Below are 206,268 nucleotides of genomic sequence, written 5' to 3' on the forward strand. Positions count from 1 at the left end.
ATCTTATGATGTCACAGCTACCCTGGTGTTACCGTGCTGCCTCATGACATCACATACCAGTTACTATTTAGTGTTTCAGGTTTTAGCAGGGAGTTGGTTACCTCTGACGACAGCTGACAAAACTATTGACAAGAGTTATCCAGTGATACAACTGTCTCAATACTGCGACAGTTAAAAAAATTCAGGAGTCAAGGGGAAGATAGTAGAATGGAAAAAATAACATGCAAGAGAGAGAGAGAGAGAGAGAGATGAAAGAGAGAACAGAAGAGAGTGAACATCAGAGGACAAGAAAGAGAGAGAAAAGTCAAAGAATATGAACAAGAAGATAGAAAAGAGGGAGAAAAGCTGAGGGAGAGGATATGAGGAAGAGTGGACATGGAGTAAACATGAGGGAGAGCTCGTGAGGGAAGAGGACATGAGTGCGGAAGACATTTGATTTGATTTGATTTATTATTGTCACATGTATTAACATACAGTGAAAAGTATTGTTTCTTGCGCGCTGTACAGACAAAGCATACCGTTCATAGAGAAGGAAAGGAGAGAGTGCAGAATGCAGTGTTACAAGAGTGAGAATGTGACATCACATGAGGGAAAGACGACGTTACGGAGAAACAACACTAAAGAGCGTGTGGCACAGTGGTTGGCACTGCTGCCTCACAGCGCCAGGGACCCAGGTTCGATTCCTGGCTTGGGTCACTGTCTGTGTGGAGTCTGCACATTCTCCCCGTGTCTGCGAGGGTTTCCTCCGGGTGCTCCGGTTTCCTCCAACGGTCCAAGGATGTGCGGGTTAAATGGAAAGATGTGCAACACTGAGAGAAATTGAGTTATTCTATGATGGAGGCTGTGAGAGGAAATATTAGAAACAATCTTCAAATAGGCAATTAGCCATGGTCCACAAAACACCATGGGTATCCCTCACCAATACACAGGGACAATTGGTCATATATAGAATTCATGGGGCAAGATGAGAAAGTAGGCCAGTATGGGAATTGAACCAACGTTATTAGCATCACACTCTAACCAAATGAGCTAATTATGCAATGCAGATTGAGAAACTTCAACCAGAAAGTGAACACCAACTCCAGCTGAGACTTTAATTCCAGCTATGGGAGTGCTTCACTGTTCAGGGTTTTCAAATTTCAGATGAGAATGTGAAACCGAGACACACGTCTGCATCTCTGGATGGAGGTAAAAGAACTCTGCCATCATGGACCAATACTTACCCCTCAGACAGTATTGGCGGCACGGTGATTAGCACTGCTGCCTCACAGCGCCAGGGACCCGGGTTCGATTCTCAGCTTGGGTTACTGTCTGTGTGGAGTTTGCACGTTCTCCCCGTGTCTGTGTGGGTTTCCTCCGGGTGCTCCAGTTTCCTCCCACACGCCAAAGATTTGCAGGTTAGGTGAATTGGCCATGCTAAATTATCCCTCAGTGTAACCCAAACAGGCGCGGAATGTGGCGACTAGGGGATTTTCATAGTAACTTCATTGCAGTGTGAATGTAAGCCTACTTGTGACACTAATAAATAAGCTTTAACTTTAAAACAAATGATCTGGTTATTTATCACGAGCAGTTTTTGGGATCCTGCTATGTGCTAATTGCCTGCCGTGTTTCCTACATTGTAACAGTGGCTACACTTCAGAACAGTACGTCATTGGCTGTGAAGCATTTTGGGACATCCTGAGGTTGTGAAAGACGCTGTGGAAATGCAAACCTTCTTTCTTTTGACTCTTGTCAAACTCCAGAAGCTAACACTATGTGACGGCTGAGCTTGTTTCCAGGAACTAATGGGCGCGTGAGTTCACTGCCACAGCTCCGACATAACATGGTAGCAAACTGGGTGTTTCCCTTGTTTTCAGTGTTACTGAAGGTGAAGAGGTTCTTTGAATAACTACAACACTCTGTCCTTAAGCTTTGCTAACTGAGTCATAGAGTCATAGAGGTTTACAGCATGGAAACAGGCCCTTCGGCCCAAATTGTCCATGCCGCCCTTTTTTAAACCCCTAAGCTAGTCCCAATTGCCCGCATTTGGCCCATATCCCTCTATACCCATCTTACCCATGTAACTGTCTAAATGCTTTTTAAAAGACAAAATTGTACCCGCCTCTACTACTACCTCTGGCAGCTTGTTCCAGTCACTCACCACCCTCTGTGTGAAAGAATTGACCCTCTGGACACTTTTGTATCTCTCCCTTCTCACCTTAAACCTATGCCCTCTAGTTTTAGACTCCCCTACCTTTGGGAAAAGATGTTAACTATCTAGCTGACATATGCCCCTCATTATTTTATAGACCACTATAAGTTCACCCCTCAGCTTCCTACACTCCAGAGAAAAAAGTCCCAGTCTATCCAGCCTCTCCTTATAACTCAAACCATCATGTCCCGGTAGCATCCTAGTAAATCTTTTCTGCACTCTTTCTAGTTTAATAATATCCTTTCTACAATAGGGTGACCAGAACTGTACACAGTATTCCAACTTTGGCCTTACCAATGTCTTGTATAACTTGAACAAGACGTCCCAACTCCTGTATTCAATGTTCTGACCGATGAAACCAAGCATGCCGAATGCCTTCTTCACCATTCTGTCCACCTGTGACTCCACTTTCAAGGAGCTATGAACTTGTACCCCTAGATCTCTTAGTTCTGTCACTCTCCCCAACGCCCTACCATTAACTGAGTAAGTCCTGCCCTGGTTCAATCTACCAAAATGCATCACTCACATTTATCTAAATTAAACTCCATCTGCCATTCGTCAGCCCACTGGCCGAATTGATCAAGATCCCGTTGCAATCGGAGATAACTTTCTTCACTGTCCAATATGCCAACAATCTTGGTATCATCTGCAAACTTACTAACCATACCTCCTATATTCTCATCCAAATCATTAATATAAATGACAAATAACATTAGACCCAGCACTGACCCCTGAGGCACACCGCTGGGCACAGGCCTCCAGTTTGAAAAACAACCTTCTACAACCACCCTCTGGCTTCCGTCAAGAAGCCAATTTTATATCCATTTAGGTACCTCACCCTGGATCCCGTGAAATTTAATCTTATGCAACAACCTATCATGCGGTACCTTGTCAAAGGCCTTGCTAAAGTCCATGTAGACAACATCAACTGCACTGCCTTCATCTTCCTTCTTGGTTACCCCTTAAAAAAACTCAATCAAATTTGTGAGACATGATTTTCCACTCACAAAGCCATGCTGACTGTCCCTAATCCGTCCTTGCCTCTCTAAATGCCTGTAGATCCTGTCTCTCAAAATACCTTCCAACAACTTACCCACCACACATGTGAGGCTCACTGGCCTGTAGTTCCCAGGCTTTTCCCTGCAGCCCTTTTTAAACAAAGGCACAACATTTGCCACTCTCCAATCTTCAGGCACCTCACCCGTGACTATTGATGATTCAAATATCTCTGCTAGGGGACCCGCAATTTCCTCCCTGGCCTCCCACAATATCCTGGGATACACTTCATCAGGTCCTGGGGATTTATCTATCTCGATGCGCTTTAAGACTTCCAGCACCTCTTTCTCTGTAATATGTACACTCCTCAAGACATCACTTTATTTCCCCAAGTTCCCTAACATCCATGCTTTTCTCAACAGTAAATACTGATGAGAAATATTCATTTAGGATCTCACCCATCCCTTGTGGATCTGCACATAGATGACCTTGTTGATTCTTAAGAGGCCCTACTCTCTTCCTTGTTATTCTTTTGCCCTTTATGTATTTGTAGAAGCTCTTTGGATTCTTCTTTGTCTTATCTGCCAAAACAATCTCCTGTCCTTTTTTGCCCTCCTGATTTCTCTCTTAACTCTATTCCTACACCCCCTATATTCTTCAAAGGATTCACTTGATCCCAGTTGCCTATGTATGTCTTGTGCCTCTTTCCTCTTCTTGACCAGGGCCTCAATATCCTGAGTCATCCAAGGTTCCCTATTTCGGCCAGCCTTGCCCTTTACTCTAAGAGGAATGTGCTTATCCTAAACCCTGATTAACACACTTTTGAAAGCCTGCCACTTACCAGACGTCCCTTTGCCTTCCCGCAGACTCCCCCAATTAACTTCTGAAAGTTCCTGCCTGATTCCATCAAAATTGGCCTTGCCCCAATTTAGAATTTTAACTTTTGGGCCAGACCTATCATTCTCCGTAGCTATCTTAAAACTGATAGAATTATAGTCACTGGTCCCAAAGTGATCCCTCACTAACACTTCTGTCACCTGCCCTTCCTTATTTCCCAAGGGAAGGTCAAGTTTTACCCCCTCTCTAGTCGGGCCATCCACATACTGAATGAGAAATTCCTCCTGAATACACTCAACAAATTTCTCTCCATCCAACCCTCAAATACTATGGCTGTCCCAGTCAATGTTGGGAAAGTTAAAATCTCCGACTATTACCACTCTATTTTTCTTGGAGCTATCTGTAATCTCCTTACATATTTGCTCCTCAATTTCCCGCCGACTATTTGGGGGCCCTGAGGTTGTCATAGTTGCTAACATAGTTGTTTAATGTTACTCTAACGGCACGGTGGCACAGTGGTTAGCACTGCTACCTCACAACACCAGGGACCCAAGTTCGATTCCGGCCTTGTGTGACTGTCTGTGTGGAGTTTGCGCATTCTTCCTGTGTCTGCATGGGTTTCCTCCAAGTGCTCCGGTTTCTTCCCACACTCCAATGATTGGTTACATTGGCCATGTTAAATTCTCTCTCAGTGTACCCGAGCTGGCGCCGGAGTGTCCTGTTGAATGTTTGCTATAGTGGATTAAAGTTCCGAACTTCCTGGGGCACTCTCCCTTAAATTGGTGAAATGTGTCCCCGTGGTGAAGCAGTTAACCGAGTGATCCAACTCCACGTTTCCTGAGAATCATTTCCAGACTTGTTGGATTCCATTCAAAACAAAGTTCAGCAGTGCTGGGGTCAGTAAACATGATAATATGTGCCTTTGTGAGGACTTGCATGTTCTATCACATTCCCAGTGATTTAATTTCCCTTTCCTGTCAACGCAGCCAAACGGAATGCTAATTTACAGAACATGGAAACAGAAAGAGGCCATTCAGCCCTTCTCATTCCTGCTCCACCCTTCAGTTGGATTGCAATTGTTTGGCATCTCAACTCCATCGACCTGCCTTTGATTCATGCTCCTCCATACCGCCCAATCTCAATTGATGCCTAGGTTTTCAGGGAGCGAGTTCCAGATTTCTTTCACCCATTGTGTGAAAAAGTGCATCCTGAATGCCTTAGCTCTAATTTTAAGATTATTCCTTTTGACTTCCCCAGCCCCATCAGCAGAGGAATAGTTGATCAACTATATTTTCATGGGATAGAACATAGAACATAGAACAGTCCAGCACAGAACAGGCCCTTCGGCCCATGATGTGCCAAGCTTTATCTGAAACCAAGATCAAGCTATCCCACTCCCTATCATCCTGGTATGCTCCATGTGCCTATCCAATAACCGCTTAAATGTTTCTAAAGTGTCTGACTCCACTATCACTGCAGGCAGTCCATTCCACACCCCAACCACTCTCTGAGTAAAGAACCTACCTCGGACATCCTTCCTATATCTCCCACCATGAACCCTATAGTTATGCCCCCTTGTAATAGCTCTATCCACCCGAGGAAATAGACTTTGAACGTTCACTCTATCTATCCCCTTCATCATTTTATAAATCTCTATTAAGTCGCCCCTCAACCTCCTCCGCTCCAGAGAGAACAGCCCTAGCTCCCTCAACCTTTCCTCATAAGACCTACCCTCCAAACCAGGCAGCATCCTGGTAAATCTCCTCTGCACTCTTTCCAGTGCTTCCACATCCTTCTTATAGTGAGGTGACCAGAACTGCACACAATATTCCAAATGTGGTCTCACCAAGGTCCTGTACAGTTGCAGCATAACCCCACGGCTCTTAAACTCCAACCCCCTGTTAATAAAAGCTAACACACTATAGGCCTTCTTCACAGTTCTGTCCACTTGGGTGGCAACCCTTAGAGATCTGTGGATATGGACCCCAAGATCTCTCTGTTCCTCCACAGTCTTCAGAACCCTACCTTTGACCCTGTGATCCACATTTAAATTTGTCCTACCAAAATGAATCACCTCACATTTATAATGTTGTGATGATTGGCAAGGTCAGCATTTGTTACCCTTCCCTAATTGCCCTTGAACTGATGGCTTGCCAGTCCATTTCAGAGGGTGGTTAGGGTTGAACCACATAGGTGTGAAATCAGATGCAGGCCAGACCAGTAAGGATGGCAGATTTCCTTCTCTGAAAGGGCATTAGTCGGCCAGATGTGTTTTTACAACAATTGACAATAGTTTTGTGGTCACCATTACTGAAACCAGATTTTTATTAATTGAAGTTAAGTTCCACCAGCTGCCATGGCGGGATTTGAACCCATATCCCCAGAGTATTATCAACTCCTTTTTTCGTTCAAAGACCTCAGTTAGGCTAACCCTCAATTTTCTGAACTCAGAGGAATACATTTGATTTGATTTGATTTATTATTGTTACATTTACAGATGGTACTTCTGTAAAAATTTGTGAGAATCGTAGCAGACATGCCATATTCCCTTAACCTCCTGAGAAAGTAGAGTGGGCTTTCTTAATTTCAGCACCCTGACCTCATAACTTTAACCCCCCATATCATTCACACGGAGTTGACCACCTCTGGAGTTAAGCCACTCTGATCTGTTCATACCTCAATGTTCTTCTCAACAGATAATGTCCTTACGCTGGTCTGGTCTACACTTGACTCCAGAGCCACAGCAATGTGGTTGACTCTCAACTGCCCTCAGACAACTAGGGATGGGCGATAAATACTGGCCAGCCAGCGACGCCCATATCCCACGAACGAACAAAACAATTCTTAAGTTGATGGGGTTGAATGAAGTGAGGTGGGAGCAGGCTTGTGTCGAGCATAAAGCAGAGGTTGGATTTCTACACTTGTGAGAACACAGTAAAGATAAATGGTTTACTTTAACTGCTGCTGCAACTTTGGTTATGTTGAAGACCAGAATTGCTGGCTAAGGCTTTACAGAAACCACTGGGACCAAGCAGAAACATTTTTGGCACTTGATATTATTGCAGACATCATCCAAATTGTTCGAGAAGTCTTGATGCCTGGGAAAACTCCAAGAAATTGTTTACTCTGGCTGTGTTTTTCATCAGTTTTCTCGCACAATATTCCAGTGGACAAAAAAAAAATCTTACTGACGTTGGAAAAGTCAGTATTGTTACAAATATCACGGTCATGGTTCATGTTAGTATTTTAAAGGTAATGTTTTAGTCCTGGAAACATTATCGTTGTGGAGGTAAAGTATTAAAATGCCAGGTTTTAATGATTGCCAAAACACCTAAAGAAATGGCAGTTCAGAAGGTTACCCGTGTCTGTTTAGCAGTGTCACAATAGAGTCAGCTATCGCACAGCAGTTGGGTTAACTTAACTGGAGAAATTAAAAATGACGGACAATTAGCTTACAGGTTGGTTTGAGGACAGAGCAGAAGGGGGCTAAGTCATCATGGAGGTGGAAGGAACTTAGGAATTCTCACTGGTTTCAATTTATCAGGGTGTTTCCTGGAAGAGGTTTTTAGTTGCAGTTTGGACCACATGTGGTTTGCGGAAGTAAATGACAGATACACCTGCAGTTAGATAGATCTGCACTGTGTAACATTAACTTCACCATTGATTACGTGGAAGATGAGTGAGGATTCATCTTTGTTTGAATCTTGTGAAAAACGGGAAAATTGCCTAGTTTAAAGCTAGGATTAGAATCTACAGTGGGCCTCTGTATCTTCATGCAAAAGAAAGTAACCAGCATGTTAGCTTGGCAGTATTGAAAGGTAACCAAACCAAGGGATTGTGGCCTTTATTATTCATTTTACAGGGTGCAGGCTATGTTGAACAGGCTAGAATTTATTGCCCAGTCCTAATTGCCCTTGAAAAGGTGATGGTGAACTGCCTTCTTGAACCGCTGCACTCCCTGAGGTGTAGGTACACCCACAGTGCTGTTCGGGAGGGAATTCCAGGATTTTGACCCAGTGACAGTGAAAGGACAAGTCAGGGTAGTGAGTAACTTGGAGGGGAACGTCCAGGGGGTGGGTTCCTATGCATCTGTGGCCCTTGTCCATCTAGATAGTCATGATGTGGAGATGCCGGCGTTGGACTGGGGTAAGCACAGTAAGAAGTCTAACAACACCAGGTTAAAGTCCAACAGGTTTATTTGGTAGCAAAAGCCACTAGCTTTCGGAACAGGCTGTTCTGAAAGCTAGTGGCTTTTGCTACCAAATAAACCTGTTGGACTTTATCCTGGTGTTGTTAGACTTCTTACTGCATCTCGATAGTAGCAGTTGTTGGTTTGGAATGTGCTGCTTAAGAACCCTTGGTGTGCTCCCGAGTGCATTTTGTAGATAGTAAACACTGTTGCCTCCATTCATCTGTGGTGGAGGGAGTAAATGATTGTGGAAGGCTTACCAATCAAATGGGCTGCTTTGTCCTGGATGGTGTTGAATTCTTGAGTGAAGTTGCACTCATCCAGGCAAGTAGAGAGTATTCCAACACACTCCTGACTTGTTAATTGTCAACAGGCTTTGGCAGTCAGGTGAGCTACTCGCAGCAGGAATCCATGCCTTTGACCTGCTCTTGTAACCATAATATTTATATAAGTGGTCCAATTCAGTTTCTGGTCAACGGTAACCCCCAAGGTGTCGCTGGTGGGGGATTCAGCGATAGTAATGCCATTGAATATCAATGACCGATGTTCCAATTCTCTCTTGTTGGAGATGGCCATTGCCTGTGTTGTATAAATCCAGAGCCAAAAATAGAATAAATGAAAGTTTCACCTCTGAGAACAGCTGCAGCTCAGGAGAATTACCCAGGGAACTGTGGAATACTTATGGATGGTCGCTGCCACAGAAGCCTGTCGAGGCCAAATCACTGAATATATTTAAGAAGGAAATAAATAGATTTCTAGACTCTAAAGACATCAAGGGGTATGGGTGGAGCGCGGGATTATAGTGTTGAGATATAGGATCAGAGGATCATGTTGAATGGTGGAACAGGCTCGATGGGCCGAATAGCCTACTCCTGCTCCTAGATTCTATGTTTCTATGGGTGGAATTTTCCAATATTTTTTCAGTGTCAGCTTCTGACAGCGTGAAGTTCTACAGCTGCCCAACTGAGACTTTAGTCCAGGTCTTGAGCCTCTTGGCAGGGGAAAATATTCAGGGACCTGGTTTACATTGTCACCGTTCTGGGACGGGGCCTGACAGAGCCGGTGAGGCCATCTCCACAGGGATTGGGTGCACTTTCATAAATGGCACCCCAATCAGCACAGAAAATAAAGCCACCTCCCCCCCCTCCCCCCCCAAACCCAACTGACACGGGGGACCCTCTCCCACAAGCAACAGTTTTGGGGCTCTCTTCTCTCCCCTCTTCCCCCACAAGCATCACAGGCTCCTCCCCCCAACAAACATATTATAAACCCTCACCTCCACCCCCCGATGGGGTTCCCCAGACAGTCCACCCCTGCACTGTCCTTGGCACAGGTTGGCACTGCCAGGTTGGCGCAAGTGGCAGTGCCAACCTGTAGCAGGGGACAGGCATGTTCTCCCTCCCCGCATCCCCCCACCCTCACCCCCACCCCCCCTACCGGGGCTATACTTAGCCTGCGTGCCCCCTGAAAACATCTCCTCGATTAATTCCCATTTTTTTCAAATCTGTTGTAAGCCGTGCTGCTGTGACCTCACCCCAGTGAGTTTGAACATTCCGTGAGAAGGGATCGTATGGCTGCAGGGGGGGAGGGCTCGATAATGAGATGAAAATGTATGTAAATCTATTGAAATGAGGTTCTTGCCCTTTGTGGGCATGAGCAGGAAGCTTCAGATCACAGCTCCCAGACCACAGCAACTTTATGACCTGTGTCTGGTTTAAATTATAAGTTGACCCAAAATCCCAGCATGCATTACTCTCACCCACTATTGCCATTATTGTTGTAAAATCATTGTTGTAGATGTTCTTTCTTCATCTACAAAAGCCTTCTGCAAGTCCAAATATGCCACCATCGTCTCCCATTCATAAATCCATGCTATGCACAATCAGATCATTATTGTCCATTTCTCACGTCCTTTATCATAGATTCCAGCATTTCCCCTACCACTGATGTAAGGCCAACAGGTCTGTAGTTCTCTGTTTTCTCTCTCCCTCCCTTCTAATATAGTGGGGTGATATTTGCCACCTTCCAATCTGCAGGAACCGTTCCAGAATCTGTAGATTTTCGGAAGATAGTCACCAATGCATCCACTAACTCCAGAGCTAACTCTTTCCACACTCTGGGATGTAGAATATCAGATCCTAGGGAGTTAGCAACCTTCAGTCCCATTAATTTCTCCAATACCTCTTACCTATATTAATTTCCTTCGTCTCCACATTCTCCCTCGTCCCTCTACATCTGGGAGATCTCCTGTATCTTCCTCAGTGAGTTATCATTTAGCTTCTCTGCCATTTCTCTATTCATTATAAATTATCCTGATTCTGCCTAGAATAGACCCACATTTGTTGTAGTCAAACATGTCTGTATAGTGCTCAAGAAACAATACTTTTCACTGTATGTTAATACATGTGACAATAATAATAAATCAAATCAAACATTATAGCACCTATAGAAGCTATTACAGTCTGTCTCAATGTTTTAGTTACTTTACATGCATATTCTAGGTTCCCTTTCTTGATCAGTTCCTGGGTCCTCCTTTGCTGTGTTATAAAACCCTCCCAAGTGTCAAAGTTGGACAGAGTTAAGCTTGCTTTTCCATCTGCCTTAGCTCTAATGTTGTTGAACTGTTTTTTTTAATGATCACATCAGCTCACGTCCCATGAGGAACTAGATTCGAACTTCCCCAATCTCAAGATTCACAGTATATTCATAACTTTCTCTTTTTGAATGCCCGAAACTCAGCGAGGGGGCGGCACGGTGGTTAGCACTGCTGCCTCACAGCGCCAGGGATCTGGTTTCAATTTCCGGCTCGGGTCACCGTGTGGAGTCTGCACAGAGTTCTCCCCGTGTCTGCGTGGGTTTCCTCCGGGTGCTCCCAGTTTCCTCCCACGCTCCGAAAGATGTGCTGATTAGGTGCATTGGCCATGCTAAATTCTCCCTCGGTGTACCCGAACAGGCGCCGGAGTGTGGCGACTGGGGGATCTTCACAGTGTTAATGTAAGCTTCCTTGTGACTAATAAATAAACTTTAGGGCAGAAACCATTTGCTGAATCGTGCTGTCAGCTGTGGCTCAGTTAATAGTATTTTTGCCTCTGAATTAGCAAATTACAGGTTCAATCCTGAGTCAGGGGCATGAGCACAAAATATAGGCAGTAGTGAGGGAGTGCTACTCTGCCAGAGGTTCCATCTTTGCCCAACTGAGACCCTGTCTGCCTTCACGAGTGCGCACAAAGGATCCCATGGCCACTATTTTGAAGCAGGGATTTCTCCCTGCTTTCCTGGGCCAATCTTCCAACCATCACTCAAAAATATCAACTTCTTCATTTTCACCTGTTTGTGGGGGCTTGCTGTGTGCAAATTGACTGCTCCCATTCAGAGAATCGTGCAGAATGAGGCCATTCAGCCCATTGAGTCTACACTGACAACAATCCCACCCAGGTCCCATCCCTGTAACCCCGCATATTTACCCCACTAATCCCTCTGACCTACGCATCCTACTCGAACAGCAGAGAATAGATCAAAAGTACTTCATTGGTTGTGAAGCACATTTGGAAGTTCCGAGAGCAGGGAAGGCACTATAAAGATGCAAGTTATTTCTTTCTACCAATGCGATTTAAACGTTTGCCTCTTGACATATTGGAATAGCGAGAATCCTCAGTTCACGAACCCACCGTGTCGTGTGAAAATGAATGGGCTTTGTGCAAGATATATTCAACTTTATTTATAGTTTCAGGTAACCCATGTAACAAAACACACTAATTACACATGCAGGTATTTATTCATTATAGTGAACGGTATCACACTTCTGTGAGTCAGAGTTATCACTCAGCAAGACTCTTCATGGATGGAATAAGTTACAACTGGGGTCAGAAGCCAGCAAGGATGGTTTCGATAAATCCACAGAAACAGCTTGAACTCAGATATCAGAAGTACAGTTTCAAAATCTGCGAATGACACCAAACTGGGGACAGGGGGATGTAAGGATGGCATTAACGCAGAGGCAAAATACAGAGAAACAAATATTAGACGCTGCATTTTGGTAGGAAGAACAAGAAGGTCACATATTGTTCAGCCAATTCCAGTCTCCATGGGATAGAGAAACGGAGGGAAGTGGGATCGAGATACACACATCCCTAAAAGAGACAACGCAGGTTAATAAGTAAAGACAGCACTTGAATCCCTTGAACTGGAAAGCAGAGAAGTTACGCTCAACAAAAAACATAAAATGCTGGAAAATCTCAGCAGGTCCAACAGCCTCTGTGAGGAGAGAATAGAGCTCTGACAAAGGGTCGTCCAGACTCGAAACGTTGACTCTATTCTCTCTCCATAGATGCTGTCAGACCTGCTGACATTTTCCAGCAATTTCTGTTTTTGTTTCAGATTCCAGCATCCGCAGTGTTTTGCCTTTATCTGAAGTCATGCCCAACTCGTACAGAGTTGGTTAGACCACATTTAGTCTCCACTGTATTAGATGGGTAGGGGGGTGCAAGACAACATTTACTAAGGTGACGCTAGAAGAGGGTCACAATAATCAGGAAAGATCGGACAGGCTGAGGCCCTTTCCTCTACCCTCTGTAAGCTTTGAGCTCATCCAAAGATCTGCTACTTGTTCCTGATTTACACCAAGTCCCATTGATAACCACCCCCTGTGCTCGCTAACCCACACTGGTCTAGCTATACCTCAACCTCAAATTGGTCATTCTTGTTATCAAACCTTCCCACAGTCTCAAGTTCTCCCTATCTCTAACTTCCTCCGGCCCTACAAATGTCCAAGATATCTGCACTCCTCCAACTCTGACCTCTTGTGCAGCCCCCCATTTGCCTTGCCCCTTAACTTTAGAATTTCAGCTCCAAACCGCTCCACCCTCCACCAGTCTACCCCCTCAACTTTAGGTTAGTACTTCAAAGCTACCTCTTATCAAGCCTTTGATGGCTTGTTCTCATATTTCTTTATGTGACACGATGTTAAGTTTTGTTTCTCGAAATATTTTACAATATTAAAGCTTCTAAATATCTGCATGTTAATGTGTAGACAGAGAAGGTTGAGGGTGACCTGGTAGAGGACTTTAATGGTTATCATAGGGGTCGACAGGGTAACTGTAGAGAAGAGCATAGAAGAATCCCAGAATCCCTACAGTACAGAAGGAGGCCCATCGAGCCTGCACTGAGAACAATCCTACCCAGGCCCTATCCCCATAACCCCACTAATCCCCCGACACTAAGAGGCAATGCAGCATGGCCAATCAATCTAACCCGCACATCTTTGGACTGTGGGAGGAAACCAGAGCACCCGGAGGAAACCCACGCAGACACGGCGAGAACTCCACACAGACAGTGACCCAAGGCCGGAATCGAACCCAGGTCCCTAGCATGGTGAGGCAGCAGTGCCAACCACTGTGCCATACTTATAGAAACATAGCAACATAGAAGAAACATAGAAAAACTACAGCTCAAAACAGGCCCTTCGGCCCCACAAGTTGTGCCGAACATATCCCTACCTTCTAGGCCTACCTATAACCCTCCATCCTATTAAGTCTAATGTACTCATCCAGGAGTCTCTTAAAAGACCCTATTGAGTTTGCCTCCACCACCACTGACGGCAGCCGATTCCACTCGCCCACCACCCTCTGTGTGAAAAACATCCCCCTAACATTTCCCCTGTACCTACCCCCCAGCACCTTAAACCTGTGTCCTCTCGTAGCAGCCATTTCCACCCTGGGAAAAAGCCTCTGAGAGTCCACCCGATCTGTTTCGACTTGTGGGAGAGACCAAAACCCTTCTCTCTCTCTCACTCGCTCTCTCTCTTCAGATACCATTCTCTAAAAAGGCATTAGTGACCATGGACCTCCATATGTCAATCTTGCTCTGGAGGTGTGGACCATCTTTTATGTTGGTCCATCCACTTTAAGAAGACCAGAACCAGGAGCCATAGATACAAGATAGTCACTAATAAGTCCAACAGGGAATTCAGGAGAAATTTCTTTACCCAGAGAGTGGTGAAAGGGTGGAACTGTCCACCACGGGGAGCAGTTGAGATGTATGGTATAAGGCATTCAAGGAGAAGATAGATAAACACATGAAATAGGATCCATTGATCAGGTGAGGTGAAGTGAGGTAGGGGAGACTGTTCTGAACAGTTTGTCTGTTTTGCTGCAGATACTTAGCAATTAAAGCTGCTGATTTCAAATGGACAGATTCTTCTAAGAGCAGTGCAGTTCCAAGGGAATAAGGAATTGTATCTGACTCATGAAAACACACTTTGAAATTAGGGTCAATGCCCAGAGGCATCCATCAAAACACCACATTGATACTTGGAGAAACTAGCCTCAGCCTCAGCAGTTCAATCAAAAGGAAAATTGGATTTTTTTAAAAATGAGATATATTTATGTTTGGTAATCACTTTAAATATTCTTCTGATTGGCAACACTGAAGACGGAAGCTCTCCACCAGGCAGGAATCGTTCACAGTTCAACGTAGCTTCTCGCGGCAGTGATTGGATTATAACCGAGATACTGAGAGCACAACTGGCTCAGGACTCCGAGGGAAGCTAAGCTAATCAGAATCCAGAGGATGGTGGCACCAAAGTACATCGGACGCAACCTGAGAGGAAAAGACAAATTCATCATCAGTCAGCAAAGAGAAAACAGAAAGTGCCTGAAATGTGACAGGAAAATAAAATATAAATGGTGTTGGCTTTTCACTATGAACTGGTGGCTGAGGAACTGGTGTAGGGGGCAGGGTTTCCGATTCTTGGATCATTGGGACCTCTTCTGGGGCAGGTGGGACCTGTACAAGAGAGACAGGTTACACCTAAACTACAAGGGGACCAATATACTTGCAGGGAGGTTTGCTAGTGTTATTGGGGAGGGTTTAAACTAGATTTGCAGGGGGATGGGAACCAGAGTGCCAGAGCAGATAGTGGAGCAGGGGTGAAAAGACAGGTTAGTTCAAGCAAAATCACAAATGGAAGGGTTGAGTGTGGTGGAAATAACCTTTTGAGGTGTGTCTATTTCAATGCCAGGAGTATTGTGGGGAAGGCAGATGGGCTGAAGGTGTAGATAGACACATGGAAATATGACATTATAGCCATTAGTGAAACTTGGCTACAGGAGGGGCAGGACTGGCAGCTCAATGTTCCAGGGTTCCAATGTTTCAGGCGGGATAGAGGCAGAGGGATAAAAGATGGAGGGGTGGCATTGTTGGTCAGGGAAAATGTTACAGCGGTACTCAGGCAGGATAGATTAGGGAGCTTGTCTACAGAGGCCCTATGGGTGGAGCTGAGAAACAGGAAAGGTATGACCACATTAATGGGGTTGTATTATAGACCACACAATAGTCAGCGAGAATTGGAGGACCAAATCAGCAGAGAGATAGCTGACAACTGCAAGAAACACAAAGTTGTGATAGTAGGGGATTTTAATTTTCCACATATAGATTGAGATTCGCATACTGTTAAAGGTTTGGACGGGGTAGAGTTTGTAAAATGTGTTCAGGAAAATTTTCTACATCAGTATATAGAGGTGCCAACTAGAGAGGATGCGATATTGGATCTCCTATTGGGAAATGAGTTAGGGCAGGTGATGGATGTGAGTGTGAGGGAACACTTTGGATCCAGTGATCATAATGCCATTAGTTTCAACCTGATCATGGATAAGGATAGATCTGGTCCTCGGGTTGAAGTTCTGAACTGGAAAAAGGCCAAATTTGATGAAATGAGAAGGGATCTGGGAAGTGTGGATTGACACAGGCTGTTCTCTGGTAAGGATGTAAATGGAAAGTGGGAGACCTTCAAAGGAGAAATTTTGAGAGTGCAGAGTTTGTATGTTCCTGTCAGGATTAAAGGCAAAGTAAATAGGAATAAGGAACCTTGGTTCTCGAGGGAGATTGTAACACTGATTAAGAGGAAGAGAGAGTTGTATGAAATGTACAGGCAGCAAGGAACAGATCAGATGCTCGAGGAGTATAAAAAGTGCAAGAAGCTACTTAAGAGGGAAATCAGGAGGGCTAAAAGAAGACATGAGGTTGCTTTGGCAGACAGAGTGAAGGAAAATCCAAAGAGCTTCTATAGGTATGTTAGGAGCAAAAGGATAGTGAGGGATAAAATTGGTCCTCTTGAAGACCAGAGTGGTAGACTTTGTATGGAACCAAAAGAGATGGGGGAGATACTAAATGGTTTTTTTGCATCCGCATTTACTGAGGAAACGGGCATGGAGTCTACAGAAATAGGGCAAACTGGTAGGGAGGTCATGGAACCTTTACAGATTAAAGGGGAGGAGGTGCTTGCTGTCTTGAGGCAAATCAGAATGGATAAATCCCCAGGACCGGACAGGGTATTCCCACGGACCTTGAGGGAAGCTAGTGTTGAACTTGCAGGGGCCCTGGCAGACATATTTAAAATGTCAGTATTCACGGGGGAGGTGCCGGAAGATTGGAGGGTGGTTCCGTTGTTTAAAAAAAATTCCAAAAGAAATCCGGGAAATTATAGGCCAGTAAGTTTGATGTCGGTGGTGGGCAAGTTATTGGAAGGTGTGATAAGGAATAGGATCTACAAATATTTGGATAGACAGGGACTTATTAGGGAGAGTCAACATGGCTTTGTGCGTGGTAGGTCATGTTTGACCAATCTATTAGAGTTTTTCGAGGAGGTTACCAGGAAAGTGGATGAAGGGGAGGCGGTGGATGTTGTCTACCTGGATTTCAACAAGGCCTTTGACAAGGTCCCTCATGGGAGGTTACTTAGGAAGATTCAGTCGCTGGGTATACATGGGGAGGTAGTAAATTGGATTAGACACTGGCTCAATGGAAGAAGCCAGAGAGTGGTTGTGGAGGATTGCTTCTCTGAGTGGAGGCCTGTGACTAGTGGTGTGCCGCAGGGATCGGTGTTGGGTCCATTGTTGTTTGTCATCTATATCAATGATCTGGATGATAATGTGGTAAATTGGTTCAGCAAGTTTGCTGATGATACAAAGATTGGAGGTGTAGTGGACAGTGAGGAAGGTTTTCAAAGCTTGCAGAAGGATTTGGACCAACTAGAAAAATGGGCTGAAAAATGGCAAATGGAATTTAACGCAGACAAGTGTGAGATATTGCACTTTGGAAGGACAAACCAAAGTAGAACATACAGGGTAAATGGTAGGACTCTGAAGAGTGCAGTTGAACAGAGGGATCTGGGAATACAGGTACAGAATTCCCTAAAAGTGACGTCACAGGTGGATAGGGTCGTAAAGAGTGCCTTTGGTACATTGGCCTTTATAAATCGGAGTATCGAGTATAAAAGTTGGAGTGTTATGGTAAGGTTATATAAGGCATTGGTGAGGCCGAAATTAGAGTATTGTGTACAGTTTTGGTCACCTAGTTACAGGAAGGATGTAAATAAGGTTGAAAGAGTGCAGAGAAGGTTCACAAGGATGTTGCCGGGACTTGAGAAGCTGAGTTACAGAGAGAGATTGAATAGGTTGGGACTTTATTCCCTGGAGCGTAGAAGATTGAGGGGAGATTTGATAGAGGTGTATAAGATTTTGATGGGTATAGATAGAGTGAATGCAAGCAGGCTTTTTCCACTGAGGCTAGGGGAGAAAAAAACCAGAGGGCATGGGTTAAGGGCGAAAGGAGAAAAGTTTAAAGGGAATATTAGGGGGGGCTTCTTCACGCAGAGAGTGGTGGGAGTGTGGAATGAGCTGCCGGATAAAGTGGTAAATGCTTTTACCACTTTTAACATTTAAGAAAAACTTGGATGGGTTCATGGATGAGAGGGGTGTGGAGGGATATGGTCCAAGTGCAGGTCAGTGGGACTAGGCAAAAAATGGTTCGGCACAGACAAGAAGGGCCAAAAGGCCTGTTTCTGAGCTGTACTTTTCTATGGTTCTATGGTAACTGCCTAGGCTCTTATCACTAAAGGAGGCCATTTGGCCCATCATGCCTGTTCTGGCTCTTCGAAAAAGCTACCCAATTAACCCAACATTCCTTGCTTTTCCCCTCCATAGCCCCACAAATTTTACTTTTTCAAGTATTTATCCAAATTCCTTTCCAAAAGTTGAGTTAACTCTGCTGCGCATTCCAGCCCATAACTCCTGTGTAAAAATTCTCATCTCCCCATTGGATCATTTGCCCTAACGCAAAAGGAGCAAATGCAACCCACTAATCACAGCTGACACTGCCACTACCTTGGGCGAGAACGTTAGTGAACCTCAACTTCTCTTGTTACTCATGCATGGGGTGTGGGCTTTGCTGACAGGGCCTGCATTTATTGTCCATCCCCAACTTTTATTTTATTCATTCATGGGATGTGGGCTTTGCCGGCAGCACAGTGAAGGAACAGCAACTCCGAAAGGTGAGTGACTTGGAGGGGAACCACCAGGTGATGATGTTCCTATGCTGCTCTTGTCCAGCTCCCTCTCAAAATTAGTTCTGGAATCAGCTTCCGTCACCTCTTCAGGTAGAATGTTCCAGATCCAAAAGGTCTCGAGTGAAAATGTGTCTCACCTCCCCTCCAGATCTTTTGTCAATGATTTAAAATCTTTGAACCCATGGTCACTGACCCCCTCGCTGGAGGGAATAGGTTTTTTTCTGCAAAAATGTTTTCTAATGATCTTTTAAGTCTCTACTGGATCACCTCAGAGCCATTTTTGTTCCAATTATAACAGTTTGAATTTTTCCAACTTCTCCCCACTCTCCCAGTCATTCCCAGACCCCACTCTCCCAGTTATTCCCAGACCCCACTCTCCCAGTTATTCCCAGACCCCATTCTCCCAGTCATTCCCAGACCCCACTCTCCCAGTCATTCCCAGACCCCATTTTTCCAGTCATTCCCAGACCCTACTCTCCCAGTCATTCCCAGACCCCACTCTCCCAGTTATTCCCAGACCCCACTCTCCCAGTTATTCCCAGACCCCATTCTCCCAGTCATTCCCAGACCCCATTTTTCCAGTCATTCCCAGACCCTACTCCCCCAGTCATTCCCAGACTCCACCCTCCAATCACTCCCAGACCCCATTCTCCCCATTGCTCCCAGTCCCCCAGTGATTTGTAAAATTCTGGCACACTACTGAATGACAGGGGCACGTGGCAGGCGGTTTGTTTTCCAGTTGACTTATAGAACTATTGCCCTGAAAAGCCCAAACATGACTCAAGTTGCTGCCTTACTGAGAAAAGCTTAGCCTTACCTTTTTAGTGCTGACTCAGAGTACCCTTTGAAATACTTGTACCTGCTGTACAAATACAGGGCTCCAATGCACACTGCCAGGGCTGTATGGAAAGAAACCAAAAGGGTTAGTGTCCACAAGGACCCCAACTAAACACCGTCACATTTAACGCAGAGACCTACTTTCAATCCATCACAACCTAAACCATGGGGGGGAACACTGATTTAAAGGTTTAAAGTTTAGGTTTAAAGTACTAACCACCCTGCCAACGTACCACCAATGAAATATTCATCAGAATGTTTCAGAGACAGAGACAAGGGTCATCTAGACTCGAAACATTGGCTCTATTCTCTCTCCCAACAGGTGCTCAGACCTGCTGAGATTTTCCAGCATTTTCTGTTTTTGTTTCAGATTCCAGCATCCGCAGTATCTTGGGTTAGAGGCAAATTGAGAGACAGGTCAGCCATGATCTAACTGTGATGTGGAGGTGCCGGCGTTGGACTGGGGTGGGCACAGTAAGAAGTCTCACAACACCAGGTTAAAGTCTAACAGGTTTATTTGGAATCATGAGCTTCCAGAGCGCTGTCCCTTCATCACTGACCCACCTGATGAAGGAGCAGCGCTCTGAAAGCTCGTGATTCCAAATAAACCTGTTGGACTTTAATCCGGGGCAGTGAGACTTCTTACCATGATCTAACTGAATGGCAGAAGAGACTGAAGGGGCTGAATGGTCCCTGCCTGTTCCTCCGTCGCTATATAAATGCTGTTGTTGTAACCCCTTCAAATGATGTCTGCAAAATTACTCTTTAGCACTAGGTTCTGCTCTGCAATGTTACTTAAATTGTTTACTTTTAATAACTATGTAATTGCATACTTTATATCAAGTAGGCCAGACATAGACGGCAGTGAATTTAATAAAGAGAGTGGCGACAAGGGAAAATTAAACCAGAGAGGACGATGATTTACTTCTCTTACCCTGATTGAAGAACACACCAGCAATCCATAACACACTCACGAACAGTGGGTAATACTCCGAGGAATTAAGACTGTCAGAGAAAATGAGAAATAGAACATGTTTATTGGTTTGCAAGAAAAATAAGAGATTCAGCTGTTGTGTCATCATGCTGACTTCCAACTCTTTCCTTTCACAATCTCCTCAAACTGTTCAGTGAGTGTGTCGGGTGAGGTAACAAATGTCAACGGAATTATTTGGCTGAGAGAGAGAGAGAGGGAGGGTGAGAGAGAGTGAGAAGGAGAGAAGGAAGAAGAAAGATGGACAGAGAGAGAGGGAACAAGAAAGAGGGAAGGTGAGAGAGGTAGCAAGAAAGAGAGAGAGGGAGGGAGACAACAAAAGATAGGGAGAGAGAGGGAATGAGAGAGAGGGGAATGAGAGAGAGGGGGAATGAGAGAGAGGGGGAATGAGAGAGAGGGGGAATGAGAGAGAGGGGGAATGAGAGAGAGGGGGAATGAGAGAGAGGGGGAATGAGAGAGAGGGGGAATGAGAGAGAGGGGGAATGAGAGGGGAATGAAAGAGAGGGGAATGAGGGGGGAATGAGAGAGAGGGGGAATGAGAGAGAGGGGGAATGAGAGAGAGGGGGAATGAGAGAGAGGGGGAATGAGAGAGAGGGGGAATGAGAGAGAGGGGGAATGAGAGAGAGGGGGAATGAGAGAGAGGGGGAATGAGAGAGAGGGGGAATGAGAGAGAGGGGGAATGAGAGAGAGGGGGAATGAGAGAGAGGGGGAATGAGATAGGGGGAGTGAGAGAGGGGGAATAAGAGAGAGGGGGAATGAGAGAGAGGGGGAATGAGAGAGAGGGGGAATGAGAGAGAGGGGGAATGAGAGAGAGGGGGAATGAGAGAGAGGGAAATGAGAGAGAGGGGAATGAGAGAGAGAGGAATCAGAGAGAGGGGGGAATGAGAGGGGAATGAAAGAGAGGCGGAATGAGAGAGGGGGGAATCAGAGAGAGGGGGAATGAGAGAGAGGGGGAATGAGAGAGATGGGGAATGAGAGAGGGGTGGAATGAGAGAGGGGGGATGAGAGAGGAGGGGAATGAGAGAGAGGGGGAATGAGAGAGAGGGGGAATGAAAGAGAGGGGGAATGAAAAAGAGGGGGAATGAAAAAGAGGGGGAATGAGAGAGAGGGGGAATGAGAGAGAGGGGGAATGAGAGAGAGGGGGAATGACAGAGAGGAGAAATGAGAGAGAGGGGGAATGAGAGAGAGAACAAGGGAGGAAATGAGGGATGTGACAAGGGAGGGGGGAACGGAACGAGGGAGGGGGAACGGAACGAGGGAGGGGGGACGGAACGAGGGAGGGGGGACGGAACGAGGGAGGGGGGACGGAACGAGGGAGGGGGGACGGAACGAGGGAGGGGGGACGGAACGAGGGAGGGGGGACGGAACGAGGGAGGGGGGACGGAACGAGGGAGGGGGGACGGAACGAGGGAGGGGGGACGGAACGAGGGAGGGGTGAGGGAACAACAGAAGGGACAAGGGGATGGACAGACAGATTTAAATTTAAATAATGCAGAAAATGTTGCGCTGGGTTTAGATAAATGATATGGTGCTGGGAACTGTACAGCAGTTCAAACTATAGTTGCAAAATAAGCTAGGAATGTGGAGGAGACCATTCAGCCCCTTGAGTCAGACCATGGCTAACCTGTACATGAACTCCATCTACCTGCCTTGGTTCCATAATGTTTAATACCCTTAGCTAATAAAACTCTATCCACCTTCGAGTGGAATCATCTGGCCCTTCCCACAGGCAAGATCTTCCAGACCCGCCCAAAGGTAACCCTCCCCCTCCCCTCATTCCCTTCCCCTCCCCTCTCTCCCTCCCCCTTCCCCCCTCCCCCATCCCCTCCCCCACTCCCCCTTCCCCTCACCCCTTCACTCCCCCCCCCCCCCCCCCCCCACCCCACTGCGGCAATGGGACGGGCGAAGCAAAACACCGTAGACTTTGGCGAAACCAGAAGATCCCAGTGGCAGCCAATGACGAGCTGCTTCCGCTGTGGGGATACTTGCTGCGCGGTGGGGGGTGGGGGGGGGAGGGGGGGGGGTGGACACCAGCCTTCGAATCGTCATTTTCAATTGCCCCCCCCCCAATCCTCAACAGCCTTTTGGGAAGAGGGTTCCAGATTTGCACAAGCCTTTGTGTGAAGAGGTTACCACGCAAAACTGCAGCAGTCCAAGAACTAGGACGGCACAGTGGCACAATGGTTAGCACTGCTGCCTCATAGCGCCAGGGACCCGGGTTCATCCTGCCCACTGCACCGTCACTTTCACCCCTTGGCGCTGGCGCCAGGTTCCCTACGATAGGTCTGAATGAGATCGGAGATGTGGCTCCCTTACTGTGCTCTGTAGACTCTCTCAAAGTCTTCATTACCACTGACTGCGGGGGGCGAAATGTGGAATCTTCTTCTTGCATAGATCACTTGAAGCGTAAAATAAGCTGCATTGGAGAGAAGGAGAGGCCATTAGCACATAAGCACATCACAGAGGGATGAAAATACTTTAGGGCGAGATATTTAAATCTTTCATTCTCCAGACATGTATCGAGTTCAACTCTTTCCTTTCAATTTGACAAGTTGCCCCAATGGAGGAGTTGAGAATGAAACTGAGCCGCACAATCCAGGTGGAAGGACTCGCAATTCTACCAAACATTTCATAACCGTAGCTCACTCCTCTTGCAAGCAAAGAAGTGTTGCTGAATAGTCGTTCAATGTTACAACAATTTGCTCACAGCCAGCTCCCTCTGACAGCAAGGTGAACGGCCAGATAATCTGAAATTCAGTGTTGATTATGGGATAACCACAGACCAGAACATGGTGCAGAGCCTTCCAGATCTTCTTTGAATAGTCACCATGGCATCTGAAAAGGCTTCGGTTTAACGTCTCCTATGAAAGATGGCACCTCTGACGGCGCAGGACTCCTACAGTGCTGCCCGGGAGTATCACAATGCCTAGATTTTGTGCTCAGGTCTCTAAAATAGGCTCAAATCCATAACCTTAAAGTTAAAATTAAGTTTATTTATTAGTGTCACAAGTAGGCTTACATTCACACTGCAGTTAAGTTACTGTGAAAATCCCCTAGTCGCCACACTCTGGCGCCTGTTCTGGTACATTGAGGGAGAATTTAGCACGGCCAATGCGCCTAACCAGCACATCTTTTAGACTGTGGGAGGAAACCGGAGCACCCAGAGGAAGCCCACGCAGACACGGGGAGAATGTGCAAACTCTACACAGACATTGATCCAAACCGGGAATTGAACCTGGGTCCCTGGGGCTGTGAGGCAGCAGTGCTAACCACTGCGCCACCATGTTGCCCCCTCCACCATGCCACCCTCTGACGAGGAGATAAGAATGCTGAACACTGATTCAAACTAAGATCCCATTTCTGAAATCTTGCTGTGCAAATATTTACTGACTCATTTCCTACTTTACAATAGTAGAACTACACGTCAAAAATACTAAATTGGATATGACTTGATTTGGGATATCCAGAGGTGGTGAAAGGTGCTATAGAAATCTAAGTCTTTCCTTTGTAAAGATTTTCCTTTAAAGCAATTTGTCAGATTGTCTTTCTGCCTTGGTAGGTGTGCAACCCAAAGAGTTCTTGGATGTGAGCTTCAGGGAGCAGAAAGTTGAGGAGTTTCCCTCCCCCCCCAACTCCACTTCTCACTTAAACAAACTGAAGACACTCACTGTCCATACATGAGGAACAGTCACACATCCAAATACAGCCTAGGAAAGAACGGGAACAGGAAAAATAGAACATAGAACATTACAGCGCAGTACAGGCCCTTCGGCCCTCGATGTTGCGCCGACCTGTGAAACCAATCTAAAGCCCATCTAACCTACACTATTCCAATATCATCCATATGTTTATCCAATGACCATTTAAATGCCCTTACTGTTGGCGAGTCCACTACTGCTGCAGGCAAGGCATTCCATGCCCTTATTACTCTCTGAGTGAAGAACCTACCTCTGACATCTGTCCTACATCTATCACCCCTCAATTTAAAGCTATGTCCCCTCGTGCTAGCCATCACCATCCGAGGAAAAAGGCTCTCATTATCCACCCTATCTAATCCTCGGATCATCTTGTATGCCTCTATTAAGTCACCTCTTAACCTTCTTCTCTCTAACGAAAACAACCTCAAGTCCCTCAGCCTTTCCTCATAAGACCTTCCCACCATACCAGGCAACATCCTGGTAAATCTCCTCTGCACCCTTTCCAATGCTTCCACATCCTTCCTATAATGCGGCAACCAGAACTGTACGCAATACTCCAAGTGCGGCCGCACCAGAGTTTTGTACAGCTGCAACATGACCTCCTGGCTCCAAAACTCAATCCCTCTACCAATAAAAGCTAACACCTTCTTAACAACCCTGTCAACCTGGGTGCCACCTTTCAGGGATCTATGCACATGGGCACCGAGATCTCTCTGCTCATCCACACTCCCAAGTATCTTACCATTAGCCCAGTACTCTGTAATCCTGTTACTCCTTCCAAAGTGAATCACCTCACACTTTTCCGCATTAAACTCCATTTGCCACCTCTCAGCCCAGCTCTGCAGCTTATCTATGTCCCTCTGTAACCTGCGACAACCTTCCGCACTGTCCACAACTCCACCGACTTTAGTGTCATCCGCAAATTTACTAACCCATCCTTCTATGCCCTCATCCAGGCCATTTATAAAAATGACAAACAGCAGTGGCCCCAAAACAGGTCCTTGCGGTACACCACTAGTAACTGAACTCCAGGATGAACATTTCCCATCAACCACCACCCTCTGTCTTCTTACAGCTAGCCAATTCCTGATCCAAACCACTAAATCACCCTCAATCCCATGTGTCTGTATTTTCTGCAATAGTTTACCGTGGGGAACCTTATCAAATGCTTTACTGAAATCCATATTCACCACATCAACTGCTTTACCCTCATCAACCTCTTTGGTCACCTTCTCAAAGAACTCAATAAGGTTTGTGAGGCACGACCTACCCTTCACAAAACCGTGTTGACTATCCCTAATCAAATTATTCCTTACTCGATGATTATAAATCCTATCTCTTATAATCCTTTCCAAAACTTTGCCCACAACAGAAGTAAGGCTCACTGGTCTATAATTACCAGGATTGTCTCTACTCCCCTTCTTGAACAAGGGGACAACATTTGCTATCCTCCAGTCTTCTGGCACCATTCCTGTAGACAATGACGACATAAAGATCAAAACCAAAGGCTCTGCAATCTTCTCCCTCGCCTCCCAGAGAATCCTAGGATAAATCCCATCCGGCCCAGGGGACTTATCTATTTTCACACTTTCCAGAATTGCTAACACCTCCTCCTTATTAACCTCAATTCCATCGAGTCCAATAGATGGGCGGCATGGTAGCACAGTGGTTAGCACTGCTGCTTCACAGCTCCAGGGACCAGGGTTCGATTCCTGGCTCAGGTTGCTGTCTGGGTGGAGTTTGTACATTCTCCCTGTGTCTGCGTGGGTTTCCTCCGGGTGCTCCGGTTTCCTCCCACAGTCCAAAGATGTGCGGGCTAGGTTGATTGGCCATGCTAAATTGCCCCTTAGTGCCCCGGGATGCATAGTTAGAGGGGTTAGTGGGTAAATATGTAGGAATATGTGTATAGGGCCTGGGTGGGATTGTGGTTGGTGCAGACTCAATGGGCCAAATGGCCTCTTTCTGCACTGTAGGATTCTATGATTTAAAGAATAGCCTGTATCTCTGTATTCTCCTCGACAACATTGTCTTTTTCCTGCGTGAATACTGACGAAAAATATTCATTTAGCACCTCTCCTATCTCTTCAGACTCCACGCACAACTTCCCACTACTGTCCTTGACTGGCCCTAATCTTACCCTCGTCATTCTTTTATTCCTGACATATCTATAGAAAGCTTTAGGGTTTTCCTTCATCCTACCTGCCAAAGGCTTCTCATGTCCCCTCCTGGCTCTTCTCAGCTCTCTCTTTAGGTCCTTCCTGGCTAACTTGTAACTCTCAAGCGCCCTAACTGAACCTTCACATCACATCTTTACATAAGTCTCCTTCTTCCTCTTCACAAGAGATTCCACTTCTTTAGTAAACCACGGTTCCCTCGCTCGACCACTTCCTCCCTGCCTGACAAGTACATACTTATCAAGGACACGCAGTAGCTGTTCCTTGAACAAGCTCCACATTTCAATTGTGCCCATCCCCTGCAGTTTCCTTCCCCAATCTATGCATCCTAAATTTTGCCTAATCGCATCATAATTTCCTTTCCCTCAGCTCTTACTCTTGCCCTTCGGTATATACCTATCCCTTTCCATCACTAAAGTAAACGTAACCGAATTGTGGTCACTATCACCAAAGTGCTCAACTACCTCCAAATCTAACACCTGGTCTGGTTCATTACCCAGTACAAAATCCAATGTGGCCTCACCTCTTGTTGGCCTATCTACATACTGTGTCAGGAAACCCTCCTGCACACATTGGACAAAAACTGACCCCTCTAAAGTACTCGAACTATAGCTTTTCCAGTCAATATTTATAAAGTTAAAGTCCCCCAAAACAACTACCCTGTTACTTTTGCAATCCTTTCCTCTACATCTCTGGAACTTTTCGGAGGCCTATAGAAAACTCCCAACAGGGTGACCTCTCCTTTCCTGTTTCTAACCTCAGCCCATACTACCTCAGTAGACGAGTCCTCATCAAACATCCTTTCTGCCACTGTAATACTGTCCTTGACTAACAATGCCACACCTCCCCCTCTTTTACCACCTTCCCTGCTCTTACTGAAACATCTAAACCCCGGAACCTGCAACAAACATTCCTGTCCCTGCTCTATCCATGTCTCCGAGATGGCCACAACATCGAAGTCCCAGGTACCAACCCATGCTGCAAGTTCACCCACCTTATTCCGGATGCTCCTGGCGTTGAAGTAGCCACACTTCAAACCACCTTCCTGCCTGCCAGTACACTCCTGCGACCTTGAAACCTCATCCATGACCTCACTACTCTCAACCTCCTGTACACTGGAGCTACAATTCAGGTTCCCATCCCCCTGCTGAATTAGTTTAAACCCTCCCTAAGAGCATTAGCAAATTTCCCCCCAGGATATTGGTACCCCCCTGGTTCAGGTGTAGACCATCCCGTTTGTAGAGGTCCCAACCACCCCAGAATGAGTCCCAATTGTCCAGGTATCTGAATCCCTTCCTCATATAGGACAAGAGGATTCCATTTCTAGCAGTCAGTTGGTATTGGGACAAGCAAATGGAACAAAATATGGGTGGCAAGGTGGCACAGTGGTTAGCACTGCTGCCTCACAGCTCCAGGTACCCAGGTTCGATTCTGGCCTAAGTTGATTGTGTGGAGTTTTCACATTCTCCCCGTGTCTGCGGCCGAGGCATTGCTATGGAGAAGTAACGGGGAACTATAGGCTGAATAGCTAAACTAAAAACCAATTTAAGATAATCAGTCGAGCTCGTAACATGTCTAATATAATGCTAGCTAGAAGTAACATACATTCATACACTGGGACCCATTCTCTGTAAATGAAAGGAATATGTTCAAGCCTTGTGTCTCTTTGGAATTACAGTAAGAAGTCTCACAACACCAGGTTAAAGTCCAACAGGTTTATTTGGTAGCAAAAGCCACTTGTGGCTTGTGCTACCAAATAAACCTGTTGGACTTTAACCTGGTGTTGTGAGACTTCTTACTGTGTTTACCCCAGTCCAACGCCAGCATCTCCACATCATCTCTTTGGAATTAACCAGGAGTGTGGGGAGCCTGTTCCTTTCTCCATGGCAACACTTCAGCCAATCCAAATCAACTTGTCAACTAATCAGCACCCTTTTCTCCTGTGGTATAAATTGTTGCGATTGTTTGAAATTTGGCATTCTTGCATTTGTCCTGATGAGTGCGAGATGAAAAGTTTCAGCAACACGTCTCTCTTTTCAGCAATATTCAAGTCTTGTATTACCAAGCAAAACTGTTTAACAACTTCCATCCTAACTGTCTCAGGTGGGAATCTCCAGCCCAATTCTCCCAGGTGACCACCTCTAATTGCTCTAAGCCCTTCCACTTCCCAATACACCGGCAGTGTCGTGTCCTTGCCCATCCGTTGCTGCCTTCACCAATATTAATACATGCCTAAAGACCAGGACAAATATCAGCAAAACTCAGTCCCAGAGGCCTCATGTATAATGAACACACTGTAGAATAGGAAATAATCGAGACGATGCCTGAGGCTGTAAGAGGGTGGAGTTGGTGCAGTCTCACAAATCACTCAGTGGTTTCCACCAGTCATACGACGGTGAATTCCCAGATCCAATTTACTCATCAACCCATTACGAGCTTGATTATCTTCAATTGGTTCTTACTTTAACTATCCAGCCTGTAGTTCCCTGTTACTTCTTACAACGTTGCCCCAGCAACATGCCTCTCCGTTTAACAGTAGGGTTTGAATTACCTGGTGTCTGTCATACCTGGTGCAGTGCAATGCCTCATGGCCCGTGGCATTGACAGCTCGAGTGGCCGTAAAAGGTGCCATTTCGAAGAGGAGAAGGGAGCTCTCCCCGATGCCCCAGCCAATATTTGTCCCTCAATCATCCCTGAACAACAAGTGATCTTTCCAGTACTGACTTCCTGATTGCAGGAGCTCGTGATGAAGGAATTGGCGGCCACCTTTCTTAAATTGCAACAGTGACCACATTTTAAATTGGCTGGAAAGCGCTTTGAGATATCCTGGGATTGTCAAAACCCACGTGCAAATGCGAGCTTTTCTTCATTTGAGTTTCTTCCTCCCCCACCTTGTGTCCCCAGCTGGAATTTAAAATCTACTGGTGACCATGAAACCATTGTCGATTGTCGGAAAACCCCATCTGGTTCACTAATGTCCTTTAGGGAAGGAAATCTGCTGTCCTTGCCTGGTCTGGCCTACATGTGACTCCATAGAATCCCTACAGGGAGAAGGAAGCCATTCGGCCCATTGAGTCTGCACCAACCAAAATCCCACCCAGGCCCTATCCCCATAACCCCGTAAATTTACCCTAGCTAGTCCCCCTTAACACTAATGGGCAATTTAGCATGGCCAATCCACCTAACCTGCACATCTTTGGACTGTGGGAGGAAACCAGAGCACCCGGAAGAAATCCACGCAGAGAATGTGCAAACTCCGCACAGACAGTGACCCAAGCCGGGAATCAAACCTGGGTCCTTGGCACTATGAGGTAGTAGTGCTAACCACCGTGCCATTGTGACTCCAGAACCACAGCAATATGGTTGACTCTTAACTGCCCTCTGAAATGTCCCAGCAAGCCATTCACCACCACCTTCTCAAGGGCAACTGGGGGTGGGCAAGTCCCACAAATGAATTTTTAAAACCCCACATCTTTCTCCATTCACTTCACATAGTTCTCATTTTCTGGTTACACAATTATCAAGGTTCCCTTTCTCGGGCCTCACAGACGGGAAGTTGCACAATTCCTCCAGTCTTTTCACCCTTCAATTCAGAGCCCACCATATCGCAGTAAAAAAATTCACCAGTAATGCTGTTGTAATGTTGTGTTACTGGCCAGTGACAATGATGTTGTTACTGGGCCCAGGGTTCGGTTAGTAAGCATCCTTCTGCTTTGAGACACTCTTCAAAATCTACCTTTTTGACCAAGCTTCTGCTTATCTGTCCCATCTCCCTGTCCCTGGTTTCTGTTTGATTCCACTCCTTTGAAGCACCTTGGAATCTGTCGCTACACTAAAGGCGTTCATGCAAGTTATTGTAAAGCAATGCACCTGACAAATCTGGACAGTACATTGCCAGGTAATATGTAGCGAGACCTTGCACAGCTCAAGTTATGAGGCAGCACTGTGGCACAGTGGTTAGCATTGCTGCCTCACAGTGCGATTCCCAGCTTGGGTCACTGTGCAGAGTCAGCACATTCTCCCCGTGTCTGCGTGGGTTCCCTCCGGGTGCTCCGGTTTCCTCCACACTCACAAAGATGTGCGGGTTAGGTGCTTTGGCCGTGCTAAATTCTCCCTCAGTGTACCCGAACAGCGCCGGAGTGTGGCGACTAGGGGGTTTTCACAGTAACTTCATTGCAGTGTTAATGTAAGCCTACTTGTGACACTAATAAATAAACTTTAAAGTTGTTATTTAAAGTGGTTTCCCCCACCTACGTGTTCGATAATGCTGTGCCTCTAACCATATCTTATCAGTTAATGCTGCACTAATTTAACTTTCTTTCTCCTCTCTGGGTTCCAAATACCTCACCGACATTCTTCACCACCATCCCGCCCCCACCCGCGCCCCCACCCCCCGCACCCTCCCTCCCTGCGCCCCCAATTCCCCGCACCCTCCCTCCCCACCCACTCCCCCACCCCCACCCCCTGCATCCTCCCTCCCCGCGCCCCCACCCCCCGCACCCTCCCTCCCTGCGCCCCCGCACCCTCCCTCCCCACCCTCCCTCCCTGCGCCCCCAATCCCTGCACCCTCCCTCCCCACCCGCTCCCCCACCCCAACTCCCTGCATCCTCCCTCCCCGCGCCCCCACCCTCTGCACCTTCCCTCCCCATCCCCCGCACCCTCCCTCCCTGTGCCCCCAATTCCCCGCATCCTCCCTCCCCATCTACTCCCCCACCCCCTGCATCCTCGCTCTCCGTGCCCCCACTCCCCGCACCTTCCCTCCCCGCGCCCCCACCCTCCGCACCCTCCCTCCCCACGCCCCACCCCCCACACCCTCCCTCCCCACCCCCCGCACTCTCCCTCCCTGCACCCCAGCAGAAATCAAAAACTCATTGCACCATCACCCACTCTAACCCCAAGGAACAAGAGAAGGCCATTCTGCCCCTTGTGCCTGTTCTGCACCTCACCGCCGCAGTTCTGCTATGTCAGTGATCTCTCCATAACCTCACCCACTAAAAATACAACAAGCTCCATTCTGAAAACTCTTATTGACCCCAAGAGTCCACAACCTCGTTGGGCAGAATGTTCCAGAGTTCCACTGCTCTGTGTGAAAAAGTGTTTCTTGACATCACCCCGAATTGGCCTGGCTCTAATTTTAAAGGTTACACCTTCTCATTCTGATTTCCTCCCAGAAATAGTTCCTCTTGATCTATCTTCCTTTAACCATCTTAAACACTTTGATTACATTGCCCCATTACTCCTCTATACCCGAGGGAACACTAGGCTGGTCTAATCAACCTGCCCTCAAAATTTAAGCCATAAGACCATAAGACATAGGAGCAGAATTAGGTCACTCGGCCCATCGAGTCTGCTCCACCATTCAATCATGGCTGATATTTTTCTCATCCCCATTCTCCTGCCTTTTCCCCATAACCCCTGATCCCCTTATTAATGAAGAACATATCTATCTCTGTCTTAAAGACACTCAATGACCTGGCCTCCACAGCCTTCTGTGGCAAAGAGTTCCACAGATTCACCACCCTCTGGCTGAAGAAATTCCTCCTCATCTCTGTTTTAAAGGATCGTTGCTTTAGCCTGAGGTTGTGCCCTCTGGTTCTAGTTTTTCCCACTAGTGGAAACATCCTCTCCACATCCATTCTATCCAGGCCTCGCAGTATCCTGTAAGTTTCAAGCCCCGATATCTTTCTTGTGAAACTGAGCTGCACCCTCTCCACAGTCAGTATATCCTTCCCGAGATGTGGAGTTTCAAACTGAAAGACTCTAGTTTATTCCCCACGATCTCAAACGTCCTCAATTTTAAGTATTCAAGTTAGAATCATAGAATCTACAGTGCTGAAGGAGGCCATTTGGCCCATCGAGCCTGCACCAACAACAATCCCATCCAGGTCCTATCCCCATAACACCACATATTTACCCTCCTAATCCCCCTGACACTAAGGGGGCAATTTAGCATGGCCAATCGACCTAACCCGCACATCTTTGGACTGTGGGAGGAAACCGGAGCACCCGGAGGAAACCCACGCAGACACGGGGAGAACGTGCAGACTCCACACAGTCACCCGAGGCCGGAATTGAACCCGGGTCCCTGGCGCTGTGAGGCAGCGATGCTAACCATCGTGCCACCTGCTGAGCTGAAAATGTTGCGTCTCGCCCGTCGTGGGTTAGAAATTGTAACGGACGAGACAGGAAATTCAGCCGACCACGTAAAGGTCCACTGAGCTCAGGCGGAACTTTCCGGTCTTGGAGCGCTCGTGGCCGGAAAATCCTGTCTCTGGTGTCACACACAGTCACCATTTCCTAAATTACAATTAACAAACTTGCTGATCCTTTTAATATCAATGATTTTAAGGCTGGGATTTTCCAGCCCCCTGGTGGTGCAGGAGATACGACAGCCCGGACAAAGATCCATTGACCTTTGGTGGGACTGGTCAATCCCGCTGGTGGGTGAGCGGGACTGGAAAATCCCGATCTTTGTTTTAGAACATAGAACAGTATAGCACAGAACAGGCCCTTCGGCCCACGATGTTGTGCCGAGCTTTATCTGAAACCAAGATCAAGCTATCCCACTCCCTATCATCCTGGTGTGCTCCATGTGCCTATCCAATAACCGCTTAAATGTTCCTAAAGTGTCTGACTCCACTATCACTGCAGGCAGTACATTCCACACCCCAACCACTCTCTGCATAAAGAACCTACCTCTGATATCCTTCCTATATCTCCCACCACGAACCCTATAGTTATGCCCCCTTGTAATAGCTCCATCCACCCGAGGAAATAGTCTTTGAACGTTCACTCTATCTATCCCCTTCATCATTTTATAAACCTCTATTAAGTCTCCCCTCAGCCTCCTCCGCTCCAGAGAGAACAGCCATAGCTCCCTCAACCTTTCCTCATAAGACCTACCCTCCAAACCAGGCAGCATCCTGGTAAATCTCCTCTGCACTCTTTCCAGTGCTTCCACATCCTTCTTATAGTGAGGTGACCAGAACTGCACACAATATTCCAAATGTGGTCTCACCAAGGTCCTGTACAGTTGCAGCATAACCCCACGGCTCTTAAACTCCAACCCCCTGTTAATAAAAGCTAACACACTATAGGCCTTCTTCACAGCTCTATCCACTTGAGTGGCAACCTTTAGAGATCTATGGATATGGACCCCAAGATCTCTCTGTTCCGCCACAGTCTTCAGAACCCTACCTTTGACCCTGTAATCCACATTTAAATTAGTCCTACCAAAATGAATCACCTCACATTTATCAGGGTTAAACTCCATTTGCCATTTTTCAGCCCAGCTTTGCATCCTATCTATGTCTCTTTGCAGCCTACAACAGCCCTCCACCTCATCCACTACTCCACCAATCTTGGTGTCATCAGCAAATTTACTGATCCACCCTTCAGCCCCCTCCTCTAAGTCATTAATAAAAATCACAAAGAGCAGAGGACCAAGCACTGATCCCTGCGGCACTCCGCTAGCAACCTGCCTCCAATCCGAAAATTTTCCATCCACCACCACCCTCTGTCTTCGATCAGACAGCCAGTTACCTATCCAATTGGCCAACTTTCCCTCTATCCCACACCTCCTCACTTTCATCATAAGCCGACCATGGGGGACCTTATCAAACGCCTTACTAAAATCCATGTATATGACATCAACTGCCCTACCTTCATCAACACACTTAGTTACCTCCTCAAAAAATTCTATCAAATTTGTGAGGCACGACTTGCCCTTCGCGAATCCGTGCTGACTATCCCGGATTAATCCGCATCTTTCTAAATGGTCGTAAATCCCATCTCTAAGGACCTTTTCCATGGACCAGGAAATGAACCAGGAAATCTTAATTAATGAAAAGGAAGATTTGCCTAGCACCATTTGTAACCTCAGGATGTTCCAATGGAGTGTTGCAATGTAATTGGCCAATTAAGAGTACAGCAAAGTGGCACAGTAAAGCAATAATGATCAGATCATCTGTTTCAGTATCGGTTATGGGGTAATTGCTGACCCAGGAAACCGGGGAAACCCCCCCCACGTTCTTCTTCAAAACAGATCTTCACAACCCACCTGGCAGGGCAGATGAGCTTCTGCTTTGAATGGTACCTCAGTCCTGCCCTGAAGTTACAGCCTGGGTGTTTTGTGCTCAAGTCTGTAGTTTGGGCTTCAATCCGAACTTTCTTATCCCAGAGGCGCTAATGTTTACCCACTGAACCACAGCTGACACGAAGAATAGGCACAATGCAATAACGTTTGAAACTGAAAGCACTATCATTGACACTGCAATTACATTAATAAACTCATTCAGAAAGAAGGAATGTCTATTGAAATAGGTTCTGAGCACATTCTTAAGCAGTGTCTCGGTGATTCAGCACATTAATTATTGTTTAAATGCAGCCAATCATTATTACTTAATACACGCCTCGTAATCCTTTCAAAATATTGCATGTCACCAAAAGGAAGTGAGATGAATGAGTTATTACGATGGTTCAGGAAGGAATGTTGCCCAAGACACCAAGAATTTCCCTCCTATTTGTACCATTAGTCCTGTGATATCTTTCACGTTGAACCCACAAGCAGCATCTCAGATTAATGTCTTATCCCAGAACACAGCCTTAACTATCAGCGTAGCACTGTTGTGTCATTGTAGATGGTGCACTCGAGTCTATGGAACAGCAACATCGCAGTCGAAGGCTTGTGCTCCGGAACTAGTTGTGTTTCTAGCCAGGCTGTTTCAGTACAGCTACAACACAAACACCTACCCGACAATGTGGGAAATTACCTAGATATATCCTGTCCATTCAAAAAAACAGAACAAGTCCAATGCAGCCAATTTCTGTCCTGTCTACTCTCAATCATCAGCAAAGTGATGGAAGGTGTCATTGACAGAATAATCAACCAACACTTACTCAGCAGTAACCCTCACACTGATGCTCAGTGTCGGTTACATCAGGGCCACTTGTCTACAGACCTCGTTACCACCTTCGTCCAAACATGGACAAAAGAGCTGAATGCCAGATGTGAGGTGAGAATGACTGTCCTCGATACCAAGGCAGCATTTGACCGAGTGTGGCATCAAGGAGCCCAAAACTGGAGTCAATGGGAATCAGGGGATAAACTCTCCACTGGTTGGAGTCATACTTTGCACAAAGAAAGATGGTTGTGGTGGTTGGAGGGCAATCATGAATGTGGAGGAACAGAGAGATCTTGGGGTTCATATCCACAGATCTCTGAAAATTGCCACTCAGGTGGATAGAGCTGTGAAGAAGGCCTATAGTGTGTTAGCTTTTATTAACAGGGGGTTGGAGTTTAAGAGCCGTGGGGTTATGCTGCAACTGTACAGGACCTTGGTGAGACCACATTTGGAATATTGTGTGCAGTTCTGGTCACCTCACTATAAGAAGGATGTGGAAGCACTGGAAAGAGTGCAGAGGAGATTTACCAGGATGCTGCCTGGTTTGGAGGGTAGGTCTTATGAGGAAAGGTTGAGGGAGCTAGGGCTTTTCTCTTTAGAGCGGAGGAGGATGAGAGGCGACTTGATAGAGGTTTATAAGATGATGAGGGGGATTGATAGAGTGGACGTTCGGTGACTATTTCCTTGGGTGGATGTAGATGTTACTAGGGGGCATAACTATAAGGTTCGTGGTGGGAGATATAGGAGGGATGTTTGAGGTAGGTTCTTTACTCAGAGAGTGGTTGGGGTGTGGAATGGACTGCCTGCTGTGATAGTGGAGTCGGATACTTTAGGAACTTTCAAGCGGTTATTGGATAGGCACATGGAGCACACCAGAATGATAGGGAGTGGGATAGCTTGATCTTGGTTTTGGACAAAGCTCAGCACAACATCGAGGGCCGAAGGGCCTGTACTGTGCTGTTCTATGTTCTAAATGGTCTATCCTTAATCCTCAGACTGTTACTCTGGTTCTGGACTCCCACACCATCGGGAACATCCTCCCTACATCTACCCTGTCTAGTCTTGTTAGAATTTTAGAAGTCTCTATGAGATCCCTCCTCATTCGTCTGAACTCCAGTGAAAACAATCCGAATCTGGTCAACCTCTCCTCATACATCAGTCCCGCCATCCCCGGATTCGGCCGGGTAAACCTTCGCTGCGCTCCCTCGAGGGCAAGAACATCCTTCCTCAGAAAAGGAGAACAAAACTGCACACAATACTCTAGGCGTGGCCTCACCTAGGCCGTGTATAATCGCAACAACACATCCCTGCTCCTGTACTCAAAACCTCTCGCAATGAAGGCCAACGTACCATTTGCCTTACCGCCTGCTGCACCTGCATGCTTACCTTCAGCGACTGGTGCACAAGGACACCCAGGTCCCGCTGCACACTCCCCTCTCCCAATTTACAGCCATTCAGGTAGTAATCTGCCTTCTTGTTTCTGCTTCCAAAGTGAATAACCTCACATTTATCCAAATTATGCTGCATCTGCCATCGATTTGTCCACTCACCCAACCTGTCCAGATCATGCTGAAGGATCTCTGCATCTGCGTCACAGTTCACCCTCCCACCCAACTTGATTTCATCTGATTAGCAGGGTAAATGCATGGGGTTATGGGGATAGGGGCTGGGCGGGATTATCGGTGCAGGCTCGATGGGCTCAATGGCCTCCTGCACTGTAGTGATTCTATGATTGTAAATGCATTATTTCACACTTCTCTGATTTGAGTTCCACTTGCCACTTTTCTACCCACCTGACCAATCCATTGGTATCTTCCTGCTGTCCACAGCTTTCTTCCTCAGTGTATGACTTGGCACAGAAAGCTAGTCGAATGCGTTGTGATATTCAACCTTCTTTATAAAAATATCAAAATACAGTACAGCATGAACTCTGAACTGGAGGCAGTGAGTCACACAGCTCCCTCGTGGTGAGACTAAACCCACCAATGTTGACCCTACCGATGACATCACTTGCTCATGCTCAGTTACACTAAAGATATTAGTACATTCATTCAAAGTAAGATGCTTACTAAACACTCTATAACACTCACAATCATCCACACAGCCATTTTTTGTATCTCCTGAACTTCTGAATCATATTCCCAAGTGTTCAATATCTGCCATAGTTGAGTGGATGGCACTAGGGCCTTGGAGTTAAAAGGACGTGCGTTCACACGTTGCTCCAAGATCTGTGTGGACCAGAGGGAGCAATGTACCATTGCAGATGATATTAAACCACAGCATTGTGGATCTAAACATCCCATGGTCACAATTTTGAAGGAGAGCAGCAGAGTTATCACATCAGATCAGCCATGATCTCATTAAATGGCAGAGAAGACTTGATGGACCGAGTGGCCTATCTCTCTGCTCCTGTATCTTATGGTATTATGAGCTCTCCCCAGTGACCTGGACCCATATCCTCAAACAAAAGAAAGACTAAGAGAGGATGGCATGGTGGCACAGTGGTCAGCACTGCTGCCTCACAATGCTGGGTTCGATTCCCAGCTTGGGTCACTGTTTGCACGTTATCCCCGTGCCTGCGTGGGTTTCCTCCGGGTGCTCTGGTTTCCTCCCACAGTCCAATAATGTGCGGGTTAGGTGCATTGGCCATGATAAATTGCCACTTAGTGTCCTGGGATGCGTAGGCTATAGGGATTAATGGGGTAAATATGTGGGGTTATGGGGATAGGGCCTGGGTGGGATGGTTGTCAGTGCAGACTCAATGGGCTGAATGGCCTCCTTCTGCACTGTAGGGTTTCAAATATCTGATTGTCATCATATTGCTCCTTGTGGGATCTTGCTGTGTCTTATGTCAGAACAGTGAATGCATTTCAAAAGTACTTCATTAGCCGTAAAACGCTTTGGTAAATCCAGAGACTGTGAAAGGTGCTATAGAAATGCAAATTCATGCTTTATTCAGAAAGTTGCTGGACCAAGTCCTTCTATCCCGCTTACGTTCCAGGAATTACAGGGCTGGGAGCAGAACAGGCTGCCAACTTCCTGAACAAATATCAAGAGTGCTTTTCACTCATTTAAAAAATGCTCTGTGCAATTGAGATAACGGTTGTTTTGCAGGCAAACCAGACACTGAAGTTTCACTGCGATTCTCAAAAGCACATTGAATTAAACCCACGTTAAGTATGCAATCTCTGTTTAGTTAACATGGGTTGGCCTTGCACTAGATTAATTAATTATCATGCATCCTTACTCAAAACCTCATTCTTATCCTGGAATCAGCTGATAACAGTCTAGCTTTTTTCAAAAAACGATTACACGCAATTCCTCTCCAGCTCTCGCATGTTCTTTAAGAAACAGTACTTAAAACCTATGGCTGCATATATCTCCTTCTTTGAAACATTTTTGTCTGATTCAAAACACTTGCTGCCTGCATCCCCACGCACACAATCGGTCCCATTCGCCCATCACCCCTGCGCTCACTGACTTACGAAGCCACGGTGGCGCAGTGGTTAGCACCGCTACCTCACAGCGCCAGGGGCCCGGATTCGATTCTGGCTTGGGTCAGTGTCTGTGTGGAATTTGTACGTTCTCCCCGTGTCTGCGTGGGTTTCCTCCGGGTGCTCTGGTTTCCTCCCACAGTCTGAAAGACGTGCTGGTTAGGTGCTTTGACCCGAACAGATGCCGGAGTGTGGCGACTAGCGGAATTTCACAGTAACTTCATTGCAGTGTTAATGTAAGCCTTACCTGTGACTAATAAATAAACTTTTTAAAAAACTTTAGCTCCCTGAGCCATTGTAAAATTCTCATCCTGGTTTTCAAATGTCTCCATGGTCTCGCCCACCCATCACTGGAACTCCCTCCCAGTCCCACTGCCATCCGGACCTCTGAGCCCCTCCAATTCTTACCTCCTTAGCAACCCTAATTTTAATCACTCCCCTTTTAGAAGTCGTGCCTTTACCTGTAGTTGCCTGTCTCCTAATCTCTGGAATTCCCTCCCCTGAGCTTCTCTTGCCTCTGCACTCCCCTTTAAGGCACTCAGAGAAATCATAGAAACCCTACAGTACAGAAAGAGGCCATTCGGCCCATCGAGTCTGCACCGACCACAGTCTAACCCAGGCCCTACCCCCATATCCCTACATATTAACCCGCTAATCCCTCGAACCTACACATCTCAGGACACTAAGGGGCAATTTTCGCATGGCCAATCAACCTAACCTGCACATCTTTGGACTGTGGGAGGAAACCGGAGCACCCGGAGGAAACCCACGCAGACACGAGGAGAATGTGCAAACTCCACACAGACATTGACCCAAGCCGGGAATCAAACGCAGGTCCCTGGAGCTGTGAAGCAGCAGTGCTAACCACTGTGGCTACCGTACCGGGCGAACGAGATCAGGGAATCCCACCCTTTATCTGTGATCCAGTTAAGAAACAAGCTTATGCAAGGTACTGATGAAATAACTAGTAATGGACAGTGCACAGACGCCACTCCTGTGAAGCACTTTGGGGCATTTTGCCGCGTTACAGACGCTATGTAAATGCAAGTTATTGTTTTGCAGACCTTGTAGGAGCGGGCAGAGACAGGATCAGCATGGCCACAACAAAAGGAAATTTGTTGCACGTCGATGGGAAGCTCAAAAACCAAGTGGTTCACATGCCGAAATTCTGGGGGTGCAGGGCACCAACGGTGATTCCTACTTGACTTGCCTCTGATTGGAATACAGATGAAATAATCAACAAGCAGCGAGAGAAAAAAAGCAAAATACTGCAGATGCTGGAATCTGAAACAAGAACAGAAAATGCTGGAAAATCTCAGCAGGTCCGACAGCATCTGTGGAGAGAGAATAGAGCCAATGTCTCGAGTCAAGATGACCTTTCATCAGAGCCCTTCGTTGAGAGACCCCTTCCTCGTCAAAGGTGGGCAGCACGGTGGCATAGTGGTTAGCACAGCTGCCTGACAGTGCCAGGGGCCTGGGTTTGATTCCTAGCTTGGGTCATTGTCTGTGTGGAGTTTGCACAGTCTCCCCATGTCTGCATGGGTTTCCTCCGGGCGCTCCGGTTTCCTCCCACAGTCTGAAAGACGTGCCGGTTAGGTGCATTGGCCGTGCTAAATTCTCTAAATTCTAAAAGTGTGGCGACTAGGGGAATTTCACAGTAACTTCACTGCAGTGTTCATGTAAGCCTTACTTGCGACTAATAAATAAACTTTACTTTAAAAAGATGCTGCCACTGCCCTCACTTGACATACTGATGCTCAACAAAATACTGGGTGCATTGCTGAAAGAAATTTTTGCATTTCTACAGCACAATCTCAGGACATCCCAAAGTACGCTGCAGCTAATGAAGGACTTTTGAAATGTAATTACGTCATAGAATCCCTACAGTGCAGAAGGAGGCCATTCGGCCCATCGAGTCTGTACTGACCACAATCCCACCCAGGTCCTATTCCCGTAACTCCACACATTTACCCTGCAAATCCCCCTGACACTAGGGTTAATTTAACATGGCCAATCAACCTAACCTGCACATCTTTGGACTGTGGGAGGAAGCTGGAGCACCCGGAGGAAACGCACACAGACATGGGGAGAACGTGCAGACTGCACAAGACAGTGACCCGAGGCCAGAATTGAACCTGGGTCCCTGGCGCTGTGCAGCAGCAGTGCCACCATTTGTTGGAAACACATATAGTCAGGGACACTGTGAAAATGCATCTGATCATTGAAATAGCTTCTGGGTTTGTATATAGCCACTCTCCCTTTCAGCACTGTGGGTGTACCTACATGGACTGCAGCAGTTCAAGAAGGCATCTCACTGCTACCTTCTCAAGAGGCAATAAATGTTGACCTTGCCTGTGACATCCACATCGCCTGAGTAAATACCCCATGTTGGTGGCTGCACCTTCAGTGCCTTGGGCAAGTTCTAGAATTCCCTCCCTACACCCCTTTACCTCACTACACTGCTTAAAATTCATTTTGACCACGTTTTATCCTTGTTAATTTGACCAAATATCTCCTTTTTGTGGCTTCGAGTCATACTTTGTTTTATTATTCCTCTGCAAAGCTCCGTGGGACATTTCTCCACATGGGAGAGGTCACAAAAGTCATCCCAAAAAAACCTGCACCAACAACATGCCAAATAGACAGCAGGAACAACTGGCCAATGGCTCCAGCGTGGCACCGATCATATTCCTACCAACCAAGTGGGAATGGGTCCAGCCAGTAGCAACAACACAAACCGAGTCAACCTGTGGTTCCTGCCGAAGGAGCAGCTGAACCCAAGCGGTGGAAATTGACCTGAAATAAAGCAGCGTTACTCAGTGAGGCTCCACGCTACCTTGTTCCAAAACACCCAGGATCGTGATCAAGGCTAACGGGGCGAAATCCTCCAGCATTATTGCACTTCTGTTCTCTCCGGGACGAGGGCTGATTCACTGCAATAGAGCTCAATAGCCGTTTCCCCGCTTCCCAAATTGCACACACACACACACTGATATAGTGCGAATGTAGGGAGGGAGGAGTTTGCAGCTCTGTGGTCTTGTGTCAAATCTGTCCCTCCGCCAGTTTAGAATTTCATCTCCCCAACCCCCGCACCGTGAAACAACAATAACCATAACTCCCCACCGCTTACAGACTGGAATCTCAGTATCGGTAGCTTTGGAAATCAGGAAGAGTTTTTAATCATTCCTTTTAATGAACAGGAAATTTACATGGTCCAGAAACCCAGCAGAGACCTCAAATTAAACAAATCCCCTGTAAACATTGGATTCTCCCCATGGACGCCCCCCCCTATAAATACTGACACACTCCCCGGAACCCCCTGTAAATACTGACACACTCCCCGGAACCCCCTGTAAATACTGACACACTCCCCGGGGACCCTTCTGTAAATACTGACACACTCCCCGGGGACCCCCCTGTAAATACTGACACACTCCCCGGGGAACCCCCTGTAAATACTGACACACACTCCAGGGACCCCCTGTAAATACTGACACACACTCCAGGGACCCCCTGTAAATACTGACACATTCCCCGGGGACCCCCCTATAAATACTGACACATTCCCCACGGAACCCTCTGTAAATACTGACACATTCCCCACGGAACCCTCTGTAAATACTGACACATTCCCCGGGGACCCCCCTATAAATACTGACACACTCCCCGGGGACCCCCCTATAAATACTGACACACTCCCCGGGGACCCCCCTATAAATACTGACACACTCCCCGGGGACCCCCCTATAAATACTGACACACTCCCCAGGGACCCCACTATAAATACTGACACACTCCCCGGAACCCCCTATAAATACTGACACACTCCCCGGGGACCCCCCTGTAAATACTGACACACTCCCCAGGGACCCCACTATAAATACTGACACACTCCCCGGGGACCCTTCTGTAAATACTGACACACTCCCCGGGGACCCCCCTGTAAATACTGACACACTCCCCGGGGACCCCCTGTAAATACTGACACATTCCCCACGGAACCCTCTGTAAATACTGACACACTCCCCAGGGACCCCACTATAAATACTGACACACTCCCCGGGGACCCTTCTGTAAATACTGACACACTCCCCGGGGACCCCCCTGTAAATACTGACACACGCTCCAGGGACCCCCTGTAAATACTGACACATTCCCCACGGAACCCTCTGTAAATACTGACACACTCCCCGGGGACCCCCCTATAAATACTGACACACTCCCCGGGGACCCCCTATAAATACTGACACACTCCCGGGGACCCCACTATAAATACTGACACACTCCCCGGGGACCCCCTATAAATACTGACACACCCCCCAGGGACCCCACTATAAATACTGACACACTCCCGGGGACCCCCCTATAAATACTGACACACTCCCCGGGGACCCCCCAAAAATACTGACACACTCCCCAGGGACCCCCCTGTAAATACTGACACACTCCCCGGGGACCCCCCTGTAAATACTGACACACTCCCCGGGGACCCCCCTGTAAATACTGACACACACTCCAGGGACCCCCTGTAAATACTGACACATTCCCCACGGAACCCTCTGTAAATACTGACACATTCCCGGGGACCCCCCTATAAATACTGACACACTCCCCGGGGACCCCCCTATAAATACTGACACACTCCCCAGGGACCCCACTATAAATACTGACACACTCCCCGGAACCCCCTATAAATACTGACACACTCCCCAGGGACCCCACTATAAATACTGACACATTCCCCGGGGACCCTTCTGTAAATACTGACACACTCCCCGGGGACCCCCCTGTAAATACTGACACACTCCCCAGGGACCCCACTATAAATACTGACACACTCCCCGGAACCCCCTATAAATACTGACACACTCCCCAGGGACCCCACTATAAATACTGACACACTCCCCGGGGACCCCCCTGTAAATACTGACACACTCCCCAGGGACCCCACTATAAATACTGACACACTCCCCGGGGACCCTTCTGTAAATACTGACACACTCCCCGGGGACCCCCTGTAAATACTGACACACACTCCAGGGACCCCCCTATAAATACTGACACACACTCCCCGGAACCCCCTATAAATACTGACACACTCCCCAGGGACCCCCTGTAAATACTGACACATTCCCCACGGAACCCTCTGTAAATACTGACACACTCCCCGGGGACCCCACTACAAATACTGTCACACTCCCCGGGGACCCCCCGTAAATACTGACACTTCCTGGGAATCCCTGTAAATACTGATACACTCCCCGGGGACCCTCTGCAAATACTTACACTTACTGGGAATCCCTGTAAATACTGATACACTCCCCGGGGACCCCCTGTAAATACAGATACACTCCCCGGAGACCCCCTGTAAATACAGATACACTCCCCAGGGACCCCCTGTAAATACTGACACACACCCCGGGGACCCACTGAAAATATTGACACAGTCCCCAGAGACCCACTGTAAATACTGACACACTCCCCGGGGACCCTCTGTAAATACTGACACACTCCCCGGGGACCCACTGTAAATACTGACACACTCCCCGGGGACCCACTGTAAATACTGACACACTTCCCGGGGACTCCCTGTAAATACTGACACACTTCCCGGGGATCCCGCTGCAAATACTGACCTCTCCCCGGGGACCCCCTGTAAATACTGACACATTCCCTGGGGATCTCCTGTAAATACTGACATACTCCCCGGGGACCCTCTGTAAATACTGACACACTCCCCGGGCACCCCCTGTAAATACTGACACACTCCCCGGGGACCCTCTGTAAATACTGACACACTCCCCGGGTACCCCCTGTAAATACTGACACACTTCCCGGGGATCCCACTGCAAATACTGACCACTCCTCGCGGACCCCCTGTAAATACTGACACATTCCCCGGGGATCCCCTGTAAATACTGACACACTCCCCGGGCACCCCCTGTAAATACTGACACACTCCCCGCGCACCCCCTGTAAATACTGACACACTCCCCGGGGACCCTCTGTAAATACTGACACACTCCCCGGGCACCCCCTGTAAATACTGACACACTCCCCGGGTGTCCCCTGTAAATACTGACACACTCCCCAGGGCCCCCTGTAAATACTGACACACTCCCCGGGGATCCCCTGTAAATACTGACACACTCCCCAGGGACCCTCTGTAAATGCTGACACACTCCCCAGGGACCCCCCTGTAAATACTGACACGCTCCACAGGGAGTTGTTTGATCTTTGTTTTTCCCTCTACCTCTCTCTCTCTCTCTCTGTCTGCCTTTCCCCCGGCCCCTCTCCTACCCCTGTGTCCCTTTCTCCTTAACTCCAGCTGTGCTCTCTCTTTTTCTCCCTGTGTCTCCTTCAATCCTGTGTGTGTGGGAGGAGAGACTGCAGCCATTATTACAATAGCATTCCTCTTGGTGCTGACTGTATCCAAATACAAAGCACCTCCCAGGTCTATTGCGCCAGTTTCTATCCAATTTCAGTCCTTGTAACAAAGTGAATCTAGTCGGTTAAAACGGAATGCATCTCCTGGGAATAACGATTGTCAATAGCGAAAGGTCTTTTTCGATGCCTCAAGTACAATAATGCCCCCATAATATACTGGAATTTCATGTTCAATTCTGGTCGCCACACTACCAGAAGGACATGGAGGCTTTGGAGAGGGTACAGAAAAGATTTACCAGGATGTTGCCTGGTATGGAGGGCATTAGCTATGAGGAGAGGTTGGAGAAACTTGGTTTGTTCTCACTGGAACAACGGAGGTTGAGGGGAGACCTGATAGAAGTCTACAAGATTATGAGAGGCATGGACAGAGTGGATAGTCAGAAGCTTTTTCCCAGGGTGGAAGAGTCAATTACTAGGGGGCACAGGTTTAAGGTGCGAGGGGCAAGGTTTAAATGAGATGTACGAGGCAGAAGTTTTACACAGAGGGTTGTGGGTGCCTGGAAAACATTGCCAGGGAAGTAATGGAAGCGGATACAGTAATGACTTTTAAGGGGCGTCCTGACAAATACATGAATAGGATGGGAATAGAAGGATATGGTCCCCGGAAGGGTAGGGGTTTTAGTTCAGTCGGGCAGCATGGTCGGTGCAGACTTGGAGGGCCGAAGGGCCTGTTCCTGTGCTGTTAGTTTCTTTGTTCTTTGTAATTTTAGAACAAAGAACAAAGAACAATACAGCACAGGAACAGGCCCTTCGGCCCTCCAAGACCGCGCTGCTCCCTGGTCCAAACTAGACCATTCTTTTGTATCCCTCCATTCCCACTCCGTTCCTGTGGCTATCTAGATAAGTCTTAAACGTTCCCAGTGTGTCCGCCTCCACCACCTTGCCCGGCAGTGCATTCCAGGTCCCCACCACCCTCTGTGTAAAATACGTCCTTCTGATCTGTGTTAAACCTCCCCCCCCTTCACCTTGAACCTATGACCCCTCGTGAACGTCACCACCGATCTGGGAAAAAGCTTCCCACCGTTTACCCTATCTATGCCTTTCATAATTTTATACACCTCTATTAGGTCACCCCTCATCCTCCGTCTTTCCAGTGAGAACAACCCCAGTTTACCCAATCTCTCCTCATAACTGAGCCCTTCCATACCAGGCAACATCCTGGTAAACCTCCTCTGCACTCTCTCTAAAGCCTCCACGTCCTTCTGGTAGTGTGGCGACCAGAACTGGGCGCAGTATTCCAAATGTGGCCGAACCAACGTTCTATACAACTGCAACATCAGACCCCAACTCTTATACTCTATGCTCCGTCCTATAAAGGCAAGCATGCCATATGCCTTATTCACTACCTTCTCCACCTGTGACGTCACCTTCAAGGATCTGTGGACTTGCACACCCAGGTCCCTCTGCGTCTCTACACCCTTTATGGTTCTGCCATTTATCGTATAGCTCCCCCCCTACGTTAGTTCTACCAAAATGCATCACTTCGCATTTATCTGGATTGAACTCCATCTGCCATTTCTTTGCCCAAATTTCCAGCCTATCTATATCCTTCTGCAGCCTCTGACAATGTTCCTCACTATCTGCAAGTCCAGCCATTTTCGTGTCGTCCGCAAACTTACTGATCACCCCAGTTACACCTTCTTCCAGATCGTTTATATAAATCACAAACAGCAGAATTCCCAATACAGAGCCCTGCGGAACACCACTAGTCACAGGCATCCAGCCGGAAAAAGACCCTTCCACTACCACCCTCTGTCTTCTGTGACCAAGCCACCTCCCCCTTTATCCCATGAGATCCAACCTTTTGCACCAGCCTACCATGAGGGACTTTGTCAAACGCTTTACTAAAGTCCATATAGACGACATCCACGGCCCTTCCCTCGTCAACCATTCTAGTCACTTCTTCAAAAAACTCCACCAGGTTAGTGAGGCATGACCTCCCTCTCACAAAACCATGCTGACTATCATTAATGAGTTTATTCCTTTCTAAATGCACATACATCCTATCTCTAAGAATCCTCTCCAACAACTTCCCTACCACGGACGTCAAGAGCTCACCGGCCTATAATTTCCCGGGTTATCCTTCCTACCCTTCTTAAATAATGGGACCACATTAGCTATCCTCCAATCCTCTGGGACCTCACCTGTGTCCAGTGGCGAGACAAAGATTTGCGTCAGAGGCCCAGCGATTTCATCTCTCGTCTCCCTGAGCAGCCTTGGACAGATTCCATCAGGCCCTGGGGATTTGTCAGTCTTTATATTCCCTAACAAACCTAACGCTTCCTCCCTTGTAATGGAGATTTTCTCTAACGGGTCAACACTCCCCTCCGAGACACTCCCAGTCAACACATCCCTCTCCTTTGTGAATACCGACGCAAAGTATTCATTTAGGATCTCCCCTACTTCTTTATTTTGATTTGATTTATTATTGTCGCGTATTGGGATACAGTGAAAAGTATTGTTTCTTGCCCGCTATACAGGCAAAGCATACCGTTCATAGAGAAGGAAAGGAGAGTGCAGAATTAGTGTTACAGTCATAGCTAGGGTGTAGAGAAAGATCAACTTAGTGCAAGGTAGGCCCATTCAAAATTCTGATGGCAGCAGGGAAGAAGCTGTTCTTGAATCAGTTGGTCCGTGACCTCAGACTTTTATATCTTTTTCCCGACGGAAGAAGGTGGAAGAGAATAGAGCATTGTTCGAGAGTTTAAAAGAGTTAGAATATAGAGTTTTAGTAGCATAGGACGAGAGTAAAAGATAGAATTAGAGGGTTTGCTGGGTACAGCCTGCAAAAAGTCGCCTCGCTCTGGTGCCATCTTGGATGAGAATGGAAATTAAAACTATATTAACAATGATTCGATTTATTATTGTCACATGTATTGGTATCCGTCGAAAAGTATTGTGAAAGTTACCCAGAAAGAAGATGGCATTTTTATGGTTAAGATTGCGAATTGGATGATGAACTGCAGTCCAGTCCGATGAAACTTTGACTGGTTAACCTTTAACTTTGGGCCCTGGTGAGGCTTATATAAAGCAGCTATATTTGCAGCATCCAATGTACAATGTGTATTGGGAATTACCAGAACATTTGGAGTCGTAGAAAACTCATTTTGCAATCAGAGTGTGATTATGAGGGTCCATCTGAATTTGCTAAGTGCATGTTTGGACTCAGTGAATCCAGGGAGGTTCTTGTTCAGTGGGCTGAGTCAGCTGTCAAGAGAAAGCTTGGAGACATTCAGGATCTCGTGGAGCTGTACAGCTGTCAGATGATAAAAATTGATGCTGTTGATGAGGGTGGCATGCAGCATAGCTCACGGACACCTAGTCAAGTTTCTATCATGTGAAGTAACCAGAAACTGATCCATCTCTGTGGCGTAGGTGCCAGTGTTGTAGCTGTACTGGAACATACTGGGGCTGGGATGTATTCAGCCCCAGGTTTGAAGATAAGAAGTGAAGGATATGCGGGATCATGTGGTTAAATATGATTCTGATGATGACCCATAGCCTCTCACGGATACCTAGTTTTGAGCGAGTAGAACTGTTCTTAATCTATCCCAATTTGCAAGTTAGCAGTGTGATGCGCGATTGATTCACACGGGAGGCTAGGACGTACCCGGGAATAAAGGCTCTTATTCACAACAAGATTGGAGCACACTACTTAACAATACTATCCCAGACTAAGGGCCACTAGGAAGTAGCAGTGACCTTTATACTCCTGTAAGAAGGCGGAGCCTAACGGAGTGTACCACATAAACAATGATAACAGGTGAAACACCCCAACCCTAACCCCAACAGTAACAAGAGTAACATATGTACAAGTACCCATAGTGGTAACCATCTATGGTTCACCACATTCACCCCTCCTTTAAAAAACAAAGGCCGGTGGGGTAAAAAACAATACGAACTGTCCACATGTTCACAAGTTCAGCCATATCGGAGGTCCGCACCGTCTCTGCGACCTCCGCAGCACTGGCTCCAGTGCCGGTTCTGGTGACCGTGGTGACAACCCTCTCTCCGAGGTGGTGTCCAGTGACTCCTCCAGTTCCTCACATGCCTGTGGACCTCGAGGTGGCGACAATCTCCTGGACTCAGGCAAGCTGTACACGGGAGTAAGAGGATTAAGTTGAGGTCCCGATGCTGCCCGCGTCGTGTCAGGAGGGGAGAGAATGGGCAAAGGAATCCTAACCAGGGGTGCGGGAGTGACGGGGGTTTCCAGGTCCCCTGCAGGCGCCAGATCTCTGATAGAGACCGTGTCCTCTCGCCCGTCAGGATATGCCACATAGGCATATTGAGGGTTGGCGTGGAGGAGATGGACCTGTTCAACCAAAGGGTCGGACTTGCGGGCCCTAACATGCCACCGCAGGAGGACAGGTCCTGAGTACGTCAACCAAGACGGCAGTGAGGTCCCAGAGGAAGACTTCCTAGGGAAGGTAAACATCCGCTCATGTGGGGTAGTGTTGGTTGCCGTACACAGGAGGGACCGGATTGAATGGAGCGCATCAGAAAGTACGTCTTCCCAACGGGAGACTGGAAGACCCCTAGACCTTAACGCCAGTAAAACAGCCTTCCAGACTGTAGCGTTTTCTCTCTCGACCTGTCCGTTACCCCTGGGGTTATAACTCGTAGTCCTACTTGAGGCAATTCCTTTAGAGAGCAGGTATTGCCTCAAGTCGTCGCTCATAAACGACGAACCCCTATCACTGTGGATATAACTGGGGTAGCCGAACAGGGTAAAAAGACTCCGCAGGGCTTTGATGACCGTGGCAAAGGACATGTCAGAACAGGGGATGGCAAAAGGGAATCGGGAGTATTCATCAACCACGTTGAGGAAATACACATTCCGATCTGTCGAAGGAAGGGGACCCTTGAAGTCGACACTGAGTCGTTCAAAAGGGCGAGTGGCCTTAATGAGGTGTGCCCTGTCAGGCCGGTAGAAGTGCGGCTTGCACTCTGCACATACCTGGCAGCTTCGAGTTATCGACCTGACATCCTCTATGGAGTAGGGAAGGTTCCGAGCCTTTACAAAATGGAAAAACCGAGTGATCCCCGGATGGCAGAGATCATTGTGGAGGGCCTGTAACCGGTCCTCCTGCACACTGGCACATGTTCCACGTGACAGGGCATCTGAGGGCTCATTGAGCTTCCCCGGACGGTACATGATATCATAGTTGTAGGTGGAGAGTTCGATTCTCCACCTCAAGATTTTATCATTCTTAATTTTTCCCTTTAACGTGTTGTTGAACATGAAGGCCACGGGCTGCTGGTCCGTGAGCAGGGTAAACCGTTTGCCAGCCAAATAATGGCGCCAATGCCGTACGGCCTCCACAATGGCCTGAGCCTCTTTCTCCACGGAGGAGTGCCGAATTTCAGGGCCTTGGAGGGTGCGAGAGAAAAAGGCGACGGGCCTGCCCGCCTGGTTAAGTGTGGCGGCCAGGGCGAAATCAGATGCATCACTCTCCACCTGAAAGGGGATGGACTCATCAATAGCGTGCATCGTGGCTTTCGCGATGTCGGCTTTTATCCCTTCAAAGGCTAGGCGAGCCTCTGCTGTCAGGGGAAAAGAGGTAGATTTTATGAGCGGACGGGCTTTGTCCGCGTAATTGGGAACCCACTGTGCATAGTACGAGAAGAAGCCTAAGCATCTTCTCAGTGCTTTGATGCTAGTGGGTAGAGGAAGTTCAAGGAGGGGACGCATACGGTCTGGATCGGGGCCGATGACCCCGTTTTCCACCACGTATCCGAGGATTGCTAGGCGGTGCTTGCTGAATACGCACTTCTCCTTGTTATAGGTCAGGTTCAGGAGAGTCGCAGTGCGTAAAAACTTCTGAAGGTTGGCGTCGTCGTCCTGCTGGTCATGGCCGCAGATAGTGACGTTGTCCAGGTACGGGAAGGTAGCCCGTAGCCCGTTTTGGTCCACCATTCGGTCCATCTCACGCTAGAAGACCGAGACCCCATTAGTGACGCCGAAAGGGACTCTTAAAAAGTGGTAGAGACGGCCATCAGCCTCAAAGGCCGTGTATTTGCGGTCCTCTGGGCGAATGGGGAGCTGGTGGTAGGCTGACTTCAAGTCGATGGTGGAGAACACCCGGTACTGCGCAATCTGGTTGACCTTGTCAGATATGCACGGGAGAGGGTACGCGTCCAGCTGCGTGTACCTATTAATGGTCTGACTATAGTCTATGACCATCCAGGGCTTGTCTCCAGTCTTGACCATCACGACTTGTGCTCTCCATGGGCTCGTGCTAGGTTGAAAGACCCCTTCCCTGAGGAGCCGCTGAACCTCAGATCGAATAAAGATCCGATCCCCAGCGCTGTAACGCCTGCTCTTAGTTGCGATGGGCTTGCAGCCTGGCACGAGCTTTTCGAATAGGGAAGGCGGGGTAATTTTGAGTGTTGAGAGATCGCATGTGGAGCGCGCTGGACAATTTGGAGGCTGCTGTTCTCCCACTGAAAGTGGAGGGAGTGGCCCATCGTACCGCAGGGTCACACTCTTCAGGTGGACCATAAAGTCTAGCCCGAGGAGTACCGGAGCGCAAAGGTGCGGTAACACGAGGAGCCTGAAGTTCTCGTAGACTGTGCCCCGCACCGTTAAGGTTACCACACAGCTCCCAAGAACGAGGACAGATCGGGACCTTGACGCCATGGAGATTGTCTGCCTGACAGTTTGCACACGGAGAGCGCACCGTTTCACTGTATCCAGATGGATGAAGCTCTCCGTGCTCCCGCTGTCAAACAGGCAATGCGCCAGGCGCCCGTTTACCTCTATATTCATCATGGACTTGTCGAGTCTGTGAGGCTTGGCCTGGTCCAGGATGATTGATGCCACTGTTGGATCCCGAGTGTAACTGCAGGCAGCTGAGATAGCCGACGACGAGGACCCCTGCTGGTCTTCTGCGGCCGGTGTCAACCAAAATGGCTGCGCCCACGAATCGCACGTGGTCAATGATGTTGAAAACGGCGGCACCTGCAGGTCGCACGTGGCTTGCGTCGTCGTCGTAGGAAATGGCGGCGCCCGTGGATCGCATGTGGCTGAAGACATCGACAAGGCCGGAGACGAGGAGATGGATCCTGGGGAGTCACACGCAGCACTGCTAGGCTTGGAAGGGGTCTCTGCTCGGCACACTTTTGCATAATGCCCTTTCTTCCCACAGGCAGAGCAAAACACCGTCCTGGCCAAACATCTCTGGCGTGGAAGCTTCGCCAATCCGCAAAAATAGCACCGTGGGCCTCCAGGAGCTGCCGCAGCCGTCAGGTCTGAAGTTGAGAGCATTATCGCGCAGTTCCGAGGAGCCGCCGAGTACAGTTGAGGCGGCGGCTGTGCTTGCCACGCTGTTCCCACATGGTCGGTGGGGTAGGTTTCGAGACTTCTGGAGACCGTTTCCATTGCATCGGCCAATTCTACCGTCTTAGCCAGTTCCAAGTTACCCTGCTCTAGCAGCCGCAGGCGAATATAGGATGAGCTGATTCCCGCCACGAACGCGTCCCGAATAAGGTCGTTGGTGTATTGAACAGCCGACACCTCCTTGCAGTTGCAGGCTCTGGCTAGCTGTTGAAGTTCGCGCAGGTACTGTCCCGTAGTTTCGCCGGGCTGCCGCCGTCGAGTGGCTAATAGGTGACGAGCATGAATTTTGTTCGGCTGTTTATTATACAGCTTCTTGAGTAATTCGATGACATCTTTGTAATTTTGGGAATCGCGAATTGTTGCATACACAGTGTCGCTCACCCTGGCGTGGAGGACCCGCAATCTGTCGGCGTCGGTCTGGACTGCTGTCGAGGCCTCAATGTAATCCTCGAAGCACTTCAACCAATGGTTGAAAGTATTCGACGCCCCAGCGGCACGTGGATCCAAGGTTAGCCGATCGGGTTTCAGCATCTGCTCCATTTTTTCCTCGAACAAAATTTTCGGTATTTTGTTGTGAATAAAATTGATGCGCGATTGATTCACACGGGAGGCTAGGACGTACCCGGGAATAAAGGCTTTTATTCACAACAAGATTGGAGCACACTGCTTAACAATACTATCCCAGACTAAGGGCTACTAGGAAGTAGCAGTGACCTTTATACTCCTGTAAGAAGGCGGAGCCTAACAGAGTGTACCACATAAACACTAATAACAGGTGGAACACCCGAACCCTAACCCCAACAGTAACAAGAGTAACATATGTACAAGTATCCATAGTGGTAACCATCTATGATTCACCACAGTGTCTCACAACTCGATGAAGATTATCCTCAGCGTAATGACCGAACTTGCGCTCGACAAAGACCATGCTGTGTCACTTCTACCAATACTGTAATGGAAATAGGTGCACCTGCAACAGGTACGTTGGCAAGGTTGAGGTCAATTAGTCTAACAGATGTCCTTCAGGACTTGACCTGCTTGTTTTTTTTTAATTCATTCATGGGACATGGGCATCACTGGCTGGCCAGCATTTATAGTAAGAAGTCTCACAACACCAGGTTAAAGTCCAACAGGTTTATTTGGTAGCAAATACCATAAGCTTTCGGAGCACAGCTCCTTCGTCAGATGGAGTGGTCTCTGTTCTCAAACAGTGCAAACAGACACAGATCAGTCCAACGCCAGCATCTCCACATCATGACAGCATTTATAGCCCATTCCTAGTTGTCCTTGGAGGGCAGTTGAAAGTCAACCACATTGCTGTGGCTCTAGAGTCATATGTAGGCAGATTTCCTTCCCTAAAGGACATAGTATTGGTGCTACCTTAGCCACGTTTACTGATAGATCATAGAATCATAGAAACCCTACAGTACAGAAAGCTGGTGCTTTCCACCCAGACTTTTTGATTTTGATTTATTATTGTCACATGCACTAGTATACAGTGAAAAGTATTGTTTCTTGCACGCTACACAGACAAAGTATAGCGTTCATTGAGAAGGAAAGGAGACGGTGCAGAATGTAGCGTTACAGTCATAGCTAGGGTGTAGAGAAAGATCAACGCAATGCGAGGTAGGTCTATTCAAAAGTCTGATGGCAGCAGGGAAGAAGTTGTTCTTGAGTCGGTTGGTACGTGACCTCAGGCTTTTGTTTCTTTTTCCTGATGGAATAAAGTGGAAGAGAGAATGTCCGTGGTGTGTGGGGTCTTTGATTACGCTGGCCGCGTTTCTGAGGCAGCAGGAAATGGGTGGGAGGCTGGTTTGTGCGATGGACTGGGCTTTGTTCACGACCCTTTTGTAGTTCCTTGCGGTCTTGGGCAGAGCAGGAGCCATACCAAGTTGTGATACAACCAGAAAGGATGCTTTCTATGGCGCAACTGTAAAAGTTGATGAGAGTCATAATGGACATGCCGAATTTCCTTAGCCTCCTGAGCAAGTAGAGGTGTGGGTGGGCTCTCTTAGCAGAGTAGGCAATATTCAAATGCAAGTTTTTGTGTAAAACACAATTTAAAAATAGGTGCCTTTATTTGTGTCACAACACCCTGCACAGGTGCAGATGTCATGTCAGCCAATGCAATATCACTGACAGCAAAGTCCCAAGCATCCGGCCACAGTAAAATCAAATGAAAATCAAACAAAATGAAGAAAAGCAGTGAGGGGAACAGCAAGGAGCCATGGTATGAGGGGTAGTGGCAAAGGGGCCACAGGCAGGAGGGAGCCGGCTGGTGCTGAGGTTTCGAGATGTCCAAACAGCTGAAGAAGCTTGAGCTGGTGCCAGAGCATGTGACTCAACTTCCCAAATTTTCTGTTCAGCGACGGCAGAAGTTACTATGTTTAAAACAAAAGCGGTACCGAGAGACAACTTGCACTTAAATTACCCTTCTAACATAAAAAGATGTCCCTGAGATGTTTCACATAAGAACATAACCAATGGTCAGGACTTGACCATTCAGCAGCTCAATGTTGCCCCATCGTTTGATACAATTGCAGTCGTATCTTCTGTCTCAACTGCAATTTCCCATCCACTCAATTGTCTGAGAGACCAAAAATCAGCCTCTCTCGGCCCTGAATATGCTCGATGATGGAGTATCCACAACCCCCTAACGTAAAGATGTCCAAAGATTCACAATCCTTTGAGAGCAACCTCTTTCCAAAGAAGTCACAGGAATCTGTGGGAGCGAGTTTCGGTAAAGGCTTGGCAGAAACGGGTTTGAAAAGGCTTTTGAAAGAGGACAAAGAAGTAGAGAAACCGTGGGATTGAGAGAGTGTGTTCCAGGACGTGGGGGTGGGAGGTGATTAACAGCGATAAGATATGAAGAATATCTTTCAATTCCCTTCGGGAAACTCGTTGGGGAACGTCACAAATTATCATCATAAAAATGGTACAATGTCAAACCGTCCCTCTTCAACATGTCTTCTGTGCTTGGTTTTAATATCATGCATTGGATTTTCCAAGTTTTTCAGCAAAGTGCAGGTTCTTGATATAAAGCATAGGACCATAAGATATAGGAGCAGAATTAGGCCGCTCGGCCCATCGAGTCTGCTTCACCATTCAACCATGGCTGATATTTTTCTCATCCCCATTCTCCTGCCTTTTCCCCATAAACCCCTGATCCCCTTATTAATCGAGAACCTATCTATCTCTGTCTTAAAGACAGTCAATGACCCGGCCTCCACAGCCTTCTGCGGCAAAGAGTTCCACAGATTCGCCACTCTCTGGCTGAAGAAATTCCTCCTCATCTCTGTTTTAAAGGACCGTCCCTTTAGTCTGAGGTGGTGCCCTCTGGTTCTAGTTTTTCCTGCAAAGCAAAATACTGCTGGAATTCTGAAATAAAAACAAAAGGTTGCTGAGAATACTCCGGTAGCATCAGTGGGGAGAGAGTGGCGGGGGGGAAGAGGTGGTTAACGTTTCAGACCAATGATCTTACACTTCTTTCTTTCTCCAGTTCTGATGAAGGAATTTAAAAATCAGTAGAAGGGGGAGAGGCAGAAAGAACAAACAGGAAGTTCTGTGGGGAGTGTGGGGGGGGGATGTGGAGACATCAAATAAGAGACAACGTCATGTTGCAGCAAACAAGTGTGATATCGTAAAAGGTTATGTCCTGGATGTGAATAACTATTGCAGCCATCTGACTGTCATATGAGGCAACTAACAGGCCAGCAAAATAAAAGCAAAACAAAATATAGGACAAGATACAGGTTACGATCTAAAGTAAAAGTAGAAAGTGACGGAAAAGTTCAGCAGGTCTGGAAGTATCTGTGGAGAGTTAACGTCAATCCACATGACTCTTCTTCAGAACAGAAAGTCATCTTGGTCTCAAAACCACCCCAGGATGTAGTGTGGGATTCAGCGATGGTGATGCCATTGAATGTCGAGGGGAGATAGGTAGATTCTGTCTTGTTGGAGATGGTCATTGCCTGGCACGAATGTTACTTGTCAACCCAAGCCTGGATATTGTTCAGGTCTCATTGCGTTTGGACATGGACTGCTTCAGTATCTGAGGAGTCACAAATGGTGCTGAACATGAGCAACCATCCCCACTTCTGACCTTATAATGGAGGGAAGGTCATTGATGAAGCAGTTGAGTGTAGACACTAACCTGAGGAACTCCTGCACAACTATCATTCTTTGTGCCAAGTATGACTCCAACCAACAAGTGGTTTCCCCCGAATCACATCGACTCCAGTTTTGCCAGGGACCCTTGATGCCAAACTCAGTCGAATGCAGCCTTGATGTCAAGGGCTGTCACTCTCGCCTCACCTCTGGCATTCAGCAAATGCCCATGTTTGAACCAAGGTTGTAATGACTTCAGGAGCTGAGTGATTTGATTTGAATTGATTTCATTCATTCTTGTCACATGTATTATCCAGTGAAAAGTATTGTTTCTTGCGTGCTATGCAGACAAAGCATACCGTTCATAGAGAAGGAAACGAGAGAGTGCAGAATGTAGTATTGCAGTCATAGCTAGGGTGTAGAGAAAGATCAACTTAATGCAAGGTAAGTCCATTCAAAAGTCTGACAGCAGCAGGGAAGAAGATGAACTTGAGTCGGTTGGTACTTGACCTCAGACTTTTGTATCTTTTTCCCAACAGAAGAAGGTGGAAGAGAGAATGTCCGGGGTGCGTGGGGTCCTTAATTATGCTGGCTGCTTTGCCGGGACAATGGGAAGTGTAGACAGAGTCAATGATGGGAGGCTGGTTTGTGGAACTCAAACAAAGCATCAATGAACAGGTTATTGCTTGATAAGTGCTGCTTGATAGCACTGTAGATGACCCTTTCCATCACTTTACTGACAATCGAGAGTGGACTGATGGGTTGATAAATGGCCAGATTGGATTTGTCCTGCTTTTTGTGTACAGAACACACCCAGGCAATTTTCCACATTGTTGGGTCGATGTCAGTGTTGTAACTGTACTGGAAAACCTTGGCTAGGGGCACAGAAAGTTCTGGAGCACAAGTCTTCAGTACTATTGCCAAATATTTGTCAGGGCCCATTGCATTTGCAGCATCCAGTGCCTTTGGCTGTTTCTTAATATCATGTAGAATGAATCCAATTGTCTGAAGACTGACATCTGTGATGCTGGGAACCTCTGGAGGAGGCCGAGATGGATCATCCACTCGGCACTTCTGGTTGAAAATTGTTGCGAATACTTCAGCCTTATCTTTTGCACTGATGTGCTGGGCTCCTCCATCATTGAAGATGGGGATATTTGTGGAGCCTCCGTTGTTTCATTGTCCACCACCATTCACAACTGGATGTGTCAGGACCGCAGAGCGGTGTGGTTGGTTTATCTGGTTGGTTGTGTAATCACTTGTTGCTTATGCTGTTTGGCAAGTAAGTAGGCCTGTGTTGTATCTTCACCAGGTTGACACCTCATTTTTAGGTGTGCCTGGTGCTGCACCTGGCATTCCCCCCCTGCACTCTGCATTGAACCAGGGTTGATTCCCTGGCTTAGTGCTAATGGTACCATGGGGAGGTATGCTGGTTCATGAGGTTACAGGTTGGTGAGTACAATTCTGCTGCTGTTGAATGCTCACAGCAGCTTATGGATTCCTAGTCTTGAGTTGCTACATCTGTTCGAAGTTTATCCCATTTAGCACAGTGATTGTGCCATACATGTTGGAGAGTATCCACAAGGTGAAGACAAGACTTCATCTCCATAAGGACTGTACAGTGGTCACTCTTACTGATACTGTTATGGACAGATACATATGTGGCAGGCAGGCAGGTCAGGGTGAGGTCAAGTATGTTTTTCTCCTCTTCTTGGTTCCCTCAGCACCTGCTTCAGTTCTATTCTAGGAGTTATGTCCAGTTGGGTCTGTAGTAATGGACATTGATGTTCCTCAAGAGTACATTCTGCGCCCTCGCCACGCTCAGTGCTTCTTCCAAGTGGTGTTCAACATGGAGGAACTGATTCATCAGTTGAGGTGGTGGGAGAGCAATGCGAGGTAATCAGCAGGAGGTTTCTTTGCCCAGGTTTGACCTTATTAAAAAGTGAGATTTCAGGTCCAGAGTGGATGTTGTGATCTCCCAGGTTGACTCACTCCTGACTGTAAGCCACTGTGCCACTGCCTCTGCTGGGTCTGTCTTACCAGTGGTGGTTTTTTGGACAATAGCTGTATGTGATATGATGACCATGACATTTAATTCCAGATTTTCATTGATTGAAGTCAAATGTTACCATTTACTGTGGTAGGATTTGAATCCGGGTCACAGAATCACAGAATACTACAGTGCAGAAGAGGCCTTTTGGCCCATCGAGTCTGCATCGACACGTGAAAGGCCCTGACCTGCCCACCTAATCCCACTTGCCAGCACTTGGCCCACAGCTTTGAATGTTATGGCGTGCCAAGTACTCATCAAGGTACCTTTTAAAGGATGTGGGGCATCCCGCCTCCACCACCCTCCCAGGCAGCGCATTCCGGTTCCCAGAGCATTACTCCAGGTCTGTGCATTACTAGTCCATTGACATTACCACTGCCACCCCTTCCTCAGAACACTTCCTCTCTCCACAGAAGTCATCCGAATTGCTGAGTATTTTCAGCATTTGTTTTTTTTGTTATAAATATTGTTCAGAAGTGTTCTCTCCAAAAGCCTACATTTGGTTTTTGAGGCCATAAGCATCATTTTGAATTGAAGAGAGCTACCAACTGGCCCCCACTCTCAATTCCCAGAATGTAACAGCAAGGTTCAGAGCAGAATAAGCAACATTCATAATATATCAACATCCTTGGGGGTTACCATTGATCAGTAAGCGAAGTGGTATAGCCATATAAATAAATACTGTGGCTACAAGGGCAGGTCAGAGGCTGGAAATTCTGCAGTGAATAACTCGCCTCCTGACTCCTCAAAGACTGTCCACTATCTACAAGGCACAAGTCAGGAGTGTGATAGAATAAGCTTCCCTTGCCAGGATAAGTAAAGCTCTTTCAACACCATCCAGGCCAAAGTAGCACATTTGATTACTATGCCATCCACCACCTCCAACACCAATACACAATGGCAGCAGTGTGTCCCATCTACAAGATGCTCTGCAGCAACTCATCAAGACTCCTTTGTAAGCACCTTCCAGATCCACGACTGCTGCCATCTAGAAGGACAAGAGTAGCAGACACATGGGAACATCATCCCAGCAAATTCCCCTCCAAGCCACACACCATCCTGACTTGGAAATATGTTGCTGTTTCTTCACTGTCACTGGGTCACAATCCTGGAACACTTTTCCTAACAGCACTCTGGGTGTGCTTGCACCACATGGACTGCAGCAGTTCAAGAAGGCAGTTCACCATCACCTTCTCAAGGGCAATTAGGGATGGGCAATAAAAATACTGACCTAGCCAATGTCCCATGAAAGAATAAAACAGTATGGGCATTAAAGAGAAGGCCATCACCATATGGACTTCAGTCGTCCAAGGAGAAAGGCCACAAACTTCATCTTTGAGAAGCATTTAGAGATAGATAATAAACATTAGGTTAGGTGCATTGACTCGAACAGGTGCCGAAGTGTGGCGACTAGGGAAATTTTACAGTATCTTCATTGCAGTGTTATAGAGTCATAGAGGTTTACAGCATGGAAACAGGCCCTTCGGCCAAACTTACCCATGCCGCCTTTTTTTTTTAAAACCCCTAAGCTAGTCCCGCATTTGGCCCATATCCCTCTATACCCATCTTACCCATGTAACTGCCTAAACGCTTTTTAAAAGACAAAATTGTACCCGTCTCTACTACTACCTCTGGCAGCTTGTTCCAGACACTCACCACCCTCTGTGTGAAAAAAATGCCCCTCTGGACCCTTTTGTATCTCTCCCCTCTCACCTTAAACCTATGCCCTCAAGTTTTAGACTCCTCTACCTTAGAACATAGAACATAGAAAAGCTACAGCACAAACAGGCCCTTCGGCCCACAAGTTGCGCCAAACAAGTACCTTACCTTCCAGGCTCATCTATAACCCTCTATCTTACTAACCTCCATGAACCTGTCCAAAAGTCTCTTAAAAGACTCAATCGAATCTGCTTCCACCACCACTACCGGCAGCCGATTCCATGCACCCATCACCCTCGGAGTGAAAAACTTACCCCTAACATCTCCTCTATACCTACTCCCCAGCACCCTAAACCTGTGGCCTCTCGTGACAACCATTTCAGCCCTGGGTAAAAGCCTCTGAGAATCCACTCCATCAATACCTCTCAACATTTTATACACCTCTATCAGGTCACCTCTCATCCTTCGCCTCTCCAAGGAGAATAGACCTAGCTCTCTCAACCTATCCTCATAAGGCATACCACTTAATCCCGGCAACATCCTCGTAAATCTCCTCTGCACCCGTTCTATGGCTTCCACATCCTTTCTGTAATGAGGCGACCAGAACTGGGCACAGTACTCCAGGTGGGGTCTGACCAGGGTCCTATACAGCTGCAGCATCATCTCCCGATTTCTAAACTCAATTCCTCTATTGATGAAGGCCCGTATTCCATATGCCTTCTTAACCACAGCCTCTACCTGCGACACTGCTTTGAGCGTCCTATGAACCCGGACCCCAAGATCCCCCTGTTCTTCCACACTGCCAAGCGTCTCACCCTTAATATTATGTTCTTCCATCCTATTCGACCTGCCAAAATGAACCACCACACACTTATCTGGGTTGAAGTCCATCTGCCACTTCTCCGCCCAGTCTTGCATCTTATCTATGTCTCGTTGCAACTGCTGACATCCCTCTACACTATCCACAACACTTCCAACCTTTGTGTCATCAGCAAACTTGCCAACCCATCCTTCCACTTCCTCATCCAGGTCATTTATAAAAATCACAAAGAGCAAGGGTCCCAGAATAGATCCCTGGGGCCCCCCACTGGTGACCGACCTCCACTCTGAAAAAGACCCATCTACAACCACTCTTTGCTTTCTGTGGGCAAGCCAGTTCTGAATCCACAAAGCAACGTCCCCTTGTATCCCATGCCCCTTCACTTTCTCCATAAGCCTTGCATGGGGCACCTTATCAAACGCCTTACTGAAATCCATATAAACCTTTGGGAAAAGATATTGACTATCTAGCTGATCTGTGCCCCTCATTATTTTATAGACCTCAATAAGATCACCCTTCAGCCTTCTAAGCACCAGAAAAAAAGTCCCAGTCTATCCAGCCTCTCCTTATAACTCAAACCATCAAGTCCCGGTAGCATTCTAGTAAATCTTTTCTGCACTCGTTCTAGTTTAATAATATCCTTTCTACAATAGGGTGACCAGAACTGTACACAGTATTCCAAGTGTGGCTTTATCAATGTCTTGTACAATTTCAACAAGATGTCCCAACTCCTGTATTCAATGTTCTGACCAATGAAATCAAGCATGCTGAATGTCTTCTTCACCACTCTGCCCACCTGTGACTGCACTCTCAAGGAGCTATGAACATGTACCCCTAGATCTCTTTGCTCTGTAACTCTCCCCAATGCCCTACCATTAACTGAATAGGTCCTACCCTGGTTCAATCTACCAAAATGCATCACCTCGCATTTATCTAAATTAAACTCCATCTGCCATTCGTCAGCCCACTGGCCCAATTGATCAAGATCCCTTTGCAATCTGAGGTAACCTTCTTCACTGTCCACTATGCCACCAATCTTGGCGTCATCTGCTAAATTACTAACCATGCCTCCTATGTTCTCATCCAAATCATTAATATAAATGACAAATAACAGCGGACCCAGCACCGAGCCCTGAGGCACACTGCTGGTCACAGGTCTCCAGTTTGGAAAACAACCCTCCACGACTACCCTATGGCTTCTGTCATCAAGCCAATTTTGTATCCATTTAGCTACCTCACCCTGGATTCCGTGAGATTTAACCTTATGCAACAACCTACCATGTGGTACCTTGTCAAAGGTCTTGCTAAAGTCCATGTAGACAAATCAACTGCACTGCCCTCATAAATCAAATCAAGTCGACCTTCTTGTATACCCCTTCAAAAAACTCAATCAAATTTGTGAGACATGATTTTCCACTCACAAAGCCACGCTGACTGCCCCTAATCAGTCCTTGCATCTTTAAGTGTCTGTAGATCCTGTCTCGCAAAATACCTTCCAACAAATTATCCACCACAGATGTGAAGCTCACCGGCTTGTAGTTCCCAGGCTTTTCCCTGCAGCCCTTTTTAAAGAAAGGCACAACATTTGCCACCCTCCAATCTTCAGGCACCTCACCAGTGACTATCAATGATTCAAATATCTCTGCTAGGGGACCCGCAATTTCCTCCCTAGCCTCCCACAATATCCTGGGATACACTTCATCAGGTCCCAGGGATTCATCTACATTGATGTGCTTTAAGACTTCCAGCACCTCCTTCTCCGTAATATATACACTCAAAGACATCACTTTATTTCCCTTGTTGATCCTTAAGAGGCCCTACTCTCTTCCTAGTTACTCTTTTGGCCTTTATGTATTTTTTTAGCCCTTTGGATTCTTTTTTGCCTTAATGGCCAAAACATGTCCCCTATTTGCCCTCCTGATTTCTCTCTTAACTTTACTCCTACACCCGCTATACTCTTAAAAGGGATTCACTTGATCCCAGCTGCCTATGCATGTCATGTGCCTCCTTCTTCTTCTTGATCAGGGCCCGATATCCCGAGTCATCCAGGGTTCCCTACTTCTACCAGCCTTGCCCTTCACTCTAAGAGGAACGTGCTTACCCTGAACGCTGGTTAACTTTTTGAAAGCCTCCTACTTACCAGACGTCCCTTTGCCTTCCCACAGACTCCCCCAATTAACTTCCGAAAGTTCCTGCCTGATACCATCAAAAGTGGCCTTGCCCCAATTTAGAATTTTAACTTTTGGGCCAGACCTATCATTCTCCATAACTATCTTAAAACTAATAGAATTATGGTCACTGGTCCCAAAGTGATCCCTCACTAACACTTCTGTCACCTGCCCTCCCTTATTTCCCAAAAGGAGGTCAAGTTTTGCCCCCTCTCTAGTCAGGCTATCCACATACTGAATGAGAAATTCCTCCTGAATACACTCAACAAATTTCTCTCCATCCAACCCTCTAATACTATGGCTAGCCCAGTCAATGTTGGGAAAGTTAAAATCCCCCAATATTACCACCCTATTTTTCTTGGAGCTTTCTGTAATCTATTTGCATATTTGCTCTTCAGTTTCCTGCTGTTAATGTAAGCCTTATTTGTGACTAATAAATAAATGTTATATTGCAAATCTTGATAACGATGCTTACATCCTGAAAGCATTGCTACCAATCAGATCAATGCAAAGAGGCCATGCTTGTTTGCAAGCTCTTATCAACATCAGATTAGTATCTGGTGTAGGGGTCATATATTGATGAGTCTTAAACAATGTTTTACCATCAATCTTGCACGTACACAGCAGCTTCTGTTATTCAACAAAGTTTGGGTCTCGCAGGTGGTGCCTTGAGCTCGACCTATGCAATTTTTAAAAGGATGACAAAGTATCTTGGGATTCCAGTGTGCCACTTGAACATTTTTAAATGCTGGCAAGTGCTTTTAAGTTTGTCCTTTCGGTACATTCATAGCACTTATTTAGAACTTTGCTGCGATGCAGAAAATAATCGCCAAGGACCTGTCTTTGGGCAGAAAACAGGAGGAGGGGAACAATCAGATAATCTGTTTCGGTGACGTTTGTTGAGGGGTGAATATTGGCCTAGCACTGGGGACAACTCTCCCGTTCTTCTACAAAATGGAAGATAGTGGGATCTTTTATACCCACCTGGGAGGGCTGACAGGGCGCCGGGGAAAAGACACCATTCCACAAATAAGATATGGAACGATTAGACCGAGACAACCCAATCCCCTACTTAATAAAACTGTTTGTAAATGATTGAGAATTTAATTCACTCAACCTGACAAAATATGATCTGTGGACTTTGATACAAAATACAGTAGGTCTTTCATTTTTATTCTGTAAAATAATTGAATGCATTTTCCAACATAGTATTTGCTTATATACTGAAATGATAACTGTAATGTTATGAATTATGATGACTTGTTTTATTTCATCACTAATTCAGCACCTGGCTTTGTGATGACACTTTTATAAAAAATCTTATCTATAACAATCTTGTGACGGAATTTCCCAACGAAGGGCATTTTTTAAAACAAGGAAATATCGAGCTGCCTTTTTTGCATTGCAAACATCGGGATAACCCAGAAAGAAGCAGATTTGGGCTCTGGTGTGGTATTGTGCACCAAAGGATAATTTCAAAATGGATCCAAGACAGACAAATCTGAATATTTTCTTAATTTTAAGAGACTTTGTAAAATGAAGCAGGAGAAAAATTTGGGAAAATTTAGACAAGTACAATAAGTAACCAGAACAGTTAATGGAATGTTGCAGATATCAAAGGAACTGGAATAGAATGGGAAGAAAGTTGGAAGACGGAGGGAGGAGTGGCAGGGTGGCACAGTGGTTAGTACTGCTGCCTCACAGCGCCAGGGACCCAGGTTCCATTCCTGGCTTGGGTCACTGTCTGCATAGAGTCGGCACATTCTCCCCGTATCTGTGTGGGTTTCCTCTGGGTGCTCTGATTTCCTCCCTCAGTCCAAAAGACGCACCGGTTAGGTGCATTGGCCATGCTAAATTCCCCTTCGTCGAAGTGTGGCGACTAGGGGAATTTCAGTAACTTCATTGCAATGTTCATGCAAGCCTACTTGTGACACTAATAAATTAACTTTAAAACTTAGATCAGACTCCATACATTTGACTTGCATTGTGTTTAGGAAGTTGACGCATGACGGGGTATGGGAAATACTGATTCCCTCTGCTGTGGGGAGCATGAACTTTAAATTAGTGAGTGGGATCAAAGGGCTGAATAGCTTACTATAGAACATAGAACATAGAAAGCCACAGCACAAACAGGCCCTTCGGCCCACAAGTTGCGCCGATCACATCCCCACCTCTAGGCCTATCTATAGCCCTCAATCCCATTAAATCCCATGTACTCATCCAGAAGTCTCTTAAAAGACCCCAACGAGTTTGCCTCCACCACCACCGACGTCAGCCGATTCCACTCACCCACCACCCTCTGAGTGAAAAACTTACCCCTGACATCCCCCCTGTACCTACCCCCCAGCACCTTAAACCTGTGTCCTCTCGTAGCAACCATTTCAGCCCTTGGAAATAGCCTCTGAGAGTCCACCCTATCCAGACCCCTCAACATCTTGTAAACCTCTATCAGGTCACCTCTCATCCTTCGTCTCTCCAGGGAGAAGAGACCAAGCTCCCTCAACCTATCCTCATAAGGCATGCCCCCCAATCCAGGCAACATCCTTGTAAATCTCCTCTGCACCCTTTCAATGGCTTCAACATCTTTCCTGTAATGAGGTGACCAGAACTGCGCGCAGTACTCCAAGTGGGGTCTAACCAGGGTCCTATAAAGCTGCAGCATTATCTCCCGACTCCTAAACTCAATCCCTCGATTAATGAAGGCTAGTACGCCATACGCCTTCTTGACCGCATCCTCCACCTGCGAGGCCGATTTAAGAGTCCTATGGACCCGGACCCCAAGGTCCTTCTGATCCTCTACACTGCTAAGAATGGTACCCTTCATTTTATACTGCTGCTCCATCCCATTGGATCTGCCAAAATGGATCACTACACACTTATCCGGGTTGAAGTCCATCTGCCACTTCTCCGCCCAGTCTTGCATTCTATCTATGTCTCGCTGCAACTTCTGACATCCCTCCAAACTATCCACAACACCACCTACCTTGGTGTCGTCAGCAAACTTACCAACCCATCCCTCCACTTCCTCATCCAGGTCATTTATGAAAATGACAAACAGCAAGGGTCCCAGAACAGATCCCTGGGGCACTCCACTGGTCACTGACCTCCACGCAGAGAAAGACCCCTCCACAGCCACTCTCTGCCTTCTGCAGGCAAGCCAGTTCTGGATCCACAAGGCAACAGCCCCTTGGATCCCATGCCCTCTCACTTTCTCAAGAAGTCTTGCATGGGGGACCTTATCGAACGCTTTGCTGAAGTCCATATAGACCACATCCACCGCTCTTCCTTCGTCAATGTGCTTGGTCACATTTTCAAAGAACTCAACCAGGCTCGTAAGGCACGACCTGCCCCTGACAAAGCCGTGCTGACTACTTTTGATCATACTAAACTTCTCTAGATGATCATAAATCCTGTCTCTCAGGATCCTCTCCATCAACTTACCAACCACTGAGGTTAGACTCACCGGTCGGTAATTTCCCGGGCTGTCCCTGTTCCCTTTCTTGAATATAGGGACCACATCCGCAATCCTCCAATCCTCCGGAACCTCTCCCGTCTCCATCGACGATGCAAAGATCATCGCCAAAGGCTCCGCAATCTCCTCCCTCGCCTCCCACAGTAACCTGGTTTCTGTATTTCTATATCTCAATTTGAGTCACGTGCAAGGGGTTAAAATAAAACTATTCTTTCTAAATTACTTCCTGTGGTGGCAAGTTCCACATTTATACCATTCTCTGGATAAAAGTTACACCCAAATTTTCTATTGGGTTGAGCCGTGACCATCTAATATAGTCCCTAGTTTTCTACCAGAAGAAGAAATTTCAACTACCCAATCAAAATAATTGTAAAGCCCTCTATCAGGTCACAAACCCCACCACATCCCACCAAACCCCTCCCTTAACCCTTTTCAATATTACCTTACAGATCTACCCCTTCAGTTACATAGAACATAGAACAGTACAGCACAGAACAGGCCCTTCGGCCCACGATGTTGTGCCTAGCTTTATCTGAAACCAAGATCAAGCTATCCCACTCCCTATCATCCTGGTGTGCTCCATGTGCCTATCCAATAACCGCTTAAATGTTCCTAAAGTGTCTGACTCCACTATCACTGCAGGCAGTCCATTCCACACCCCAACCACTCTCTGCGTAAAGAACCTACCTCTGATATCCTTCCTATATCTCCCACCATGAACCCTATAGTTATGCCCCCTTGTAATAGCTCCATCCACCCGTTCACTCTATCTATCCCCTTCATCATTTTATAAACCTCTATTAAGTATAATCCTTGAAAATCTTCTGCAATATCTTCAGTGCCTCAATATCATTTTTCTAATATAGAGATGAGGGTGGGCGAAGACCATGAAGTTGAACCAGAGGGCCATTCTGACAAGTTACAGACTTGAAATGTTTCTCATTCCACAGGTAATTTCAGCTTTAATTTTAAAAATATAAAAGACCTGGTTATATAACTGGTTGGAGGTTACATTTATGGCATTAAGATACACAACACTCAGCACGGTGGCACAGTGATTAGCAGTACTGCCTCATAGCGCCACAGACCTGGTTCCAATTCCTGGCTTGGGTCACTGTCAGTGCGGAGTCTGCACGTTCTCCCTGTCTGTGTGGGTTTCCTCTGGGTGCTCCGTTTTCTTCCCACGGTCCGGTTAGGTGCATTGGCTATGCTAAATTCTCCCTCAGTGCACCTGAACAGGCACCAGTGTGTGGTGACAAGGGGATTTTCACAGTAACTTCATTGCAGTGTTAATGCAAGCCTACTTGTGACAATAGTAAACTTTAACACTTCTTGGCACAAGATGGCGGTGATGTGAAGAGCAGTTAGTCAGTTTTAAACAGTGGAGATGTGCACGATGGCCTCAAAGCATTTAAATAAAGGCAAATATTTAAAATCAGATGTGAACATTACCCACCATCCAGATGTGGACATATATCTTGCCTCCCATTGACTGATTGTAGAGTCAAATCCTGGAACTCGCTCACCAACAGCAGTGGCACAATGGATAACACTGCTGCCTCACAGTGCCAGGGACCTGTGTTCGATTCCCGACTTGGGTCGCTGTCTGTGTGGAGTTTGCACATTCTCCCCGTGTCTGCATGGGTTTCCTCTGGGTGCTCCGGTTTCCTCCCACACTCTTAAGATGTGGAGGCTGGGTGAATTGGCCGTGTTAAATTCTCCCTCAGTGTGCCTGAACAGGCGCCGACATGTGGCGGCAAGGAGAATTTCACAGTAGCTTCACTGCAGTGTGAATGTAAGCCTACTTGTGATTAATAAATAAACTTTAACTTTATGCTGCACCAACACCAATGGACAGCGGCGATTAAAAAAGGAGCTCATCATCACTTTCTCAAGGGAAATCTGTTTGATTAGTCGCCTGTCCATCATTCACTCCCTCCACCATATGCATAAAGTGACAGCAGCGTGCATCATCGAGAAGATGCACTGCAGCAAATCACCAAGGCATCCTCAGCAACACCTTCCAAATCCAGGATCTCTAACAACTAGAAGGTCAGTAGCAGCAATTGCATAAGATCATCACCTGCATGTTACTCTCCAAGCACACACCACCCTGACCTGGAAATATATTGACCATTTCTCTGCCACATTTCAGAATTTTGAACACTTTTGCTTAGGAGTTAAATCAAAAATATTACATTAAATAAAGCTCAAGTGATTCAGGATTCCTACAATAACCAAAATCATGGGGAGAGGGGGGAGTGAAAGAGAGAATGTGCCTTAAAACTAAGGGGGCTAATTTGCAGTATGTTGCTACCCACGCAACAATTTGACCTGAAACAATGCAGGTCAACTCGCACCAAATTGACCCCATTCTTTCATGATAAACAGGGGTTCCTTCTAGCAATGCACACACAAGTAGGGGGTGAGGTTCAAGTGGTAGTAGCCAGTTTAATTAATTAATTAGTCAACCTGCCCTATTCTGGAGAAAAGGAGGAACTGCAGATATTGTTGGTAAGCACTGTCAAATCCACAACACTACCCAAGAATTAAATCAAATTTAACAACCTCCATCAGATTAACATTTAGACGAATCTTCGGTTGTAAAAGGGTTTATATTTTCATAGAATCCCTACAGTGCAGAAGGAGGCCATTCGGCCCATCGGGTCTGCACCGACCACAATCCCACCCAGGCCCCATTTGCGTAACCCCAACATATTTACCCTGCTAATCCCCCTGGCACTAGGGTCAATTTAGCACGGCCAATCAACCGAACCCGCACATCTTTGGACTGTGGGAGGAAGCTGGAGCACCTGGAGGAAACCCACGCAGACATGGGGAGAACGTGCAAACTCCACAGTGACCCGAGGCCGGAATGGAATCTGGGTCCCTGGCGCTGTGAGGCAGCAGTGCTAACCACTGTGCCACCCAAGTACACTTACCGAGTTGTAAGTTGATGAGATCAACCCCATCCGAGACATCTACACAAAATCCTGGCTGACACTCTCCTAATGTCAGTACTCGGAGTGCTGCTCTGTTCGGGATGTTGTTTTTAAAGGAGGGCTATAGGGAAGGTGCTCCCAAGGTGCTGTTTTTTTAAAAATACTTTTCCAATTCAATCAAATCAAATCCAATTCAGAGTCTCAACAAGTTGAGACATTTCAGATCCAGGCTGACAAGAGAGGGCGAGCGACCAAACCACCCTGTCCTGGGCCTGATCTACATGAGCCAAGCTGATTGGAGAAGGGGGAGGTTCCTCCTCCAAGACTTGAGCTCATTTGCATCTTAGCCAAAAGGCCGAGATGTCGCTTTAAAAAATTGCTTCATATGAAACATATGAAGCTTCAGTGTAACCTAATGACCTCAACCAAGTGCGGCCGACCATGGGCTGCCGACCATACTACACTTGATCTTAGCCAAAAGGCAGAGAAGCGATAAAGGGGTTTTTCAGAATTTGACCGACCAAGCAGGAAGGAATGGCGACATATTTCAAAGCACAGACTCTAAGTGACTCCGAAGGGAAGTTGGAAGCCCTGGCTTCCCAATGCCTGCAGAGCCAGAACTCTACCACCTCGCCCGCCACAGAATCGGCACAGGCGAGGCTCCGACAATGGAAATCTCCGGTGACCTCGGGCAGGAATTTCTGATCTCGCCCGAGCGGGGCTGTAAAATCCCCCAGGTTTGATTGCTTTCAATGTATTTGTCATTGGCAATCCCTATGGTAGTTCAGAATAACATTCTGCCAGCCAGTGTCTGACCCCAACTTGAAACCAGAGTCAGAGTTTTGCATTGCATTGGATCTTCAGTTTTCAGATGTGGATTTAAATGTAATTCTGGCAGGTGAGGGTCGGGGAGATGTATGCAAGTGTCCGTCTTCGTACGGTTGAGAGATTAAAAATGAGTTATGGAGGAAGGAGAAGAAAGCGTCTCAGATTGACCTGATGCCTTGGTCCACGACTGCCTAAAATGTTGGGTCTCATTCGGAGAAGTTGCAGGATAGTAGTTGGTGAGTGAAATTAAACATCACAGTGCAGCAGGATAAAAGGTGCTGTTGAGAAGCTGGGAATAAGGCACGCTGGTAGCTAGCTTTCCGACCCTGAACATGTTTTTAGCAACAATTGATAAGATTGGTCTCAGTTACCTGGCCGTTGTTGACAAAGTGGGCTTGGTTTCTACAGAAATCTAATAGGGTGAATGCGATTCATCTTAGGCGGAACAAAATGAGGGAAAGAACTTCAGCACCACAGCGCTCAAAAGACAGGACCATTATGAGGCAGCACCAGTGACGAGGAAATACACAGCACAAATACAAACAGATCATGAAGTCTTTATTTGCACATGATTCCCAATATTTGGAGTTATATTTACAATTAAATAGTTTATGATAGAAAAAAATCCCACATGGCCAAATCTAGTTTTGCTTAAACACATAAGGGGAATGGATTAGCTTCAGATAAGCAGAAGTGATAGTATTATGAACTCCAGCAGGATCCCATAATGTTCTCAACTCAGTTCCATTCTACAGCCCACCCCACCTGCAGAGTGCAAATGTTAAACCTACCAAGATAAGGTACCATTACAAACACCAACACATATAATCAACCACACACAGATCTCAGCCAGATTACAGTGGATTGGTCAGAGAGTTATCCTCCAACAGCTCTGTCCATAAGCAGAGAGATCACAGTAACATTGACAAAAGCTTAGCCTCAGACACTCTTTGCCACATCTTGTATGGTCTGAACTATCAGAACGGTTGGTACCCTCGTGGAACAATACAAATATCCAACAGTACCAACGATCCATTGAACTCATGGTGACCAACTTAATGGCTAACTCTCTGAAGCTAACAATAATGTAGACAAGTCCAGAAGCAGTGTTACTACTGAGGGCTACAATCCCCATTCAGTGCTTTGTTGAATGCCATACACACACGGATTGTTAATCATGGTGAAAATGGACAAAATTACAAGTAGAGGGCTGGGTATTTTACTAAAGCAAGCGGGGAGAAAAAAATTGTAGACAAAACAGGTGCGTTTCAATAGGTCCTTTTATATTGTGTGGCAATTGGAATAAATCTTTCCAAAAGCTTTCCTTGTCACCTTTGCCCTGAGGGAAAATAATAAAATTACAGCACCATAAGGACCCCACAATCAGGCAGAAGTTTAGAAGGTGGTGATGTAATTGAAAGCAAATTCTTGGAGGGCTTGACATGGTAGACTCTGAAAGGTTGTTTGTCCTGGTTAGGTAGCCTAGAAATATGGATCTTCATCTCAGGACTAGGAGTCAACCATTTATGCCCGAGATTAGCTGCCATTATTTATTTCCCTCCAACCTCCTTATGTACACTTTCAATCTATGTTAAAAAATAGCCAGTGGTTAATTGGCAGCCCATTTCCCACCCACCTGGGGTCCTCAGCAGATTAGTGGTGAGCCTTCAAGTATAACACAGCAAATAGGAGCAACAGGCATCACTCAGAGTTATGAATCTTTGAGCTTATCTACCCCGGATTGTTGTGAACGTGTAGTTACCCGGTATATACAAAACAGTGCATAAAAGTCTATTGAACAGAATCGAAGGATGCGAGGACAGAGCAGGGAAGTGGAAGTTGAGTTAGAAGTTTAGCCATGATCTTACTGAATGGGAGAGCAGGCTCGAGGCGTTAAATGCTCCACTCTAGTTCCCATTTCTATGCTACACTTGGAAGCACACCATTGGTCTTCGAGAACCCCAAATGGGGTTGGAAATGGGTTGTCAATTGAGCCCAGATTTCAGGACAGGCAGTATGGGTGAAGAGTGAAGGTTCTGTGCATAAACTTCAATATTACAAAATTATAATTAGTCTTTTTTGCATTGGACTGCCTCTTTGAAAGTACAAAGCCCCTTCCCACATTTAAAGAGTCAACCAATTAACATTAAGTGGGCTCTCTGTCCAAAAGTGACAGGAAGAGTGAATTCAGAACCTATTTATTGTAAATTACTCTGATGGTATCTAAATGCCAGTGACAATTTCTAAGTGGTTAAGAACCTCTTTATGCACAACACCAAAATTGGACATTAGCTTCCTTTGGTCTTGACTTGCCAATTTAGTACCTTAAATTTCAGCATCAATTAATTTTCAGTAATGGTCACATTTTCAGTTAATACAATTATTTTGTTGAAAAGAAACATCAAGCTTGCCCTGGGCCCAGTATTGAGAGAAGCAGACAGCAAATGCTATTCACAAAAGGGTAACCTGCAAAGTCAGTCACAAACTGAAGTGAAATCAAGGCAACTATTGCAATGTGACAGATTCTATAGTAGCCTTTTGAATTCCAAACGTGGTGCCAAAGTGTTGCACAATTAGTTGCAACTTCACATTCTCAATTACAGCGTTGAACTTTAAAAAGTCACTTTTACACCACCACCTTTGCTACAATTTTGAATAATTTAACATTAAAAAGAGCACTTTAAAAAAGATATACATGAGAGCAAAAATAATAGGCACCATATATAGCCTGCTTGGCACATATAAAATTTATATACCTGTATTTAATCTATGCATACAGATTTGAACCTGAATTACATTTACAAAAAGATAACGATCGCTTTAAAAAATGTGATGTGTGTAACAGAAACATTTTTAGCAGGTTGGAGCAGAAATTGTCAAAACTTTGTACCCACTGGCTTGTACTACCTGGCAGAAGGGAAACTGCAGAACGAGACCAGAGAGGGAGGTCACTAAACCCGATAACATAAGCCGATTGATAGGTGGTTGGATCAATGGATATGGATGGTAAGAATGAGGATGCAGGTGGGATCAATTAAAAACAAAAACGCATTTGGGTGTTACTGACCAGAAACCAAACTGGACCAGCTATGTAAATACCGTGGCTACAAGATTAGGTAGGAGACTGGGGAATTCTGCAGCAAGCAACCCAACTCCTGACTCCCCAAAGCCTGGCCAAGGCATAAGTCAGGAGAATGATGGAATAGCCGCCTAGATGAATGCATCTCCAGCACTCAAGAAGCCTGACTCCATCCTGGACAAAAACCGCCCACTTGAATGGCATCTCATCCACCATCTTAACATTCACTCCCTTCATCATCGATGCAGTGGCAGCAGTGTGTATAATTGACAAGATGCACTGCAACACTCCCCAAGGCTCCTTTGACAGCAGCTCTCGAGCCTGTGATCGCTACCTCCAAGGACAAGAGTAGCAGACGCACGGGATCACCAAGTTCTCCTCTAAGCCACACATCATCCTGACTTTGAATTATATCATCGTTCCTTCACTGTCGCTGTGACAAAATCTTGGAAATCGCTCCCTAACAGCACTATGGGTTTACCTACATCACATGGATTGCAGTGGTTCAAGAAGGTAACACACTACCACCTTCTCAAAAGGCAATTAGGGATTGGCAATAAATGATGGCCCATTCAACGATGCCCATATCCGATGAATTCATTTTTTCCCCCAAAATTTAGGAATAGACAAAATGTCATTTGAATAACCAATCTGATGTTCTTAATTGTACATACACACCTGCAACGATAGTAATTAATGAACACATTCCGGACGTGGTAAATTAATTTAAACACAGAAAGACTTAAAAATTCTGAAGGGAGAGTGACTTTAAAACCAGGTTTGGCCATGGGTTATTTTCCACCAGAACTGCACTTCATTAGTTCTAATGATGTGGGTTTAAAGTTTGACATTACAGCTGAATACAAAACAAAGGTTAGAGCGAGTAAAGTCAATACAATCAAGTGCAGAGTTAAGACTTACAAAAATCATACCAACAAATGCAGTTTAAAACTATAAAATGCAAAAATATATTACAGACAAGGAACTAAATACTTTTATCAATTTTTCTTTTATAAAAATGTAAACATTTATATATACACACGCACAATCTGACTGACTTAAACGTTTTAAGATACTGCAAGCACCATGATTGGAAGGCAGTGAATTTGCCAGAGCATTTCAACCATGGACTGGGGGGGAAATGGATGGTTGGGACAGTGAAGGTCTGATTTTCATTCTTTATCTGGCTGTTTTATCCTGATAATCTGCTTCTGCACCAGACAAGTGAAAAAGACACATTCTGTCCCCTTGAATGCAGCTGGGACATAAACTTCCATGAGTTAGGAGGCAGGTGTGATATGAGCCTCCAAAGTGACAGACAGCACATCGGAAAAGGCAGCAAGTGTGGGGCACTGGTGGCGCATCTCCCTTTTAATGCTGCCCTCAGTGCCCTGGACAAGTGAGTGTGAAACAGGTGCTGGATGCATAGTGCAATTAACTTTTTCTGGCTTTCAAACTACTTGTAAAAGTTTGAACCCAGTCTTGCCAGGATTCTGAAATATTTCGAAGGCGTTTATTCAACTGATTGACTATCCGCCCAAATAAGACCTGCATGCACAAGTGCCTTTACATACAACTTGCCATGTTGCCCCCTCCTGCCCAGATTCTATTAGGGGCGGCGGGGAAAAGAGAGAAGGTGAAACAAAACAAAGTAAAGTGCAAAATATTGTTCAATACAGTAATGAAGATTTGTTGCATTTATAATTTTAAGAATAGTAACAGTAGCATCTCTTGTCTCCTGCTGTGAGCAAGAGAACAGTGATTATTTCTGTGGGATACAGTCGTGTAGTAAATTCTGTCACCAGACTAATAAATCCAGAAATTCTGGCAAGTGACTGTGAAAGATTGTCTGAAACACTGGTTCAATAATGTAGTTTAGACAAGGAAACCTGCCGTTCTTACAAGTCCCCAGTCACACAGCAACACGTTTGACTCTTAACAGCCCTCTGAAGTGGCTTAGCATATCACTTGAGCACTACTAAGGTTAGGCAATAAAAAGGTGAAACAAGTCAAGTGATAATTATGTGTAAAAAAATTCAGCGGATGCTGGAAATCTGAAATTAAAACAAAATTTGGAAGAATCTTATTGGACTTGAAACCTTAACTCTGTTTCTCTCTCTGGAGATGCTGCCAGAGCTGCTGAGTTTATCCAGCATTTTCTGTTTTCATTGCTGATGATTTTGTCATGAATAATTTGCACCAATCCTCAAGCTACTCTTCCTGAACCTGGCTGGAAAGCCAAGTAAAAATGGAAAGAAAACTAAATAAGCTCAGAATGGATCAACGTACACTAAAATGACATGGCAGTAAGTTGAGAACACAGTAAAAGTAGGAACCACGGGTAGATAAGGAAAACAGGATCTTCTTCTTTACTAGCTAAAACAGAATATAAGAGTTGGGCGGCTATTATGGAACTGCATAAAGCAGTAGTTAGCTGAGTACTGAGTGCAGTTCTGGTCACAGCAACATAGGAAAGATATGATCGAAATTGTGCATGTTGCCTGGACTGGAGAATTTTAGTTACGAGGAAAGACTGGAAGAGGTGGTTGAAAGGAGACCTAACGCAAGAATATAAAATTGTGAGGGGTCTAACTAGAGTGGATTGGAAAGCCCTATTCCCTTTTGTTGAGGGGTCCATAATCAGTAGCATAGATTTAGGATAAGAGGTAGGAGGTTTAGAAGGGATGCAAGGGGAATTTCTTTCCACCCAGGGGAGGGGTGGAACTCACTGCCTGAAAGACAGTAAGAGGTAGAAGCTCTCATAACATTTAGAAATAACTTGGACATGCACCTAACGCGTTGTAACCTACAAAGTTATGGATCAACTGTCAGGAAGTGGAATTAGGCTGGATGGCTCCCGGTCAGCCTTGTGTTGTAGCTTTCTAATGATTCAACTCAAAGAGCATCATCGAAAAAAACCTCAGCAAAATGTTAATGGTTCTTCCATTCTTAAAAATGTGGTAACTCCGGCAATGACATTACAGATCACTTCCCTTTTGTGAAGCAGTTGGATGACAAGAACAGGAGACCTCCAAAGCTAAGGAGACAAGACAAATTATAAAGTGCTGACTGAGATATAAAAGAGGAAAATCTGAAATAAAATGGAAAACTCTTGAAATGGAGAAGAGATCAACTGTAGATGATGATTTTTTAGATATGTGCTCCTCCTCATTGGCTTCACAAGTCTTCTTTTTCTATAAACACTAGCAATCTCCACTTGCCTTATTTAATTCTGATACTGCAAGCTTGAGTTTGAAAGCTGATAGGGTGCAAAGAAATTTGCTCAAAGTGATTGGATATGGATTTCCTGACTGGTAAGGAGCAACCAGTGTATAATAAAGGAACTTAAAAAAAACTTTTTTTTTTAAATATAAAAGTTTTGCAATCTGATTTGACAGTAAAATAGTATTTTTTTAAAAATTTGCTCATAAAAATGTTCCCAACCATACATTTTTACCTGTCATGTCCCACAGACGTTTTGTTACAGTTTTATTTTTGGTCCCATTTTGCTTATATAAAAAAAGTCAAAAATTACACTTATTCCCACTGATTCTACACTAAGTGAGCGATTTGTCCTTCAGTGGTGAGATCCCAAAAGCTCATCCAAATCGATTATCCATTCCTCTGTAGTCCTGTTTTTCAATAGGGAGTCCATCAGGTCTGTGTCTCCAGGTAACCCCTGAATCATGCCACCACCAGACTGGTTACCATAGCTAAAAGGTAGTTCCTGGCTGGTGTTTCTTACCTGGTAAACCTGGTTGCATTGGAGGTTGTTCCTCGTGGCCATTTGCTGACCAGAAGCAAAGCTCGTCATGTCCGGAATGGACTGGTTCAAACTAGGGACAGTCTGTTGAGAGGGCTGGTTTGTCCGTGTCAGAGGTCCACCTAATGTAGGCATCACTTGGCCACCAACAGTTGAGTTGATGGATCCCACTGGTCTGACTGCAGTGAGACCTGCTCGAGGCAGTCCCTGCACAAACTGCTGGCTGGAAAATTTGGGGCGAGATGGCCGTACATGGAAAGTTGAGGTACTGCTGAATGCTACTAGATTGCTGTTGGTTTGGTTTTGGTTATTCATGCTTTGCAAGGGTTGATGCTGCCATGTTGGATTTTGGTTTGCCACAGCACCTGGTAACCTCTGCAAGTGGGTCTTTGATACAGTCTGGCTCACGGTTCCCTTATGTTGCTGTTGTGCAAGGGTGGAGCTGCTGAGATGATTCTGACTGTATCCTGTTACCATAGAAGCTCCTTGAGTCATACTAGGCTGTCTCTGCAATGGATTTGGATGCTGCCCATTTCCAATTGTGCTCTGGGCAGAATGTGGAAGTATTTGGTTCATATTTGACCCTACATTATACATTCCCTGTTGGACATTGTGCATATTACCATACTGAGGCACTCCTAGCTCTGACTGACCAGCAGCAGGGCTACTGGAGGAGACAGAACTCTGGCTTTGCCCAATCTGGATCATGTTTTGATTCTGAGAAAATAACCGTGAACTACTTGCATTCGCAGCAGCCAGATTTCCAACTGTTGGAAGAACTTGAGTCGAACCTGTGAAAAGGAACACATTGAGAAAATTATCTCCCAGTAACAGAACCGACAAGCTTTATTAACAGAAAGCTCCCATTAAAATAACCTCCTCTGCTCCTGACCAAAGTACCATTAGCAAGCAAAGATGTGGCTGCCTCAATTACAATTTACTGTGCAGCTCCATTTTGTGTCTCCTTCCATTAATAAAAACTTATATTCTGGGCTATTGTGGCAGCTAGCGGGCGGCACTCTGGCCTGGGTCATGTCATGAGTTGCAACTACATTCCAAGATTGGGGCATGTAATGCAGGTTGATACTTCCTCTGCTGAGGGAGTGCTACGCTTTTGGAAGCACCACCCGTCAGGTAAGTCGTTAAACACAGGCCCTGCCCTCCCTCTTAAGGTGGTGTAAAAGATCAAACTGCACTGTTTTAAAGCACAGCAAGAGTTCTTCCCAATAACCTGGAAATACTTATTCCTAGGATGCTAAACCCTCAATCAACATCAAAACTGATTATTTGGTTATCACATTATTGTCTGTAGAACCTTGTTGGGTTGCTGCTTTTCCCACATTACAAGAACGGTTATTCTGAAAAGCATTGGTTGTAAAGTGCTTTGGGATGTTCTGAAGTTGTGCAAAGAGCTATAGAAGTGAAAGTCTTTTTGTTAATTGCTTTTCAAAAATTTGCAGTGGAAAGTGACAATTAGTGAACGGATTAAGCTGGTGACTCAATGCACCAACTAACCTTCTGTGCAGTGTTCACTTAAAAGAAGTTATCTGGTGTGGATGATGCTGGGAGGGCCACATTCAGTGCCATTCTCTTAACTACCTTGCCAAGATAGTGGTGGGACATCTTGGACCTTTGCAGTGAAGGCTCTCCCCCAGTGATACATGCCCACATCAGGGTGATGTGTTCCTTGGAGGTGGCCATAAACCCATGCACTATTGCCCTTTAACATAATTAAACCTTCCACAATACATGGAGAAAACAATATTCTTTATACTGTGAATCAGAATGCAAAGGAAATGATTTGCTTATAGCTGTTCATAATTTGATAAACAAATGAAGTATTGCGCATAAAAAAGCTTAAATACAGTGAGCACTTTGTTCGACATCCCCCTTTCCCTGGCTCGAATCCACATCATTCCTTATTTTCTCTCTCTCCCTTTTCACCATTCAAGTTTATTTTGCCCATGCGACCCACCCATGCTTTCGACTGTATACCCACTAAACTGTTGACCACTTGGCTTCCCTTCCTAATGAGCAGACTGTAACTGGTTACTTTTTCAGTTACTATATATCCTCCTTTTAATACCATATCATCTCTCAAAACACCCAGCCTCAAGGGCGATTCCTGACTATTTTAACAGCAGAACATTACATGCTATAAAATATGATGGCGCACTCAGCACAATTTTAACGACTTGGGGAGGAGCATGAGTAAAAAGAGAAAATGAAGTATTAAATGGCAATATCGCACCAGGACTCAACTCGGACTTTTAGAGGAACGTCACCATCACAATGACAGAGTTTCAAGTACAGTCTATTCCTTCAAATTATAATCACACAAGAATACTTAACCCAAGTATTGCTTAAAAAAAAAAGACGTTGTCGAAACTTTTCTTCTTACACTCATCAGGAAACTCACAGGAATACCAAATATAAAAGGAAACAACAACATGCACTTCATAGAAGAGTGCTGATTGGTAGACAAGTGGAGTCTGGTAAAGGAGTTGCTATGGAGAATGCACCAGAAACCACTTGCCAATCAATAAGCACTCTTCTCACAAAGTATAAATTGTTGCTCCCTTTACATTAGCCTTCCTGCGGAATGTCCTGATGAGTACAAGATGAAAAGCTTTGACAACATGTCACTTTTGCAGCAATCCTTGGGGTTTTTAAACAACATTCAACCTGCTGAAAATTTTGCTGCCTGTGGTTAATTTAAATTTCCTGCCCAAAAGACTGCTGGCCATTTCAGCTGAAGTTGAACTCGACCTGGTTTCTGAGCTATTCAACCGCATCTTGCTGGAAAATGCAAACCAATTCGCCAAAAGGAGCTAATCATATTTCTGCTCCGTGTATCAGGCATGTGATTCAGTCCACTGTCTAAAGAGCTCATCCTCAGAAAGCGTCAGAAGGAATAAAATTCCTCTCATCATAAATCAGGGAATTTTAAAAATTATACTCACCTCTTCTACAATCAGCAGAACGTAAAACTCGCGGTTATAAATATTCAAAAAAGAAATGATCTTTTGATAACTGGTCATTTGAAAACCCTCTGATGTAACTGTAGGAATGCCTACCATCCTGCAACTGATAGAAGCAACAAGGGGTAGTTGTGGTTGAGAGACAGCAGGTGCTGTTTTCAGCACCGTCTGCAATGCCTTGTGGGGAAAAGTCATCTTGCTAAGTTAAATTTGAGAGCGCTGAGCTGGATATTTAAAGTCAGTCAACTGCCAGCTGCATGCAGCACTGGAATTTCATCCCACGAGGTAGATGTATCCGACAGCCAAGGAACTCAAACAGGCACTCACAGCTGCCTCTAAATTACATAGAATTAATGGCACAAACAGGCCAATCAGCCCCTGCCTATGTTTATGCTCCACTCCCCTGCTGCCTCCCATCTTTTCTTATTGGCTAACAATCACCTTTTCCCCTTCTCTTCCATATGCTTGTCTAACTTATTCTCAAGTACATTTAGGGCAGCACAATGTCAAGTACTGCTGCCTCACAGCGCCAGGGACCCAGGTTCGATTTCCAGCTTGGGTCTGTCTGTGCGGAGTCTACATGTTCTCCCCGTGTCTGCGTGGGTTTCCTCCAAGTTCTCTGGTTTCTTCCCACAGTCTGAAAGACGTGTGGGTTAAGGTGCATTGGCCATGCTAAATTCTCCCTCAGTGTACCTAAACAGGCACGGAGTGTGGCCACTAGGGGATTTTCACAGTAATGTAAGCCTACTTGTGACACTAATAAATAAACAAACTTTAAAATATTAATTTAAACAATTTCTTCAATCATTTCCTGTGATAGCAAGACCCCACATTCTCAACATTCATTGGGTCAAAAGATTTTTCTGCTAAATTTCCCATTGGATTTCTTGGTAACTATAGTGTTGGCCTCTAGTTATCTTCTTGCCAAAAGTGGAAAAACACTCATTATTCACTCCAGCACAATCTCTCAATTTCAAAGACCCCACTTGCAAGAAATTACAAAACATCGTGAATGTAGTCCAATCCATCATGCAAATCAGCCTCCCATCCATTGACTCTGTCTATACTTCCTGCTGCCTCGACAAAGCAGCCAGTATAATTAAGGACCTCACGCATCCCGGACATTCTCTCTTCCGTTGGGAAAAAGATACAAAAGCCTGAGGTCACGTACCAACCGACTCAAGAATAGCTTCTTCCCTGCTGCTGTCAGACTTTTGAATCATAGGATGCCTACAGTGCAGAAGGAGGCCATTCGGCCCATTGAGTCTGCACTGACCACAATCCCACCCAGGCCTTATTCCCGTAACCCCTCATTTACCTGCTAATCCCCCTGACACTAAGGGGCAACTGAACATGGCCAAGCAACCTAACCTGCACACCTTTGGGCTGTGGGAGGAAACCGGAGCACCCGGAGGGAACCCATGTAGACACGGGGAGAATGTGCAAACTCCACACTGACATTGGTCTGAGGCTGGAATTGAACCCGGGTCCTTGGCGCTGAGGCAGCAGTGCTAACCACTGTGCCGCCCCCATGGGCCTACACCTTGCATTAAGTTGATCTTTCTCTACACCCTAGCTATGACTGTAACACTTCATTCTGCACACTCTTGTTTCCTTCTCTATGAACGGTATGCTTTGTCTGTATAACACGCAAGAAACAATACTGTCACTGTATACTAATACGTGCGACAACAATAAATCAAATCACCCTCTCAGTCACCTTTTTAAAGAGAGAAAAGGCCCAGCCAGTTAATACTTTCCTGATTTTTATATCCACACATTTCTGGTATCAGTCTTGCATCCTCTCTCGTGCCTCTTTATGTCAGTCAAAATTACACACAGTACGTTAGTATGGTGTAACCAAGATTTGAAGCAGCGAAAGTCTAAGCATGCAGCTTCTTTGCTGTAGCCTACAGGTGTGAAACCTTTCTTGGTGAAGACAAAGTCTGTACGGCCGTTGTTGTAGGAACATAGGACTTGCTCCATAATTCGATAATGCCATGGCTGATTTGGATATGGTCTTGACTTCATTTTCCTGTCTGTCCCCCATAACCTTTGACTGCCTTGTCCATCAAAAGCAACCAATGGGATATAGATTGAGGATGCTCGAAGTGAGTGGATTCAATAAACAGGGAAGGGTAAAGGAGTCAGGTTGCACTATGGCCCTGGCATTTAATTCTGTTATGTCTGACAAACATGTTACAATGGAACTTCTATCTACACCAAGTGCTTTTTAGGACAGAGGTGTGATCGGTAGGAATAGAGTTAAGGGATATGGTACTGTAGTGGTTACATTACTGGAGTAATAAACCATTTTTAAAAACCTAGAAATAAAAAGCTAGCCTTCAATAAAAGTGACTACAAACTGTCTAAAAAATATAAAATCTCTAGCTTAGGGAAGGAAATCATAGAATCCCTACAATGCAGAAGGAGGCTATTTTGCCCATCAAGTCTGCACCGATTCTCTGAAAGAGCATCTTACCCAGGCCCACCTCCATGTTTATGCGGCTGACCCTTAACTGCCTTCTGAAGAGACCTAGCAAGATATTTGGTTGCCAGGGCAACCGCAAATGGACAAGAAATGTCGATCTTTGCAGATTGTGGTCAACATGCAATGAATTTTTAAAATGGAAGCAGCACATTGACTGGACGCTGCCTCAAGTTGCAATATTATACAATTAAATAGCTACTCAAGTCTGAATGTTTCTGTGGCATTTAAATTAAAATTACTTAATTTAAACCACTGGAAAACACCAAAATGGCTGAATTAACAGGGATGAATCGTGCAGCAAACTTATTAATCTGGCTATCCTAAATCATATTTACCACCGTAGCGGCACGGTGGCACAGTGGTTAGCACTGCTGCCTCACAGCGCCAGGGACCTGGGTTCAATTCCCGGCTTGGGTCACTATCACTGGGGAGTTTGCATATTCTCCGTGTCTGCATGGGCTTTTTCCGGTTTCCTCCCACAGCGCAAAGATGTGTTAGGTGGATTGGCCATGTCAAATTGCCCCTTAGTGTCAGGGGAACTAGCTAGGATAAATGCATGGGGTTATGGGGATAGGGCCCGGGTGGGATTGTGGTTGGTGCAGACTTGATGGGCCAAATGGCCTCCCTCTGCACTATAGGATTGTACATTAGCACTTGAAGAAAATAATGTCAAAAGAATCAATCTCACCACCCCAGTTAAGGAATTTAATTAGGAGCCTTACACGATGATAAAGCAGCTGTCAGTCATCGAGATAAGAAAATGGAAATCAACAAGCAACCAAAGGTGCTGCAAACACGCACAATGAATAAAAAGTTAGGTTACTACTTTGACCAGAGAGCTGAACAATTCTGATGCAGGCAAAGATAACAGAATTTCTGTCTTTATCTCACAGCATCGCTCCAAAAAAGCTAACGTTAATACAGAAGTAGTCTTCGAGCCAGAATTTAACAGTGACTTGGACTCTTCCAACTCTGCTCTTGAAAAATCAATCCAACTACTCTGTTCTTTTCCCACAGTCTTGCTCATTCCTTTGCTTCATATATTTGGCTAAATGTGGTCTGTTTATAGATGCTATGAATAAGACAGAACTGTGTGGAGGAAGCTTGAACCACAACTGATCTGCTGACAGAAAAGCTGTGTCAACACTGTGGTCATAGATTAAAAATAATTCACAGTAGATCTAGAAGGAAGATAAGTAGGAAATATCAAGTGTTGGAAAGTGGAACACTTGCTAAAAAGATGTAGAAACTGATTCCATAAATAATTTTAAAAAGTGAATGAGACAAGTGGTTGAAGATGAAGAATTTAAAAAGTTAAGACAAAAAGGGATGTGGGATTAAGCACGACTGTTCTTTCAAAAAACCCAGCAAAGCCACGATGGGCTAATGGTGTTCTACTGTGCTGTGCATTTCTATGATTCAATGAAAGAGGGACAGCTGTAACAGAACCTCAGCAACGTGTTCAACACAAAATCTAGCGTAGCGTAGAAGAATGATCTCAATTTTTAAAAAATATGTTCATGCCAGGCCAGCATTTGTTGCTCATCCCTAATTGTCCAAGACATCCCTAAGCTACATAGAGGGCAAAAATTAGACGGGCATAGAATGCTTTTGAGGGGATCAAGCAGGCTGCTTTGCCCTGGATGGCATTGAGTATGGAGCATCAGTGGAGCTTACTCATCCAGGCAAGTGGAGAGTACGTCATCACACACTTGATTTGTGCCTTGTAGATAGTGGACAGTCAGTTGGTGAGTTACCAGTCACAGAATTCCCAGTTCTAACTTGTGAACACGGTTTCCATATGGCTGGTCCAGTTAAGTTTCTAACCGTTAGGCTATTGATAGTGGGGACTTTGCAATGGTAATGCCATTGAATGTCAAAGGGAGACTGCCAGATTTGCTCTTATTGGTGAAGGTCAATGCCTGGCACTTGGGTAGCACAAATGTTACTTGTCAGCCCATGTGAATGTTCGGACATGTACTGCTTCAGCAACCTGACAAGTTATGACTGTATTGAACACTGCAATTATCAGTGAACATTACTCACTTGTGGAGAGATGGTTATTGACAAAGTAGCTAAGCATGGTTCAATCCAGTTTAAATTTTAAGTTTATTTATCAGTGTCACAGGCAGGCTTACATTAACACTGCAGTGAAGTTACTGTGAAAATCCCCTACTCGCCACACTCCGGCGCCTGTTCGAGCACACAGAGGGAGAATTTAGCATTGCCAATGCATCGAACCAGCACGTCTTTCCGGCTGTGGCAGGAAGTGTGTCTAGCACACTACCCTGAGGAGGTCTGGCAGCTGAGAAAACCCACAACGATAACCACCTTCCATTATGCTGTGATACTACGTCAGCCAACGTCAGACTGAATGAAAATAATCTTTCATCAAGTTTTCAGATTGCATCAGCAATTCACAATATATATTAATGATTTGGATGAGGGAACAAAATGTAACATTTCAAAGATTGCCGATGATACCAAGTTGGGTGGGAGGGTGAACTGTGACGAGGATGCAGAGATCCTTCAGAATGATCTGGACAGGTTGGACGAGTGGACTAGTTATAGAGGTTTACAGCATGGAAACAGGCCCTTCGACCCAACTTGTCCATGCCGCCTTTTTTTTCAAACCCCTAAACTAATCCCAATTGCCCACATTTGGCCCATATCCCTCTGTACCCATCTTACCCATGCAACTATCTAAATGCTTTTTAAAAGACAAAATTGTACCTGCCTCTACTACTACCTCTGGCAGCTTATTCCAAACACTCTCCACCCTGTGTGTGAAAAAATTGCCCCTCTGGACACTTTTGTATCTCTCCCCTCTCATCTTAAACCTATGCCCTCTAGTTTTAGACTCCCCTACCTTTGGGAAAATATATTGACTATCTAGCTGATCTGTGCCCCTCATTATTTTATACACCTTGATAAGATCACCCCTCAGCCTTCTATGCTCCAGAGAAAAAAGTCCCAGTCTATCCAGCCTCTCCTTATAACTCACACCATCAAGTCCGGGTAGCATCCTAGTAAATTTTTTCTGCACTCTTCCTAGTTTAATAATATCCTTTCTATAATAGGGTGACCAGAACTGCACACAGTATTCCAACTTTGGCCTTACCAATGTCTTGTACAACTCCAACAAGACGTCCTAAATCCTGTATTTAATGTTCTGACCGATGAAACCAAGCATGCCGAATGCCTTCTTCATCACTCTGTCCACCTGTGACTCCACTTTCAAGGAGTTATGAACATGTACCCTTCGATCTCTTTGTTCTGTAACTCTCCCCAACATCCTACCATTAACTGAGTAAGTCCTGCCCTGGTTCAATCTACCAAAATGCATCACCTCGCATTTATCTAAATTAAACTCCATCTGCCATTCGTCAGCCCACTGGCCCAATGGATCAAGATCCGGTTGCAATCAGAGATACCAATCTTGGCAAACATACTAACCATGCCTCCTATATTCTCATCCAAATCAATAATATAAATGACAAATAACAGTGGACCCAGCATTGAACCCTGAGGCACACCACTGGTCACAAGCTTCCAATTTGAAAAACAACTCTCTACAACCACCCTCTGGCTTCTGTCATAAGAACAGGATATGGCGCTCGACTCATCAATCGACAGTTCCGACGCGCCACAGCGAAAAACCGCACCGACCTCCTCAGAAGACAAACACGGGACACGGTGGACAGAGTACCCTTCGTCGTCCAGTACTTCCCCGGAGCGGAGAAACTACGACATCTTCTCCGGAGCCTTCAACATGTCATTGATGAAGACGAACATCTCGCCAAGGCAATCCCCACACCCCCACTTCTTGCCTTCAAACAATCGCACAACCTCAAACAGACCATTGTCCGCAGCAAACTACCCAGCCTTCAGAAGAACAGTGACCATGACACCACACAACTCTGCCACAGAAACCTCTGCAAGACGTGCCGGATCATCGACATGGATGCCATCATCTCATGTGAGAACACCATCCACCAGGTACATGGTACATACTCTTGCAAGTCGGCCAACGCTGTCTACCTGATACGCTGCAGGAAAGGATGTCCCAAGGCATGATACATTGGGGAGGCCATGCAGACGCTACAACAACGGATGAATGAACACTGCTCGACAATCACCAGGCAAGAGTGTTCTCTTCCTGTTGGGGAACACTTCAGCGGTCACGGGCATTCTGCCTCTGATCTTCGGGTAAGCGTTCTCCAAGGCGGCCTTCACGACACACGACAACGCAGAGTCGCTCAGCAGAGACTGATAGCCAAGTTTCACACACGAGGAAAGGCCTCAACCGGGATCTTGGGTTCATGTCACGCTATCTGTAACCCCCATGACTTGCCTGGGCTTGCAAAATCTCACTAACTGTCCTGTCTGGAGACAATACACATCTCTTTAACCTGTGCTTAACGCTCTCTCCACTCACATTGTCTGTACCTTTAAGACTTGATTACCTGCAAAGACTCGTATTCCAACCATTATTTTGTAAATTGAGTTTGTGTCTTTATATGCCTGTTTGTGAACAGAACTCCCACTCACCTGACGAAGGAGCAGCGAGCACTCCGAAAGCTAGTGGGTTTTGCTACCAAATAAACCTGTTGGACTTTAACCTGGTGTTGTGAGACTTCTTACTGTGTTTACCCCAGTCCAACGCCGGCATCTCCACATCACATTCTGTCAAGAAGCCAATTTTGTATCCATTTAGATACCTCATCCTGGATCCCATCAATGGCAGATGCAATATAATTTAGATAAATGAGGTTATTCACTTTGGAAGCAAAGACAAGGCGGCAGATTATTACCTGAATGGTTGTAAATTGGGAGAGGGAAGTGTGCAGAGGGACCTGGGTGTCCTTGTGCACCAGCCGCTGAAGGTAAGCATGCAGGTATAGCAGCGGGTGGTAAAGGCGGCAAATGCTATGTTGGCCTTCATTGCGAGAAGTAGGGATGTGATGTTGCAATTATACAGAACCTTCGTGAGGCCACATCTACAATACTGTGTGTAGTTTTGGTCTCCTTTTCTGAGGATGGATGTCCTTGTTCTCAGGGGAGTGCAGCGAAGGTTTACCAGGCTGATTCTGGGGTTGGCAGTATTGATGTATGAGGAGAGATTAACTAGGCTAGAATTCTTTTTGCTGAAGTTCAGACGAATGAGGGGCTATGTCCGAGACTTATAAAATTCTAAGAGGACTGGACAAGGTAGATGCAGGAAGGATGTTCCCAATGGTGCGAGTGTCCAGAACCAGGGGTCACAGTCTGAGGATTCGGGGTAGACCATTTAAGACGGAGATGAGGAGACATTTCTTCACCCAAAGAGTGGTGAGCCTGTGGAATTCATTACCACAGGAAGAAGATGATGCCAAAACGTTGAATGTATTCAAGAGGTGGCTGAATATAGCAGTTGGGACAAAAGGGATCAAAGGTTATGGGAAGAAAGCAGGATTATATATTAGAGTCATAGAAACAGGCCCTTCGGCCCAACTTGTCCATGCCGCCCTTTTTTTTAAACCCCTAAGCTAATCCCAATTGTTCACATTTGGCCCATATCCCTCTGTACCCATCGTACCCATGTAACTGTCTAAATGCTTTTTAAAAGACAAAATTGTACCCATTTCTACTACTACCTCTGGCAGCTTTGTTCCAGACACTCACCACCCTGTATGTGAAAAAATTGCCCCTCTGAACACTTTTGTATCTCTCCCCTCTCATCTTAAACCTATGTCCTCTAGTTTTAGACTCCCCTACCTTTGGGAAAAGATATTGACTATCTAGCTGATCTGTGCCCTCATTATTTTATAGTCCTGTATAAGATCACCCCTCAGCCTCCTACGCTCCAGAAAAAAATGTCCCAGTCTATCCAGCCTCTCCTTATAACTCAAACCTTCAAGTCCCAGTAGCATCCTAGTAAATCTTTTCTGCACTCTTCCTAGTTTAATAATATCCTTTCTATAATAGGGTGACCAGAATTGCACACAGTATTCCAAGTGTGGCCTTACCAATGTTTTGTACAACTTCAACAAGACATTCCAACTCCTGTATTCAATGTTCTGACCGATGAAACCAAGCATGCCGAATGCCTTCTTCACCACTCTGTCCACCCGTGACTCCACTTTCAAGGAGCTTTGAACATGTACCCCTAGATCTCTTTGTTCTGTAACTCTCCCCAACGCCCTACCATTAACTGAGTAAGTCCTGCCCTGGTTCAATCTATCAAAATGCATCACCTTGCATTTATCTAAATTAAACTCCATCTGCCATTCGTTAGCCCACTGGCCCAATTGATCAAGATCCGTTGCAATCCGAGATAACTTTCTTCACTGTACACTATGCCACCCATCTTAGTGTCATCTGCAAACTTACTAACAATGCCCCCTATATTCTCATCCAAATCATTAATATAAATGACAAATAATAGTGGACCCAGCACTGATCCCTGAGGGACACCGCTGGTCACAGGTCTCCAGTTTGAAAAACAACTCTCTATAACCACCCTCTGGCTTCTGTCAAGAAGCCAATTTTGTATCCATTTAGATACCTCACCCTGGATCCCGTGAGATTTAACCTTATGCAACAATCTGCCATGCAGCACCTTGTCAAAGGCCTGGCTAAAGTCGATGTAGACAACATCAACCGCACTACCCTCATCTAACTTTTTGGTTACCCCTTCAAAAAACTCAATCAAATTTGTGAGACATGATTTTCCACTCACAAAGCCATGCTGTCTGTCCCTAATCAGTACTTGCATCTCTAAATGCTATAGATCCTCTCAAAATACCTTCCAACAATTTACCCACACAGATGTGAGGCTCATTATTGAGTTGGACGATCAGCCATGGTCGTGATGAATGGCGGAGAAGGCTCAAAGGGCCAAATGGCCTCCGCCTGCTCCTACCTTCTATGTTTCTATCATGAATTTCATTAGCATTCATCACTGCCTCGAGATAGAACATTAGCCCAACATTAACCACACTTACCCGGAAACTGGCTAACCTGCTCAACACGATACGGGTTTTGCTGCTGATCTTGATATTGAGGTGGGGGCCTGGTGAGGTGCCTCTGCAACTGTTGTTCCTGCTGTTTCCTCTGCTTCTCCTGAAACATATGAAATAATCCGTTAAGGATTGCTGCGATTAATTCCAATCTACAGATTAGACCAGGTGTGGAATTTTTTGCTATGAATTTATCACTGCCCAGTCAATGGGACACTCAAGACTCAAACAGCAAGACCGCAAAGAATCATGTTTTCAGTTTCAGTCTGCGTGGGTTTCTCCAGATGCTCCAGTTTCCTCCCACAGTCCAAAGATGTGCAGGCTAGGTGGACTGGCCATGATCAATGTGCAGACTTACAGGAATAGAGTGGGGAAGTGGGCCCAGGTTTTTTCATAGGGTCAATGAAAACTCAATGGACCGAATGGCCTCCTTCTGCACTGTAGGGATTCTATGGTTCTAAAGTAAAGGATATGGCAGAATGGGAGTTGTGGCTTCAAGTAGGCCCACTTCACAATACCAACTAAAACCAACAGGCAAAATAAAACAAAAGTTCTCAAAAGGCAGGTTGATTCAAAGTTGTGTAGGTTAGGTGGATTAGCCATGGTAAATGTGTGGGGTTACAGGGATAGGGCAGAGGGAAGGGCAGGGGTGGGATGTTATTTCGGAGAATCGGTGCAGGTTAAATTGGCGGGCCGAATGGCCTCTTTCTGCACTGTAGGAATCTATAGTATGTTTAAGGAGAAGGTAACTGTGATGAAAAGAACACTTTCCCACATGATCTTCCTTAAGAACATAGGAACTAGGAGCAGGAATAGGCCACCTGGCTCCTCGAGCCTGCTCCGCCATTCAATAAGATTATGGCTGATCTTTTTGTGGACTCAGCTCCACTTACCCGCTCGCTTACCATAACCCCCAATCCCTTTACAGTTCAAAAATTTATCTATCCTCGCCTTAAAAACATTCAGTGAGGTAGCCTCAACTGCTTCACATGGGCAGGGAATTTCACAGATTCACAACCCTTTGTGTGAAGAAGTTCCTCCTCAACTCAGTCCTAAATCTGATTCCCCTTATTTTGAGGCCATGCCCCCTAGTTCTAGTTTCACCCGCCAGTGGAAACAACTTCCCTGCTTCTATCTTATCTATTCCCTTCATAATCTTATATGTTTCTATAAGATCTCCCCTCATTCTTCTGAATTCCAATGAGTATAGCCCCAGTCTACTCAGTCTCTCCTCATAAGGCAACCCTCTCAACTCCGGAATCAACCTAGAGAATCTCCTCTGCACCCCCTCCAGTGCCAGTAAGGAGTAAGTCTCAAGTAAGGAGACCAAAACTGTACACAGTACTCCAGGCGAGGCCTCACCAGCACCTTATACAGCTGCAACATAACCTCGCTATTTTTAAACTTCATCCCTCTAGCAATGAAGGACAAAATCCCATTTGCCTTCTTAATTACCTGCTACACCTGCATACCAACGTTTTGTGATTCATGCACAGGTCTGCACAGCAGCATGCTGCAATTTTTTACCATTAAAATAATAGCCCATTTTGCTGTTATTCCCACCAAAATGGATGACCTCATATTTACCAACACTGTACTCCATCTGCCAGACCCTCACCACTCACTTAGACTATCTATATCCCTTTGCAGACTTTGTGTCCTCTGCATACTTTGCTCTGCCACTCATCTTATTGTCATCTGCGAATTTTGACACACTACACTTGGTCCCCAACTCCAGATCATCTATGTAAATCGTAAACAATTGCAGTTCCAACACTGATTCCTGAGGCCTACCACTAGTCACTGATCGCCAACCAGAAAAACACCCATTTACCCCCACTCTTTGCTTTCTGTTAGTTAACCAATCCTCTATCCATGCTAATACACTACCCGTAACACCTTGCAGCTTATGCAGCAGCCTTTGGTGTGGCACCTTGTCAAATGCCTTCTGGAAATCCAGTACTCCACATCCACAGGTTCCCCATCATCCACCGCGCATGTAATGTTCCAAGTGCAGGTCAGTGGGACTAGGCAAAAAAATGGTTCGGCACAAACAAGAAGGGCCAAAAGGCCTGTTTCTGAGCTGTAATTTTCTATGGTTCTAAGAGTTCCACCAAATTAGTCAAACATGATCCGCCCTTCATGAACCCGTTCTTAGATTAAAAGTGCTCACATGAAACTTGGAAAACTAGCACACTTGTCACGTGTTTGGATGCTTTAATGAAGCATGGAATGTAATGTGAACTGTGATTGGAGTTTAGAAATGTAATTATTTCAATCCAGCAGTAGATATGATCCCAGAAGTCACTAATTAAATTCAGCGACCTTATTTCATCTTTTTCCCTGCCTCCAAGTCAAAAGCCCAGGTAAATTTGTAATAAAACAGGGAATTATGTTTCATTATGAAAGCAAAAGTATCCTTGTTTACAATTAATAGAGTATAAAAACAAAGAAGCTATGGCTTATAAAAACAGAACCCAGGTTTCTAACCAAGGTATTAGATCAGATTCTGGGCATCTCACTTTAGAAATTGTGTCAAGGCCATGGACTTGCTGTGAAGGAAGTTTATTAACGGTCGCAGGAATGGAAGGATTTTAAGATATGTAGAGAGACTACAGAAGTTGGAATTGTTCTCCTTGCGACAGTGAGATTAAAGGGATATTTACAGAGATGTTCAAAATCATGAAGGGCTTTGATATGGTAGATAGGGGAAACGATTTCCAATTGCAGGGAAGATTAGGAACTAGAGGATACAGATTTAAGATAATTGGCAAAAACGGGGTTCTTTTTTAACGTTATGATCTGGTACACTGTCTGAAAATAGCATTTAATAGCAATTTTCAAAAGGGAATTGGATAAATACTTGACAAGGAATACTGTGCTGGGCCATGTGAGAAAGAACAAGAGAATGGAGCACTTTGGTAAAAAGTTTGTATCGCCAATGTGGGCTGAATGGTCTTGTTCTATGTCACATGATTCAATAACATTTTAAATTAATATTTACAACCAATCTACTGAAATATTTATCAAAAAAATCTGCCAAAATTAAAATATCTATTCATAGCTTGCTTGTGACATGTGTTTTGACCAGGTCAGTCAAAACTGTATCAGATACGATGGAGCCTCAAATTTATTTTATTATTTCAAAAACATTTCTTTGAATAGAGTTGACAATACAAACAACTCTTTGCGAAGTCTATTGCATTACATGTTCCAAATTGCAGGCTAGTTAAGTTTCCTAAACTTAACAGCTATCAAACTTACTAATTTCCAACATGCTGGGACACAGATTGACAATGGGAAATGCCCCAAGATTCAGACTTGTGAATAAAGATCCAAATTAGTGGCAAATTCAGATGATGCAGCATATTTAATTTTCCTCATTTTGTCCTCTTCACATTCAGACCAAAACAAAAGCTGCATTTTAAAAAGTGTTACAGCTTTGAAAGAATTTAAGCTGTAATGTAATTTGCGTATAATTTTCAGGTTGAACGGATCTATAGGATATAGAGGTCCAGTGATGATTTCATCCATGTTTTCTCCACAGGTAATATAAACTTGGCATGCTTGCAGAGTAGTAACTGGCGGGAACTCAAAGTGCTGGTCGAAGAATGTCCACAATGAGTGGGGTTTTTTTGGCTCATGGTTACTACCATCCAATAAACTCCACTGATGATGCAACAAAGTCATGGACTTACTTCAAGCTCTGAAACAATCTCTTCAATAAAATCCATTGTGTCTAAAAGAGATGGCGGCTGAAATAGCAAATGCACTAGTGATAATTTACCAAAACTCGCTGGACTCTGGGATGGTTCCCGCAGATTGGAAAACAGCAAATGTGACGCCACTGTTTAAAAAAGGAGGTAGACAAAAGGCGGGTAACTATAGGCAGGTTAGCTTAACTTCTGTAGTAGAGAAAATGCTTGAATCTATCAAGGGAGAAATAGCGACTCATCTGGATATAAATTGTCCCATTGGGAAGACGCAGCATGGGTTCATGAAGGGAAGGTCATGTTTGACTAATTTGGTGGAATTCTTTGGAGAACATTACATGCGCAGTGGACAATGGGGAATCTGCAGATGTGGTATATCTGGATTTCCAGAAGGCATTTGACAAGATGCTGCACCAAAGGCTGCTGCATAAGATGAAGGTGCATGGTGTTACGGGTAATATATTAGCATGGATAGAGGATTGGTTAACAGAAAGCAAAGAGTGGGGGTAAATGGGTGTTTTTCTGGTTGGCGATCAGTGACTAGTGGTGTGCCTCAGGGATCAGTGTTGGGACCGCAATTGTTTACGATTTACATCGATGATTTGGAGTTGGGGACCAAGTGTAGTGTGTCAAAATTCACAGATGACACCAAGATGAGTGGCAGAGCAAAGTGTGCAGAGGAACCTGAAAGTCTGCAAAGGGATATAAATAGTCTCAGTGAGTGGGCGAGGGTCTGGCAGATGGAGTACAATGTTGGTAAATGTGAGGTCATCCATTTTGGTAGGAATAACAGCAAAATGGACTATTATTTAAATGGTAAAAAATTGCAGCATGCTACTGTGCATAAGGACCTGGGTGTCCTTGTGCAAGAATCACAAGGAGTTGGTTTGCAGGTGCAGCAAGTAATTAAGAAGGCAAATGTAATTTTGCCCTTCATTGCTAGAGGGATGGAGTTTAAAAACAGCGAGGTTATGTTGCAGCTGTATAAGGTTCTGGTGAGGCCACACCTGGAGTACTGTGTACAGTTTTGGTCTCCTTACTTGAGAAAGGTTATACTGGTACTGGAGAGGGTGCAGAGGAGATTCACTAGGTTGACTCCGGAGTTGAGAGGGTTGGCTTATGAGGAGAGACTGAGTAGACTGAAGCTATACTCATTGGAATTCAGAAGAATGGAATATAGAAAGATATAAGATTATGAAGGAAATAGATAAGATAGAAGCAGGGAAGTTGTTTCCACTGGCGGATGAAACTAGAACTAGGGGGCATGGCCTCAATATGGGGGAGCAGATTTAGGACTAAGTTGAGGAGGAACTTCTTCACACAAAGGGTTGTGAATCTGTGGAATTCCCTGCCCAGTGAAACAGTTGAGGCTACCTCATTGAATGTTTTTAAGGCAAGGATAGATACATTTTTGAATAGTAAAGGAAGTAAGGGTTATGGTGAGCGGGCGGGTAAGTGGAGCTGAGTCCACAAAAAGATCAGCCATGATCTTATTGAATGGCGGAGCAGGCTCGAGGCGCCAGATGGCCTACTCCTGTTCCTAGTTCTTATGTCACTGCAAACATATTTTCAGGTACTGTCACCTACAATAAGAATGCACAAGAATTTATATAATTTTTATTAAGTCAGCAAGTCTTTGTCTCTCTTCTGGGTTTCACTCCACCTGCCCTCCTCGGTTCAGACCAGTCTGGTTAAATCCATTAATTGAATATTGCACCTCCGCCCCTCTCCGATCCTGGCTTTTCCAATGAAACAATCACCCTGTTCCCAGCCCAAGGGCATCTTGGTGTGCATGCACTCAAGATGCAGGTTACATTTTCACGTCAGGGACAAGCAATTTAATCACTTCAACATTTAAAGTTTCAAGAATAACAAGAAAATCCATCACGTTTATAGAAGCAAAGTACAGCAGATGCTGAAAACTGAAATGAAAACATAAAATGTTAGAAATACCCAGGTCGGGCAGTATCCGTGGAGAGAGAGAGAAACAGAGTTAACGTTTCAGGTTGATGACCTTCCATCAGAACTCAAACCATTTACAATGCACCTGCAGCTTGAACTTCCACACAACCCTTCCATTCACGCTACAAACCCACTGCCTGCGTCGGCTGCTGTTTTGACAAAATACCCATCGGCCTGAAACTTTATTTCTGTCTCCAAAGATGCTGTGTGACCTCCAGCATTTTCTGTTTCAGTGCATGACACTTTATAAAAGCAAAATACTGCGGATGCTGGAAATCTAAAATAAAAACAGAAAATGCTGGAAAAACACAGCAAGTCAGACAGCATCGATAAGAACGAATCACAGTAAATATTGAGTCTGTATGAATCTTCTTCCGTTAACTCTGCTGCTCCTTCCACAGATGCTGCCTGACCTGCTGAGTTTCTCCAGGATTGTGTTTTTGTTTGACATTTTATACTCAACTCTGCGCCAATTTCAGTTATACTGCAACAAACTAACTAGTAAGAGACTTTGCCCCTCATAGCACTTGCCCAAACGTGCATTGCGTGATTTCACACAGTAACCACATTTCAGTTAGCACTGATGGGAAGTAGACTCAGTTCTTCATTTCAAAAACATTAAGTCACGGAGTTCTCCTCCTTCGTACAATGTAGAACCTAGACGCAACCTCACAGGGGAATTTCACAGTTACTTCATTGAAGTGTTAACGTAAGCCTTACCTGTGACTAATAAATAAACATTTATTGGGCTGAAATGGCTGCTACGAGAGGACACAGGTTTAAGGTGCTGGGGAGTAGGGACAGAGGAGATGTCAGGGGTAAGTTTTTCACTCAGAGGGTGGTGGATGAGTGGAATCGGCTGCCGTCAGTGGTGGTGGAGGCAAATTCGATAGGGCCTTTTAAGAGACTTCTAGATGAGTACGTGGGACTTAATAGGATTGAGGGTTATAGGTAAGCCTATATATAAGCCTAGGTAGGTAGGGACATGACCGGCGCAACTTGTGGGCCGAAGGGCCTGTTTGTGCTGTATTTTTTCTATGTTCTATTACTTTCATTACGTACCTGCTCTGCCAGTAGTTGCTGTCTCTGCAAGTATTGCTGCTTCTGCTGTTCCATCAGCTGCAACTGCTGTTTCATGGCAGCAGCTTGCTGCTGGTTACCAAGGTATGTGACATTTCCATGGTTACCAGCTATAGAAACAGGCGGAGGCTGAGTCCCTGGGCCTGATCCTGGAACAGAATTTGATGCCCTGGTGACGGTTCCTGGATTTTGATCCTAATTAAGACAAAAACATGCACAATCATTACACAGAATTACATTGAGCTGACAGCAAAGAAACAGGTTATTCATCCCAACTGGTCATTGGTGTTAATATTCCAAGAATCTATTTTCATCCTCTTCCTATTCCTTTCTTCCTCATTTACTTCTCTAGCTTTCCCCTTAAATGCATCAATACTATTTGTCCCAACGTTCCACATGGTAGCAAGTTTCACATTCTAACCACTCTGGAGAAAGGAGTCTCTCCTAAATTCTGCATTGGATTGATTGCTATTTCTATTCTACTATATATCACAAATGTGTAGCTATAATATTGATTTCAAAGGTGACTTTTATTTTTAAGAAAAGGTACTTTTTTGTTTTTAAAACTTTTAAATTGAGTGTAAAAGCCTTTTGTAAAACAGAGATATGGACAGACACTTTCACATCAGTGCGTTGGGTTCAGACCTGGTCAGACTTATTGCCAGAGTGGATCACAGACTCCTCCGGGGCTGTTCACTAAACCTTCCTTAGTTACTGAGAGAAGAGAACAAAGAACAGTAACAGCACAGGAAGAGGCCCTTCCGCCCACCAAGTCTGTGCCGACACAGATGCCTCTCTAATCTAATATTTTCTTGCCTCTATGTGGTCCATATCCCTCTGTTTCCTGCCTATTCATGTATCTATCCAGATGCCTCTTGAACGTTGTGCTTCCACCATCTCTCTGGCAGCGCGTTCCAACCATTCACCACCCTGTGTGAAAAACTTGCCCCTTGCATCTCTTTCAAACTCCTCCTCCTCCCCCCCGCCTCACTTTCAACCTCTGCTCCCCCGAGTAATTGACCCTTCGACCCTCGGAAACAGACTCTGACTATCCATTCTATCCAAGCCTGTCATAATATTGTAAATCTCTATCAGGTTCCTCTTCATCTTCCAATGTTCCAATTAAAACAATCCAAGTTTGTTCAACCTTTCTTCATAGTCTACATCTTCCAAACCAGGCAACATCCTGGTAAATCTCTTCTGCACCCTTTCCAATGCATCAACATCCTTCCGGTAGTGTGCTGACCAGAATTATACGCAATCTCCAAATATATTACAAACAGCAGAGGCCCCAGCATGACCCTTGTGGAACACCGCTTGTCACAGACCTCCAGTTAGAAAAGTACCCTTCCACTGCTACTCTTTGCTTTCTATGCCCAAGCCAGGTTTGTATCTATCTTACCTGCTCACCTTGGATCCCATAAAATTTCATCTTCTGTATCAACCTACCATGAGGAACCTTATGGAAGACTTTACTAAACTCCATGTATACAACATTCACTGCCCTCCTCTGATGGCATAGTGGTGGGGCAGCATGGTGGCACAGTAGTCAGCACTGTTGCCTTACATCACCAGGGACCCAGGTTCAATTCCGACCTCAGGTCATTGTGTAGAGTTTGCACATTTTCCCCGTGTCTACGTCGGCTTCCTCCCACACTCCAAAGATGTGTGGTTTAGGTTGATTGGCCATGGAAAATTGCCCCTTAGTGTCAGGGAGACTAGCAGGGTAGATATGTGGGGTTACGGAGAAAGGGTCAGGCTGGGATTGTGGTCGGTGCAGACTCGATGGGCCAATTGGTCTCCTTCTGCACTGTAGATTTTATGAATTTTTCTTGTCACTTCCTGAAAGAACTCAATCGAGTTTGTGAGACACTGCCTTCCCTTCACAAAACCATGCTGCCTATCGCTAATAAGCCTATTCTCTTCCAGATGAGAGTACATCCTGTCTCTAAAAATCTTCTCCAATAATTTCTCCACCACTGATGTAAGGCTGACAGGCCTGTAATATCCCAGATTGTCTCTTCTGCCCTTCTTCAACAGAAGAAAAATGTTAGCTACCTCCAATCATAGAATCCTACAGTGCAGGAGGAGGCCATTCAACCCATCGAGTCTGCACCGACAACAATACCACCCTAGGCCCCATCCCCACAACCTCACATATTTACCCCACTAATTCCACTAACTTACACATCCTGGGACACTAAGGGACAATTTTAACACAGCCAATCAACCTAGCTCACACATCTTTGGACTGTGGGAGGAAACCGAAGCACCTGGAGGAAACCCACGCAGACACGGGGAGAATGTGCAAACTCCACACAGACAGTGATCCAAATTGGGAATCGAACCGGGTCCCTGGAGCTGTGAGGCAGCAGTGCTAATCACTGTGCCACCAAATCCTCTGGTACCTCACCCATGGCTAAAGAGGATACAAAGATTCTGGCCAAGGCCTCAGCAATTTCTTCCCTCGCTTCTCTCAGTATTCTGGGATAGACCCTATCTGGCTCTGAGGACTTGGCCACCTTAATGTTTTTCAAAACGTCCACTACCTCCTCCCTTTTTGTCTCAACATGTTCTAGAATGTCAACATCCTCCTTTCTACACTCACCATCCACCACATCCTTCTCCTTTGTGAATATTGATGCAAAGAACTTGTTAAGAACCTCACCCACCTCACCTGGCTTCACACACAGGAGGATTCAGGAAGGAACTTCAAAAGGACCTCAATGTAATTAACCTCTTTGCCTATTGGAACAATGGCTCATTTGAAATTGAACCAGGAGCAGCAGTTGAGCAAGAGCAACCAGCAGTTGAACCAGGAGCGCTCCTCGTCACAATGGATGTCTCGGCACTCTACACCAGCATCCCCCACGACGATGGTATTGCTGCAACGGCCTCAGTGCCGACAACTGCCAGTTTCCAGATGCAATTTTACAACTCATCCGCTTCATCCTGGACCACAATGTCTTCACCTTCAACAACCAGTTCTTCATCCAGACACACGGAACAGCCATGGGGACTAAATTCGCACCTCAAAATGCCAACATCTTCATGCACAGGTTCAAACAAGACTTCTTCACCGCACAGGACCTTCAACCGATGCGATACACTAGATACATCGATAACATTTTCTTCCTTTGGACTCATGGTGAACAATCACTGAAACAACTGTATGACATCATCAACAAGTTCCATCCCACCATCAGACTCACCATCGACTACTCTCCGGAATCGGTTGCATTCTTGGACACACGCATCTCCATTAAGGACGGTCACCTCAGCACCTCACTATACCGCAAGCCCACGGATAACCTCACGATGCTCCACTTCCCCAGCTTCCACCCTAAACACGTTAAAGAAGCCATCCCCTACGGACAAGCCCTCCGTATACACAGGATCTGCTCCGATGAGGAGGATCGCAACAGACACCTCCAGACGCTGAAAGATGCCCTCATAAGAACTGGATATGGCGCTCGACTCATCGATCAACAGTTCCGACGCGCCACAGCGAAAAACCGCCCCGACCTCCTCAGAAGACAAACACGGGACACGGTGGACAGAGTACCCTACGTCGTCCAGTACTTCCCCGAAGCGGAGAAGCTACAGCATCTCCTCCGGAGCCTTCAACATGTCATTGATGAAGATGAACATCTCGCCAAGGCCATCCCCACACCCCCACTTCTTGCCTTCAAACAACCGCACAACCTCAAACAGACCATTGTCCGCAGCAAACTACCCAGCCTTCAGGAGAACAGTGACCACGACACCACACAACCTTGCCGCAGCAACCTCTGCAAGATGCGCCAGATCATCGACTCGGATGCCATCATCTCACGTGGGAACACCATCCACCAGGGACACGGTACATACTCTTGCAACTCGGCCAACGTTGTCTACCTGATACGCTGCAGGAAAGGATGTCCCGAGGCATGGTACATTGGGGAAACCATGCAGACGCTGCGACAATGGATGAATGAACACCGCTCGACAATCACCAGGCAAGACTGTTCTATTCCTGTTGGGGAGCACTCCAACGGTCACGGGCATTCGGCCTCTGATATTTGGGTAAGCGTTCTCCAAGGCGGCCTTCACGACACACGACGGCGCAGAGTCGCTGAGCAGAAACTGATAGCCAAGTTCCGCACACATGAGGACGGCCTCAACCAGGATATTGGGTTCATGTCACACTATTTGTAATCCCCACAGCTTGCCTGGACCTGCAGAGTCTCACTGTCTGGAGACAATACACACCTCTTTAGCCTGTCTTGATGCTCTCTCCACTCACGTTGTTTGTATCTTGAAGACTTGATTAGCTGGAAGTATTCGCATTCCAACCATTATTCATGTAAATTGAGTTTGTGTCTTTATATGCCCTGTTTGTGAACAGAATTCCCACTCACCTGAAGAAGGGGCTTAAGGCTCCGAAAGCTTGTGTGGCTTTTGCTACCAAATAAACCTGTTGGACTTTAGCCTGGTGTTGTTAAACTTCTTACTCATTTGAAATTAACATAGCGGCCATTTTATTTTGATTATGAAAAAAAAGACAGTTCTCAGCCAAGGAAGAACAAAGAGGAAAATATTCAGAAGTTTTAGGGGAAAAAATCTAACCAACCTTCACATGCCGTCATTGCAGAACTAGTGAGGATAAGAAACCTCTCTCTCCCAAACCTACAGGCCACCCGAAAAGGCAATCACCAAATCAGTGACCTTACAGTTGCTGAACACAACTCAACTTCAACCCTTCATTCCGGACAACTAATACTTCAATTGCAAGCTATGGGTCTGCAACAGCATCCTAAAGAACTGAACCTCACCTTCATGAGTTTCACCTTTTATTCTTATCTGCATTTAATCTCGATCCAACTACATCAAGGAAATTTGATTCACCCTTCCTAAAAAGTCATCAACTTGTACTTATAGCAGGTTCTATGGATGTTAACTGTGCTCTGGAATCCTTGCAATCACTCTTCATGCGTGAGCTGAAGCATCTGAAGACTACTCAAACGCAGACAGCATCAAAGCTCAGCCCGATCCTGACCAGACCCAAAAAGCAATTTCCAGCTTTAGGTCAGTGAATTGTGACCAGGCACGGGAACCACAACTAGTACACAGACTCAAACTTTTTGGCAGAACCGAATCAATTTATGTCATAGCAAATGTTTCCGAGAATGCCAGTTACTTTGCATGAGGACTATTCGACTGTTCTCACAGGCTACATCTAATTCCTTCAACTAATAGCAATGTTGCCATGGAGGAGCTGAGCTACATAACTGAGCTACCATGAATAGAAAATTGGGAAGAGCACAAAGGGCAGAGAAAATGAACACCAGCAAACCGATGGTCCAACATGGTTCACTGATAAGACGTTTTCAATTGTCCTATTGCATGCCTGAACTTGAATGTTTTAAAATAAATTTGCTTAATGATCAATAGGCAGCGGGTAGAGATCCAAAGCCATAAAGACCTGAAAAGCTACAGATTCCATCCTCTCTGCCTGTGCTGAATTAGTCGAAAAACAGAGCATTATAATTGGCTTATCCTTGGTTCCTAAGTGGAGGGAAGCAAGAAATAAGTAATCTGATCTGATCAAGGTATTTGAAATATAGGATTAGACAGGGCAGAGAGGAAAATTAATTCCTTTGCTGAGTAATTTAAGACAATCTCAAAGTTTAGAGTTAGGCCATTCAGGAAGGAAATTGAAAAGCATTTTGCACAAGGGGTAGCAAAAATCTGGAATGGTATATTACAAAAGGTTGATAGTACTGAAACAGGAAGTGATAAGTTAGAAACAGTTAGATGAGGAGATTGAGGGATAAGGAGATAGTATGCAAATAAAGTTGAAATAACAAAGCAGCCATGGTTGATTAGGCTAGAAAGGTTGAAAGAAGTTTTCCAGTTCTCAGTCAGGGTCGCTGCCCAAACCCAATAAAGACATGCTTATAGAGACAGTGCTGAGGATAGTGACATCCTGCTTTGACGGTCACCCACAATTTCAGAGCTCACTGATGCTCACAGCCTAGGATCAGAAATGGGGAATGACTCATTGGGATGCAGGCATAAATGCCTGTCAGAACCCATGAAACCAAACCTAACATAGACAATGCCTTCAGCAAAGGAGGACAAAAAGAGAGGAGGAGAAAACATGTTCCTCTCCATGGCCTTTAATACAATTGAAAACCTCCAGGAATGTTGTATCAGGGCTTGTAGTGGAACACAAAATTCTTACCTGACCGTGTTGCAGAGGGGGTCTGTACGTAACACCACCCTGGGGAAGCTCCTTCTGTTTCATCAGCATTCGTTTCTGCTCATCGCTGAGATGGGAAAGGGTCTGCTGTTGTCGTACGTAAGCAAACATTGCAGCTTTGTTGTGGTTCGGTGGCATGGCCCTTTGACTATTATCAATTTCAAAATGAGTCAACCGTTTAGTGTTCGCATAACTTAGCAGAGGAGCCTGGCTGTTTGTGGAATTTTGACCCAAAGCATTAGGCTGGTGGCTCAACATGGCAACGTGATTTGGCTGCAGATAGTTACCACCAGCTTTTGGAGAGCTCTTTGGTGGCATGTTGGCCATTGGAAGCTTCTGGTTGAAGTCTTGTGCGTACAGTGAAGGGCTGCTGGGCTTATCGAGACTATAAGGTCCACCAAGAGAACTTTGGGTAGGTGCTGCTGACCAGTTTGGTACCTGATTGGGTGAAGGGTGCTGCACTTGCTGCTTCTGCATGAATTGTGCTCGCTGCTTCTGCTTAGCTGCCATTTGTTGGAGTTGCTGCGAATGAGACCGTTCCACAGATGATCCTGCCTTCCCAGGTAACAAAACACTAGACACAGGCCTTGTGGACACTGAAGTTGGGCCTGAAGTTTGTGCCATAGCCTGGGGCATATCAGTCACTGAAGGGGCAGTATTAACAGGAGCAACAGATACACTTGAAAATGAAGGTCCTGATGGAGACTGCCTAGTTTGCGGCGATCCCGTTTGTTCATGTTCAAAGGGGGATGGCAAGATCTCAGTCTTTATAATTATGTTGTCCGGCAAGGTTGTTTGATCAGAAGAAACAACAGGTTCAATATCCTTCTTTTCTTCAAAATCCTCATTGAAGAGATCCTGGATATCTTGGTCCGGCACGGATCGGTTCAGCTCATCAAATAATTCCTGCCATTCCTGTTCATTCAAATTAATGTCTGGGAACATGTTCTGGGAGAGTGAGCTGCCCACTGGGTTCATACCAGCTAAATCCAACACAGACTCCTGCTTGGGTTCTTTAATAAGAGTAAACCCATCACCACCATCACAACTCCCATTCATTTGCACATTGGAATCAGGAAGACATTCCTTCTTCACGTTGTCTACTAAGCCCATGGAATGGGTTCCATTGCTTTGCACGCCATCCCTGATGACAGTTCTTTTGTCCCGTTGGTGCAGTGGGGGCATTTGTGGCATGCCATTAGAAGATGCACTAACTGCAAGCAGTCCTGGTGCATCTTCCCCATTCAATCGGAGCTTCTTGGTCCCTGAATAGCTCCCATCTCCAAATCCATTTTGTTGATCTCCATTTAAAGATGAGCCATCAACCATCAATTTCTTCTTCACTTTTTCCTGAATCTGCATTAAAAGAAAGAAAGTTAAAATTAGAACACTAAGCCAAAGGACCCCACATTTATTGTCTGACAAATATTCTACAGCCAACTAGTTAATTTAAATTAGGGTGATTATTCCTGCTCATATTGGAGCTTTTATGAACAACCCAAGCTCAAGCACATGGGAATAGGAGGAAGCTATTTAGCCCTTAAAAACCTGTGGTAACTCCATGTGATCACGACCGATCAGTAGTCTAGCTCTATGCATATGCTTTGCCAATATCCCTTAGCACCTACATATAATCAATGACTTAGATATCCATGACATCAGCCATGGATATCTAAGGAAATAAAGGAGGGTATCAAATTGAAAGAAAATGTATACAAAGAGGCAAAGATTAGTGGGAAACTAGAGGATTGGGAAATCTTTAAGCGGTCAACTGAAAACCACGGAAAAAGCTATGAAGAAAGGTAAGATGGATTATGAGAGTAAACTAGCTCAGAATATAAAAACAAATAGCAAAAGTTTCTACAAATATATAAAATGAAAAAGAGTGGCTAAAGTAAACATTGGTCCTTTAGAGGATGAGAAGGGGGATGTAATAACTGGAAATGAGAAAATGGCTGAGGCATTGAACAGGTATTTTGTGTCGGTCTTCACAGTGGAAGACACAAATAACATGCCAAAAATTGATGACAGGAAGGCTATGGCACATGAGGACCTAGAAACTATCAAGAAAGAGGTAGTGTGGGGCAAGCTAATGGGGCTAAAGTTAGACAAGTCTCCTGGCCCTGATGGAATGCATCCCAGGGTACTGAAAGAGATGGCGGGAGAAATAGCAAACGCACGAGTGGTAATTTACCAAAATTCACTGGAGTCTGGGGTGGTTCCCACAGATTGGAAAACAGCAAATGTGACTCCACTGTTTAAAAAAGGCAGACAAAAGCGGGTAACTATAGGCCGGTTAGCTTAACTTCTGTAGTAGGGAAAATGCTTGAATCTATCAAGGAAACAATAGCAAGACATTTGGATATAAATTGTCCCATTGGTAAGACGCAACATGGGTTCATGAAGGGCAGGTCATGTTTGACTAATTTGGTGGAATTCTTTGAGAACATTATATGCGCAGTGGACAATGGGGAACCCGTGGATGTGGTATATCTGGATTTCCAGAAGGTATTTGACAAGGTGCCGCACCAAAGACTGCTACATAAGATAAAGGTGCATGGTGTTACTGGTAATAGCATGGATAGAGGGTTAACTAACAGAAAGCAAAGAGTGGGGGTAAGTGGGTGTTTTTCTGGTTGGCAATCAGTGACTAGTGGTTTGCCTCGGGGATCAGTGTTGGGACCGCAATTGTTTACAATTTACATAGATGATTTGGAGTTGGGGACCAAGTGTAGTGTGTCAAAATTCGCTGATGACAATGAGTGGCAGAGCAAAGTGTGCAGGGGGCGCTGAAAGTCTGCAAATGAATGCAGATAATCTCAATGAGTGGGCGAAGGTCTAGCAGATGGGAATACAATGTTGGTAAATGTGAGGTCATCCATTTTGGTAGGAATAACAGCAAAATGGACTATTATTTAAATGATAAAAAATTGCAGCATGCTGCTGTGCAGAGGGACCTGGGTGTCCTTGTGCAAGAATCACAAGGAGTTGGTTTGCAGGTGCAGCAGGTAATTAAGGCGGCAAATGGAATTTTGTCCTTCATTGCTAGAGGGATGGAGTTTAAAAACAGCGAGATTATGTTGCAGCTGTATAAGGTGCTGGTGAGGCCACACCTGGAGTACTGTGTACAGTTTTGGTCTCCTTACTTGAGAAAGGATATACTGGCACTGGAGGGGGTGCAGAGGAGATTCACTAGGTTGATTCCAGAGTTGAGAGGGTCAGCTTATGAGGAGAGACTGGCGGCACAGTAGCACAGTGGTATGGGGCGGCACAGTAGTACAGTGGTATGGGGCGGCACAGTAGCACAGTGGTTAGCACTGCTGCTTCACAGCTCCAGGGTCCCGGGTTCGATTCCCGGCTCGGGTCACTGTCTGTGTGGAGTTTGCACATTCTCCTCGTGTCTGCGTGGGTTTCCTCCGGGTGCTCCGGTTTCCTCCCACAGTCCAAAGATGTGCGGGTTAGGTTGATTGGCCAGGTTAAAAATTGCCCCTTAGAGTCCTGGGAAGCATAGATTAGAGGGATTAGTGGGTAAATATGTGGGGGTAGGGCCTGGGTGGGATTGTGGTCGGTGCAGACTCGATGGGCCGAATGGCCTCCTTCTGCACTGTAGGGTTTCTATGATTTCTATGATGACTATACTCATTGGAATTCAGAGGAACGAGGGGAGATCTTATAGAAACATATAAGATTATGAAGGGAATAGATAAGACAGAAGCAGGGAAGTTGTTTCCACTGGCGGGTGAAACTAGAACTAGGGGGCATGGCGTCAAAATAAGGGGAAGCAGATTTAGGACTGAGTTGAGGAGGAACTTCTTGACACAAAGGGTTGTGAATCTGTGGAATTCCCTGTCCAGTGAAGCAGTTGAGGCTACCTTTTTTTAAGGCAAGGATAGGTAAATTTTTGAACAGTAAAAGAATTAAGGGTAATGATAAGCGGGCAGGTAAGTGGAGCTGAGTCCACGAAAAGATCAGCCATGATCTTATTGAAAGGCGGAGCAGGCTCGAGGGGCCAGAAGGCCTACTCCTGCTCCTAGTTCTTATGTTCTTATGAAGAGATAGACTAAGTGAGTGGGCAAAAAGGTGGCAGGTGGAGTATAATGTGGTTATTCAGTTTGCTTGTTAGAAAAGAAAAGAGAATCTTTTTTTTTTAGAAAAGGTGCAAAACTTGTTAATGTTGATGCCCCGAGAGACTTAGATGTACTGATATAAGGAACACAACAATTTAACATGTAGGTGCAGCAAGCAAATAGTATGTTGATTTTTACTGCAAAGGGCTTGGAGTACAAGAATAAAGTAATCTTGTACAGGCCTTTGGTGAATCACACCTGGAACAGCATGCAATTTTGGTTTCATCTTTATGGAAAGAGGTGCTTTGAAGGGGCAAAGTGAAAGTTCACTAAGATTGATGCCAGGAATGAGAGAGTTGCCTGATAATGAGCAACTGGGTCTGTATTCTCTGGAACATAGAATGAGAGAATCTCATTGAAACATTCAAGATTATGAGGGCTTGACAGTGTAGATGCTGAGACACGGGACAGAATTTTATAGTCCCATCACAGCAGGGACAAGGCCATAAAATTAAAGAGTCATTCAAAAATCCATCGATTTCAGCAGGACTGGAAAATCATGCCAGCAGGAGGGGCCATACAATTGTTTTCCATTGTTTTCACTGACTGGGGAATCTAGACCAAAGGGACATTGTCCTCGGGAATATGGGGCTGATCATTTAGGACTGAGATGAGTAAAGGGTTGTGAATCTTTGGAATTCTCTAAGTTTTATGGATGTACCATCAATGACTGAGATGGACAGGTTTTTAGCGTCTCAGGATATCAAGGGATATTGGGAGTAGGCAGGAAAATAGAGCTGTCGCACAAGTTGGGCAGCAGTGTGGCACAGTGGTTAGCACTATTGCCTCTCAGCACCAAGAACCCGGGTTCAATTCTAGACTTGGGTGACTGTGTGGAGTTTGCATGTTCTGTTTTGTGTGGGTTTCCTCCGGTGCTTCAGTTTCCTCCCACACTCCAAAGATGTGCAGATTAGCTTGATTGGTCTTGTAAAATTGCCCCTTAGTATCAGGGTGACTAGTAGGGTAAATGTATGGAGTTACAGGATAGAGTCTGGGTGGATTTGTCGGTTCAGACTTGATGGGCCGAATGGCCTCCTGCTGTCCGGTAAGGATTCTATGATCAGCTATGATCATATTGAATGATGGAGCAGGATTGACAAGCCATATGGTCTACCCCTGTTCCTATTTACATCCTTAATAAAAACCTATTAATCTCAGGATTTAAAATTCATTGATTTGCATCATTTGTGGAAGAGAGCTCCAAACTTCTACTGCTCTTGTCATGTGGAATGATTTCTAATATTACTCCCGAAAGGTCTAGCTCTAATTTTATATTATGCTGTAGCCTAGACCTTCCAGAAAGCAAAATGTTTCTTGCTACCTAATCTACCTGCTTCCCTTAATACCCTGAAAAAAATTGATCAAATCATTCCTTAACCATCTAAATTCCAGTGATCACATACCCAGTGTATATAATCTCCCTTTATAATTTAAACCTTGGAGTCCAGGTCATCATTAACATTTCAACTTTGGAACACACTAAGTAACTGGTGCTTTATCCTCTCTCTCTCTCTTCTACCCCCACCCACACTTTTCTTTTGAGTATATGATTCTATAAGTATGGGCAAGATTTACAACGTAGTCATAATAAATTATACTTAGTACAATGGTTTCTCCAATGCCAAACGACATTGAAAATTACAAAATAATTAAGACAATAGTTAGCACAAACTGTCCATATATTTTTTGAAAGCAGTATAGATGCGGTATAACTGACTTAGATTATTCAGTATGCAAGAGGCAAACAGAAGGATATAACTCCACTATATACTGAACAATCTCAGGTTTATACTCCCATGTACTAAATAACGTCAGATGCAGGTTATTCAAAACAAAATTTTTGCATGACTGTAACAAAATGTTGTGGGGTTGGTTTGAGGTTAATGGGAAAAGCCCTGGTTGCTGCAACACAACAGATATGATACATTTATGAAGCACCAAGAGAGCAAATAAGACATATTTTGCTGCTGCATGGTTAAACAATAAATTGTCAGGTTAAATTAGTAAGTACTGGCCAAATTAGTAGTACTTATGTCATGTTTCTGTCCAATCTTGTTTTGAAGTTAAGAAAAAGTGTTAGCAGTTTTCAGTGTGCAAGTACATTTGCCAGCAAAATGCAAATAATATTTATATGAAACTGCACTGTACAGATAATGGAAACAGACGTCAGCCTGTCAGCTTCTGAGTATTTATAGTTGGCCAAAGTGTAGTGTACTGAAGATGTATGGTGCCACCTATTGCTAAGGCAATGCCACTGCTTTTCAATCACAATCACAGAACGATACAACTGTCACGAAAATGCATTACATTTGAAAGATTTTCTCTTAAAAAAAACTTTTGATTGGAAATTCAGTACTTTTTTTAAAAAATGAGACGGCAAGCTGTTTTAAAATATGAGACCACCTTCCCAGGTGAAGGAGAGAAATGCAATAATACAGTGGTTCCCAAAAGGTTCGGCGCGCCACACTGGTGCGGCGAGAGAGGATGGCAAGCGTGGTGGGAAGATTCAAGGGGCAATCAAAGAAACATTTAAACATGGATAGATGTTTTTATGTAGCTGCATAGTTTTATACTTTCTGGATGTCCCATGATCATATTATAAAGTAGTTGTGTTCTATGTTATGAATCAAGCACTGCCAGGAGTTGTTTTTTTCTGTTTTTGAATGTATTTCTTATCAATAAAAAATTCGGTGTGGCACGAGCAAATTTTTATTCCGAAAGTGAGACCCAGTGAAAAAAGTTTGGGAACCACTGCAATAATAGCTCCCTCCGAAAGGAAGTGTGAAGAGAGAGAGACATTTCAAAAGAAACCTATAGACTTCAAGACCCAACATGAAGGATGATATGAAAAATGCAAAGCATGGAATTTTAATCAACAGTAAAGGCAATGGGAACTGCGAACCAGCCAGATCCACTCAACAGACACTCAAACCCCACTGTGGAGGAGAAAATAACCCCAGCTCCTGTTGGTTTCTACTCTTCTGACATGCGTCAGAAGTTTGAGATGAAATATCTGACGGAAGGTTTTTAAGAACTGGTTTTGCCAAGTCAGACCCAGAGAGAAGTCACCAGTCATCTAGGATATACTGCTGAAGGGACAGCAGTAAGAAATCTCTCACTCAAGTTAAAAGCCCCATCTCTACAGTTCATCAAGATGGCGCCAGAGCATGGCAACTTCTTGCAAGCTGTGCCCAGCATACCTTCTAATTCTATCTTTCAAAACTCCAACTCTTTTAGCACTCCATTTTGCACCCTCTCCTTTCCTTCTCTATGAACGGTATGCTTTGTCTGTATAACGCACAAGAAACAATACTTTTCATTGTATACTAATATATGACAATAATAAATCAAAAAAGAAATTCAACCCAAGAGTAAGTAATCCCCCCCCCAATCGGAAAGAACCTCAGGTGAAACCCATCAATTTCTGGGAGACGGATCGCAAAAAATTAAGGAAATTGTCTCCAGCAAAGAGCAGTTACTTGGACTTCAATTTAGCTTCAGGATTTTAAAGGGAACAAGCTAACTTCAAATGGCTGCAACGTTCAACAATCCATGCCTCAAGGACAGGCAGTGGAGTTAGTCATGTATGCTTTTAATTTTTATTTGGCCTCTAACTTTTCTTACTTCTGATACATGTGTGCACTGTGTTGTATCTTATTTTCCCACAGGTTTAGCAACTGATAAACTTGTACTTTGACTCAAGAAAAACTGCCTTGATTGGTTCCTCGTTAAAAAGTAAATACATTTGGATTAGAAAAGGCATCTAAGGAGAAAATAAATTTAAAAACCTTTGTTGTGACCAAGTAACATGCCTGAATAAAGGGCAGCCAATTTGTCCCTCCTCACCCAGTCATAACAAAACACAAAGAGGGTTTTTTGGTCCATCTGTGCCTGGATTTTAAAAGATTACAAAAGTGACTATTAAAGTCCAATTTGCATGGATAGTAGATAACATATCTTACAATTTTACTTTGGATGTGCGGACAATTTGTTTAAAAGGCATGACCCTCGTACACGTACTAAAAGGGGCAGATTTGTATGCAACTTGTATTGAAACTTCTGGGTTGCTGCATGGTTGTACAATTTAAAATATAACACTGGGTCATTGGGAATAAGTGAATATACCACACTGAATAAAGCTTTTAGCAGTTCATCCAAATTGAAATAAACAAATCTGGGCAGGCGGTTTCTATTAGCCAGATTTCACCCAAGTAACTCATTGTAATTGCCTCTATAACAAGACATGCACAAATCAACAGTGTTGCACCAGAACTAAAAGTAACTTAATTTGAATAGATTTTTGCTTGTTGCAAGAGATTTACTGAAGACAACAAAAATATTTCGCAAAGTGGGCAATTATCACCTTTGGAACTGACTGTGGGGATGGAAGAGTTAGGTGGAAAGGAGGGCATGGGAATAACTATGTAAAGTGGGATAGGCCAGGCTGAAAGAAGTAAATAGAAAGAAAGGTTTGTATTATTTATAATGCCTCTCAAAACGGCCCAAAACACTTTACAGTGAAATGCTTTTGAAGAGTAAATCACTGTTATAATGTGGGAGATATGGGAACTAGTTTGTACACAGCAAGCTCCTATAAACAGGAATTGAAATAAACAGATTAATAAGTTACATTTATATGGTGCCTTTAACATAGAACAACATCCCAATAGGTTTCCATTAGCCAGATTTCACACAAATAACTCATTGCAATTGCCACTTTAACAAGACATGCACAAATCAGTGTTGCTAAAAGCAACTTAATGTGAATAGATTTTTGCTTGTTGTGCAAGAGATTTACTGAAAACAGAAATGTTGTTTCACAGGACTTTAACCAAACAAAAGTTACACAGAAGCCAAAGGAGGAGCTATTAGAACAGCTGGCAAAAAGTTTAATTAAAAGGTGTAGGTTTAATGGGGCACTTTAAAGAGAGTTAAAGGGAGCGTGGAAGACGTAGTGGTTTAAGAAGAAAGGGAACTCCAGACCTTGAACCTTACTGCACTTGTCCACTTGGTGCTGGTGGTAGCACATTTGAGTGAATGCTGTGGAAGGAGCCTTGACGAGTTGTTGCCGTGCAGCCTATTGATGGTACACACTTCAGCCTTGGTGTGCCAGTGAAGCATGGCGATTACATTGGTACACTTTGAGTGATACTTAGGAAGCTGCCATGAATTTGTTGAAGGAAAGTTGTGCTGAAAGGGAACTCCAGATCTTGTACCTTACTGCACTTGTCCACTTGGTGCTGGTGGTACAGCCAATGGTAGAATGAAGGAAGCCTAATGCTTTTTTCAAAATTAATTGACGTGTCCTACAGCTTTTATTAAATTTGTAATATTTGTTCAAGCCATAATATTGCATCCAATTTTATGGCTAATCTATTTTGCCACCTTTGGTCACAAACTCTTCCAGTGATTAAGTGCTATCTGAATCAGGATCCTGGACACTCATTGAGAGATAAATATGGGTCAGAACCTCGGAGGAACACCCCACCCCACCCCTTCAAGGAGAACTATAGGACCTTTTACATGTACCTAAAAGAGCAGATGTTGCTTTAGTTTAATGACTTGTCAAAAGATTCTAACAAATCAAATGGGACTTTCTGAAGGCATGCCAGGCTCGAAATAGTCTGCATGGTTTGGGTCAATCCACTGAAGGAAGCAGATGGATTCAATCAGGTTGCTGAAATGTCAGTGATGGAGCCACAAATATGGGTTTGCCTAATGGACAACAGCAAGTCAGAAGGCAGTGTCTTCAAAAAACACAACAGCAAACTTATTATTCTAGTTCTGCTTTAGTGCTCAAAATTGAGGCCCAGGCTCCTGCTGATGCAGGAATGGCCAAGAAAACAACTTTCCATAGGCTTACAACAATGCACAAGCATTAACATAGTAAAATATTTCAAGGTGCTTCACAAGTGTTCTAAAACAAAATGTGGTAAGTATCACTCAAAGTGTACCAATGTAATCGCCATGCTTCACTGGCACAACAAGGCTGAAGTGTGTACCATCAATAGGTTGCACGACAACAACTCATCAAGGCTCCCTCCACAGCATCCACCCAAATGTGCTAGCACCAGCACCAAGTGGACAAGTGCAGTAAGGTTCATAGAACCACCACTACCAAAATCCTACAACTGCCTACTGCTGGAGCATCTTCACCAGGTGGGTGGCAGTGGGTCAAGGCAGCAACCCACTATCATCCACCTCAACATCAACCAAAAATGGGCAAAGGACATTCATTGTCTCCGAACTAAAGGGTAAGCAATTTGCGTATATGAAGATTCAAAAATTATGAGACATTTTCTCTCTCCTTCAACAGTTCAAGCGTTCAGGGTGCAAGTTATAAAGACCTAGCGACTTAAGCAACTTGAATGCTGATTTTTATTTGAGAAACAATTCTTGCGCAGTTATTTCTTACAATTGTTCTACATTCTCCAGTACACCATTATTTTTTAAAAAGGTGCTATATAATATTTAATACTCTGTGTTCTTTCACATAAGCCAACTAGAATTCCCCTTTCATATTTCAACAGTTTAACTCCTTTTTCATTCCTTTGAGAAAAAAGATTTACATTTTCGCGACCTCAGAACTTGCCAAGGTCCTTCACCTCCAATAAAGTATGTTTGAAATGTAGTCACTTATCATAGGAAATATTAACATACTTATAAAAAGTTGTTACCATCGCTCTACAGATTAGCTGCTAGTTGTTCCTCATGAGCTTTTTTTACTCATCTATTTTATATATTTTTCGTACTTTTACATTCATGATTTTCTTTAATATTATTTGTCCTAGTTTTATCATATGGTTTCCTCAAGACAGCGTTTAGTTTTAAACAGTTTATACCTACAAATCTATTCCTTGATTCAATCCATTTTTTTTTAAGGAACATATTTATTTTATACCCTCTGTGGTGCCTGAAGACTCCCCAATCTAAAGTTCCTGGGCACAATCCCAGGATAAGGGGCTGATCATTTACAACAGATGAAGAGAAATTACTTCACTCAAAGGGTTGTGTATTTTTAGAATTGTCTGCCCCAAAGGGTTGCAGATGCTCCATCGCTGAATAAGTTTAAGCCTGGGCTAAACAGATTTTTGGTCTCTCAGAGAATCAAGAGATATGGGCAGTGGGCGAGAAAATGGAGTTGAATCCCAAGATCAGCCATGATTGTATTGGATAACTAGCAGTCACCACAAGCCATATGATCTATTCTTGCACATATCTCTAGTGTAGTCATTCCACGTATCAAGCCAATTAATTTTTAAAAATTAAACTATGGAACTTTGGCATAGCAGCAAAGCAAGAATTTGCTGCCCACACTCAACTGCCCTGAGATGGTGAGCCTTCATTTTGAGGATGTGATGAGAATGAGTGGTTTGATGCAACTGAGAACAATTTAAGAGTCAACCACATTAACATGGGACTGAAGTCACACATAGGCCTGACTACGTAAGGGCAACAGGGCTCCTTACCTATAAAGAACATTAATGAACCAACCAGTTGGGTTTTTAATGACAATCTTGACAGATTCACATCATTTTTACAGACCAGTTTTTTATCTTCAGATTTCATTTAACAAGCAGAGCTGAGATTTCAATATGTCCTCTTGGGATTATGTCAGAACACTACCGCACCCGCAATTCAGACACTATCAAATTATAGCAAATCTAGTTAGCTAGACACAATTATAATGCAAACCCTACTTCCAAAAGGAGGTGCTTGCCTGTGCCATTCTGCTTTCATTCTTTCCCAGCTTCTCAAAACTGTAAAGACAGGCAGTTGTACGCAAAGCAAATGAGTTTTTTAAAAAAATCTAACTTACAATGGGATGTCCAATAAAGGGAACATACACAAGCAAGATGATTCCAAGGTTCTCTCCTTTTCTTTTTTGTGGGGATAAAGACAATTAAACCACATGTACATAGAATAACTGGTATATTAAACTTAGTACGGAAGAGCATATAGTTGTGAATAAGATTAAAATTTGCTTTTCCACTTCTGAATGGAGTAGCGCAACACTAGATGGCACTATATGCCAGGTCACGAGATTAGATACTCACGGCATTTTAATTTGTAGATTTATCATTTGAGAAAGAGCCCATTAAAACGTAATTGGTCGCACAGTTTTTTTATTTGGTTGTTCATGATGCAGTGAACCTGGGTGAGCTTCTCCCAGGACACAATATCAAAAATGAATACCAAATGAAGCCTTTAAAGTTCCCTTGTAGCGCTTCCTTTAACTGTCATGAGAGAACACCTAAGATTTAAGCTCTCCACAGAAGATTCATTTTGGTAAGCGAGGGTCAGGCATTCTGACCACATGAACAGCCCATCTTTCAGATCTGGAAGTGTTTACAGCGGTGGTTCCCAAAGGGTGCGGCGCGCCACACTGGTGCGGCGAGAGAGGATGGCAAGTGTGGCGGGAAGATTCAAGGACAATCAAAGAAACATTTAAACATGGATAGATATTTTTCATGTTTTTATGTAGCTGCATTGTTTTATACTTTCTGGATGCCCCATGATCATATTATAAAGCAGTTGTGTTCTATGTTATGAATCAAGCACTGCTGGGAGTTGTTTTTTTTTAAATGTATTTCTTATCAATAAAAAATTCGGTGTGGCGCGAGCAAATTTTTATTCCGAAAGTGCAGCCCAGTGAAAAAAGTTTGGGAACCACTGGTTTACAGAGTCACTCAAAAGTCTATCAGCATTCTTCAGAGTACATCAATGACTGATCACATGCAGTGATCAAATCATTGGAATAAGAATACAATGTTTCATTGCAAGTGATTTGGTAACCAGGTAAATTATTACTGATTTTTCACTGATCAAAGCATGATGAGGCAAAGTGGTTTGTTTTTTTTTTTAAATGGTCTTTTGGACTTGGGAGAAAGTGAAACATATGATTTTACTCTTGAATTATTTACCAGCACTGAATTATTCAGAAACACATTTGGCAATATTTTCTAACTGAGAGTGGACACTACATATTCACATTCCAAATTAGATGGACAAACTGACACCAAATTGTAAAATTAAACATACAAGATATAAATTACTGTAGGAGATCTCGAATCAGAATAATGTTTCTAGTTGCAGACTTGAGTTGGTCAGGGCTCAGGAACAGCACCTGCACTTCAGTCAGACTGTTGTGTGTTCAACCACTTCTGCACTGTAGGGATTCTATGATACGATTCTATGATACATACCGTCTTTCAAATGAGATATTAAGCACAGTCGATGTAAAAAGGGTCAATAAGCTGAAAATACCGATTTACGATTGGCACAACATGAGGAAAACCTTTTTTCTACAATGGAGATTTTAATTAACCATGCGAGACATTGCAAATACTGAAATAAAACAGGGAAATACAGAAACATTCAAGTCTGGCTGTAGATTAAAAGTTAACCATTAAGGTGTGGACCTCTCAGCTGAGCTGGTTGTCAGTTCCGATGAAAAGTCTACAACCTCGATTCTCTCCACAGCTGCTGCTTGACCTGAGCATTTTTGTACTTGTTGGAGATTTTACTCGCCATTTTTTCAGCTGGTCCTGTAGTACAATTTGTGTGTGTGAGTACATGAAGAACATTCTGTAAACCATCAAGTAGCTGTGGCCATTCAAATGTAAAAAAGAACATGGTTTCAAAACCGTGGCCAGCAGCTTAATGCCTTCAGACTGTCAAACTAACTATTCCAAATTTCACTAATTTAAAAGGACTGATAGTTTTAACAAGGCATTTCTTTCATGGCTTTACTTTAAATGAGGGCAAGTTGCATAATTTTGTGTTTTGTTTCAACAATACCAGATTCAAATCTATTACAAAATTTTTTACATTAAGGACTCTCAAAAACTTGTGTTATATCATTTTTGTCCCCAAATGTACACTGTGAACTGCCAGGCCTTTAAATGAAAAGTGAGAGTTCCTACCTTCAAGTAGTTTGAGTTTATTCAGCTGTTGGCACATTTATCTTAAGTAGTGCATCTATCAAGTTTTCTCATAGGAATGAAAATGATATGGCTCTTGAATGATGCCTAAGACCCCGTCAACATGCCATCAGTTAATTGCTTAAACTACAATACGGTTTTGAACATTTATTTGGACCACACACATTGTGTTGAACCATAGGCCATGAAGTTTAGGTATGTCAAGAAGTGATTAGGTGAAAGAAACTGAAATAATCTGGAAAGAAACATGCAAGACATCTCGCTAACAGCAGCTTAACACTACACTGCAGATAGATAAACAAACATCAGCTACACTAGTGGGCGGCACGGTAGCACAGTGGTTAGCACTGCTGCTTCACAGCTCCAGGGTCCCTGGTTCGATTCCCGGCTCGGGTCACTGTCTGTGTGGAGTTTGCACATTCTCCTTGTGTCTGCGTGGGTTTCCTCCGGGTGCTCCGGTTTCCTCCCACAGTCCAAAGATGTGCGGGTTAGGTTGATTGGCCAGGTTAAAAATTGCCCCTTAGAGTCCTGAGATGCGTAGGTTAGAGGAATTAGCAGGTAAATATGTGGGGGTAGGGCCTGGGTGGGATTGTGGTCGGTGCAGACTCGATGGGCCGAATGGCCTCCTTCTGCACTGGAGGGTTTCTATGATTCTATGACTAGTCTCTACATGTAATACAAAGGCTGATCGAGTACAGGCTGTACTCTGCTAATTACAAACAACCAAAGGAACATGCTGTCTGAGTCGGTCAGCTAATTGTTGGGACGTACGGCCTACGTACTTAGCATCGCGTCAGCACAAACTCGTACGTGACGTTGCTCAATTGTGTGGTAGGCAGAACATCTTTTGGACACATGACAGCTTGAAGTTAATGGAAAATATCATTCGCATAGCCATTGCATAGTGCATCAGTTTGCTTGAGCTGTGGATCAGTTGCTCGTAATAGGCGAGTACAGATCCTATTCATCCAGTCCACGCTTGTGAAACCTAAAATAATCAAACCTCTACTGTTAGATATGATTTAGTGGTTGGGCAGCACGTACTAAAGAATCCTGAGTGTGTTAATAAAACACTAACGACCAATTTAAGATAACCAGTTGAACACGTGACATGGTTCATTTATGTTTACTCGAGACAAACATACATTTATATGTAGGGGCCTGGTCCATGTTTAAGCTTTGCACCTTTTTGAATTGCCCAGTAGTTGGGAGCGTAAAATTCCCCACTGTTTGCTTCATGGCAGTGCCGCGACTAATCAGAGCCAACTTGCCAACCAAAGTTTTCTCCTGTAGAATAAATTGCGATCGTTTGAAATTTGGCAGTCTTGCATTTGCCCTGATGAGGGCAAAAAAAATAATTCAATAATGTCTCTTTCCAAACATAACATAGAACTTCAAAAACAAAGGAAAAAACTGTCATTTAGTTAACGTTTAACAGAAACTGTGAATCAGCTGACGTGATTGCCCGAAAAGATATTAATTACTTTGAGCAGGAAGCTGCGCCCGCAGTTAAATTTGGGTGTGGCTCAAAAAGGAGCACAAAGGGAGACGAGACTTGATGTACAGAATGGCCGTAGACAGAGTGAATCACAAACAGTGTCTAACAGCTGAGAATTTGGTGGAAATTCAGTCCAGAGAAGGAAGGAAATGCAACTCACCACCTCATCAACTCTTATAGCGGTTTGTGTTGCCTATAAATATGTACAACTTTAACCAACGTCTTGTTAAAAGTTTAAAAACTGGAAATTATGTGAATATTAACAGAGGACAGAAGGTCCAGGACAGAGCAGTGATAGAAGTAGATATTTGGTGAATGCAACAACAAAAGTATAGAGGAGTGACATTGCAGCACAGTATGGTTGTGAATAATAACAGAAAACGCAGCAGGTTTGACAGCATCTCCAGAGACAGAAACAGGGTTGATGTTCCGAGTACTTATAATTCTTTTCCAGACCCAGCCTCCTTTCACAACTCTTGTTCTGATACATTGTTGACTATATTGGTGTCACTTTGTGCTCTCCAGAATTGTAAACAATCAAATGTGTTCCCGATTTCCACTCCTCTCTCATCTTCACATGATCTACCCCTAACACTTTATTCTCTCCTTTGGCTCTATCTCCATTTCTGGCAATAGTCTACCAATATGCATTACAAGTCCACCAGCTCCCACAGCTACCTCAGCTACACCTTCTCACATTATCTCGAGTTTCTCCATCGCATCTGTTCCGACGGTGCCACTTTCCAAAACTGCAGTTCCGACACATTCTTTTTCCTGAGCTGAGGTTCCCCACTCTACTGTGGTTGACAGGGTCCTCGACCATGTCTGACCGATTTCCTGCGTTTCTGCCCTCACCGTTCCCCTCCCTCCAAAATCTCCAAGTCTTTTTCCCCCTCTTTCCAGAGGTTGTGTAAATAAATGCACAAAAATGCTGGATACAATCCTGATAGCAAGAATGCATGAAATCCCAAAACCAAAAATGGAAACAAAGTTTTCAATTTTTAAACTCATGGCACAAAGTTGCAGTTACCTAAGCTTTTTAAAGCCACCTCCCAATAATCAATTGTTAATAGGGTCGTAGAGGTGGTTGCGTTTTCTGTTATTATTCACAACCATACTGTGCTGCAATGTCACTCCTCTATACTTTTGTTGTTGCATTCACCAAATATCTACTTCTATCACTGCTCTGTCCTGGACCTTCTGTCCTCTGTTAATATTCACATAATTTCCAGTTTTTAAACTTTTATCAAGAAATTGGTTAAAGTTGTACATAGTTATAGGCAACCAGCATGGAAACAGGCCTTTCAGCCCAGCTTGTCCATGCCACTATTTTTTGTAAATGACTAAGCGAGCCCCAATTGCCCGTGTCCCTCGATAGCCATCTTACTCATGTAACTGTCTAAATGCTTTTTAAAAGACAAAATTGTACTCGCCTCTACTACTACCTCTGGCAGCTTGTTCCAGACACTCACCACCCTCTGTGAAATAATTGCTCCTCTGGACACTTTTGTATCTCTCCCCTCACACCTTAAACCTATGCTCTCTAGTTTTAGATTCCCCTAACTTTGGGAAAAGATGTTGACTATCTAGCTGATCTGTGCCCCTCATTATTTTATAGCCCTATATAAGATCACCCCTCAGCCTCCTACACTCCAGAGAAAAAGTCCGTCTATCCAGCCTCTCCTTATAACTCAAACCATCAAATCCTGCTAGCATCCTAGTAAATCTTTTCTGCACTCTTTCTAGTTTAATAATATCATTTCTATAATAGGGTGACCAGAACTGTACACAGTATTCCAAGTGTGGCCTTACCGATGTCTTGTACAACTTCAACAAGACATCCCATCTCTTGTATTCAATGTTCTGACCAGTGAAACCAAGCATGTTGAATGCCTTCTTCACCAATCTATCCACCTGTGACTCCACTTTCAATGAGCTGTGAACATTTACCCCTCGATTTCTTTGTTCTATAACTCTCCCCAACGCCCTACCATTAACTGAGTAAGTCCTGCCCTGGTTCGATCTACCAAAATGCATCACCTCGCATTTATCTAAATTAAACTCCATCTGCCATTCGTCAGCCCACTGGCCCAATTGATCAAGATCCCATTGCAATCTGAGATAACCTTCTTCATTGTTCACTATGCCACCAATCTTGATGTCATCTGCAATCTTACTAACCATGCCTCCTATATTCTCATCCAAATCATGAATATAAATTACATGTAACAGTGGACCCAGCACCAATCCCTGAGGCACACTGCTAGTTACAGGCCTCCAGTTTGAAAAACAACCCTCTACAACTACTCTGTCTTCTGTCATCAAGCCAGTTTTGTATCCATTTGGTTACCTCACCCTGGATCCCGTGAGATTTAATCTTATGCAACAGCCTACCATGCGGTACCTTGTCAAAGGCCTTGCTAAAGTCCATGTAGACAACATCAACTACACTGCCCTCATCTTCCTTCTTGGTTACCCCTTCAAAAAACTCAATCAAATTTGTGAGACATGATTTTCCACTCACAAAACCATGCTATGCTGACTGTCCCAAATCAGTCCACTTACCCACTACAGATGTGAGGCTCACCAGTCTGTAGTTCCCAGGCTTTTCCCTGCAGCCCTTCTTAAACAAAGGCACATTTGCCACCCTCCAATCTTCAGGCACCTCAACTGTGGCCGATGATTCAAATATCTCTGCTAAGGGACCCGCAATTTCCTCCTTAGCCTCCCACAGCATCCTGGGATACACTTCATCAGGTCCCGGGGATTTATCTACCACGATGCGCTTTAAAACTTCCAGCACCTCCTTCTCTGTTATACGCACACTCCTCAAGCCATCACTATTTATTTCCCCAAGTTCCCTAAGTACACTTACCTGCCTGGGTAAGTGTATCAGGGATGTGCAGCTGCTGTCTACTTTCCTGATCACCTGTAAAAATGGTCAAGCCAAGACACATTGTACAGCACCATCACCTTCCTAGTAAAATTTATTCCAGCTTTCCTCTGTTCAATGTTATTCTCCAAGAAAGACAACTGTCAATCAAAGATAACACATGCAAATTTATACACAGGCTTTGACTTTTGGTTGTAATGTTAAGTGGAATCTATTACAACGCAACATGCCTTTCTCAACAGTAAATACTGATGAGAAATACTCATTTAGGAACACATCCATCTCTTGTGGATCCGCATATAGATTACCTTGTTGATCCTTAAGAGGCCCTACTCTCTCCCTAGTTACTCTTTTGCCCTTTATGTATTTGAAGAAATATGCTTCATGCTTTGAAGAAACCTATTCAGCCTAAAACCTTGGCCTGTTCCGTTCAATCAAAATGACATTACAAAAATGTGACATCTACCATGTTCCTCCTCTCATTCACCTCCACCTCCCATATTCAAGCTCCAGCACAGTTGCAGGGAGTCAGCATCTTTTGGTTACCTTCCCCAGCTGATCAACGCCACTTGAGCCAAGCAACAGACTCCTAACTGTACTTGTGTTTGTCAGGTGGATGGAGAAGGTGGCATTAACAGCCAATGCCAAGAATCAGGAACAGTGAAGAACACAAAAACAATGAATCAACCCAGAATCAACCTGAAGCTTACAGGTTGCTTCAATAAAACATTAGCATCCATTTACATGTGACAATTAATGAATCCAGTCTGACACTGAACCCGGTGCTGCCTGGGCAAGTGCATCAGGGATGTGTAGCTGCTGTCTACTTTCCTGACCACCTGTAAAAATGGTCAAGCCAAGACACATTGTACAGCACCATCACCTTCCTAGTAAAATTTATTCCAGCTTTCCTCTGTTCAATGTTATTCTCCAAGAAAGACAACTGTCAATCAAGGATAACAAATGCAAATTTATACACAAGCTTTGACTTTTGGTTGTAATGTTAAGTGGAATCTATTACAACGTAACATGCCATTCAGCCAAACTAGTTCATGCCAGTGTTTATGCTCCACACAAGCCTCCTCCGACCCCTATCACCACATCCTCGTGTTCCTTTCACCCTCATTTGCTTACCTAACTTTCCCTTAAATGCAACCATCGTCAGCTATTCCTCGATTCAAGGACGATGTTTATTCATGTTGACGGTTTCTACCCTAGGGGCTTCATGCGACTGAACAGGTCAATTCTCCACCCACAGATCTCTAGGTACATGAGGAATTTGGAGTGCAAGATTTGCTTCCTTTTCTTTCCTTCTCTGCCACCGCTCTGCCTCGTTATTTCCACTGGCGGGTGAAACTAGAACTAGGAGGCATAGCCTCAAAATAAGGGGAAGCAGATTTAGGACTGAGTTGAGGAGGAACTTCTTCACACAAAGGGTTGTGAATCTGTGGAATTCCCTGCCCAATGAAGCAGTTGAGGCTACCTCATTGAATGTTTTTGAGGCAAGGCTAGATAAATTTTTGAACAGTAAAGGAATTAAGGGTTATGGTGAGCGGGCGGATAAGTGGAGTTGAGCCCACAAAAAGATCAGCCATGATCTTATTGAATGGCGGAGCAGGCTCGAGGGGCCAGATGGCCTACTCCTGCTCCTAGTTCTTATATTCTTATATTAAAATGTTGAGATTCAAAATGTGATGCAGCTTGATGGAATAATTAGTTGCCATTTTGAAAGATTGGTAGCAATCATTTTCCTCCAAATCATTGTCAGTGCTGTTGTGCTTCAAGGAGAGCTTCAGAGTATCAGTGAAGCATTCCCGTTGCCCCTTCCTGGCATGTTGGCCATTTGAGAGTTGAAAAAACAGAACCTGGCAGGGGAAGATGCTTTTCAGGCATTAGGGACCTGTCCATCAAAGTTCATTTTGAAGGAGTTTTGCCTGAATGCTTGTGGAGCTGACTTCAAGGACACAGTGTTTGTCTGATGGTGCTCTCATTGAATCCAGCGGATCAGGTGGAGGCACTGCTGATGGAATTTCTGTAACATTCTTACGTGGCACTGATATATCATCCGGATGTCACTGCAGTGCAGGAATGTGGTGACATCTACTCTGTGCACTAGGGCTCCTTTTGACTTGGAGGTCTTTGTTAAACATGCATTGCTGTAGCTTGTAGAAGGCTGAGCTGATCCACTGTTGGATCGCATCGTCAATGGTGACCTTTTGACGGCCACTATTGTTGTCAAGATATAGGGAGCGCTCACCATATCCCAGAGAGTTTCCTTCAATATATATAGGTGGTGGAATATTTAGTTGACCAGATACGGGTTAATATAGGAGTTTTCTTTTGGCAATATTCTAGGACACTCAGAGTTTCTTGAATGCAGAATTAAAGAGATCATGAGTGACTTGCAAATCTGGTGCAGAGTGGGCAAGGACACTGCAGTCATCCACAAACTGTAGAACGTGTTTATCTACGGTGGTCAGTTTAGCTTTGGCAAGAGGCTGGCTAAGATTAAAGAAGTTTTCATCATGGCAGTATATAATAATCACCCCAGAGGGTACTTCATCTTTCAGTTGAATAGCCACTGTCAGGTTGACACCAGCTTGGATTTAAGATGACTATTTCAGATCGCCCACTCAAGTTGCAATCGTATCATGAAGCAATTGAAGGACAATGATGAAGATTTCCGAAAATCCAATTCTTTGGAGCACAATGCAATTTACTGAGCCAAATGTTTTGGTCGGGTCGATGAATGCAGTGAAGAGCTCCACGTGTTGTTCTCGACACTTTTCTTGGCTACTTCTAGCAATAAAGACCATGTTAGAGGTTCCTCTGGAAGGATTCCCTCAGCCAGGCAAGTGGGCAATTCATCCATCATCTTTACGTCAACTACCCCTCAAGACAACGAGCTTCACATTCTCACAACACTCTGGGTAAAGTGGTTTCTCCTCAATTCCATATTGGATTTATTATGACTCATGTTTATGGTTCTTAGTTCTAATTTTGACCACAAGTTGAGAGATCTTTGTATTACCCAGTTTTAATGACAAATGACCTGGATGAGGAAGTGGAGGGATAGGTTGGTAAGTTTGCCGACGACACGAAGGTTGGTGGGGTTGTGGATAGTCTGGAGGGATGTCAGAAGTTACAGAGGGACATAGATAGGATGCAAGACTGTGCGGACAAGTGGCAGATGGACTTCAACCCAGATAAATGCGTAGTGGTCCATTTTGGCAGGTCAAATGGGATGGAGGAGTACAATATAAAGGGAAAGACTCTTAGTACTGTAGAGGATCAGAAGGACCTTGGGGTCCGGGTCCATAGGACTCTAAAAACGGCCCCACAGGTGGAGGAGGTGGTTAAGAAGGTGTATGGTGTGCTAGCCTTTATCAATCGAGGGATTGAGTTTAGGAGTCCGGGGTTAATGATGCAGCTATATAAGACCCTCGTCAGACCCCACTTGGAGTACTGTGCTCAGTTCTGGTCGCCTCATTACAGGAAGGATGTGGAAAAGATTGAAAGGGTGCAGAGGAGATTTACAAGGATGTTGCCTGGATTGAGTGGCATGCCTTATGAGGATAGGCTGAGGGAGCTCGGTCTTTTCTCCTTGGAGAGACGTAGGATGAGAGGAGACCTAATAGAGGTATATAAGATGTTGAGAGGCATAGATCGGGTGGATTCTTGGAGGCTTTTTCCCAGGGTGGAAATGGCTGCTACGAGAGGACACAGGTTTAAGGTGCTGGGGGGTAGGTACAGGGGAAATGTTAGGGGGAAGTTTTTCACAGAGGGTGGTGGGCGAGTGGAATCGGTTGCCGTCAGTGATGGTGGAGGCAAACTCAATAGGGTCTTTTAAGAGACTCCTGGATGAGTACATGGGACTTAATAGGATGGAGGGTTATAGGTAGGCCTAAAAGGTAGGGATATGTTCGGCACAACTTGTGGGGCCGAAGGGCCTGTTTTGTGCTGTAGTTTTCTATATTTCTATGTTTCTATATTCTCAATGTCCAGCCTAAAACTCAAAAACCAAATTGATGTTCATAATACTATGCAAAACAATTCAGTTTACTTTCTGGCAACTATCATAAGGCTGTCTGCTTGCACTAGTTGGTAGATGATTTTTTTTGGGGGGGGCATTCAAATTTGATGAAATAATCTAGCCCCTGCAGTACAAAGGGCACACTGCTTGTTGAACATGCAGTCCTTCAGATGAGATGTCAATCCAAGATCCTATTTTAAGTTTCAGCATTGCTAAACAAACCTGGAAAAGTAGGAATATCAAACCACCACTCAAGCACTGAACAAAGAATCAGTAAGAAAGGAATGATATTTAAATCGCTCGAAAGAGATTATTTGATGATTCGTCACTTGGCTGCGTGTGGAATCTTGTCACCTGCAAATTAGCCATGTCTATTCTAAACAACACTCACTCCATTTTACAAAAACACTTTCATAGCACTACAGATGATGGGTGAGCAGGACAGGATTGGGTGAGCAAAGTTTTGCTTCAGCAAAGTTTATAGAGACTGGAATTCAGCCAAGAGAGCTGGAAGAGTCAAGTCTGGAGTTGACAAAACCATGAACAAGGATTTTAGCAGAGGATAGGCTGAGATGGACATAGTGAGGAGGCAGGAGGCATTATGGAGGCGAAGAAGGCAGCCTTTGTGATGAAGATAACATAGGTTTGGAAGTTCTGCTTCGGTCAAAGTTATGGACAATCTGGTTCAGTCAGAGACAGTGGCAAGCGAAGGGGATGAATTTGGTGGTGAGGATACAGAGTTTACTATAGGGATCCAAAATGATAACTTTGCCTTGTAAGACATTTAACCAAAGGCACCTCCAGAACAAACAGAAAATGCTGGAAAACTAAGCACTTCAGGCAACATCTGTGGCGAGTGAAACACACTTAACATTTCAGGTGAATAACCATTTGCCTGAACTGGAGCTTCAGAATGCTAGTTCTGATGACAGATTTGTGACCAGTAATGTTAACTCCTGTTTTTCTCTCCAAGGATACTGGCAAAGCTGTTGAGTATTTTTTTAGAACATAGGAACATTACAACACAGAACAGGCCCTTCGGCCCACGATGTTGTGCCGAGCTTTATCTGAAACCAAGATCAAGCTATCCCACTCCCTATCATCCTGGTGTGCTCCATGTGCCTATCCAATAACCACTTAAATGTTCCTAAAGTGTCTGACTCCACTATCACTGCAGGCAGTCCATTCCACACCCCAACCACTCTCTGCGTAAAGAACCTACCTCTGATATCCTTCCTATTTCTCCCACCACGGACCCTATAGTTATGCCCCCTTGTAATAGCTCCATCCACCCGAGGAAATAGTCTTTGAACGTTCACTCTGTCTATCCCCTTCATCATTTTATAAACCTCTATCAAGTCTCCCCTCAACCTCCTCCGCTCCAGAGAGAACAGCCCTAGCTCCCTCAACCTTTCCTCATAAGACCTACCCTCCAAACCAGGCAGCATCCTGGTAAATCTCCTCTGCACTCTTTCCAGCGCTTCCACATCCTTCTTATAGTGAGGTGACCAGAACTGCACACAATATTCCAAATGTGGTCTCACCAAGGTCCTGTACAGTTGCAGCATAACCCCACGGCTCTTAAACTCCAACCCCCTGTTAATAAAAGCTAACACACCATAGGCCTTCTTCACAGCTCTATCCACTTGAGTGGCAACCTTTAGAGATCTGTGGATATGGACCCCAAGATCTCGCTGTTCCTCCACAGTCTTCAGAACCCTACCTTTGACCCTGTAATCCACATTTAAATTTGTCCTACCAAAATGAATCACCTCACATTTATCAGGGTTAAACTCCATCTGCCATTTTTCAGCCCAGCTTTGCATCCTATCTATGTCTCTTTGCAGTCTACAACAGCCCTCCACCTCATCAACTACTCCACCAATCTTGGTGTCATCAGCAAATTTACTGATCCACCCTTCAGCCCCCTCCTCTAAGTCATTAATAAAAATCACAAAGAGCAGAGGACCAAGCACTGATCCCTGTGGCACTCCGCTAGCAACCTGCCTCCAGTCTGAAAATTTTCCATCCACCACCACCTTCGATCAGATAGCCAGTTACCTATCCAATCGGCCAACTTTCCCTCTATACCACACCTCCTTACTTTCATCATAAGCCGATCATGGGGGACCTTATCAAACGCCTTACTAAAATCCATGTATATGACATCAACTGCCCGACCTTCATCAACACACTTAGTTACCTCCTCAAAAAATTATATCAAATTTGTGAGGCATGACGTGCCCTTCACGAATCCGTGCTGACTATCCCGGATTAATCGCATCTTTCTAAATGGTCGTAAATCCCATCCCCAAGGACCTTTTCCATCAACTTATCAACCACCGAAGTAAGACTAACCGGCCTATAATTACCTGGGTCATTTCTATTCCCTTTCTTAAACAGAGGAACAACATTTGCCACTCTCCAGTCCACTGGCACCATCCCCGTGGACAGTGAGGACCCAAAGATCAAAGCCAAAGGCTCTGCAATCTCATCCCTTACCTCCCAAAGAATCCTAGGATATATTTCATCAGGCCCAGGGGACTTATCGACCTTCAGTTTATTCAAAACTGCTAGTACATCCTCCCTCCGAGCATCTACTTCCTCCAGCCTATTAGCCTGTAACACCTTCTCTTCCTCAAAAACATGGCCCCTCTCCTTGGTGAACACTGAAGAAAAGTATTCATCCATCACCTCTCCTATCTCTACTGACTCCATACACAAGTTCCCACTACTGTCCTTGACCGGCCCTAACCTCACCCTGGTCATTCTTTTCTTCCTCACATAAGAGTAAAAAGCCTTGGGGGTTTTCCTTGATCCGACCCGCCAAGGACCTCTCATGCCCCCTCCTAGCTCTCCTAAGCCCCTTTTTCAGCTCATTCCTTGCTAACTTGTATCCCTCAATCAAGCCATCTGAGCCTTGTTTCCTCATCCCTACATAAGCTTCCCCCTTCCTTTTTGCAAGACATTCCACCTCTTTTGTGAACCATGGTTCCCTCACTCGGCCATTTCCTCCCTGCCTGACAGGGACATACCCATCAAGGACACACAGTATTTGTTCCTTGAAAAAGTTCCACTTTTCATTAGTGCCTTTCCCTGACAGTTTCTGTTCCCATCTTATGCCCCCTAATTCTTGCCTAATCGCATCATTTTTCTTTAGCTTTGATTTCAGATTTCCAGAATCTGAAGCTTTTGCATGTCTGATGAGCAGGGTTGGCAATGGCTTCAAGTGAGGTAGAGCTGGGATGTCATCTAAGACATGAAGCTGATCCTATCACCTTCATCCCATCTACAGAACATTTAAAACTTACCCCATCATGGACCATGTTTCAACTATTTAATCTAGCCTTCCAGTGAAAAAGAAAATGCAGAAGAAAATCTCCAGAAGATTCATCCACCTTTATCACTCAGTAACTGCCCCACAGGCATCATCCCCACCTCAGTCCAGGAAAACTCTTATTCAAGTAATCCATATTCAAGGTTGTGAAGGGCGCAGACTTCCTGTCCACAAACCTCATTTCCTTTAGACTAGATTTCATTGGACATTTTTCAGTCAACATTTTTCACTAAATTGTTATATCAACATTGTGCAGTTGCAAGCACTGACCACTAGGCGACTCTGCAACAAGTCTCTCAAAACCTCCTGCAACATTTATATATTTTTAAAAATCATTTGGTCATGTGCACCAGCATTGACAATTTATTGGCATTGGAAAAACACATGAAAATTTGATATCAAGGATAACCCTCAAAACCCGAACAAGACAAAGCAGTGTAAAAGCATGGGGAAAAGCACCAAGTCAAAATACACATTTAGAACATAGAACATAACAGCGCAGTACAGGCCCTTCGGCCCTCGATGTTGCGCCGACCAGTTAAACCAATCTAAAGCCCATCTAACCTACACTATTCCAATATCATTCATATGTTTATCCAATAACCATTTGAATGCTCTTAATGTTGACGAGTCCACTACTGCTACAGGCAGGGCATTCCACGCCCTTACTACTCTCTGAGTAAAGAACCTACCTCTAACATCTGTCCTATATCTCTCACCCCTCAATTTAAAGCTATGTCCCCTCGTGATAGCCATCACCATCCGAGGAAAAAGGCTCTCACTATCCACCCTATCTAATCCTCTGATCATCTTGTAAGCCTCTATTAAGTCACCTCTTAACCTTCTTCTCTCTAACGAAAACAACCTCAAGCCCCTCAGCCTTTCCTCATACGATTTTCCCACCATACCAGGCAACATCCTGGTAAATCTCCTCTGCACCCTTTCCAACACTTCCACATCCTTCCTATAATGCGGTGACCAGAACTGTACGCAATACTCCAAGTGCGGCCGCACCAGAGTTTTGTACAGTTGCAGCATGACCTCCTGGCTCCGAAACTCAATCCCTCTGCCAATAAAAGCTAACACACCGTACGCCTTCTTAACAACCCTATCAACCTGGCTGCCAACTTTCAGGGATCTATGCACATGGACACCCAGATCCCTCTGTTCATCCACACTCCACACTACCAAGTATCTTACCATTAGCCCAGTACTCTCTATTCCTGTTACTCCTTCCAAAGTGAATCACTTCGCACTTTTCCGCATTAAACTCCATTTGCCACCTCTCAGCCCAGCTCTGCAGCTTATCTATGTCCCTCTGTAACCTGCCACTTCCCTCCGCACTGTCTACAACTCCACCGACTTTAGTGTCATCCGCAAATTTACTAACCCATCCTTCTATGCCCTCATCCAGGTCATTAATGAAAATGACAAATGACAGTGGCCCTAAAACAGATCCTTGCGGTACACCATTTGGAGAGCCAGTGCAGAGATGGGCCAAATGGCCTCCTCTTGTGCTGTAATAATTCTGCGATTCAGGGAGAAAACTGTTTTTTCTGCCATCTCTGGTGGATCATATACAAAAACTTGTTAAAGGGATGAACTATCATAGCAATGCAAGATACTGATGCACAGGGAAACACAAGTACTGTTAAAAATTATTCAAGCATTGGAACATTTACCGCCCACACAGTTTTTTTGACAGAGAATGTGTATTTAAGGGAAAAAGCCTTCACCACTCAGGCAGTTACAGTAGTACATACATATGATCAAGTTGAACATCAAATCACTCGGAATAAAATCTCATGCATAAGAAATGGCTGTAAAATATCCAAAGATGGCACTTGTTATGCTTCCCCGACTGTTTTGTTGGACACAATAATAAGTGACCTAATTGGCACATTAAGAACTCTGCTTTTCTATAAATAAACGGATTTTGATCATCAACAGCGACTTTTGAAAGGGCCCACATACTGTTGCTTTCTTAGAACGCCCAGAATTAGTCCACACTTGTGAATGGGTATAACAAATGTCCTATCAGATTTCATGTTGGCAGGAAAACTGAGCTATTCCATTTTTAGCAAACTGGGCACTGAACTCTAATTTTATTAAAAAAGAGTGGCATTTTTTTTTGCACTGAAAATCAAGATCTTTAAACTGCTGGAAATATCTTAAACAAGAGGTACAGGCTTAGGCCATTCAGGAATTAAATCATGAAGTATTTTTACCACGCAAAGGGAGATGGAAATTACCCTCTTCACAAAGCTGCGGAAGTTGAAGACCAATTGAAATTCCCACGGCCGAGACTGACAGATTTATTAAACAAGAATATCATAGGATGTGGCTCTAAAGGCAGATAAATAGAATTCAGATACAGATCAGCCAAGATCCAATAGAATAGTAGAAGAAACTGGGGGTTGCTGAATAGTCCCCATCCAGTTCCAATGTTCCTACATTGCTCGTAGAAGCCTTCCCATCATTTGGCACAATTTCAAATTAAGCAGGAATTATTCAATTTATCGGCTCACTCTAGTCAGCGGTTCAGTCAAAAGAATATCAGATCAGCAAATAAGGATCAAACAGGTGTTAAATCAAGTATAATTACTTGGACATTGGAATACAAAATAAAATTTCAAGGAAAGGATAGGGTGCAGGATATAGTGTTGCAGTTATTTATTAGTCACAAGTTGGCTTACATTAACACTGCAATGAAGTTACTGTGAAAATCCCCTAGTGGCCACACTCCGGTTCCTGTTCAGGTACATGGAGGGAGAATTTAGCATGGCCAATGCACCTAACCAGCACGTCTTTCAGACTGTGGGAGGAAATCGGAACACCCGGAGGAAACCCACGCAGACATGGGGAGAATATGCAGACTCCACACAGACAGTGACCCAAGCCGGGAATTGAATCCGGGTCCCTGGTGCTGTGAGGCATGGGACTGGATTGCTCCACAGAGATCAGCATAGACTGAAATTGGCTAAATTTTCACTTTCTGTGCTGTAGATGACCTATGACTCTAATCATGGTGACATAGTGGTTAGCACTGCTGCCTCACAGTGCCAGGGATCGATGTTCGATTCCCGGCTTGGGTCACTGTCTGTGCGAAGTCTGCATGTTCTCCCCGTGCCTGCGTGGGTTTCCTCCGGGTGCTCCGGTTTCCTCCCACAGTCCAAAGGACGTGCTGGTTAGGTGCATTGGCCATGCTAAATTCTCCCTCAGTGTATCAGAACAAGTGTCAGAGTGTGGCAACTAGGACTTTTCACAGCAACTTCATTGCGGTATTAACGTAAGCCTATTTGTGACACTAATAAACTTTAAATGAACATCCTCCTAGAGTTTTCTCCTATGAAATAATCCTCATCTCCATTCCCGAATGAAGAACTGGTCCAAAAACAAAGCAGAGCCGCAGAGTGCAAGATTTGTTCACTCAATTCTCTATTAACCCTTGTTTAAAACCATTTACAGCTTTGCAGCACATAAGTTTCTGATCTTGTGCAAAGAATATTAAGGGGATCAAGGGTTACAGGGAAAAGACAGGAGAATGGGGATGAGAATATCAGCCATGACTGAATGGCGGAGCTGACTCGATGGGCCAAATAGTCTACTTCTGCTCCTATAACTTATGGTTTTATGGAATAACCATGAACTGCAGTCACAAAAGCACAGATTCTCTCTGAATGGATATGCATTTAAATTAACCAACCATGATAAACACCCTTGATCAGCAGTAACTACATTTCAAAAGTAATTCATTTTATTCAAGAGAACAGGTTCATGCTGAGTCCATTGATAAAGTATTCTATAAATGCTACTTATTTCTTCAGAATTATAAAATAGTCTGAAAGGAGTCACAAACACAATGCTACCAGTCAGTTTTCTTGGCATAACCAAAAAGTCACACTTGTAACCAATACATGTCATGTCATTCATTTATCTCAATTTGATCACATCACTTCCAGCGACGGTATTTCACCGTTAAACTATTTAAACATCCTCTCCACATACAACCCCAAGGATAGAAGGACAAAATCTATAATCTTATGGCTGGAGCTAAAACACATTAATTACAATATGCTTAGTTCAAATCTCTCCAATTCCTTTCCCCAATAACTGCGGTTTTTCAACTGAGTTATACAGCTCAAACTGCTCTCTCCAGACAATACAAGTTTGGATTTGTTGGGTGTTTTATTTTTACAACCGAAGGAGTTGCCACAGCACAGAAGTTCCATGTCACCCTCACCACACTTCACACAAATCCTCGTGACAATACAATCACCATTTTAAAAATGAAACACTAACATGATGTACTCTGTGTACATGCATAAACAAAAAATGGATTGACAAAACAGTTGCAAATGCCCCTTCTAACCCTGTCCGTTCACCTCAACATTAGCAGTATGAGCCTACTGCATGATAAGTACCATGTTGAACTGCGACTGCACAAGCTGCTATCGGATGTGCCCTTTTATATAGTGCAGCCACTTTTATTCATAGCACAAAAATACTCCAGCAAACCACGCCAAGACAAACTAAAAATACCCAGCAATAAATTATCCCATCAGTGGAATATTCTATGGGTGATATCCTTTCACTGGCCTTTTCTTGACCAAGCTTATTCTATTAAGATAAATTAGTCTTCAACTCAAGTGTATTTATTGGTTTCTTCAGCTAATTATCTCACTTATAATGCAGTCAATTCAAAATGACCTCGACTACCTCATGACTCCAAATCATAAACTAGTTATGTGTGAACAGGAACATAAACAGGGCAACTGAATATAAATACATTCAAATAAGGTATAAATCTATTAGAATCCGTGATTTTAAGGGGGGGGGGGGGGGGGGTGTGTCCGGGGTCCGGGCTGTTTTACTGAGAATGTGGTGCAAGATATTCACACCTATAAAGAATGGAAGAGAGCCAATTCTGCACATCAAGATGAGAAAATGCTGACCCTGTCAATCACTACTCGAAAGACAGGTGGGAGCACATGCTCAGATTAAAGAGGCAGAGTTCAGGAGGATTTAGACGAGATAGAAAGATTCATCGAGCCTGTCAGAAGGACGAATCTCCAATTCATCCCTCACCAGAAAGTCAGTTCTGGGATTAGGAGTTGCCAGACTGGAAAAGGAAGAGAAAGGCAGCAGTCACTTTGGACTGGATTCTCAGTTGTTTTAAAAGGACAATACTTTCTGTTGCTTCGAGTGCAGGTTGCCTACTGAATGGTTTTTTAGACAACAGCTAATATAAGAAACAAATTACTGCAGATGCTGAGCTCTGACGCAGAGTCATCCGGACTCAAAACATTAGCTGTTCTCTCTCTACAGATGATGTCAAACGTGCTAAGATTTTACAGCATTTTCCATTTCAGTTTTTAGTTTTGTCTTTAATTCATTTATTTCACAAAACATCTCAAAATTTGAAATTTTCTATGAGCCTTTCAATCAGTCACGAAGTTCAAAGTTAATTTTATAAGTTATCAGTCTCTATGGGAATCGTAATAGTATATGGAGTGAAATATCAAATTGTTTATCACAGGAAATTATTACATAGGTCCTATTTATAAGAAGTGTGCCTGCCCTTTAATTACACAAATCAAATCAATGCAAATGCTTTGTGACACAGTAGCAAAGACCCAGATGGCCAGGCACGAAATTAAAATAAAAACAAGTTCATCAAGTTCTTTCTTGTGAGAATATTTACAGCAATCTACAAAACATACCACATTCAATCTGCATCTTTTTCGAAAACTAATTTATGAAAAGCAAAGATTTTTATATGAAACACAATCATACAGCCCAGAAGAAAGTGACCAGTTAAAAAGGGACCTAGCATAAATCCCTGTGGTACGCCACTGGACACTGGCTTCCAATCACTCAAGCAGCCTTCTGTCATCACCCCTCTGTCTCCTATAACTGAGCCAATTTCTGAATCCACTTTTATCAAATTACTCCTTCACAGGGGCGGCAGGGTTAGCACTGCTGCTTCACAGCGCCAGGGACCCGGGTTCGATTCCCAGCTTGGGTCACTGTGCGGAGTTTGCACGTTCTCCCCGTGTCTACATGGGTTTCCTCCGGGAAGGGCCGTGGATGTCGTCTATATGGATTTCAGTAAGGCATTTGACAAAGTCCCACATGGCAGGTTGGTTAAGAAGGTTAAGGCTCATGGGATACAAGGAGAAGTGGCTAGATGGGTGGAGAACTGGCTTGGCCATAGGAGACAGAGGGTAGTGGTCGAAGGGTCTTTTTCCGGCTGGAGGTCTGTGACCAGTGGTGTTCCGCAGGGCTCTGTACTGGGACCTCTGCTATTTGTGATATATATAAATGATTTGGAAGAAGGTGTAACTGGTGTAATCAGCAAGTTTGCGGATGACACAAAGATGGCTGGAATTGCGGATAGCGAAGAGCATTGTCGGGCAATACAGCAGGATATAGATAGGCTGGAAAATTGGGCGGAGAGGTGGCAGATGGAGTTTAATCCGGATAAATGCGAAGTGATGCATTTTGGAAGAAATAATGTAGGGAGGAGTTATACAATAAATGGCAGAGTCATCAGGAGTATAGAAACACAGAGGGACCTAGGTGTGCAAGTCCACAAATCCTTGAAGGTGGCAACACAGGTGGAGAAGGTGGTGAAGAAGGCACATGGTATGCTTGCCTTTATAGGACGGGGTATAGAGTATAAAAGCTGGAGTCTGATGATGCAGCTGTATAGAACGCTGGTTAGGCCACATTTGGAGTACTGCGTCCAGTTCTGGTCGCCACACTACCAGAAGGACGTGGAGGCATTGGAGAGAGTGCAGAGAAGGTTTACCAGGATATTGCCTGGTACGGAGGGTCTTAGCTATGAGGAGAGATTGGGTAGACTGGGGTTGTTCTCCTTGGAAAGACGGAGAATGAGGGGAGATCTAATAGAGGTGTACAAGATTATGAAGGGTATAGATAGGGTGAACAGTGGGAAGCTTTTTCCCAGGTCGGAGGTGACGATCACGAGGGGTCATGGGCTCAAGCTGAGAGGGGCGAGGTATAACTCAGACATCAGAGGGACGTTGTTTACACAGAGGGTGGTGGGGGCCTGGAATGCGCTGCCAAGTAGGGTGGTGGAGGCAGGCACGCTGACATCGTTTAAGACTTACCTGGATAGTCACATGAGCAGCCTGGGAATGGAGGGATACAAACGATTGGTCTAGTTGGACCAAGGAGCGGCACAGGCTTGGAGGGCCGAAGGGCCTGTTTCCTGTGCTGTACTGTTCTTTGTTCTTTGTGCTCCGGTTTCCTCCCACATTCTAAAAGACAGGCTGGTTAGGTGCATTGACCCGAACAGGCGCTGGACTGTGGCGACTAGGGGAATTTCACAGTAACTGTATTGCAGTGTTAATGTAAGCCTTACTTGTGACTAATAATAAACTTTAACAATTGTGAACACCTCTATTAAAAATTTTCCAGACTCATCGCTTATAGCATTCCAGCAAATTCCTATGGCACCCTGTCCAAAACCTAGGCGTTCTTTACCTATATGTCCATAATTAGACACGTTATTCCAGCTGGGGCAATAACCAGTGATTTATAAAGTTTTAGCATAACTTGTTCTATACTCTTATACCTGTATTGATAAAGTGGAGATTCCATTGCTTTTTAATGAACAACCTTATCAACTGCCCTGGCACCAAAGATTTATGTATGCAAACCCTTAGGTAACCTTCCACTGAGAGGCATTCTGGAAAAATATCTATTGGGTCACTTTAAAAGAAACATATATAGGTGACAAAAATCCAGACAGAATCGGGAAACGCGATGCTCTCCAGAGAGCGCAGGTTCCACAATTTTCCCCACCCCCTGTCGGTGACATCACGAGGTTTACGCTGACAAAGAACGAGAGCTTCAGTTTAATGTGTTGGCATAAATTTAGTTATCAGGCACCTCCTTCCACATTCTTAAACCTCGCCAATGTGATGTCACACTGGTGAGGTTTACATCAGGCTCACCCTGACGCAAACCTGTGATGGGGATCCCTCTGGGGGCACAAAACTGAGTATAGGGGAGAGAGACATGCCTGGGCGCTGCCCCCTGGCACAATGCCAAACTGTGCCAGGACATGCTGGGGTTGATGGGGGGGGGGGGGGTTACAGAGAGAGAGAGAGAGAGAGAGAATGGGGCGAGGAGGGAGATTCCATCAATAATGGGAGAGGAGAGGGAGATGCTGGCGATAACTGGAGGTGGGGTGTGGGGAATGCAGGTGATAATTGGTGGGGGGGGGCAGAGGTGAGAGAGAGACTTGGGGGGGGGGGGGGGAGCAGAGTTGAGAGGGAGACTTGGGGGGGGGAGGAGGGGATGGAGTATAGCCCCTGAAAATTCCTTGGTTGTGTTGGAGGTTATTTTATTTTTTTGCTCTGATCGAGACATCCTTTTTGATCTGGGTGGTGCCAGCTGTGCTGGCATGTTTAAACCCCACCCCTCAAAATGACGGCGTGAACCACCAACCTCTCCTCCCCCTCCTCCCCCTCCTCCTCCCCCCCTCCTGATTTTTTTTGACAAAGTGCCACAAGATCTGGAGAGAAAGCCTGCCTGTTTCTGGAGAGAAACACACCAGTTTGCAGTCAGACCCCGACACTTGACCTTTTTTTGGTAAGATTCCACCCGTAGTCTTCTTATAAACAAAAAAAGTTAACACCTCAGCAAGATTACATTTTCACCATTTGCATTTTAAGTAGATGCCATTAACACTTACTCACATCCATCTTTGATTCAAAGTCATTTATAACCTGGTACAATATCAGTCAGTCACAATACTGAACCGCACCACTGACTCAAGGGCTGTCGACAGGGCAGCTCAGCACCTTCTCAAGTGTAATCAGGGTTGGGCAATGAATGCTGGCCTAGCCAGCAAAGCTCACATCCCTTGAATGAATAAAAAACAAGGAACACAAGCATATGAAGCAAAGCCAATATTTACCTGGCTGGGAGAGACAATCATCAGGAAGGATGTGCTCCCAGGATGAGGGTTTCCAGTGCCCTCCGGGTGTGCTGACACCTATGATGTTCTCAAATTTGAGATACTCTACTGCATAAACCATCATTTTTTAACCAAGGCCAATCACCAAATTCACTTTCCCAAAGTTGGGTTTTAAATTATGATTTAACCAGTTACTTCTTGTGGATGAGTGGGGCAATCCAACAATGATTTCTACCACAAAAACAGCAAGTAGAACCAAAGTTCCGATTGTGAAATTTATTGTAATACCAACTTTCAAAAATCAGCCATGGCTTTTGCATCTGAAGACGTCAATGCAAAACCAGGAGACATTGAGTACACCGACTGTCCTTTTCAAAATCCATCTCACACTGATTTGCATGGACAGAGATGCAACATTGAGGCAGCGGAGGGAGCACCTCAGTAATTGAGGAGTAGTGCTGAAGGAGAGTCCCAGCACCTCAAGTGGAAACTAAAACCAGAAAGCACAGTTTACAAATAAGGCGTCCCCCATTTGAGACAGAGATGTGGAGGAACAACTTCTTCTCAGAGAGTCAGTCATTAGCCTGTGGAAGTCTCTTCCCCAGAGAGGAGGCTGGGTCATTGACTATATTCAAGGCTGAGTTGGACAGAAGGAGTCAAGGGTTATGGGATACAGGCAGGGAAGCGGAGTTACGGGCACAATCTGATTAACCATGATCCTGTCGAATGGCGGAGCAGGTTAAATGGGCCAAATGACCTATTCCTGCTACTATTTTTTATGATCACCAGATGGGCAGCACTGAGGGAGTGCCACAGCACCGGAGTAGCTGTCTTTTGGGTGAGATGCTAAAATTGAGGCCATTTACCTGTCAGGTAGATGTGAAAGATAACATGAGAATGTACAAACTAAATGCAGGGAGTTTTCACATTGACCTGCCCAACACTTATCCTCAAGCACCACCAAGCAAAACAGATTAAAGTAGTAATTCATCTCACTGCTGTTTGTCGCATCCTACAGGAGTACAGTTGACAACTTTATGCACTTCATATAAAAAGAACTTCAAGGATTAGAGGATGGACAATATGGATAAGCCAGAATTATGTCATAGGTAAGAATTGTAGTTCAGAGGAACTTTAGATACCTGGATTGTCATTGGCGCAAAGGCAAAGAGTGTTCAAAATTAATGAAGGTTTTTATTGAGTTAAGCAGTTTACGATTAATGGGGTCAATGATGGGAGTCCTCAATTTAAAATCTGTTCATGTGCAAGGACCAGAGTTTGGAGATATTCCTTTTCATACAAGGTTGTTACAACATGGTTGAGACATAGTACTGGATCTGGTTATAATTGGCCTATACTTTCAAATTCAAGAAGCCCGCCAATTTCAGTGCAGGGAAACTACAAAATAATCAAATGCCTTAATATTCAGGAAACAATTTGATGCTCATACATTCTCATATAAGCTCTTAGTCATGGATCAGTTGGCAGCACTACCACCACAGAGTAAGGTGGTTGAAAGTCCCAAGTCCACAATGCAGGCTGCCTCTTCAGCGTCCTGCTCAGAGAGGTGCTGCTGTTCAGGTGAAAGGTCAAACTGAAGTCCCCCTCTATCAGCTGTGAAGTTTTTTGGAAGGCACTGAACAAATGAAAGGTGCTATAAAAATGTATTTGTTTCTTTCACTAAACTACAAAAGGTCGTGAATGTAGCCCAATCCATCACGCAAACCAGCCTCCCATCCATTGAATCTGTCTACACTTCCCGCTGCCTCGGAAAAGCAGTCAGCATAATCAAGGACCCCACGCACCGCGGACATTTTCTCTTCCACCTGCTTCCGTCTGGAAAAAGTTATAAAACTCTGAGGTCACGCACCACCCGACTCAAGAACAGCTTCTTCCCTGCTGCTGTCAGACATTTAAAAGGATTTACCTTGCATTAAGTTGATCTTTCTCTGCACCCTAGCTATGACTGTAACACTACACTCTGCACTCTCTGGTTTCCTTCTCTATGAGCGGTATGCTTTGTCTGTATAGCGCGCAAGAAATAATACTTTTCACTGTATACCAATACATGTGACAATAATAAATCAAATCAAAAAACTGTGGCTGATGCTGCATTTCAAAAAATGAAATGGAATGGCTGTTGAGTGTTCTTGAGAACTAAACAAATGCAGAGTTATATATAAAAGGTACCAGAAGCAGGATTGAGACAGAATTAAAGTACAAATTGTTTAATCCATCGTGCCTGTGCCAGCTCTTTGAAAGAAATATCCAATTAGTTCAACTCCCCTCCCCTTTGCCCATATCCTTCTAATTCTCTCCTTTTCCCTCAATTTCACTGTTGAATCTGCTTCCACCACCCTTTTAGGTAGAGTATAGCACAGATTGTAATTTTCTGAATAAAATTCATATCCCACCCTCTGGTTCTTCTACTAATCAACTTACGCCTCCATCTTCAGGTAACTGACCTTTTTGCCAGTATAAACAATTTCACTGTATCTCGTCTTGGAGTCAGGGCTTTACAACACAAAAGGAGGTCCTTCAGCCCATCATATTCGTGCTGGCCATCAAGCACCTATTTATTCTAATTCCATTTTCTAGAACTTGGTCCGTAGCCTTGTATACTATAGCGTTTCAAGTGCTCAGCTAAATGCTTTTTAAATGTCGTGAGGATTCCCTCCTCTACCTACCTTTCAGGCGGTGAGCTCCAGATTCCTACCACCCTCTGAGTGAAAAAGTTTTTCCTCAAATCCCCTCTAAGTCTCCTGCCTCTTATCTTAAATCTATGCCCCCTGGTTGTTGAACACTTCACAAAGTAGAAAAATACCTTTCTACCTACTCTATGTCCCTCATAATTTTATACACCTTGATCAGGTCTCCCCTCAGCCTTCTCTGCTCCAAGGAAAACAACCCCAGCCTAACCAGCCTCTCTTCCTAGCTGAAATGCTGCAGCACAGGCAATGTCCTGGTGAATCTACTCTGCACCTTCTCTGGTGCAATCATGTCTTTCCTATAGTAGGGCGACCAGAACTGCACACAGTACTCTAGCTGTGGCCTAACAAATGGTTTATACAGATCCATCACAACTTCCCTGCTCTTATATTCCATGTTAACAAAGACAAGAACACCATATGTCTTAACCACCTTATCTACCTGTCCCGCTGCCCATCTGACCAGCCCACTGATCTGTACCGCCCTGTAATCTGAGGCTTTCCTCCTCACTATTTACCACATCACAAATTTTCATGTCATCTGCAAACTTACTGATCATACCTCCTACTTTCATGTCTAGATCATTAATGTACATTACAAACAGCAAGATCCCCATCGTACACCATTGGACACAGGCTTCCAGTCACAAAAACAACCTTGAATCATCACCCTTTGCCTCCTACCACTAAACCAATTTTGGATTCAATTTGCCAAATTGCCCTGGATCCCATGGGCTCTCATCTCATGACCAGTCTCCCAAATGAGACCAAGTCCATGTAGACTACATCAGCTGCACTGTCCTCATCTACACACCTAGTCACCTCCTCAAAAAATTCAATCAAATTTGTTAGACATGTTTTCCCCCTGACAGAGCCATGCTGACTATCCCCGATTAATCATTGCTCTACAAGGGAGGATTCAGAAAGTTTTACAATAATTTCCCTATCACTGGTCTGTAATTATTACCTGTTTTTTCCCTACTTCCCTTCTTGAATAATGGTACCATATTGATATTAGCTGTCCTGCAGTCCTCTGGCACTTCTCCTGTGGCCAGCCAGGATTTCAAAATTAGCATCAGGGACCCTGCAATCTCCACTCATTCTTCATACAGCAGCCTGGGATACATCCCGTCTGGGCCTGGGGATTTATCCATTATTCAGCCCACTAATACCTCTTCCCTCCCTATGCTAATTCGTACAATTACATCTACTCTAGCAAAATCCCTCACATGCTGTCACAATTCGCTGCACTTCGTCTTCAAGCAGAGGCGGCCAAGTGAATATTTAATGACAGGTGACTTGAAGCAACAAAGTATTTACAGCACAGAAAATAGCCATGTGGCCCAGTAACTACTTGACAGAATCCACGAGCCTTCTCCCACCCTTCAAACTTGGTCAAATAATTAAATAAGGAGCAAGTGCTTCCAGTAGCAGTATGACAATAGATTGTCGTATAGAATCAAATGACAGAAAGGGAGGGGAAATTAAGTGTTTTTTAAAAATACACACAGCTAGTTATGATCTGGAATGTACTCCCAGAAAGGGCTGTAACAAATCAATAGTGTCTGCAGGGGAGACCTTGTAACGCAGTGTTAGCATCCCTACCTCTGGACCAGAAACTCCACGTTTGAGCCCAACACCAGCACTTGTTGGCCATGACAGAACAGTTTGATGGGTTGATAATCAGCTCTGGAATCCTTCTATCACTTGTCCCCCATTATTCCCCAAAGGGTAAAAAACTGTGTGGGTGTGAAGATGCACTACAAATAGTGTAATTTTCATACTGTAAGGAGGGGCATCCGTACAGCTCTCTCTGGGAAAATAGTGGGGGTAGAGAAACAGGACCAGGCTGGAGAACTCAAAGAGCTAGCACAGATGTAATGGACCAAATGGCCTCATTTTCTATGCTGGAGGATTCTATCAATCAACATTCAATTCACATCAACTCCCAGAAAAGTTTATGCAACAATTTCGTTTCAACAAGTCTATTAAGTTTGAAGTTTAAAAGTTTGAATAAGTTATAAGGTTTAAATGAGTTAAAATATTAAGTTTGAAATAGCTTCGAAAAGTCTGTTAAATTTGAATATTCACTTAAAACTTGAATAACTAGTTTTAAGAACAGTATAACTTGCTGAAACTTAAAGACAAAGTTTGATGAACAAGTTAAAGTTATTAGGTTTCGATAAGCTAAGTTTGATTTAGCAAGTTATAAAGTATATTAAGTTTGAATAAGTTACACAGACAAAATAACCAATGAGTTATAAAGAGATTAGTTTTCAATAAGCAATTTTCATATCATTTAGAGTTTGTTCAGATTTAAAGTTCGAACAAGTTAAAAGTTTAAGTTTAAAAGTTTATTTAATCGTCACAAGTAGGCTTACACACTTCACATTGCAATGAAGTTACTGTGAAAGTTAGAAAGTTTGATTATCAGGACTGCAGAAGACATGAACTTTGAGTGTAAACACGAAGCCAAGTTTGAACGAGTTATAAAGTCTAGAAAAAAGTTATCAAAACATTGAGATAAGTTATAAAGACATAAACTTTGGCGAATTGGTTATAGAGACATCAGGTTTCGATCAGCAGTTTACAGGACATTAAAGTTTGAACAAGTTCTGAGGACATGAAGTTTGATGAGTAAGTTATGAAGAGGGTGAGCAGAGTGCTGGGGCTGGATCCTTACCGCCTGCAGCGTGCTTGTCCTGCTTTGATCCCCGCTCCCAGCTCCTGGAGGAGAGTCGGCATTGCTGGCTGCGGCCCCGGGGTTGTTGTTCCTGAAGCCGGCCTGCGAGTCCTGCTGCTGCGCGGCTGGAGGATGAGGAGGCTGCGGCTGCTGCTGCGGCGGCTGCGGCGGCGGGGGCTGAACCTGGGGAGGCCGCTGCTTGCCGGCCCGCTTGCTCTTGGCCTGCAGGCAGCGCTGGTGCAGCGCCAGGCTGTGCTGGCGCTCCAGCTCCAGGCGCTCGGCCGAGGCCCGCTGGTAGCGCACCTCGCAGGACGTGTGGTGCCGGCGGCACAGCTCGATCCGCTTGCGGAGCCGCTCCACCACGGCGCTGTGCCGGGGCAGCACGAACTCGGCCATGGCGGTGGCAGCGGCGGCGGCGGCGACCCGCCGGGGGCTTTATTGCGGCTTTACCCCCCTCTCTCTCTCCCCCTCAGGCAGCCGGAGGGAGGAGGAGGGGAAGGCGGCCTGCTCATCAACCGGCCGCCCTCGAATATCTCACAGGTTTCCCAAAGTCAGCGGGAAAACTCTTCAGTCGGACTTTTCTCCATCTTTTTTTAATTTTGTTTTACCTCAGACCATCATCGACGGACGGGGCGACCGACCGTGACGGTGATTGACAGCTCCGAGCGACCAATCGCGGGATGCAGGGGGGCGGCGCCGCGCCCGATTGACAGCCGCGTCACCCAATCACCGGGTGGACCTGTTGATTGACGGCGCGCCTGACCAATCGCATCAGAAAGACCGCAGTTTCCAACCAATCGGAGACAGCAAAGGAGGCGGGATGCACCGCCTTCCTCTGGCGTCATTTGATTGACGGTCGATCTGACCACTTTGATGGAACCGGACGGGGACGTGCCAATCAGCTTGGGTGAGATGGGCGGGTACTCATTCATCGCCCAATCGCAGCTGCGGATGGACATGATTGACGGATAACGGGGCCAATCACGTGAAAGAATCTTTAAATTCAAACCGATCGGCATCCAATAATAGGCACCAGCTTTGTACGTCAATTCCGACGGCGGCTTACAAATCAGGCATTGTGGTTTTCTTTTATCATTTACCATCCCTATTTTATTTAATAATATTCTGGATCCGTCGTAAAATTAATTATAAACTTAAAACTTTCCGTTTCCGACCGGGTAGGCAGCCATCTTGGGAGCGGTGACGTCATTTGACAGACAGCGCGGCTTACCCAATCAGAATGAGAGCCCGCCTTCGGATTGTCCAATCAGGTGCAGTGGACGGAGACATGGATTAGTGTTTATAATCACTCTAACAAATATAATCTGACTTTTTAAATATACAAAACTATCAAATCCCACACTGACTCCGTCAAAAAAAGAAAGGCCGCTTAAATCACGTCCCTCTGCCATCATCGAATGGCAGCTCCCTGGGCCACGTCCCGGAAGTTGCCCCAGTGCTTGCTGGGAAATGTAGTTTATTCCCGCCATCCCCACCCAGGCAACATCAGGAGAGAATTTTAGTCTTGTGGAGACTGCAGAACTTGTGGGTGCGGGGTACAATCTCAACATTTCCAGAAAGCACAAAGCATTTTTTTAAATTAGTGTCACAAGTAGGCTTACATTAACACTGCAATAAAGTTACTCTGAAAATCCCCCTAATCCCACACCCGTTCGGGTACACAGAGGGAGAATTTAGCACTGCCGATGCACCGAGGCAGCACATCTTTTGAACTGTAGGAGGAAACAGGAGAAAATCCATGCAGATAAAGAACAAAGAAAATTACAGTACAGGCAGGAACAGGCCCTTTGGTCCTCCAAGCCTGCACCAACCATGCTGCCCATCTGAACTAAAACTCCCTACCCTTCCAGGGATCATATCCCTCTATTCACATATTTGTCAAGAACCCTTAAAAGTCACTATCGCATCTGCTTCCACTACCTTCCCTGGCAGCAAGTTCCACAGTAAGAAGTTTAACAACACCAGGTTAAAGTCCAACAGGTTTATTTGGTAGCAAAAGCCACACAAGCATTCGGAGCTGCAAGCCCCTTCTTCAGGTGAGTGGGAATTCTGTTCACAAACAGAACAGAACAATTTGTGAACAGAATTCCCACTCACCTGAAGAAGGGGCTTGCAGCTCCGAAAGCTTGTGTGGCTTTTGCTACCAAATAAACCTGTTGGACTTTAACCTGGTGTTGTTAAACTTCTTACTGTGTTTACCCCAGTCCAACGCCGGCATCTCCACAGCAAGTTCCAGGCACCCACCACCCTCTGTAAAAAAAAAAACATGCCTCGTCCATCTCCTTTAAACCTTGCCCCTCGAACCTTAAATCTATAAAACATTAGTATTGTGAACTGGATCTAGATTGGTTGGTGGAATGGACAGACATATGGTAGATTAAATTTGATGCAGAATAACTGAAATTACAGGGAGGGGTAACATAATATAAATGGTAACAGAAAATGCTGGATAAACTCAGCAACTCCTTGATAGATACTGTCAGACTCCTATTTATTGACTACAGCTCAGCCTTCAACACCATGATTCCCACGAAACCCATCTCCAAACTCCATGACCTGGGGCTCGGTTCCTCCTTCTGCAACTGGATCCTGAACTTCCTAACACAGACCACAATTAGTAAGGATAGGCAACAACACCACCTCCACGATTAACAACATCAGTGCCGCACAAGGCTGTGTTCTCAGCCCCCTACTATGCTCCCTATACAACTATGCCTGTGTGGCCAAATTCCCCTTCAATTTGATTTTCAAGTTTGCTGACGACACCACCGTAGTGAGTCAGATCTCAATTGATGACGAGACAGTACAAGAATGAGATAGAAAATTTGGTGAACTGGTGCAGCAACAATAATCTTTCCCTCAATGTCAACGAAATGAAGGAGATTGTCATTGACTTCAGGAAGCGTAGAGAACATGCCCCTGTCTACATCAACAGGGACAAAATAGAAAGGGTCAAGCGCTTCAAGTTTTTAGGTGACTAAATCACCAACCTGTCCTGGTCCCCCCATGCCAACACTACAGTTAACAAAGCCCACCAATGCCTCTACTTTCTCAAAAGACAAAGTTTGGCATGTCAGCTACGAAACTCACCAACTTTTACAGATGCACCTTAGAAAGCATTCTTTCTGGTTGTATTACAGTTTGGTATGGTTCCTGCTCTGCCCACAACCGCAAGAAACTACAAAATGTTGTGAATGTAGCCCAATCCATCACGTAAACCAGCTTCCCATCCATTGACTGTGTCTACACTTCCTGCTGCCTCAGCAAAACAGGCAGCATAATTAAGGACCCCATGCACCCCAGACATTCGCTCTTCCATTTGCTTCCGTTGGGAAAAAGATACGAAAGTCTGAGGTCACGTACCAACTGACTCAAGAACAGCTTCTTCCCTGCTGCCATCAGACTTTTGAATGGACCTACCTTGCATTAAGTTGATCTTTCTCTACACCCTAGCTATGACTGCAACCCTACATTCTGTATTCTCTCATTTCCTTTTCTATGAATAGTATGCTTTGTCTGTATAGTGCGCAAGAAACAATACTTTTCACTGTATCCCAATATATGCAACAATAATAAATCAAATCAAACTCTGGCAGCATCTGTGGAGAGAAACAATACATTGGGGTGCACGGTTAGCACTGTTGCCTCACAGCACCAGGGACCGAAGTTTGATTCCTGGCTTGGGTCACTGTGCAGAGTTTGCACGTTCTCCCCATGTCTGCATGGGTTTCCTTAGCATGTTTATTCCCAGTCTGAAAGACATGCTGGTTAGGTTTATTGGCCATGCTAAATTCTTCTGAGGTGCACCCGAACAGGCAGAATGTGGCAACTAGGATTTTTCACAGTAACTTCATTGCAGTATTAACGTAAGCCTACTTGTGACTAATGAACTAAAACCTACATTGAATGTTTTGAGACCATATGACCTTGAAACATTAACTGTGTTTCTCTTTCCAAAGATGCTGAGTTTATCTAGCATTTTCTGTTTCTATTTCATATTTCCAGCGTCCGCAATATTTTGCTTTTTTTTGATAATACAAATGATATGGGAAATGATTGGGGCGGCACGGTAGCACAGTGGTTAGCACTGCTGCTTCACAGCTCCAGGTACCTGGGTTCGATTCCCAGCTTGGGTCACGGTCTCTGTGGAGTTTGCACATTCTCCTCGTGTCTGCGTGGGTTTCCTCCGGGTGCTCCGGTTTCCTCCCACAGTCCAAAGATGCGCGGGTTAGGTTGATTGGCCATGATAAAATTGCCCCTTAGTTTCCAGAGATGTGTAGGTTAGAGGGATTAGTGGATAAAATATGTAGGGATATGGGGGTAGGGCCTGGGTGGGATTGTTGTCGGTGAAGACTCGATGGGCCGAATGGCCTCTTTCTGTACTGTAGGGTTTCTATGATACGTTCTAAAGGGGGATGCCAGAAAGAAACAGAAGGGGGTGAGTGGTTTAAATCAATGAACACCTTCTTCCATCGGGAAAAAGCTACAAAAGTCTGAGGTCACGTACCAACCGACTCAAGAACAGCTTCTTCCCTGCTGCCATCAGACTTTTGAATGGACCTACCTTGCATTAAGTTGATCTTACTCTATATCCTAACTATGACTGTAACACTACATTCTGCATTCTCTCCTTTCCTTCTCTATGAACGGTGTGCTTTGTCTGTATAGCACGCAAGAAACAATAAATTTCACTGTATACTAATACACGTGGCAATAATAAATCAAATCATGAAAGGTGACCGGGCACACTCAAAGCAGTTAACAAAATCTTGGCCTCCATAAAGGTACGAGTACAACAGCAAGTCTCAAACACTAGTTCAGCCTCAATTGGAATAGTGTGTCCAATTCTGGGCACCACAATTTAGGAAAATTGCAAAAGCATTACAAACAATAAAGATTTCCAAGAATGTTTGCAGGCCTAGAGGGCTACTTTCACAATTAATTACAGAATGTAGGGCTGTTCTCGAAGTTTCAGAGGAAGGTTAAGTGGAGATTTAATGAGGTGTTCATGAAGAATTTGGTAGAAAAAAAAGGGACAGACTGTTTCCAATTACAAAGCTCCCGGGCAACAGCCCCCTTTCCCATCTCAGGTAGAAGGTTAAAGAGCCCATTGCACTCGAGATCGGAGTTTTGCCACACTCCTGTTTCATTGTTATTTGCTGGACCTTGCAGTGTGAAAATAAAATGTTGCAGTTCTTGCATTGCAATAAGGTGGCTACACTTAACTTCACTGGCTTCATTGCACTTTGGGATGTTCTGTGTTCAAAGTCACTGCATTAATGCTTTTGTTCTCTTCAAATGCTTCAGCAGGGCACCCATAACTGAACTCAGCCGAGGCCCTCATTGGTTATCCCGTCTTTCCGAGTACCTGTGCATATTGCTGAGGACAAACACTTGGATTATTTGCCTTTTCATCATTTCCCTCAACAATTCTAATGTTCTACTCTTTCTCCTCTCTTCCAAGAGCCCATCGTCTACAATGCTCTCATGGCTTCACTCAAACTCCTTCCCAACTCTCTCCCACCATTTAATAAGGTGGTCCTGCCTGGATTCATATTCCACGATTTCCTCCCTCCGAACCAACATAATATATTTAATCCAACCAAGGGCTCGTGATGTTACCTTTACCTCTCAAGCACTTAATTTAAAAACTCTGCCACTTTTCTCACTGAAACCTGCACCCACTCGCCTGCCTCCATTTGTGTTTCAATCTCTGATTTTAGCATCCATCATGAATTCATCTTCTCCCAGCACAGTTTGGAACATCCCTTAACTCTCATGTATGGTGACCCATGAAACTATCACCTAAATCTTGTTTAAAAAAAAATCATCTGGTTCACTAATGCCCTTTAGGAAAGAAAAATTAGCCATCCTTACCCAGTCTGGCCCGTGTCTGACTCCAGACATACCCACAGCAATGTGATCGACTCTGAAAAGGCTGAGCAAGAGCATTAGGAGTGGGCAACATGCCAGCGATGCCCATATCCTGAGAACAAAGGAAGAGGAAAAAAATGCATGTTCTTTCTTTAGCAGAGGAAGGAGCCAAGAACAAGAGAGAGAGAGAACAAATTGGGAAAGTGCTGATTAGTTGGCTCTCACACGCCATTTGGGAAGGATCAACTGCTTAGGCCAGCCGACATGCAACTCCAATCATTCATTGTGCAGGTTACAACAAGCCATTCCGTTGTGCCAATTATGAGGGATGGGTAGTAAATATATTGCCCACATCAAGAGCCAAATGGTAAAGTAGAGCAGTCAGTACAATGAAGAGGCCAGACAGCAGTTTTAATTAATTATTTTAGTTGCAGAAAACCATTTTATCACATGATCTTGCATTTACATTCCTGGAAGAGAAGTACTCAAACATAGTTTGTATCCCAGGTTAAATCATTTTGTCTAACACTCCAAATTCTATACAATCAGCTTTTTAAAACTTAAAAAAAAATCTCGTGAAAGGGTCCATTTATGCTACCTACAAATCATCACGGGTTAGAGTGTCTACATTACTTAAGGTAATTCACCTAGCAGAATGGAGACCCTTTGAACTAGGTGACAAAAAGCATGTGTATTTTTCTTACAAAACCAAGAACATTAGACCTCAACATAATTATAGACTTAATATTGTAAAGAAAACATTGAATTACAGGATGAGTTAAAAAAAAAATCAGTGAGTATATTTTGCCAACTCAATTTTAATTTGCTCGAGTTAATTTTCCCATTTAGATGTTCAGACTTGCAATTGAATAGTGATGGACTGGAACAAGCGTTAACCAGCATTGTGCGATCTGTCACTTAAAACTTACTGATGAATAGTTTACCAGCACAGTATCAAAGAACTTATCTTACTTCACACTGGTACCTGAAAAGCATGGTCACAGTCAACACAATGAAAAGAGATGGAATTGACCTTGCACCGTTACTCTAACACCATGGGTGTCAGCAATATTCTTTTGAAATTTTTTGATTAGCTTTGATTGGAAGATATGAGTGCCTGCTGACAGACTGTTATAACCTGGGTAGCCGTAAAGATGTCCTGGTAACATTATAGCCTTTCATTCCTGCCACTGTTGACTGCAGTTGCGTCCATGATTAGTGGACCAGCAGTCTCCTCCTTTGGAAATTAAGCTGCTTATAAAAGCTAGAGAGAGGGGGAGGAAAAATAAAGTGGTCACAGCTCATCAGATTCTACTGAAGCCAGCAAGTTACAGATACAGCCAAAGGATGGGATCGTGGTCTGGCATTCTGGAGGTTAGCCACAGACTTTATTTGCTGGGGGATACTACAGGACATTCTAGTAGGCTCCAAAGTCCTCTTACTGCACGCACAATGGGAAAAGGCCATGTTTGCCATATCTTTCCCCCTCTCTTTCCAAGCCGAAAGGAAACGTAAAGCAATAACTCCCATCACAACTAGATTGTCACATTAAAGACAGGAGGGTTCTTGTACAGTAATCCCAATTACTAAACTTCACCCACAAAACCATTACAGCCTCAACAAGGCAAACAATCAAAATATAGTTCCAATATTTAAGAATCCCAGTCAAGATGGGGTTGGGGGGGGGGGGGGGGGGCGGGGGCGGGGGCATGTGCAATGCACTAATCTAGTCCGATACCTTCACACAACTTCTTGAACTAATGGGTTTAATGGTGGCAACAGCAACAAGAAAATGTTAAGAAAACTCAGTGCATTAGAATATGGCTAGCAGAAAATGTTAAGGAGGGCAAGGGTCACACCTCAAATGGTTTCGGCAAGGCAGTAGGGTGGTGGGGTTGGGGGGGGGGGGGGGGGGGACACTTTTCTAAATATTAATTTGTGAATGCACATCCATCATTAAGTATTTCCTCCACCCAAGCCTGCCACTGAATTTATTACCAGACTTTTTGAGCATTAGGGCCTTGCAAATTCATTGTGGCAATTGGAAATCTTCATACAAATTAACCCCGCAGGTAAAAACGTCTAAGAAGATCGGTATTGGCCAATGCAGTGTCCTCAACTCTCATCGCATTGCGAATGAGATGGTTCACTTAGATTTGCATTTATTGCGAGTTTTCCTCCTTCCCCCCCCAAATAAGAAATTATTTCAGTGCACCTTGGGGGGGGGGGGGGGGGGACAAGGGGGAAGAGAGAAGAATCTCTACAGTCAAAGTCTAGTACCCAATATTAAAAATGGACTCAAAATCCCAAGGCATGGCAGAACAGTTTTGTGCAACTGCAATTTTACTTCAGAAAGCTTAAAATAGCTTGTATGTGAAAGTGGATCTAAGATATGGATGGGCTTGTGTTGCTAAATAATGAAGAGACCTTTTCGGTAGTGCAGTTGGTTTTTTTTCTACTTCAAAACACACCAGCTTAACCTTACATCATATTACAATACCAATTCAGTAACTGGAGTTCGATTACTTTTCTGTTGCCTAAAGTGATTATTGACAAAACATCAACTAGTTATTAATGTCTTTGCTATTTGAGAGATGTTACTGTGATAGAGAGCTGCCACATCTGGCTACATAGGTCACTATACTCCAAACTGACATGTACAAGCATCTGACAGAAATATTTCTATCATCTTGAGAGAAATAGAATTACAATACATCAATGAAAGCCACTTTGCTGTTTTACGGGATTAGATACACTCATACACTTAATGGTACTGTAAGATAAATACTGAGTTTGCCATATCACCATTCTAGGTTCCTTTTCTTTCAACCCTCTCCTGCCCTGAAGCCATTCACAGCTCTTCAAAGATTTAAGTTTGTTACAAAAGTGGTGAATAATATATTTTTTTAAAAATCAGGACAACTAAAAAGGGAAATTCTCCACCTCCAGAGAAAATAATGAGAATGCCTACACAGAATTGAGTTTTTAAATCAGATCCCTACCTACCCAAGGGCAGGTATACAAAATACACCCATTACCTTGTGTTTGGATATTTCGTTTGCATTTGATAAAAAGGGTCAAACGTGGAACTACACTCGTAATTTGGTAATCCACTTGCAAGCATATTATTCAAAGGATGATCAAAGCTGATGGTTTAGGTTAAAGGTGAGAATGTTGATGAATAAAAATGATGGCAATGTTCAAACTCACCACTGAAATTTAAAATACATTTTGGCATGGAATTTGTCATGTATTGCTTGAGGATTAATGGACTTACAGCAGGTTTTAGATTGCATGCACAATACCACCAATGCATCCAAAATACACTGCAGCCCTGACTTCAAAAAGGTAATATCACAAGCATAACAGGATGAACCATCTTCTCCTCACCAGCTCAAACACAACCCGTCGGGAAAACATTCCCCAGTACCCATGTATACATCTTAGCAACAGGAACATGCAACACCAAGCCATGGCAGTCAGTGCCATCAGGTTGCCATGAAAGGGAGTTGCGTTTGGGCAGTGTATGTAGAGCATTAGCAGAAGTGTTTTCCCCGTAGCAACTAACCAAGTCAGATGAAGAAATCATAGAAGAAGAAATCATAGAAACCCTACAGTGCAGAAACAGGCCATTCAGCCCATCAAGTCTGCACCGACCACAATCCCACCCAGGCCCTACTCCCATATCCCTACATATATTACCCACTAATCCCTCTAACCTACGCACACTAAGGGGCAATTTTAGCATGGCCAATCAACCTAACCCGCACATCTTTGGACTGTGGGAGGAAACCGGAGCACCCGGAGGAAACCCACGCAGACACGAGGAGAATGTGCAAACTCCACTCCACTCGATGTACAGAGAGCTGCTATGAAAGGAAATCATTCTGGACATACTTGGGAAGAAATTGAAAATTTCCTTTTGCAAGCTTCTGCCTACCCTCCCACTTGCAGAAGTGAGATTCCAATATTCGTGGGTGTCTATTAATGTTGTAGTGGGCAACATTAACATAGCCTACGTATTAGCACGTGCATACAGAATTCCGGATTTAAAAACCATTATCCTATAGGACAGCATTTATTGACAGCCATCCATATGATCGTATCCCCACTGGAAGTATAGAAGAATCAGATCAGAATTTTAGGTAAGGATTTTAGAAATCTGTTCCAAAAGGACACTATTCATCAAATTGGTTAGTAAGTCAGTTCCCTGCATTCTAATTTCATGCAAATGCTTCGCAGGCACGTAGGGCACCAAAACAGACAAAGTAGCATTAACAGTAACTCAAATGCATACTTAATTTTCAATTTGATGCGGTGCTCAAACTACTGGGATTTTGGGAGAAGAGAGAAAAAGGTCCATGAAAGAGGGTTGAAGCAAACGGCAAAAGTAAACAATTTAGGAGAAAAACCTTTTGGACACAAATTGGAGCAGAGGGGAAAGGGGAGAAAACAAACATGCAAGGAAACCTGAACTGCACTGGAGCTTTCCCCCTCATCGCTTCACAGACTCAATTATTACTCAAAAAAATAGTTTTTTTTAAAAAATTACTACTTGTTTAGTTGGAGGTGGTGGGAGAGAGCAACACAAACAGCGAGGTTAAAGTGGGTCAGTATCGCTAACATGCTAAACTGCTACTTGTTGCTCCCCATGGGATATAGCAGGAACAGTTCCAAGATGAACCAAGAGGAATGGAAACTTTCCCTCTCGTGCGCACAACTCCACTTCCCAACTAATTCCAATCCAAGGAGACCCTCAAGGCAAAGGAATGGGAAGGTTTCTGGTGGTCTGTTCAATTTGAGATTTTGTTCTCGATGAACTTTATGAAAAGTGATCTGCCAATACAGGGAAGTTTATACTCAAAGCCAATGAAACTTTCTGACAGTACATTGCCCCATCAGTTTGCCTTGTTCCCCACCCTCCTCTTGGCTTACGTGTGGGTATATCCATATTGTAGAGTATTCTATTATTAAAATTTAGCAAGCCTAAAATCCAATTGAAGATTACCAGGAACTAATTTAATAATTTAAGAGTTTAGAGGATTTGTACCAATAAGCAGGAATTTGTTTTACTATATAATATATATTTATAATAAAGTACATTTCAATTCAGATTACAGTCCTTGCTGAAAACATACAATAACCTGGTCTATCTAGTGTTTGGTCAGTGTGATTTGTAGGGTTTTTTTTTTTGTTTGCACACAACTGTTGTCTCACGAAATCCTGTAAAAGTTCAACTCTGTAATCCCAGTCACGATGGTCTCTCATTAGAAATCGCAAGTGTTGCCCAAACGAAATTATGACAGGAAACGGCTCAATTTTTCCATGGTTTTCAATTTGTACTTGCACTGTCTTTCTCCTGTAATATCGAAAAAAATCCATCAATCAAAATACAAACTTGACAAAAAAAAAGTTAAATCTGATCCTGCCTTTGAGGCACAGGTATGGTACTGGAATAATAATCCACAGAAATAAATAAAACAAAATTGGTCAATAAGTGACCATGAAGTTATCAGGAATATCATAAAAACATAACCGGTTCAATACCACCACCACCTCCCCCCACAGAACTAAACAGTGGCAACACGAGTGGCGTTTCACCATCAGGCCAATAAGACACTGCCTATCGCAGAGAATAATAATGTGGTATATGAATTTCAATGCCAGTGAGATGCTAGGTATGTAGACCATACCTCCAAAGGACTGGCTGGAGCTTACCCAGCCGCATGTCCCTTTGGCTGCTTGCAACAGGCAAGTTAAAAACCTAACACTAGATGTGATTCTGTGGTTGGACAACACTTGCTAAGTAATTCGCAGACGATCTCCGCATTTTAAAACCAGAAACAGGAGGTGGCCGTTTGGCCCCTCAAAACTATTTTGCCATTCAATAAGATCGCAACTGATTTGAATTCCACTTTCCCAATTCATCCGAGCATCCCTTACTGCTCAAAAACGATACAGGGTCAATAAGGAAAAGCTTCCAGAAAGTAAGGGTCTCAATTTCAATCTCCAACAAATTAAAACCAAATGTCAGCAGAACAGCAAGTTAAGTTTGATGCAAAAATAGTACCATTCCCCCAAAGACATACAAGTGAAAAGTTATCAATATTTGGGGAGGCAATGGCCTAGTGGTACTATCGCTAGACCATTAATCCAGAAACTCAACTAATGTTCTGAGGACCCGGGTTCGAATCCTACCACAGCAGATGGTAGGATTTGAATTCAATAAAAAATACCTGGAATTAAGAATCCACTGATGACTATGAAACCATTGCCGATTGTTGAAAAAACCCATTTGGTTCACTGTCATTCGGGGAAGGAAATCTGCCGTCCTTACCTGGTCTGGCCTATATGTGACTCCAGAGCCACAACAATGTGGTTGACTCTCAATTGCCCTCTGAAATGGCCTAGCGAACCACTCAGTTCAAGGGCAACTAGGAATGGGCAATAAATACTGTAAGTCATCTCACAACAGCAGGTTAAAGTCCAACAGGTTTATTTGGTAGCAAAAGCCACTAGCTTTCGGAGCGCTGCTCTTTCGTCAGGTACCTGACGAAGGAGCAGCGCTCCGAAAGCTAGTGGCTTTTGCTACCAAATAAACCTGTTGGACTTTAACCTGTTGTGAGACGACTTACAGTATTTACCCCAGTCCAATGCCGGCATCTCCACATAATAAATGTTGGCCAGCCAGCGACACTCATGTCCCACAAATGAATTTTAAAAAGTTTCTTTCACTCTTTTTGGTGCTAATACGTGTATCCAAATGGCCCACGCGCTTTCCCCAGCAATATGGTATTTCAGTAACTTACTTCTTCAACCTGCTCAGCACTTTGCTTCTCTTGTGCCCTTTTCTCCTTTCTCTGCTCCTTCTCGTCATCATCTTCCTCCTCCTGGCTTGCATTTCCTGGAGCATCCTCAGTATCGCTCCTCTGTTCTTCTTCATCTACAACATTGAAATAATTTAGTACATATTTGAACTAGCAGTATTGATGAGGCAAGGGAAGAGTTTTCCATCACACTCCTAATATGCACCTTGTAGATGGATGACAGGTTCTGGGGAGTCAGGAGATTCCTTGCCTTTGACGTGCTCTTCCAGCCTCAATATTCACTTCATCTCACCCTATCAGCATATCTTTCAATTATTCCCTTCTCTCTCATGTACTCTTCCACCTCTCCTCAAAATGCATCCATGTCATTCATTTCATCCTTGCATTAACAATTTCATTATTCAATAATGCTTTCGAATGTGAACATTCGAATGATAAAATGCTGTATTTGGACAATGCAACTCTTGAGGATTGGAGACTAGCAATTCCAGAAAATGAAACTAATGAAACATGCAGTCCACAGCCTATATTCCAGACCAAAAGCCCTTTGGATACAATTGCTTCTGCATTCGAAGGCACAACGTAGTATTCTGTACTGATAATTAGTTGACAAACCCTCATGTCTTAACCAGATATAATTTGAATGACATGACTTCTGAACCCTTACTAATCCACAGATCAAAGAACCTACATGTGCCCCGCAGGCACCTGGATCACATCTCCAATTTTGATGTTTAGCAAGGGGAAACACTGTTTCTTAAACATCCTGCAGATCAGTAATGGGTAACCTAGGCTAGTGAGTGGACCACATGAGTGGCCCTCCATCTCAATGGGCCACAGGATTGAAATTGGGCTTGTTCACTAACTTTTACCCTTGAATAAGACTGAATACATTTAAATGCTGAATATTTCATGAGTTATAGAAAATGCTTAATTACTTGTATATTAATAGACCTGCCAATTTCAAGTGGTAAACGTAAAATATTTATGCAGACACAGAGGGAGCACACGACTCTCACAGTCAATGTTGAGTGCAATCAGTGTGCACCTCACTTTAGATGCCCTTGTTTCATGTGCATATCACTTCAGTCATACCAGCAGGAAAAAAAGCTACGCAGATGGGAACCAATGGAATGCGGCAACTGTGCACGTGGGCGACAGTGAACAAAACGTCTTATGAGCCACACTCGGAACTCCGCTGGGCCACATGTGACCCAGGCCACTGGTTTCCCACCACTGCTCTTGATCAAATCAACAAAAACATAAGAATTCTCCCAAAACATTAGCCAACTGGGCAGTGATGGGTGTGCAGTTTGAAAACTTGACTGGAAACAGGAACTCGAGACCAACTGGTCACATACAATGATAGTGGCTCAACTCACCAAAGCACAATGCTAACCTTCCAATTGCAAAATAATTTATAAGCCAATCACGAGTGAAAGTGGAAAAGGAATTCCAAAATTCAACAGAAAATTACAATGCAGGAGGGTAGCCATTCAGCCCTCTGTCAGTGGCAGCTGTGCTTATTTACTTTCCCCTTACTTTTTACTCTTCATCTACCCTCCAGATTGGCTGCCAATAATTTAGGGATTATGACTTCTGGTTATTAAAACATTCATAGTGGGAAAAAGCTTTCTAGACGAAAACCTCTTTCACCACTTTGAAATCCTCCATTAGGCAATGTCTTCACTTTCTCTGGGCCAAGGAGAACAGTCCTAACTTTTTTTCCAGCTTCTCCTCATAACTGAAGCTCTTCAACCCCAAAATAAAAAATGTTTCTCATCAAATAGATAACTCATACTGCTATAGCTTCTTTCATGATGTTCCAAATGTTCTTGAAATGTAGTCAATGTTGTAATGTAAGTAACAGCAGCTAAATTGCACACAGCAGGATGCCACAAACAATACGATTAACAGATAATTTCTTTTAAATACAAGTGACTTAATATAAATATTGGCCCTATGACAGCAGCAGAGAACATGCCTACTCCTCTTCAAAAAGTAGCTCAAGATTTACTCACTTGTCTTTTGCTCTTCAGTTTCTTTTTTTGTCTCTTCTTCCTCCTCCGCCTCTTCCTCCTTCACATCAGGCTGTGGGGCGTCAGTCTTCTTGTACTCAGCAGCAGGATCTTTCTAGAAGACAACAATTAACACTTTCAACAACTCAGTTCATCCAAGACATTCCAGGAGGCTTTAAGCCAATCCACGGGACCTCTACGTGCCAAATTACAAGGCCTTAGCCACCAAGCATAATCACAAGAATAATTCAAGATTAAGACAGAACTGTACTTAGTTACAGAACAAAGAGGCAGGCCCAGGGGATAATTGCTTACTGCAGAGGTTCCAGAGCTTATGGCCCAGGATGCGGATGACACAGCCATCAATGGTGGAGTGATTTTTAAAAATTCTTTCATGGGATGTGGGAGTCGCTATCTGGACTCGCATTTATTGCCCTGGAGGGGGCAATCATAGAATCATAGAAATCATAGAAACCCTACAGTGCAGAAGGAGGCCATTCGGCCCATCGAGTCTGCACCGACCACAATCCCACCCAGGCCCGACCCCCACATATTTTACCCGCTAATCCCAGGACTCTAAGGGGCAATTTTTTTAACCTGGCCAATCAACCTAACCCGCACATCTTTGGACTGTGGGAGGAAACCGGAGCACCCGGAGGAAACCCACGCAGACACGAGGAGAATGTGCAAACTCCACACAGACAGTGACCCGAGCCGGGAATCGAACCCGGGACCCTGGAGCTGTGAAGCAGCAGTGCTAACCACTGTGCTACCGTGCCGCGAGTGAACCACATTGCTGTAGATCTGCAGTCACATGTAGGCTAGACCAGGGAGGGATGGCAGAATTTATTTCCTGAAGGACATTAATGAACCAGTTGGCTTTTTGTGACAATCGATAACGGTTCCATGGTCATCATCAGACTTTTAATTCCAGATTTTTTTATTGAATTCAAACTTCACCATCCGCAGTGGGTGGGATTTGAACCTATGTCCCCAGATCATTACTCTGGGTCTCTGGATTACTAATCCGGTGACAATACCACTATGCCACCGTTAACTCTATGCTGCTGAGAATGAAGTCCAGGGAAGCCGAGGAGCAGAGATTGCTTGCTGCTGCTGCCAAGGAGATTGAGGAAGTTGAGGATCAGTTGTCGGCAGCAGCATAGCTGAGAAGTTACAACCATGTCTCTGTATAGACGCTGCAGTGTCACCTGGACATCACAGGGAAGGATGCAGCCTCAACAGACAGCCAGCTCAGGAACAGAAACTGAGATGACTGGGAGCAGATTTGAGCGCGATCTGGAATAATGTGCCTTTTGGATGAGGATTGTACCTGTGGAACTCAGAGTAGAGCTGCTGTCAGCTGAAGAATAGGGTAGCTCTCAGAAGAAAAGAAGCCAAGATCCATCATGAGGATGGCAAGAGTTTTGAAAGGATTGTGTCTCAAAGTGATGGCTGTCATCTGGTTAGGTTGCTGAGAAATTCGGGGAACCGATCTTGCCGCTGTCTGCCATTTAATGTGCACCACGTACTGTGCTCAACCACTGTTGGCCTGTTGTTCTATTCTTCTAACAAGTAACTAGGATTTCAAATTTTGTCTACTTCAACAAATAAGGTATTTGATCCCTAACTGGATTGCAACAAAATTTGGGGGTGTCATCTGGGTTTCTACCAAAAGTCTGGGGGGTCTGCATTATCCAAAACTGGATGTCAGAAAAGCACTGACAATTGAGAGAGGAAATAGGTTAAAAAAGTACGGTCGCTATAATACCAGATGACCATAGGCACTGACCTTTAGTGATTTAGCTTGAGGATCACCACAATTCTCAGGCTTACACCACCTACCCCAGACCTCCAAAGCAGTGGATTGTAAAAACAAAATCCATTCTTGGGATATGGGCATCGCTGGCTGGGCCAGCATTTATTGCCCTGTCATAATTGCCCTTGAACAGAGTTGCGTGCTGTGCCATTTCAGAGAGTTAACCACATCGTCATGGATCTGGAGTCATATGCAGGCCAGACCAGGTAAGGACAGCAGATTTCCTTCACTAAAGGGCATTAGTGAACCGGATGGGTTTTTATGACAATCAACAATGGTTTTATGTCATCATTAGACTTTTGTTTAAAAAACTGAATTAAAATTTCACCATCTGCCATAGTGGGATTCGAACCTGTCCCTCCATGACATACCCCGAGTGTCTGGATTACTAGTCCAAAGACAATAAGACTGCCTCCTTGTGGAAAATAGTTTCTATCTATCCCATCAGCTGCTCTTAATATCCAGTAGTCAAGGCAAATCTCACTCTTTGACTTCATAGAATCCCTACAGTGCAGGAGGCCATTCGGCCCATCGAGTCTGCACTGACCACAATCCCACCCAGGCCCTATCCCCATAACCTCATGCATTTACCTTAGTCAGTCCCCCTGACACTAAGGACCAATTTACATGGCCAATCTACCTAACCTGCACATCTTTAGAATGTTCCACAGAATCCCTACAATGCAGGAGGCCACCACTCGGCCCATCGAGTCAGCACCAAATCCCCGACAGAGGATCCCACCCAGGCCCTCCCCCCACCCCATCCTCCTCAGTAAAACAGCAGGAACCAGAAAGCAACTGACCCTGGCCGAGCCCCTCACCCCTCTTGACCATCTTTGAAGGCTTTCCACCTCGGAAAGCCTTGGCACCAGGCATTAGAAAGGCAGCCCATGATCATGGAAGCCCAATAGTGCACCTACTGCCACACTGGTGAAGCAGGTAATTTCGAAAGAGCTGGTTTAACAAGTTTGAAAATACTGCACTCGTCAGCTGCAACAACCCAGTTTTATGGGAGATGTTCCTACCTTTCCGGTGCAGCAGAACACGATAACCAGGAACACGGGCAAGGCGATGATGAGGATGTACACAATCCAAAGCCAGGGGCGTTCTTCAGCTGCTGACATCAACTGCCCAACTACTCCTGACTGCAAACCAAACGCACGTATTAAGCAGCTGGTTTATTAGATCGTTTTGGACATGAGCATGCAGTAACTTGTTCACTGCTTCCTCTCTATACAAATACTAAATTAGTACTTTGCTTTTAACTCGGGGTCATCTACTGGGTTTCTATTATCTTTTTACAACATTGGTTCTTGATTTTTTTTTTTAAAGAAACCATGATTAGCATAAAAATTAGCCGTGGATTCTTTCTACTCCTATTTGGAATAAAATTATTTGTAATTAAATGCTCCAGTGTCAAAGCGAAAAACAGATGAAAGAGTGAGAGTAAGGAAAGGATTTTGCATTTCTAAAACATCATTCACAACCTCAGAATGTCCTGAAGCACTTCACAGACAACAAAGTACTTTTGAAGTGCGGTCACTGTTGCAATGTAGGAAGTTGCTGCGCACAAATTTCTGCTACAAACAGCGATGTGATGACGGATCAGATTATCTTTTCATTTTTGTGCGATGTTGGTTGCTAGATACCAGGGGTCCTCTGCTGCTTTTCTTCAAGATAATGGCTAAGGACAGAGGTTTGGGGGGGGGGGGGGGGGGTCTCGGTCTAATGTCTCATTTGAAAAGATGGCACCTCAGTCAGTGTAACACCCTCCTCTGATTTTACACGTGGGTCTCAAACCCACAACCTTCAGGCTCAGAGACAAGTCTTCCACCCACTGAGTCACAGCCGAATAGTTACTTCGCATGGGATTCTCAGCCCTCACCTCAAGAGATTCAGGCAAGATTCACCACTTGTAACAAGATAAACAGTTAACAGCAGAGTAGGCCATACAACCCCTCAGGTCTGCTCCACCACTCAACAAGATCACAGCCGATCTTCTACCTCAGCGCCATTCCTCGCCCTACCCGCATATCACTTTATTCCCCTCGCATCCAAAAATCTATCCATCCAGGCCTGAATTTACTGAACATTCTGTGATATAGTGAATTCCAAAGATTCACAATTCTCCGAGTGAAGAAACTTCTCAACTCAGTCCTAACTGGGCGACTCCTGGTTCTGGATTCTGTAGCTAAGAGAAACCATTTCTCAGCTTATTGCCTGCTAAAAAAAGGATACATTGGCCTGGGCGGAGGTGGGAAGAGGGGAGAGAGAGAGCAGCATTAAAAAAAATTCAAGGTATTAAAGGGGAAAAGATAGGGTAGTTGGAGATAGTGTTTGTGTTGTTTTGGAGAATTAAATTTTTTAAAAAAAAACTAGGGCTCCCATTCATAAGTTGTGTCTTTTGGGAGGGAAATTAAGAAACATTGCTACATGCGAAAGGCTGGTAGCAGTTTGGAACTCTCTTCCGCTAACAGCAGTTGATGCTGGGCCAAATTGTTAATTTAAAATCAGGGTTTGATCTGTTAATCAGAAGGGTACGAAGGTACATTGGGCAGAGGCAGGTCATAGATCAGCCATGCCCTTACTGAATGGTAAACAGGTTCATGCATCTTAATATCCCCCCCCCTCACACATTCCTCAGTCTCGGAATTTGAATGTGATAGTAAAACCATCCTAGATTTTGCCCTTACCTCAGCAGCCCCCTCAGCTGTTCTCTTGAGACCCCAGCCATCACTTGTCCACTGTTCAACTACTGCCTTGTCAGAGCAAACAATGAAGTTATCAAAGAAGATATCAGATGTCATTGACCACAGCTCCAAACCAATAGCACCGATAGGAGTCATCTTGAATGGATGCAGATCCTCAAAGTAGTCTGGGTTGGAAATCTTCCTTGGTTTCCAGACTCCCTAAAATCAGGAAGTTAATAGGATTAAATTCTTCACAAAATTACCAGAAACGGATATCAAGATTGGGATCGAAATCCCATCACCACAAAATGAGCGAACATTTAGAATTCAAAACCAGTTGCAACTCTGTAAAGTGTGTTGCTCACTCTAACCAACAATTAATATCATGATTCATATCTTAGAACAGAGGAAAGGCTGCAGGAAAATTAAATAGGAGCATTCACAATAGTTTTGACAACAGTAAAGAAAAACTGTTACCAGCAAGAACCAGTAGAGCTTTTAAAATAAAGATAGTCAGAAGCTTTTGGGGGGGGGGGGGGGGGGGGGGGGGAGTCAATTACTAGGGGGCACAGGTTTAAGGTGCGAGGGGCAAGGTTTAAAGGAGATGTACGAGGCAAGTTTTTTTTTGCACAGAGGGTGGTGATACGATAGTGAGTTTTAAGGGGCGTCTGGACAAATACATGAATAGGATGGGAAGAGAGAGATATGGTCCCCGGAAGGGTAGGGGGTTTTAGTTAAGTTGGGCAGCATGGTCGGTGCAAGCTTGGAGGGCCGAAGGGCCTGTTCCTGTGCTGTAATTTTCTTTGTTCTAAAGGAACTTTGCCCACTTTAACATTACCTGGTAGTTGGGGTTGTCAATCATTGGAGCCTTCCATTTCCCTTTGTGATCTGGATTATCGATCATTGGTACTTTCCAAGGCCCACACCCAGGAGCATTTTCACACTTGGGGTTGGCTACTTGAGGAGCCTCCCACTCACCATCCATTTCCTCATCCCTACAGAGACCCAGTGAGAAAAAAGTGTTATTACCAGCAAAGGCTTTACTGCTATTCACAACCAAAACATTTCATCAGCCATTCTATAGGGCAACAGCTTCATCAATATTATCACAGCCAATGAATGGCCCACGATGGGGAAGCGTGCATACTTCCCCATTCTCCTGCTGTATAAACTCACACACCTCAAAACGAACATACAAAACAGATAACCACCAACCCATCTCTCAAGCCCCAAAATCCCCCCCACCAGAAAACACAAACACTCCTCCCTCTTCCCCAAGAGCTCCATAAACCAGCAATTATTATTCTGCTAGATGCACAGCTTACAAAGACAGCTAAATTAATTAAACCTACCAATCCTCCGGTTTTTCTGCATCAGGGTCAGAAATATACTCGGGCTCGTCATCAAGCCAGCCTTCAGGCTTGGCCGCATTTTCATCAAGAATCTTAGCCGGAGCATCTTCATCCCTGCCAATGGGAGAACATTAGAAACCGTTAGCAGACATGGAGGATTTTCTGCATCCCACAAGAGCGGGAAATGTGGCATGCGGTAGGTGCAATCTCAATATCCCAATAATGGGTTGCAGAGGATGTCAGTGACGTGTTTGTATGTATCAAGCCTCATGCTGACTTGCAGCAGGTCCATACTTTCATGCCATGCATGTCATACACACTACGAATACACATTAGTGCAAAACATTTAAATTACATCCTACCTTAAAGTCAGCAACACGTGAGAATCTTGTTCATGTTTGTTAGCTATCGGTTTTATGCAACTGTGTGTAAAGTCTGTGCTTTTCGTCATCTAACTCGACAGCTAAAGGGGAAGGGGTGTCAGAGAATGAACTCTTGCATGGAGGTGGGTCACGGGAATGGAAGAGTGAAGTGAGAAGGAGTGGTGGGAGCAGTCAATCAAGGTAAAAAAAATACTCAAATGAAGGCTGGTGTCATTACTGTCCGAATGAGTGCCTATCTTAAGGTGTTGGCTGACAGACACCTTTCAAGGCTTTGAGTTGCCTACAACACCTGAAATACCTGACCGAGTGCAATCTCGGATAATGTCCTTTACAATGGTATGGAGGGCCAGCTGAGCCTGCGAGTTCAACCGTGTCCCACAGAGTAGAGAGTACAACACTGGACTCAAACATGAACATTTACTAAGGAGTGAACAAAATCACACAACATTGTTTCTTCCACAATTAAAGGAAATGTCCCTTGTAACCATCAATGTGATCCAACTGTGAGGTGTGTCAGTACATTTAACTCTTGGACTAAGCTAGACCCGACAGATATCCAAGATGAACATTCCAGTAAAGTGAAACCATGTGAAATATCTACAAGTGAAATTTAAATTTGAAAAAACACTCCTATCACCGTTTTGCTCTCAAGTCTCATGTTAACAGCAATTGAGTTGGTCAGGAAAGCTTTAGCTGTTGACGGAGAACCTTCCTGTTTGTCCAGAAGGCTCTTTTGTAACTTGCCCATAAGCTGCAGCATTGTCAGCAGACGGTGGGTTTCACCACTGAAAAGGATCCCCTGCCACTTAGAATCATAGAGATTCACAGCATGGAAACAGGCCCTTCGGTCCAACTTGTCCATGCCACCTTTCTTTTTTTTTAAAACCCCTAAGCTAGTCCAAATTGCCCGCATTTGGCCCATATCCCTCTATACCCATCCTACCCATGTAACTGTCGAAACGCTTTTTAAAAGACAAAATTGTACCCTCCTCTACTACCACCTCTGGCAGCTTGTTCTAGACACTCACCATCCTCTGTGAGAAAACCCTTTTGAATCTTTCCCTATCTCTCCTTAAACCTATGCCCTCTAGTTTTAGACTCCCCTACCTTTGGGAAAAGATGTTGACTATCTAGCTGATCGATGCCCCTCATTATTTTATAGACTTCTATAAGATCACCCCTCGGCCTTCTACGCTCCAGAGGAAAAAGTCCCAGTCTATCCAGCCTCTCCTTATAACCCAAACCATCAAGTCCCGGTAGCATCCTAGTAAATCTTTTCTGCATTCTTTCTAGTTTAATAATATCCTTTCTATAATAGGGTGACCAGAACAGTACACAGTATTCCAAGTGTGGCCTTACCAATGTCTTGTACAACTTCAACAAGACGCCCTAACTCCTGTGTTCAATATTTGGACCAATGAAACCAAGCATGAAACCAAGACTTGCTCGCAAAAGTCTCCCATATATGTCATCAGAACTTTAAATGCTAATTGCAATTGCGTGGGGAATGGGAAAAGAAAGATCACTTCTGGTGATGTCTTCAGGAATGCTACACTGCTAACCAAATCACTCATAGTCCCAATAGCACAAGTGGTGTCTCACCACTCCTGTCCAGGAAAAACTCTGGTGACGGCCCAAATACCATTAGGTTCCAGAGCCATTGGGATGATGATGTACAAGAGAAAGGCAAATCAGGTGTTCATTTCACAATTCCAAGCTTGTGCTTTAAAAGCCCGCGAACTGTAGGAAGAGGAGGAGAAATCCCAGAGGTTTGGAGGGAAGACAGATTGAGATGTGTAAGGAATTCCACAGTTGGTAAGGGAGGTGAGGAGCTCCATAGGGAAGAGGCAGCTGAGAAAAAGGATTAAGGAGGTCCCCAGGGAAGAGGGGGATGAGAGGGGATTATTTCCACAGCCTAAAGGCCCAGGGAAGGAATTGCACAATTGACTCAATTTCAATGAGTATGTAGGGAGCGCATCACACAAGGCTTTCTCCAGTATCAGTATGAACAATGGTATATATTGACAAATACTTTCCCCAATGTTGCAACTTTGCATGGCTGGTTCCAAGAAGACAAGCCCATTGCTCACAACCTCGGGATGTCCCACAGTACTTTGACACTGTGTAGTCACTGTTGTAATGCAGGATGTGCAGCAGTCAATTTGTGCCCATCAAATCTTTGCAAACTGTAAAATGATGCTTCCTATACATTGTCACCAGACAGGATAGATGATGGTTTAACCTTTCATCCAAAAAGATGGCACCTGGCAGCCTAGCACTCCCACAGTTCTGCTCCCAAACATTGGCCTGGGATTATTTGCCCAAGTCTCTGGAGTGGGGCTTGAACATACAACCTTCTGACATGGAGACAAGGCAGCTATCCACTGAGCCAAAACTGGCATCGTAGAAATTAACACACAATAATCAATATGAACTTAATTTTACAGCATTTCAGTTGACCATACTACACACTTTAATTCCACCAAGGCATATTGAACACATTAATCAAACTGAACATTTATAACCAGTTTCGACTGAACTACCTATCATTCACCTGATCTATTGTGTTCATAAATACAAGATCAATGCAACACCCAAACTTTAATACAATTGGCAGAACAACTAGGGTAAAATAAGAATTCTTTAGAAAAACGTGCAGGTAGTTGAGATGATCTGGAACGTGCTGTCTGTAGAAGTAGATTCAACAGTAATTTTTTAAAAAGGGGAACTGGAGAAATCTCTGAAATTGTCAGGCCATGTGGGGAATGAGAGAGTAGGGCAAATCGGATTGCTTTATTTGAAAAGCACAAGGACACGTGAAAGGCCTCGACAGACCATAAGCCAATTCACTAAGGAAGCTGCGTAAATTCTAGAACACAAGATAATACCAGCATTCTGATGACTGCATAAATTATTTACAATTTTGGTGTCACCAGAACTTTTGGGAAACATGCCAGCCCAGCAATTCGATGAAGAAAACTTGGGAGGAAACCTCAACACTAGGGCTCAGCAGAACTGATAAACACTCCACAGCCCAACTGTTCAGCTCATTTATAAATATTATTTAAGCCCACAGAATTATAATACGCCGTTTAAATGAAAATTAAATTGAAAAATCTGTCCGTCTGTTGTACTACAGGCCAATTATGTGGAAGTGTGAATCAGCCACAATGGATTGCTTTTCCATTTGATAAGCACAATAAAACACAAAGTGTGCACCATTCTACAAGGAGGATGAAAGGGTACAGAAGGGATCACAAATAATTTCAAACCTAACTATTTTTGTAGTTCATTGCAGCCTATAGCAAAGATGGTCAAAAAAAACCAGCGAAGAAATTTTAGAAAGGTCCAGGTAATACAGATGAAAGATTACCATAAAATGAGGCAGGATAGAAATATCATGGTTATAGATATAAAAAAAGACTAGATCAGATATCAGGGGAGGTAATGGCCTAGTGGTATAATTGCTAGACTATTAATCCAGAAACTCAGTTTATGTTCTGGGGACCTGGGTTCGAATCCTGCCATAGCAGTTGGTGGAATTTGAGTTCAATTTTAAAAACATCTGGAATTTAGGAATCGACTGACGACCATGAAACCATTGTCGATTGTCGGAAAAATCCATCTGGTTCACCAATGTCCTTTAGGGAAGGAAATCTGCCGTCCTTACCCTGGTCTGGCCTACATGTGACTCCAGAGCCACAGCAATGTGGTCGATTCTCAACTGCCCTCTGAACAAGGGCAACCAGGGATGGGCAATAAACATTGGCCAGCCAGCGACGCCCATGTCCCACAAATGCTTAAAAAAAAGTAAAAGGACTTGCATTTGACACCACCCCAGGACATCCCAAGTGCTTTGCAGCCAATGGGATACTTCTTGAAGCAAATGTATTTGTTGAAAAGCAGCCAACTTTCACAAACCAAAGTCCCAGTGTGACAATAACCCCCAAATGTCATGAAAAACACCATTCTAAATCCAACTCTTCCTTTTTTTCTCTTCCTCTATAATACAAGATTTATATAGCACCTTTAATATAGTAAAATGTCCCCAGGTGTTCCAGAGGAATGTTAATCATGCAAATTTCAACACCAAGCCATAAGGAAACATTAGCTTGGTCAAAGAATTAAGGAACTTAAAATGAGGAGTGGCAGAGGGGTTTAGGGAGAGAATTCCAGAAAACAAGGATAGGAATTTATTAATTGTTGTAGTTGGAGCCATTATAGGTCAGAAAGCACAGGGATGGTGCGCGAGTGGGGCTTGTTAAGATGTCGTCAACAGAGTTTTTGGATGAGCACATGCTGGACGGAAGGCCAGCAAGAGAGCACTGAAAGATAATCTAGAGACAACAAAGGCATGGATGAGGGTTTCATCAGCAGAGGAGCGATGATGTTACAGAGATGGCATCATGTGCTCTTGACAAGGAAGTGGGTGAGACAGGAAGGGTTGTGAATGGTCTGGTTTGGAACTTGTGGACAAGAACAATGTATTTGGCCTTCCCAATGCGAAGCTCTCAATTGACCAAGTTACTCACCAGTCATCAGGTTTCATTGCATCAGGGTCAGCAATCTTTGGTCTCTCATCCCAGTCTTCTGGTTTCTGGTCATCTGGATCTTCAATTTCTTTTGGAGGGTTAACAGGAGGAGTCATGTCTACCAAAAGGTTGCCACTGTTGACAACAGTTTGGTCAATCAGGACTTGGAAGGAGTTGTCAGGATTGAGCACTACCATAGGAAGAAGCAAAAAACAGTTAATTTAATGTGTGCTTAATTTAATTTGTTTTCCCATTTGTCACTCTGCATTCTCCAGCAAAGCAATAGTCCGCACTGTCCCCATCAGCCATTACTTGACTCTGGGTCTTTGCAGGAGATCAATGTAACCAGTAACAGAAACCTCAGTCTGTTCCCTTAAACTATTTTCCATAAATCCCCAAAATCCACTCAGATAGAATTGCCATCAATTATTGCCAAATAAAATTAATACCAGAGAAAGATTAACCAGGCCTCAGCAATACAATTGCATTGGAACCATTCCACCAGTTTCAGTTACATATTGCAGAGTTACTATATGCCTGACAACATTTCAATTTTAAAATGTGTTGTCTGTGTTTTCAATTCCCTCCATAGCCCTTGCACATTCCCTCCTCCATATCTACCCCCTCCCCAACCAACTGATTTCTGTAACCTGCTCCAGCCCTACAACCTACCGAGCCAATATTTAATTGCTAAACCAGCATAGTTAAAAATCTGAGAATGACATAATTTTGCTGCCTGTAGGAGCTTGCTACGTGCAAATTGGCTGCTACATTTCCCCCAATAGAGCAGAAGTTTCAAATGGCGAGGGCAGAGCTGCTGATTAAACAGGTTAGTTTCGGTTTAGCAGTACCTAGTGAGTAGAGATGGGTCTTCTTGTCAGTGTAATAGCCTTTGAGGTCCACATCCGAACGCTTTGCATGTTTCTCCTCGTACTGTCCGGTTTTGGGGTTCTTGTGCCTGAAGATGAAGTGGAGTTTGTAATCTTCGCCACACTTGTCTGGGCCAAACATGATAGTGTACGGAGTTTTGTCATAAAATTTCTCCTATGAAGCAAAGTCAAGTAATCAGATCAGATTTTGTTAACTATCAACCAAATCTGTTGCAATCAGAGATAAATCTTGCTCAGAAGCCCATGAATATGATTATGAAATGAAGGGATTGAAGAACCATGAATTCATCACCCTCTCCAAAACATAGTTAGATAAGGAGAGGTTGATTGCTCCTGGAAACTTGACCGAAAAAAAAGAAAAATCCACATTGTGGTATCAAGTAAATACACACTCGCCAGTACAAAACACTCCCTTAGACCACAAGTACCAACAGACCAGCCATTGCAATGGAGAGGCAATGAGTGGCTCCCACTGTTAATCAATTCCCCATGCATTACATGGTAGCAGCCAGTAGCCTTTGTGCATGTTGGACTGCTTAATACAACAAAAGCCGAATGCCTTACTGAGCCAGAATCATTTAGATGCATTGACTTGCACACAATAAATGGCATGGTACCAAAATGTACACACCAAGATGATCTAGGGGTTGGTGACAAGTAAAACCCAGTTAAGCAAAATTTCAAATACAAATCACAAAACATTTGCTTACCACTTGAGACACTGATTCCAAACTAATTCCAGTAATAAAGTTTTACTACACTACCGCTGCACCTCCAACATTTCTTTATATACTTCTGTTCACCCAAAAAACACAACATCACAAAGTGCTTTACAATTAGTTAAGCTGAAGGAGAGAGACATTTTTTGTCGAAGTTTTTCATCTTGCACTCGTTTGGAAATGCGCAAGAATACAAGGGAAGGGCAAGGTGAAGCTCAACACGAGTGGTACTCACCACCAGCAGGATGCTGCTATACAGCCAAAAGCGCACACTGTCTACCATACGAATGGGAAATGTGGTATATGAATTTCAATGCCAATGTGATGACAGGTATGTAGACTGTAAGTCCCAAAGGTTAGCAGATCGTATTAAACAGCATGTCCCTTCCAGAATTCGCAACGGACAAGGTACAGACCGTAACTAACCAGACCATGCTTGCAAAACTCAAAACAGTATCTAATATTAGATGCTACACTTGGACAACATTTGCTAAATAATCCTCAGTGTGCTAAGAATTACCCTGAGGACCAATTTAAGATTGTCAGTTGGCCTCAGTGTGGTACATTTGCATGTCCTGCAAGCTACATACATTAATACACAGGGCCCTGTTCTTTCCAGACAGAAAGAATGTGTACACACATTGTCCCTGTTTCAGCTAAACAATCACTGGTTCATTCCTCAATAATGCCTTGACCAGAGTCAAGCTGCCTAGTTTAAATGTTCAAATAATGCTTGGACGCTAACTGTCAGCATTCACCATGCAATCACTCCTACCACTCATAGTCCACTTGCCAGCCAATCAGTACTCTCTCGTCCTACAGTATAAAGTAGTCAATTTTCCTTGCACTGTATTCTTGCAAAATGTCAGATACATGAAAGACAAAAACCTTTGACAAAATGCGTAGTGTTTTTTTCAGGAATACTACCAAATGACTAGTTAGTTATGCATTAAGTGCTGCTACTGAGCATAATAAATTCCCATAAACAACAACAAGATAGTTACCAGATTACCTAGTTGGGGGATATTTTAGGCTACTGGCAAGAACTGCCCTACTTGTCTTTTTTTTTTTAAAAAAAGAGTGGCTGTGGGATCATTTAAATATTCACCCGAGGGGGTAAATGGGCCTTGGTTTAACATCTCACTTGAAAGACACTATCTCTGACTGTGCAGCACTCCCTCAGTACCACACTGTGGTGTGCCTTCCATTTGGTTCACAACACCAGACTTAAAAGTCTGACCCACACATTTTAAATTGACAACATGAAGATAACACTCAGCTACAGAGATATTCCAGCAGCAAGTACAGATAGGAGTACTGGCTATTTCCAGCAGAGACAGACAGTGAAACAAAAGGTCACTCACCAGAACTACGTCTTTGGTTTTCGAAAGTAGCTTAATATATGCCCCGCCACATTCAATTCCACTCTGAAAATTCACTTCATACCTAAAAAACGTAATTTATTTCGGAAAAACAAAAAACAAGATTTCAAGTTGAAAGATTTACTTCAAACTAAACTAAAGGGTCACGAAGGACAAATAATTTACAACAAACAAGTTGCAAGCCTAACATTTGCACAAGGTCACAGTGACACAGACTCTGAACATCGTCCACTTACAGAAATAAAGAGGATTTATAAAAATTAATTTGGTGTGGGTAGGGGGATGTCTGAAATTGGGATCACACCTGCATAATCTTTGACACAGTAAGACGTTTAACAACACCAGGTTAAAGTCCAACAGGTTTATTTGGTAGCAAAAGCCACACAAGCTTTCAGAGCTCTAAGCCCCTTCTTCAGGTGAGTGGGTGTTTCTTAAAGACTTGATTAGTTGTAAGTATTCGCATTCCAACCATTATTCATGTAAATTGAGTCTGTGTCTTTATAAGCTCTGTTTGTGAACAGAATTCCCACTCACCTGAAGAAGGGGCTTAGAGCTCCGAAAGCTTGTGTGGCTTTTGCTACCAAACAAACCTGTTGGACTTTAACCTGGTGTTGTTAAACTTCTTACTGTGTTTACCCCAGTCCAACGCCGGCATCTCCACATCATAATCTTTGACAGCCAGTGTATGCATCAAAAATGCCCAGGTCAGCCAGATACAAATGAAGTTCCTTATGATAATCGGACCTGCGGCAGAATTTGACCACAGGCGCCCTAATTGTGGGTGACTGGATAGCAGGGCAGGTCTCTAATGCTGCCAATGCAATCACAAGGCTGGCATCTCTTGATACCTCAGCAACACCACCGGAGAGAGAGTTTCTGCTGAGGTAAGCAGGAGACAGTTGTCTAGTGGGGATGTCACTGGACCAGTAATCCAGAGGCCCAGGCCAATGTTCTGGGAACACTGGTTCAAATCCCACCCTAGCAGCTGGTGGAATTTAAATTCAATTAACAAACATCTGGAATTGACAGCTAGTCTCAGTGAAGGTGACCATGAGTAAATAAAAGAGAATCTGTTTCCATGGCAGAATGATCATTAACTGGCAGGGTTGGGGGATGGATGGAGGACACAATTTTATGGTGATTCACTAACAAAAGAACTAAAAGGCAACATGAAAAACATTTTTCTTTTAATGACACTGAGTTATGATCTGGAATGATTAACGTAAAAGTATACTGGAAGCAGAGTCTATAGTAACTTTCAAAAGGTAATTGGATAAATACTCGAATGTACAAGAATATGAGGAAAGGATGCCAGGATCATTTGAATGGCTCCACCAAAGAGTTGGCACAAACACAATATGGGAAGGCGATGGCCTAGTAGTATTATCACTAGACTATTAATCCAGAAACTCAGCTCATGTTCTGGGGACCTGGATTCGAATCCCACCATGGCAGACGATGGAATTTGAATTCACTACAAGATATCTGAAATTAAAAATCTACTGATGACCATGAAACCAGTCTATTGCCGGAAAAACCCATCTGGTTCACTAATGTCCTTTAGGGAAGGAAATCTGCTGTCCTTACCTGGTCTGGCCTACATGCAATTCCAGAGCCACAGCAATGTGGTTGACTCTCAATTGCCCCCAGGCAACTAGTGATGGGCAATAAATGCTGTCCAGCCAGCGACACCCATGTCCCACAAATGAATTTTTAAAAATTGGCCGAATGGCCTCCTCCTGTTTTGTATGACTATTCTTTTGACCGCAATTTGAAGTTTTAAAATTACTGTTTATGAGGGACTGTGGGGTCATAATGGGTTAGAATATGTATTCCATATCTGGGACTTGAACAGAAAGAATGGTGTTTCCGTATGTGCTGGTTTCAAAGGATTTTGGAGTAATAAATCCCACCACTGGGACAAAGTGAAAGCCCAGTCCAGGAATGACTGTCTACCAATCTAATGAATCATGCGTACATTTAAAAATAAACACACTTGGTAATTAGGGTACACTTACTGGATAAATAGTGGCTTGTTGTCAAACACGAATGGCTGATCGAGTAAAGCTGCAATTGCGTGATGCTTAGCACGAGATTTGAGAACCAGCCCCTTGTCCCCATGAAGTTTAGTGTCTTTCATTTCTTCCACCTCCCACTTTCCTGAAGAAAAACAGACAAGAATTTCATTTCATGCAATTATAAATTTACCAACCCCCAATATGAATACTCTGCCACACCCTCACCTAATATCCCAAGTAACTCTCCCCAATACCCTTTCAGTACAAGGAACATTTTATCATCACTTAGAAATACACAACTGCTAGGACTTGCGTGAGGCAGGTTCTTCCCCTCCTCACGTTCTCCCCAATGCGCTGGCTCCTGCAAATTTTTACCATTCCAGCTCCAGTTTGTTCTTCACACTCTCCAAGGTCAATTTATACTTCCCGAGGTGTGACAACTCAAATTGGCTGCATACGTTATAAAAATGGTGAACACACACGCAAAAAAAAAGATAAAATGGTCTCACCATCGTATTTCGCAATATCTTCATCAGCATCTTCCTTTTTAGCTTTCGACATGACCCAGCTGCGTGGCAAAAAGATCAATAGCAATACATCAAACAACAATAGACAATCAAAATTCAAAACCATACATCTGTTCACACAGACTTTTAAAATTTCATTCATGACATATAGGCATCGCTAGCAAGGCCATTTGTTGCCTATTCATAATTATCCTTAGAAACATAAATAAGAGTAGGCCATTCAGCCCTTCGTGCCTACTCTGCCATTCAATATGATCACGGCCAATCCCCTCTCACAATGCTGTACTCCCATGCTCCCCCCATCAACCAGGATCATGTTGATAGGTGGAGCAGGCATGAAGGGCCAAATGGTCTACTCCCGTTCTTATTTTTTTAATGTTTATTTAATTGACTGTAAATCACTTTGGGATATCTTAATGGTTCTTTTCTGGAATGTCACTCGCCAATCTTCTTGTACTTCCATTCCGCACATTTTTTAAAAGAAAAAGATTATGAAGGGTAGCTTTGGAGTAGATTTCATTTTGCTAAACAGTGATTAGTTAGCTTTAGTCACAGTAGCAAGGACACTGCAGCTATTGAACTTAGGAGGAAACCAGTTTCTCAAGCTTGCTGTACCATTCATTTAGATCTAATTGTACTTTAACTCCATCTACCTTTTTGACTCTGTAAATCATGATATCCTTACCCAACGAAAGTTCATCAACTTAGTTGTTCAGTTGACACTCAGCCTCAACATCCTTTTAGGGAGGAGTGAGTGAGAGAGTTCCACTCCTTTGTGCATGAAGCACTGATGGACAATGGCCCAGTTCTCATTTTAAAGTCTATAGCCCCTTGTTCTGGGCTCCCCCAGCAGAGTAACAGTTTCTCTCCATCTACACTACTAACTCCTTTAATCACCTTCAACACTTAATCTTCCATACTTGAGGGATCACAGAAGAAGCACTCAAAAAATGAAGGGATCGAAGGATTTGATAATGACGAGATATGACATAAATTTGGAATATGCGCACTGGAAAAGTAATGGTTGAGACGCGATTTTGAAGATTCTTTAAAGGGGATTAGATAACGTCGACCACAATCAGCTGTTTCACCTTCTCCAGAGCAGTAGAACCAGAGGCAATGCCAAAGCCTGAAGGGGTTAAATTCAAAATTAATGTGCAGAATTATCTCGAGAGTGAGATTGGGCAATGCAACAGGCTCCCTAGGAAGATGGTGGAAGCAGATTGTATTGATTCATTGAAATCCAAAATAGGTTTCTTACAAACAATATTTGAGGATACCATATGATCCTTAGACAGCACCTTCCAAACCTACGGCCACTTTCATTTAGAAGGACAAGGGCAGCAGATACATGGGAACACCATCACTTGCAAGTTCCCCTCCAAGCCGCTCACCATCCTGACTTGGAAATATACCACCGTTCCTTCACAGTCACTGGGTTAAAATCCTGGAATTCCCTCCCTAACAGCATTGTGGACAAACCCACAGAACGTGGACTGCAGCGATTCAAGACGACAGCTCACCACCACCTTCTCGAGACCAACCAGGGATGGGTAATAAATGCTGGCCAGCCAGCACTGCAAATGTCCCAGGAATTAATTTTAAAAAGTGACTATTTTGAGACACAACTTGAGTGTAGCATTCTCGGAAAAACCATAGACTTTAGACCTATGGTTCACTAAGCTCTCGCTTGCATCTGTTGTAGGTAGATTGACTAATCACAGTAATCAATGTCTCTATTAGTGTGGTATCACATAACAGGGAAGACAGTAGCACAAATGCCACTGGACTGGTAATCCAGAAGCCCAGGCTAACGCTCTGGGGACATGGGCTCAAATCCCACTACGACAATGATAAAATCGGAAATATCAACTCGTCTCAGTAATGGTGACCATGACAACTATCCTTGGTGAGCTAAATGGATTTTATGACGAATCAATGTAGAACCAGAGGACACTGCCAAAGCCTGAAGGGGTTAAATTCAAAATTAATGTGCAGAATTATTATCTCGAGAGAGAGAGAGATTGGGCAATGCAACAGGCTCCCTAGGAAGATGGTGGAAGCAGATTGTATTGATTCATTGAAATCCAAAATTCGGGGCGGCACGGTAGCACAGTGGTTAGCACTGCTGCTTTACAGCTCCAGGGACCTGGGTTCGAATCCCGGCTTGGGTCGCTGTCTGTGTGGAGTTTGCACATTCTCCCCATGTCTGCGTGAGTTTCCTCCGGGTGCTCCGGTTTCCTCCCACAGGCCAAAGATGTGCGGGCTAGGTTGATGGGCAATTCTAAATTGCCCCTTAGTGTCCCGGGATGCATAGGTTAGAGGGGTTAGTGGGTAAATATGTAGGGATATGTGGATAGGGCCTGGGTGGGACTGTGGTTGGTGCAGACTCGATGGGCCGAATGGCCTCTTTCTGCACTGTAGGATTCTATTAGCAACATTCTATTAATGTCCTCTAGGGGAGGAAATCTGCCGTCCTTACCTGGCCTGGCCTATGTGTGACTCCAGAGCCACAGCAATATGGTTGACTCTCAGCTGCCCTCTGAGAAAGCCACTCAGTTCAAGGGCAAGTAGGGATGGGCAAAAGGCTGGCCTTGCCAGCGACTGCCACAGCCCATGAAAGAATAAGGGGGAAAAAAATCTCATGACCACCAGGATGGCAGGGAGAAAATCCCAATGCACCCTGGCCTTTTCCATTCTAGCAAATCCTAGCCTGTGTGTGAAAGGGGTGAAAACGTTCACGCTCCAAAATACTGTGCTGAAGTGATAGATCTCTGAGCACTAAATGAATCAAGGAATTATAGGGGAGAGGTGGAAAGTGGAGCCAATGGAGCAAATTACACGGTGGAGCAAGCTCAACATGGCTTCACGTGCAGGAACCTCAGACAAAGGAGAGAAATGGCCTGCACTGCGATTGTCATCAGTTCACATCGGGTCAGGTTGTGCTAATATTTCAGGCTCATTCTACAGGGACACTGCTGCTGCAGGAAACTGTCACAAATGCAGGCCCTCAGTGAAGCAGCTGAACAGGAAGTTGTTTTGATGTGTACATCAAACTGGATACATGACATCATCTAGAAAAGGGATTAAGCGATTTTCAGAGACAGTCAGGTGGTACGAGGCAGGAGCTCAGCGAATGCGCTGCGTCTCAATCAGCAAATAGCCAAAACAAAGGTAAGCTGATAATAATCAACAGGATTCCCAAAGGATCCATTGTGACTCGCTGCAAATACGCCCTAACCCATCATCTGCTAGTGGAATAAACGGGTTGTTTACCAACAATTACTTTTAATATAGAAACCAATGAAGGCGGCATTATTCTAATCTGTTCATCTTGAAAACACTGCAAATAAAGCTTATGATCCAATTTGCAAAGACAATGACATATTTACACTCCTACATTACAACAAAGCAGAAAAAAAACATTTAACTTGTTGTAAAATGCACTATACAAAGTCCTATTTTTTGCCTTTCATGAGCTCAGTCCTGAAATGTTTTACATTTTATAAGTAGTTGGCACAAAACGCAATGTTTCTCTTCACTGCCCCCATATTAAAAAAGTGTTGACGATATTAGCCCAGTCTGCTAGAGACAAAATCCCTTGTTCTTCAATAATGCCATATGATTTTGTATGTCCAACTGAAAAGGGCAGAGACAGTGAAGGAACAGCGATTTCTTTCCGAGTCAGGATAGTACGTGCTTGGAGGGGAACTCGCAAGTGGTGTTCCCAAGTGTCCACTGCCCTCGTCCTTCTATGTAGTAGAGGTCACGGGTTAGGAACGTGCTATCAAAAGGAGGCTCGGCAGGTTGCTCCAGTGCATTTGGTCTACGATATACTCTGCTGCCACTCTGTATCAGCCTAGGTTGCATCTGGAGTGATATATCAACCCAAAACCTCCTGACAGAGGCATGAGTGTGCTATCCACTGAGCTATGGCAACAAGAAAGGCAAGATAGGACCATCAGGCCCACCTGTACTTTCCTTATCCATTAGATGGGTGGTTTGTCTTTGACTGACGCAGATGCAATGGGCCGAATGGCCTTGTTCTGTGCTGTATGACTATGATGTCACGACTATGCTAACCCGTGCAACAAATCAGTGCATCATCTATGAAGCAGTTTCCTCCAACTGCCACTATAGATACCTGGAGGATACGGCCCTCAGTCCCCAATGTTATTTCAGCGTAGCGTTCTTACCCTTCCAGAGTGCCTTTATCAAACGATTCTGCAAAATTTACTTGTCCGATTGGAACGGGAGCTCTGTACGTGACCTGCAAAGCAACAGACAGAATAAATATGGGCTTCACTTTAGAAAGTCAGTACTACATTTACAGCTGGAAAAGTACAAAGTTGCAACATTGGGTCTACTATACGCACACCTTGACCCCTGATTGAAACACAATCCAATTCGGAAAGCACTCGGCATTCCCTGCTGAATCCTGCAGACACACTGCCACCTGCCCCATCCTGAAACATTAGTTCATGCTCTCAGTTGCTGAAATAAAGGAGATTTCAAAAACCCTTCAAAACTATTGCAGTGTTTTTATTTTTTTTTTTAAATCTTTAACTCCATTCTTCAATCATATTTCAGGCTCATCTGGCACAAGGACATCACTTTTCATAGGCCAATATCAATCAAATCCACATCCCTTTCCAGGAAAGAAATGTAGCAGGTGCAATCTCAGATTCGTAGCTTTTGAAACTCCAGATACTTTCATGTAGCGGCCAAATCTCCTCCTAGTTAAGTCCTGCACGATTTATAGGGGAGGTGTGGGACTCTGATTTTACAAAGCAGAGTAAGAAGTTTAACAACACCAGGTTAAAGTCCAACAGGTTTATTTGGTAGCAAAAGCCACACAAGCTTTCGAGGCTCTGAGCCCCTTCTTCAGGTGAGTGGGAATTCTGTTCACAAACAGAACTTATAAGACACAGACTCAATTTACATGAATAATGGTTGGAATGCGAATACTTACAACTAATCCAGTCTTTAAGAAACAAAACAATGGGAGTGGAGAGAGCATCAAGACAGGCTAAAAAGATGTGTATTGTCTCCAGACAAGACAGCCAGTGAAACTCTGCAGGTCCACGCAACTGTGGGAGTTACAAATAGTGTGACATAAATTCTGATTCTAGGATCGCATGATAAAGACTCAGGAGGAAAAAAGCAGAAATATTTATGTGAAATAGTGTGACATAAACCCAATATCCCGGTTGAGGCCGTCCTTGTGTGTGCGGAACCTGGCTATCAGTTTCTGCTCCGCGACTCTGCGCTGTCGTGTGTCGCGAAGGCCGCCTTGGAGAACGCTTACCCGAATATCAGAGGCCGAATGCCCGTGACCGCTGAAGTGCTCCCCAACAGGAAGAGAACAGTCTTGCCTGGTGATTGTCGAGCGGTGTCTAGACTCATTGATCAACAGTTCCAACGCGCCACAGCGAAAAACCGCACCGACCTCCTCAGAAGACAAACACGGGACACAGTGGACAGAGTACCCTTCGTTGTCCAGTACTTCCCCGGAGCGGAGAAGCTACGGCATCTCCTCCGGAGCCTTCAACATGTCATTAATGAAGACGAACATCTCGCCAAGGCCATCCCCACACCCCCACTTCTTGCCTTCAAACAACCGCACAACCTCAAACAGACCATTGTCCGCAGCAAACTACCCAGCCTTCAGGAGAACAGTGACCAAGACACCACACAACCCTGCCACAGCAACCTCTGCAAGACGTGCCGGATCATCGACACAGATGCCATCATCTCACGTGAGAACACCATCCACCAGGTACACGGTACATACTCTTGCAACTCGGCCAACGTTGTCTACCTGATACGCTGCAAGAAAGGATGTCCCGAGGCATGGTACATTGGGGAAACTATGCAGACGCTGCGACAACGGATGAATGAACACCGCTCGACAATCACCAGGCAAGACTGTTCTCTTCCTGTTGGGGAGCACTTCAGCGGTCACGGGCATTCGGCCTCTGATATTCGGGTAAGCGTTCTCCAAGGCGGCCTTCGCGGCACACGACAGCGCAGAGTCGCGGAGCAGAAACTGATAGCCAGGTTCCGCACGCACAAGGACGGCCTCAACCGGGATATTGGGTTTATGTCACACTATTTCACATAAATATTTCTGCTTTTTTCCTCCTGAGTCTTTATCATGCGATCCTAGAATCAGAATTTATGTCACACTATTTGTAACTCCCACAGTTGCGTGGACCTGCAGAGTTTCACTGGCTGTCTTGTCTGGAGACAATACACATCTTTTTAGCCTGTCTTGATGCTCTCTCCACTCCCATTGTTTTGTTTCTTAAAGACTGGATTAGTTGTAAGTATTCGCATTCCAACCATTATTCATGTAAATTGAGTCTGTGTCTTATAAGTTCTGTTTGTGAACAGAATTCCCACTCACCTGAAGAAGGGGCTCAGAGCCTCGAAAGCTTGTGTGGCTTTTGCTACCAAATAAACCTGTTGGACTTTAACCTGGTGTTGTTAAACTTCTTACTGTGTTTACCCCAGTCCAACGCCGGCATCTCCACATCATGACTACCATAGACTTTACAAAGCAGTCCATTTCTTATCCAATTTTTGGACACTTTAAAGTTCTGAACTTCACCTTTCAGTGATGGGATGAGAGAGAAACAAAAAGAAATGAAAAGGAAAAGTCCCTCTTTCAACCTCAGAATGCCTCATGGCACTTTACAGCAAGGCAAGTACTTTTGGAAAGGCAGTAACTGTAGGAACTGAGGCAATTACACGACAACACCAGAATTAGGAGTCGGCCATATGGTCTCTCTCTGATATGCTCCATCATTCAATAAGATCATGCTGGTTTCTCTACAACTCCATTTGCCAGCCCTGTCCTTGTACCCCTCAGGATTTTGTTTTTTTCTACATTTCAGCAACATCACCTTTTAATATTCTAAACTCCAAAGATATGCGCTTCTGCTGCCCAATGTGTGTGTGGGGAAAGCGCCCACCCACAAACAGCACGGAGATAGAATGACCATGTAACGGGCAGACTTCCAACTCAAAATTGGGCTCAGGCGCACAATGTTTTTACAATAGGCAGTGATCTCTAATACCAGCCAGACGGATTGAAAATGTCACTCATCAGTTTCAGGGATGTTGGTTGAGCGAGTAACTATTGCCCTGGACAAAGTCTGCGCATCAGCCCATGCCAACTGCAATGATCCAGTGCTCTCAGGAGTATTATACTGAGAGTTAAATTAATGCCTCCGGTGTTCAGCTTTTATTTCAAGTTTCCAGCGTCTGCATTATTTTGCTTTTAGTTTCTCCTACCAATTCAAACTTTCCCTCCTCTCAAATGGTGCAAATGCACTCCTGCGTAAATTTAAACCATAACAAAAAGCAAGAAAGTTACATTAAACCTCAAAACCACTGGTCAAGCCCCAGCTGGAGTACTGTGTCCAGTTCTGGACAACACACTTTAAGGAGAATGTCATAGACATCGGAAAGGGTGCAGAGGACATTTACTAGAATTAAAAAGTTTAATTATGTGGACAAATGGGAAATGGTAGGATAATTCCTACTTAGGACAGCAAAAGCTCAGGGGAGATTGAATGGAGTTGTTCAGATTCATGAAGGGTTTGATGGCGTGGCAGAAGGCTCAGAAGCCGGAGGACACAGATAGCGACTGGCGAAAGAACCAGAGTGTTTTATTCTGTCCAAATAAATAATATGTTCTAAGGATTTGAATGTTCTTTCAATAAGATTCTGAAGGGTGTTGACAGAGTGGACGTGGAGAGAATGTTTCCTCTTGTCTTAGAATCTAGAACTAGGCATATTTTTTTTTTTTAAAAACAGATCGCTCATTTAAGACAGGCGAGGAGAATTGTTTTTCTCTCAGGAACTTTCTTCCTCAAAAGGCAGTGGAAGCAGAATCTTTGAATATTTTTAAGGCAGAGCTAGATAGATTCTTGATTAACAAGGGGCTGAAAGGTTATCGAGGGTAGGCAGGAATGTGGGGTTGAAACTACAATCAGATTAGCCATGATCTTATAGAATGCTGGAGCAGGCTCGAGGGGCTGAGTGGTCTACTCCTAATTTGCATGTTTGTCTGCAAAAGGATGGTGGAAGCAGATTAAAACGGAACTGGATATTTAGTCGCGAAGGAAAATACTTCAGGGCTACAAGAAAAGAACTGGGGAAGTGGCATTAATTCTTTAATCTGTTTGAAAGAGCCAGCACAGACACTATGGGCTGAAGAGCCTCCTTGTGCTTTTTGAGGCTACACTTATCTGGGATCACAAGTGAAGACTGGATATTCAAACATGATATGCAGGGGGAAGATTTCCAAATATCAACAGGTAGAAAAACCCCAGGTCATTTCCAGAATACCACATTTAATCTAAAGAACACTGGCCAATTCTCACCTTAGGTGGTGGTGGAGCTGTTGGTGCCGAGTCACTTTCTATAGGACTTTCATCATCTTCATCTTCAACAATATCAGCATCAGCATCATCATCATCTTGATCTTGAGCATGGACTACAGCAGTGCCAAATAGCAGCGCCAACATCAACCACAGCTTCATCTCCATTTCCTGGGAATTAAATTAAAGAAGCTTCAAATTTCCTCCAAATCTTTTTTTCTTAATTTTACCAAGCACAAGGAATGTCAATGTGTTAAAAGAGGGACATGAGAACTCCATCCGTACCAGTCAAGGGATAAACAAGGAATATCATTGCATCATTACAGCTTTGTCAATCCGAATAGCTTTTGCACAAGGTTTTTTTTAAAAAAAGAGCCCAAACTCTCGCTCTCCTCCACACCCCAGCAGCCTCCCAATCTCTGCGAAGCCGTTACAGGTTCCTGTACAGTGCTCAAATGCACAAGTCACTGTGCAAGAACCTGACTCACCTGATGAAGGAGCAGTGTTCTAAAGCTCGTGATTCCAAATAAACCTGTTGGACTTTAACCCGGTGTTGTGAGACTTCTTACTGTGCCCACCCCAGTCCAACGCCGGCATCTCCACATCATGACTATGCAAGAAGGGCAAGAGAATTGAACCTGCAAATTCTAGGCCATTAATAATAAATGCGTATGTGACCAGAGACTGAACATTTGGATAAATATGAACTGATCAAAGAGGCAACATTGGCAGCTGCGCACTCGATGGCCTTGGCCTGAAGCCCTGGAATTCCCTTCCATACCCCTCCCTAAGATACTCCTTCAAACCTCTCTTTGATCATCTGTCCCAATATCTTAGCTCAGATGTCTATGGATGTTATTTATAGTGTTTCCAGAAGTTTCGGATTCCGATAAGAGACTGTTAACAAGAATCAGAGCCCATGGAATTGGGAGGAAACCTACCAGTTGGATAGGGAAATAGCTCAGAGGTAGAAGAGAGCAGGGATAATGATGTGCATTTTAACTGGCAAGATGTGACTTGTGGTATCTCCTGGGATCAGCACTGAGGTCACACTTTTTCACACCTTATACAAAACGTGCATGAAGGAATAGAGAAAACAAAGAACAAAGAACAGTACAGCACAGAAACAGGCCCTTCGGCCCACCAAGTCTGCGCCGATCACCTTGTCCTATCTCGACCAATTGTCTGTATCCCTCTATTCCCCACCTGTTCAGATCTCTATCCAGATAAATCTTAAGTGTTACTAACAAGTCTGCCTCAACCATCTCACTTGGCAGTGCATTCCAAGACCCCACCACCCTCTGTAAAAAAAGACTTCCCCCGCACATCTCCACTGAACCTCTCCCCCCTTACCTTGAATTTGTGCCCTCTTGCAATTGTCATTTCTGCCCCGAATTTTACAAATGAGGGGTACAGATAAGGAGAACCATATATCCAAGTTAGCTGGCACACTGGGAACAGAAAATTGCAAAGAGTGGGCAAAGCTATGGCCACTTGTGGAGTTCAGTGTGGGTCACCACGTTGGAAGCAAGGAGGATTGACTGAAATATTTTCCTAAATGCACTAAAGCTCAGAAATTGTGGAAGAACAAGAGAGATTTACTGATCCAAATTGAGAAATTAAACAGGTAGTGGATAAATACAAATCTAAAGGACTAAATGCAATGTTGGCCTTTAACCCTGGAGGGTTAGAATATTGTTACATTAAACTCTGGTAAGGGTCGATCTAGTGCACAGCATTCAGGGCTATTTGACAGGGTAAACAGAGAAACTACATATTCTAATGCAGAATCTTAAAAATAAAGCTAGGCCCTTCAGAGTGGTGTTGTTAGGATGCACTTCTTCACAATTTAGGGTGGCAGAAATCATAATTTCCTTCAATATATCAGGTCAGCCTTCAGCCAACTGAGGAAACGATTACTTGAGGATCAGGATCTCAAACCAGAGACTAAGCTCATGGATTACTGGGCAACAGTGAACCCTACGCTGTTACACACTCCAAAGACATGGGACAACCTACAGCAAACACCTCAAAGCACTGGAGAAGTACCATCAGCAGTGTCAATGCAAGATCCTCCAAAACCAATGACAAGAAAAGGTGATCCAACAGCAGCACCCTCTCCCAAGCCAACTTGCTCAGCGTCTACACCCTAATCACTCAAAAACAGCTCTATGGGTAAGACATGTCCTCATATGCCGGAGACTCCCAAAGCAACTACTCTAATGGAACTCTATTGCAGCAGGAGACTTGGTGGGGCACAGGGCAAATGCTTTAGAGATGTCTGTGATGTCCGCAAACCATCCTGGAAGAGGTCAAACACCCCACCAACCCATGAGAATCTATGGCCTGAGACCAAAGGCGGTTTCTATGGGAAGGCACAGAGGAGATTTTGTCAGGAAGGTGAAGTGGAGGCACGGAGAGAATGCATGAACCTCCAAACAACTCATCCACCCAACCCTTGATGCACCATCAGCTCCACATGTGGCAGAGGCTGCAGATCACTTATCGACCAGTTCAGAACCTATCAGACCAGAGAGGAAGCAAGCAATCTCGATCCTGAGGGACTGACCAAGATGGAATGGAAATCCAAAACTCTATCCCAAAAAGCTACCAACATTCCATCAATAGTACGGAAGACTTTTACTCCAGAGGTAGCCATGCCCTGGAGCAGAAGCCTTCAGTTCTACCGCAAGAATGTTACCAGAGCCCATAGCCTTTGCAGTATCCAGTGTGTTTAGCTACATCTCATTACCTGGAGTGAACACAGGCTGAAGACTGGCACTTGTGATGCTGGGGACCTATGGAGGAGGCCAAGATGGAGCAGCCACTCGGCACTTCTGACTGAAGATTGTAGTGAATGCTTCAACCTTACTTTTGCACGATGTGATTTATTACTGTCACTTGTATTGAGATAGTGTAAAAAGTATGGTTTTTTTTTTTTACACACTATACAGACAAAACATACCATTCATAGAGTACATAGAGAAGGAAAAGAGAGGGTGCAGAATATAGTATCACAGTTACAGATATGGTGAAGAGAAAGATCAGCTTAATATATGATAGGTCCATTCAGATGGCAGCAGGGAAGAAGCTATTCTGGAGTCAGTTGGTTTGTGTTCAGACTTTTGTATCTTTTTCCCCAATGGAAGAAGGTGGGAGAGTGTATGTCCAGTGCTGACCACTGTGCCACCGTGTTACAGGTAGGGTGAAATGTAAGATTAGTTTAATAAGTGATAGGACCATTCAAAAGTTTGATGACAGCAGGGAAGAAGCCGTTCTTGAGTCTGTTGGTACATGTTTTCAGATTCTTGCATTTTTTTCCCCCCGACGGAAGGTGGTGGAAGATAGTATGCCTGGGGTCCTTGATTCTGCTGGCTGCTTTCCTGAGGCAGCAGGAAGTGTAGACACAGTCAATGGATGGGAGGCTGGTTTGTGTCATGGATTGGGCTACATTCACAACTCTTTGTAGTTTCTTGCAGTCTTGGTCGGAGCAGGAGCCATACCAAACTGTGATGCATCCTGAAAGGATGGTAAAGATATTTCTATGCATCTGTAAAGATTGGCGAGGGTCGTACTCTTCCATCATTGAGAACTGGGATATTCATGGAGCCTCCTCCTCTTCCAATTAGCTGGTTAGATTATCTTCTGTGGACCTCAGGTAGTCTAGTCTACAGCCCAAAACAGGCCTGTGAAATAATCATGGGCACACAGCACAAAAAGATGGTTACAGGGAATAAAAGAGGCCACTGACAGTCGGATTTGAAGCAATTTGGCACTGACTTGTGCTAAACTTAGAGTACAACAACTCGACATTCCCAATGCAATCACTGAGGGACTGCTGCACTGGAGGAGACATCTTTCAGATGCGATGTTAAACCAAGGCCCCAACAGCCATCCAAGGAGGATGCAAACAATCCCACGGCCATTATGAGTAGGGCGGTTCTATCCAGCCTCCTGGACCCATATTTATCCCTCAACCAACAAAATCTTGAAAGAGATTATTTAGTACTTTAACATTGGCGCTTGTGTGGTCTCCACACAAATCGTTTGCCAACTTTTCTGCACTACAGCACGAGTACACTTCAAAAGACTTTGTTTGGCAGTAAAGCACAGAGGTAGAGATTGTGAAAAGTGCAGTAGAAATGCAAATCAGGATTTTCTGGCACTCTGAGGCTTTTGTCTCAATTCACCAATAAGGCCAACATTTATTGCTCATTCCCCAATTTCTCTCGAGAAAGCATTGAACCTTCTTGAATCGCTGTTGTTCATGTGGTGGCAAAGCTACACCTACGGTGCTGTCAGCAAGTTTCAGGATTGTGACCCAGTGACAGTGAAGAGTTCCAATTCAACTTGCTGTTCAAGTTGGAGGGTAACTTGAAAGCAGTGGTGTTCCCATCCATCTGCTACTAGTCACTCTAGGTGACAGAGGTCATATTTCTGGAAGTTGAAGTCTTAACAAGTTGAAAAGCACCCTTTACCAGCACACACTGCTGCCAGTGTGCTGGTCGTGGATGTCTTTCTATTCTTTGACGGGATATCGGTGTCGCTGGCTAGCCAGCATCTTTTATCACCCATCACTAATTGCCCATGAGATGGTGGTGGTGAAGTGCCTTCTTGAACCGCTGTAGTCCATGTGTGGTGAGGGAGGGAGTTTCAAGCTTTTGATCCAGTGACAGTGAAGGAACAGCGATATATTTCCAAGTCAGGATGGCGAGTGACTTAGAGGGGAACATCCAGGTCAGAGAGTCAGAGGTTTACAGATGGAAACAGGCCCTTCGGCCCAACTTGTCCATGCCACCCTTTCTTTTAAACCCTGAAGCTAGTCCCAATTGCCCACATTTGGCCCATATCCCTCTATACCCATCTTACCCATGTAACTGTCCAAGTGCTTTTTAAAACACAAAATTGTACCCGCCTCTACTACTACCTCTGGTGGTTGCGTTGCATGCATTTGCTGTCCTTGTCCATCTAGGTCAGGTGTTTGGAAGGCGAAGGAACCTTGGTGAGTTGGGTTCCAGTGAAGTGAACTTTGTCCTGGTTGGTGCCAAGACTTTGTTGGATTTGTACTCGTCCAGGCAAGTGGAGAGTAGTCCCAAATGTTCCTGGTGTCATGTGGATGTGGAAAGGTTCTGGGGATTGAAGAGGTGAGATACTCTGCACAGAATTCCCAGCCACTGATCTGATCCCATAGCTCCTGTATTATTGTGGTTAGTCTTTGACTGGATCTGCTCCTGGTATGTCCTCCTGCACTCTACTGAACTCGAGTTGATCTCCAGATTTAATGGTAAAGGCATTAAGGCAAGGGATATGCTGAATCAGGAGGTTACAATACTCTCTTCACAAAGGAGGACACATAACGTGCCAGAAATGTTGGGGAACACAGGGTTTAATGAGGGGCAGGCACTAAGGGAATCATCATTAGGGCGGTACGGTCGCACAGTGGTTAGCACAGCTGCTTCACAGCTCCAGGGACCTGGGTTCAATTCCCGGCTTGGGTCACTGTCTGTGTGGAGTTTGCACATTCTCCTCGTGTCTGCGTGGGTTTCCTCCGGGTGCTCCGGTTTCCTCCCACAGTCCAAAGATGCGCGGATTAGGTTGATTGGCCATGCTAAAAATTGTCCCTTAGAGTCCTGAAATGCATAGGTTAGAGGGATTAGCGGGTAAATATGTAGGGATATGGGGGTAGGGCCTGGGTGGGATTGTGGTCAGTGCAGACTTGATGGGCCGAATGGCCTCCTTCTGCACTGTAGGGTTTCTATGATTTCTGTGATTATTAGCAAGAGAAATGGTGTTCCAGAAATTGATGTAACTGAAGGCCAATAATTTACATTCCAAAGTACTTAAGTTGTCTTAGAAATAGTGGATGCATTGGTGGTCATCTTCCAAGACTCTAGAACAGTAACTACCCTCCAAACTGCAAAAGTTTATTTATTAGTCACACGTGAGGCTTACATTAACACTGCAATGAAGTCACTGTGAAATTCGCCTCGTCGCCACATATGGCACCTGTTCAGGTCAATGCACCCTAACCAGCACATCTTTCAGAACGTGGGAGGAAACCAGAGCACCCGGAGGAAACCCACGCAGACACGGGGAGAACGTGCAAACTCCACACAGACAGTGACCCAATCTGGGAATCGAATCCTGGTCCCTGGCACTGTGAGGCAGCAGTTCTAACCACTGTGCCACCGTGCTGCAGGAAATGTAACCCCACTATTTAAGAAAAGGAGGGAGAGAGAAAACACAATTATAGACCAGTCAGTCTGACATCAGTAGTGGGGAAAATTCTGGAGTCCATCATTATAACAGAGCACTTGGAAAATAGTGGTAGAATCGGACAGCGTCAGCATGGATTTACAAAAGGGAAATCATGGACAGATCCACTGCAATTGTTCAAGGATGTAACTAGGAGAGCTGACAAGGGGAAGCCAGTGGATGTGGTTTATTTGGACTTTCAAAAGGCTTCCGACAAAGTCCCACATAAGTGATATGTATGTAAAATGGAAGTGCAGATGGCACAAAGCTGGGTGGAGGATGAGCTGTGATGAGAAGGCACAGATGTTTCAGTGTGATTTGGACAAGCTAAGTGAGTGGGCAAATGCATTGTAGATACAGTATAATGTGGATATATGCGAGGTCATCCACTTTGGTAGCAAAAACAGAAAGCAAATGATTGTGAAGGGGAATGTGCAACAACACCTAGGTGTCCTGGTACACCAGTCACCAAAGGCAAGCATGCAGGTGGTTAAAAAAGGCAAATGGTATGTTGGCCTTCATAGCAAGAGAATTCAAGTACAGGAGCAGGGATGTCTTGCTGCAATTATACAGGGCCTTGGTGAGACCACATCTGGAATAGCGTGTGCAGTTTTGGTCTCCTTATCTGAGGAAGGATATTCTTGCTCTAGAGGGAGTGCGAAGATGATTTACCAGATTGATTCCTGGGATGGCAGGACTATCATACGAGGGCAGGAATGGGTTAGGATTATATTCGCTGGAGTTCAGAAGAATGAGGGGGCAATCTCAGAAATCTATATTCGAATAGGACTAAAGGTAGTTGCAGGAAGGATGTTTTCAATGGTGGGCATTTCCAGAACTAGGGGTCATAGTCTAAGAATACGGGGTAAACCTATTAGGACTGAGGTGAGGAGAAATTTCTTCACCCAGAGAATGGTGAGCCTGTGGAACTTGATACCACAGAAAGTAGTTGAGGACAAAACATTGCATGTTTTCAAGGAGTTAGATATAGCTCTTGGGGCGATGGGGCTCGTGAGATCAGGATATTCATTTAGATGATCAGCTATGATCATAACGAATAGCATGCTCTAAGGGCCGAATGGCCTACTCCTGCTCCTATTTTATGTTCGTAATGTATATGATCTAGCAGTTGAGTTAGATCAATTCTGAATCCATCTTATTTAACCCACTGTTGCTGCCTCACAATTCAATAGAGAAGACAGGACTGTATCTCCACAAGGACTGTGTGATGGTCATCCCTACCAATACTGGCATGGACAGCTGTATCTATGACAGTAGATTGGTGAGAAGAATGTCAAGTAGGCTTTTCCTCTTGCGTTGGTTCTCTGCTCTCATGGCTGTGTCCTGTAAGACATGGCCAGCTCGGTGAGTAGCGGTGCTACAGACAAAGAGCAAGGGAGATACTGGTGTCTCTTTCCACTTCAGGCACCATTTCCCAGAATTAGCAATCCTCATCTTCAGAAGCAGAGAAAAATCAAAATACTGGCCAGGACTCGAACCAATGTCTTCACATCCCAAGTGAGAGAAACCTCAGCTATAAATTCCAGCTCTGGGTGTATTATGTTCAGGTCACCCAGTGAAAACAATGAACAAGAGATTGATCCCTGGGACACACCTCTCATTGTCATTGCCCTGGAGCTTAGCGCCAGCCAAAAAAGTGTTAGGGATTTGAAAATAAATCCGAATCCAATAGGACACAAGGATATTCAGAGGAAGATAAATCTTGCTTCTACATACCCCTCCTTTTCTGCCTAGACCACATCAGCTTCAGAGCAGTCTTGAAACCTGCTCATTGGCAAGAACACTAATGCTACCAAATGGTTGAGTAGGTCACCTCATGGTAGCTTTCATGGCCATTTTCCCCTCTGCTAAAGGGCATTTTAAAAGGTGTCGGCTACGGCTCAAGTCAGTAACACACACACCTCTGAACATAAAGGTCATGTGTTCAAGTCTTACTCCTGAAATTGAGCACAAGGAAAACCAAGGTCAACACAGTACAGGACTAAGGGAACGCTGTACTGTCAGAAGTGCCGTCTTGCTGAATTTAAACTGAGGCCGTGTTTTCCCCCTCAGGTAGATGTAGAAGATTCCATGGCACCATTTTGAAGAAGAGGAGAGTTGTCTACAGTGTCCCAGCGAATATTTATCTCTCAAATCAACCTCACAAAAGGGTACATCACATCATAACAGTGCGCACAAATTGCCTGCCCTGTTTCCTACATTAGTGACTAAACATCCAAAATACTTCACTGGCTATAAAGCACTTTTGAGATTGTCAATGACTGTGAAAGATGCTGGATAAATGCATATTTGGTTTTTTTGCTGACAGACATAATGCCACAGTTGCGATGAGGTGCAATATCGTAGGGGTGACAGAAATAAGGGGCAGCTTACATCACACCATTTTGGACAGTATGGTTAAATATGGTACGGTGGCACAGTGGTTAGCATTGCTGCCTCACAGCGCCAGGGACCCAGGTTCAATTGCGACCTCAGGTCACTGTCTGGAGTGGAGTTTGCACGTTCTCCCCATGCCTGCGGTGGTTTCCTCCGGGTGCTCCGGTTTCCTCCCACAGTCCAAAGATGTGCGCGTTAGGTTGATTGGCCATGATAAATTGCCACTTAATGTCGGGCGATTAGGAGGGTAAATATGTGGAGTTACAGGAATAGGGCCTGGGTGGGATTGTGGTCACTGCAGACTCGATGGGCCAAATGGCCTCCTCCTGCACTGTAGGGATTCTATGAGGACAGATAGATCTGTATTTATATCATACAGCAGAAAGACAGCTATTCAGCCCACCGTGCCTGCGCTGCCTTCTTGAAAGAGCAAGTGAATTAATCCCACTCTCTTGGCGCTCTCTCAACTGCATTCCAAATAAGCATTTACCCAATTCCCTTTTGAAAATTACAGTAAGTCTGCTTCCACCATTCTTTCATGCAATGCATTCCAGATTACAAATCACTGCATTCAAATCAAACTCAATTCACTTCCCCTCCTCGTCAATTACCTTTACAATCACTGAATTCTGACCACTGACCCTCACTTCCAAAAGGTAAAGATTTGCAGGGTTGTAAGGAAAGCAAGGCCAGTGGAACTAATTGCAAAGCGCTTTCAAAAACAGTACAAATACACAAAAGGATGAATGGCCTGTGCTGCACAGATTCCGTGATAAGGAAACTGGCAGTGAGCCATCTTCAATCGCAAGCGGCAAATGAGGAATTCCACATGTGGGAAATAACTCATGTTGCAAGAACAGTAATTCTGAAACTGGTGGAACAAAATTGTGCAATGAAGGTGTAAATCAGAGGCAGTAAAAAACATGTATGAGGTGATAGGGTAGGGTGCGCAGATATTCTGGGCCATGTCGATATCAAAAAGGACGTCTTACAAAGCATTAAAGTAGATAAGTCCCCAGGGCCTGGTGGGATCTAAACCAGAATACTGAGGGAGGCAAGAGCAGAAATTGCTGGGGCCTTGACAGAAATATTTGTATCCGCGTTGGCTACAAGTGACGTTCCAGAGGACTGGAGAATAGGCAATGCTGTTCCATTGTTTAAGAAGGGCAGCAAGGATAATCCAGGCAATTATAGGCCAGTGAGCCTTACATCAGTGGTAGGGAAATTATTGGAAAAGATTCACTCCCATTTGGAAACAAATGGACTTAGTGATAGGCATCATGGTTTTGTGAAGGGGAAGTCATGCCTCACTAACTTGGTTGAGTTTTCAAGGAAGTGACAAAGATGATAGATGAGGGAAAGGCAGTGGATGTTGTATACATGGACTTCAGTAAAGCCTTTGACAAGGTACCTCATGATAGACTGGTAGGAAAGGTGAAGTCACACAGGATCAGAGGAGAGCTGGCAAGATGGATACAGAACTGGCTTGGCCACAGGAGAGAGTAGCAGTAGAGGGGTGATTTTCTGAATGGAAGGCTGTGACTAGCGGTATTCCACAGGGATCAGTCCGGGGACCTTTGTTGTTGTAGTACATATAAAATGATTGGGAAGGAAATGTAGCTGGTCTAATTAATAAGTTCGCAGACGACACAAAAATTGGTGGAGTTGCAGATAATGAAGAGGATTGTTCAAGGATACAGCAAGATATAGACCAGTTGGAGACTTGGGCAAAGAAATGGCAGATGGCCTTTAATCCAGACAAATGTAATGCATTTTGGGAGGGCCAACACATGTAGGAATTATACAGTAAATGGTAAAACCCTTGGGAGCTTTGACAGGCAGAGAGATCTGGGGTGTACATGTCCACAGATCACTGAAAGTGGCAACACAGATAGATAAGATAGTCAAGAAGGCATACAAAACGCTTGCCTTCATCGGTTGGGGCACCGAGTATAAAAATTGGCAGGTCATACTGCAGCTGCACAGAACCTTAGTTAGGCCTCATTTGGAATATTGTGTACAATTCTGGTTGCTACACTACCAGAAGGATGTGGATGCGGATGCTTTGGAGAGGGTAACAGAGAGGTTTACCAGGATGTTGCCTGGTCTGGAGAGTATTAGCTAGGAGGAGAGGTTGGGTAAACTCGGTTCGTTCTCACTAGAACGACAGAGGTTGAGGGGTGACGTGATAGAGGTTTACGAGATTATGAGTGACATGGACAGAGTGGATAGTCAGATGCTCTTTCCTAGGGTAGAAAAGTCAAGTACCATGGGACATAGGTTTAAAATGAGAGGAGATGCGAGAGGCAAGGTGTTTTTTTTTTTTACACAGAGGGTGGTGAATGTCTGGAACGTGCTGCCCGGGGAGGTGGTGGGAGCAGGTACAATAGCAGCATTTAAGGGGCATCTAGATGAATACACGAATAGAACGGGAATGGACGGATACGGAGTCCGTAAATGCATACGGTTTTAGTTTAGGCAGGCATCATGATCGACACAGGCTTGGAGGGCCGAATGGCCTGTTCCTGTGCTGTACTGTTCTTGGTTCTTTGTATTGTTTACCTTCAGAACAAAAGCAACAAATCATAACTGGGACCAGCTACTGTGAAAATCCCCTAGTCGCCACACTCCGGCACCTCTTCAGGTACACTGAGGGAGAATTTAGCATGGCCTAATTTAGTGCACCTAACCATCATGTCTTCTGAGACTGTGGGAGGAAACCGGAGCACCCGGGAGGAAACCCATGCAGACACGGGGAGAACATGCAGACTCCGCGCAGACAGTGACCGAAGCCGGGAATCGAACCGGACTCCCAGGCGCTGTGAGGCAGCAGTGCTAACCACTGTGCCATCCAGTGAATGAACCTGGCTAGTTGTGATCGAATGCCTGAAGAAACTGCCCCTAGATCATTGGTGGGCAACCTGCAGCCCGGGGCTCAACTGGGTTCTGAGTGCAGCCCACAAGACATTCTGTTGACCGTTGCCACATTCTGCTGATTTCCATCGGCCTAGATTGAAGTGATTCGCGCGTAAAGGGCAAGTCAGGCGAGGTGCGTGCCGATTGCTCTCAACATTGACTGAGAGCTGTGCGCTTACTCTGCGTCCAAAGCATAAATATTTACTTTGTTTATACCATTTGAAGCTGATGACAGTTCTATTAATATATGAACAATTAAGCATTTTCTATAACTTATGAAATATTCAGCATGTATTAGATATATTCAATCTTATTCAAGGGGTCACAGTTCGTGAACAAGCCCAATTTCAACCTTGCAGCCCATTAAGGAGGGTCATCGTGCGACCCACTCACTAGCCGAGGTTGCCTATCACTGTCCCGGTGCAACGTAATGGTTTTGTTACAAAAGCTACAAAATATCAGCATCATACATCAACAGGGACTAAGTTTCCATCCACATTCTTTACCCTGTACTTCACAGATACAGTAAGAAGTCTCACAACACCAGGTTAAAGTCCAACAGGTTTATTTGGTAGCAAATACCATAAGCTTATGGTATTTGCTACCAAATAAACCTGTTGGACTTTAACCTGGTGTTGTGAGACTTCTTACTGTGCTTACCCCAGTCCAACGCTGGCATCTCCACATCATGACTTCACAGATACAGCAGCTGCTGGAACCAGTTTGGGAGCCTCAGCAGCGTATATGATAATTCATGGATGCTTCCCATCCTCTTCAACTGTTGGTAGAACACATTTTCTCAGCACAGCAGGAAGGGCACCTGTCACCCCACACAGCTAGGAATAGTGACCTGGAATGGGAACACGTTGCTTTCTCCTCGCAGCCTGTCCCAGGTCTAACCGTGTTGGCCAGGAGGCCGAAATCAGGACAGGTCAACACTGGGTACCAAACTCAAGAATTTTCTAAACTATGAGGGCTCATGTGGAACAAACACCGGCATTGTCCAGTTGGGCCCAATGGCCTGCTCCTGTGCTGGAAATACTTTGTCATGGGAAACACATCTGCCAACGCAACCAGATGTTCGAGGGGTCAGAGACTGCTGCAACATGGTTGCTAACGATGATGAGGGGGTCAGATTCTCATCTAACTCTTCACAGCCTTTAGAAAAGGAAAACTGCATCACAACTTCTGGACTTTTCAAAATGTTTCACAGCCAATTAGTAACTTTTTAAGTATGTTCAGTGTTGTAACGTAGGGAATGTGGCAACCAGTTTGCAAACAGCAAACTACCACAAAACAGCAATGTGGTAAAACCAGATAACCTGTTTTAATGATGTTGGTTTAGGGATAAATATTGACCCAGGTCAGTGGGAAGAACTTTCCTGCTCTTCATAATGCTGCCGTGAGATCCTTACGCCCACCGGAGCAGGCATTCAGGGTCACAGTTTAGCACCTCATCTGAAAAGACAGAACCTCCTTCAGGGTGTTTTTTTTAAAATCCATTAATGGGATGTGGGCGTCACTGACTAGGACAGCATTCATTGCCCATCCCTCATTGCCCTCGAGACGGTGGTGGTGAACGGTCTTCTTGAACCGCTACAGTCCATGTGGTGCACTGCACTCCTTCCATGTAGCGCGGGAGGTGTCAGCCTGGTTCATGCGCTCAAGTCTCTAAAGTAGGACTGAATCAGCTGACTCGGAGGAGAGTGTGCCACCCACTGAACCACAGCTGAAACATCCACTAAAACTGAAGTCCCATGTTCTCCTGTTTAACATCTCATCCAAACGGTAAATCTTATGATGCCACTTATAAAGCTTCAACTCTCCAGTGACAAGTCAGCCAAAAAGCCTCACCAGGAACTGGGGGGAGTGGCCTCTGGCCACCCCATCCCCTCATGGCTATGCTCCCGTCAGTTAGATCATGACTGAGCTATATTTTAATTCTATCGACCCACCTAGCTTCCCTAATCCACTGACAACATTCAAAACAAAAGTTTACCACACCGCATCCATTCCACCAAACAAAATGGCTCCTCTTCATCAAATCCTTTAATCATCTTAAGCGTCTCAGTAAGAAGGAACACCAGCTGAATAGATGCAACTCGTCCTCATAACCATTTTAGCACCAGTTAATCTCAACTCCCATTTGTTCCTTGCAGCAACCAGTTCCACTGCTTCAAATCCCAAAAATAAAAATCAGGATGAAAAAGCTCCGTCCTCTGAAATTTTAAGTGCACAACAGCCTCAATCTCCTCCTGCCAGCAATTATTGCCTTATGTTGATAGTAATTCAGAACCCAACAGACGATAGCTTGCCACTAATTGCCAATGTCAGTCATAACAAAATGATGGCTTGGGCGTCAAATGCTGATTCATTGTGTTCCTCGAAGAGAGCTGAACCAGCTGAGGCTGAGATCACATCATGTACAAGTGGTAGATATCAAGTAATAGTAAGTCATGAATTCTGTGGACCTCTGGACAAGTTTTGATCATGATGCGGAGATGCCGGTGTTGGACTGGGGTAAGCACAGTAAGAAGTCTCACAACAGCAGGTGTTGTGAGACTTCTTATTGTGCTTACCCCAAGTTTTGATCGTCATGGGTAAATCAGAAATCCATTTTTCATTCTCTCCATCTAAATGTCTTTTTTCTCCCTGTTTCCAGGAGATTCCATAGCACCGAGGTTAACTGGACCGCCTCACGCATGAAGCAACTTGTTTCATACAGAGCCTTCAATGCGGTACAACATCTCACCAGATGCATTATCAGATAACATGCACCATGGAACCATAGAAACCCTACAGTGCCGAAGGAGGCCATTCGGCCCATTGAGTCTGCACCAACAACAATCCAACCCAGCCCCTATCCCCACACATTTACCCCGCTGATCCCTCTAAGCTACACATCCTGGGACACTAAGGTGCACTTTAGCATGGCCAATCAACCTAACTCACACATCTTTGGACTGTGGGAGGAAACTGGAGCAAACCCATGCAGACACGGGGAGAACATGCAGACTCGGGGAGAACATGCAGACTCCACACAGACAGCGACCCAAGCCGGGAATCAAACCCAGATCCCTGGAGCTGAGGCAGCAGTGCGAACCACTGTGCCAGTGTGCCACCCCAGATGTAAAAGACCCCACCACACTACTCCAAGGAGATCCCCCACTGGTAACCTTCCCTCAACCAATTTTAAAAAAAACACTGACCAGCCACAAGGAAATATTGGGATTGGATTTTTGATACTCACCTCAAGCACATTTACATACAGGTCATGTCTCCTGGATAGCAGCTATGGCTCAGTGATTATCACTCAAGTCAGGTTTAAGCCCCACACCACAGAGATTTGAGTATAAAGTGTGGCGCACTGTTGAAGGTGTATTCTTTAAAAAAGGTATTTTAAACCCAGACCCAGTCTGGTCTCCCGGGTGGAGGTGGAAAAGACCCCACCGCACTACATCAAGAAGTCACCCCCCCCCCCCCCAAACTTAAAATGCTGATCAGAATGTATCTGGATTACTGTGCACAATTTGCCTTCCATATTTCAAGTGACTACACTTCAAATCTGCTTCATTTGCCACATGTTGGGACTACCTTCCTGAGATTATTACATGGATTTATATCCTTCCTTGTTACACAAACAGCACATTTTGTAACACTGAATTCATTCAATTGCACGCAATTAAACTTGTTCCAGAGGCTGAGGGGAACTATGACAACTGCTTCCAGAAAATACGACAGGGCACATGGAGAAAAATGAAGCCAGGACAAGACAACGACTGCAGGAAAGGGCAATGGAGGAATGTTGTACTGAAGCCTTAATCCAGACTGTGACTTTAACCTCTCCCCTAATCAGGGTATTAAAGTCAGTCAGACACCCCCAGCAGTGAGCTGCTGGGCCCTGGTGCCGTGATTCTGCACATTTGCTGTAAAACAAGGAGAGTCACGTGAAAAGCGGAATTGATGGCCGGGAGATGCAGGCCCGAGAGGCGGACAACCGGAGATGGAGCCCTCGGCCTTTGACCCCTGCACACACCCCACCCCGAGCGGGATTGTCAGGGAGCCCGAGCTTCGGCACATCGGGCAGCAGGGGATGCGGGAGGGGGGAAGCAGCACAGTAAAGCCCGGCGCATCATTGGAGCCACATTGGTGGCGGCGCCTGACTCAGGCTGGCCTCACTGAGCCGGGCGCGGGGGGAACCACAATGTATCCGCCGCCAATAACAATGTATCCATTTCCAATCGAGGGACCCCCCCCAAACTGCAACATAGTTTCAGGCCGCCGCCCTCACACACACACACACACGGGGAAAGGTTACAAAGTATCGGCCAGCTCGCGCCGCGCACAATCTTACTCACGCTCCGCTCCTCAGCGCCCAGGAACTGCGCCGCTCACACCGCCTGTAGCTCGCGCCGCCCCCCCGCTGATTGGGCCACGCCGCGCCGGCCCCGCGCTCCCATTGGCCGAGTTCCCCGTCACTCCCGGCGCCCCGCCCTCCCCGCCGCGCCGGCTTCCCTCGTGGAGCCCCCTGATTGGCGGGGCCGGGACCAGGAAGTGGGCGCTGATTGGCGGGAGGCGGGGCAGCTGCTGGGGGGGGGGAGACACGTGGCCGCCAGCCAGAGGCGGGAGAGTGGGGGAGGGGAGGCAGGTGGATGTATCAATGGGAGTGGCACCCTCAGGGGGCACTGCCATGGCTCTAAGGGCCCTGGGAACAGCTCTGCTATGGAAATTCATGGAAAACATTCTGAATGAATCTCCCCTTGGAGAGGCAAGGATTAATCAAGGATAGTCAGCATGGCTTTTTCCCAACCGAAGAAGGTGGGAGAGAGAATGTCCCGGCTGCGTGCCTGGGGATCCTCGATTATGCCGGATTATGCCTGTGATTTGTCAGGCAGAGATCACAGTAAGAAGTCTCACAACGCCAGGTTAAAGTCCAACAGGTTTATTTGGTAGCATAAGCTTTCAGAGCGCTCCTTCTTCATCAGGAGAGTGAGCAGAGCTCTGAAAGCTCATGATACCAAATAAACCTGTTGGACTTTAACCTGGCGTTGTGCCAGGTTACTGTGCCCACCCCAGTCCAACACCAGCATCTCCACACTGCAATGAAGTTACTGTGAAAATCCCCTAGTCGCCACACTCCAGCACCTGTTCAGGTACACTGAAGGAGAATTTAGCATGGCCAATGCACCTAACTTTCGGACTGTGGGAGGAAACCCACACAGACACGGGGAGAATGTGCAGACTCCGTACAGACATTGACCCGAGCTGGGAATTGAACCTTGGTCCCTGGTTCTGTGAGGCAGCAGTGCTAACCACTGTGCCACCGTGCCTCACAGTAGATGAGAGCAGTGAAGTTGATGCAGGACAGTATTTTCAGAAAAAAATGACAAAGGGCATGATCTTACGAAAAAGTTCTAAGTCAAAAAAGTCAGAAAATGGGAGAGTTTCAAACCGGTTTTTTTGGGCAATTTTGAAAATGCAATCTTATCACACTGTCAATTTTTGATCAGAAATGCGATTCTCACCAGTTGGGGTGGAGCCAAAGCACATTGCTGAAGCCAGCTGAAGACTGCTCAGGGCACCATTGCGCGAGTGCCCCAATCTCCCAGTGAACTGGGAGAACTCTTGCCACCACCCCCCCACCTCCACGGACATCACCCCCACCCTATAATTGGCGGCAGTGTAACCACCCACCAACCATGGCAACACGGGTCGCTGGCATCAGGGCATCGGGACCCTCCCGATGAGTCCCCCATCATGACCCTGTCCATGGCCCACCCTGCCCATTCTCCCTTTGCTAATGTTCACCCCATCTACCAACCACCACCTGTGCCGGTCTCCCACCCCTTTCAATCACCCCATTTGCCGATCACCCCGTCTGCCACTCAGCCACTCTTGCATAATCCCCTGCTGATCACCCCCCAGTCTGCAGAGCTTCACCCCCTTGCCTCTCCCCATCATAGCCCCACCCCCACTCAGGCTCCATCCCCACTCAGGTCCCACACCCTTGGCACTGCCCCTTGTTATGGTGGACCTGATGGGCACTGCCAGGCTGGCACTGCCCCATGGGCACTACCCGGCATGAATGGCCTACTCTAATCTGCCATGGTAAATGCTTCATTTCATCTCTGCACTCCAACCTGCCGTCACCCCTCGGAATGTCATCTTGATCCCGTGTGCTTTCACCGCACTGGGCCCCAGTACCTGATCTCCCACAACCTTCTTCAAATCCTCTGGCACCCCTCATCAGAACCCCTCCTTGCTTTGGCACAGTGCCCGCGCATGCCTGGTATCATTGACATCTGAACCGCCAGGCAGTCAGCTCACATCATCCCCATTTGTATTCCTGCAGGATAAGATCGCCCACAAACGCTGCAAGCAAGTGAAGTTGAGCGGTGGTACGCCCGTAGTACTCACAAGTGGGTGCAATTGAAGAATCAATCCAGACTTTGAGGTTTGAGCCTTTTTATTGTAAGACACTTCCTCAGTGCTACTAACTTACAAGAAGCTCTTCCCCCAAAGTGTTCCAGCTCTCTATAGGACAATGTCTCATGTTTAATTAGCAATTCCCTTAGTAGTATAATTGCCACACACTGTGATTAATTGCACATTGACAGATTTCCCTCTTTTCCTTTTTTAAATTAAAGCTTTGAGAAAAAAAATTAAAGAAAATTCTTTTGAATCTAAGCAGAAGTAAATGATCTCACATTTCCATATCTATGAAACCCGTAAATCCTTCAGGGGGCCAATCGCTCACCGCCTCCGTCATAGTTTTTTCCTTGGAGGGACGTGCTGGAAAATTTCAGTCTAAGTGTTGATAGAATAATTTGATAGCTAGATGTTAGAACAGTAGTTTGCAGGAAGGATCCTGACATCTTTCATGGAGAGATCCGTGGATCCTGCAGGAGGGGAGCAGGGGAGAGCCTACACTGAGAGCAAGGTGGGCCTGCGAGAAAAAAATGAGGAAGCATTGCACATTCATCCGGGTGACCAATCCCAAGTGAGCTCAGTGTATTCCAAAACTGGCCATGTGCTAATTCCATGTCCCTTGTTTTTGCAGGAACATCACCAGCCTGACCCGTCCACCAGCAGCGACCCATCACCCACCCTCGACACGACCTCGGAGGAGATGTCGGAGGAGGACACTGAAGAAGCATCGCAGTTATCACCCGCACCATCGCAGAGACACACACCTCAGTGGGTGATCTTAGCAAGCAAGATCACTATCTGGTAAGCACCCACTGCTTCTGGTGCACAGCAGTTGGGGGCAGGAATGTCCCAGGGATCGGACAGTCGGAGGTCTGCTGGATCCCAGGACATGGTTGTGCCCCAGTCAGGTGCTGTGCCTCTGGACATATTCATCCCTCAACTGTTTGAGATGCAAAGGCAGAGTTGGGAATACCAGGAGGGGTTGTCAGCGACACTCCTGCCATTGCAAGGCTGATCTGTCACAGAAGATGTTGCCAGCAATGCCTGGCACCCAGGTCAACACTGCAAGGAAGGCATGCGCAGTGGCAAGTGTGGGGCAAAAGGTCAGATTTCTAACAGGAAAGCCTCGAAACATGGCTCAGTTCCTGAGGACCATGGCTGAGAACTTCAACTGCACGGTGCAGACAATCGCAGGCCTCCAGGACTCAAGCACCAGATGACATTGAGACTTCTGCAGCTCACTCAGGCTGCATCTCCGTCCCATGGAGTAACTCAAGGGCCCATGAGCACTGGAAGGAGAAAGATCTACTGGAGCACAGCCCCCAGGAGACCCCGGCAATGAGCAGCCAATCTGACTGCCCCCACCTTTCCTGAGAGCAGTGCACTCAGACACAGCAGTCAGAACAGGCAACAACACCAGTGTTATCCAAGAGTAGGCCGAGGCCCTCCAGGTCTTGGCCCTCCAAAGGTTGCCAGACAAGGGATCTCAGGCAACAAGGTGTAAAAGGCAGCAGCTGTTAGAATGTAACCAGTGACAAATTTGTATTGGATGTAATGTGACCAATGGGAACAAGATGTAAGGGTCAGCTGACCCAGTAAAACATGGAACCAATCACAAAGTGATGTAATAGTCAGTTGCTTCACTATAAATAAGGAACTATGTAGAATTCTAGGGAGCTTGGAGTGGCCCAGGGTGAGGCCCCATGTTTGGAGTAAAGATGTTTCTTTATTAAACCCTTTCTTTGGTTTATAAGATGGAGTAAGTTTTGTCGTTGTTTCATTAGCTGCATTTTGAAGAGTTCCTTCTGAAAAAGCAGCAGCTGCCTCCACCTCTGATGTGCATCCTGGGGACGCATCTAGACATAGGCTGGGATTCACCGGGCCAGCTAATCTCTGGCAGGAATCCTGATGTTCCCAGAGTGGGTGGGAACCTCATTGATATTCATAGTAAGACATTTAAATATCATTGCCGAGTTGGAGGCTGGATGCTCCGGTCTCCCGGTACGCTGCTGTGACCACCAGCGGGAAGACCACCGGGTGGGAATTGGTGCAAGCCCTGACATCTCTGCAGTAGACCACCATCCTGGAGGAGACTTCTGAGGTCAACACTGCCACCCCCCTCTCCCCCCCCCCCGCCCCCTGTTTCCACAAATGTTGGTTGAGGGATAAATATTAGCCTCAGGTGCTGGTGGAGGACTTCCCCTCTTTCGTTTGAAATGATGGCTGGAATTCTCCAATCTCACACACCCCACTGCCAGCGAGATGATGTAATTGTCTACACACTGAACATGGCAACAGAACGGTTTGTGTTTAATTAATGCACATTAAATCAAGGGCAAATAACGTAACATTTATTTACGATCCCTTAAGTGATTTGGTTGCCTCAGGTTTTTAACTCCACCACCTCTTGAAGCCTCCAGCGTCTGCTATTCTTATCAGAAGGTTACATTCGGGCCTTGTAACGGCAACATGGTAGGTGGTGGGAGCGGGGGGGGGGGGGGGGGGGAAGGGTGGAATGGCTCTGGGGGTGGGGGTGAAATTCAGTGTTGGTGGGATTAAAACCGGACTGTAGCAGATTGTCTGTCCTTCATGTAAATTTCCTTACCATGGATGTGAATGAAGCTGTAACTCAGTGATCGCGCTCTTGATTCCTGAGTCAGGAGGTTATGGGTTCAAATCCCATAGTAGTAGTCAATCTCCTTCGTTTCGTTGACATTGAGGGAGAGATTATTATTGCCGCACCAGTTCACCAGGTTCTCTATCTTTCTGTACACCCTAGCTATGACTGTAACACTACATTCTGCACTCTCTCATTTCCTTCTCTATGAACAGTATGCTTTGTCTGTATAGCGTGCAAGAAACAATACCTTTCACTGTATGTTAACACATGTGACAATAATAAATCAAATCAAATCAAATCAATGAGAATTTGACACACAACCAAGTCTCCATTCACAGCAGCGGGACTGGAGAATCCCAGCTGCAGGCTTGGTTGGACAATTCCGTCCCATGGTCTCATGCATCCACCTGAAAGGACATGGCCTCAGTTTATCTGCTTAAGATTTCTCCCTCAGAGTCAGCCAGAGCTTAACTGTCTGAAATGGGATTTGAACCCATAACCTCCTGACTCAGGAATCAAGAGCGCGATCACTGAGTTACAGCTTCATTCACATCCATGGTAAGGAAATTTACATGAAGGACAGACAATCTGCTACAGTCCGGTTTTCATCCCACCAACACTGAATTTCACCCCCACCCCCACCCCCACCACCTACCATGTTGCCATTACAAGGTCCAAATGTAACCTTCTGATAAGAGATGGCGGAGTAAAAACCTGAGGCAACCAAATCATTTAAGGGATTGTAAGTAAATGTTACGTTATTTGTCCTTGATTTAATGTGCATTAATTAAACACAAACGGTTCTGTTGCCATGTTGAGTATGTAGTCAATTACATCATTTAGAGACAAGTCATTTAATTACCCATCTTGTTTACTGATACAAAAAGTGAGCCAAAATGGGATGGAGTCCTTTGTGGCCTTGTTAATGTGAGTCGGCGTATGTAGAGAACTCAGTGAATTTGCTCAGTGGCACAGTGGTTAGCACTGCTGCCTCATAGCACCAGGGACCTGGGTTTGATTCCCGGCTTGGGTCACTGTCTGTGCGGAGCCTGCATCTTCTCCCAGTGTCTGTGTGGGTTTCCTACGAGTGCTCCGGTTTCCTGCCACAGTCCAAAAGACGTGCTGGTTAGGTACATTAGCCGTGCTAAATTCTGCCTCAGTGTACCCGAACAGGCGCCGGAGTGTGGCGACTAGGGGATTTTCACAGTAACTTCATTGCAGTGTTAATGTAAGCCTACTTGTGACACTAATAAATAAACTTTATTTACTTATTTTAAAAACAAGACGGAACTGGTCTTTCTTCCCAATCACAAGAGCTGAGATTAGTCTCGTTCAAAGTGTACACCTTTCAGCATGCAATCATATCTGAGATTCATCCTCTAATTATCTTAAGCTTAATCTTTCATTTAGCTCTTGTACTTATATCATTGAAATCACACAAACACCTTCCTGTGCATGAGCACGGAAATATTAAAGCCGGAATTCTCCATCCCTTCCTGCCAATGGAATCTTCTGGTCTGCCGACGTTGACCCCCGAGTGAGCCATACAAATTTCTGTTGACTTCGGTGGGCCAATCGCTCACTGCCTCCATCATAGGTTTTCCCTTGGACGGGCATGCTGGAAAATTCTGGTCTAAGTGTTGATAGAATAATTTGATAGCTAGATGTTAGAACAGCACTTTGCAGAAAGGATCACTTACTGACGTCAGGGCAAGAACCCCAACTCATTTATTTTTAATTTTTTTCATATTTATTTATGGGATGTGGGCATCACTGGCTGGCCGGCATTTATTGCCCATCCCTCATTGCCCTTCAGAAGGTGGTGGTGAGGCAAGTGGACAGTATTCCATCACACTCCTGACTTGTGCCGTGTTAGACCATAAGACATAGGAGTAGAATTAGGCCACTTTGCCCATCGAGTCTGCTCCGCCATTCAATCGTGGCTGATATTTTCCCCATCCCCATTCTCCTGCCTTTTCCCCATAACCCCTGATCCCTTTATCAATCAAGAACATATCTCTTCTGTCTTAAAGACACTCAATGACCTGGCCACCACAGCCTTCTGCAGCAAAGAGTTCCACAGATTCACCACTCTGGTTGAAGAAATTCCTCCTCAACTCTGTTTTAAAGGATCGTCCCTTTAGTCTGAGGTTGTGCCTTTGGTTCTAGTTTTTCTTACTAGTGGAAACATCCTCTCCACGTCCACTCTATCCAGGCCTCGCAGTATCCTGTAAGTTTCAATAAGATCCCCCCTCATCCTTCTAAACTCCAACGAGTACAGACCCAGAGTCCTCAACCGTTCCTCATACAACAGTGTTGATGGTGGATAGTCGCAGGAACTACAGGAGGGGGATTTTCAGCTCCTTGAACCTTTCGTGCAATTCAATTAGATAATGATCGAGCAGCATCTTAACTCATAGAATCCTGCAGTGCAGAAGGAGGCCATTCGGCCCATTGAGTCTGCACCAACCACAATCCCACCCAGGCCCTATCCCCATGACACCATGCATTTACCCTAGCTAGTCCCCCTGACACTAGGGGCAATGTAGCATGGCCAATCCACCTAACCTGCACATCTTTGTACTGTTGAAGGAAACCGGGGCACTCGAAGGAAACCCATGCGGATACGGGGCGAATGTACAGACTCCACACAGACAGCAACCCAAGCTGGGAATGGAACCCGGGTCCCTAGCACAGTGAGGCAGCAGTGCTAACCACTGTGCCACCCCATGTACTTGCCTTAGTTCTAACCCTCAAGAGTCTGAGTTACTGTTGCAACAGTCGTGTGTTTTGGACAGTGATGGTAGAAGTTCCAATGTTCAGTCAACCATGTAACTGACAAGGAACCTTTCTCACCCATTCTCTGTGCGGGATTGATTTACAGATTAATACTAAACCTGAACACAACAGAAAAATGCTGTTGTGTCAGAGCTGACGAAGGGTCATCGAAACGTTGGCTCTATTTCTCTCTCCACAAATGCTGTCAGACCTGCTGAGATTTTCCACCATTTTTCAGTTTCTGTTTCAGATTCCAGCATCCACAGTATTTTGCTTTTATCTTAATACTAAACCTGTTTGGTCGTGTTATGAACACATCTTGCTCAACCACACAGGGGTGGGACTTGAACCTGGAGCTTCTGCCTCTGAGGCAGGGATGCCACCCAAAAAACCGCAATACTCTTACCCCCAAAAATTCTATCAGCCCCACTTTCAAAATGTTCAATTGACCCCC

The 206,268-nt window shown here is 44.7% G+C and overlaps 3 protein-coding genes and 1 pseudogene across 8 annotated transcripts; all 4 read right to left on the reverse strand.

Moving 5' to 3' along the window:
• Positions 1 to 11,914: 11,914 nt before the first annotated feature.
• ltc4s (leukotriene C4 synthase) lies at positions 11,915 to 41,644 on the reverse strand. Of its 3 annotated transcripts, none has more exons than XR_013499832.1 (6): positions 41,492 to 41,644; positions 22,703 to 22,802; positions 20,330 to 20,400; positions 19,376 to 19,457; positions 14,545 to 14,813; positions 11,915 to 12,450 (listed from the first exon to the last, which is right to left on the reverse strand). XR_013499832.1 is itself a non-coding variant. In XM_078231790.1 (5 exons), exons 1-5 carry the CDS (start codon positions 41,547 to 41,549, stop codon positions 14,675 to 14,677), a joined length of 450 nt encoding a protein of 149 aa, XP_078087916.1. In that variant the 5' UTR covers positions 41,550 to 41,644; the 3' UTR covers positions 11,915 to 14,674. The 3 variants fall into 3 exon arrangements, 1 of the variants encoding a protein (XP_078087916.1); XR_013499831.1 differs by having other exon boundaries at positions 12,564 to 14,813; XM_078231790.1 differs by having other exon boundaries at positions 11,915 to 14,813.
• A 28,303-nt stretch (positions 41,645 to 69,947) lies between these two features.
• Positions 69,948 to 70,153, reverse strand: LOC144505673 (U2 spliceosomal RNA; annotated as a pseudogene).
• A 6,805-nt stretch (positions 70,154 to 76,958) lies between these two features.
• maml1 (mastermind-like transcriptional coactivator 1) lies at positions 76,959 to 143,506 on the reverse strand. The gene is made up of 5 exons (XM_078231798.1): positions 142,978 to 143,506; positions 102,784 to 104,157; positions 96,540 to 96,752; positions 89,788 to 89,905; positions 76,959 to 78,120 (listed from the first exon to the last, which is right to left on the reverse strand). Exons 1-5 carry the CDS (start codon positions 143,371 to 143,373, stop codon positions 77,144 to 77,146), a joined length of 3,078 nt encoding a protein of 1,025 aa, XP_078087924.1. The 5' UTR covers positions 143,374 to 143,506; the 3' UTR covers positions 76,959 to 77,143.
• Positions 143,507 to 149,277: 5,771 nt separating this feature from the next.
• Positions 149,278 to 198,429, reverse strand: canx (calnexin). Of its 4 annotated transcripts, none has more exons than XM_078231792.1 (15): positions 198,346 to 198,429; positions 182,423 to 182,590; positions 178,226 to 178,299; positions 174,012 to 174,070; positions 173,503 to 173,644; positions 171,467 to 171,548; positions 169,345 to 169,537; positions 168,494 to 168,683; positions 163,579 to 163,692; positions 163,065 to 163,221; positions 162,230 to 162,445; positions 160,562 to 160,681; positions 157,721 to 157,832; positions 155,682 to 155,815; positions 149,278 to 154,231 (listed from the first exon to the last, which is right to left on the reverse strand). In XM_078231792.1, exons 2-15 carry the CDS (start codon positions 182,585 to 182,587, stop codon positions 154,205 to 154,207), a joined length of 1,785 nt encoding a protein of 594 aa, XP_078087918.1. In that variant the 5' UTR covers positions 182,588 to 182,590; positions 198,346 to 198,429; the 3' UTR covers positions 149,278 to 154,204. The 4 variants fall into 4 exon arrangements, with proteins under 4 accessions (XP_078087918.1, XP_078087919.1, XP_078087921.1 ...); XM_078231793.1 differs by having other exon boundaries at positions 198,342 to 198,368; XM_078231795.1 differs by lacking the exon at positions 198,346 to 198,429 and adding an exon at positions 198,291 to 198,309.
• Positions 198,430 to 206,268: the final 7,839 nt, after the last annotated feature.

This window comes from Mustelus asterias, chromosome 16, assembly GCF_964213995.1.
Source record: "Mustelus asterias chromosome 16, sMusAst1.hap1.1, whole genome shotgun sequence".
NCBI classification, from domain to species: domain Eukaryota; kingdom Metazoa; phylum Chordata; class Chondrichthyes; order Carcharhiniformes; family Triakidae; genus Mustelus; species Mustelus asterias.

Bases quoted from the DNA above. Each gene is read 5' to 3' on its own strand.
- canx (XM_078231792.1), bottom strand. From the start codon at position 182,587: ATGGAGATGAAGCTGTGGTTGATGTTGGCGCTGCTATTTGGCACTGCT. The intron at 163,693-168,493 runs GTGAGTAACTTG...TCCCATTGGCAG, and splicing joins GCAATGAAACCTGATGACTG to GGATGAAGATGCTCCGGCTA. The intron at 160,682-162,229 runs GTAAGGGCAAAA...TTTGGTTTGCAG, and splicing joins CAGCTGAGGGGGCTGCTGAG to TCAGGAGTAGTTGGGCAGTT.
- ltc4s (XM_078231790.1), bottom strand. From the start codon at position 41,549: ATGCTGGAGGATTTCGCCCCGTTAGCCTTGATCACGATCCTGGGTGTT. The intron at 20,401-22,702 runs GTAAGGGAGCCA...TTTCTCTGACAG, and splicing joins GAGAGAGTCTACAGAGCACA to TCTTAATTCCTCGGAGTATT. The intron at 14,814-19,375 runs GTAAGGCTAAGC...TTTTCCTCTCAG, and splicing joins TCTGAGTCAGCACTAAAAAG to GTTGCGTCCGATGTACTTTG.
- maml1 (XM_078231798.1), bottom strand. From the start codon at position 143,373: ATGGCCGAGTTCGTGCTGCCCCGGCACAGCGCCGTGGTGGAGCGGCTC. The intron at 104,158-142,977 runs GTAAGGATCCAG...CTTTTAATGCAG, and splicing joins GGACAAGCACGCTGCAGGCG to ATTCAGGAAAAAGTGAAGAA. The intron at 96,753-102,783 runs GTAAGAATTTTG...TGTCTTAATTAG, and splicing joins CCCCTCTGCAACACGGTCAG to GATCAAAATCCAGGAACCGT.